Genomic DNA, 264951 nt, shown 5'->3' with positions numbered 1-264951 from the left:
GAATGTTAATTTTGACTTGTCGACGAATTTTTGTGTGGGTATGACTATAAAAACTAATAATCGGCTCTGTCCGTCGAATGTTTTTTAAATAAAATTAATTTGAATTTGAATTTGAATTTGTGATACGGCTCAATAGTAACCAAAATTCTAAAAAACGAAGTTTTGATACCAATAGCTACATCAAAAGAATCGCATTTTAAACCTGATCTTAAGTATATAAGTTTCATCAATTTTAGTCTTATCCATCAAAGTTTGTGTGCCTAAGAAGATTTGCCTTATTTTAGAAAGTAGGGGAAAACACCCCCTAGAAGTCATAGCATATTAAAGGAAATCACACCATCAGATTCAGCGTATTAGAGAACCATATTGTAGAAGTTTCAAGTTCTTATTAACAAAAATGTGGAAATTTGTATTTTTTGCCAGAAGAAAGATCATGGATGCGTATTATTTGTTTTTTTTTGTTTTTCTCCCCAGGGGTGATAGTATCGACCCATTTGTGCTAAAAACGTCGTGAGAGAGCTTATTCTGACCAAAATTGAAAGTTCTAGGGCCTCCCACGCACATTTTCCCCCAAAGTCACTAGATCAAAATTTTGAGATAGCCATTCTGTTCAGCTTAGTCAAAAGCCGAATAACTATGTCTTTGGGAATGACGTAATCCCTCAAGTCCCCAGGGGAGGGGCTGCAAGTTACAAACTTTGACCATTGTTTGCATATAGTAGTTGTTAATCATGAAGTGTACAGACGTTTTGAGGGGGACTTATTCGCGTTGGATTGGGGGTGGGGGGGGGGTCATGTGGAGGAGGATACGTTGGAGGGTCTTTCCATGGAGGGATTTTTCATGAGGGAAAATATTTCCATGAAGGGGGCGCAGGATTTTCTAGCATTATTTTAAAAAAAAATGAGAAAATAAATCATTTTTTTTCAACTGGAAGTAATGAGCAGCATTGAAACTTAAAACAAATATAAAATATTACATATATAAGGGGAATCATCTCCTCCACAATAGATTGCTCTTTATGCTAAAGTATTTTAGTAATTTCAACTATTTATTCTAAGGCCTTTGTGATTCAAAGGTCATTCTTAAGGATTTGGGAAAAAATTCAAGCTTTATTATAAAGAACGAGGTGATGACGAGGGGATGAACTCTCTCATATACGTTATAAGAATGCACAGATAGATAAGGTCGTTACGTAAGTTAGTTCGTAAGGTATGTGTGTTTATTACTAACAAAAACGTTCGTAAAAAATAAAAAAATCTAGTTGCATTTTTAAGCAACCAAAAATTGGAGAGCAGCTAGGCCTCCTCGCCCATCCCTTTTTTATATCAAAATCGTCCGATCAAAACTATGAGAAAGCCATTTAGCCAAAAAAACACGCAAATTTTGTTTTAATTTTTCATGTGCGGTGAGGCAAAATCAAAACATACATTAATTAAAAAACTTCCAGAAATTAAATGAAAAAAATAAGTTTTTTACCTGAAAGTAAGGGGCGACATTAAAAATTAAAACGAACAGAGGGAAAATTCTAGTTAATTGACTTCTTGCTATCTCAGAAAGGGTTTAGGCTAAGAAAATGAAAATTTCAGGGATGAATCTACAGACTAAAGTATGTCCCGGGAAGGTATTTTGAAGCAACAACCTCCATTCCCTCTCCCTCTAGAGGGCCGTGACCTTTGATGACCTTTAAAAACATGAGTGTTATAAAAGTGAAACCTTGCAAAATAGATTTTCTGCTTAATTTAAATACGACAAAATTGTTTTCAGCTTCAAAACTTTGCTCAATTCTATTTTATAAGGTTTTAAAGATATGCAAATACATTTCCTAAATTTTGTAAAAATAAGCATTGATATGCCTCAAAATTCTACTCAAATAACAGGAATTGCATCTTCAGAACAAAAGGCAGAGAAAAGCAACTAGTAACTAAAAATTAAGGTAAAATGTTGTTTTGTCAAAATTTCAATAGGTATAAACATGTAATGTAGGCAAATTTTGGGGCCCTCTAGAGGGAGAAGGAGTAGAGGTTGGTACTTTAAAATACCTTCCCGGGACATAATTTAGCCTGTAGACCCATCCCTGAAAGTTTCATTTTCCTGACCTAAACCCTTTCCAAGATAGCAGGAATTCAATTAACTAGAATTTTACCCAAAGGGAAATTATTCCATAAATAAAAGGGGTTGACCCCTCCTCAACGCATCACTCTTTACGCTGAAGTTTTTATTGTTTTAAAAAATAGGGTTATGGAAAAGTTTGAAACTTTAGCGTAAAGAGCGAGGCGTTGAGGAGGGATCAACCCCTTTCATATGTGGAATAATTTCTGTTCGTTTTAAGTTTTAGTGTCGCTTTTTACTTTCAAGTAAACAAACTTGTTTTTTTTTTTAATTTAATTTATGAAGAAACAAATAAGTCAATCACACTGAGCTTGAGACTTTTTGGCCAGAAGTCCTCATTTCTTAGTCATTTTATTTTCATAAACATACGTGACCAGATATTTTGAGGTTTCTGCATGAAATTCTTTGTTAACTTAGAAGGGAAGTATAGCTTTTTCCATAATGCGAAAGATGATTTGGTACTTATCTGTTAAACGCAAAAAGCTAAAGAATTACGCTCTGTAAAATCTGACAGAAACTGGTTAGGCTCTTTAAGTTCGTTTATGATTTGCTGATTTTGAGTGAGAAAAACTACGATGTATGTATATATTTTTTTAAATATTTAACATATTGAGGTGGTTAGGGATTAGATATTTATAAATAGTTGATAAATAGTTGAAATTACTAAAATACTTTAGCATAAAGAGCAATCTATTGTGGAGGAGATGATTCCCCTTATATATGTAATATTTTATATTTGTTTTAAGTTTCAATGCTGCTCATTACTTCCAGTTGAAAAAAAATGATTTATTTTCTCATTTTTTTTTAAATAATGCTAGAAAATCCTGCGCCCCCTTCATGGAAATTTTTTCCCTCATGAAAAATCCCTCCATGGAAAGACCCTCCAACGTATCCTCCTCCACATGACCCACCCCCCCCACCCCCAATCCAACGCGAAAAGGTCCCCCTCAAAACGTCTGTACACTTCATGATTAACAACTGCTATATGCAAACAATGGTCAAAGTTTGTAACTTGCAGCCCCTCCCCTGGGGACTTGAGGGATTAAGTCATCCCCAAAGACATAGTTATTCGGCTTTCGACTAAGCTGAACAAAATGGCTATCTCAAAATTTTGATCTAGTGACTTTGGGGGAAAATGTGCGTGGGAGGCCCTAGAACTTTCAATTTTGGTCAGAATAAGCTCTCTCACGACGTTTTTAGCACAAATGGGTCGATACTATCACCCCTGGGGAGAAAAACAAAAAAAAACAAATAATACGCATCCATGATCTTTCTTCTGGCAAAAAATACAAATTTCCACATTTTTGTTGATAAGAACTTGAAACTTCTACAATATGGTTCTCTAATACGCTGAATCTGATGGTGTGATTTCCTTTAATATGCTATGACTTCTAGGGGGTGTTTTCCCCTACTTTCTAAAATAAGGCAAATCTTCTTAGGCACACAAACTTTGATGGATAAGACTAAAATTGATGAAACTTATATACTTAAGATCAGGTTTAAAATGCGATTCTTTTGATGTAGCTATTGGTATCAAAACTTCGTTTTTTAGAATTTTGGTTACTATTGAGCCGTATCACAAATTCAAATTCAAATTCATTTTATTTAAAAAACATTCGACGGACAGAGCCGATTATTAGTTTTTATTGTCATACCCACACAAAAATTCGTCGACAAGTCAAAATTAACATTCACAAAATTATAATATATACAATTAACAATAATAATTGTCACAAACACACGAAAATAAGTCAACAAGTATACACAAAATTATAATATATACAATTAACAACAAGAATCCGGATTAAAAAGTCGACCCAGCATTAAACAACTTAACAAACGAGGGCACAAAACTAAGCTCATAACGAGCATGTGACACAGTCACAGGTTGAAGTTTTGGTACAGGCTCTGCAACGGCCCTGAGTGGGCTTACCCGTGCCGGTTGATGTTGGGGAGGAAGGATATTTCGGTGTATAGGGCTAGACAAAATTTTATTACCAAAGGATAGGGCTAGTTTTAAACGACGAGATTGAAGGGTTTGAAGTTGAAACTGATTAAGGAGGGATATGTACGGTATTTTTGGGGCTTTTGAGATTACTAGGAGGGAACGGTATTGCACCTTCTCAACCCGGTCCGACTGTTCCCTAGTCAGCCCGAAATGCCATACAGGGCAACAGTATTCAAGTGTGGAACGTATAAAAGAGAAATAGATGCGTAGGAGGTGTGGTGCAGGGATTCCATGGCGAGCCAACAACTTCAGAGACCTGATGGCCAAATTAGCTTTTTTTTAACATGCCATCAACATGTTTATTCCACTTCAGATCTGAAGTGATATGAATGCCGAGCAGTTTAGTTTCGGTCACATGACTGGCGCTGGGAATAGGTGGATTAAAAACTGGCGCAGATTTTAAAAAAGAAAATGTTAAAATTACAGATTTATCAAAGTTGACAGTCATTTTGTCCACCTTTGCCTCTTGACATAAATCTTTCATTAATGAACCTGCTCTGCTTGGTAGGTTTTTTTGACAACATTCAATGAGCGACAGATCGTCGACATACTTCCAGCGGTCATCCAGTGTTGTTGCCAAATCATTTATTATGACAAGAAACAAAAGTGGTCCCAAGAGGGTACCTTGGGGAACTCCACAAAAAATGGGCAGTGGGTCGGAGTAGGTGGACTTATATTTTGTCCGTTGACATCTACCAGAAAGAAAAATAGCAATCAAACGTACAAGGAATGAATCTACACCTAGTCCAAGAAGTTTTTTTACAAGAATATTGTGGCAAATTAAATCAAAAGCTATCACTCCTTACTATAGTTCGATACCACGAACTGTTTGAAAATATGGAGGAGAACAGGCACCATTTAAAAGTCTTTTTTTCCATATAGGGTTTAAAAATAAATTGAAAATATTTTATTTAACTAATAGATTTTGAAGGGTGGGAGGTTTTTGATGTTCGTTTTCACAGTTTTTTTGGGTGGGGTGAGGGATGAAACTTGTAAATAATATTTAATAGGACTATTTTGTAGTATTGTGTCCATGTGTATGTGTTGTTGTTTTTTTTATATAAGATAGACGAGGTGGATAATCATGAGTTGTTATGTTTAGATATTTATGTATAAGATATAAATCATAACATGAATTTGCAACACAAATCCTTAGGACTTTCTTTTTGCTGCAATAATTTATTAGTGGTGTCATTTTTATTTATGTTTTTATTATGGATAAAATAAAACCTACCTATCTACCTACCTACCTACTTACCATAGCCTAACAATTTTCATGCAACACCAATTGCTTAATTTGTTAATGCAAGATTTTACTATTTAAATTTATTTTTTTGTAATATTACATTTTGAATTCTCTGCCCTTTTATTCATTCGTCTACAATTCTCCGTTAACCCCCTCAGTTGAATTTTTGATTAATTAAATAAAAAAAAACTAGTTTTTTAACTGAAAGTAAGGAGCGACATTAAAACTTAAAACGAACAGAAATTACTCCGTATATGAAATGGGTTGTCTCCTCCGCAGTCCCACGCTCTTTACGCTAAAGTTTGACTCTTTGTCACAATTCTACTTTTTAAAACAATTAAAAACTTTAGCGTAAAGAGCGTGGGACTGCGGAGGGGACAACCCATTTCATATACGGAGTAATTTCTGTTCGTTTTAAGTTTTAATGCCGCTCCTTACTTTCAGTTAAAAAAAAACTAGTTTTTTTTATTTAATTTCTGAACGTTTTTGAATTAATGCATGTTTGATTTTGGCTCTCCGCACATAAATAATTCAAATGAAATTAGTATATTAATTTTTTTTTGGCTAAATGGCTTTCTCTTAGTTTTGATCAGACAATTTTGAGAAATAAGGGGTGGGGACGGAGGCCTAGCTGCCCTCCAATTTTTCGGTTACTTAAAAAGGCTACTAGAACTTTTAATATTCAACGAACGTTTTTATTAGTAAAAAATATACGTGGCTTAAGAATTAACTTACGTAACAAACTTTTATATTCTTATATTTTTATTATGTGTACGAGGGGGTTTATACCCTCGTTAGTACCTCGCTCTTTACACTAAATCGTAAGTTTTGTCCCAATTCTTTAAGAATGACCCCTGAATCAAAAAGGCCGTAGAATAAATAGTTGAAATCACTAAAAATATTTTAGCATAAAGAGCGAGGTATTTATCTCCTCCTAAATACCTCGCTCTTTATGCTAAAGTATTTTTAGAACCCCTCATATGCGTAATAATCTCTGTTCGTTTTAAATTTCAATGCTATTCCTTACTTTCATTTGAAAAAACGTTTTCATGTTTATTTTTTCAATGTTTTTTTTTATAGTAATGCTAGAAAATCCAACGCCCTTTTCATTGAATTTTTCTTCCTCCATGACATATTCCTCAAAGGAAAGATCCTCCCACAAAGCCCTCTCCCATCAAACCCCCCCAAACCAAAAAATCCCCATGAAAACGTCTGTACACTTCCCAATAACCATTATTATATGTGAACACTGGTCAAAGTTTGTAACTTTCAGCCCCTCCCTCAGGGATTGTGGGGGAGTAAATCATTCCCAAAGACATAGTTATTATGGTTTTCGACTATGCTGAACAAAATGGCTATCTTGGAATTTTAATCTGTTGACTTTTGGAAAAAAATGAGCATGGGAGGGGGCCTATTTGCACTCCAATTTTTTTGGTCACTTAAAAAGGGCACTAGAACTTTTCATTTCCGTTAGAATGAGCCCTCTTGTGACATTCTAGGACCACTTGGTTGATACGATGACCCCTGGAAAAAAAAAAATAAATAAACACGCACCCGTGATTTGTCTTCTGGCAAAAAATGAAAAATTCCACATTTTTGTAGATAGGAGCTTGAAACTTCTACAGTAGGGTTCTCTGATACAGTGAATCTGATGGTGTCATTTTCGTTAAGATCCTACGACTTTTAGGGGGTGTTTCCCCCTATTTTCCTAAATAAGGCAAATTTTCTCAGGCTCGTAACTTTTGATGACTAAAACTAAACTTGATGAAACTTATATATTTAAAATCAGCATTAAAATGCGATTATTTTGATGTAGCTATTGATATCAAAATTCAATTTTTTAGAGTTTTGGTTACTATTGAGCCGGATCGCTCCTTACTACAGTTCGTTACCACGAACTGTTTGAAAGAATTCTCTCATGAAGAAATCCCATGCTCATTTTTTTCCAAAAGTCAACAGATTAAATTTCAAGATAGCCATTTTGTTCAGCATAGTCGAAAACCATAATAACTATGTCTTTGGGAATGATTTACTCCCCCACAATCCCTGAGGGAGGGGCTGCAAGTTACAAACTTTGACCAGTGTTCATATATAGTAATGGTTATTGGGAGGTGTACAGACGTTTTCATGGGGATTTTTTGGTTTGGGGGGGGGGGTTGATGGGAGAGGGCTTTGTGGGAGGATCTTTCCTTTGAGGAATATGTCATGGGGGAAGAAAAATTCAATGAAAAGGGCGCAGGATTTTCTAGCATTACTATAAAAAAAACAATGAAAAAATAAACATGAAAACGTTTTTTCAAATGAAAGTAAAGAATAGCATTGAAATTTAAAACGAACAGAGATTATTACGCATATGAGGGGTTCTAAAAATACTTTAGCATAAAGAGCGAGGTATTTAGGAGGAGATAAATACCTCGCTCTTAATGCTAAAATATTTTTAGTGATTTCAACTATTTATTCTACGGCCTTTTTGATTCAGGGTTCATTCTTAAAGAATTGGGACAAAACTTACGATTTAGAGAATCGACTGTTTCTAATTTAATCTGGCCGAATCCCTGATACGACTGCCAACTTTCAGCGATCGCTATATTCATCAGGTATCTAGTTTTCGGATCTTCTTCATGTAAAAATTGGGGAGGTCCGGAATTTGAACCTTAGACCTCTCGCACCCTATGCGATAATCATCCCCCTAGACCACAAGCCATACTTAAGAAGAACAATCATTTATTTTATCGGCAAATAAAATTCTTCTCAATTATCTTGTTCACTCGCCCCCCCCCCAGATGGTCGAATCGGGGAAGAGACTATTTCTAATATAAACTAGTCTGGTCCCTCATAGGCCTGCCAACTTTGATCGCCCTAGCTTATCTGAAAGTGCCCAAACTATTAAATCCCCTTAACTCCCCCAAAGAGAGCAGACCCAGTCAGATTAAGTCAATAACACATCTAGGACATGTACTTATTCTTCCTACCAAGTTTCATCTCGATCTCTACACTGTAAAAATTTTCCAAGATTTCCCGTTTTCCCCTCCATCTCCCCCCAATGTTACCAGATCCATTTAGAATTTATAATCAGAGCACTGAGACACAAGGTCCTTCTAAATATCAAATGTCATTAAGATCTGATCATTCGTTCGTAAGCTAAAAATACGTCATTTTTTCTATTTTTTCAAATTAATCCCCCCCAGATCCCTGAAGGGAGCCTATCTGATCTGGTTATGTCTATCAAGTATCTAGGACTTTTGCTTACTCTTCCCACCAAGCATCATTACGATCTATCCACTCAAAGCGTTTTCCAAGATTTCCGGTTTCCTTCTCAAACTCCTCCCGAATTTCACCCGATCCGGTCAGCAGTCACAATAAGAGCTCTAAGACACGAGTTCCTTCTAAACGTTAAATTTCATTAAGATCCGATCACTCGTTCGTAAGTTAAAAATACCCCATTTTTTCTCATTTTTCCGAATTACCAAATTAGGTGCACCCCCCCCCCCAAAAAAAAAACCGAACACAGTGAATCTGATCCTTTTATGTCAATCCCGTATCTAGGACTTGTGCTTATTCGTTCCACCAATTTTCATCCCGATCCCTCCACTCTAAGCGTTTTCCAAGATTTGAATTTTCCCCCTCCAACTCGCCATGTTGTCATCAGATCCAGTCAGGATTTATAATAAGAAATCTGAGACACGATATCCTTCTAACTATCAAATTTAGATAAGATTCGATCACCAGTTCGTAAGTTGAAAATACCTCATTTTTCTAATTTTTCCGAATTAACCGTCCCCTCACAAACTCCCCCCTCCCCAGATGGTTGACTCGGAAAAACGAATATTTCCAATTTAATCTGATTTTTTCCCTGGTACACCCGCAAAATTTCATTGTCCTAGCTTATCTGGAAGTGCCCAAAGTGGCAAAACCGGGACCGACAGACCAACAGAAACTTGCGATCAATATATGTCACTAGGTAAATACCAAGTGCCATAAGAAATGAAAAAGAAAATCGCACAAATAACAAAAAAGCTATTTTCGAATGTCAAAATATATGCATAGCCAAATATCATAAACAAAAACTATAATGAAAAGAAAACCAAACAAAATGTAGAGTTCTTTGAAACAAAAGTAATAGCCAATACAAACAAAAAAGCACCCAAATGTAAACATGTGTCTTACAAGTGTGAAAAAAGTACTCAATTTGCCACTTGCCACTTTCATGCAAAGACAGGAGGTAACTCGAAAGTTTCAAATTGTGACCTCACATCATCCACATAAAAATTAAAAATATTACCAAAATCTTCCCTGAAAATGCTGCTGTCAAAAGCACTTAACAATTACCTTGAAAACACGCAAGAAAGATTTTTGTTCTTACTACATTACATTTTTGACTTAAAACAGGCTGCCTAACTTGCACAACACTTTTAAAACATCAGAAATGTAAAAAAAAAATTATTAAACATTAAAGAACTACAAGATAATTATTATAAGAATTATTATGGATATAATTATTGAATAATTGAACTACAAGATTTTGATAAGTTTTTGCTGTTGCTTAAAAGATGGCATTAGAAATAATCCGTATAAGGACTTTCAAACTGTGACGCATCTGCAAGGAAATGCTGTATGTAACCTTGTATTTCGGTGAATACTTATTTGCTAGTACATGCAAGTTCACTAGTTCACTAGTATTCATTAATAATGAAGAAAGGAAAATTAAACTTATCCTTTTATACTAATAGGAAAAGCTCATAAGAAAATTAAACAAGAAAATCGCAGCAATGGCAAGAAAAGTCTTCCTACGAATGTCAAAATGCACATATAACCAAGTATCATAACTTTATCTTTATGTAGCACACAAATGAAATCAAGAAAACCAAACAAAATAGAAAATTAAAAAATTTAGCTTTTTGAACTACAAAGTAATAGCCCATATAGCTTTAAATTATGACCCCAAATCATTCCCATAAAAAGGACATAAATTTGGCTAAAAACCTTCCCTAAAATAAAGCTATCAAAAGCATTTAGTAATTAACTTGAAAATACGCAAAAAAAATATTTATGTTCTTTAATATATAACATTTACTGTTTAAAACAGGATGCCTAACTTGTACAACAGTGGATATGTTAAGAAAACAAGATTACTCAACATTTAAAATAGTTGTTGCGCAGGGACCTTAGTAGTCAAGAAGCATCGTTAATCTGATACAATACAATGGCATTAGAAGTGCTCTTCATAAGGACTTTCAAACAGTAAAGCATCTGCGAAAAAAATACTATATGTAGCCTAGGATTTCGGTGACTAGTTATTCGCTAGTGTATACAAGTTTTTGTTTTGTTTTCTGTCCTTAAAATATCAAGTTTTTTGGACAAATGAAACGTGTTTGCAGGGATTTTATTGTATATTAAAAAAGAGAACGTTCTGGAGCACAGACACAATTTTAAAATAAAGAATTGGAGGAACTTCTTGATCGAAACCGATATTTGACTCTTCCATCGATCGGAAAAGGATTACAAGCAGAAGCATCAACAGGTTCAAAATGCTAGAAATGAACTTAAAGTAGGGATATCGGGCGACATGTGAAATGAAGCCGAGAGACGTCTAACGACGTTTGCTCTGTGAAAAAACATAGTTCCTTTGAATTGTCATTTACTCCACTTGATGATGTACAAATCTCATCATGGCGATGTATGAAGATACAACCTCTTGTGTGAAGACAGCAAATTAATTCACATGAATTTCACATCCTCTCCGGGATGAAACAAGGGTATGTGCTTCCACTTTTGTTCGCAGTCATCATCGATTTCGTATCAAGAAGCGTCCGATTCAACTGGGCTAAACCTAAATGATCGCCTGCTGGGCAACCTATATTTTGATGACGATATTGCCACCCTTAAAACCTGCAAATCACGGCTTCAAGCGCTGCTTACGAGTATTCAACAAAAAGCAGAAGGTTTTTGAGTCAATATCAAAGCCAGTAAAACCAAAGGCATGACAACTAACAATTCACCAATGAGCATCAAGTGTGATGACAACGATGTGGAAAAAGTGGTCGATTTCAAAGATCTTGGCAGCACCATCGACAACACGGGATCCACTACCGAAGAAGTCATCATCCGAATTGGACAGGCTAGCAGCACCTTCAATAGACTCTAAAAAGTTCGGAGGTCGAGTATTTTCTCTCTCTGGCTTAAGCTCCGGCTGTTCAAAAGCAATGTCTTGCCCTTCTCTTCATTGCATCTGAAACATGGCATCGAAGAACAAGAGAGGAGAATTCAGTCTTTTGAAAACATATGCTTAAGTAGAACTCTTGGCATCCACGGACCCAGAAGGTAACAAACAAGTACAATAGAAACATCACAGGTCAACCGTCCATCCTCAAGACCATACGAATGTGTAGATGGAGTTACCTCGGACACCTGCTGCGTATGGATGATTTCAGAATCCCCAAATCTACATTTTTCTGGTTACCTGAAGGAACCCACCGCAGAGGAGGACCCAAAAATACAAACCGTCGTACATACAACAACGACCTGCAGCAGCTTCACGCCTCAATACAGCCGGAGTGGGAAGATATCATCGCAGTCACAAGTTTCAGAGACGACTGGAAACGACTTGGCCGCCATGGGCACCTCTGTAGGGACAGAAGGGTCTAAGGCAAGGTAAAGATGATGTGCAACCAGGCTGAGCAGTAATTCATTTCCCACAAATCTACTTAAAAAGAATGTATTCTTAAAATACCCTAAGAAGGAGTATCATTTCTTCTTTTTTTCCTTTTTTACTCTGTTTTTAAAATAAAGTATTTATTTTACAAAAAAAAGAAAAAGAAAAAAAACGAGAACTTACACAAGAATCTTTTACGATAATGCAAAACATCGGGGAATAATCCTTTAAGACATTGATGCCCTGCGCTTTTCAGCTCTGAAAAGCTGAAATTTTCTGGTTTTCTGGCTTTTTTCCAATTTTCAAGCTCCATATGGCTATACAAGTTTCAAATTGATTATAAAACATATCAGTACTGTTTAAGCAAACTTTGATTAATTTTTCAACAGTTCTGCTGAAAAATCTATTGGATTAGAGCAATACATCCATTGCACCTCCTACCCATTACATATACACCAAGTGAATAATGAAACACTAAACAATCCAAATCACAATAGGCAATACCGAGAAATAAATCACTTGCACCCTCAGGTCTTCTGGCCGATCATTTATTTTCTCCTAAAAAAAAGTAAGCGGGGAAGAAATTTTCGACTGATCTAAGGGTAGAATCTACTGATATATCTGCATATTTTAATGGAAGGGGAATGTCTAAAAATCCTTCCCCCCAAAAATATACCAGCATACAAGGGGGTACAAAACACTTATTTTTGTTTTTAAAACTACTATTAAACAGTTTAAGAACTTCAACCTTTATAATTAATTTATATTCATTAATTCATTAATCTTATTCTGTTTATTATTTACTAATTTATGCATTAAAATTTATTTATTCATTGATTATAAGTTTATTAACTTTTCATTTGATTAAGATTTAAACTCCATAGGTCATTCTTTAACTAAGCTTCACCTTATGTCTGTCAGCAGGGGCGATTCCGTAATTCTCAGCTCGAAGGTTAGATGCAGACACAATAAAATCCATATAGAAATTGGAGTCGTCATCTTTCTTGAGGAAAAACTTTCAAATTCTTGAGGAAAAACTTGAGGGGAAGAGACTTCTTCAAGTCTTCAACAGTTTCTGTATCTGCAAAAATACGGTGAAATAAGTAACAAACCTTCGTTTGGATAAACAAAGTTAAAGTGTCTAGTGCATATAATAAACGAGAGCTAAGAGCTCATATGGCACTTGTGACGAGCTCGTAAAAGCCAAGAGCCAAAAGCTCATATGGCATGAGCTCTAGAAAACTTCTAAGAATCAATAGATTGGTTTCAAAGGAAAATCATAGGTTTAATGCCGGTCGGGATTTAAAATAAGAGCTCTGAGCCACAAGGTCCTTCTAAATATCAAAATTCATTAAGATATGATCACCCACTCGTAAGTTAAAAACACCCATTTTCTTCTAATTTTTCTGAATTAACCGTCTCCCTACTCCCACCCAAATGGTCGAATCGGGGAAACAGCTATTTCTAATTTAATTTGGTCTGGTCCCTGATACGCCAGCCAAATTTCATCGTCCGAGCTTATCTTGAAGTACCTAAACTAGCAAAACCGGGACAGACAGACAGACAGACCGATCGACCGACCGACAAAATTTGCAATCGCTTTATGTCACTTGGTTAATACCAAGTGCATTAAGAAGGAGGAGTTTTAGAAGGCAGAAATCAGTTTTTTTTTTAGATAAATGACTTTTTTTTTTTTCAGTTCTACTAGAAGGGGAGCTTCTCCAACAAAATTAAATAAAGAAATCCCACAATATGGCTATTTTCAACAATTATGACATTTTCCATCAACTTCGGGATTCTCAAAAGGAAAAATAACACGGGGAAACGAGAGCAGAGATTTTGATACTGTGTACACTACCCCCTCCTACTACAAACACAAAAAACATTGCAATTTATATGAATTTTCTTTGAATTTCTAAGATTGTTCATAAAATGCACCTATTTTTGTCCACTTTCCTTCACAAGATTTCCAGGACATTCCTACGTGCCAACTACGGCTAAAAACCATCCACTCTTAAAAAGAAGATAAAAAACGGTGGCAAAATGCGGTCTAGCGTATTCTTGGCACCACATCTCAACTTACAGTCCCACAGAACACCCTGTGACTTGTTTCGAGTGCATGCAAGCAGAGCAAAAGCAAGTAAGCACGTTACTACCAAATGACCATATATATACTAACTAGGAAACAGTTTATGAATAAAAAAGTTATTTTTATTATAACAAAAATGTACCCATTTAAACTTTAAAAACCATACTTTTGCTCTCCAGTCGAAGTGCCAATGAGTCAGATATACACACTGTGATATATAGTGCGAATATTTGTTACTTCAATTGTTGAGGAATTTTCTTGGGGGGGGGGGGGGCTTAAAGCAATGTTATTACAGGGAAACCTGTAGGTTTTAGGCCTCATAAATTGATACATATTTATTCTGACGGACAATTCAAATAGCTAAGATAGAAACTTGCTGCCGAATTATGTACAAATACAGTAGATACACCAAATTATAAGTTTCCTATGCAAAACACAAGCTCTTTTATTTTACTTTTTATACCAATAACTCTACTCGACAAGAATTGCCAGCAAAAATTAAACTAAATTTAATTTTAAAAAAAAAATACGAACTATATACTTAAATAGAATATAGCTACGATTTATTTTGCAACCAAACAAAAGCTAATTATGTGGTATAAACAAGTTGCTTGATTAGATTCCTGTGTCATGCTGGCATAATTCGCGATCAAAATTGTATAATGTTTCAAAACATCTTAGTTTAATTCACGAAAGAACCGGGGTTTTAGGCCTCATAAATTGATATATATTTATATTGACGGACAATTCAAATAGCTAAGAAAGAAACTTGCTGCCCCACTTGTCTACAAATACAGTAGACACACCAAATTATAAGTTTGTCATGAATAGTCTACCAGAATTGATTCAAGAAAAGATGGATTTAGTACATCATACAAATGACATAAAATCAAAATTGGATGAGCTGGTGGAAGATTATAAGCGTAGCAAAAAGAAATTTGGAAGTTTGTATATTGTATAACACAAGGTCAGACACACACGCTGAAGTTTGGTTCGGGAAAGGATATGTGAATTAAAATAGAAACCCGTAAATTATATAGAAAATCCTAGAAATTTCTAAACAAAATCATAGACACTTCTCGCGATTCAAAGAAAGGGCAGTGGACAGAAACCCTCTCCCCTAGCCCTTTATTGCTGCTTGCAGTAAGAGACAGAACGAACCTCTATTTCTATTCAAAAACATAAGTAAAGGATATTAAGGGATCTTTTTAACGGCTACATATTTAACGGCTACACTGAGAGTCTTAATATCGGGAAAAAAAAAAATTTATATGACATCATATTTCTGAATATGTTAATGAATTACTCATGTTTAATCAACAATATAGCTGAATTTAACTAAACTTAACCGAATTTTTTTCTTTATTTTTGGAATCTTGTCTTTGTGGGTGTGTTTCTTAGCGTTTAAGCATTAAGGCTAAAAGGCTGGAATTAGTTAGAAAAGCAATACGAAACATCACTCTGAAAAAAAGCTGAAAAGTTTTGAAATTTTTGACTGTGTGAATGACTTATTCCTGGCTAATGAATAATTTGACCGATTGCAACTGAATGTAATTGAAGTTTTTTCTTTTATTATTTTGGGAATTCTGTTATATTCGGTTGTTTGACAATAAATATTTTGACTATTTGATAATTAATTGAACTATATATTTAATATTTTTTAGTGTTATTGAATTCTTTTCAAAACACCAGCTAAAAAGAGAATTTGCAACTCTCTATTTACCTGGTTTTTTGTTCTTTGTTTTCTGATTTGCTTATTTTTATCCAATTTTTCGGTTTTTTTGATAATATAAATTGATAATATTTCTGGAAGCAATGGAATACAATAAAGTAATTTTTGAAAAAAAAAAAAAAAAAAATTCACACTGTATATTGGCAACACAGAATTAGAATACCTATCGAATAAAGGAGATGGCATATCAGAACCACTGCTAGAATGGAATCAAATTAAACCTAAATTGAAAAAATAAATATTATCGAGGCGGTATCCGGGGGAAGGGGGTTTAACCACTCTCCTCCCTCCGAAATATTTGATCGACTTGTAAAAACGTAACAAAATACATGTAAACAAATTGTTGATATGTTTTTCTTTTTGTAAACCCCATCCCCGAAAAAAATAACACCCACCAAACAAAAGTCACGGATACGGTCCAAGATAAATTGGCCTGTATTGAGGCGAAACGTTGCCAAAGTATGGGTTTCGCTATTTCTCATGCTGAGGAAGCAAAACGATTTAGCTGACTTTAATTTTAGGTTAGAACTTACTCAAAAAAAGAAAAATTGGGGGGGATAACGTTTCATAGCATATTTGAAATTTAGGAAAATGATGTTAACGATCATGAAATGTCTAGGGACCGGTTCAAAAAACACACCCCCTCAGATGAGTGCCTATCTGGACCTTGCATCTTAGTATCACTTTTTTTTACGACGTTCTTAGTAAAGTTGTGCGTGGAAAAAGAAAGTACTCGAGAGCCGCAAGAAGGACCTCCATTAAATTCTTCATTATAGTATTGTCATTAAAGTATATTAATTGAAGTACTAAAATATACTTAAAGTATAGTATAATTAAAATTATACTATACTTTGTTTATACTATACTAATTATACTGCATAATTATACTATAATTACATATAATTATACTGTACTATACTTTATAATATATTTCATATATTTTATATATTTTTATATATTTAAACTGTTTTTGAGCACTAGAAAAACAGTGTGTCCCTTTTCAAAGAAATATTTGGTTTCCCTCTACCCCTCCCCCCTTCAAAAGAAATCCTGAGAGTACAAACCCGATTAATTGCTAAACTACGTAAAAATTCCTCCCCTTTTAATGAAACATACTCACTATATACAATATTTGTAATGTGGTATAGTTGTCTGCCTCTAGGCAATAAAAGGAAAAGTTCACTCCCTTGTGAGCATCCGAAAACCAATTGATTAATCTGATCGTAAGAACAAATGGATAAACTTTCTCTGTCTCTGTTTTTGCTTATCTTTTTCCCCTTTTTCTTTGCCTTCTTCCCTCTACCTTTTTATTCGTGTCTTAGGAGCGGCATTGGAGGAACTCGGCGCAACTTCAAAACCATTTGACCACAAAGGTGTATCACAATTTGAAGGGTATATTTGAACTTCAAGTTTGACGTTGAGACAGACATTGATTTCAAATCGGCGAGTTTTTTGCTAAAGATTTCACCTAATGGAGGAGACTGCCAGGACGTTGCATAAGCTCCTTCTTATTCCTATTCCTCAGATTTTACCCTGAAAAGCTATATCTGTAATCGCCACCTGCGATTTTTAGACTTCAAATTCAAAGGAACGAAATACGAAGAACGTAAAACAATGCGGAACTAATGGTCCGTTCACACGCATATTAAAACCAATCAGTAAGAAAGGGAAAAGTTTTCAACGATAGAGGCAAAATTTTTCCAGATAACATGCACTAGTACGTCTCTGAGCCAAGTGTATTTCTTGCCAAGTATCTCCTGTACTTGGGTTAGTTTTATTGGAAGCATGACATGTGTTGGATTAAAACTGATGATTCTGGATAAGAGCTACCAAATCTCGACCTTTTAGGTACTTAAAAATTGAAAATGTTTTCCGCTTTCAAAAATACTTGCGAATTATTATATTGCTTTCACCTTCGTACCTTCGCAGATTAATCCCTACAGTTAGTTAAAGGGTATTGTTGCTTCCCAAATTGTTCATAAAACGTGCCTAGCTTTGCCCCCCCCCAACACACACAAGATTCCCAGTACGAACCAACCATGGCTAAAAATTGTCCACCCTCAAACGAAAGACCAAAAGCGACTGAATGCGGTCCAGCGTATCCTTGGTACCATGTGTCAACCTGTGGTCCCACGTAACATCCTGCGTCTTGTCTCGAGCACCAGCAGATCAAGTAAGCAAGTCGCTACCAAACGGTCCTTGCCTAAGAACCAACTAGACCTACGTTGCATGGGTAAGGTTAGGTGTTGCGGCAACCTTTGTTCGGCTTTTCCGAGTAAAGTGTTACGAGAGCAACCCTACGGTTTTGTTTCCTCTCTTCGATTACTAAGTACAACATTTCGCAAAAGTTGCAAACCCCTCATTGCAACTAGCAAACGGTGCAAACCCCTTAACGCTAAAGAGAATTGTAGCCTAACAACCAATTATTACTTACAACTCCCATACATGTTTTACCATTGGAACCAAATTGATTTTACCGTCAAATATACCGGAAACAAATAATAGGTACACCAACTAGCAAAATTTGCGAACCCCTCATTGCCGAAGATGATTATGAACTAACAGCCGACTGTTGCTTAAAACTCCCCTATATATCTCAGAATTGGTATCGGCCTATTTTTGGTTTCAGTGTGTCCCTTACTACTAAAGTTGTCAACTCCTTTAAACTTTCAAACTGGCATAACTCATGAAGGAATTTTTCTACCAAAAAATGGATGCCATATACTTTGATCAGCTCATCAAGATCTATCCACTGCGGTCAAAAAAAAAATATATCTGTCTTAGTTCAAAACTTCACTTTTGTCGTAGGCCAAGTTTCTAACGCCATCACTTAGAAAGGAGCAAAGGAGAAACTATAATTCCTTTAGCATTGAGAGAACTTTTAAAGTTTAAAAGTTACATCTGATACCATTTTTGTATCGGCCTGTTTTTGGTTTCAGTGTGTACCTTACTACTGAAGTGTTCAACCTTTTTTAACTTCCTAACTGATATATCTCATGAAGGAATTTTTCTACCAAGAAATGGATGACATATACTTTGATCAGCTCATCAGGAGCTATCGACTACCGTCGAAAAAAAATTATCTGTCTTAGTTCAAAAGTTGACATTTTTGTCGTAGGCCAAGTTTCTAAAGTCATCACTTAGAGAGGAGCAAAGGATAAACTCTAATTTCTTTAGCAATGGGAGAACTTTTAAAGTTTAAGAGGCACATCTAATATAGTTTCTCCACTGCAATCTCAAGTGCAAAAAACTGAATGATAAACTCAGCTGAAATCCCGAACAGAAATACGTAGAAACAATAGATTTTTGGCCCCGGCAAGAGTTCTACAAAGCTTTCCAAAATGCAAAGTCATATTCATCAATTTAGCCTAAGGGCCACATTTTCCGTCAGAACCGCAGATGTTACACCCTTACCACTGTCTAGGAATAAGCTGAAATCGGGATGCTAGGAAAGGAAAAAAACGACAAAACCAAAGTGTTTCTCTCGCAACACAATTAAGTCCTATTAAGGCTCAGGCCTATTGATCAGTCTCGCTACATACCCAAAGTTTCAGCGATGTTTTGATAATTAAATGTATCTAAACTAGGTCACCTACTTTGAACATTAACTTACATTAAAGGTTCAAGAAAACAAAAATTATCTTATCATAAACTTTTTCAGTATGTGTGACCAAACTATCAAGAATCGATTGGGCGGTCTTGAGATAACTTGTAGAGCTTGGATAAGAAACCAAAACAAATGATAGAAAACTATAAGCAAACCACTACTTTCCCGAAAATCCCTGTCCCTAAAAATGTTCAATCATACCTGGGGATTTAAAATAAGAGGTTCATTCTAAATATCAAATTTCATTAAGATCCAGTCACCCGTTCTTAAGTTAGAGATACTTCAATTCTTCAATTTTTTGAATAAACAATACCCCCCAACTCCCCCAAAAAGAGTGGATTCAGTCCGGGTATGTCAATCACGTATCTAGGAATTGGTAGGTCCTACAATTTGTGTAGGTCCCTGACACGCCTACCAATTTTCATTAATACAATAGATACACCAAATTATAAGTTTCCCATGCAAAACACAAGCTCTTTGCTTTCACTTTTTAGGTCAATAACTCTACTTGACAAGAGTTGCCAGCGTAAAAAAAATTTAAGTAAATTCACGGATTCCATCTTTAGAATTAAAATAGAATGGCGCCATGTTTATTCTTATTCCATAATTCTGGTAGGCTTTTTCTATGGCAAACGGATTGAAAACATGGATGAAAACTGAAAAAAACAACAACAGGCAAATACTACTACTAACTCACTGCAGCACCAACCCGCCTGAGGCCAACATAGCTACACAGGCTACTCCTCCAACCTAGTTTATTCAAGGCCTCCCCTTTTACACTTTCCCAGGAAGTTTCCGTTTCCTTTAGATCTTTATTCATGACATCCTCTCACCCCAAACGAGGACGACCTGTTTCCCATGTAGCCCCAGACGGTTGGCCAAAAAGGACAATCTTCAGCAATTTGTGATCCTTCATTCGCAGAACGTACCCTAGCCATCTCAACCTTTCTTTTATTATAGCCCTAGAAAGTGGGATTGAACCACATTTTCGTACAACCTACTGTTTGAAACACGGTCAATCAGCCAGGTACCCAGAACAATCCTTAGACAATTTCTCTGGAAAACATCTAGTAAATGTTCGTCGATTTTTTAGAGCACCCCTGCTTCAGAGCCATATTTGGCTTTTATAATTCATTAAATACATGCTGCATGTTAACAATTAGGAATTTAATTGTTTCTAATCTTTAGGTTTTTCTATATAGCCTAGGGCTATATGAAACCATAGAGGGGTTCTTGGTATGACTTGATTAAAACGCGACTAAACCAAAAAAGGTGCGAAAAATTGGCAATCTAAAATTATCCCTCTTTTCGCTAAAGCACGTCTCCTTCTGAGGAGCCACTATTCTTAACCTTTACCAAATTACTTTTTCGTATTTTGAAGTGTCTTTTTCAATTTCAATTAGTATAACTCGTCAATATATCCTAAATATAATCCTAATTCGTCAATATATTCGTCAATACATCAATATGTAAATAATGCTCAGATCTGCTTTAGGCTAGACTAAAAAGTGACTCTAGAAAAATCCTCTGGACAATTCAATCCAGGTGAAAATATACCCTGGACAATTACTCTTAATACCTCAACGCACAAAATTGAGTCGTTGAATAGGAAGTGAGAAGTGACAAACATAAAAGAAGTTTTGTATAGAAATTCTGGCAGATTTCCCCAGCGTACTATTTCCCCTGAGAAGTTCACCCCCTGGAAAATTCCCTCTCCATGAAAAATTCTCTCCGTAAAAAGTACCCCCAGTCAAACATTCGTCCTCCCCTCCCCAGCCGAAAAATACTAGCAAACTTCCCAAAATACTAATATTATGCACGACACAAAAAAAACACAGATCAACAATAGATATCGCCTTTCAAGCACTTTTTCAATATTCCGAGAAATTGTTTCTGTATGTAACTTTTACTATTGAGATACACGTATATAACACTTATTATTCAAACATTTTATTTAAAGGATTTCTTTTAGAATAGTTTTTGTTTTCGTCATATGTTTCTTATTTTTCACATACTAATCGGGCGAGGAAGGAGAAGTATACTATATGGGCAATTGTAAACTTCCGGTTAACGCTTTTGGAACGTGAATATTACAATAATACCCCTATTATGCTTTCCATCCTCCCCACTCCAAGAATGGCACCTAGAAGTGCCATTTCTGGTGCCATATAGAATATACGAAATTTATAAGAGACACATAGATACAGGTAGTATCTTTTGAATGAATCATTAAACACTTTTCTCCAATCTTGCGATAGTCTGGTAGCCTACCAAAGAAAAAGGAGCCACATCATTTAATTTGCTCTATTTTTCAGGGTAGGGGGCCCAATACATCTGGCTTATGGTTTTTCCTTGTTCCGGTTTCACCATACATTGGTATGCTTTTCATTCCGACCCACTGGTGCACCATTTTCGAGGAGTTTCAAGCTATTTTAAAAATTCTGTAAAGTTAGCTTTCGAAATAAAATTTTATCACTAAGATAAACTTATAGAATTGCTATCATTCCTGAATCACTTATACCGAAAATTAACCTTCGCTGGACAGTAACTTTCTGTTGCTACTGGCCGTGGTTCAATCCTTACAAGGTTGCAGCTACTACTGTTGTTTACTACTGGCCAGATCCAGAGTTTTTCTTCAAAGTTAAAAATTTTTGGAAGAATAAGACGATAAGTCCGTATACCAATATTAGACTATTAAAAGCTACAGTGATAACAGAGTGACAGTAAGCATGGCTCAAAAGTGTAGACACTCTGTAAAACGGAGGAGGATTTGCTAGATGTTTTCTAGAGAAACGACCTACAGATTGATTTGGGTACCCGACTGTTGCTCAACCCCACTTTTTAGGGCTATAGGAGAAAGATTGAGGTGGCTAAAACACGTTTTGCGGATGAAGGAAGACAGATTGTCAAAGATCATCCTCGTGGGCCAGCCATCTAGGAATAAACGAAAATTGGATCGTTCCCAACTGGGCTGGGACGATATCATAAGGAAATATTTAAGGGATATGGTAACCTCCCGGGAGGGTTAAAGAAGGAAATCTTTGAGTAGATTGAGATGATGGATGAGCATACGTACCTGCTCTTAGTATGTTCACCTCAGGCGGCTTGGTACTGCAGTGATTTATTAGTAGTATTAGCTAGTGCAACAACCATGACAACATTTCAATAGTAATGCACAAACAACTACCAATTTATGTAATTTTTCAATAAACCATATGTAATACATAATACCAAGCTTAAAAGCCTGAAATAAAGCAAAGATATACCTGTTTGGCCTTGATTAGCAGCCTGTGCCTCTGCATCCGTAACGGCAATTCTAACACCAGATTGAGGTACAAAAGTTGGAACTTCAACAGAGTCGACTAAATTTTTGACCAAGTCAAGATCTCGATGGGGTTGAAGGCCATAAATAACCGCTTTCAAATTGGCAGCAGAAGTAATGAAATCCAAATGTGTTTTGTTTGTTGAGTCAAAATCAAGAGGATGAGGGCACCTGTAAGAAAATTTCGGACGAGACTCTGAACAATAACGAAGAATTAATGTCGGGAATTTAAACCTTCAGAATAAATTTTAATTATGATACAGTTTAATAAATACCGTCGAATAAATGTAGAAGGATGAAAGCGGAAATGCGTAGTTTTCTGTTTTATTTTGAACAATTAAAAATAAGATTCTATTACGTCGCAAAGTCCAGATCAACAAACTATGTTAGGCTATGTTTTGAAACAATCACTCGAGGGGCTGCTAGATTTTGGAACAACATCATATCCTGAGCGGGGTTTACTGGGTTTGACCCCCCCCCCCCCCCAAATTTTTTCTGACTAGTGAAAGGTAGCAAAAATGCACATAAATAAGATTTGACGTGTTTTGGAAAAAAAAAATCCGGATACGCCCTTACTGACGACAAATTCTGCTTTCCTTACCCCTAGTTTCAACTGCTGTGTCAATACCGACACAAAATTTTTTTCTGGCAGAACAGACGTATGAAAAAATCGGATGGAGGTTTACAAAGAAACGCAGACTTTTGCGTCGCTGCAAATAACTCTAGAACGGCCAAACAGCCAAAATTAGCTTTTCAATCAGCTCCATGACTTGGTTACGATTTTTTTTTTTTTTTATTCAGAACAACGCATGCGATTTGTTGTATGTTTTGAAATTATTCAACGCATCCGACTTTGCAGGAAAACGGATGGTTCTGCGTTGTTTGTCACACGATTTGTGTCATTTACCGCATGTCGCAGGATTTTGCGCGAAATCAGAGTAGTGGGAACCAGGGGTTACCCTTCCCTGCATTTTAAAGTACGTTAAAGACAAGTATGGAGTAGTTTAGGTTAAACATAGTCACCCTAAATAGATGACATTGGTGATATTAATGTGCAGTGCTAGCCACCTTCGGCTCTTATAGGTTTTCCGTTCTGTTTAAGTAAATTAAATACTATAATTTCCGTTTCGTTTAAATACTCATAGCCCTTTGGTCCTAAACCGCGGTTTACAGCCTCTTCCGCACTTATATCTCCCTTGGCTTACTTGGCTCCTGCTACAGGGTGGGTGGCGTAGAATTTGTTGTAACTTTACTCCTCTTGGTGGACCGACCTGTTCCTATCTAGGGGATAGAGTTGAGAATGGCCATAAACACAATGCAAGGTCAACACAAAGCACAATCTGAGCAGGAACTACCGGTGAAATCTGAAGATGGTGGTTGATTCATCTCAGGATTAGTACGGCAATTTGAGTCAAAAATAAGGTTGAATAAGCATCAGCAAAGAGCTTTTGTTATCAAACAGTTCGTGGTAACGAACTGTAGTAAAGAGCGACCCGGCTCAATAGTAACCAAAAGTCTAAAAAAAATGGAATTTTGGTACCAATAGCTACATCAAAAGAATCGCATTTTGATGCTGATTTTAAATATATAAGTTTCATCAAGTTTAGTATTACCCATCAAAAGTTACGAGCCTGAGAAAATTTGCGTTATTTTAGAAAATAGGGGGAAACACCCCCTAAAAGTCACAGAATCTTAACGAAAGTCACACCATCAGATTCAGCGTATCAGAGATCTCTACTATAGAAGTTTCAAGCTCCTATCTACAAAAATGTGGAATTTTATATTTTTTGCCAGAAGGCAGATCACGGATGCGTGTTTATTTGTTTTTCTTTCCAGGGGTGATCGTATCGACCCAGTTGTCCTAGAATGTTGCGAGAGGGCCCATTCTAACGGAAATGAAAAGTTCTAGTGCCCTTTTTAAGTGACCAAAAGGTTGGAGGGCACCTAGGCCCCCTAACACGCTAATTATTTTCCCAAAGTCAGCGGATAAAAATTCTGAGATAGCCATTTTATTCAGCGTAGTCGAAAAACCTTATAACAATGTCTTTAGGGACGACTTACTCCCTCACAGTCCCCGTGGGAGGGGTTACAAGTTCAAAACTTTGACCAGTGCTTACATATAGTAATGGTTATTGGGAAGTGTTCAAGCGTTTTCAGGAGGATTTTTTGGTTGGAGGCAGGGGTTGAGAAGAGGGGGATATGCTGGGGGAACTTTCCACCGAGGAATTTGTCATGGGGGAAGAAAATGTCCATGAAGGGAGCGCAGGATTTACTAGCATTACTTAAAAAAAAACAATGAAAAAGTTTTTTTCAGCTGGAAGTAAGCAGCAGTATTAAAACTTAAAACGATCAGAAATTATTACCCATGTGAGGAGCTCACCTCCTCCTAATACCTCGCTCTTTACGCTAAAGTATTTTTAGTAATTTCAACTATTTATTCTGCGGCTTTTGTGATTCAGGGATCATTCTTAATGAATTGGGACAAAATTTAAGCTTTAGTGTAAAGAGCGAGGTACTGACAAGGGGGCGAACCCCCTCATATATGTAATAAAAACATAAGAATACAAAAGTTCTTTACGTAAGCTAATTTATAAGTTACGTATATCTTTTACTTATAAAAAGATTCGTAAAAAAGTAAAAGTTCTAGTTGCCTTTTTAATTAACCGAAAATTGGAGGGCAACTAGGCTTCCTCCCCCACTCTTTTTTTCTCAAAATCATTCGATCAAAATTATGAGAAAGCCATTTAGCAAAAAAAAAAATATTTATACAAATTTCGTTTTAATTATTCCTCTGCGGAGAGCCAAAATCAAAACATGCATTTATTCAAAAATGTTCAGAAATTAAATAAAAAAAACAAGTTTTTTAAATGAAAGTAAGGAGCAACATTAAAACTTAAAACGAACAGAAATTACTCCGTATATGAAAGGGGCTTTTCCTTCTCAACGTCCCGCTCTTTACGCTAAAGTTTTTTTTTTACTGTTTTTAAATGTAGAGTTAAGAGAAAGAGTCAAACTTTAGCGTAAAGAGCAGGGGGTTGAAAAAGAAAAGCCCCTTTCATATACTGAGTAATTTCTGTCGTTTTAAGTTTTAATGTCGCTCCTTACTTTCATTTAAATAACTTGTTTTTTTTATTTAATTGAAAAAATAGCCCAATCGAAGCTTCTCGATTCAAATCACATGCAGTGGTAGCTGTGGTAGCAGTGGTAGCTGCAACCTAATAAAGGACAAGCCACGGCCCACAGTAATCAAAATTCACTAAAAAATCTACACAAAAGTCTTAACTTCAAAACTTGTTTGCAGTCTTTTGTCGGTTATGACTCATTACATTGGTCGCCAAACTTGCGAAGAATTGCACAAACAATTTGGATTCTTACCATGTATCCTTTCGACACATTGCTAACAGCTTAAACTGTGCTTCATCGATGATATGAGCATAAACAAATAATAATAATAAAGAATGTCGGTATGAAGGAGAATTGTGAAAATTCCACACATGTTAGGTGACACGAATTTCAAAACAAGGATTAACACGACAAAAATTGTTTCTCAAGCAAAAAGTTTTTTTAATGAGGTAATATAATATTTCCCACGCAGGTTCGTTGGCTTGGAATATATTTTAATGAATAACACTGACCAATCTAAGCAAAATATTTTTGTTTCAATTAATTAAGACTCAGTTACGCATAGGCGACTGCAAAAATTCAAAGATGTTATGTGATATTTTTCGTATAATTTAAGATATTCAGTCTCAAGTGAGTTTTATCAATTAGTCTGACCTGTTTTTCATCTTGTTTGGTTAAGTTTCTACAATCGAAAATGCAAAATGAACTATTTTCTCCTTCATGTAATATATGCCACATAGCACCTCTTGAGCTACTACATTCAAAGAAGAGGCATAGTGGTTTTTTCCCAAATACCAAGATTTTTTAACTTGTATCATAGTTGCCTTTAGAAACGTCACTATCCAAAATTTATAGGGGATGGGGGATTTCGAAGACTCACTGGTCAATATAATTTTTTTATAATCACGTACTTGCGATTATAATCACGTACTTGCGAGGAGGTACTTGCGATTAATGGCAATTACATTAACAGCGCCGATTGGAAATTTGAGCGCCAATTGAATCGCCCCAATAAAGTTTCTAGCCTACCCGAAGTAAAATTCCTTCAAAGCCATAAGTTTATTTCCGACTTCTTTGAAGACAAGACAAGAATAAGATAAGGGAGATCAATATAAACGAGGTGACAAATACAAGCGAGTACTGAAGCAAAAATTAAGGCGAATAACGCAAGCATGAGATTATTCTACAAAACAATTAACGGAATTAAGTTGGAAGAGAGGGACAAGTGGGTCCCTGGGCAAGCCAGTCAGTTTCGGAAATGATCTCCTATGTTTCGGATACTATGTATTAGTTTAATTATTTTTAGGTCGATTAGCAAAAGATATACTTGTAAGCAAGGCGAACCATAATTGTTGTTTGCAGGGGATGAATAAGTGTTTTACACACAAGAGAGCTTCAAAATTCCAGAAGAAATTTATTCATATCTATTTTTGTCGGATATAAATTTTGGAATAGGAGTTTTCAAACTCAGTAACCCCACCCCTGGATATACTTTCTCAGAAATTAGAACACTAATGTTATCTGACTTAAAAAAAAAAACAATTTAGGTAGGTCATGACTTTAATAAAATTCGTTTTCCTCACCCCAACACCGTTTACCTATTTTTCGTAAATCTTTTAGCAGATTTAATCTTTAAGCAATAAAAAATGTTGAAATCTATCAGAAGAGGGCGAATAACAATGAAGCCCTGGGCGGAACAAAATTTTGATTAAGTAAATAGACTGGATATCAGAGCTCCGATTTGTCATTGTTTTTGCATAATTTTGGAATTAATTAATTAATTAGCCGCTTTAAAAGTCAATTGAACCGTGCATTTGGACAAAGCAGGACAATTGAATTGATCCTAGTAAGATATTCTTCCAACGACCAGGTACAGGAAAATAAACATAATTCTTTATTGCACATATTCTTTATTGATTGTGGGGATAATAATAACTTGACTCTCAAACATGACTGGCTATGACGAACTGACCACTTAAGAGACTATATACCAGTGCTGCAACAAGTACTCCAAATTTTTACTTAAGTATCAATTGTTAAGTACTCATTGTTTTTTTACTTAAATATCAAGTAATAAGTACTTTCCAAATTATTACTTAAGTATCAAATACCAAGTACTTGCCAAAATTGCACTTAAGTATTACTTCAAGTACTACTTCAAGTATTTATCCTAGGCATATATATATAAGCCCATGCTACCTTATTTTAAAGCCATTCTGAAGGCTTCTTAGCCGCTTCCCTCACCTATAAAATTTCCCCTGTCATTCCTCTCTTGGGAATTTTAATCAAGAACCAAAATTTCCGTTTTATCGCTTTTAACCGTTTCCCTTGTTCGGCTGGTACGCACCCAATGAAGTCTAAGAAAATAATCTTAACCAATTTTCAACACAACGGCTTGTAAGGAAAAGACTATCAAAACAATTAAGTTAAGTCAAAAAACCCTTCATTGGATCAGACATATCACATGGCAGGATTAACACGGTGCACACAGAGTTGAACTTCTGGCGATTAGTGTTCAATCAAATCTAGCACGTTTGAATAAATACAGGGTTATTCTGAAACATATGGGAATGATGGAAAAAATACTAAAAGTGTTTTTTTCCATTGTTTGGCTGGTACACACCCAATGAAGTCCAAAAAATAATCTGAACCAATTTTCAACACAACGGCTGGAAAAGAAAATACTATCAAAACAATTAAATGCAGTCAAAAACTCTTGATTTGGTCAGACAGATCACATGACAGGATTAACACAGTGCACGTAGAGTTGAACTTCTGGTGATTAGTGTTCAGTAAAATCTGGTACGTTTGAAAAAATACACGGTTATTCTGAAACATGTGGGAATGATAAATGATAAACAAATATTGAAAATATTTTTTCCCTTGTTTGGCTGGTAGACACCCAACGAAGTCCAAAAAATAATCTCAACCAATTTTCAACACCACGGCTTGAAAGAAAAAGACTATATAAACAATTAAGTGCAATCAAAAAACTTCTGATTGGATCAGACAGATCACATGAAAGGATTAATACAGTGCACATTGAGTTGAACTTCTGGCGATTAGTGTTCAGTCAAATCTGAGACCTTTGAAAAAATACAGGGTTATTCTGAAACATGTTGGAATGGTGGAAAAAATATTGAAAATAGAAAAATAAACTTTGGATTGGCTTTGAAACCGATAAAAGGTAATAAAGTAGTTCATTCTCTGATTCAATAAGTAAAAACCTCAGCAACAGAAAAAACTCAAATTTAAAAGTAAGAAGCCAAGTGAGTCAGTTGCAGACTTTCTTAATAAGAGAAATCAAAGCTCAATAAAAAGGAGCACCAAAAATCCACCTTTTTGGCAGCTAGCTGAAAGTCGCTGGCTCTCAGCGTGCTGAAAGAAAAGAAGAGCATGAAAATGAAGTCTTGATTCACACTTTGATGACATGTCTCGTCCTTGGCACCTTTACAAGGAAACTGCCTCTAGTTTTTAAGTTAAATTTCAGACACACTATGAAAATGTATGGCATCTATATCCTTTGGCTGGTTTTCACTCAAGCAAGCCGCATGCTGTGTGGTCAATTCAGATGGTCGGTAAAACTCCCTACAAACATATATTATAAAATCACGGGCCTGCAGCAAGCCCGCTGATTCAGACGCATTCCATACGGCTGGTCAAACTGCAGATTGAATGAATGAATGAACTTTATTATCCGTAAAAGTATAAAAAAAAACACGAAGTACGGAGTATTATAAATAAACAAAAAGGATAAACAGCAAGAAAAAAAAATCAAACTAACAAAAGACAACATGGACTAATTAACCATTATCAATATGGAAAAAAAGGTTGCAGAGGGTCGTAAACGTGAGTAAAGTAGATAGTCTTTTTACATAAATCATTACTAGAAGACCGAATCCCAGAAGTCATATCTATTAAATCAAATCGAGCAATTATTTTTCTGTTTTAGTGCCATCTAGGAAATCAGAGGAGGAATTTGCAATATCTAAAATAAGCCGCACGTAGATTATGGCGATTTTTATTATGAAATTGACGAGCCATGCCTAATAAAAACAAAAACAAAGGGGTGCAATAAGCGTTATAAATCATGCACAAACCGTTGCGGTTGTAACGGCTTTTGTTAGGGCATATTTTTCCGTAAACGACGCGTAGGTTTTTTACGGCTTGATTCACTAGGGATGAAAAGGTAGTGGAAAGTGTTGGACCGAAACACAGACCAAGCCAACTAACTAAAGAAGAACATGGCAGTATTGCAGTCCCAGCAACGAATGGAGCGACCGCATAAGGGTAAACTTGGTATATAGTAAACTTGGAGAGCTTAATATATATAAGCTTAATATAGTAAACTTGGAAAGCAATCCACGGCGAGTCCAGGCAACAAGAAGAACGTCGTCTGCATATGCAACAGAAGACAAACCAATATTACCGTAAGAAACCGAACTTTTAAGGGGACACAGGCACGATGCAAGCACACATTTAAATATACTAGAAGACGATACGGCAGAAGTTGCAACCTATCTATTTCTAGCAGCAGTTTTCACACCATGAAGTGGCAAAAACCATGAGACTGGTTCGAAAATCTTCTGAGAAAAAAGGAATAAAACAAGAGCTAAGAACTCATATGGCACTTGTGACGAGGTCGGAAGAGCCAAGAGCTCATATGGCATGAGCTCTAGCAAAATTATAAGAATCAATAGATTAATTTAAAAGAAAAATCAGAGGCTTAATGCCGGTCAGCATTTAAAATAAGAGCTCTGAGACACAAGGTCCTTTTAAATATCAAAATTCATTAAGATCCGATCACCCACTTGCAAGTATAATACCTCATTTATCTAAATTTTCCTCTCCCTTCAGCATCCTCCCCCAGATGGTTGAATCGGGGAAATCAACTTTGTCAAGTCAATTTGTGCAGGTCCCTGACATGCCTACCGATTTTCATTGTCCTAGCACGTCCAGAAGTAGCAAACTCGCCAAAGCACTGGACCCCCCTAACTACCCCAAAGAGAGTGGATCGCGTCCGGTTTCGTCAATCACGTATCTACGACATTTGCTTATTCTACCCACCAAGTTTCATCCTGATCTCTCCACATTAAACGTTTTCCAGGATTTCCGGTTTCCCCTCCAACTCTCCCCCAATGTCACCAGAACTGGTCGGGGCTTAAAATAAGAGATCTGAGACATGAGTTCCTTCTTAATATCAAATTCAAAAATACCTCACAAACGGTCACCCGCTCTTAAATTAAAAATACCTCAATTTTTGTAATTTTTCCGAATTGACAACCCCTCCAACTCCCCCAAAGAGAGCGAATCCATTTTAGTTATGTCAATCACGTATCTAGGACTTGTGCTTATTCATCCCACCAAGTTTCATCCTGATCACTCCACTCTTAAGCGTTTTCCAAGATTTCCGCCTCCCCCAAATTCCCCCAATGACACTAGATCCGGTCGGGATTTAAAATATGAGATTCGAGTTCCGAGATCCTTCTAAATATGACATTTCATCTGATGAAATTCAAGATCCGATCACTCATTCGTAAGTTAAAAATACCTCATTTTTTCTAATTTTTCAGAAACAAACCTCCCCCCCCCCAACTCCCCAAAAGAGAGTGAATTCATTCTGTTTATGTCAATCACGTATATAGGACTTGTGTTTATTTTTCCCACTATGTTTCATCTCGATCCCTCCACTCTAAGCATTTTCGAAGATTTTAGGTTTCCCCCTCCAATGTCACCTGATCCAGTAGGAATTTAAAAAAGAACTCTGAGACATGATATCCTTCTAAATATCAAATTTAATTAAGATCCGGTCTAATTTTTGTCCTCCCACTCCCCCTCCAGATGGTCGAATCGAGGAAACAGCTATTTCAAATTTAATCTGGTCTGGTCCCTGATACGCCTGCCAAATTTCATTGTCCCAGCTTACCTGGAAAGGCTTAAGCTAGCAAGACCGGGACTGACAGACCGACAGAATTTGTGATCACTGTATGTCACTTGGTAAATACCAAGTGCCATACAAGGTAATTTTTGGTTGAAGGTTGGCTTCAGAATAACTCATTTTGGAAAAGGGTAATAGGTGAAAGGGTAAATAGGTGATGATGCCTGGATGATGATATGCTATTGTTTTCCTTTTTTTGAATTTAATGAGCCAACAAGGCTACCTAAGACGTTGCAAAATCTGTCCGTCAGTCTGTCTGTCTGTCCGTCCGTCTGTGTAATCACATATGAGGGGAGAATCGCTGGTTGGATTTGGAGGAAAATTTTGATGGCCAGATTTGGTGCCAAGGATCATGAGACACATCAAGTTGAAGACCCTAGCTCAAATAAAACAGGGGGAGAGGGTTTTACCTGCTAATAACAGTTTTTGTTTAATTCAGAGGAACTTGCGAATGGAGTGATGGATCTGAATAAAAATTGAACCAAAGAGGCCTAAGACCATGACACATATCAAGTTTTGAGATAAAGACTCTAGCTTAAATATAACAAGTGGGAGTGGGTTTTGATTCCTGAAAAATTTAAGTTTTCTGTTTAATTTAGTATAACTGGCAAATGGAGTAACAGATCCGAATGAAAACTAGACCAAAGATGCCTAAGATCAGGGCTCATATCAAGTCCTGGTATCACAACCCCTTTATCAAATAAAGTGAGGGGGAGAGGGTTTCAAGTCTTCAGAAAGTTGAGTTTTCTTTTAATTTGGTAGGGCCTATAACTTATGAATGGAGTGACAAATCTGAAGTCAGATTCGTCTGAATACCTGAATTTGCTGGAACGAATTTGACAAAATACCACTGCATTGGATCCAGCTAGAATTCCCTAGACTTGTTTATTGCAGACAACATTTAGATGGGCAAAGATGCATAGCTTCAGTAGTTTTACCAATAATATGGTCCTGAAGATGATGAAATGGTAAAAATCTGGTTCAGTTGACGAAATGACAAAACTTAAACGCTAATGTCAGAAATATAAGCCCAAATGGACTACAGTATGCAATATTTAGCACAAAACAAGGGATTTTAGCTCACTGTCGACCAGTGAACGGTGAAATGATTTCAATTTTCTTTTTTATATAACTTTTAAACAAAAATTAAACCAAGTGTTAATCATACTAAAAATTTTTTTTGTCAAAAACAAATACCTTATTTCATATCGAGAAATAGGGCATGGAGCTATATCTGAGTTTACTCTAAATCTAAAGGGTAATGCTTTCTTGTACATTACCAAAGCACAAACACACACAAAAGCTGTATCTGAGTTTGCTCTAAATCTAAAAGTGATGTTTTCTTGTACATTACAAAAGCACACACACAAAATTTTCATGTCAAAGGTAAAGTATTTGAAAAACAACTACATTAAAAGTATCTTAAGTAATAAGTATTTCGTAATTTTACTTAAGTATCAAGTAATAAGTACATCGTAGAGCTTTTACTTAAGTATAAGTACAAGTAATGGAAAATTTTACTCAAGTAGTACTTCAAGTAAGTGCAAGCACTGCTATATACAAATTTTTACTGATGGCTCCAAGTCAGATAAGGGTGCTGGCTGGGCAGTGATGGTCCCCAGTATGTCAGTTTCGTGCAATTTTAAGTTACCAGGCAGCCTGTCTAATTTTACAATTGAGATGATCGCTACATATAAGACACTGGAATTTATTAAGTCATATGGGTATAGCCGGAGTTGAATGATATGCGCTTACTCAGCATCAGCCCTGAAGTACCTGATGAATGAGCATGAACCTAGTCGTGAATCGGTTTGTAATATCCACCAAATAGTTAGGTCGTTAGAGCTTGTAGAAAATAATATATTTCTAATCTGGGTCCCAGCACAAGTGGGAATTGCTAGAAATGAGTCTGCTGATATAATGGCAAAGAGGTTTTTTTTTTTTTTGATGGTCAGAGTTTAAGTGTAAAACCCACTCAAAAATAATATTGCATGCATTTACAAGGTGTTGTGTGATAGAGAGACCAATAATTTTATTAGAAGTTGCATAAATTCAATTTTAGAGCTTTATCGAACAGTTCGTGGTAACGAACTGTAGTAAGGAGCGACCCGGCTCAATAGTAACTAAAACTCTAAAAAATTGAATTTCGACACTAATAGCTACATCAAAAGAATTGCATTTTAATGACGATTTTAAACATATAAGGTTTATTAGGTTTAGTCTTACTGATCAAAAGTTACGAGCCTGAGAAAAAAGGCCTTATTTTAGAAAATGAGGAAACAACCCCTAAAAGTGATAGAATCTTAACGAAAATCACACCATCAGATTCAACGTATGGGAGAACCCTATTGTAGAGGTTTCAAGCTCCTATATACAAAAATGTGGAATTTTGTTTTGTTTTTTCCAGAAGGCAGATCACTGATGCGTGTTTTTTTTTTTTTTTTTTTTTTTTTTTTTTTTTTTTTTTTTTTTTTTTTTTTTTTTTCATGGGTGATCGTATCGACCCAGTGGTCCTAGAATTTTGCGAGAGGGCTCATTCTAACGAAAATGAAAAGTTCTAGTGCCCTTTTCAAGTGACCAAAAGAATTAGAGGGCACCTAGACACCCTTCCACGCTAATTATTTTTCCAAAGTCAACGGGTCAAAATTCTGAGATAGTCATTTTTTCAGCGTGGTCGAACAACCTTATAACTATGTCTTTGGGGACGACTTATTCCCCCACAATCCCCGTGGGAGGGTCTACAAGTTACAAACTTTGACCAGTGCTTACATATAGTAATGGGTATTGGGAAGTGTACAGACATTTTCAAGGGAATTTTCGGGTGGTTGAGGGGTTGAGAAGAGGGGGATATGTTGGGGGAACTTTACATCGAGGAATTTTTCGTGGGGGAAGAAAATTTTCATGAAGGGAGCGCAGAATTTTCTAGCATTATTTAAAAAAAAAACAATGAAAAAAAATATGAAAAAAACTTTCAAAGGTGCATTAAAACTTAAAACGAACAGAAATTATTATGCTTATGAGAGGCTCATCTCCTCCTAATACCTCACTCTTTACACTAGAGTATTTTTAGTGATTTCAACTATATATTCTACGGCTTTTGTGATTCAGGGTTCATTTTTAATGAATTGGGACAAAATTTAAGCCTTAGTGTAAAGACCAAGGTACTGACGAGGGGGTGAGCCCCCTCATATATGTAATAAAAACATAAGAATACTAAAGGTCGTTAAGTAAGCTAATTTTTAAGTTACGTATACCTTATACTAATAAAAACATTCGTAAAAAATTAAAAGTTCTAGTAGCCTTTTTAAGTAACCAAAGAAAAAGTAGGCGGCAACTACGCCTCCTCCCCGCCCACTCCTTTTTTCCTCAAAATCATCCGATCAAAACTATGAGAAAGCCATTTAGACAAAAAAAATCTGCAAACTTCGATTTAATTATTCATCTGCGGAGAGCCAAAATCAAAACATGCATTGATTCAAAAACGTTCAGAAATTAAATTTAAAAAAACAAGTTTTTTAACTGAAAGTAAGGAGCGACATTAAAACTTAAAACGAACTGAAATTACTTCGTAAATGAAAGGGGCTGCTTCCTCATCAACGCCCCGCTCTTTACGCTAAAGTTTTATACTGTTTTAAAAAGTAGAGTTATGAGAAAGAAATTCGAATACAGGCATTGTCTCACGCAATGGAAAGGAGCCTTAAACATTATAGTACTTACATAAAAATTCACAAAAAGTAAAAGCCAACTAAAACAATTAATTAGAAAAAAATTGTACTTGGGAATAAGCACATTTTTGTTAAAAACTAATACATCTCATAAAACTTAATACATTCAAAATTTTAAAACAGATCCTTGCTCTTAGCCTAGCATCCTTATACCAGTAATTAGATGTGCCACTCATGGACTGTTTACCTGCTCCTCAACAAAAAAGAATTGGACTAATAAGTACTTACTACTAGAGTCATAGAGAAACTCAACAAGACTACGTCTATCCAAAATCCTAACTGTGAAAACATTCAATGTCACCTACCCATTAACACGTTTCAAAACTTCAAAAGCCGATTAAATTCCCATTTTGTCACAAGAATTTAAAAATAATCAAAGTATTCGAGAAAAATGTGACTTTTATATCTTGCAACCAAATTTATGGACGGTTTACGACAGGATCTGTCAATAAGCTGGTAGGATTCTAAAAATGTTATGCTATAAAATATGAACTCTTAGGGAAATTTTAAAAAGAGTTAAGACGAAAAAACTTGAAAGAAGCCTAGTTTTACTTTATATTAGTTTGGATTTCTGTTAGCTGGCAAAGTTCAATCTCGGTGAGCATACTGACTTTTTGGATCTAAACTATTATTTTACTGATCATTAATCATTCTGAACTAAGTTAGCAACGAGAAAATGATCTATTAATAAAAAAAAAATAAACAAAAAATAAGAAGATGTACACAATACCTATCTTACCATACCCTTTTTATAAAGGTGATTTATTTTGATTCAAATAAAAAAAAAAAAACTATTAAAATGTTTTTTTTTATGGGCAAATAGAAATACTGAAACACCAAAGCAAATATTTCATTAAGAAAAATTAACAGTAAAATTTTAAATTAAATAAATGCAAATAATATTTTTATTTAGGCACTAGCTGAAGAGCCGATCGGACGACAGGTACAAACAAGATAAACCACAGTGTATAAACATCGGTGAGAATCAGAATCCTTGCCCCAAACAAATTTCAAATTTCAACTACTTACCTACGAAGAGAAAAGACTTCGTCCAAATTTAATCCAAGTATTGCCATCCACACACAAAGAATTGTCTAATATCTAACTGCAAATTTTACCCAAAAAGGAATATATTTAAAAAAAAAACAACATACGAATATTTAGACCATGACCCCAAGATCAGGAATCTTGTACACTAGGATCTGAGCTGATCGCGCTTGAGTAAAGGGATTTCCATAAGTGGATTTTCTCAACATTACTATCAATTATACGTCAGTTAAACATTTTTAATTTATATATTTGCTATGCGAGACTGCTTCGTGGTAATTTTTTTTATTAGAGATGGACGTGAATTTCCTCTCTTATTTGTTTCCTTTCCTGTTTCATGTTTTCCATTTCAAAAAATATATCCAATAGGATATAGAGGTGCTTTTGACGCGGACCAAGTGCTTTTGAGTGCTTTTGACGGTTTTATTCGGATGGGAAGCTTTAAAACTTCAAAAACTGCATAGAAAATTCTTTATATCTATTTTTGGGTACTTTTAAGAAATATCCCCTACCTAATATTCTTCTAATATGTTTTTCTGGCGTTATCAATCCGAAAGAAATATACCTAAGTATGATAAAAATATAATACTATAGAAACAATGAAGGCTATGTGTTTGCCCAATAGGGGGGGGGGGGAGTATAGCGGATCTGCATGCCTAATGTGTTAGGTATAATTATTTATAGCATTATTTATTATGTATCATTTATGCAAATTTAACGACGCCGTGATAAAAATATTTTTTTCAGAAATAATGAACTGACTATTTATTAAAAAACTGCAAAACATAATCGCAAAGTTGAAATTTGTCAAAATTATAGGGGTGCAAGGATTAGAGGTATGATGGATTTATATTTAAGTTATGACGGGTCTTCAAATATCTAAATAAATAACAAATAATTAGGTGATTTGTGTTTAATCCATTGTGGGGAATTATTTTTTGTTAATTTTTTGTATATTTAAGTTGATAGGCTTGTATTTGCTTTGGCTTGATTTATTTTTATTTTTATTGTATCAGAGCTAAAGCATGTAAAACAGCCAGTGCTAGTTTTTATTTTCGTAGTTTAAGTAACATTGTAACATTGTCAGCGCTAAAGTATGCCACCAGGCATGTGCATTGGTTTGTCATATTTATTTATATTATTGTTGCAAATAAAAAATTATCCATCTATCCATCTATCTATTACGTAGTAAGAATTATTTTTTAACTTTATATTGTCCAAATACTTTACCTCCACCCCCCTAATGTGCAAATCTAGAGCTTAAATTATTCATTTTCAATAATCCTTGTCACTTCTTTTTGTCTTGTCTCACACTAAGCTGAAAAAAACTAACAAAAAACCGGTTCTGCAATGCATAAATGAATGAACATCTTAAGCGGTAGGGAGTATTTCATACAAGTATTCATTTTTGTTACGTTTTTAGCAGACAGACAAAAATTTAAAGGAGGGGGATCGAACCCTGTAATACCCCACCCCGCCGGGTATGGTTTTGGCCTTTGCCAAAGTTTTAAATTCAAAAAAGAAAACTGATAGCTTTTCAGTTCCATATTACCAATGTTATCAAAAAGATATCTTCCTGAATAAAGTAACTGCTATGAGAAATGAACAAATTTAAATTTTGAACGTTCCGAGTTTTTTTTTTTTTTTTTTTTTATCTGGAGCTGGTATTTGGTGACATCAAAGACATGCTCGAATCGTAAAAAATATTTGCATGTAATTGCAAAAGAACATTCTACTACACTCCCTAGTACCAAAGTTACCATTGAGAGTTTAACTGGGAAAATCCTAAAATGTAATTATCAAAAATTATCTGCTGATTTGAAAAAAAAAATCACGAGAAACTGAAAATAAAAGATAATACATATTCTTAAAACTTTTGACAACACGTTGTTGTCATAAACTGAATGTTCAAATTATTGGCAAAAAGATAACATTTTAGCGATTGATTCCATGTCATTGAAAACAAAGAACAGATTTAGAACTGAAGAGATGCTAGACTCGCTGCTCAGAATTTGCCCTAAGGCTCACTTACAAAAACCCCTGGTTTAAAAATAGATCCCAAGACATTAATAAACAACAACACATATTTCTAGCTTGATTTTTGAGGGTAATGTTTAACCTGTATTCTTTTCTTAGCATTCCATGCAGAGGACTGAAAATCCGATATTTTGGGAAAAGTTCCGAGAAGTGGCAGCCAAACCAGATGCCAACTAATTTTTATTTTTTTTTATAACAATTCATTACTAATTAATATGATCCTATTTATAATACTTAATCCTATTTATAATACTTATATCTTATTAATTTTTACCTTATCTAAACTTTGTTTGGAAACTAGTGTTCAATGACAATACGGTTACTCAATTTGTAATAGGCACTTTTGGCAATAGCGCACATAGTAGTGGAACTGCTTTTTTCACTTATAATGCAGATAATGAGCACTTTAAAACGAGGAAATCATTTAATTCTTTTTACGAACTGTCCGAAATAACTTGACAAAACGAGAAAATATTCCAAAAATATTGCAAATAGTCAAATTATAAATAATATAGTTTAGTTATTATTTTTTGGGGATATAAATTTAAGTTTTATTTTTAATTTGATTTTTAGTTGGTATTAGATTTACCACTTGTTTTTATACATGCTTGTTAATGAAAGCAAGTTGTCAATCTGTTGAATTCGATTATATTTCAAATTTGGTAAAATTTTTGATGCTGTTGTTATATATATGATGAAAGCGTATTGATAGTTAATTTTCTTTTAATTTAATTTTTGGTATTTTTTTTTATGCCACTACAATGAGGGATTTCCTAAGGACGATAGGACATCCCTCTATATGTAGGAAGTGCAATGACTTTGTTGGTTGTAGTTTTTCGGTTTTGTACACTTTTTGAATTTTTGACTATTATAATTTTTTTTTTTATTTATAATTGATAAAAATAATATTTTAAGATTTTTGACAAGGTATTAGACTACCTGTTAGTCTGTGGGTAGTATATAAATCAGTATGACGAAGCATGATTGTGAAGATGGTGGGTCAATATAAAACTCATCTAGAATTGTTCTTTTTTTTGGTTTTTGTTTTTTTTTAGGTTGAAGAAAAAACAGAAAAATGATCCTGGAGCATAGAGAAGAAATTCTGAAGCTCCACTCAATTACACCACCAACAACAACCCGAAAATATAGGAAGATAGATCTTTAAGGTAAAAATTAAATAAAAGAGGTCCTTTGACAACCAACTATGAAAAGACAAATGAAAGAAACACCTGACATTAAATGGCAGATTAAATTTTAGAAATGTATATTGTACAAGGCTATTTTGAATGCTAGTCTTTTTCCAAGATCAAAATTATTAGAAATCTCATTAAGTTGCTGAATATGATGTTGTGAAAAAAAATCGTTACTAATAAGAATACAACAAAATGGAGCTGGGATTAGTTTTACAAATATTTCTGTTGACAGCAACTTTTTTGTGGATATACTTCTTGATTCCAACTCCCTTCCAGAAAACGTTCCTAAGAACTTTAAGGGGGTGATATTGGAGAGGCCATCAACCAAAACTAAGTGCTCAATGTTGTCACAGAAGTGTTGGGTCTAAACTATCGGGCTACCGTTTAGCTTTATTTTTTTTCGATTGACTTATCTTTCCATAACCTCTCACTAAGTTGTTGGTAGGTCCTCCCCATATAGAAAAAACCACAGGAACTGAGGATGTTTTCTCATATAGCCAGTGGAGTCCTAGGAGTCCTTAGAAATTGTCTAAATTTCGTCAAAGTTTCTCACGCCAATCCTTAGATTAATACTATGAGTATGTTCCAGAATTAAACTTTTATTAATAATCAACAATTATTTGTTATTATCTTAAGTATTGAATGGCGTAAAGCACAAAATAAACTCCTATGAACCATATTGTACTTACAATTACAATAAAAAAAAATTCTATCGATCATATTTGAACGTAAATAGCTGCAAATAGTTAATGATCCCGATAATTAATTATCGGGATTATCGATAATTAATCGTTCCACCAGAAATATCCCAGCAATATTTTACAATAAACCCTAAATTTACAAGAATTTGTCTAGTCTTTTAAACAATACCCGTAAACTCACATTTCTCCTTATATTACTTTCAGTTTCAAAATGCACCACCATTAGTGTTGTAATCAATAAAGCGCAACCTAATTACACCAATTACCTAATTACCCTAATTACATGCATGGAAGTACCAAGGACATTGGAAATAGAGTCTGATAATTTAGATTGGCTGAATGACAACTTCAACAACCGTGTATATCTTCAAGGGTTAGGAAATGTTAGGGATTATGTATTAAATAAGGAGACCTCATGTTTGGTTTTTGATACCAAACACTGATTACATAATTACACCGATTACACTCATTAAAATTACACTGAAAGTATACATACAGCTTCAGCAGCAGTAACAGACTTTGCCTTCTGGATGTCCCAAGGACGGAACAAAAACTGCCTATTCAAATTTGATATCTCAATCAAATCCATATGGGTGACAAAATCTTCCCATCTTGGCCACAACCAAGGTCCATGAGGGCAAACTTCTTTAGCAACTCAGAGCCAATGGCATCAGCACCAACTACAAACCATTTCTGGGCCTCCAACTTCTTCTGGATATTCAGACCGAAGACTGCAATCTGCCCGTCGCACCGTGAACCTTGCTGTAATTAAGATTATTACTACAGTTGAATTATAGCAACAAGGAAAACCAAATTATTAATACTAGCTATTTATAGTCAAAGAGCCACAAAACATAAAATGCGATTTAACTTGAAACGAAAACAGCGCAAATTGAAAATGTTTTTGGAGTTAACCTTTCCTTCCCCACTTCCTCATCATTATCAGTAATTGGAGCATTTATAAAATTTCATATTAAATTTTGTAGCAGGTAATTTGTTAATTATACATAAATGAAACAATGAAAACTAAAGCTTTACAAGTACTGATTTTAGTCGGTTATAGAAATCAAAAAGTACAAAATATGCAACACGTGGACCCTCAAAACCACTCTTTTTTTTACATTTAATAATTTTCGACCCCAAAGTTTCTATGTAAGTAACGGAATAAGTTCTCTTTGCAGGGACACTGCAGTATGATGTAAATTGTAACTGGTGATGATAACGATGAAAAAAGAAATTAACAGAAAATTATTGCACAAGAATTCCGTAACAAGAGCAAAAAAAATATGGTGTATTGATTTAGCTATGTCCATCAATATGTTTTACGTCACTTTTAGATTTTTTAGCACTCAAGCACTCAGAATAAGTAAACATAATTCCGATGTCATTCCTATGTTAGATGAAACAATATAAGACATAAACAATAAAAAACAAATGAGATAAAACATAAAATCAAAAACAATTAAAAATAGAATGAAACCAATATATTATTTTGTATTTAACTTTATGGCTTCGATTATGTTTCTTTCGAGCTGAATACACCTAGTTTTATACAAGTGAAATATTCATCGTGATTGTTATCTCTTATTTCTACTTCCCATTGATTCCTTGTTGTTTCTCCAGATTTTTTTCTCTTTGTCTTGTCGGAATAGGCCAGTTCGGCTTTAGAACTTTTATACTATAACCAAAAACCCAACACTTTAGTGATTTAACTAAAACAAAAAGTAATCTCACAAAGTGAAAATTAAAGAATAACAAAAGCTCTATACAAACAAGAGATAAAAGCTCACATGGCACTTGTGACGAGGTCGGAAGAGCCAAGAGCCAAAAGCTCATATTTCATGAGCTCTAGCAAAATTCTAAGAATCAATAGATTGATTTTAAAAGGGAAATCAGAGGTTTAATGCCGGTCGGGATTTAAAATAAGAGCTCTGAGACACGAGGTCTTTCTAAATGTCAAAATTCATTAAGATCCGATCACCCACACGCAAGTTAAAAATACCTGGTTTTTCTAATTTTTCCTCCCTTCAGCCTGGTCGAATGGGGGAAAACGACTTTGTCAATTAAATTTGTGCAGGTACCAATTTTCATCGTCCTAGCACATCCAGAAGCACCAAACTCGCCAAAGCACTGGACCCCCCTAACTCCCCCAAAAAAAGAGGATCCAGTCCGGTTACATCAATCCCGTATCTGCGACATTTGCTTATTTTACCCACCAAGTTTCGTCTTGATCTCTCCACTCAAAGTGTTTTCCAATATTTCCAGTTTCCTCCTCCAGCTCCCCCCAATGTCATCAGATCTGGTCGGGATTTAAAATAAGAGGTTCCTTCTAAATATCAAATTTCATTAAGATCCAGTCACCCGTACTTAAGTTAGAGATGCCTCAATTTTTCAATTTTTTTCGAATAAACCTCCCCCAAAAAGAGCGGATTCAGTCCGGGTATGTCAATCAAGTATCTAGGACTTGTTCTTATTCTTCCCACCAAGTTTCATCCCCATCTCTCCATTCTAAGCGTTTTCCAATATTTCACGTTTCCCCCTCCAACTTCCCCAATATTATCGGATACGGTCGGGATTTAAAATAAGAGCTCTGGACATGAGGTCCTTCTAAACATTAAATTTCAGTAAGATCCGACCACCCATTCGCAAGTTATAAATACCTCATTTTTTCAAGTTTTCCTCTCCCTCTATCCCCCCGGATGGTCAAATCAGGGAAACGACTGTTATCAAGTCAATTTGTGTAGGTCCCTGACACGCCTACCAATTTTCATCGTCTTAGCACGTCCAGAAGCACCGACTTCGCCAAAGCACAGAATATCCCCCCAACTCTCCCAAAGAGAGCGGATCCGTTCCAGTTATGTCAATCAACTTGTGTGCTTATTCTTCCCTGATCTCTGCACTCTAAGCGTTTTCAAGATTTCCGGTTTCCAAGATTTCTGTTTCCCCCCTCCAACCCTTTTGTCCCTGGATTCGATTTGAATTAAAAATAGAGCATCTGAAAAATGATATCTTTCAATATATCAAGATCCATTAAGATCCGATCACTCATTCGTAAGATAAAGATACCTCAATTTTCATGTTTGCCAAGATTTCCGGTTTACCCCTCCAACTCCCCCCAATGTCATCGAATCTAGTCGGGATTTAAAATAAGAGCTCTGAGGCACAAGATCCTTCTAATATTAAATTTTATTAAGATCTGTTCACCCGTTAGTAAGTCAAAAATACTTCATTTTTTCTAATTTTTCCGAATTACCCCCCCCCCTCTCAACTCCATCAAATAGAGCTGATCTGATCCGACTATGTCCCACCAAGTTTTATCCTAATCTCTCCACTCTCAGCATTTTCCAAGATTACTGGTCCTCTCCCCCAAATGAAAATGGATCCGGTCAAGAATTAAAATTTGAGATCTGAGTTACGAAGTCCTTCTAAATATGAACAAAATCTAAATGTAAATCTGATCACTCCTTCGTAAGTTCAAAATACTTCATTTTTTCTAATTTTTCAGAATTAACCCTTCTCCCAAATCCTCAATGAGAGCGGATCCGTTCCAGCTATTTCAATCACGATTTAGGATTTGTGCTTATTTTTCCCACCAAGTTTCAACCTGACCCCTCCACTCTAAGCCTTTTCCAAGATTTCCGGTCCTCCCCCAACTCCCCAAATGACACTGGATCCGGTCAGAATTTAAAATAAGAGGTCTGAGTTACGAGATCCTTCTAAATATGAAATTTCATTAAGATGCAGTCAGTTCTTCGTAAGTTAAAAATACCTCATTTATTCTAATTTTTTAGAATTAACCCTCTCCCCAACTCCCCCAAAGAGAGCGAATCCGTTCCGGTTATGTCAATCACGTATCTAGGACTTTTACTTAGTTTTCCAGCAAGTTTCATCCCGATCCCTCCACTCTAAGCGTTTTCCAAGATTTTAGGTTTCCTCCTCCAACTACCCCCAATGTCACCAGATTCAGTCGGGATTTAAAATAAGAGCGCTGAGACACGACATCCCTCTAAACATCAAATTTTACTAAGATCCGATTACCCTTTCATAAGTTAAAAATACCTCATTTTTCCTAATTAGACCAAATAACCGTCCCCCACTCCCCCTCGATGATCGAATCGGGGAAACGACTATTTCTAACTTAATCTGGTCTAGTCCTTGATGTGCCTGCCAAATGATCGTCCTAGCTTATCTGGAAGTGCATAAACTAGCGAAACCGGGACAGGCAGACCGACGCCTTTGCGATCGCTATATGTCACTTGCTAAATACCAAGTGCCATAAAAACAGATTGATATGTGCTGATTTTAAATATCGATCCGTTTTCGTCTTACTGTTATTGGAAGGGAAATAAAAAAGTTTTGAGGATTTTTTGATCTTCTGAAAATTTACAATTAGGCATATGGAGATACACCCTTTTGATATCAGACGAACGATTTACATTACATTCTTAACATTGAATTCAATTGTTGGACTCGGTATTTAGTAATAATCGTAGGATTCAGTATTTAGTAAACTAGTATATAAATATTATCAAATCTATCGGCACATCTTCAATCGATTGACAGCGCTTTGAATCTCGTCATGAAAAAAGAAAGTAAACCTTCAGACTTCTTTTTATTCAGATCAGATATGACTTACATCTTGAAAAAAAACAGAACTTGACTTTAATTAGAACTGATAAATAATTTCAAAAAATCAAAAAGTAATTTCTTTCACATATTTGAAGAAACAACGGTAGTCGTAGCATTCTCAGCCATTACAAATGATAAACAACAAATGGAACTTCTACGTCTTCACCGTTTTCATCATCACAACAAATTTCAAATACCAAAGACTTCACATGGGGTTCAATTGGCTTCCTCGACACTTTACGAACTATATCGGGCATCCTGAAAGAGAATAATGGTGAATAGAGGTTTCAATTCATGGACATTGGGAGGGGGGATATATTTCCAAAATCTAGGGAAATCCTCCCTCTAAATCCCTTACTTATTTAATTTTTTGGGCGCGGGGGGGGGGTAGATTCCCTAAAATAAATAAATAAATACAAGCAGTTTCCATCATCGGTAATTTAAATTATGTTTTATTTTTAGCCCTATACCAGAAATCTTAGAGGAACCAAAATGACATTCAAAGTAAGAAATTTGTGCATACAAAAATCGTATTTAGGCATTCAGGATATGGGAAAATAATTTTGACATTGTCAGCTTGAATTTTCAAAATACTGGGAGAAAACTGGATATAAGGAATTCGAAATAAGATAAACTTCTATATATATTAAGTGCCAAGTAAAATCGGGAAAAATTAATTCACCAATGAGACCTTGAAGGTGATGAGGCATTAGGTGTAAACTGGGCCCTGAAGGCATTGGGTTTAAACCTTGCAACTTTTTGAATCATAACCTCCAAGTGATGCTTCTACAGTAAATCGAACTATTTACCATCACCTTGATTTAACTATCTTTTTGGTTAAATATTTAATTGAATATATTACTTGTAAATTTCAATGTGACAAAATTTTGTAATTTTTTTTAAAATATTTATATTTTCAAATTCTTCTTGAAATAAAAATTCAACATCCAAATTTTAGCTAAAAAGTTAAAAACATGTTAATTTTTTGAATTTTTTTTTGGTAAAATAGGCAATTGTTGAAATAAATAAAAATTTTAAGGTTATTTATTTTTTAATATTAAAAAGCACTGAATATACAATATCATCATCACCTGAACTGGACAGCCATCTCTAGCTAGCTTCTCCATAAAATAGTAGTTGGTCGGTTTTACATATATGGCAACTAACCGAAATAGTCAAGAAACATATACCTTACAGTTAATTATCAAACACTTCGTGGTAACGAACTGTAGTAAGGAGCGACCCAGCTCAGTAGTAAACAAAACTCTAAAAAACGGAATTTCGATGCTAAAAGATACATCAAAAGAATCGGATTTTTGTGTTGATTTTAAATATATAGGTTTCATCAAATTTAGCCTTTGTCATCAAAAGTTGCAACCTAAGAAAATTTGCCTTATTTTGTAAAATAGGGGGAAACACCCCCTAAAAGTCATAAAATCTTAACGAAAATCACACCATCCCATTCAGCGTACCAGAGAACCCTATAAAAAAATTTCAAGGTCGAATCTACAAAAATGTGGAATTTCGTATTTTTTGCCAGAAGACAGATCACGGGTGCGTGTTTATTTGTTTATTTATTATTTTATTTTTTTCCTTTTTCCCAGCGGTCATCGTATTGACCAAGTGGTCCTAGAGTGTTACAAGAGGGCTCATTCTAACGGAAATGAAAAGTTCTAGTGCCCCTTTTTAAGTAATCAAAAAAAATTGGAGGACACCTATGCCCCCTCCCACGCTAATTTTTTCCCAAAGTCAACGGATCAAAATTTTGAGATAGCCATTTTGTTCTGCATAGTCGAAAACCACAGTAACTATGTCTTTGGGGATGACTTACTCCCCCAAAGTCCCTGGTGGAGGGGCTGCAAGTTACAAACTTTGACCAATGTTAACATACACTAATGGTTATTGGGAAGTGTACCGACGTTTTCAGGGGGATTTTTTGGTTTGGGTGTGGGGTTGAGGGGATGTGGCTATGTGGGAGGATCTTTCCTTGGATAAATATTTCATGGGGGAAGAGAAATTCAATGAATAGGGCGCAGGATTTTCTAGCATTACTATTAAAACAAAAACAAAGAAAACATAAACATGAAAGTTTTTTCAATTGAAAGTAAGGAGTAGCAGTAAAACTTAGAACAAACAGATATTATTACGCATATGAGGGGTTCTAAAATACTTTAGCATAAAGAGCGAGGTATTCAGGAGGAGATAAATACTTCGCTCTTTATGCTAAAGTATTTTTTGTAATATCAACTATTTATTCTACGACCTTTCTGATTCAGGGGTCATTCTACAAGAATTGGGATAAGATTTAGTGTGAAGAGCGAGGTATTAACGAGGGGACAAACCCCCTCATATATATAATTAAAAATATAAGAATATAAAAGTTTGTTATGCAAGTTAATTCTTAAGTTATGTATATTTTTCACTAATAAAAACGTTCGTTAAAAATTAAAAGTTCTAGTTGCCTTTTTAATTAACCAAAAAATTGGAGGACAACTAGGCCTCCTTCCCCATCCCTTATTTCAGAAAATTGTCTGATAAATTATGTACGGAGAGCCAAAATCAAACATGAATTAGTTAAAAAAACGTTCAGAAATTAAATAAAAAAAAATAGTTTTTTCAACTGAAAATAAGGAGCGACATTAAAACTTAAAACGAACAGAAAATTACTCCATATATGAAATGGATTGTCCCCTCCGCAATCCCTCGCTCTTTACGCTAAAGTTTGACTCTTTGCCACAATTCTACTTTTTATAACAATTAAAAACTTTAGCGTAAAGAGCGAGGGACTGCGGAGGGGACAATCCATTTCATGTACGGAGTAATTTCTGTTCGTTTTAAGTTTTAATGTCGCTCCTTACTTTCAGTTTAAAAAAAAAGTTTTTTTTTTTTTTAATTTAATATAGAGTTACGGTAAGGCTCCCTAACTCCAGTGAAATAACTCCAGTTTTATTTTTAAATGTAAATACTCTGAAGCTATAAAACTAATTTAACAAGCCATTAAATCTGTAGGTAGAACATAATACTCCCCATCTTGTGGTTACGGGTTCAAGTTCAATTTTTTGGAGGTAAAAACAAAATATTGATACTATATTTTCTTTAACTAAAAGTAAATTCTGGAGAGCAAAAGCGATTCTAGACTAATTCGTCTGTCCAGTTTCTATAAAAGACGAAGGGTGGTTTCGGAGAACGATCCTTCCCGAATCTCCCAAAAGAGTATATCCTACGTTTTTTTATGTCTGTCGCCCGACAAGCTAACTGCTAGTTACTAATTAAGCACTACTCTAAATACTTATTCAAATATCAATTAAATTAAACAGTAAATCATATCTGTACAGCCCATAGGATTGGCCCAGAAAACAAAAATTTTAAAAGGGGATACCGCTTACATTTAGATGATATACACTTAAAATCAATTTATTGTGCTACAATACACTACTGCATAGTACCAATGTACCGTGTAGAACTATAAATCCAGTGTACTAATCCAATAGACGATACTGCAATTCAACCAAAGATACATTGTAAAAAGGAAATTTTAATACCGCAATTATCGAACTTTTTATTTTCATAGCTTACAGTCTTTAAGTATGGTACACTGTACAACTATATTTTTTTTTTCTAAGCAACACTTTCAGGACTCTAGATTAAAGACACATAAAGTATCCTTGATGATTAAATTGACCATGCAGAGGAGCCTGTAGCAAGCTTCTCCTTAAATTATAGCAGTCAAGGTTGCCATATATGACCAATTCCATATATGACCAATCCCAATGACACCACGCAGTAATAAACAATTTCCTTATATGAAATTATATGACGTCATTCTTATTTCTTTTTTTAGTTTTATCATTTTTTTTTATGTATATAGATATATTTTTTTTTTCTAGTACAGACGCACAAACAGTATATTTATATTTATATATATATATATATATATATATATATATATATATATATATATATATATATATATATTATATATATATATATATATATATATATATATATATATATATATATATATATGTATATATATATATATATATATATATATGTATATATATATATATATGTATATATATATATATATATATATATATATATATGTATATATATATATATATATATATATATATATATATATATATATATATATATATATATATATATATATATGTATGTATATATATATATATATATATATATATATATATATATATATATATATATATATATATATATATATATATATATATATATATATATATATATATATATGTATATATATATATATATATATATATATATATATATATATATATATATATATATATATATATATATATATATATATATATATATATATATATATATATATATATATAATATATATATATATTATATATGTATATATATATATATATATATATGTATATATATATATATATATATATATATATATATATATATATATATATATATATATATATATATATATATATATATATATATATATAAATATATATATATATATATATAAATATATATATATATAAATATATATATATATATATATATATATATATATATATATATATATATATATATGGTTTCCGATTATATATATATATATATATATATATATATATATATATATATATATATATATATATATATATATATATATATAATATATATATATATATATATATATATATATATATATATATATATATATATATATATATATATATATATAGCCAAGGTTTGCTGTAGCGCTACGCGCCCCAGCAACACGTAGTTACCGACTCTTGAACATGCAACATATAATTATCCATGGGAAAAACAATCCGTATTCAGATCTATACAGCATTTTCCTAATGATTGGCCGTGAGCTTTTTTTTATTTATTCATTTAATTTTTTGCTTTTTTAACTTTTTTTCTAGTTTCTTTCTTCTTTTTTTCTTTTTTTTCCTTTTTTTTAAGTACAGACGTATAAACACATAGCACTTAAAAAAAAACTACTTACAGCATTTGCATTCTCTCTTCCCGGGCGGCCTTTTGCATAAAGAAAGAATAGAGAAGGGAAACTCCTTGAGACAACATCGAAATCTTCAACTTTAGGTTTCTTTCAAAATGCTCAATGAATTCTTTCAACGTCATAGGATGGTTGATTTGAAATCTATCCCAGAGAGTCCACTTTTCGCCGTTGTACTGAAATATAACCACGTTATTAATGTCTCTATAATGAATAAATCAAAGTAATTAGATTACTATACAGATGAACAGATAGTTTTCTTTTCAGAATATCAAAAAAAATACCTTGGTTTATTAGTACCGAGGGTAACTTATTTTTATGAACAGAAAGTATATGTAGCACTAAAACAGACACATTTAAATTTGTATATTAAACTAACAAGTACGACTTGCTCAGATGGTCAAAAGGTTTCAGGGCTCCACTTTACACTAAACTGTTACTCAAAAGTAAAGCATTTGAGCAAATGTTGTCCTTATGGATAAAAAGAACATAAGGCTGTTTTCGGCGTGAGCATGAATATGCAATTTAATTAAAGGGAATGGATGAAATCTCAGAAGTGACCATTTCAAAAGCTGTAGTTTTCTCAAGTGTCATGGCCTCATTGCTTTGCCTCATGACGGAGAGATTGGATTTCAAACTTTCAGAAACAGTTTAGTTTGGGCAGGAGGGGGGGCAAGGCAACATCAAAGTGAGTGTTGAACCGAGAGGGAGGGGAATTCTCTGAAGCACACAAAAAAAGGATGGTTTCTTTTTATATGCTTGTGGTCTGGCAAACGTTGCTACTTGTTTTCAATAACTAGAAACCTAGTGTCAATAGATCTGAGCAGCGTCGTCCTCTAAACTTATTCGATTCTTGGTGAAATTTTAAATAAATTGAAATTAACGTTATTTGAACCATGATTTTATTCAACCCATCTGTTATCTATGACTGCAGGTCTATTGGTATGTATACCTTTGAAACAGATTGAGATTGATTGATTTAATATTGGAAACTTTTTTTTTTTTTTTTTTTTTTTTTTTTTTTTTTTTTTTTTTTTTTTTGCTTCGGGATCATGATATTACGTTGTTTGATTGTGTATGAATTATTTATGTAGTTTTTTTTTCTCGGTACACGGTTTCACCTTTCTGCTCATTTTAGATTAACTCATTGTTTTTAGTTTTTTTTTTTTTTGTTTGTTTTTTTCTTCTAATTTTGTTCTTTTTTTGTTAGTAACACACCCTCGCAAGCAACGCTTTTGGTGTGCTACCGATTGATTTTGTTTGTGTTATTTCCTTTGGTTAATAAATTAATACTACTACTACTATTACTATAAAAAAAAAAAAAAAAAAAAAAAAAAAAAAAAAAAAAAAAAAAAAAAAAAAAAAAAAAAAAACTATAAAGGAGGTACAATCTAGACATATGCAGAGCCAGAACTAGTCCTGGAAGGACAATGTTTCCTGTAGGAGGAAATAAAAATTAAAAACCAGATTTGCATTTCAGGGCTATGCTTTTGTGAGCCCCCCTCTTAGAGTATTACACTTAGAGTGATCCCCCAGCCCCTGTTTAGGAGTATTACATTTTAAATCTAACTCAACACATTCTTTGATATTAAAATTCAAATGCTCCACTAATGTTAAATTTGAAGTAAACGTTATTACTAAGATTACTATATTTAAGTATAAGCACATTCAAGTCCGTTTAGGGTCTGTCAATTTAAATATGACAGTGCTATATCAGGGGCGTACGAAGGAAGGTTGTTCAGGACCCAGTACATACCCTTCCCCTAAAATCCTAAGTTTCTTCAAAGTTATGGGCTCTTCTTATTAAAAGTACAAGTACACTTTATTGACCCTTCCCTTCCCCGATAAGAAAAATACTACGTATGAGACCATTTAATACATCTTAATTAAAACATTTATTTAATGATATTTACTTATGTTAAGTTGATTTTATATTAACTAATAATTATTATAACAATTGAATTAACAGTTTGAAGACGCTAAATGGCAAAAAAGTGGTTCCCTCAATCAAAGAATTAGGTAGCTCGATAAAAGCGGACAGTCAAGCGCTTCAATATAGATTTAATAAATTATATTTAATAAGAAGTATTATTTCTTTAGTTGGTTTACAAGTTGTTTATTTGGTTTACAACATTTACCAAGCCTGGTAAGTGTTATTACGTGGTTTCTGTTAAAAATTTCTCATGCTCAGGGTAACAATAATACTGGTTTTGATTATTTAAGCATGTTTGTTCATGTGGTTTAAGATGAGACACAGAATTTCTATAATTTTTTTTTTAGAACATAGGGATCACCACCACTCTTGAATGACTTGATAGATCAATCTGGTTATTAAAGCGTGTTTCCAAAAATCACTCAAATCCTTCCACATAGCTCAAAACTTCAACATATCAAAAATGCACCAACACAACCACACACTTGCACCCACAACACTAAATTCATACACAGAGATACTGGGCATGTATAAAGATCATTCTTTTCTAAACTTTCAACATATTTGAATCTTCCTCAGCAAATGAAATAACGAGTCATTAAATCACTATTCTATGGTCCAACGAGCCATCTCCCAAGTTTCTTTATCCATCCCTTTTATACAAAATAACGTGTAAAAAATCAGTTGAAATACATAGATACTTCGTAGAAATAGTAGACACTCAGTCTTTTGATAAGAGCCCCAAGGGCACTCTAATAAATAAAGTGAAATAAAAAAAGGGAGATAAAATATATCCTTTTATACTAATAGCAAGAGCTCATAACAAGAGCCAAGAACTTCTTCCCACTAAGTTTCATTACGATCTCTCCACTCCAAGCGTTTTCTAAGATTTCCAGTTTCCCTCTCCAATTCTCCCAATGTCACCGGATCCGGTCGGGATTTAAAACACGAGCTCTGAGACACAAGGTCCTTCTAAATATCAAATTTCATTAAGACCCGATAACCTGTTCACAAGTTAAAAATGCCTCATTTTTTCAAATTTTTCGGAATTAACCGTCCTTCCAGTCTAGTTAATCTAGTCTAGTCCCTGATACGCCTGCCAACTTTCATCGCCCTAGCTTATCTGAAAGTGCCCAAACTAGTAAATCCTCCCTAACTCCCCCAAAGAGAGCAGATCCAGCCCGGTTATATCAATAACGTATGTAGGACATGTACTAATTCTTCCTACAAAGTTTCATCCCGATCTCTAGACTCTAAACGTTTTCCAAGATTTCCAGTTTCCCCCTCCCACTCCCCCCAATGTCACCAGATCCATTCGAAATTTATAATCAGAGCTCTGAGACACAAGGTCCTTCTAAATATAAAATTTCATTAAGATCTTATCTCTCGTTCGTAAGTTGAAAATACATCATTTTTTCTAAAAAAAATTCAAATTACCCCCCCCAACTCCCCAAAAGCAGCCTATCCGGTCTGGTTATGTCAATCACGTATCTAGGAATTGTGATTATTCTTCCCACCAAGTATCATTACGATCTTTCTACTCTAAGCGTTTTCCAAGATTTCTGATTTCCTCCTCCAACTCCCCCTAAATGTCACCCGATCCGGTCAGGATTTAAAAACGAACTCTGAGACAAGAGGTCCTTCTAAATGTTAAATTTCGTTAAGATCCGATCACTCGTTCGTAAGTTAAAAATACCTCATTTTTTCTCATTTTTCCGAGTTAGGCAAACCCCCTCCTCCAAAGACAGCGGATCCGATCCGTTTATGTCAATCCCATACCTAGAACCTGTGCTTATTCTTCCCACCATGTTTCATCCCGATCTCTCCACTCTAAACGTTTTCCAAGATTTCCAGTTCGCCCCCCCCCAACTCCCTCCAATGACACTGGATCCAGTCGGGATGAATAAGATTTGATTAACGAGTTCCTTCTAAATATGAAATTTCATTAAGATCCGATTACTCCTTCGTAAGTTAAAAATACCTCAATTTCTAATGTTTCAGCCTTAAACCATCCCCCCAAGCTCCTTCAAAGAGATTGAATCCATTCCAATTATTTCAATCACGTATCTAAGACTTGTACTTATTTTTCCCACCAAATGTCATCCCGATCCCTCCACTCTAAGCATTTTCCAAGATTTCAGGTTTCCCCCTCCAACTCCCCACATTGTCACTGGATCCGGTCAGAATTTGAAATAAGAGCTATGAGACACGATATCCTTCTAAATATCGAATTTCATTCAGATCCAATCACCCGTTCATAAGTTAAAAATACCTCATTTTTCTATTTTTTTCGAATTAACCGTCCCCTCACTCCCCCCCCCAGATGGTCGACTCGGGGAAATGACTATTCCTAATTTAATTTGGTCTGGTCCCTGATACACATGAAAAATTATATTGTCCTAGATTATCAGGAAGTGCCCAAACTAGCAAAACCGGAGCCGACAGACCAACAGAAATTTGCGATCGCTATATATCACTTGGTAAATACCAAGTGCGATAAAAAATGAAAAAGAAGTAGAAGTTGAAAAAAAAAAGAAGTTGGAGGCAACTTGAGTTGCCTCCTTCATGCAATGACAGGAGGTAACTCAAAAGTTTCAAATTGTGACACCACATCATCCACATAAAAATGAAAAATTTTCCCCAAAAAACTTCCCTGAGAATGCTGCTGTCAAAAGCACTTAGCAAGAACCTTGAGAATACGCAAAAAACATTTTTGTTCTAACTACATTGCATTTGCGACTGAAATAAAAGAGATTTTGATAAGTTTTTACTGTTGCTTAAAAGATGGCATTAGAAGTACTATGTATAAGGATTTTCAAACTGTGACACATCTGCAAGGAAATGCTGTATGTAACCATGTATTTTGGTGGATACTTATTCGCTAGTACATCCAAGTTCACAAGCTCACTAGCATTCATTAGTAATGAAGAAAGAGAAATTAAACATATCTTTTTATACTAATAGCAAAAGCTAAAAAAAAAATTAAACAAGAAAGTCACAGGAATAGCAAGAAAAAAGTCTTCTTACGAATGTCAAAATGCGCATATAAGCAAGTATCATAAGTCAATCTTTATATCTATATATATAAAAATAAGTTGTCTGTCTGTGGATCTGTCTGTCTGTCAGGTTACGTCATGTTTCTGTGTTGACTGACGTCATACAGTTAGTTGTCGTCATTTTTGCAGACGGTGACGTCATTCAAGATATTTAAGACATATGTTCACGTAGAAATCTATTAATGTTTAAGTTTAAAATGACTGATGAACTTACAATGACAAAAGCCGATGAAGATGCTCAAAGAGTCTATGCCAAAAAACTTGCTGCTGATAGAGAAAGTCAGAAAAGAAAGCGTGCCGAGGAATCAAAAGAACAGCAAGGAAACAGGCTTGAGGCTGATAGAGAAAGAAAGAACAGAAAGCGTGCCGAGGAATCAAAAGAACAGCAAGGAAACAGGCTCGAGGCTGATAGAGAAAGAAAGAACAGAAAGCGTGCCGAGGAACTACCAGGGCAACGCAGAAGCAGACTTGCTGCTAAAAGAGAAAGTGAAAAAAGAAGGCGTGCCGAGGAATTACAAGAACAGCAAGAAATCAGGCTTGCTGCTGATAGAGAAAGTAAGAAAAGAAAGCGTGCCGAGGAATCACAAGAACAGCAAGAAATCAGGCTTGCTGCTGATAGAGAAAGTAAGAAAAGAAAGCGTGCCGAGGAATCAGAGCAACCTGAAAGTTATCGCCTGGCATTCAGGTACAACCCAGTCGATGATTATAGCTTGAGTAAATGTGTTCAAATCGGGACAATGTCTAAAATTTGTCCCTATTGCAAGGCCTTGAAATTCAATGGTGAAACAATGGGAATGTGTTGCGCCTCAGGAAAAGTTAAACTTCCTCTATTGGCTGCACCACAAGAGCCATTGAAGACTTTCCTTACTGGAACTACGTCAGAATCTAAGCGTTTTTTGTCACAAATCAGAAAATACAAATCATGTTTCCAAATGACGTCGTTTGGAGCCCAAATCGAAAATCCAGATCAATTTATGTCTACTTTCAAAGTAAAAGGGCAAATTTATCATAGAGCAGGGTCCCTTCTACCATTCTCAGGCGAGAATCATAAATTTTTACAATTGTACTTCATCAGTGATAGAAATTCTGAATTGAATGCACGTTGCGAAATTTCTCCCAACGTTGAAAGGACAATCGTTTCCCAATTGCAACATCTTTTCCATGAAAATAATAATTTAGTGCGTCTGTTCAAAACAGCCATCGATTTGATGCCTACTGATACGCATAAAATTGTTATTTCCGCTGACAAAACGCCTCCTGGCCAACATGTGCGTAGATACAATGCTCCAACTATCGACGAAGTGGCATTCGTTATGGTCGGTGATCAGTTTTTACCTCGAGATATTATTCTTCATAAGCGAAACGCTCAGTTGTTAAGAATTGCTGAAACTCATCGATGCTACGATGCCCTACTATGTCCTATCATTTTTTGGGATGGAGCCGACGACTATCACTTTAATATTAAATTGATGAATCCAGTCACTAACAAAGAAATGAATAAGAAATGCAGTGCAATGCATTATTATTCCTATAGACTAATGATTCGGCAGGATGAAAAAAATTATATTTTAAAATGCCGTGAATTGTTTCACCAATTTGTCGTTGATATGTATGCTAAAATTGAATCAGAACGTTTGCTATATATCCGCCTGAATCAGACCAAGCTCCGCTCTGAACAATACATTCATTTGCGAGATGCAGTTATAAATGACGGTAATACCACAAACGTTGGAAGATTAACAATTTTACCTTCGTCATATGCTGGCAGTCCCCGTCATATACATGAATATGCTCAAGATGCTATTGCGTATGTTCGTCTCTATGGTCGTCCAGATTTATTTATTACATTTACATGTAATCAATCTTGGGACGAGATACTGCAGCTTTTACTTCAAGGACAATCGGCGGTTCATAGGCATGACATTACGGCCCGTGTCTTCCGGCAAAAGTTGAAATCACTGATAAACTACATAGTAAAACTTGAAGTGTTTGGGTCAGTGCGATGCTGGATGTACTCAGTGGAATGGCAAAAACGAGGTTTGCCACACGCACATATACTAATCTGGCTACATAAAAAAATTACTTCGAACGAAATTGATGATGTGATTTCCGCTGAAATACCTGATAAAAATGTCGATAAGGGGTTACATGATATTATTGTAAAAAATATGATACATGGACCTTGCGGTGCACTGAACGAAAATTCACCATGCATGGCCAAAGGAAGGTGCACAAAGCAATATCCTCGACTTTTAGTATCAAACACAATTACTGGCAATGATGGTTACCCACAATATAGAAGAAGATCTACTGAAGATGGCGGTAAAACAGCAATAATAAAGAAGCGTAACGGTACCACCATCGAAGTAGATAACCAGTGGGTTGTTCCATATTCCCCATTATTATCAAAAACATTTAATGCACAAATAAACGTTGAATACTGTAACTCCGTAAAGGCAATCAAATACATATGTAAATACGTCAACAAAGGCAGTGACATGGCAGTTTTTGGCTTGCAGCCCGAAATCAAAGATTTCGACGAAATCGTACAATATCAGGCTGGAAGATACATAAGCAGTAATGAAGCTGTTTGGCGAATTCTTTCATTTCCGATACATGAACGTAGTCCAGCTGTTGTTCACTTAGCGGTACATTTACAGAATGGTCAACGTGTTTATTTCACGGAAACCAACGTGCAACAAAGAGTCCTGTATCCACCGGATACAACATTAACAGCTTTTTTTTCGCTTTGCAAAAATGATTCTTTTGCAAAAAAAACTGCTGTATACTGAAGTGCCTTCGTATTACACGTGGAATACTAAAAATAAAGTATTTGAACGTCGAAAACAGGGTAAGTCAGTGGACGGCCAACCTACCATCTTCAAAGATACCACGATAGGAAGACTCTACACCGTTCACCCCAATCAACATGAATGCTTCTTTCTACGCCTGCTTTTGGTGAATGTACCCGGTCCGACATCCTTTGAGTATTTGAGAACTGTAAACGGTACTATACATGACACTTACCGTAGTGCATGCCAAGCTCTGAATTCATTGGAGAATGACCAACACTGGGATAACTGCATCAATGACGCGTGCGAAACGTCAACCCCAAGTCAAATTCGTGCATTGTTTGGCATCATTTTAACAACTTGCTCTCCATCAGCTCCTACAGAGTTATGGGAAAAATATAAGTCAAAAATGTCCGAAGATATACTCCATCGAAAACAGTTAGAGACGTCAGATATGACTTTTGATTTTACATCAGAAATTTATAACTACACTTTAGTTATAATAGAAGATTTGTGCGTACGTATGGCAAACAAATCTCTTCAGGATTTGGGAATGCCTTCACCTAACCGTATCGCTGCTGTTTCGACATGTGTAGAATTGGATCGTGAACAAAGTTACAGTACGAGTGATCTATTGTCGTATGTACAAAATAACATTTCCAAGTTAACGTCGGAACAAAAAGACATTTATGATACGATAATGCATTGTGTCGATAACAACGTTGGAGAAATTTTCTTTTTGAATGCGCCAGGAGGTACTGGTAAAACATTTGTGATAAAACTGATTCTGGCATCAATTCGATCAAAAAATGATATAGCGTTGGCAATTGCGTCGTCCGGAATAGCCGCAACATTGCTGCCTGGTGGAAGAACTGCTCATTCCGCTTTGAAATTGCCTCTGAATTTGCATTCTACAGAAACTCCCACGTGCAATATTTCCAAATCATCTGGGATGGGTAAAGTATTGCAGCAATGCAAACTTATTATTTGGGATGAGTGCACAATGGCACACAAAAAATCGCTCGAGGCTCCGGATCAATGCTTGAAAGATTTGAGAGGGAAGTCGAAACCCTTTGGCAGCACATTAATATTGCTTGTGAGAGATTTCAGGCAAACATTACCTATAATACCTAGATCAACTCCTGCAGACGAAATGAATGCTTGCCTGAAAAATTCTAATTTAAGGGCACACGTAAAAATATTAAAATTAACTACAAATATGCGTGTCCGATTGCAAAACGATGACTCTGGTCAAACATTTTCAGATCAATTGCTGACAATTGGAAACGGAAAGCTCCCCGTAGACTCAATTTCAGGACGTATACAACTACCTGCTGATTTCTGTAATTTAGTGACGTCCAAAAATGAATTGATTGAAAAAGTATTTCCGAATATTCTAAAAAATTATAAAAATAATAAATGGCTAAGTGAAAGAGCGATTCTCGCACCCAAAAATATAGACGTCCACGAAATCAACAATATTGTTTTGACCAAGATTCGAGACCAGGCAGTCCTTTACAAGTCAGTCGACACAGTTTTGGAACCAAATGAAGCGGTTAATTATCCATCTGAATTTTTAAATTCCATAGATCTTTCAGGGTTTCCACCACACGTGCTACAACTAAAAATAGGCGTACCAGTAATACTTTTAAGAAATATCAACCCACCAAAGCTTTGCAATGGCACTCAACTTGCCGTAAAAAAAACAATGGAAAACCTAATAGAGGCCACAATCTTGACAGGGCCTTTTGAGGGTGAGGCTGTTCTTATTCCTCGCATTCCCATGATTCCAACGGATCTGCCTTTTCAATTTAAAAGATTGCAATTCCCAATTCGATTAGCATTTGCAATCACCATTAACAAAGCTCAAGGTCAATCATTAGAAAAATGTGGTATAGATCTTAATACTGACTGTTTTTCCCATGGACAATTGTACGTTGCATGTTCGAGGGTCGGTAAACCTGACAATCTATTTATATGCAGCGACAATTGGACAGCGAAGAATGTTGTATATTCGCAAGTTTTACGCAGTTAATTTGTATTGTATCTATCTATCTATCTATCTATATAAAAATGAGTTGTGTGTATGCATGTTTGTTTGTTTGTAAAAAGAGCGTTTACATATGATGTCATTATTAGTACATACGGCTTTGTATATGCAGAGACAATGGGAAAGCCAAGAATGTTGTATATTCGCAATTTTTACGTAGTTTAACTCCTGCAGACGAAATGAATGCTTGCCTAAAAAATTCTAATTTATGGGCACACGTAAAAATATTAAAATTAACTACAAATGTGCGTGTCCGATTGCAAAACGATGACTCTGGTCAAACAGTAGACTCAATTTCAGGACGTATACAACTACCTGGTGATTACTGTAATTTAGTGACGTCCAAAAATGAATTAATTGAAAAAGTATTTCCGAATATTCTAAAAAATTATAAAAATAATAAATGGCTAAGTGAAAGAGCGATTCTCGCACCCAAAAATATAGACGTCCACGAAATCAACAATATTGTTTTGACCAAGATTCGAGACCAGGCAGTCCTTTACAAGTCAGTCGACACAGTTTTGGAACCAAATGAAGCGGTTAATTATCCATCTGAATTTTTAAATTCCATAGATCCTTCAGGGTTTCCACCACACGTGCTACAACTAAAAATAGGCGTACCAATAATACTTTTAAGAAATATCAACCCACCAAAGCTTTGCAATGGCACGCGACTTGCCGTAAAAAAAACAATGGAAAACCTAATAGAGGCCACAATCTTGACAGGGCCTTATGAGGGTGAGGCTGTTCTTATTCCTCGCATTCCCATGATTCCAACGGATCTGCTTTTTCAATTTAAAAGATTGCAATTCCCAATTCGATTAGCATTTGCAATCACCATTAACAAAGCTCAAGGTCAATCATTCGAAAAATGTGGTATAGATCTTAATACTGTTTGTTTTTCCCATGGACAATTGTACGTTGCATGTTCGAGGATCGGTAAACCTGAAAATGTATTTATATGCAGCGACAACTGGACAGCGAAGAATGTTGTATATTCGCAAGTTTTACGCAGTTAATTTGTATTGTATCTATCTATCTATCTATCTATATAAAAACGAGTTGTGTGGATGCATGTTTGTTTGTTTGTCAAAAGAGCGTTTGCATATGACGTCATTATCAGTACATACGGCTTTGTATATGCACAGACAATGGGAAAGCCAAGAATATTGTTTATTCGCAATTTTTACGTAGTTTGAAACACATATATAAATCTATCTATATTCACAGGTGGGACACAGGGACACAACTACAATGGCGCGTAACTAATATGGCGCGTAACGACTTACGCGCGCGGGGGGGCTTGGGGGGGCGCGAAGCGCCCCACCAACTAGGTGTTGGGGTGGCGCGAAGCGCCACCCCAACAGCTAGTAGCATATAAAATGACATCAAGAAAACCAAACGAAATAGCAAACTAAAAAATTTTGTTTTTCGAACTAAAAGTAATAGCCCATATAAAAAAAAAGAAGCAAATGTAAACATTTGTCATTCAATTGCGAAAAAACGCACTCAATTTGCCACTTGTCTCCTTCATCCAATGCCAGGAGTTGACTCAAAAGTTTCAAATTGTGACCCCGAGTCATCTCCATAAAATTGAAATAAATTTGCAAAAAACTTTCCCTAAAATGCTGCTTTCAAAAGCATTTAGTGAAACTTGAAAATACGCAAAAAACTTTTTTTTCTATTATACATCACATTTACGGTTTATAACAGATGGAATAGAAGTACTCCGTATAAGGATTTTCAAACAGTGACGCATCTGCAAGAAAATACTATATGTAACCTTGGATTTCGGTGACTAGTTATTCGCTAGTGTATACAAGTTTTTTTTGTTTTTTTTTCTGTTCTGAAAATCTAGTTATTGGGCCAAATGAAACGTGTTTGCTGGGAATTTTATTGGATATAAGACAAAGCTCGACAAACACAACATATAAAGACTGATTTGAATGCTTCAAAAATAATGAGTTAAAACTTCAGAACGTTCTGATGCACAGACAAAATTTGAAAATAAAGAACTGGAGGAACTTTTTGCTCGAATCCCATCTTTGAATCTTCCATCGATTGGAAAAGGATTACAAGCAGAAGCATCAACAGGTACAAGAAGCTAGAAATTACCTAAAAGTAGGGGTATTGGGCGACATATGAGTTGAAGCCGAGAGAGGTCTAACGCGGTTTACTCCCCTGTGAAAAACTGGTGCAACTACTAATGCATGGCAACCAAAAGCGGCAAATCAATGTTAACCTCCCTGAAAATGCTTAAAGGTAATCTACCCCACACCTTGCGCTCAACAGACATTGTTTCTTTGACTTATCATTTACTCCACTTGGATGATGTACAAGTCTCACCATGGCGATGTATGAAGATACAACCTGTTGTGTGAAGACAGCAGAGGGAAATTCACGTAAATTTCACATCCTCTCCGGGGGAAACAAGGATACATGCTATCTCCACTACTGTTCGCAGTCGTCATCGACTTCGTATTGAGGAGCGTCGATTCAACTGGGCTAAGCTTAAATAATCGCCTGCTGAGCGACCTAGATTTTGTTGACGATATTAACATCCTCGAAACCTGCAAATCACGGCTTCAAGCACTGCTCATGAGCATTTAACAAAAAGCAGAGGACTTTGGACTCAATATCAACGCCAGTAAAACCAAAGGCATGGCAACTAGCGATTCACCTCTGAACATCAAATGTGAAGACAACGACATGGAACAAGTGGTTCATTTCAAATATCTTGACAGCACCATCGAGATCCACACGGGATCCACAGCCAAAGAAGTCATCGCCCCAATTGGACAGGCTGGCAGCACCTTCAAAAAGTTCAAAAAAGTTTGGAGGTCGAGCACTGAAGCTCCACCTGTTCAACAGCAACGTCCTGCCCGTCTTCCTCTATGCATCTGAAACATGGCATCTCAACCAAGAACAAGGGAGGAGAATTTAGTCTTTTGAATCCACGTAGATAGAGCTACCTCGGACACGTGTTGCGCATGGATGATCATTTCAGAATCCCAAAATCTACATTTTTTTGGTTACCTGAAAACACCTGCCACAGAGGAAGACACCTGCCCAAAAATATACTCCGTAGTACCTACAACAACGACCAGCGGCACCTTCACGCCTTAATACAGCCGGAGTGGGAAGACATCATCGCAGCCGCAAGTTCCAGAGACGATTGGAGACTCTTCTTGGACGCCCTGGGCACCTCTGGAGGCACAGGAGGATCTAAGATAAGATGAGGATCTAAGGTAAGATAAGGATGATGTAAAACCAGGCTAAGCAGTAATTCATTTCTCACAAATCTACTTTAAAAGAGTAAATTCTTGAGATACCCTTAAAAGGCGTATCGTTTCTTCTTCTTTTTTCTTTTATTTCTTTTTTTACACTGTTTTTAAAATAAAGCATTTATTTTACAAAAAAAGAAAAAGAAAAAAAAAAACAACGAGAACTTACACAAGAATCTTTTACGATAATGCAAAACATCCGGGAACAACCCTTAAGACAATGATGCCCGGTGATTTTCAGCTACCAAACTGATTGTGCACTTAATATGTTATACAATATCTACTGTCTTTGAATCTAAGTTGACATTTTTTTCAGAATACGAGTAAGTGAAGAAAAGTTGACCCTTTTAACTCCCCTCTCAAAACACACGTTGAATTATACACAAACAGAAAATAAAAAGAAGCCGATAGCAATCGTTGATATGAAAAGTAGGCGGAAGTGTTTCTTTTTGTTGTACATGATAATTCCTTAATCAATGAATATTTGAGTCAATCTACGCAAACTACCTAAGCCTAAAGAATTTCAATTCTTTTATATAATTCGCAACATCTTTCTAACTTTCGCTAAAAAAAAATCTTTGGGATCATGCCGTGCCCCCCCCCCCTCTTAAAAAAGTAGCGTTTATTCTTACCTCCTTTTGCTGAGCTGCTATTGGATCTGAGAATACAAATAGAGGGAGAGCTAAATTGATAAAACTGTTCTTGAAATCTTCTAATTTGCTGTGTCCCTGGACAATTTTATAGAGCTCTAGTGAAACAAGGCCAGAAACCACTGAAGTTGTAGTAGCGATTGCAGGAATGATTTTTCCAGCTATTAACTTGCTCTGAAACATAATTAGAACATATCATCAAAAAGTGAAACAAAGTTAATTTACTCTTAATCAAATAGAGTAATTTTAATGTTATATAAATCAAGTAATACAATTTGATGATATTTGATGATATTCATAAAATACATCATAAAAACATTTTTTGCACCCTAGAGCCGCCTTAGGCGCATTCACATGTAACAACCACGACTTCCTAAGATTTTCTTTCGGGTTTTTCAAAACTAATTAGCTTTTAGAACACTATAACCGCATGTTGCCATGTTAAACCACGGAAATGAATAAACTCAACCAACTAATTAAATGGACACCGTTGGTTCCCTACAGGAATTCACCTTCTTTAGAAAGCTTAAAACATAGAAAGCTTGGAAAGCCAAATAACTTTCTTATCTTTTTGGTACCATATGTTTTTAGCTTATTTTTCCCTCAATCTTTTTTTGCTTTGTATTTGGCGTCCGCTATACTGTATATTAACGGTTTTTTTTTTTTTCATTAAAACCAAATTTCTCGTTTTTTCCAAATTTTTTCAAGTTCCATACGGTTATACAAGTTTTCAATTAACCAACTGAAACAATGAGCTTCCATTCTCAGAGTCCTAGGTATTATAAATATCTGTGATGTCCACATTACTATCTTTTAGACACATCGTTTTGGTCTGTGAGACAGTGCTAATAATACAAGTTCGGTTTATGATCCATTGATTATAAAACATAACAGTTCTGTTTAATCAGACTTTGATTAAACAGAACTGTCCGCTATACTGCATATTAACGGTTTTTTTTCTTAACTAAATTTCTGATTTTTTCCTAATTTTTCAAGCTCTATATGGTTATACAAGTTTCAAATTGATTATAAAACATAACAGTTCTGTTTAATCAAACTTTGATAAATTTTTCAACAGTTCTGCAGAAAAATCCATTGGATTAGAGCAAATAAACCCATTGCACCTCCTATCCATTACATATGTACCAAGTAAATAATGAAGCACTAAACAATCCAAATCACAATAGGCAATATCGAGAAATAAATCAGTTGCACCCTTAGGTCTTCTGGCCCATTATTTAGTTTCTTCTAAAAAAAAAAAGTAAGCAGGGAAGAAATTTTTGACTGATCTAAGGGTAGAATCCACCGATATATCTTCTTATTTTAATGGAAGGGGTATGTCTAAAAATCCTTCCCACAAAAAATATACCAGCATACAAGGGGGTACGAAACACTTATTTTTGTTTTAAAAACTATTATTAAACAGGTTAAGAACTTTAAGCTTTATACTTAATTTCAATCCATTTATTCATTAATCTTATTAAGTTTGTTATTGACTAATTTATGCATTAAAATTTATTATTTCATTGATAAGTTTCTCCATAGGTCATTTTTTAGATTTAAAAGATTTTAAGATTTAAACTCCATAGGTTATTTTTTAACTAAGCTTCACCTTATGTCTATCAGCAGGGGCGATTCCGTAATTCTCAGCTCGAAGATTAGATGCAGACACAATGAAATCCATATGGAAATTGGAGTCGTCATCTTTTTCAAACTCTTGAGGGAAAATTTTCAAACCCCCAAGCGACTCGACTGGGGGAAGAGACTTCTTCAAGTCTTCAACAGTTTCTGTATCTGCAAAAATACGGTGAAATAGGTAACAAGCCTTCGTGTGGATAAACAAATTTAAAGTGTCTAGGGCACATAATAAACAAGAGCTAAGAGCTCATATGGCATGTGTGACGAGGTCGGAAGAGCCAAGAACCAAAAGCTCATATCGTCCCCTGAGAGCGGTTTTGTCGTAACTAAGGTTTTCAAATTCCGAGAAAAACGACTTTGAAAATTTCACCTTCGCTGGAAATTACACGGTACAATCGATTTTCTTCGCAAATACATGAAAAAAAAAGAGAAAAAATAAATAAGAGGGTCTCACAAATATGAGATGGAAAAGGTGAAGTTTTCATTGTTAAAACTTGAAACGGAATGCAGATACGACAATCCGACCTTACCAAAATTTTAGTAAACTTAGATACGAGAAAATGGTGTGGGCTGTCTATTCTGTTCACCATGAAAATATGACAAACGAGTTCTGATGCAGCAATACTGTTTGAAAAAGTATAAAAATTACAAAAACGTCAGAAACGTTAATTTTTGTTGAGTTTCTTTGCTGGCCACCGTTTTGCTTCAATGGAATCCTCCTCTGGACAGGGATCTCGTGCAGACGGAGAGGCTTCCAAACGTTCAGTATCCCCCTTGGCCTTGTAGTACTGTTCAATCTTGGTTTCAAAATACTTCTGGTCTAGATTGGGGATGAAATTTAGGTTATACTTGACATCTTTTATTTTGCATCAGGTAGATGAATATTTTTGCCACAAAGTTTGGACAAAACAAGACGTTCAACAACACGGACAGCCGAAGTGTTGGGACACTTTTTAACCGAAGTACATTCTTGTGATATAATAGCCATTTGCAAGTCTCCAGAGTAAGAAGTTTTGAACCAAACTCTCTTAGCGTTTTCCTGACGGAACTCCAAGTTATTTGACCCTTGAATACGGTACCAACGAGTACTTGTACAGCTTTGCTGCCTTTTGAAAGTCAAAGAACTTTGACTGGGTCATTTGCAGGACATTAAAAGGACGTATCTTTCTTACTTTCAATAACTTCAGCATCAGATCTAGTGGAAAAAACAAATCAAGGTGCTTTAGCCCCCGCTCAATAGTGCTACGTACGGCATCAACCTCCTGTATAGCCGAATGACCCGAATGATCTGGTAGTCGAATGACCTGAATTTGTGATAGAAACGATTATTATATTCGTAAAGGACATAAAACAAGAGCTAAGAGCTCATATGGCACTTGTGACAAGGCGAGAAGAGCTAAGAGCCAAGAGATCATACGATATGAGCTCTAACAAAATTCTATGAATCAATAGATTGATTTAAAAAGGAAAATAAGAGGCTTAATGCCGGTCAGGATTCAAAATAAGAGCTCTGAGTCACGATGTCCTTCTAAATATCAAAATTCTTTAAGATCCGATTACCCACTCATAAGTTATAAATACCTAGTTTTTTCTAATTGTTCCTCTCCCTTTAGCCCCCCGATGGTCGAATCTGGGAAAACGACTTTATCAAGTCAAATTGTGCAGCTCCCTGACACGCCTACCAATTTTACTCGTCCTAACACGTCCAGAAGCACCAAACTCGCCAAATAACTGAGCCCCTCCCCCCAACTCCCCCAAAGAGAGCGAATCCAGTACGATTCTGTCAATCACGTATCAAGGACATTTGTTTATTCTATCCATCAAGCTTCATCCCGATTCCTCCACTCCAAGTGTTTTTCTAAGATTTCCCCCTCCAGCTCCCCCAATAACAAAGATCGGGTCGGGATTTGAAATAAGAGCTCGAGACACGAAATCCTTCTAAAAATCAAATTTCATTAAGATCCGATCATCTATTCGTAAGATAAAAATACCCCAATTTTCACGTTTTCCAAGAATTCCGGTTTCCCCCTCCAACTCCCCCCACTGTCCCAGGATCTGGTCGGAATTTAAAATTAGAACTTTAAGGCACAAGATCCTTCTAAATATCAAATTTCACTAAGATTTGGTCTCCCTTTCGTAAGTTACAAATACCTCAATTTTCAAAATTACCCCCCCCCCAATTCCACCAAAGAGAGCAGATCCGGTCCGGTTATGTCAATCACGTATCTTACACAGGTTTCTATTCTTCCCGTCCAGTTTCATCCTGATCTCACCGCTTAAGTATTTTCTAAGATTTTCGCCCCCCCCCCAATTATGCTTGATCCGGTTGAGTTTTAAAATAAGAGATCTGAGTTACGAGGTCCTTCTAAATATGAAGTTTCAAGAAGATCCGATCACTCCTTCGTAAGTTAAAAATACGTCATTTTTTCTTATTTTTCGGAATTAACCCCCCCCCCCCAATAGAGCGGATCCTTTCCGATTCTGTAAATCACGTATGTAAGACTTCTGCTTATTTTTTCCACCAAGTTTCATCCCGATCCCTCCAATCTTAGCGTTTTCCATGATTTTAGGTTCCCCCACCCCAAACTTCCCCCAATGTCACCAGATCCGGTCAGGATTCAAAATAAAAGCTTTGAGACATGATATTCTTCAAAATATCAAATTTCAATAAGATCCGATCACCCGTTCGTAAGTTAAAAATACCTCATTTTTTCTAATTTTTCAGAATTAACCCCTCCCCCAACTACCCCAAAGAGAGCGGATCCGTTCCGGTTATATCAATCATGTATCTAGTACTTGTGCTTATTTTTCCCACCAAGTTTCATCCGATCCCTCCACTCTAAGTGATTTCCAAGTTTAAGGTTTCCCCCTCCCAACTCCCCCCCCCAATGTCACCAGATACGGCCGGGTTTAAAATAAGAGCTCTGAGACACGATATCCTTCTAAACATCAAATTTCATTGAGTTCCGATCACCCGTTCGCAAGTTAAAAATGCCCAATTTTTTCTAATTTTTCAGAAATAACCCCCCCCCGCCCCAACTAACCCAAAGAGAGCAGATCCGATCCGTTTATGTCAATCATGTATCTAGGACTTGTGTTTATTTTTCACACCAAGTTTCATCCCAATTCCTCCACTCTAAGTGTTTTCCAAGTTTTAGGTTTACCCCTCCCGACCCCCCCCCCCCAATGTCACCAGATCTGGTCGGGATTTAAAATAAGAGCTGTAAGACGCGATATCCTTCAAAACATCAAATTTCATTGAGATCCGATCACCCGTTCGTAAGTTAAAAATACCTAATTTTTTCTATTTTTTCATAATTACCCCCCCCCCAACTACCCCAAAGAGAAAGGATCTGTTCCGATTATGTCAATCATGTATCTGGGACTTGTGCTTATTTTTCCCATCATGTTTCATCCCGATCCCTCCACTCTAAGTGTTTTCCAAGATTTTAGGTTTCCCCCCTCCAACTCCCTCCAATGTCATCAGATCCGGTCGGGATTTAAAATGAGAGCTCTGAGACACAATATCATTCCAAACATTAAATTTCATTAAGATCTCATCACCCGCTCATAAGTTAAAAATACATTTTTTTCGAAATAACCAGGCCCCCATTCCCCCCCCCCCCCCCAGATGGTCAAATCAGAAAAAAGACTATTTCTAATTTAATCTGGTCCAGTCCCTGATACGCTTACCAAATTTCATCGTCCTAGCTTACCTGGAAGTGCCTTAAGTAGCGAAACCGGGACCGACAGACAGACCGACAGAATTTGTGATTGCTATATGTCACTTGGTTAATACCAAGTGCCATAAAAAGTCATCGAGTGGTAAATTCACTTTATTTTTAAGTCAATAATATTAACTGCGAAAGATTTACCGACAGGCTGCTCCCTTACAAGGAAGCACTACCAAAAAAAAAAGTACCGGAGTCCTGTAAATATTGTGTTGCTTGTGCAGATGTAAATAATGTCCATTTGGGTCTCATTGTGAAACTTTTACCAAATCTATTTTTCTTCAAAAGTGTACGTTGACGGAGTTACGACAAAAATGCCCATGTAATTTTCCTATACGAGATACGACAAAATCGTTCTTAACAAAACGGCAAAATGTGAGATACGATAAAAGAGAAATCTAAAATTGAGGCACTTCTAGTTGAGATACAATAAAATGGTCGACGGAATCGGATAGAGCAAAAAATTTCACATTAGATGGCAGTCCTAACTCAACTTTCCGAAAAAGTTGCAGATACGACAAAACCGCTCTCAGGGGACGATATGGCATGAGCTCTAGCAAAATTCTAAGAATCAAATAGATTGATTTAAAAGGGAAATCATAGGCTTAATGCCGGTAGGGATTTAAAATGAGAGCTCTGAGCCACAAGGTCCTTCTAAATATCAAAATTCATTAAGATATGATCATCCGCTCGTAAGTTAAGAATACTTCATTTCTTCTAATTTTTCCGAATTAACCGTCCCCCCACCCCACCCAGATGGTCGAATCGGGAAAGCGACTATTTCTAATTTAATCTGGTCTGGTCCCTGATACGGCTGCCAAATTTCATCGTCCAGGCTTATCTGGAAGTACCTAAACTAGCAAAACCGGGACAGACAGACAGAACCGACCGACAGAATTTGCAATCATTATATGTTACTTGGTTAATACCAAGTGAATTAAAAAGGAGGAGTTTTAGAAGGAAGAAATCAGGATTTTTTTTTAGATAAATGACTTCTGTTTTTTCAGTTCTACTAGAGGGGGAGCTTCTCCGACACACTTAAATGTATGACTTACGTTTTTTCAGTTCTACTAGAGGGGGAGCTTCTCCGACACACTTAAATAAAGAAGTCCGAATAAGTCTTTATACACAATACAGCGATTTTCAACAATTGTGACATTTTCCATCAGCTCCAGGATTCTCAAAAGGAGGAATAACACGGGGAAACGGGAGCAGAGATTTTGATCTTGTGTACCCTACCCCCTCCTCCCACACACCAAAAAAAACATCGCAACTTATATGAATTTTCTTTGAATCTCTGAGATTGTTCATAAAATGTACCTATTTTTGCCCCCTTTCCTTCACTAGATTCCCAGGACGTTCCTACATGCCAACTATCGTTAGAAAACATACACCCTCAAAAAGAAGATAAAAAACAGTGGCAAAATGCGGTCCAGCGTATTCTTGGCACCACGTCTCAACTTACGGTCCCACGGAACACCCTGTGACTTGTCTCGAGTGCATGCAAGCAGGGAAAGAGCAAGTAAGCACGTTACTACCAAACGACCCTATTTATACTACCTAAGAAACAGTTTATGATTCAAAAAGTTATTTTTATTATAAAAAAAATGTACCCATATAAACTTTAAAAACCGTACTTTTGCTCTCCAGTCGAAGTGCCAATGAGTCAGATATACACACTTTGATACTGAGCGCGAACATTCGCTTAGTTCTATTATTGAGGAATTTTCTTTGGGGGGGGGAGGGCTTAAAGCAATGTTATTACAGGGAAACCTGTCGGTTTTAGACCTCATAAATTGGTATATATTTATTCTGACGGACAATTCAAATAGCTGAGATAAAAACTTGCTGCCCCACTTATGCACAAATACAGTAGATACACCAAATTATAAGTTTCCTATGCATAACACAAGCTCTTTTATTTTACTTTTTATGCCAATAACTCTACTCGACAAGAGTTGCCAGCGTAAAAAGTTAAACTAAATTTAAGTAAAAAACCAAAATAACAAGAGCTCATATGGCACTTGTGACGAGGCAAGAAGAGCTAAGAGCCAAGAGATCATATGGTATGAGCTCTAACAAAATTCTATGAATCAATAGATTGATTTAAAAAGGAAAATAAGAGGCTTAATGCCGGTCAAGATTTAAAATAAGAGCTCTGAGTCACAAAGTCCTTCTAAATATCAATAAGATCCGATCACCCACTCGTAAGTTATAAATACCTAATTTTTTTCTAATTTTTCCTCTCCCTTTTGCCCCCAAGATGGTCGAATCCGGGAAAACGACTTTATCAAGTCAAATTGTGCAGCTCCCTGACACGCCTACCAATTTTAATCGTCCTAACACGTCCAGAAGCACCGAACTCGCCAAATCACTGAAACCCTCCCCCCAACTCCCCCAAAGAGAGCGAATAAAGTACGATTCTGTCAATCACGTATCAAGGACATTTGTTTATTCTATCCACCAAGCTTCATCCCGATTCCTCCACTCCAAGTATTTTTCCAAGATTTCCCCCTCCAACTCCCCCCAATGTCAAAAGATCTGGTCGGGATTTGAAATAAGAGCTCTGAGACATGAATTCCTTCTAAAAATCAAATTTCATTACGATCCCATCATCTATTCGTAAGATAAAAATACCCCAATTTTCATGTTTTCCAAGAATTCCGGTTTCCCCCTCCAACTCCCCCGAATGTCACAGGATCTGGTCGGAATTTGAAATTAAAACTTTAAAGCACAAGATTCTTCTAAATATCGAATTTCATTAAGATCTGGTCACCCTTTCGTAATTTACAAATACCTCAATTTTCAAAATTACCCATTCCACCAAAGAGAGCAGATCCGGTCCAGTTATGTCAGTCACGTATCTTAGACAGGTTTCTATTCTTCCCATCCAGGTTCATCCTGATCTCACCGCTTTAAGTATTTTCTAAGATTTCCGGTCCATCCCCCAACTGCCCCCATACACGTCATTTCAGCCCAATCCCTCCAATCTAAGCGTTTTCCATCATTTTAGGTTTCCTTACCCCAAACTTCCCCCAATGTCACCAGATCCGGTCAGGATTTAAAATAAGATCTTTGAGACATGATATCCTTTTAAATATCAAATTTCATGGAGATCCAATCACCCGTTCGTAAATTAAAAATACCACATTTTTTCTAATTTTTCAGAATTAACCCCCCCCCCCCCCCAACTACCCCAAAGAGAGCGGTTATGTCAATAACCCTGGTTATGTCAATCATGTATCTAGGACTCGTGTTTTTTCCAACAAATTTCATCCCGATCCCTCCACTCTAAGTGTTTTCCAAGTTTTAGGTTTCCCCCTCCCAACTCCCCGCCCCCGTCACCAGATCCGGTCGGGATTTAAAATAAGAGCTCTAAGACACGATATCCTTCTAATCATCAAATTTCATTTAGATCCGATCACCCGTTCGTAAGTTGAAAATACCTCATTTTTCTAATTTTTAAGAATTACTCCCCCACCCCCAACTACCCCAAAGAGAGCGAATCAGTTCCGATTATGTCAATCATGTATCTGGGACTTGCGCTTATTTTTCCCATCAAGTTTCATCCCGATCCCTCCACTCTAAGTGTTTTCCAAGATTTTAGGTTCCCCCCTCCAACTCCCCCCAATGTCATCAGATCCGGTCGGGACTTAAAATAAGAGCTCTGAGACACAATATCATTCCAAACATCAAATTTCATTAAGATCTAATCACCCGCTCATAAGTTAAAAATACTTCATTTTTTCTATTTTTGCGAATTAACCGGCCCCCCACTAACTACCCCTCAGATGGTCAAATCGGGAAAACGACTATTTCTAATTTAATCTGGTCCGGCCCCTGATACACTTGCCAAATTTCATCGTCCTAGCCTACCTGGAAGTGCCTAAAGTAGCAAAACCGGGACCGACAGACCGAGAGACAGACAGACCGACAGACAGACAGACCGACAGAATTGGCGATTGCTATATGTCACTTGGTTAATACCAAGTGCCATAAAAACTATATACTTAAATAAAATATAGATACAATTTATTTTGCAACCAAACCAAAGCTAATTGTGTGGTATAAAGAAGTTGCTGGATTAGTTTCTCGTGTCATGCTGGCATAATTCGCGATCAAAATTGTAAAATATTTCAAAGCATCTTAGTTTGTTTCACAAAAGAACCTAACTTCACATATTGAGTGTGTTCTGAATTATACACAAGTACCAGTCTTGTTTATGGCAAACGATTGGAAAACAAGTATGAAAACGAAAAAACAAAAAAAAAACAAAAAACAGGTAAATATGATTCATTAAATACTTGCTGCGTATTAACAAGTAAGAACTTAATCATTTCTAATCTAATGGTTTTTCTATATAGCCTAGGGCTATATGAGACATTTAGAGGAGTTTTGGGGATAACTTGTCAAATACAGGAACAAAACCAAAAAAGAAGCAAAAATTAGCATATCTATAAATGTCCCTCTTTTTGCTCTAGCATGTCTCCTATTAAAGAGCCACTATTCTTGGCTTTTCCCATATTACTTTTTCATATTTTAAGTTGTCAATTGGCTGTAAATAAGTCCTCAGCTCTGCTTTTAAGTAAACTAAAAAGTTACTCTGCGACAGCTACTTCTGATAGAATATGGTTACCTAAAACCTAATGACGGTGTATTGGATAGGGACGCGCACTATAATTCTAGGATCTGATGTTCGACCCCGCCTATCGTAAAGAATTTATTCTCTTACTAGCTTACTAGTACACGTTGTATACAGAAACAAATGCAGAAAAAAAGGCGTCGAAAAAATTGTCCGAGTTTTTGCCTCTACACCTGACGTAGGAGTGCGAATGAAGATGTATACTTTATACTTTAAAAATAAATTTGGGCTATATATTTGCATATTAGGGAGGTGGGGATTAAAGTATAGCGGGTCTGCATGCTTGATGAAAGTTATATATTTAAAATCAGCATTAAAATGCAATTTTTTGGATGTAACTATTGGTATCAAAATTCCATTTTTTAGAGTTTCAGTTACTATTGAGCCTGGTCGCTCCTTACTACAGTTCGTTACCACGAACTGTTTGATATATTTACGCTCCTATTAAGCTGCTTAATTAACAAAAAGATGATTTTTGTATACCTGGCTCCCTCTCCAGTTTGTAAGACCTAAAACCGCTATTGCCCCCTTATGTGCGAATATAGTAGATACACCAAATTATAAGTTTCCCATACAAAACGCAAGCTCTTTTCTTTCACTTTTTATGCCAATAACTCAACTCGACAAGAGTTGCCAGCGTAAAAAATTTAAAGTAAAAAATTTATTCTCAAGATTCCATCTTAAGAATTCAAATAGAATGGCGCCATGTTTATTCTTATTCCTTAATTCTGGTAGGCTTTTTTGTGGCAAACGGATTGAAAACATGAATGAAAACTGAAAAAAAAAACAACAACAGGGAAATACTACTACTACTAACTCACCGCAGCACCAAGCCGCCTGAGGCCAACACAGCTACGCAGGCTACTCCTCCAACCTAATTTATTCAAGGTCCTCCCTCTTTACACCCTCCTAGGAAGTTCCCATTTCCTTTAGATCTTTATTCATGACATCCTTCCACCCCAGACGAGGACGACCTAATTTCCGTGTAGCCCCAGACGATTGACCAAAAAGGACAATCTTCGGCAATCTGTCATCCTTCATCTGCAGAACGTGGCCTAGCCATCTCAACCTTTCTTTCATTATAGCCCTAGAAAGCAGGATTGAACCACCGCAGGAATGAAAACTGAAAAAAATAACAACAGGGAAATACTACTACCACTACTAACTCACTGCAGCACCAAGCCGCCTGAGGCCAACACAGCTACGCAGGCTACTCCTCCAACCTAATTTATTCAAGGCCTCCCTCTTTACACCCTCCCAGGAAGTTCCCATTTCCTTTAGATCTTTATTCATGACATCCTCCCACCCCAGACGAGGACGACTTGTTTTCCGTGTAGCCCCAGACGATTTGCCAAAAAGGACAATCTTCCTTCATCCGCAGAACGTGGCCTAGCCATATCAACCTTTCTTTCATTATAGCCAAAGAAAGCCGGATTGAACCACATTTTCGTACAACCTACTGTTTGAAATACGGTCAGTCAGCCAGGTAACCAGAACAATCCGTAGGCAATTTCTCTGGAAAACATCTAGTAAATTTCGTCCGCTTTTCGGAGCACCCCTGCTTCAGAGTCATATTTAGCTTTGAAATATGATTCATTAAATACATGCTGCATGTTAACAATTAGGAATTTAATCATTTCTAATCTTTAGGTTTTTCTATATAGCCAAGGGCTATATGAAACCATAGAGGGTTCTTGGTATGACTAGATTAAAACGCGACTAAACCAAAAAAGGCGCAAAAAATTGACAACCTAAAATTATCCCTCTTTTCACTCAAGCACGTCTCCTTCTGAAGAGCCACTATTCTTAATCTTTACTAAATTACTTTTTCGTATTTTGAAGTGTCAATTAGACGTAAATTTATCCTCGGATCTGCTTTAGGCTAGACTAAAAAGTGACTCTAGAAAAATCCTCTGGACGATTCAATCAGATGAAAATTTACCCTGGACAATTACTCTTAATACCTCCAAGCGGAAAATTGAGTCATTAAAGAGGAAGTGAGAAACATAAAAGAAGTTTCGTATAGAAATTCTGGCAAATTCCCTCAGTATACAATTTTCCCTGAGAAGCTCACCCCCTGGAAAATTCCCTCTCCATGGAAAATTCTCTCTGTAAAAAGTACCCCCAGTGAAACATTCGTCCTCCCGCAAAATGCAAGCATACTTCCCAAAATACTAATATTATAAATGACACAAAAGACACTTGTCAACAATAGATATTGCCTTTCGAGCACTTTTTCAATATCCCGAGAAATCGTTTTTGTATGTAACTTTTACTATTAAGATACATGTATATAACAGTTATATTCAAAAATTCTATTTAATTGACTTCTTTTACAATAGTTTTTTTTTTTGCTTCAAATGTGTCTTATTTTTCACATACTAATCAAGCGGGGAAGGAAAAGTATACTATATGGGCAATTGTGGACTTCCGGTTAACGCTTTTTGACAGTGAAGATTACAATAATACCCCTCTTATGCTTTCGATCCTCCCCACTCCAGGATTGGCACCTAGGAGTGCCATTTCCGGTACCATATAGAATTTACGAAATTTATAAGAGACACATAGATATAGGTAGTATCTTTTGAATGAACTATTAAACACCTTTCTCCAATTTTGCGATAGTCTGGTAGCCTGCCAAAGATACCGGAGCCAGATCATTTGATTTTCTTTATCTTTCAGGGTAGGGGGCCCAAAACATCTGGTTTATGGTTTTTCCGGTTTCCGGTTTCACGGTCCACCGGTATTTCGACCGACTGGTGCACCATTTTCGAGGAGTTTCAAGCTATTTCCGAAATTCTATATAGTTAGCTTTCGAAATAAAATTTTACCACTAAGATAAACCTATAAAATTGCTATCATTCCTGAATCACTTATACCGAAAATTTACCTTCGCTGAACAGTAACGTTCTGTTGCTACTGGCCGTGGTTCAATCCTTACAAGGTTGCAGCTACTACTGTTGGTTACTACTGGCCAAGATCCAGAGTATTTTTCACAGTTAAAATGTTTTGGAAGAATAAGAAGATAAGTCCCTAAACCAATATTAGACTATTAAAAGCTACCAGTGATGACAGGGGTAAGTATGGCTCTAAAGCGTTGCTGCTCTGTAAAACAGAGGAGGATTTGCTAGATGTTTTCTAGAGATACTGCATACGGATGTTTTGGGTACCCGACTGACAGACCGTATCTCAAAGAACAATTTGTACGACAAATGTTATTCAGTCCCACTTTTTAGGGCTATAGGAGAAAGGCTGAGGTGGCTAAAATACGTTTTACGGATGAAGGAAGACAGATTGTCAAAGATCATCCTCGTGGGCCAGCCATCTAGGCGAAAATTGGGTCGTTCCCAACTGGGCTGGGAGGAAGTCGTAAGGAAATATTTAAGGGAAATGGTAACCTCCTGGGAGGGTTAAAGAAGGAAGCTTTGAATAGATTGAGATGATGGATGAGCATATGTACCTGCTCTAAGTAAGTTCACCTCAGGCGGCTTGGTACTGCAGTGATTTATCAGTAGTATTAGCTAGTGCAGCAACCATGATAAGATTTCAATATTAATATATAAAAAACTACTAATTTATGTAATTTTCCAATAAACCATATACATAATGCCAATCTTAAAAGCCTGAAATAAAGCAAAGATATACCTGTTTGGCCTTGATTAGCAGCCTGTGCCTCTGCATCCGTAACGGCAATTCTAACACCAGATTGAGGTACAAAAGTTGGAACTTCAACAGAGTCGACTAAATTTTTGACCAAGTCAAGATCTCGATGGGGTTGAAGGCCATAAATAACCGCTTTCAAATTGGCAGCAGAAATAATGAAATCCAAATGTGTTTTGTTTGTTGAGTCAAAGTCAAGAGGATGAGGGCACCTGAAACAAAATTTTGGACAAGACTCGGACAATAACGAAGAATTGATGTCGGGAATTTAAACCTTCAGAATAAATTTTAATTATGATACAGTTTAATAAATACAGTCGAATAAGTAGAAAGATGCAAGCGAAAATGCGTAGTTTTCTGTTTTATTTTGAACAACTCTTAAAAATAAGATTCTATTACGTCGCAAAGTCCAGACCAGCAAACTATGTTAGGCTATATTTAGAAACAATCACTCAAGGGGCGGCTAGATTTTGGAACAACGTCATATCCCGAGCAGGGGTTACTGGGTTTGCCCCCCCCCCCAAATTTTTTCTGACAAGTGAAAGGTAGCAAAAATGCACATAAATAAGTTTTGACGCGTTTTGAGAAAAAAATCCCGGATACGCTCTTACTGACGACATAATCTGCTTTCCTTAACCCTAGTTCCCACTGCTGCGTCAATCCCGACACGAATTTTTTTTCTGGCGGAACAGACGTATGACAGAATCGGATAGAGGTTTACAAAGAAACGCAGACTTTTGCGTCACTGCAAATAACTCTAGAACAGCCAAACAGCCAAAATTAGCTTTTCAATCAGCTCCATGACTTAGGTTACTTTTTTTTTTATCAGAACAACACATGCGATTTGTCGTAAGTGTTGAAATTATTCAACGCATCCGACATTGCAGTAAAACGGATGGTTTTGCGTCGTTTATCGCACGATTTGTGTCATTTACCGCATGTCGCAGAATTTTGCGCGAAATCGCAGAAGTGGGAATCAGGGGTTACCCTTCCCTGCATTTTAAAGTACGTTAAAGACAAGTGTGGAGCAGTTTAGATTAAACATAGTCACCCTAAATAGATGACATTGGTGATTTTAATGTTCAATGCTAGCTAACAGGTTTTCCGTTCTGTTTAAGTAAATTAAATACTATAATTTCTGTATCGTTTAAATAATTGTAGCCCTTTGGTCCTAAACCGCGGTTTACAGCCTCTTCCGCACTTATATCTCCCTTGGCTTACTTGGCTCCTGCTACAGGGTGGGTGGCGTAGAATTTGTTGTAACTTTACTCCTCTTGGTGGACCGACCTGTTCCTATCTAGGGGATAGAGTTGAGAATGGCCCTAAACACAATCCAAGGTCAACACAAAGCAGAATCTGAACAGGAACTACCGGTGAAATCTGAAGATGGTGGTTGATTCATCTCAGGATTAGTACGGCAATTTGAGTCAAAAATAGGATTGAATAAGCATCAGCAAGGAGCTTTTGTTGTTGAAAAAATAGTCCAATCGAAGCTTCTCGATTCAAATCACATGGAGTGGTAGCTGTGGTTGCAGTGGTAGCTGCAACCTAGTAAAGGACGAGCCAAGACCCATAGTAATCAAAATTCACTAAAAAAAAATCTACACAAAAGTCTTAACTTCAAAACCTGTTTGCAGTCTCTGGTCGGTTATGACTCATTACATTGGTCACCAAACTTGCGAAGAATCGCACAAACAATTTGGATTCTTACCATGTAATATTATCCTTTCGACACATTGCTAACAGCTTAAACTGTGCTTCATCAATGATATGAACAAATAAAAATAATAAAGAATGTCGGTACGAAGGAGAATTGTGAAAATTCCACAGATGTTAGGTGAAACGAATTACAAAACTTGGATTTACACAACAAAAATTGTTGCTCAAGCAAAGTTTTTTTTAAATGACGTAATATAATATTTCCCACGCAGGATCGTTGGCTTGAAATATGTTTCAATGAATAACACTGACCAATCTAAGCAAATTCTTTTTGTTTCAATTAATTAAGACTCAGTTACAAATAGGAGACTGCAAAAATTTCAAGATGTTATGTGATATTTCTCGTATAATTTAAGACTTACAGTCTCAAATGAGTTTTATCAATTAGTCTGACCTGTTTTTCATCTTGTTTGGTTAAGTTACTGCAATCGAAATGCAAAATAAACTATTTTCTGCTTCATGTAATATTTGTCACATAGCACCTTTTGAGCTTCTACATTCAAAGAAGAAGCCTAGTGCTTTCGCACCCCAAATACCAAGATTTTTTAACTTGTCTCACAGTTGCCTTTAGAAACGTCACTATCCAAAATTTATTGGGGATGGGGGATTTCGACGACTCACTGGTCAATATCACTTTTGTATAATCGCGAGGACGTACTTGCAATTAATAGCAATTACATTAACGGCACCTAATGGCAATTATATTGGCATTACGAGCCAATATAAAAGGATACAAAAGCTTATTGTCATGACGTTATGTACCAACATAAGAATTCAGTCATGTCATATTAAAACTTAAAAGAATAATAAAACCATGCTGAATATCCCTTTGTTCTACCATGATTGCGTCATTTGCCAGGACATTATGGGCCAATATAAAAGGATGTCTACAGAGCTGTTCCCGGGGGGGGGGGGAGACAACTGGAGCAGTTGACCAGGGCACCGTGACTTGGGGGTACTGTGGCTCGGGAATTGCCCAGTATGGTATTCCCTTTCATACAGATTTTTCTTTCTTATAATTGAGCCAGGAGAGGGGGGGGGGGGGTGGTGGTGATGATCAATTTTTGACACCTCAGTACTGAAAGTCGAAAACTAGTGAACAAATAGGTTTATTTAGTGCAATATTGTTAGCTGTATTATCATCCATCAGCAGATTTGACTAAAGATTCTCACACAAGTAATACATTGTATTCAGAATGTTGGCTGATCGCAATTCGAAGGGCTGCTCGTAGGGTCATTGATGTCGGAAGTGAATTGAGTAGTTTTAGCAATGAAAACAGCGTTACAGATCCATCTCTTTTTGGAGGTTCGAAGAATCCTCTTTTCAGAGGTGGTGATCTGTCCGCAATGACTGGACCTGCTGATTCCAGATCGTTTGATGGATCTGATTTTGTAAGATATAACATCAGGCGATAAATGAGCAGTTTCCATTAAATGAGGAAGCCCCTAAAAGCTAAGCAACAGGAACAAATTTAGGTTTCAAATAATGTTTTATATTCAGATTTGTCCTGGTTTTAGAGTTCCTTATAACACAGTATTTTCAAATACTGTATTATCTATAAAATGTAAAAAATGGTTGGCTTGATCCCTTCTTTTTCACGAATTAAAATATATTCTATCGTTCCTGAATGAAGAGCAGACTTCTATTTAAATGAAATATCTGCCTAGATTTGTTATTTACTTAAAGATATTTAACATTTCCATGTTCAACATCAATATATTATTTTATCAAAACAGTAATGGATTCTATTAGATTAACGGTATAACGGCGGTTACAATAATAAACATAATAGTTAAATAACAGTAATTTATTTTATTACTGTTATTGCTTCAAAAACGGTAAGCGGCAATAAATACACAGAATAAACAACGATAAAATAGATAAAAATTAATGATAAAAAACAGAAAAACAAAATACCGTTTAGGTGGAGCCCAAAAAGGAGCCCCTTCTTTTGTCAGTTGATCTTTAGGGAAATTATACAGCAGTTGAGCAATTTGATTGTGGTATAGTTCTCCAAACAGATGACGGGCCCACTTGACACAGTCCTTGTAATCTTCTGGCCTCTCCTCGACTAAAGCCTTCACAACCGATTGCAGTGCTTCCACCTTGAGGATAAAATAACAAAATTGAAACTTTAGCTAAGGATTGTTAAATACTAGGGTTTAACAACAGGCTAAATTTGATTGGACAAACCAACTTGCCTCTCTCTGCTCCTAATTGGGTTGTAGATTAATTCTCGGGTTAAATTTGGGACACAAATTTTTTATAGTACCCATCCCATCGAAATAAGTAGATTTTTCTACACAAATTATTTTGTCTTATGGATTTTTAACTGAAATTTCTATTTTTTTTTCTTTTATTCTTAATTTTACACTGCGGAGAATTAAGCTGAGACCTGGAACAAAATACTTATATTTTATCCATTTGACGAAATCTTGAACAAAAAAATTCATCAAAAGCGAAAAAAGCGAGTCTAGTAAACAGACAAGTATGTCACTTTTTCTCCGAGGATCAAGGAGGAGGGGGAAATGAAAACACAAAATTTATTGGTAATTACAATTAGAAGTTCCCAGAAATTCTGATTTTTTTTTTTTTTTTTTTGTTATTTCAGGGGGTAAAGTGTGCCCATATGCCCTCCCTGCCTATATCAATGGCATTTTTTTATTTTTTGTTGCACTACGATTTACATTTTGTTTAAGACAAACCGTTTTCTAATTTCTTTCACTGAAGACTGATTCTTTTCTAAATATATATCAATTCCAGACGTTCAAAATAAGGAAATGAACACATAAACTGAAATTGACACATAAATTATAGTCCTTACCTTACAATTATAACCTTACTGCTGATCTAGATTTACAATCTATGTAAAATAATCCCACCAAAGGGCCGTTTTCACCATTTTGTTTCTCCAGGATACTGGGTAATGGCTATAGTGCATTTAGACGTTAAGTGACTGAACCAATGCAGCGGGTTTAGCCAATCAATACAACTTGAGATTTTCCACACGCATAAATCTTCGATTTCCAAAGAATGCCAAACAACATCCTGTGAATCGCCCCAATCAAGTTTCTAGCCTACCCGAAGTAAAATTCCTTCAAAGGCACAAGTTTACTTCCGAGAAATGAAAATCTAGACTTCTTTGAAGACAAGACAAGAATGTTAGTTCGGAAATGATCTCCGCTGTTTCGGATACTATGTATTAATTTACTTATTGTTTAATCAATAAGCGACAGACATACTTGTAAGCAAGGGCGATCCATGATTGTTGTTTGCAGGGGGTAAATAAGTGTTTTTTACACACAACATAGCTTCAAAATTGCACAAGAAATTTATTCATATCTATTTTTGTTACGTTTTTACGAGTCGGACAAAATTTTGGAGTAGGAGATTTCAAACTCGGTACCCCCTCCCCCGATGGATATATTTTCTCGGAAATTAGGACACTAATATTATCTGGCTTGAAAAAAAAACATTTTAAGTAGGTCACGACTTTAATAAAATTCGTCTTCCTCACTCCAACACCATTAAACTATTTTTCTTAGATCTTTTAGCAGCACCAGAAAAAAATGTTGAAATCTATCATAAGAGGGCAAATAACAGTGAAGCAATAGGAGGAACAAAATCTTGATCAAGTAAATAGACTGGACATCAGAGTTCCAATTTGTGATTGTTTTTGTATAATTTTGAAATTACTTAATTGATTAGCCGCTCTGAAAGTCGATTGAACCGTGCATTTGGACAGAGCTGAATTGATCTTTTTAAGATATTCATTTAAAAATAATTTCACTTTGGACTTAATTCAAAGTAAGTTTGCTTTTCCTTTGTATGGTCAAGGCCGAAATAAAGTCCTATGATAAAACAAACTTAAAACGGGGGCTGATTGAAAATCAGACTCTTGACCTTCTTTATGGACAAACTAGACATAAAAGTCGCTTGTAAACCTTTCTCAGTCTCCATCCAAACAACCTTTTTCAAATATCAACGAATCAATTAACATTTTTCTCAGTCAATGTTCTAAAAGCATGAAATTAAATATGTATTCCAACAGATGAAAAAAATGTCTTTCTTTTATCTTAGCACAGCAAGGTCCCTTGCTACCGTGAATTTTTTATCAAAGTAAATTTGATTCCCATAAGGGATTTTATCAAACCTAAGTTAAGACGAGCAGAAAACAAGTGGTATAATGATCCAAACTTAAAACAGTTCCTAATTCACTATCAATAAGTCAATATTCATTTTTATGCGTTTCCATGGAGGGGGGGGGCGTGCTAGGGACCCTTTTTATTTCCAAAATACACTTTAATGAGTGAAGCTTACTTCCCTGGAACTAAATTATTAATTGAACAAAAATATTCCAAGTTTAGTATAGGTATTTGTTGCACAATTAAAATAAGATAGAAATTTACATTAAAACATAAAATATTTTATAAAAAATATAAATCAAAATATTCCTGGCAGAATACATATTGAAAATTAAATTATAATATGAGAAATAACAGTAAACTGGCAAATTAATGATTCATTTAATTAAAAGCTTGCCAGTGTGGCAGCTAATGGCAACTATATATGACAAAAGTACTTGCCAGTCTAGATTACTATTTGACCATTAAGAAATGAAACAAAAAAAAGGTAAATCGAAGTTATTGATCACTACACGTAAGCTTAATCAGTAATTAGTGGGGAGAACTGGTAATTAATTGAAATAATTGGTAGGCTAAATTTATTAGTTTTTTTTCCTGAATTTTATCCAATAACAAAATGATCACTAAATGAAAAATAAAAAATTATCATGCCATAAATAATGCTTAATCTGTTTTAGTTAACCATTTATTTAATGAAATTCAAAGCTTTCCATGGTGATCTAACAAAATTTACTTACGGCAATATACAGGGCAAATTATACTTGCTAGTAAATATTACTGTTTGTAATGAAAGAAATAGTAAATAGAGCTTACTGATCATTGCATATAGCTTCAATCAATAATCAGAGGAATGAATAGGTAATTAACTGCCCACAAATTATTAATATGCTCCGAATATTATTAAATAACCAAATAACCTTGAATTAGAAATATAAAATTATCATCAAATTGACTGTTAATTACTCCTTGAATCAAAAGACTGCCAGGATGGTAAAGCTACTGTCGCTGTGAAACCCAAAGGGCGTATTATGATATCTTTATTCTTCCCAAACAATAAAAAACACATGCTTACTAAACTGTTCTTCAAGGTCAGCAGGGCAATCAAACTTTGATCCATCTAATTTAGATTACCGGCACTTTTGAAAAAACTTCATCAAACTTATCTGGCCCATTATGTCGTAAGTGGGAAAATCTCAGTTACGACCTTTACGACTTACGACTTTACAGTTACGACTTACGACCTCAGTTAACAACAACGATTTACTCCTATAGTAATATACACGGAAAGGCGGTTTTAAGCAATTTGTCTTAAGTACGAAAATGTCATATACGACCTTTAGGAGTAAGAACAACGATTTACTTCTTTAGTAATATAACGTCAAACATTTTTGGTAACAATCACCTAAGCGTGAAAATGTCAAATATGACCTTTAGCCGTAACAGCGACGATATACTCCTATGGTAATAACAAGGTAAATTAATATTTGTGGTACAATTGCAACTTTAGAAAAAGAAAAAGAAAAGGGAAGGAAAACTTACCGGCTGCGATCCAGGGAGTTGACAAGTTCGATCTACAAAAGTGGGATCCATCAAATACAAGGCTGCATTCTCTGGAGCTTGTTTAAAAAGGCCAGCAAAGAGATCGCGAGCCCATTGCAAAGTGTGCTCAATAGCATTCGGAAAATTCTTCAGAGTACAAATTGGGATTTCCTTCTCTGGTGGGTCTTGGGATGCACCATAGGACTCAGTCAAATGAGGGATTACAACTTGAGTGTTCCCTTTCGTTCCTAGAGTCCCAGACTCTAGCAAAGGCTTCTCGTAGAAAACACAACGTCTGTCCATGTACAAACCTAAAAAAAAGCAAATATGTCAAAAGCAAATATAGATCTTAGATTTAGATTAGAACTAAGGGATGAAAAAATTGGATCAATTTTGGGTTGATGCGTGACAGACAATGTCCACTGGACTTGTATGCAAAATAAGAGACTGAATTCACTTGGAATCAAAGGCGAACAAGTGAACTCGAAGCCTAATAGGCTTGGCCGCTTGTAGTCTATAGGTGGAATACCGCGTCGTAGGATTGACACATGTTGGTACCCTCCAACCACTACTTTCCAGGTCCCTATCCAAAGGTTTCGCATTCTAATAGCATTGGTTTGGTTCAAGCCGTCTGAATGATCCCAGTTTTGGGGGCTAAATTTCAGAGGAAGGATGGGACAGTTAAAAGCAAACATTGGTCACCGAAGGTCACTTAACACAAAAAAAGTTAGGACAAAATTAGAGCCCAAACCGACAAAGAGCTGAGCTTGGTCCGTCAGGTTAATACATAAATAAATATAAGGCAATATCAAGTACGAAGAGGGAAAAGGAAGAAAGGAAAAGATCAGACGAGAAGATAAAAAATTAAAGGAAGTGAAAGGGGGCAGAGAATGCCTCAGTGTTACCATAATCCAGTCTAAAATTTAAGTTCTATGTATCTTTCAGAAGTCCTACCCAATTGTTCTTCTGTTTATTTCTATATATATTTATTTCTATGTGCTTAAAAGAAAATAAAGTTAATGTAAAGTGAGTATAACACATATATTAGCACCAAATGACAAATAATTTTCTTCTTCCTTAAATCATTGTAAACTTTACTTCTATTCGATTTCTTTATAAGGAATTTTATTTTACAAATCTATATATAGTATAAGAGATAAGATATTCGGATAAGTCGTATTCGTTCACTTCGTTACATACATAGATTTATAAAGAAATGGTAAACTGCAAATTATCAGTGCTTTTGCAAGCAAAACTTAAAAACAAAGCAAGGTGTTACAACTGGGTCATGCTTATTGACGTTAGCAAACCTTCAATAAAAAAGTCTCAAAAGTGCATTTTAGGCTATATTTTATATTTTTTTTAAATTCATAATTCAATCATTTTATTTATTATTAAAGTTGAGTTTGCTCTATTGCTCATCAATAGTCTTCATATAGGAAATCCTACTATAGCTGTTGCCAAACTTATAGAAAAACACAATTGAAATATTTCAAAGTATGCAAGGAGCCAATACCTACACTTTTTTCGACGTAACACCTTAAATTAGATATCACTTTCTCATATCACACTACTGTTCTTTGACGAACACATAAACGTTCGAATAGGGATAAATTTAGACATTTAGACAGTGAAAACAGGTACAAAAGTCTAAATATTTCGATCACGTATACAGCGACCGTCATCAGTAGAAATACTAAAGTATTAAAATCGAAACTAACATATTTATTGAAAACAAAATAAATAGCTTTCGGGTCATTCAGAAAATAATTAACTTTTTTGGCTTCGTATAAAATTTTAATACTTTAGTATTTCTATTGACGACGGTCGCTATATATGTGATCGAAATATTTAGATTTTTGTACCTGCTTTCAGTGTCTATATAAATGGGTTTATCCCTATTTGAACGTTTATGTTTTCCTTATACACTAGTTATACTGCCATAGTTGAGTGGCCTTTTCTTTTTTGGTGCTTCTTCATTTAAGGAAGAAGCTTCTTCTTCCATTACTGGTTTCTCATTAGTAAGTAATTCTTAATTGACCAATTAAAAGTCTCATTAGCCTGAGAATTCTTGCCCATTGGTTGTATTACCATCATCATGCTCATTGCTCCTCTTCTCCCGTTTGGATTTCAACAAGTCCCATTAGCTTGAGAAGTCATGCTCGTTGGTTGTATCGCCATCATCATGCCCATTGCTCCACTTCTCCCTTTTGGATTTCAACAAGTCCCATTAGCCTGAGAATTCTTGTTCGTTGGTTGTATCGCCATCATCATGCTCATTGCTCCTCTTCTTCCTTTTGGATTTCAACAAGTCCCATTAGCTTGAGAATTCTTGTCCATTTGTCCAGCAATGAGCATCATCATGCTCATTGCTCCTCTTCTCCCTTTTGGATTTCAATAAGTCCCATTAGCCTGAGAATTCTTGCTCGTTGGTTGTATCGCCATCATCATGCTCATTGCTCCTCTTCTCCCTTTTGGATTTCAATAAGTCCCATTAGCTTGAGAATTCTTGTCCATTTGTCCAGCAATGAGCATCATCATACTCATTGCTCCTCTTCTCCCTTTTGGATTTCAACAAGTCCCATTAGCTTGAGAATTCTTGTCCATTTGTCCAGCAATGAGCATCATCATGCTCATTGCTCCTCTTCTCCCTTTTGGATTTCAACAAGTCCCATTAGCCTGAGAATTCTTGCTCGTTGGTTGTATCGCCATCATCATGCTCATTGCTCCTCTTCTCCCTTTTGGATTTCAATAAGTCCCATTAGCCTGAGAATTCTTGCTCGTTGGTTGTATCGCCATCATCATGCTCATTGCTCCTCTTCTCCCTTTTGGATTTCAACAAGTCCCATTAGCTTGAGAATTCTTGTCCATTTGTCCAGCAATGAGCATCATCATGCTCATTGCTCCTCTTCTCCCTTTTGGATTTCAACAAGTCCCATTAGCTTGAGAATTCTTGTCCATTTGTCCAGCGATGAGCATCATCATGCTCATTGCTCCTCTTCTCCCTTTTGGATTTCAACAAGTCCCATTAGCCTGAGAATTCTTGCTCGTTGGTTGTATCGCCATCATCATGCTCATTGCTCCTCTTCTCCCTTTTGGATTTCAACAAGTCCCATTAGCTTGAGAATTCTTGTCCATTTGTCCAGCAATGAGCATCATCATGCTCATTGCTCCTCTTCTCCCTTTTGGATTTCAACAAGTCCCATTAGCCTGAGAATTCTTGTCCATTTGTCCAGCAATGAGCATCATTATGCTCATTGCTCCTGTTCTCCCTTTTGGATTTCAGTGGTTGAACATAGATAGTATTCACTTTCAGAAGTACGAAGAAAAGTTTTCAATAGTACTTCAGGTTGCACTACTATGAGAATTACCTTTAAAGGTATCAAAGAAACTTGTTTCAATACAATTTGCAGTTCGTCTTCTGAGAACGGTTTTGCCGAAACTGAGTTACAAACACTATGTTGTGTTAAAAAAAAACTCTTTCGAATGGTGTAACTGACATTGCTGTAAAACGTCACTGCGTTCTAGATACAGCCGATTCTGAGATACAAATGTGAAAGTTTTCAAATTCGAGTATCTCGCAATTTTGGAGGAACAGATTCGGAAACGCTATCTTGCGCGAAAAAAAAAATCTCTTTCGAATGGTTTTATTGACATTGCTGTATGACGTCAGCGTTCTAGATACAGCCGATTCTGAAATACAAATGTAAACTTCGACAACCGTGTGTATCTTCAAGGATTAAAAAAGATTAGTTTTTAATAAGGAGATCTCATGTTTGGTTTGGATACCGCATTGTATACAGTTTTTGACGGTAGCGGACACCAAATTAGAAAAAGAAAAGAAGCGCGGGTCAAAATCCAGCAAGAAAAAGCTTTCTTCTGAAAGCTTCATTAGAAGCAAAAAAATCGATTTTTTTCCCACGATATTCTTCATGTTACAATAGGACACCTTAGGAGTATACTACACCTTGTAGTAAAAGTCATCTTGATGAGACCGCTAAAAAGAAAAGCTCAAACAGTATAATTAAAAGATCCGTAACTCGTAGGAAGAGGTTGCAGGATTTATTTTTCAGGATTAAAATATTAATCACTAAAAAAATGCATTATAAGGCTATATATATATATATATATATATATATATATATATATATATATATATATATACATATATAGCCTTATATATATATACTTATATATATATATATATATATATATATATATATATATATATATATATAGCCTTATATATATATACTTATATATATATATATATATATATATATATATATATATATATATATATATGTATATATATATATATATATATATATATATATATATACATATATATATATATATATATATATATATATATATATATATATATATATATATATATATATATATATATATATGTGTATATATATATATATATATATATGTGTATATATATATATAGCCTTATCTATATATTTATATATATATAGCCTTATATATATATATACTTATATATATATATATATATATATATATATATATATATAAAAGAAAAACTTACGAGCATCTATGTTATCTAGCGCGTTAGCCACACCATTGAGTTGGCTGAAAAAGTCATCGTCATAAATACCCTCCGTTTCTAGTCCAACCTTATTTTCTTGAGGAACAATATTGATGGCAGGATTCATTACTTTGACCTGTAATTGAAATGATATTCTATTTTATAATACAAACATCTAATTCTTAATTTAATAGCCAACTTCTTAAGTCTTACCTTCTTTTTTTTCTGCCCAATAGGGCGTTGAGCAGATGAATTAGACCATTGACCAGACAAAATGAACCTTGATTTTCTTTAATTTATAAATAATCTTTTATTTTTGCAATTATTATAATTTAACAACAGCATAAGATACTTTCCACAATCAGAGTTATAATATGCGTAATTTTATAGTTATACAGATGATTGAACAACACAATGCTGAACAAAGATTTTGTTGCCACAGTCCTCTTCCCTCTGAAAATGGAACTTTCGCGCATCTCTTTAGATTTATCGCTTTTTTCTCGGACATGTTTCATTTTTTGTTCAATCTTTGAAACGTAAGTTTCGAATTCTGGGATTGAAAATAAATACCTTCATACATACTTGCAATTTCAAGGTCTTTTTAAATAATGGTCTGCTCCTGCAACTTTATTCTGAAGATAACAGGGAAACGATAAAAGAAGACACGGTTTAAGAAAGCACTTCACGATTGTCTTAAAGGGTATTAAGGCCTACCAGCACCACTGGCAACGCTGCGTTACCTAGCCATAATGGAAAAATTCGAAATAAGCCTGGCTTTACTTTATATCAGTTTGGATTTCTATTAAATGGCAAAGTTCAATTTTGGAGAGCATACTGACTTTTTGCTTCTAAACTATTATTTTATTGATCATTAACCATTCTGAACTAAGTTAGCATCCAGAACTTGATTTATTTATTTATTTTCTTTATTTCCCTCAAAAAATGAGGAGTGCGCTATAATATAATATAAAGAAAAAACAAATGAAAACCTATCAAATATTGATCCAACACTAAAAAAAAACACTTGCTAAATAGATTAGCCTATAAATCATGAAGAGCCAGAACTGTTACTAAAACACGGAAATAAATTGTGGCCTATAAGGTTAATTTTCGCCTTATCTTCAAATGTTTTACATTTTTTCTTTATACAGACTACAGGATCCTTCACATTAAGCTTTAAAATAATCTCAGTGTTACTAAAAGAAAGGGGGAAACCAAGTAAAAATTTACAAAATTTAAAATAAGAAACTTTAATGGGCGAAAGATCAGAAGGTCTGAAATTTCGGAAGAGGAGGGACGGGAACAATACGTGAGGCAGAGCAACAGCGCTATACATACGACCAAGGACGTCTATTAACAAAAAAAAAGAAACAAAAAAATAAGAAGAAGTACACCATACTTACCCTACAATACCCTTTTAATAAAGGTGATTCGTTTCGATCCAAATAAATTAGAAAATATATAGAAAAAAAACTATAAGAATGGTTTTTTTATTAAGAAATATTTCATTAAGAAAAAAGTAAGAGTAAAATTTTAAATTAAACAACTGTAATTAATATTTTTATTTAGGCACTAGCTGAAGAGCCGATCGAAGGACAAACAAGATAAACCACAGTGTATAAAAATCAGTGAGAATCAAAATCCTTCTCCCAAAACAAATTTCGAACTTCAACTACTTACCTACGAAGAGAAAAGACTTGGTCCTTCTTTAATCCAAGTATTGTACCATCCACACACGAATAATTGTCTAATATCTAACTGCAACTTTTACCCAAAAAGGAATATATTCAAACAAGAGCTAAGAGCTCACACGGCCCTTGTGACGAGGTCAAAAGAGCCAAGAGCCAAGAGCTCATATGATATGCGCTCTAGCAAAATCCTAGGAATCAATGGATTGATTTAAAAGGAAAATCAGAAGCTTAATACCGGTCGGGATTTAAAATAAGAGCTCTAAGACACCAGGTCCTTCTAAATAACAAAATTCATTAAGATCCGATCACCCAATTGTAAGTCGAAAATTTTCTAGTTTTTCCTCTCCCTTCAGCCCCCTCCCCCCAGATGGTCGAATCGGGAAAAACGACTTTATCAAGTCAATTTGTGCAGGTCCCTGACACACCTACCAATTTTCATCGTCCTTGCACGTCAAGAAGCACCGAACTCGCCAAAGCACTGCCCCCCTCCCGCCCTAACTCCAACAAAGAGAGCAGATCCAGTCCGGTTACGTCAATCACGTATCTACGACATTTGCTTATTCTACCCACCAAGTTTCATTCCGATTTCTCCACTATAATCATTTTCCAAGATTTCCGGTTTCCCCCTCCAACTTCCCCCAATGTCAACAGACCTGGTCGGGATTTAAAATAAGCTCTCTGAGACATGATTTCCTTCTAAATATCAAATTTCATTAAAATCCGGTCACCAGTTCCTCAGTTAAAATGTCTCAACTTTTCTAATTTTTCCGAATTAACCCCCCCCCCCCCAACTCCCCCAAAGAGTGCGGATTCAGTCCGGTTATGTCAATCACGTATCTAGGACTTGTGCTTATTCTTCCAACAAATTTCATCCCGATCTCTCCACTCTAAGCGTTCTCCAAGATTTCCCGTCTCCCTCTCTAACTCCCCCAATATCACCGGATACGGTCGGGATCTACAATAAGAGATCTGAGACAATAGTTCCTTCTAAATTTCAAATTTCGTTAAGATCCGATCACCCATTCGTAAGTTAAAAACCCCTCATTTTTTCATTTTTTCCTCTCCCTCCAGCCCCCCAGAGGGTCAGATCGGGGAAACGACTATTTTTCCCTGTCGAATCGGATTTGTGCTTTTTTTTTTTCCACCAAGTTTCATCCCGATCCCTCCAGTCTTAAGTATTTTCAAAGATTTTAGCTTTCCCCCTTCAACTCCCCCCAATGTCACTGGATCGGGCCGGGATTTAAAATAAGGGCTCTGAGCCACAAGGTCCTTCAAATATCAAAATTCATTAAGATGTGATCACCCACTCGTAAGTTAAAAACACCTATTTTCTTCTAATTTTTCTGAATTAACCGTCTCCCTACTCCCGCCCAGATCGTCGAATCGGGGAAACAACTATTTCTAATTTAAGTTGGTCTGGTCCCTGATACGCCTGCCAAATTTCATCGTCCTAGCTTATCTTGAAGTATCTAAACTAGCAAAACCGGGACAGACAGACAGACAGACCGATCGACCGACACAATATGTCACTTGGTATACACCAAGTTTCATAAAAAACTAACATAGGAATATATAGACCATGACCCCGAGATCGGGAGTTTTGTACAGTAGAATCTGAACTCATAGCACTTGAGTAAACGGATTTCCATATATGGATTTTCTCACCACTACTATCAATTATGCGTCAGTTAAATATTTTTAATTTACATATTTGCTACGTGAGACTACTTCGTGGTCGTTTTTTTTTATCAGAGACAGACGTGACATTCCTCTCTTATTTGTTTCCTTTCCTGTTTAATGTGTCCCATTTCAAAAATATATTCAATAGGACACATAAGTGCTTTTGACACGGACACATTCGTGATTTTTATTCGGAGGCTACAAAACTATCAGAACCACATAAGAAATTTGTAATATCCATTTTTTGGGAACTTTTATGAAATATCCCCTATCTAATATTCCTCTAATATGTTTTTCTGGTGATCAATCCGAATGAAATATACTTAAGTATGATAAAAATATAATACTATAGAAACAATTTGGGCTACCACATTTCCATATTAAGGGGGAGGGGGGAGTATAGCGGGTCTGCATGCCTAATGTGTTAGGCACAATTATTATGCATATTAAGTAGTAAGGATTGTTTTCTAACTTCACATTGTCCAAATACCTTACCTCCCCCCCCCCTAATGCGCGAATATAGAGCTTAAATTATATATTTTCCATTTATTCCGTCACTTCTTTGTGTCTTGTCTCACGCTAAGCTGAAAGAAACTAACAAAAAACCGGTTCTACAATGAATGAACCCACCGGATGAATGAACCTACAATAAAGACCCACCGGTTATAAATGAATGAACATCTTAAGCGGTGGGGATCATTTCATACGAGTATTCATTTTCGTTACGTTTTTAGCAGACGGACAAAAATTTCGAGGAGAGGGATCGAACCCTGTAATGCCCCACCCCGCTGGGTATGGTCTTGGCCTTTGCCAAAGTACCAAAATCAAAAAAAGAAAACTGATAGATCTTCAATTCCATATTGCCAATGTTATCAAAAAGGTATCTTCCTGAATAAAATAACTACTATGAGAAATGAACAAATTTAAAATTCGAACGTTCCGAGTTTCCCAAAAATGCCCCATTTCCCTGGTCTTATAAATTTTTTTTCTTTTTTTTAACTAATTTTTGGAGCTGATATTTGGCAACATCAAAGACATGCTCGAGTCGCAAAAACATTTGCAGGTAATTTCAAAAGAACATTCGACTACACTCCCTAGTTAGTTATTATACCAATTTAGTACTGAAGACAGACACTAAATACCAAGGTTACCATTGAGAGTTTAACTGGGAAAATAAAATGTAATTTATCAAAAATTCTCTGGTTTGAAAAAAAAACACGAGAAATTGAAAAAAAGATAACACATTTTTGTCGTACAATGAATGTTCGAATTATTGGCGAAAAAGACAACAGTTTGGCGACTGATCCGATATCATTGGCAATAAAGAACATAAACTTAAGACTGAAAAGATGCTAGAGTCGCTGCTCAGAATTTTACAATGCCCACTTATAAAAGCCCCTGGTTTGAAAATAAATCCCAAGACATTAAAAAACAACAACACATATTTCTAGCTTGATTTTTGAGGGTAATGTTTAACCTATATTCTTTTCTTAGCATTCCTTGCAGAGGACTAAAAACCGATATTTTGGGAAAGTTCAGAGGAGTGGTAGCCCAACCAGATACCAACTAATTTTTTTTTTATTTGGTTATAACAATTAATTAATAATTAATACGAATAACTAATAATATTTAAAATAATTACACCTTATTAATTTTTGCCTTATCTAAACTTTGTTTGGAAACTACTGTTTAATGGCAATACGCTTACTCAATTTGTAATAGGCCCTTTGGCAATAGCGCACATAGTGGTGGAACTGCTTTTTTCGTTTATAATGCGGATAATAAGCACTTTAAAACGAGGAAAGCATTTTAATTCTTTTTACTAACTATCCGAAATATCTTGACAAAACTAGAAAATATCGCAAACATTTCACATGAGGTCTCCGCTCAACCGGCCTCGGAATAGGAAGAAGAATTACAAAAAAAAAAACGAAAATATAGGAAGATAGACCTTTAACATAAAAATTAAATAAAAGATGTCCTTTGACAACCAACAATGAAAAGACAAATGAATGGAACACCTGACATTAAATGGCAGATTAAATTTTTAATTGGAAATTTATTTTGGACAAGGCTATTTTGAATGCTAATCTTTTTCCAAGATTGAAGTTATTAGAGATCTCATTAAGCTGCGGATTATGATGTTATGAAAATTGAAAAAAATATTGTTACTAAATAAGAATACAACAAAATGGAGCTGGGATTAGTTTTACAAGTATTTCTATTGACAGCAGCTTTTTTGTGGATGTACTTCTTGATTCCAACTCCCTCCCAGAAAACTTTCCTAAGAACTTTAAGGGGGTGATATTGGAGTCGCCATCAGTCAAAACTAAGTGCTCAATGTTGTCACAGAAGTGTCGGATCTAATCAATCAATCGGTGGCATCAGGCCACCGTTAAACAAGTGGCTATTTAAACATGTTAAACTGTTAACAAGTGAAACTAAGTTAAATATGTCAAGATAGTTAAACTATCTCGCCAAGTTGTTTGTGGGTCCTCCCAATACAGAAACAACCACCGGAACAGAGGATGCTTTCTCATATAGCCAGTGGGGTCTTAGAAATTATCTAAATCTCGTCAAAGTTTCTCACGCCAATGCTTAGATTAATACTATGGATATGTTCCAGAAATAAATCTTTTTAATAATCAACCATTGTTTTTTATTATCTTAAGCATAAAATGGCGTAAAGCACAAAATAAACTCCTGTAATCCATACTGTACTTACAATAATAATGAAAATTTTTCTATCGATAATATTTGAACATAAATAGCTGCAAATAGTTAATGATCCCGATAATTAATTATCGGGATTACCGATAATTAATCGTTCCACCAGAAATGTCCCAGCAATATTCTACAATAAACCCTAAATTTACAAGAATTTGTCTAGTCTTTTAAACAATGCCCGTAAACTCACATTTTTCCTTTTATTACTTTCAGTTTCAAAATGCACCACCATTAGCGTTGTAATCAATAAAGCGCAACCTAATTACACGGATTACCTAATTACATGTACTGAAGTACCAAGGACACTGGAAATAGAGTCTGATAATTTGGATTGGTTGAATGTAAACTGCGACAACCGTGTATATCTTCAAAGGTTATGAAATATTAGAGATTCTGTATTAAATAAGGAGACCTCGTGTTTGGTTTTTGATACCAAACACTGATTACCTAATTGCACCGATTACACTCATTAAAATTACACTGAAAGTATACATACAGCTTCAGCAGCAGTGACAGACTTTGCCTTCTGGACATCCCAAGGACGGAACAAAAACTGCCTATTCAAATTTGACCTCTCAATCAAATCCATATCGGTGATAAATATCTTCCCATCTCGGCCACAACCAAGGCCCATGAGGGCGAAGTTCTTCAGCAACTCACAGCCAATGGCACCAGCACCAACCACAAACCATTTCTGGCCCTCCAATTTCTTCTGGAAATCCCGTCCAAAGACTGCAATCTGCCCGTCGTACCGTGAACCTTGCTATAATTAAAGTATTATTACTATAATTGAATTATAGCAACAAGGAAAATCAAATTATTACTACTAGCCATTAATAGTCAAAGAGTCACAAAACACAAAATGCGATTTAACTTGAAATGAAACCAGCACAACTTGAAAATATATTTGGAAAAGCCCTTCCCTTCCCCCACTTCCTCATCATTATCAGTAATTGGAGCATTTATAAAATTTTATATTAAATTTCTTAGCAGGTAATTCGTTAATTATATATGGATGAAGCATTAAAAACTGAAGTTTACAAGTACTATTTTATTCGGTTATATACAAAATATACAACACTTGGGCCCTCAAACCACTGGATTTTTTTTTTTTTTTTTTTTTACTTTTTATAATTTTCGATCCCAAAGATTCTGTATAAGTACCTGACTGTAGGTTCTCTTCTCAGGGACACTGGTGTATGATGTAACTTGTAACTATTGATGATGGCGATGTAATGGGGAAATTAACAGAAAATCATTACACGAGAATTTAGTAACAAGAGAGCAACAAAAAAAATATATGGTGCATTGATTTGGCTTATGTCCATCAATATGTTCTGCGTTACTGAAAGTACTACAGTACTGAATGAACAACTGTTGCGTAAGGAAGATTTTTTATCAAGCATTCAAAATAAGATAAACATAATTCCGATATCATTCCCATGTTAGATTAGAAACAATCTAAGACATAACCAATAAAACACAAATGAGATAAAACATAAAATCAAAAACAATTCGAAATAGAATTAAACCAATATATTATTTTTTGTAATTTTATGGCTTTTTCTATTTCTTTGTCTTAGATTATGTTTCTTTAGCGCTGAAGACGCCTAGTTTTATATAAGTGAAATATTCATCGTGATTGTTATCTTGCTCTTTTCTTTCTACTTCTCGTTGACCCTTTTTTTTTCTCCGGATTTTTCTATTCTTGTCTTGTTAGGGTAGGTCAGTTCGGCTCTAGATCTTTCATACCATAACCAAGAACCAAACACTTTAAGTGACTTAACTAAAACAAAAAGTGATCTCACAAAGTAAAAAAAAAGAATTAAAGAAAAAAAATACTCTATACAAAAAAGCCAGTACCCCAACGCGCCGTTACGGTCCATACACCATAATGGCACCTGAGCAACAAAAGCAAGTTAATTTTAACAAAAAGTATGTAAAAAGTAAATTTATGGCACGAAAGGTCGGCTCTGCGAGCCCAGGATGAGAAGTTGCAAATCTATATCTTTTTTTCCCAAAGAGAATGGGTAACTTTTAGAGTAGAAACTGACGCTCGTGCAAACAAAAAAATTATCAACTCCATCGAATGCTTGTTGACACTTGGCATTTTTTTTTTTCAAGCTCTGTAATCGTTTTTTGGTACGGTACTGAAATCAGACATTAAATCCTACCCTAATTTTTAATAATTCCACTAATCAAATTAATTACTCTTATTATTAAACTGGAAAAAAATGTCGAGCGTCACCAAACGCTAGATGGCATTGATAGCTTGTTTCGACACTAGCACCAGCACCGACTCTTACAAGTTACCCACACTCTTTGGTAAAACACAAAAGAAAAAAGTCAAGTCAAGATCCCATTTTTGTTTCACAAGCTTGTGTTGGAGTTGGAGTTATCATGAATTTTGTCGTTTTCGCCGTTGGGCTTCAATTTTTTGGCGAATATAAACTAAGAATCCAACATTTTATACAACTTTAGGGTTCCCTTTTCTAGAACCAATCAAGTCATACAAATAACAAAAAACGCAGTTTACACTTAAAGAGGTCCTTAGGTTGATAATTAATGTTCAAAATAACGTGTTACATGTCTATAGTTCAAAATATATTATTACGTAATAGCTCATTTTAATTTTGATTATTTATTTTTTTGTTTTTCTTTGTAGCATAATTCATTTTCAGCGATAAATTAAAACGAAATATACAAAAATCACATCCCCCATCCCCAAAGGCTCCATGGCCAGAGAGACAGGGAAGAAAGGAGAAAAAATAAATATAAAACATCGTAAAATAATCCACAGCATGTAATTCACTAATATTTTTAGGATCCAACGATGCGATATTCCAAACTGCAATAATCACACCTCAAAAATTATATGAATATTATCAGCAGAGGCCAACCCCCGAATCAACAACTTCATCTTCATAATACCAAAATGTAACAATAATAATAAATAAAAAGTTTAAAATTCAAAATTAAATTTCGATTTCAATTCAGTAAATTAAACTCTTCTGAAAGGATTGAAAAGGCAGATCCGTTGGAATCATGGGAATGCGAGGAATAAGAACAGCCTCACCCTCAAAAGGCCCTGTCAAGATTGTGGCCTCTATTAGGTTTTCCATTGTTTTTTTTACGGCAAGTCGCGTGCCATTGCAAAGCTTTGGTGGGTTGATATTTCTTAAAAGTATTATTGGTACGCCTATTTTTAGCTGTAGCACGTGTGGTGGAAACCCTGAAAGATCTATGGAATTTAAAAATTCAGATGGATAATTAACCGCTTCATTTGGTTCCAAAACTGTGTCGACTGACTTGTAAAGGACTGCCTGGTCTCGAATCTTGGTCAAAACAATATTGTTGATTTCGTGGACGTCTATATTTTTGGGTGCGAGAATCGCTCTTTCACTTAGCCATTTATTATTTTTATAATTTTTTAGAATATTCGGAAATACTTTTTCAATCAATTCATTTTTGGACGTAACTAAATTACAGAAATCAGCAGGTAGTTGTATACGTCCTGAAATTGAGTCTACTGGGAGCTTTCCGTTTCCAATTGCCAGTGTGCCCATAAATTAGAATTTTTCAGGCAAGCATTCATTTCGTCTGCAGGAGTTGATCTAGGTATTATAGGTAATGTTTGCCTGAAATCTCCCGCAAGAAATAACCTCCTGGCGCATCCAAAAAGAAAATTTCTCCAACGTTGTTATCGACACAATGCATTATCGTATCATAAATGTCTTTTTGTTCCGACGTTAACTTGGAAATGTTATTTTGTACATACGACAATAGATCCCTCGTACTGTAACTTTGTTCACGATCCAATTCTACACATGTCGAAACAGCAGCGATACGGAAACACGTTGACCATTCTGTAAATGTACCGCTAAGTGAACAACAGCTGGACTACGTTCATGTATCGGAAATGAAAGAATTCGCCAAACAGCTTCATTACTGCTTATGTATCTTCCAGCCTGATATTGTACGATTTCGTCGAAATCTTTGATTTCGGGCTTTTTTTCTTTTTTCAGTTTTCTTTTTCTTCTTTATTTTTCAGCTTCACTATGAAATACATATCGCCGAACCTTTGTTTTTTTAACTAAAATCTGGTAGGCATTGATGACCTTATCCAAGTCAAAATCCCAAACACAATCATCATCGCTATCATTTTGTTACAAAATGTAACAATAATAATAAATAAAAAGTTTAAAATTCAAAATTAAATTTCGATTTCAATTCAGTAAATTAAACTCTTCTGAAAGGAAATCCAACACCAATTTTATGTAAGCCCCAAACGAAGGAGTAACTCGCGCCGCAGCTGTTTGCAAATTCCATGCCTTTAAACTTGTGATTGCTAGATTAAAGTCAGACCGAACGCACCACTTAACAGAAATTTTTACATCCGTTTGAACTTGGAAGTTTATATGACGAAACATTAGAAAATTAGACTCTTGAAAATAGGTGCCAGTTGCCCAAAGAATAAAGAAAAAGTAAAATATGCACAGGATGAGAGATACACATAATCCTAATTAAATGTCCCTTTCCTTTTTCACAAAGGAAATACTTTCAACTGTTACCATGGTGATAACCGCTGGCTCGGTCAGTGCCGATCTTGACAGGAATTGATCTGAACGCCATACTTCACCGCCAATACTAGCTTAGAAAACAAGACATTTAGTTAAAATCAATCGTCAATAAAAGTCTAGTGAACTTCAGTTAACATTACTTGGTGTGAAAACAACTCACAGTTATAAAGTCTATGGCCGATTTCAAAAGACTAAGGGAAGTAAAACGTCAGCAAGTTGTGTTAGCTCCATTTAGGAAAACATTTTCGGAATTTATTGATCCATATCAAGCTCGAAGGCCAAAGGTTCAACTGACCGTACGTGACACAAGGCACGCTCATCCCAATTTTCCTACTTTTGGAAAACTTACCGATTATCGCTTTGTACTCGTGTCTATGGATCTTTAAAAGGACGTTAACCACTTCACACTTGACGCATAAGCTATTCAAATTGTCTTGGCTAACGCTTTGAAATTGTATAGTTTCTGTTTTTTCATGCACAAATATAAGTAAAAAAAAATCTCCCGTCTGAAGGCAGAAATGTAAGCATTCTTTCGATGTAGAGTTGGCGTAAAGTGCGGCCCACGCAAGCATTGTAAGGATACATTGGAAACACCCTTGCCAGCTTTGTGCTAGCTAAAGCTCGAATGACACAGACAAGTTTAAGTTATGCATAAAATTAAAATGTCACAAAATATAATAAAATTCCTGAAGGTTTACACCAGAATAGAGTTCAGTCTGCAATAATTTGATTTTCTGGTTCTTGACAAAGTGAAAGACATAAGGCTACTAAAGCATTCTTTAAAAAGAAACCGCTCAGGAAACAACCCATCTATAATGAAACAAAAGTGTTTTCAAGTTTTTTCCCTGGTAGAGATATGTAGATGAGCAGAGATTTTAGATATTTTGTAATTAGAGATTAGAGATTTTGCCAAGAATAAAGGCATTTTTTTTTATATCAAATGACCTTTTCTTTGACGGGGTAAAATTTGCATGGTAACAAAGGACTTTTCCGAGATAGATGACGATTTCTGCAAGAATTTCACGATTTTTTTGCGATTTTTGGTAACAGTCACAGATGTTCCCACAATTTAGAAAATAGATGTTTGAGTGGTATAGACCGATAGGGTAGAAAATAAAGATACAGAAAACATATACTATTTTTTATTATTTTAGCCTCATAAAAATAACTGTATGTCCATGATAATTTGTCTGTATTTTATTTCAAAATCAGTTCCTTTAGAATAAGCAGGTCCAGAAATTAGGGCTGTCTGACTCATCTGCGAATATGTGAAACATTTATGAGAGCTTCTTGGTGACTCAAAAATTTCAATCATCCCTTAGTTCTATCACTATTTACCTTATTTCTGCCCTAGAATGGATGGATGATAGATTTTGTGTCAACCAGTGAAAATGACATCATTTTTATACAAAATAAGGCTTATGCCAGCTTTGCCTCCAACTCAGACTATCTATCTTGGCTTTTTCTCCGATCAGCCATGGCTTGATGGCAACTTGAATTTAATTCAACTGGATGGTGACATTGTCCGTCATGAGTCAACCCAAAAATTTCGATCATGCCTTAGTCCTATGATTATTTACCTTAGTTCTGCCCTAAGATGGATGGATGACAGACTATCTATCAACAAGTGAAAATGACATCATTTATGAATTCAGATTGACATCATTGAGCATTCAGATTATCAAAAGAAAGTATTTGCCAAATCTTAGCAACGGTTAACAATATTAAGTTGTTGCTTTCAGAGAATGTTTGAAGACCCCCTTTCATTTTCCCTGAAGTTTTACCTTAACTTTTTTTGGAACACCAAAGTTCAGACATACCCCTCCCCCCCCACTTACCGATGATAAATTTTACAGGCTATAATCGACAATTTGAATAATATACGAACCTCACTCCAGAGGATTTGGGGATCATGTTATCCCATAGTTGGTGAAGATTCCAACAGTTGTGAATATAATAGCTATTTCAAAATTTTGATCTCAGCTGAGGAGGAGTACATATAAAAAACTGTAGGGAGAGAGGGAATGTTTGCCTTCCAATCACTTCTGACTCTTAATAAAGGAACTAGAACATTTGGTTTTCAATTAAATTAGCCACTCAAAGTTTCTCCCACATCTCCTTCCATTTGAAGTAGCCTTGTAAAAAAAAAAATTATACACAGAGCCATTTTCGTTCTTTACTTAATGCCTACGATATAAATAATTATTTATTATGTTACACAAATCCTACTTTTTACTGTGTTATATCATAATGTTATGGTGTAATATGCTATGATAATGGTTCAACACTTACTTCCCAGTAGGGAATCAGGTTGAATTCCTTAATAGAGTGAGGAATGTAATATGTTATTATCGCAATATAATTTATGCTTACTTGAAATAAATTTTACTTACATATTACATCTAAATTTACTTGCTGTAAACTCTGTATAGGCCTTTCATTGGAACTCTTCAAAAGTGCATTAAAGAAAATCCAAGATGTAAAACTAAAGGAAAAAATATTTGATCATTCTGATATAAAAGATATATCACAAGGAAGCCGCTAAAAGCTCGTTTAAATTGAAATTTAGCCGAAACAAGCTTATTATAGAGGACAGAGAGGTTCGGAGTGTAGAAAAGCTCTCTACACTGTAGGAGTGTAGAGATGCTTTCTATTATTCTAGAGATGCTGGGTTAAAACAAAATTTAGAGAAAGCAAGCTTATTATAGAGGATAGAAAGGTTCGGAGTGGAGAGAGAAGGCTCTCCGCACTGTAAGAGTGTAAAGATGCTTTCTATTATTCTAGAGATACTGGGTCAAAATGAAATTTAGCAAACGTCTCCTTATTAAAGAGAGTAGCCAGCCATTGCACAAAATACACTTATATTTATAAAAAGGAACTTACCGGAGAGCAGTTTTCTTCAGTCAAAACTGATCTATCACAGGGTAGGCACTCTAACGCATCAAAATAAAACCACTGCACAATTGGGTGGAATTTCTCAGAAACGGCTTTCATGACTTCTTGAGCAACAACGCCCCCCATGAACGCATCCATAGGACACAAATCTCCAGCAGCGATATTAGCAAATTGTCGCATCAATTTCCCGTCAACTTCATCTACTTTAGCTGTGCCTATAACTGAAGAGTTGATCTCAGCAGCCAGTTCGGCGAATTTATCACCATCAGTCTAAAAAGCAACATCATGTTATTTTTATTTCAGAAGTATAAATAGGAATAATAACTATTAATAACTATTAATAATAACCATGTTGATCATGATGAGTGTGATTACGACCATCTCCCCCTATCCCTCACTGTTACCCTTAATGCTACTGCGGAGAAGAACCTTCGTCCCAATTCTAGAAAATGGATTTCTAAAAGAGAATGGAACAAAGCTGACTGGCCTCTTTATTTTTCTACGCTTGTTAGCCTTCTATCAACGATTAAAGTCCCTTTTAATCTGTTGTGTACAAGCGTTGGGTCCCCACAAGCCAGAATTCAGCTTAATATTTATTATAGCCACATTGTATCGTGCTTAAAGAGGTCTGAAGAAGTAGCTGTTCCCCTATGTCGCTTTAGAGCAAAAACAAGAAGTTCAATTTGGAAGAATGACCCAGAGCTCAAAACAATAAAAAATCGGGCTAAGTTGTGGCTAAAAATTTGGATAGCTTGCGGCCGCCCCTTAAGGGGTAATGTTTTCGATATTAAACAAAGAACAAAGCTTGATTTTAAACGCTATCTTCGAAAAATTAGGTACAATGGTGCTGAATTTCCTAAGTCTCCTAGCCAGTGGAAAAAAGTGATCAATGTCGCGAAGTTTGATAGATCGCCTACGGCTGACCGAATCCCTAATGTATCATGGATCAATCATTATAGTAACATTTTCGATACAGTGATATATGCGGTTCATTTTCGTTTTGCTAAGCTCTGTTCTAATCTGTTGCCTAACAAAATCATTCAAGGTCATGTACCTCCCGTTAGTGTTGACCGTGTCAAAAGAAGTGTAGAGAGACTTAAATCGAAATCTTATGATATAGACGGGATCAGTGCTTTTCACCTCAACACCGATTCGGAGGAATTAGTTTATCACTTGCAGTTACTTTTTCAGATGTGTTTATGCTCTTCTTTAGTCCCTGATTCTTTTTTAGTTGGTAACATTACGTCAATTTTGAAACGCGGTAAGGACCCAACTAGTTGCGCTTCGTATAGGCCTATTACGGTTGCTTGTACTTTAAGTAAAGTATTTGAATATGTTTTGCTCCCTGATCTCCTGTCTAATGTAGATTATATGTCTAATCAGTTTGGCTTTAAGTCGTATATAGGATGCCAACATGCTCATCGTGCTATAGTTTCGCTATTACTTGAAGCGCATAAAAATGGTTTTGAGGTTCATTTTTGTGCACTCGATGTTTCAAAAGCTTTTGATTCAATTTGTCATAGCCAACTTTGGTATTCTTTAATCCAACTTGGTGCAAATGTGTCTATTATATCAACTCTTCGTTTTTGGTATGCTAATTCATATGTTCGACTCAAGTCAGGTGACACCTACGTTGGTAATATCCCCATCCGTTCTGGTCTTAGGCAAGGAGGAGTCTTATCCCCTTATCTTTTTAATGCTTGTCTTTATTCTGTTTTGCCACGTATTAATCCATCATGTTTTTTAGGCCTAACTAATCTTTCGTACATTGCATATGCAGATGATTTACTTTTGATCAGCCGCACTAAATCTAGCCTAATTAAGTCGACCCAGCTTGTTTCTAAGTCTTTTGAGGAAATCGGCCTCAAACTTAATACTGAAAATTGTGAATATTTAGTTTTTAATGCTAAGCATCAAAGTAGTGATCTTGATTGTGGTTATTTTTCAGTTAAGCTCGTTTCTTCGATTCGGTGGCTTGGTATTAATATTTGTTCATCTTTATCGGCTTTTCGATCCTGTGGGCTAAATGATATTAAAAGTAAACTTAAAAAAGGGTACGCGAAAATTGTCCCGAACCGAGGCAGATTTTCACGAAAGGCTTTATCCAGACTTTATTCTACATATTGCGATCATTCTATATTGTTTCTTTCCGGTTTGCGCCCGTTGTTTAATAATCAAGATTTGCAGGGCATAAGAGTTATGTATTTTCGTTATTGTAAATATTTATTGTATCTGCCGCGTTCTTATAGAAATCAGAAGATTATCAGAAAGTTTTGTGCCACTGATATTATTTTCGTTTATAAAAAACTCTATGCTAGATTAGGTGCTGAGGCCTGTCAACGCTTGGGCCCTTACCACCCTTTGATTAGACTGTATTAATTGTATTGTTTGTGTTATTTCGTTTTTCTTTCCTTAATGTTTTTACTCCGCTTAATTTGTCAAAACAAGCGGGTAACAAATAAATTATTATTATTATTATTATTTATTATTTAAGAATTAACGACACTTCTTGACTACTAAGGTCCCTGCGTCGGCCCTGCAGTGCATTCCTGCAGCGTGATTCGATCTCTCGGTCCCGTATTACCAAGCTAAGGTCAAATCCACTGCGCCACCACAGGACGGAATAATAACTATCTTCTCTTGCAATCAAATATTTAAACCTAAACTGCCGCGTTGCCTTTTTTGGATGCGGTAATGAAGGGGGATGGGGTCAGGTTTTCAAAACATAAACTGTGATTTGAAAGGCTGGTTCTGTTTCCAATTATTCAAGAAGTAAAAGCAATTATTTAGCATTTAAGAATTTGCGAATTTATAATTCCACATAACGATTTAAAGAGAAAATTAAACTTAAGAGAATATAATAAATGAATGGAGAAAAGATGAGACGGAGAGGGGGAGAGTAGAGGGGAAGGGGTTGAGCTTTCTAAAATAATTGTTGCACATCAAGATACCACCTGTTGATACTGGATTACGGATACAGGTACTATTATCTTCCTGCGATGACATTGAAGGAAGCACCATGTACCTTATATCTTTCACTGTACCTTATATCGCAGCAGTAAACTATCCACCCTCAGTTCAATCATTATTTTAACTCCTCCTTTATTAAGTTCACTTTCACAAATAGCCCTTCACCCCATGTTTCCCTTACCACCGCATGAAGGCATAGGGTGCTGGTTTGACAGTATAAACAAATGCTTCTTTATAATGACAAACCAGTCTCTTTTGATCTCGGAAAACATTTCCTACTGTCTTTGTCAACCCATTATCTATATCTAATTAATTATTCCAGATATTGCCCACTCCCCCAATCTTGCAAAATTCTCCTTACCTGGAACGGGAATGAACTTGTAGAAAAAACATAAAATTTCCTATTATACCATTAATATAAATTACATTATCTAAGTACATATTAATATAGGGAATTCATCCCAATTTTATAAATGTATACAAAATTGTAAATGTATTACAAAATGTATGTATAATTATACTATATGGAGTATATTACAATTATTGCGTTATGTAAACATTTTGATTTTTTATGATAATTATTAAATTGTATTTATTGTAAATATAACGATTAGAAGTTCACTTTCAATTATCTTTTTCCGTGACTCCAAACTGAAATGCATCTAAGATTATCACTGATTCAGGATTAATGTCCATTAGAAACCCGCTTTAAGCTCGATTTTTTTTTTAAAGTAAAATTAAGCCATTGATGTACCTAGAGTGTATTATTTGGTTGAAGGACTTGGGGGCAAATTAAAGAAACTAGATGAAATGCAGAGAATTTCATCGGAAACATAAGAAATTATAGGAAAGATTCAGAAATTTAGAGGTGTCGATGGAATATCGAGATGCCCCCCCCCCCCTCTGCATGTATACCCGATCGGAAGTTATCTCCATTTAAAGGGAAAAACACTAAATTTTTACCCCAGACTAAGGAAGAGCACACATAAGGACAATCAGCCAGACTTTTCGATAAAAAGCTTATGCTTTCGTGGCAAACATTTCAAATTCACTAGACTGGGATAGACTAGTCTCCCCAACGAAAATCATCACAGCAAAGTGGCTTTGATACTATTTGTCAAGCCTCGGTGGCTCAGTCGGTAGAGCGTAGGTCTCATAATCCTAAGGTCGTGAGTTCGAGCCTCACCCGGGGCATTTTTTAAAGTCCTGTGGTGGCGCAGTGGACTTGACCTTAGCTTGGTAATACGGGACCCAGAGATCGAATCATGCTGCAGGAATGCACTGCTGGGCCGACGCAGGGACCTTAGTAGTCAAGAAGCGTCGTTAATACCGATACAAAAACAACAATACATAGAAAACACCTATCTATTCTGAATCCAGTACCCATTCATTGAATTCATAATGCTACACAAACAATAGAGTATATAGCTCTACAACAAATATTTGAACCACGTTACGATTATTAGTTTTGCTGGCCCAAATTGCAAAATAAAATCAGCATTGGCACAAGTATAAAAAAAGAAGGAACGACATGTTAATCTTGACAATACTTCTTGATTAAAAGATGGCACAGCCCATCATTTGCTAGAATATAGGCCTTTTGAACTTCGAAAAATCCGACCCTTAGAATTAACTCAGACTTATTCTAGACTCTAGTGTACTTTTATATTAAAAATTCTAGATTAAGTCTACATTATAAAACGGTAGAAGATACAACCACATTGTTGAAACACGGTCGCTTCAAGCTTGAAAAACGCTATGCCTGTCCAGTCTTGAAGCTACTTGGAAGACCTTCTAGATTCTAGATTATTTCTATACTACCAACTAAGATTATCTATCTAGATAACAGTCAAAGATTGCTTTTAAATGAAGAATGAGATCCAGCTCTTAGAAACCAATTCAAAAACTTGTTAAGGATTATAAAAAAAAGATTGAATAGAATAAAGAGCAGGCTTACTTTACACCATGGTTTCGGGAGACAACCCTCTTTTTTAATGTATTCATGTAGAGTCCTGTATGCCAAGTGTAGTTGCGGAGGTCGGTCAAACTTGGAGAAATCACTTTCTAAAAACAATGGCTCATTCAAAGCTTTCTCTAAGGGTTCAAAGTGAACACGCTTCGGCATTTTCGCTTCAGTTGCAATACCACCTAAAAAGATATTTCTTCTTTTTTCAAAATCGTAGTACAAGTTGTTAAGCAAAGGAAAGGATACTTACAGATATCGATCTTTATACAATTTTTTTTTATTTTATACTCCACTTGTTATTTTGTATCTTTAAAGTTGGTTATAAAACCAACTCATTCATATGAAATGACAATAATTTAAGCTTTTTAATTTACTTTGATCCTTCATTTGATCCTTTTCGATTTTTGACCATGTCTTTTTTTAACCCCTTAATAAAATAACGGTCTATTCGAAACATTGACTACGAATCAAATGAAATCTTTTCGACATTTTTGCTAAACTATACTAGCCCAAACTACTTTGTTTTTTTGTTAAACTTTCACTAAAGATAAATTAAAAAAAAAAGAAAATCGAAAAAAAATCCGAGCATCATTTATGAAACATCATTTGCAACTTCGAAGGGCTTTACTGACTAATTCTTTTGACTTCCTTTAGCACAAAGATTTTCATAAGATAAGCATAATTTGAGTAATTCAAAACTATTCCATAGAAATTAAAACCTATTGAATGAATGAATGAATGTATTTAATACCCATCAATGGAAAAACAGATGGAGCCCAAAAAAGAAAAACAAAACAAAAAAGCGTAAGACACTAATTCATCTAACACAAACAAAACAAAAACACAACAATCAGAAACAGAGGCCGAATACTGCTGTAAAACATCTGACCATGGATGGGTCTTGACAGACGAATTATATCGGTCAATTTGAGCGCAAAAAGGACACAGCAGCCACTGAACATTTTAGGTAAAAAAAAAAATTAATAATAATTTTTAAGCAAAATTCGGCTTTTAGTTGTAGATATTGTACATGTATATTTTGGCTCAATAATAAGGTTGGTATTTTCGAGCAAGTTCCTGTGGTGATGTTCTTGGTAAGAAATTTTAGTATAAGAACTTGAATAGGAAATGTAATCTTTTACATTAGATTAGATTGAAACAAGTGCGGTAGGCCTATATTTGACAAAATGTTTACAACACCCTTGAACTATTGAGCAAATTACCACGTGTCCCTACACCTAGCTAGAAGGAGAATGATCAAGTAAAACTAACAAACTTTACAAATATATAAAATAACAAATTTAGCTTCGACACCAAAAAGAGTGAAAGAAAAAGACCAAAATAAAAGAATATTACTGATGAAAATTTCTTAAATGAATCTATGAAAGCAAAAACAAAGAAAAGAAAAAGATTTCTGCAATTCTGTATAAACTTACCAATCTTATAATCTGAGAAGCCTCTTGTATCTCCAATTTTGAATGTGTAGGGGCCAGTAACTTCTATTCGGCGGGGCTCTGCGCTATTCAGTTCTTCCATCCCTTGAACCTCACTAAATGTCACATAGTCACCATCAACAAAACCATGTCGAACTTCATCTAAACAAGTGACAACCCCTTGTTCATCCTATGAAAGATGTAAAAAATATATGATAAAAATAAGAGCTTAGTTTACAACCAGAGCAGGTGTGGAGTCAATCAAAACAGTTAAAACTAAACAAACATCTTTTCACATTTCAAGTGATAATACTGGTATCCACCTATCAGAGATGTAAAAAAAAATTATTAACAAAACATAAGCACTTCCTTTTTTCCTCAGAGTAGCTACGGATAAACTGTGTGTTTCATACAAATAAATGACAAACCCTGGTCCATTCAATCCAAGATGCAAGGAATAGATCCCTGGTTAATTCTATCACAGATGTAAAAAGATAAATATTAATTAAAAATAGCGGTCTAGTCTTTCCTTGGAGTAGTTATGGAGTAAATCAAAACCACTAAATATGAAATCCTGTCAAATTGCATCCAAATAAGAGGCATCTACTTTCACGATCACCAGACAAAGCTAAAAGATGTATTTCTTATCTACATTTAAAATAAGTTCTTTCAAAAATTTGCTTTCCAAAGTTTTATTTTTTTATAAATTGGGTATTCGGCAATAAGTAGGATTGCCAAATGATGGCAGTGAATTTGCCCCAATTTTCAAAAGACCGAAGACGCCGAAAACATCACTAGTTGGTGGGTATTTTTAGTAGATAAATTGCTACAGCAATTTTAATGTGATGATGCAACTACTGAACTGAAAATAGTTGGTCAAGTTCTGTCAATAGTTGAATTTCTTATGAAAATAAGAATTTGTCCAACATCAATCAGAAATCATCTTCAATTATCTGTTATAGTATCAATAAAGTTATATGAACAAATACGAATGAGCTAGCACTCGGAGGTGTTTACTACAAAGAAGAAAGAACTACCAATTTCCAGTACAAAACCGCCTGAGCAACACAAAGCTATGTTTCCTAACTATGTATACTTTAAGGGTCGCCACCGCTTAGATAACTACCTTCTTTACCACTTTCAAACTTTCCATCATAGTTATTTAGCCTACAATTGAAAAGGTGAGTAAAAAACGACAAAGCATTTTCTTCCCGAGTTGTACAAATAGTACTGGGCGAAGAAGTATCTTTTAAGTCTCTAGATCTCAACAAAACATGTCCCGTTCGGAAATAAATGACGAGGAAACATACTGGATCGTTATTGTGTCAATACTAAACAATTACTATTTTTTTATACTCTCAAACTTTTGTATTTTACACTGTAGTTTGTTATATTTAATTTATATTTACATTTCCTGATTTATTGATAACGCGAACACTGGAATCGTAGTTGTCGTTTCTAAATTTCAAGTCATAAACTAACTTATCAAATCAAATTTAGCTTATAAATGAATTTTTATGACCAGAACCATATGATTCATTCATGATGTTCATTTCCCTGAAGATGTACTATGCATTACTATTCGCCACAAAATTTATGGAAACCTTATTTTATATAAGACATGAATCTTTCCAACTTCATCCCTTCAAGAGACCAAAAAGACTAAAATTCATGTTAATACCCTATTGAGTACGAAAAAAAAATTAACGAAAAAAATCCCGAAGAAACAATAAAAAAAGAGCCACTAAAAAAAAGAGCTACTAGAGGCATACAATCTGTAACCTTGAAAAATGCAGAGAATCTTTGAATGGATAGCACTGATGTCCCCTTTTGATCGCCAGTGTTGTCACGCTACTCGACAATATGAGAAGGATGGTTAAGAGCTTAACCATCGTGTTGTTGTCGTAAAAATATGTTTGGGGACAGACTAGCCTAATAGGGTGTACTGATTTTTTAGTTGTTTTTTTTTTCCAGTAAAACTACATATCACTTGTCACTGTGTCATTAGAAACGTATGGTGGAATATATTCTACGAATTCAAAAATACCTTTTTGGTGTCTTCTTTAAATAAAATAATTCATTAAAATTCGTTGTTCATTAAACGTGTAAATAATAAAGATGAATTGTTAAGCATGGTGACACCAGACAAAACTCAAATTAGTAAAACTTTGACTGAGCAATGTCGAAGAACAGTTGAGGGCTAATACCTTTGTAATTGATGCAATCATGGCTGTCTGGGGTGCATCACCAGTAGTGTCGATAACAGTAAACTGGTCTCCAAAATCACAGAACACTTGGCCAAAGAGACCTCGGTTGCTAGCAATAATGAGTGCAATGTTATTTTCGCGACATTGTTTCGAAATTTGAAGCTGTTCATCCAAGGTGGAGGAGGTCAATACCACCACCTTAAACTTTTTTATGAACTCAGCAGTGAGCTTGTCTTTGGAAGCGGTGGTAGGGACATAACTATTCAATTCACCTAGGCGTTTGACACAAATATCTGCGCGACTCTGGCCAACCTCTTCTTCTCGGAAGAAAAACTGAAAAAGAAGAGAAGGAAAGATGTAGTAGTAGCTATGGATAATACTCCCCTTTCCTTCCTTTCAATTATTCACTATTATTGAAGTTAATTTTATTCATTCATTGACATGCTATTTTTGTAGGCTGTATTTTACTAATTTTGTAAATTTGGACTGATGATCATTTTGTGCATTTGACATAGTGATTTCTGTTCAGAGGCGGCTTTAGGGAAGGGACAGAGGGGGTGCTTGCCCCGGGTGCAGAAACTATAGGGGCGTCAAATTTTAAACAACTGGTCTAACGGTTATTATCATTTCGTAATTTTGAAATTGTATTGATAAAGTAGAGGGCACTGTTATTAAATCAAAGTAATTAATATAATAAAAGTAAATTAAAAAATAATTAGACAATAATAATTAAAATTGATAAATTTAAATAATTAATAATAATTCTATAATTAGTTAATTCAAATAGTGGATAAACAAATGATTAAAAATAAATTATTAGTTAATTATAAAACTGAGAAAAAATGCGTTAATAAATTAAGATTTTGTTTAAATCTGGGCTGAAAATTTTGTGGGAGACAGTGTGAGGGGCAGCCGTAAGAGAGCCCAGCACCACCACTGTGTGTATTGAAACCATTCAATGGCACCTATTCACAGAGGAGGGGGAAGAGCAATTGTTTCTTCTGATTTTTTTTTTTTACTAACATACAAAGACTACATTTTTCTAAATCTATTTTTTGGAGGGGGGGCATTTTGCTTTTTCTTTAAGTTAAACCACCAAAAAGAGTACTTTTCAAAATCTGGCAGAGACAGTTCGTGGAAAAAAAAAATTCTCCCAATCATCGGCAGATCCTAAAACCAAAAATATGTCAACTATTTGAATATTTCCCTTTATTTGTTACTTAAAATCGACAGGGCTTCTGAATTGTGAATGGTTGCTAAACTGAAATATATATTGTAAAAATCAATAAAAACACATTTGCAAACAGGCCATAAAGTGATTCCTTCTAACACTAGATTTAATGCGACTAATCCCCAAGAAAATAGGTACAATAGACACTACATGTCCTTTCTTTTGGATAGTGTGAGCTTTACACCCATGCCGAATCATAATCAAAATGCAAAATTTGAGTTGGTGAGACAATGGTTGGCAAAGAACAAGCTTTGTGCCCACAAAGGTGCAATGACCTATATTTTTTTTCACATTGGCAAAAAAAAAGGAGAAAAAGATAATCAAAGTTCAGACAGATTTCAAATCCTAATTAATGATTTTTTTCGTCATACCCTTAAGAAGTCTATGCCCTTAAGTGGGGTTAACCTGTCGATTACCATGAATTTAAAAAGGTGTTTCAGAAAAACAGTCAAATGAAGACGAGTAACCATTTGAAGCTGATCCAGAAGTGGCAAATACTATTCCAATTAATCTCAATGATAAGAATTTGTAGTGAAAACAAATTTATTGGAGTTCGAAAAAACCGCTTCGATTTAAACAAAATTTTGTCAGATCGAAATGAAAATTTTATCATTAGAATTTATATAGCCAAAAACTCCCCATAGGAGATTTACAGTCCTTCCTGAGCAAAAAGAAAATTCCCTTCATCACATGGGATGTAGTGGTGTCTCTTTTTTCGTCGCCATCCGTGGAGCATTGAAACATAACTGAGAGGTGTATTAAGGCTCGTGTAAAAGCTATGTTCATATTTACGCACTTCAGGCAAGTAAGAAAACATATGTAAAAAACAAAACATAACTTTTGTCAAAAACTGCATCTTCACATACAAGATGATAGAACACACATACCTTTAGAGAAACAGAAATAAATGATCAATTTTGATTCATTCTACGAATCAAACGAATGAACTATGAGTTCATACTGTTACTTAAACGGTTCAAATTTTGACCAAAATAATTTTAAAACTTATTTTTCGTTTGGCTTCATGGAATTAAAACTGCACAGACATTTATAACAGTCCCACAATCTGGTATATATTATACAATAATGTACCTATACAATGCAACAGTGTTCTAAGCAATAGCCAATTTTTTTCTTGATTATTCGAGATAGTACATATCACATAATTTTCAAATTAAATAACTTGAAAGTAGTTCCATAAAGCAATTCATATTTACCTGAGAGGAAAGATCACTCATAACAATGTTTCCTTCATCATGAACGGTCACGGATCGGACTCCAGCAAGGATGACGTTCTTGGCTACTTCAACACCAAGTCCTCTCATGCCACTAATGAGAACGTCAGCCGTGGCCATTCTGTGCATGGCTTCATGACCAAGTACATACAGTTGACGACTGTAGAGGCTTTCATCAATATGGGCGTGGTTGTTGCTTCCATTGGTTCCGTCGGCCATATCCTGTAAATATTATGGTCGTAATGACAAAAAGGCAACTATTACAAATGAAACCATTAGTGGCATGGCAGTGAAAATAATCAGGCTATACATATAGTCAAAATAGGTTAAAAAACGAAATTTAATGTCATAAAGTGTAACTAGAATAGTAGATTCTAATTCTGCCACAAGACTAACAAATACAGAAAAATAAAGGCTCTCAGTCTTAAATTAGGTCGAAAAGAACGGGGAACTTATAAGAGTTGGGAACTCGGTGATTTAACAAGGGATTTAGTTTAAAACCTACAAGCGCCATTGACGGCGTATTGTGAGGTGGCGCCACTAAAGCAGTCAAAAATTTAGAAACAATTTCAATTATCTGATAAAAATTAAAGTTTTAGTATTTATTTTAGTTATGGTACTATTTATTTTAGTTAATGGTACTAAAAAGTAATACTTTAGTTATGGTACTATTTATTTAGTTATGGTACTAAGTTGATTTAGTTCAACATCTGACCAAATATTCCTTGAAAGCTTCACCTTAACCCCCTTAGCTTGCGTAGCAACAGCTAAGATTGGAACATTGTAGAAGCAATAGTTGAAGTAGCAGCATACAAAATGCAACTTTGATTTTCTTCAACATCCCCCTCAATACACGCAGAAACTTATCCCATGAACTATTCCCAAAGTATTACTGAAACGTCGTCATGGCAACTTGTATGCGCATACTATGTTATGATTTAGCTCTGCACCATTTCAATATTCCTAAAATTTTCGCCTTAATGCCCTTAGCTATAGTAGCAGTAGTAATAGTAGCAACAGTAATAACAGTAAAGCAGCAGTAGTAGTAGGAGCAGTAGAAGGAGTAAGATACAGCTAGTGCCTTACGGTTAGTTGAATATCCGCCACATCAAGCCTTGTAATTTTCAACTTCACGCCAAGCTGTACCCAAGATATTGCTAATACGCCCTTTCGAGCCGTTAGTAGGGATGGTGGTACCTGGGCAAAATTACTTACATCGCGCTCCTCCCCAATCAAATATACGCAAAAAGAATCAAAGTGACTTTTTTTAAGTGGGACCCCCCCCCGCTGCGGCACCCAGGGTAGCTGCCCAGGTTACCCTCTCCTTAGACGGCTCTGCGTCCTTTTGACAACCAGCATGCAGACGGTATGTTGCGATTCAGTTCAACTTCCCCTCTCAATGTTCCCTGAAAAGTTCACCTTCAAACCGTTAGGCATAGATGTAATAGTAGTCACAGTAGTAGTAGTACAAGTACTAGCAGTACTAGCTGTAGGAGTAGTAGTAGCATTAACAGTAATAGCACTAGTACTAGTAACAGCGGCAGCATTAACATATTGCCTTTTGGTCAGCTGAACTTCCCTTCATCAGGCCATGGAAGTTCCAACTTAATATAATTAACTGTTGGTATGACATAGCTGATATGTCCATTTCATAAACTGCATATTCAGTTTTGATTAAGTTCAACTTCCTCCTCAACACTTCCTGAATTTTTCATCCTAATGCTCTAATTTTTAGCAACTGCTACGACAAAAAATAGCATTAGAAGTAGCGTGCACATATTGTCTTTTGGTCGATTGATCTTCCCCTGTAAGCCTTCCCCGAAAGTTCCAACTGAATACCGTAATTCATTCCTGAGATACGTTCTTTTGACAATCTGCATGCACAGTGTGTTTTGATTTGGCTCAAATTTACCCTTAGTATTTTCTCATAATTTCAACGGTCATACCCTTAGTCCTAGTAACATTAGTATCATAGTACCAGCGGTAGAAGGAGGAGCGACACTGTTGTAATAGCAGCAAGAGTAGTAGCACCAGTATTAATAGCAGAAATAGTAGCGCACATGTTGCCTTTTGGTCGGTTGAACATCCCCTTCATGATGCCCTGGAAGTTTCAGCTTGATACGGCGAACCGTTCCTAGGATATCACTGATGCACCCTCTTGACAATCTGTATGCATATAGGATGTTTTGTTGATTTAGTTAAACTTTTGGTACTTCCGTATTATATGGTACTAAGTCGAAAAGTGAAGTTTTGTGAATACTATTGAAATAAAACAAAATATGGTGAAAATATAACACATTGGTAACAAAATTATATATTAAATACATAACCTAACTTATCCAAAATATACCAACAAAACATTTAATTGTAGTTTTCCACAGAGCCGAAGCTAATTGTCTGGTATAAAGACAATGAAAACCGGTTATTGTTTCATCTTCGCGATCCAAATTCTCTAGTGTATACCATATAATACGGAAGTACCAAACTTTTCTATCAATACTTCCTCAATTTTTTATTTCAAAGTCCTCAGTCTTGGTAGTGCTCGCTACAGAAGCAGTGGTTGTAGTGGTAGCATAGTAGCAGTAGAACCCCCCTCGTCATTTACACTCAGTTATTCTTGGAATACACCCTCTTGACAGTCCGTATGCACATAACGTGTCCCAATTTATTTCAACATTCTCGTAAAGATTCATGTGGATGCCCTTCGTTTGCTCGGACACTAAGGTCAAACACATCCCTACCTTTCTCAATAATAAACACTATATGTAAACAATGGGCCAATAACGTAACTTGAAAGCCCTTACCCCGAATGCTCTGGGCTGCGAGTGTGTGTGTAGGGGGGGGGGCATCCCCAAAGACATAGCTACTGATCCTTTCTAATGTTTCTAAACAAAATGGTTATATTGAAAATTTTGATTGGATGTTTGGGAAATTGATGGACGTGGGGAGGGGGGCTGGTTAACATCTAATCATTTTTTACTAGGATACTAGAACTTTAAATCGAATGAGCTCCTTCCAAAGTTTCTACGGTAACTCCTCCTATACGAAGTGCCTTGGTGACAAAAAAAAATAAAGTGATAAATAACACACTCTAACCACATCGCTCTTTACTTAGGCAGCGCTATTGCGGTGCCTAGGGATTATGTTGTTCCTTGAAAAAATCCCACTGACTGCTATGTAAAAAAAAACTCTAAACCAGAGTTGTATTTTAGTCAGTTTGTTTGTTCACCTTTCTTAAATGCATAAATTTATCACAAAATACAGTAAAGCATCATATAGATATCCCAATATTCAACCTATTCGCTTTGGAATAAACATCTGAAACTCTTTGTTTCATATTTACTTTCACAAAAGACCAGACCATGCCCATGACGATATCTAGGTGTAATAAAACGAGCAAACACCCTTAAAAACCAAAAAAAGCTAGTGTAAAGCTGCGTGCTGGCAGAGGAAAGTGACCCCCTCCCCCCAATGGGGGTTCTAATTTCTAAAGAATTTAAGAAAATACTATATAATTTGAGATTTATGTTTAATGATTGGCCTCTTCTGAAGGAAACACACAATACTAAAAAAGAAGTACCATTAAACTTCTTATTTTACGTTATTAATTTAAAAAAAAACTTTTTCCACAAAACAAGTTTTTCAAAGAAAATTAAAGAGCTCCATTAAGCGAAGAATGAGCAGAAATAAAGTCAAATAATCTTCGGAGCGTAAAACTACCACAAATCCCTATCAATAAATAAATGAAATTCAAAACGAACACAAATTACAATAGCCGAATCGAACTCAAAACGAGCAAAAATTAACATGAGTAGGGATGATAACCCGCATGCCTTCTCAAGACCAGAACATAATTTGCGCGTTGCTGGAAAAAAACAAAAGAACAAATGGCCGTAGATTATCAGTTTAATTGACATATACTGATATTTATTCCTTAAAGTTTGGATTATTTTTTATTTATGAAACCAAGAGAAGTAAAAACACTTAAAACGTATTTCATTTTCAGCAAAGCGCAAATAACGTTCTGGGCAATAGAAAGCTGTCTCAAAATTTTGACTGGATGCGTTTGGAAAATGAATGGGCTTGGGAGAAGGGCTGCTTGCCCTCTAATCTCTTTTTACTCTTAAAAAGGGCACCAGAACTTAGATTTTGAATCGAATAAGATCATTTAAAAGTTTCAATGATGTTTCTAGCTATTATAGAATGATGCTGCCCATGAAATTGCTTATATGCCCTTTTAAAAACCTGCATGCATACAGTTTCTTGATTAATTGAAACTTCTAAACGTTCCATAAAGGTTTCATCGTAATACCCTTAGCGCCATTAGTTACAGGAACTGTAGTGGTAGTATTAAAAGTATACATATAGTGCCTTCTGACTAGTTCAAAATCCTCCACAACTTACCCTTAAAGATCTAAATTAATAATATGACTTGTTCTTCAGATATTGCTTTATCACCTTTTTGAAAGTCCATATGCTCACAGTTTGTTTTGATCCGCCTGAATATTCGTTAAAAGCCTCAACTTAATACCCTTAGCTTGAGCAATAGCAATAGTTGTAGCAACATTACTAGCAGTATGTGTATAGCACCTTTGGTTTCTTCAACATCCCCTTCAACACATGCTGAAAGTTTCAACTTAATATCATCAACCGTTCCTGAAGCATTTTTGATGTGTCCGTTTGACAACCAATATCGACATAGTGTGTTTTGAATTAGTTCCATACAGTTCCTATATATCCCAAATTTTTCGTCCTTATATCTAGTTTTGGAGGCAGTAGTAATCGTAGTAGCAGTAGAATTTATTGTAGTAGCGTATGCTTTAGTGGCAGTAGTAGTAATCGAAGTAGTAATAATAGTAACAGTAGCAGTAGTATGAGCACAAGCAGTAGCATAACGATGCGAATATTTTCTTTTGGTTAGTTCAACATCCCTCACAAAAAGCCCGGTTAGTTTCAATTTCACACACCAAACTGTTCCTAGGATATTGCTGCCACACCATTTGAACAGCCTGCATACAGAGGGCGTGTTCTGATTCAATGCATCTTACCACCCTCTAAAAATGTCTTGAAATTTTAACCTTCATACCCTTAGGCATAGTTGTAATAGTAGTTACAGTAGTAGTACTGATATTACTAGTAATAGTATTGAATTGCGGTAGTACTGCTAGGAGCAGTAGTATTAACCTACTGCCTTTTGGTCAGTAGAACATCTCTCTCTTCAAGTCCTTGAAGTTTGAACTCAATACAATTAGCCCTTGCTATGACATTGCTGATATGTCCTTTGGATAACCTATATGTTCATATAGCTACTTCTTGAAATTTTCATATCAAGTCGTTGCAATAGAAGTAGTAATAGTATTAGTATTAAATATAGCAGTAACAGTAATATTAGCAGTAGTGTGCACAGATAGCCTTTTTGGTGAGATGATACTCCCTTCTTTAAGTATTCTCGAGAAGTTCCAACTTAATACTAAGACCAGTTCTTGAGTTACGCTATTTTCACACGTGCATGCACATAGCGTCTTTTGATTTAGTTCGAATTTCCTAGGATTGGGGGCTGATCGCCCTCCTTTTACTTTCGACTCTTAAAAAGGACATTAAAACTTCCAACCAAATGAGCTCCATCCTATCCGAAGTATATACGACCTTCAGTTACATAAAACCATATATGCGCCGGGCATAACTTAGAACCCTTGCCCATGGGCTGTGAGGGATTGTGTCAACACTAAAGACGCTGTTATATGACTTTGGGACTATTGGTAACAAAACGGGTTTCTCATAATTTCAATTGAATGTGTTTTAGGAAAGAAGATGTCCAGGAGGGTGGCTAGTTGCTCTCCATAATGTTTGACTCTTAAAGGGAATTAAAAAAAATAATAATAATTTTTAACTGAAAGTAAGGAGCGACATTAAAACTTAAAACGAATAGAAATTACTTCGTATATGAAAGGGGCTGCTTCCTCATCAACGTCCTACTCTTTACACTAAAGTTTGGCTCTTTCTCTCAACTCTACTTTTTAAGACAGTAAAAAACTTTAGCGTAAAGAGCAGGACGTTGATGAGGAAGCAGCCCCTTTCATATACGAAGTAATTTCTGTTCGTTTTAAGTTTTAAAGTCGCTCCTTACTTTCAGTTAAAAAAAACTTGTTTTTTTTTTTTATTTAATTTCTGAACGTTTTTGAATCAATGCAGGTTTTGATTTTGACTCTCCGCAGAGGAGTAATTAAAACCAAATTAGCATTTTTTTTTTTTTTTTTTTTTTTTTTTTTTTTTTTTTTTTTTTTTTTTTTTTTTTGGCTTAATGGCTTGCTTTCTCATAGTTTTGATCGAATGATTCTGAGAAAAAAAGGAGTGGGGGAGGAATCCTAGTTCTCCTCCGATTTTTTAACTTAAAAAGGAAACTAGAACTTTTAAATTTTTGCGAATGTTTTTGTTAGTAAAAGATATACGTAACTTATAAATTAGCTTACGTAACGAACTTTTGTATTCTCATGTTTTTTATTACATATATGAGGGAGTTTACCCCCTCGTCAGTACCTCGCTCTTTACACTAAAGCTTAAATTTGTCCCAATTCACTAAGAATGACCCCTGAATCACAAAAGCCATAGAATAAATAGTTGAAATTAGGCTACTAGAAATACTTTAGCGTAAAGAGCGAGGTATTAGGAGGAGGTAAGCCCCTCATATGCGTAATAATTTCTGTTCGTTTTAAGTTTTAATGCTGCTCCTTACTTCTAGTTGAAAAAAACTTTTTCATATTTATTTTTTCATTGTGATTTTTTTTTAAATAATGCTAGACAGTCCTGCGCTCCCTTCATGGAAATTTTCTTCTCCATGACAAATTCCTCGATGGAAAGTTCCCCAAACATATCCCCCTCTTCTCAACCCTTCCCTCCAAACAAAAAATCCCCCTGAAAACGTCTGTACACTTCCCAATAACCATTACTATATGTAAACACTGGTCAAAGTTTGTAACTTGTAGCCCCTCCCACGGGGACTATGGTGGAGTAAGTGGTCCTCAAAGACATAGTTATAAGGTTTGGGGGATCAACCCTTCACTAGAACTTCTGATTCACTAGGACTTCCGAAATTTATACGATCACCTTCTATATAAGCCTTATAAGCCCCAAGGACGTAACTTACAACCCTTGCCCTGAGGGTTGTTAGGGCTTATCATCCTCCAAGACATAATTTTAAGACCTTTCAACTACGTTGAACAAAATGGATATTTCAAAATTTTGATTGGATGTGTTTGGGGAAATGGTGGGCGTGGGAGGGGGGTTAGCTGCCCTCATATCACTTTCGACTATTTAAAAGGGCACTAGTCCTTTCAATTTTTAATCGAATGATCCCTTTTCGGAGTTTCTACAATAACTCCTTCGAAACGAAGTGCCCTGGTCTAAAACAAACACAAAAAAAAAATAATAATACATTGTGCACACATTGCTCTTTATTTAGGCAGCGCTATTGCGCTGTCTATGATTCTAGATATCATGATCACTTTACTTACGATTCACTCCCTCTATCCCCTGATAGTTCCAGACATACCCCTAGGAAATACAAAAAGAGAAAAATCTAAAAAAATTCAGTATATAATATGGAACATTCTCTAGATATTCCCCTAATCTGAATATAAATTGCGGTCAGAATTTATTTTGTAAAACATTTTTAAACGTACATTTTAAACAAGAATTACTTTCAAATCAAGTCTGAAATTAGGCCTATTTACCTTTATTTCAAGCATAAATGTATATCCAGAACACTGATTAAAAATTCACAGCAACCATTCTCATATTAAAAAGTTTGTTTCACCTTCCCAATGAACTAGTTACTAGTCGCGAGCTTCACGTCTTATCTTTTAGTTGTTTTTATAGAATTTCAAAAAGACTCAATCCTGCTGAGTCACTGTTAAAACTTTTTTTTATCGATTTCGTGGCGTCATTGCTTCCCCGCGTTTCAGCCAAGAGCGTTATGAGAGGAAAATTGACGCAATAAATTTCAAATCTATGGTCATGGCTCAGAGCAACAAAGAGAAAATTTGGCAAGGGTAACTCGACAACAATAAAAAAAAAAGAAATAAAAAGGGTTGGAAACGCTAAATGCTACAATAATGCAATTATCTTATTCATATTAGAAAATTATTTTACGAGCATAGCTTTTTTGGGGAAATACAGAGTGAAATATTAGAAGCTGGGGGAAAAAATAGATGAATAGCTATATCAGTGGTAATCGTAGAAAAAGGGTATTTCTTGCAAGAATATCGCGTCTATAGAAGTAAAAACTTCAGGAGAAGGAAGAGGGTGAGGTTTAGAGACCACCATCTGTAACATCATCTTTCAATGTAAAAACTTGGGTGCTTGTGCATTGTAGCAACCACACTCAAGAAGTGAAGTTAGGTTAGTCATAATGAAATATACCAAAGTATGATGAAAATATAATACTTTATAACAAGAATATGGAAACTACAACAGGGAATTATAGAAATCAGGCCGCCGAGAAGGCATGATATTAAATACCTAATCAACTGTATATATTAAATAGTTAATTAAAATCTCCAAGCGCACAGAAAAACGGGCTTACAACAGATCAAGAACAAAAGTGTGGTCGCTTTAATACACAAGTACCAAAACTTGCAACTATTTTTGGCTTGAAGAGCAGAAATCTCGAGAAATCTTTTCAAGAAAATAAATTAAATCCAGTTCTGAAACGAAATGCTTTAGATCATTTCAAATGACACGTTCTTAAAGTGTAATTTAAAGGCTGATTTCTTTTTTAAAGTCATTACGAGCATAAGCACCCTCAAAATGTCTTGAAAGAATTGCACAGAATCTAAATTTATTGGCTTTTCGCGTGCTGGGATCAAACTGAATTCCAGTATTGGACTCCAGATACCTATGAAAGTGACAAAAATTAATGATATATTTAAAAGCATTTAACCTTCACTATCTTAAGAAAAACCTTTCGACATTCCCTCCCAGGGATGTCAACTGGACACCCCTGGGGAATTTTCTCTCTACATTTTTTGCCTCCCTCTAGCCAGGGGCGGATCCAGGATTTTTCTTGGCGGGGCATAATAGGTTGCTTTGGTAAACTTGCGAACAAACAAATACAAGCAACCTCGACAATTATGCGTCGTAAGTAGGTAGTATGGTCATAAATTTAAACTAAAATCTGGTCTGGGATAAAGTTCAAATAAATCTGTTGAAATTAAAATGATGGAAAAATACTTATACGAAAATAGTAAGTTATAAAAACCACCCCGCCATAAAAAAATAAAAAGCTGTTCATCATCTGAAAAAAATATATGATATTTAATATTTTCTGCATAATTTTTCGCCTTTGCACTCCTGGCCACTATAGCGATTGAGCTAAGCTTTGTATTGTCAAAGAAATTAGTCTTGAACCATCTTTTGGGGTCAATTATTAATTTTGACTATTTGTATAGGCCAACCCATTTAGCATGTCGCCCAACCTTATCGCATCGCTTAGTAATTGTGATAGTAATGAAGAGTAGGAAATGAGGATTAAGATACAACTTGTATCAAACAGTTCGTGGTAACGAACTGTAGTAAGGAGCGACCCGGCTCAATAGTAACCGAAACTCTAAAAAAAAGAATTTTTATAACAATAGTCACATCAAAAGAATTGCATTTTGATGCTGATTTTAAATATATAAGTTTCGTCAAGTTTAGACTTGCCCATCAAAAGTTACGAGCCTGAGAAAATTTGCCTTATTTTGGAAAATAGGGGAAAACACCCCTTATAAGTCACAGAATCTTAACGAAAATCACAACATCAGATTCAGCGTATCAGAGAACCTTTAGAAGTTTCAAGCTCCTATCTACAAAAATGTAGAATTTCGTATTTTTTGCCAGAAAACAGATCATGGATGCGCGTTTATTTGTTTGTTTTTTTTTCCACGGGTGATCGTATCGACCCATTGGTCCTAGAATGTCAAGTGAGGGCTCATTCTAATGGAAATTAAAAGTTCTGGTGCCCTTTTAAGTGACCAAAAAAATACAATATTCTAAAAACCACCCCGCTTCGCAAAAACAAGCAAACCCAAATTTTATGACAGCCAAAAAAATTAAAGATATCCAATTTCTTCGCCTCTGTGCCATAGAAAGATTCGGAAAAAAAATTTAACAGCAAAAGCAGTTAAAGAATAAATCTTTTTCCGCCTCGTTGGGACAGAACAACCCTGAAATACCATTTCGATAGCCTAAAGAAGTTGGGATTTTAAATTTCCTCTCTTTGTGGTTACGAAATGAAGATTTTTGCCTCCCAGTTGGCTTTTTTGGTAGGCTAATACGGACAGATTCCGTTGAGAAATCTAAATATAATTAAATATTTCTGGGCAGTATGTGTTATCAGTAAAATCTGACAGAGACCACAAAAGGCAACTGAAAGTTTGTTTCAAACTTGTTTGCACAGAGAAACAGTCTTAACAATTAAAAACTTATAAATAACCCAACTGTTAAAAACCAATTACAAAAAAATAACTTTCATCCCATCGCCAACCCGAACAAGCATTCCCAACCCCAAATCTATCGTTAAGGGGGCGCACTCCCTCCCCCCACCTGGATCCACCACTGCCTCCAGGTTTGGAAAAAAACTTTTTGGTATTTTCGTTGAAAAAAAATTTCTGGTATCTTCACTGAAAAAGAAACAAAATCCCTGCATACAATTTGAAAAACACATTACGCATCCCGTACATGTTCAAGAGACACCAATGCTCCCAAGTTTGTTTTAGCTGCACGATATATGTGGTTCAATTCCGCTTTCTAGGATTATAATGAGAGAAAGGTTGAGATGCTTAGGACACGTTCTGTGGATAAAGTAGGTATGACAGATTACCAAAGATCTTCCTTTTCGGCCAACCGTCTAGGGTCAAATTAAAAGCAGATTGTCCCCAAATGGGATAGGAGGAGGTCGTTCGGAGAGATTTAATGGAAAATGGTACTTCCTGGAAGGGTGTAAAGAGGGAGGGTTTTAATAGATTGGGATGGAGGAGCATAGATTGAGGGTTTTTGGCTTCATGCAACTTGGTGCTGTAGTGAGTTGTTACTAGTAATAGTAGTTGGTGTTAAAACAAGTCATACAAAAAAAGTTTAAACTAGTTTTAACTTTAACAAGATTTTCTTAAAATTAATTCTTTGACTACGTTTTTGCCCGGAGAGTGTCGCTTTAGTCAAAATTGAATGTGTAGTACAACTTCAGCACAACGAGTGAAATAGAATGCAATTAAAGACAAATTAATAAGATGAAACACTTACTAAATGACACAAAAACCAATGAAACATAAATAAAAACAAAATGAAATCACCCACGAAATAGTCTTGAGCCGTATAGCCATCGGAGAGATTCATTAAGTTGACATGACTATTGGATGTCATTATCCAGTATCCGTGTACTTTTTGTTTAATTCAAATTTGAAAATATATTAACTCTTTAACTATAAACTGTATACCCAAGACGCGCTAATTTGCCCAAAAACACAAATTGTAAAAGAGGAATATTTTACCCAAGAAAACTTCGAGCTACGGGAAACTCGAGAATATATTTTTGGAGCTTGTTGTCAAGACTAAGAATAACTGCTTATTTTATTATCTACTACTACTGTATGAATATTTGACAAAAAAAATGAATTAATTTCCCCACACTGACATAAATAGCACCTTTAGAGCCGTTCTGCCCATTCAAATAACGTGTTCAATTCAACCTTCTGTTTACATATGCCTATGCGTGCTTTTTCAGGGCACCCCAAGTTACAAATGGTCAAATCTATAGCCAAAATTTGCATTTGTATTAAAAGCCACACTTTTATTCCATCTGAAAGAGACGCAGCACCAAAAACATAGAACTAACTGGTAGAGGAAAGTAGGGAAACATGTTTATATATTCAAAAAACATCATAAAGAGTTTAATTTTGAATTTGAGACTAGTGGTCTAATTTATGAAAATTCTGGTTCTGGGGGCATTCTGCCGAGAATAATGGTCCAAAATAGCGAGAATGTTGTGCTACACTGTTACAGTGAGATTGGTGGTTTTGATCGTTCCCACTCAAAGTTTGATATTCAGATAAACATTTTACTATTATACCGTCTGACTGTATCTTTTAGATCTTCAGTAGTTTTATCTATGGTCTCCAATTCATACCTCCTCAATTCATATCTTTAATCCTTTCTCCACTGTTCTTACATTTGTCATATTTTCACATGATCTACCATTCAAATACACACGAGCTTACAACTGCCACAGCTATATCCATCACAGCCATGAATGTGAGCTCATTCCAGAGCACTTCATTGGACTAACATCTTTATAAAAGCAAGATTAAGATCTGTTGGAAGATATTCAAAGTGATGGCAGCTTTCTGCCAAACGAAAAGCATCAGAACCCTTGTACTGATAGACTAAAACCACGCTAACGAGTAAATCATAGTCAATGTCAAACCATGGCACTACCTCAAGGCAGGTATAATCGGTTTGGGGTTTCTCAATACACACCAATAGTGACATGCCAACTCACAAGAAAAACGCCATTGTTCAAACTACTTGTAGCACTACTACACATGCATTTTGAAATTAAAACCTAATCAAGACCTAACGCTAATGGTACGTTAGACTAGAGTGGAAATTCTTTAAAATTAATTTTAACTTACAATGAATCGTATTATAGCCACGGTACTTAACTAATACTTTAAATTTCAGAGTATTAGAACTGGTCGTCTAGATATAAGGGAAGAAAGTCGCCGACTTGTTCCTAAGGCAACAATAGAAAACAATAACTTCTTATCCATCGCATCAAAGAATTAGTTGGTCTAAGGAGACAAATAAACAAGTCATGAATGGATCTAACTAAATTTCAATGAAAAAAATTGATAAAAACAATAATACAAAGCCCAATCCAACAGTCCTGTGAGGAGGGAAACCGTGAATGTGAGAATGAGCCTCGAAAACCTAAATACCATATTTGTCATGCAATTTCGGTTCAAAACATTGCCATAAATTAAGTGGAGGAACAGGGCCAGCCTCCCCGACTGTAGAGGAACTCAACAGGTCAATAGGCATGAGTTCTGGGGCAATAGAGAAATTTGTAGTTTGAGGATACTAGTTCAGAAGAAACACAAACCAAGTAAAAAAAAACAAAAACAAAAAAAAAACAACAATTGTTTCACTAACATTGTTCAAAGCAGGAGGATCGACGATGAAATACGACATGAAAATCTAGTAAGGTGTGGCCAAGCTTGTGCAAAAGGTTCGAGCTTGAAAGTGAATCTTAACTAGACCTACGTTGCCTGAGCAACGTGAAGTATTGCGGCAACCTTTGTCCGGCTTCGCAGAATAAAGTGTTGCAAGAGCAACGCTTTGGTTTTGTTTCTTTGCTATTGGTTAAACGCTGAAGTTGTCAGCTTATCGAAGCTTTTAAAACGTTATGTTCAGAGAAGAATGCGATCAGTAATCACATGATCAAAGGCTATTCCTCAGCGTTGAAAAAACAACAATAACAGAAGAATATCGAAAGAAGGGACTAAATTGACTTTGCAGCCAGTTGAACTTTATCCTTTCCAATCGTAGACATCGTGACGGATCAAGACTTGGAATAATATCTTATAGAATCTAGTTGGTATTGTAAAGCTATCCGTAACTTTTCAGGATCAAAATACCATAGATGACACTCTATTAGTTATTACGAAACTGCCTCGTTGTTTTACGTTATCGTTTGTACCAGTTGCGTAAACACTTAATTCTAGGTTACAGTGAGTATGGGTAGGCTACACCAACTAGCAAAAGTTACAAACCCCTCTTCACTAAAGATGATTGTAGCCTAACAGACGATTATTACTTACAAGTCCCCTACATGTCTTACCACTGGAACCAACTCGGTCTTACCATCAAATACACTGGAAACAAATAATAGGTACACCAAATAGCAAAATTTGCAAACCCCGCACTGCCGAAGATGATTATGAGCAAACAGCCGATCTTGCCTTACAAGTCCCCTACATGTCTCACAATTGGTATCGGCTTATTTTTGGTTTCAGTGTGTACCCTACTACTGAAGTTGTCAGCCCCTCGAGACTTTCAAACTAGTATATATCATGGAGGAATTTTTGTATCAAAAAATGGATGACATATACTTTGATCAGCTCATCAAGAGCTATCGATTGCCGTCGAAAAAAAAATTATATCTGTCTTAGTTTAAAAGTTGATTTTTTTTGCCTCTATCAAATTATTATAATAATAATATTAGTCATATTTCAAAAAGAATATCAACAATATTCAATCAATGAAATGCTGTGTACTTTGCATGTGTCTGTCTGGTCCCAAGAGTGCCATTAAAAAAAAAAAGGTGCACTTGAACCTTGATACATGTATGATTCATCTCCATACAGAGCCAATTTATGGACTAACTTTATGCTTACCATGTATTTTAGCATAACCAGCACCAAGAAAATTTTGTTTGTCAACACAAGAACAGAACTAACAAGTAAGAACTACAACAAGACAGAAACTAGTACACTTACGATACTAAAGCAAATAACCACTAAATTTATTTATTTAACAAGACTAAGGAGGACAATGCCAATTTTAACATATCATTTCGACATCCCGGTATTTTGTATATTAAACCCTAGTAAAGTCCCATTGATACCAGCTACAGCTTATTCTGCTCTCTTTTCGGGAGTAAACGATCTGCGTATCCAGCTAAAGACTATTTCTAATCAGTTTTATGTGTTTTCCAACCATTTCCCGCCATTACCACAGCCTGGAGCCTCGAAACCTGCCGATAACCACTCTACTATTGTTGTCTCTAAATTGCCACCATCTATTAGAGATCCGACAAGCCGCAAAGACTTTATCGATCAATTAAGTGGTCATGATTCGGTTGCTAGTATTCGGCCGGTGGAAGATAAACTGTTCGTGAACATTGAAAAATCGGTAGCTTCTGATTTCTGTGAGTCTGTAGTCTCGGGTATTGGCACGAAGAAACTGCAGAAACGTTACCTTGGAATAATAAAAGAAGTCCCGCTGTCATTTAATGCTTCCGAATTCAAAATGCACTCAGGAGTCGTTGACGCAAACCGAATTGGTTTGTCCCAAACTGTCAAGCTAGACTTCTCAGATTCGTTTGCAAAACGTGACGCTATGAAGAATGGAGTAAAAATAGGTTACGAAATTTTCAGAATTAATGATTTCGTAAGTGTACCGCGATGGTGCTTTAAGTGCAGGTCTCCTGATCACTTTATCAACGATTGTACCAGTCAGGTGGAAAAATGTGCGCGCTGCGCCGAAAATCACATTTTTTCGAAAGATGCGCCCTGTACAAATAGACCTAAATGGGCAAACTGTGGCGATTCTCATACTTCATATAGTTTATTATGTCCAGTGCTCAAGTCTCGTATTGCGACCGCTATGAAAAAATGATGTCACAAAAATTCTCGGTTATTTCGTACAATATAAATGGAACACGTCAAAAAGAGCACATCATTGACGAACTTTCGAGCAACTATGACATCGTTTATCTTCAAGAGCACCTTTTATCTTCAAATAATACCAACTTGTTGAAACGGAGTGCAAACCATATTACTTTTGTGAGTGCTGCAAGATCTACGTTTGGTAGACCTTCCGGAGGCCTCGCCTATATACTGAGACGTAGCTCCTTTTCATCCACGACGCCTGTGCTGTTCCATAGTGACGAAAACCTCTTGGCCGTGCAAATTGCCGATTTAATACTTATAAATGTGTATTTTCCTTGTGATCGTAAGTCGGTTCAATCACTGAACAAGTTTGCCAAGACCTGTAGTGTTTTGAAAAAAGTGACAGAATCCGCATCATCTCTCGGTTATCAACTTGTTGTTGCCGGGGACTTTAATGCTGATTTACTGAATTCAAATATTCGGTCTGATATGGTTTTCGAGTCTTTATCTGAGTTTAAGCTAGTGGATAAGAATCGTCTGTTTTCTTACATCCATCATTCTGGGAGCCTTACTAATATTGATCATGTTCTTTGCCCTCCTAACTTATTTGTTTCGACTGTTCTGTACATGAAATAGAAAGCGATATAGACCACCTACCAATTTCCTTCATGCTTGGTATTTCTCTGTCGCAAGAAAGTTCTAATAGACGTGGGAATCGTAGACGGTTTACCAGACGAAATTGGAATAAGGCTAATTGGGCTCTTTATATTTCTACCCTTACAGCTTTTTTGTCTAGGATAAAAGTTCCTTTTCAGCTACTTCAGGTTGGATCTAAATTTGTAAATGATAAGAATTTTCTGAATAAATATTATTTTGATATTATATCATGCATGAAGGAAGCTGAGAGGGTGGCTGTTCCCGAAGAACGTGTTGAATTTAATACGCGGAAGCCTGAATGGTCTTGGGATCCGGGTCTAAAATCAGTGAAAAATAAAGCCAAATTTTGGCTACGTATTTGGGTTTCTTGCGAACAACCACGTAGCGGTGTAGTATTTCAGCTTAAACAGAAAACTAAATTAGAGTATAAAAAGTATTTACAATCTGCAAAATCTAAAATTTGCAAATTCCCGTCAAGTAATTTCGATTGGAAAAATGTGGTAAATTCAAATAAAATCGATGACTCTTCATCAACAAGTAGCCCAATTAGTCCTGCTGCTTGTTGCAAATATTACGACCAGATTTTCAACACTATAAACCATGTTGTTCATGCTACTTTTATGAGGTTTCTTATTTCTGCGCTTCCCATATCACTCCGCCAGAACCAGATCCTCCCAGTTAATTTAGTTTCGGTGGCACAAGCTATAAAAAAGCTTAAGTCTAGCTCTATTGACTGTGATGGTATAAGTGTTAAACACCTAAATGTTGAATGTCCAGCTCTAGTCCAACATTTACAACTTCTGTTTCAAATGTGCTTATGCACCTCGGTTGTGCCTGAAAGTTTTTTGTGTGGAACAGTTACTTCGATCCTGAAAAGAGGAACGATTCCAACTGACTGTGCATCTTACAGGCCAATAACGGTTTCCTGCAATATAAGCAAAGTTTTTGAGTATCTTCTCCTCCCATCAGTTAATTCTTCGGCATATTTTGGTGAAAATCAGATTGGGTTTTCAGCTGGCGTAGGTTGCCAGCAGGCTCATCGAGTTTTGGCTACTGTTCTTACCGAGGCTACTAAAAAGGGATTCGAGTTACATTTATGTGCTTTGGATCTCTCCAAAGCCTTTGACACGGTTACGCATTCCCAAGCTATCTTTTCCCTTTTTAGTCACGGTATCAACACATCGGTAATTTTTTTTCTTAGATATTGGTATTCAAATTCCTTTTTGTGGATTAAAATGGATATGAGGGTTTCAGATAGTAAAATTCCAATACGACGTGGGGTCTGGCAAGGTGCTGTCCTCTCCCCCTCTATTTTCAAACTTTGTATATCATCTGTCCTTTCCTCTATCCCACCTACTTGCATCCTTAATTCTGTAAATATTTCTTATCTTGCCTATGCGGATGATATTCTTTTGATCAGTAGGACTAAAAAAGGGCTCTCTTTGTCTGTTTCAACAGTAGCATCTAAACTTCATGCGATTGGACTTTCTCTTAATCTTTCAAAGTGTGAATATCTTTCATTTAATAGCAATATCACTACTCCTCTAATCTGTGGATCTTTTTCTATCCTGTCGGTTTCTTCATTTCGGTGGCTGGGAATTAACGTTAGTAAAACTCTAAAATCCTTACGGACTCTTACTGTTGCTGATTGCAAGAAGAAAATCCAATTAAGTTACTCTAAAATTCTTGCTAACCGAGGTAGATACAATAGAAAGTCTCTTGCTAAATTATACTCGGTTTTTACAGATCATTCGGTTTTGTTTCTTTCTGGTATTTACCCTATTTTTCATAAAAAAGATATCAGTTCAATTCGTTCTTATTATTTCCGGTTTTCCTGTTTTCTATTGTATCTGCCTCCATGGTATAGGAATAGGAGCCTTATATCTATTTATAGTTTCCCGGATATTGGGTCGAAGCTCACAGAGCTTGCTGGCAAAATACCCCAGTCTACTTATAAGTATCTGGCCGCCCACGGAGGCCTTACTCGTTTGCTTTAGTTTCTTGTTTTTTCTGTTTTGTGTAGTGTTTGTTTTGTTTCTTTTATTGATACTCCGCTTTGATTTTTGTAGCGGGTCAAAAATAAATTATTATTATATATCTTTTAAAATGGATTTAAAACAAATGTACATATGACCCTTCCCCCTTCCTATCATATAAAGGTCTCCAAAACAAAATATATGTTTAACAGATTTGTTGGTTGTCCTTACACAACTTTGTTGCACAAATAAAATGACAGCTAGTAGAATGAATGCAGATAGATTCTTCTTTCAAATGTCTACACAAATAATGTTTATTTGTTTGTTGTTTTTTTTGGGTAGACTGTATCGACCCAGTGGTCCTAGAATGCCGCGAGAGGGCTCATTTTAACGGAAATTAGAAGTTATAGTGCCCTTTTTGAGTGACCAAAAAATTGGAGGGCACCTAGGCCCCCTCCCATTCTCATTTTCCCCCAAAGTTACCGAATCAAAATTCTGGCAAATTGGCCTCCTCCCCGGCTCCTTTTATCTCAAAATTATCCGATCAAAACTCTGAGGAAGCCATTTAGCCAAAAAAAAAAATATTTGCAAATTTCGTATTAATTATTCATGTGCGGAGAGCCAAAACTAAAACATGCATTAATTCAAAACATTCAGAAATTAAACAAAAAACAAGTTTTTTTTAACTGAAAGTAAGGAGCGACATCGAAACTTAAAACGAACTGAAATTATTCCGTACGTGAAAGGGGCTACTCCCTCCTCAGCGCCCTGCTCTTTACCCTTAAGTTTTTTACTATTTTAAAAAGAAGAGTTGAGAGAAAGAGTCAAACTTTAGCGTAAAGAGCATGGTACTGAGAAGGGAGTAACCCCTTTCACGTATGGAGTAATTTCAGTTCGTTTTAAGTTTTGATGTTGCTCAAAAATCTTGTTTTTTTTTTTTTTAATTGTAATACTAGAATTACCAAGCATAGCATCTACATTCAGCCGAAAAAAGTGTCAACAATGGTAAGAAAATAGGTTTTGAAAACCGATGATCATTTTGTCTCAGGTGTTGCTGTGGGAATAGATAAGCAAAACAAATTAATTGAATCAGACAAGCTTTTTGTCCATAAAATTCCAACATTAACATATCAAAAACTAATTCCCAAACATCTACACCTTCAGAAGTAAACTTCTTAGGCTATTTGGTGACACGTGCTTTTAATCTGTATTTTGCGACAACCATGTAAGTCACCCCTTGACAAATTAAAACAATCAAAAGTCATTTTCTCTCTTCTCGGTACCCATAACACTTATATTCATAAATGTGGCATCACATGGCATCTTACTGTGATAATGCCTGAAATACATTCAGCAAACCGTTAGAGACTTGACTATAATAATGAATGTGAATCACTTACGATTACGTTTGTGTCGCCCAGAGACACCTTCTTTCTCTTAGCTGGAGGCGACAGACTAGATGGAATTCCACCTGTGGACATCAGCTAAATCAACAACCTGAAAAATCTACAATGTGTAAGCATATGAAAAAATACAAGGTATTTAAACCATTTATAAATGAATACACATATATATAACATTAAAAAAAGAGCCAATATCTCATATGACACTAGTGCCGAGGTTGGAAGAGCCAAGAGCTTCTTCCCACCAAGTTGTATTATGATCTCTCCAATCTAAGCATCTTCCAAGATTTCCAGTTTCCCCCTCGAACTCCCCCTTAATGTCACTGGATCCAGTCAGGATTTAAAATAAGAGCTCTGAGACACGAGGTCCTTCTAAATATCAAACTTCACTAAGATCTGATTACCAGCTCGTAAGCTAAAAATACCTCATTGTTTCTAACTTTTCCAAATTAACTATCCTTTTACTGCCCCCCCCCCAGATGGTCAAATCAGGGAAGCAACTATTTCTAATTTAATCTGGTTGGGGTCCTGATACGTCAGTTAACTTTTAGTGATTGCTATATTGATCATGTATCTAGTTTTGGATCTTCTTCATGTAAAAATTGGGGTGGTCCAGGATTAGTTCTCTCCAAAGTGTTTTCCAAGATTTCTGGTTTCCCCCTCCAAACTCCCCCCAATGTCACCAGATCCGGTCGGAATTTAAAATAAGAGCTCTGAGACACAAGGTCCTTCTAAATATCAAATTTCAAAAACATCTGATCACCTGTTTGTAAGTTAAAAAAAACCTCATTTTTTTAATTTTTCCAAATTAACCCTCTCAACTCCCCCAAAGAGAGCCAATCCGGTCTGGTTATGTCAATCACATATCTAGGACTTATGCTTATACTTCTCACCAAGTATCATCACAATCTCTCCACCCTAAGCAATTCTCAAGATTTCTGGTTTCCTCCTCCAACTCCCCCCATGTCAACAGATCCAGTCAGGATTTAAAATAAGAGCTCTGAGATGCAAGGTCCTTCTAAATATCAAATTTAGTTAGGATCCAATCACCATTCGTAAGTTAAAAATCCCTTATTTTTCTAATTTTCTCAAATTACATTCCCCCTCCCCCAACTCTCCCAAAAAGAGCAGATCCATCCTCTGACCTCAATTTATGAGACATTATTAGAGAAACATCTAATATTAATCACAGTAGACTGGTTTTATCTCCCTTTCATAATAGATTACATACAGTGCTATATTACCATCTGAAAACCCTTATTTTTCTAATTTTCTCAAATTACATTCCCCCCTCCCCCAACTCTCCCAAAAAGAGCAGATCCATCCTCTGACCTCAATTTGCGAGACATTATTAGAGAAACATCTAATATTAATCACAGTAGACTGGTTTTATCTCCCTTTCATAATAGATTACATACAGTGTTATATTACCATCTGAAATCAGGTACCTTTCTTCTCAATAATCATGGCAATTGATATTAACCAAGTGACATATAGCAATCACAAATTCTGTCAGTCTGTCTGTTAGTCCTGGTTTTGCTACTTTAGGCACTTCCAGGTAAGCTAGGACAATGAAATTTGACAGGCGTATCAGGAACCAGACCAGATTAAATTAGAAATAGTAGTTCTTCCAATTTGACCATCTGGGGAGGAGTGGAGGCCCATTAATTTGGAAAAAATAGAAAAAATAAAGTATTTTAACTTATGAACAGTTGATCAGATCTTAAGGAAATTTGATGTTTGGAAGGATATCGTGTCTCAGAGCTCTTATTTTAAATCCCAACCGGATCTGGTGACATTGGGGGGGGGGTTGGGAGGGGGAAACCTAAAATCTTGGAAAACACTTAGAGTAGAGGGATTGGGATGAAACTTGGTGGGAAAAATAAGCACAAGTCCTAGATACATTATTGACATAACCGGAACGGATCTGCTCTCTTTAGGGTAGTTGGGGGGGGAGGCTTATTCTGAAAAATTAGAAAAAATGAGGAATTTTTACTTACAAATGGATTATTGGATCTCAATGAAATTTGATATTTAGAAGGATATCACGTCTCAAAGCTCTTACTTTAAATCCCAACTGGATCTGGTGAGACATTGGGGGGAGTTTGGGGTGGGGGACCTAAAATCATGGAAAACGCTAAGATTGGAGGGATTGGGATGAAACTTGATGGGAAAGATAAGCAGAAGTCTTAGATACATGAAAACATACTTGGAACAGATCCACTTATTGGGGGGGGGGTAATTCTGAAAAATTAGAAAAAATGACATATTTTTAACTTACAAAGGAGTGATCCAATCTTCATGAAACTTCATATTTAGAAAGACCTCATAACTCAGATGTCTTATTTTAGATCTCAACCAGATCCAGCATCATTGGGGGGGAGGGGCAGAAATCTTAGAAAATACTTAAAGCATTGAACAGATCTACAGACTAAAGTCTGCCCCAGGAAAGTGTTTTGAAGTTACCATCTCTACTTCTTCTCTCTCTAGAGAGCACTGACCTTTGAAGACCTGTAAAAATCATTGAAGACCTAAAATAGAAACCTTGCAAAATAGATCTTCTGCTTAAATGAAGTACAAGAAAAGGATGTTCAACTTCACAGCTTTACTTTATCCCAATTTATGAGGTTTCAATGATCTGTAAATATATTTGCTAAATTAAGAAAAATCTATTGATAAGCCTTAAAATTCTATTCAAATAGCAGGGATTGCATTTTCAAATTCAAAACCAGAGAGAATGGAACTGATTACTGAAAGTTAAGGTAAAATGATGTTTTGTCAAAAATTCAACAGGTATAATAGGTCTCCCCATTTGCCTGTAAGTCCAGGAGACTTGCTGGTCAAGTGTCAATCTTAAAACAGGGTAGTCTACTGGAGAATTGAAGCAGGCAAGCCTATGATGCTTAGGTCACTTTTTTGCCTGTAAGTCCAAGCAAATTCAACCCCCCCCCCTTATTGCATAAGTCCAGTAAACATTGTTTGTCATGAGTCAACCCAGAAATCTCTATCATCCCTAAAATTCTATGACTATTTACCTTAGTTCTGTCCCATGATGGATGGATGGATGAAAGAATATCTAAAAACATGGGAAAATGACATCATTTTCATACATTCCTGAAAAAGGTCTATGCCAGCAGTGCCTCTCATTCAAACTATTAACCATCTTGGGTTTTACTCCAATTAGCTATGGATTGATGGCAACTTGATTTTAATTTAAAAATCAATTATATGCAAAATAGGCAAATTTTAAGACTTAGAAATATGAAGAAGGTTAACACGGAAGCTTGGCAATTACTTTCCAAAGTATTTTTGGCCCTACATTCATTACTGAAAGTTCAAATTCCCTAATCTAACCTGTTTCCAAGATAGCAAAAATAGTTAAATCATAACTTTACCAAAATCAGAAGCAAATTAACATATTAGCTGGGTTATACCATACCAGGTTTTTTTATCTTGGATTCATGGCTGGAAGTTTCATTTTCCTAACCTAACCCTTCTCAAAGATAGTCAAAAGTAGCTAGTCTAGAATTTAATTACTAATATAGAAAACATATTTAATATTTGTTAAAATTTTGCTGGGTATAGACCTCTCATTAAGCCAGAGTGGATAAGGTTTATTATTGACAGACTATTTAGGTAGCCTAGCTAAGAAACAAACTTATCTCTAAAGTCAGAGTTGCATCCTGAATCCAAATTTAACATGCATTTGCATTAGAATTGAACTTTACCCTGTCTCTATATACAAGAATTGAGGGTAAAATTCTAGTTAATTGACTTCTTGCTATCTTGGAAAGGGTTTAGGTTAGGAAAATGAAACTTTCATGGATGGATCTATAGGCTAAAGTATGTCCCGGGAAGGTATTTTTAAAGTATGCACCTCTACTCCTTCTCCCTCTAGAGGGCCCTAAAATTTGCCTACATGACAGGTCTATTACCTATTGAAATTTTGAAAAAACAACATTTTACCTTAATTTTCAGTTACTAATTGCTTTTTCTCTGCCTTTAGTTCTGAAAATGCAATTCTTGTTCTTTGAGTAGGATTTTGAGCCATATCAATGGGTTTTTTTTTTCAAAATTTAGGAAATGTATTTGCATATCTTTAAAACCTTATAAAATGGAATTGATCTAAGTTATGAAGCTGAAAACAATTTTGTTGTACTTCAATTAAGCAGAAGATCTCTTTTGCAAGGTTTCACTTTTATAATACACATATTTTAAAGGTCATCAAAGGTCAGGGCTCTTGAACAAAGGTTGACTCTAGCTTGGCAATGTGTAGTGACCATGCATGAGAGGTGTAGCATAAGTGGGAGACAATAACAAGGGCAATCAAAAAGATAAAATTAACCTTGACTTGATGTCCATTTAATTGGACAATCTGTCTTGGCTTTTTCCACAATTGGCCATGACTTGACTTTTCCCACAACTATTCCCTTTTAAATTTGACTCTAGAGGGAGAAGGAGTGGAGGTAGTTGCTTCAAAATACCTTCCTGGGACATACTTCAGTCTGTAGATTCATCCCTGAAAGTTTCATTTTCCTAACCTAAACCCTTTCTGAGATAGCAAGAAGTCAATTAACTAGAATTTTACTGAATTCAGGGTATATACTTGGATATTAGGGCAGTGGGGGTAAAATTCAAACTTACCTCTATAATCAGAATGGTAAATTTTGTACTGTTCATATTATTGACTTTCAAATAAAGTGAACATACAACTTTTTTTTTAAGCTCTCTACAAAAAAAAATAATTGTTTCTACTGCAAATTCAAATTTAAGCCCCTTTTGAGCTCTTGAAAATGACCTAAATATTTCTAGTTTTAGAGTGTAATAAGGCTTAAAATAGAATAATCTAACCATTCTACACTTTCTTCTATAAGCTTTCATATTTTATAAAAAAAAATGCAGTCAATAATATGAACAATGAAAAATTTACTGTCAGAATTGTATCTGGAATACAAATTTAACATTTATTTGCATCAGACATGAACTTTACCCCCCACCCCTGTCCCCTAATGTGCAAATGTATAACCTGAATTGGAATATCCCCCAAATTGGTATAAATAGGAGTGGGGTAAAGTTCATTTTCAATACAACTTGCATTTTAAATTTAGATTCAGGGTGCAATTCTGACTACAATTTATTTATTTAAGTTTATTTCTTATCTACCTGAATAGTCTATTGCCTGCCAGAGCAATCTTATCCTTATTAATCAGGAAAGGGTAGAGATTGGCTAGCCTAGTAGCCTAGCTTGGCAATGCTTTCTTAGGGTATATTTTAGGCCCTGGAATCATTCCTGTAAATTTCTTTCACTTAACAAAACTACTTTCCAAGGTATCAAGAACCCCCCTAATCTATAATTTTGTCAGGAGTAGATAGCCTATACCAGGGTAGCTTGGAAACCCCTTCCTAGCATAGGCTATCATTTTGGCACTGAGTTCAACCACCTTATTCTACTAACTTGTGAGATTGTAAAAACCTCATCATCTAGAATATTTAAATCACTATTTTGGTTTGATTGAACTCTGATAAATACCTCTTAAGATTTGTTCTGTATGTATCAGAAATTCTTGTATTCAGTTTTGTTACTCAAACTATGTTCTTTTCTTCTCTGATTGAATAATGACAGTCGACCGGCAGTTTACTAGTTTGTGCATGGGAAAAAGATGGCAATGCTTCCTGACACTGTGATTCTTAACTTCCAATACAATTTCCCTTGAAATGATTCTGAACATCGCTGGGTGAAATCACGTTAAAAACCAGATAGTCCGCTCAATTTCAGGTCAACAGTTACAGATGTTATTTGACAACGAAGATGGCAATACCTAGGGCACGTGATCCGTGCGAAGGACGATAGGCGACACATTGTGGCTGCCCTGGGTACCTCTGGCAGCAGAGGAGAGTCTCAGTTAGAGTTTAATAGAATATTTTAAGAAGGTTATCGAAAGAAAAAAAACGAACAGAGTGCTTGTAAATTAACCAAATTATAAAGTATAATGATTACTGAATACCTTTTTAGAAGAAGAAATTGGAAATTTCCCACTGACATTTTCATACCTCACAGTTCGAATTGATATTTGTTCTTCTTTTTTTAGAGTATTAGGATAATTTTTCCGCAAGAAATTAATTCGAAATTAGGCTAAATAATTGAGTCCCGTTTTTGTGACTTTTTGTGAGATAAGAGATAAGCTTAATGTCGCTAGAGAATAATTTAAAGCCTGAAACGAGGCAATAAAACAAGAATAAGTTGCTTGGAAGCAATAAAAAAGAATAAAAAATAAATAAATCCAATAAAATAAATAAATTAGCAATAAAAAAGAATAAAAAATAAATAAATTAACGTTTTTCTTTCAAACCTAAGCATTGGATTTGAGTTAAATCCTGAAAGCACAAAAACAAATCAATTCAACTCTCTCGAAACATAGATGTCTTTAATTTTTCCAAAAGGAAATGGTTGAATGATGAAGTTGTAAAAATTTAAATTTCTAAACTTATGAATAAAAACACTGACATGACAGTTTGAACAATAACATAAATCAAACGTTATTTATGAATCATTTTCTATATCTTTTAATTTGGAATTTCTAAATTGCAATAATAGCCTAAGATTACCATTCCATACTCCAAGCAAACCAGCTTCGATGAGTATCTAACACTTCTCGTGAGATGCGTAATTCACTTCTTTTGCGTTTGGATTTTTATATTATAATGTTAGTCTGAGGTTTTAATCGACAATTGTGAAGTCATTAATGCCAGATTTAATGAAAATTAACACTTTTTAAACATTCAATTTAGCCGTCTCAATTTTGAACTTTGCTGCTGCAATAGCAACATCAGAGTTACATTAACGAGCTCATGGACTTTTAAGGACTAACTTTGGTGGAAACCACACTAAATCTGTAAAATGTACACTTAATTCACGATACTGTATGATCTTCTGCGGATTTTAGTAATTAAGGTTCAGATCGTACAGGATTTGAAACAAGTCAAAAGAGTTGCAACATATTGCTTGCAAGAATTAGTTAGGGGGAACGAAGGCAATTTGGCGATGAAACAGGGCATAGGGCCACTTTGAGTTCTCTATTTTCCCAAAATTACAGTCATTGCATGCCTATGATTACAACAAGGGGTAGAAAACGGATGTAAATGCACGGTTAATTTTAGATTATCACAAGAGAGCAGTGTATTTTCTTCTTCTTTTTAAACTATATCTCATTATAAATTTACAAGCAGTCAGTAGATCTCATTAAAAGTCAACATATTCTGTAGATAGTTTGGTTGGCGAATGTTGTTGATGTTTTTTTTTTTATTTTCTTTTTAGAAAAAACTTCTTGCTTTTATGGGTGCTTATACTTTTGGAGGAAGAGGTTAAGCTATTTTGATTTGATCCTAACAAAACAGTATACTCAAAGAGTCATGTTTTTTTTAATCGTCCAACAGGCCACCATGACATTTAGCTCAACAGGCAATCTTTGGAGGTTTTCAAAAGGCACCATCCAGCAGCACAAATCCGCTTTGGCTGTTGTCCAGCAGTTTCAATAGGCACTCATTGGCTGAACGGACATTTTTTAGATATCATCCAACAGGCTCTTTGGCTAGAATGTACTGAATCACAGATCTCTTGATAGAAATCAATTCCTGTTACTTAGATAACTCATTAACAGCAGCAGCAGTAGACATGGTAAGAATCGTCACAGCAAGATTAGTAGTGATATTACTGATTGCCGTACTGCGTCCTTAAAGCTTTAGTGGTAGTAAGACTGGATGCCTCTTGTCTCCTCATTGTATCATTCTTTACGCTAGAGTTTGACTCTTTGCCACAACTCTACTTTTTAAAACAATAAAACTAAGCGTGAAGAGTGAGACGCTGAGTCGGGGGCAGCCCCTTTCGTATACGGAATAATTTCTTTTCGTCTTAAGATTTAATGTCACTCCTCACTTTCAGTAAAAAAAAAAGCTTGTTTAAAAAAAAAAAATAAATTTCTGAACGTTTATCAACTAATGCAGGTTCTAGTTTGGCTCACCGCACATTAAAAATAAAAAAAAAAATTCACATTAATTTAGGCAGATTTATTCCGTAAATGAATGGTTACCCCCTCCTCAATACCTTGTTCTTTACGCTAAAGCTGTTAGCACTTTTGAAAAAGTTTCTTATTCTAATTAAACGGCCTCCGTGTTTCAGTAGACGCTCTTATAAAATTGGGACAAACAGTCAAGATTTAGCGTAAAGAGCAAGGTATTCAGGAGAGGACAACCCTTCATAAATAGAATAATTTCTGTTCGTTTTTCAAATAATACCGGTAAATCTGGCTCACCCTCTGTGAAATATACCCTTCCCCCTCACGGAGAACTCCTCAGTGTAAATTTCGTCAAACGTAAAGTACATCCAGCCGTCAAATTCTCTCCAGACAGCTCCATCCTCGCTGAGAATCCCCTCTCCCTGTAGAATTGCTTGCCGACGATTCAGCCTGAATAGCATTCTTTCATTTACATAAGATTTTAATCTCTAATCGGTTTCTCGATAACTCTAGAAATACCTCTTCCGTAAAAATTATTTCCTGGAATTCAAAAAACACGGAAAAAAGCGCCTGGATAACATCCCCGGAACATCTCCACATAGAAAATTTGTAAAAAGAATGCAGGACACTGTCAAATCCCCCGAGTGCAAAATTACCTCTCGAATATTCACCCCCCAGAAATCTCCCTCCCCAAGGAAGATTCTCTCTATAGAAATCTACCCCTCGCACAATTCCCCCCCCAGAAAAAAATATATGTATATTTTCCAATGACAAATACTATACGTAAATAATAGGCGAATTCCATAACCTACAGGCCTCTACCCACTGACTGTGAGGGGCAATTTTACACCTAAAAACCATAATTATTTGATCTTTCAACTATGGTGAACAAAATGGCTATCTTAAAATTTCGATCAGATATTTTTGGGGAAAAAATGGGCGTGAGACAGGGCCCAGTTGTCCTCCAATCTTTTTGGTCATTTAAAAAGGCCACTAGAACTTTTAATTTCCGTTCGAATGAACCTCTATCTTCTAGAACCCTTATTTCAATACAATCACCCCTGAGAAAAAAGAACAAAAAAAAGAAAACAAATAAACACGCATCAGTAATCTGTTTTCTGGCAAAAATAGTAAAATTCCATATTTTTCCAGATACAAGCTTGAAATTTCTTACGTAGGGTTCTCTGGTACGTTAAATCCAGTGGTGTCATTTTCATTAAGATTCCTTTAATTTTAAGGGGTGTTTCCACCTATTTCAAAGATCAGGCAAATTTTCTCAGGCTTGTAACTTTTGATGGGTAATACTAAACTTGATGAATCATACATATTTTAAATCAGCGTAATAAGTTGATTCTTTTGATGTGTATATTGACATTAAAATTCTGTATTTCAGAGGTTTGGTTACTATTGAGCTGAGTCGCTCCTTACTTACGGTTTATTGCTACGAACTGTTTGAGCAGATTTTTTGAATACCTTGGCAACCTTGTTTTTTCAAACCAGAAAAATCTAAGTAATCTTATAAATCTTGACATTTTTTTTTTTTTTTGGGGGGGGGGGTCATTTGATAATATAAAAATTTGAGGATCCTATTTCCTAATAAAAAAAGGAAAATATACTTTGGTTCAGTTTGAATCTCTTTTTCATCGTCAAGTCAAAACTGGCAAAGGTGGAACATTCATTACACGAAAAAAAAAACAAAAAAAAAACTGTAACTAAACTACAGCCAGATGTATAATAAATCTTGATATATAAATTTTGCAATTTGTTATTTTGTTTATCCTATCTATTCACTATTATATAAATTAAAAGGAGAAATATATCAAAGATAATAACAAGTAGACACAATGCTGAAATCTATTCCTAAAGCTAAGCCGTGACAGAAGACGGTAAATTCTGATTAAGATAATTAATTTATATTTATCGACTATAATATACAGCAAAAGGAGGAACATAACAAAAATAAGAACAAGTAAATAGCATAGCTGACACCGAATCGTAAAGTTAAGCTCTGACAGAAAAACGACAGATTTTGTCAAGATCTGATCAATTGAGGATGCTAAGGGTGTTTCCCACCACTTGATTTGTTTTTCAATGCTGCTCTGTTTTGAAGAAACACACTGTTCTTAACAGAAATTATTAATGATGTTCGTAACTAGCAGACTATTACAAAATAGGAACAAACCTAAATTAGTTTCGGCTAAAATTTGCAATTATTGGTAGTTTTCTAGAACTCAATTATCCTAAATTCCTAAATGATGGAAATTATTTGCCGTTACCTTTAGCCTGTAGATAACAGAGAAAAGCCCGTAAGATGATTATAAACAAAAAAGGGCTAACACAGTATTTCCTTCTGAACCAAAAGCAACACAAAATTCATATTATTTATTGTTATCTGTTATCTTGGAAAGGAAGTAATAATTATAGGCCCTATTTTCAAAGTCATATTAAGAGTCATATTTCTTTTCATAGAGTGACACAAAATTCAGTCGATAACACTGGCCTATGATGTTTCGAAGGGAAAGGCCACGCATTGTCCCATTAGGATGGATGGGAATTAAGTAGTAATAATTGAGTTCTGGAGCAAATAATCTGTTAAATCTGGCTGATATATCTAATTGAACGCCAAATTGTCAGTGGTTCTAGAAAAGTAGCAGAAAAAGAAAGACAAACTCTGTCCGTCAGAAAAATAAATTTTTAAACTTTGATTTGAAAGAGAAAATAGGAAAATCTAGCGTCGATATCACAAAAATTTTCTCTCTTCAAGCAATATAAAATCCTGTTACCGAAGTAAAATTTGACTCCTGTCAGAACCTAGCCTATTATATAAAGCTTCTTTATCGCATTGGTGAAGTTCCAAGAGACATCGGAGGCGATGCCATCGAAGACAAACTAGTTAAACTACCATAGCCTAGTGAACCAGCAGTCGATGATATTTTGTCATTCTCCATGTCCATTTGGTTTTGACGAAACTCCTGCATTGTCGTTGCAAATCGTGACCATTCATCGGGTCTGGGCAGAGCAAGATTCTAGAATTGAAAACTTTTAAGAGTTCTGGAACAAGAGATTATCAGAGCTCAGAAGGGCAAGATACTTACGAAAGATTCTACGCGTTGAAAAATGACACATCGTTAATACCAAGGCTAAGATACGATTTTCTAGAGTTTTTAAAATGAAGGGGCTAAAAACCTCAGGATTTTGTACCATGGAAATTCCAATGGAATACATTTTCATTTTACTCTGGTGTCATGATTGAGGGGTTTCAAACTGTTTTCATAACTCCCATAAATTTCTTTTCACATCAGGATGAACCGAAATAATAGTTATAATTGCTGGACTGTTTCATTTCTAACGAGATATATTTCTAACTAGACAGGTTTCATTTCTTCTTCTTTTTTAAGAACACGTTTTCAAAGTCTCGATTACTCTGTGGTTCGCTCTGTACTAAATTGCAGCTACAACAATGTTTAGTAACATACATTCAACAACAACAAAACAAATAAATAAAAATAAAATGCAACGAAAGAAATTGTTTAACTATTTTGAGAAACCAGTAATTTTTTCTTATATTTTCTTTTTCTATTGCTTAGTTAATTATACAATATCTAATAAAATTATAGATATCAAGCATACTGAATGGAAAAGAAAAATATATTCAACTGATCGCTCTTAATCTGTTTCAAAGTTAAACTTATCCAGCAGCTCCCAGTAATGTCAAGTCAGAAAAAAAATGGAAGTGAAGGCAAATTTGTTTTTTTTTTCCAATGAAAATAACAGAAATTGGTATTTTAACAAATATTGATCTATGAAAAGCTTTTTTAAATTATAGGAGGTGTACCCCCCCCCCCCCCAATGAAACCACTGGTAGCTCCATACATGAGTCAAACTTAATTTAATCAATAGTACGTTTTATGTATTAATTGGGCTATTACAACGCTACTCATAAGCTTGAATGCCTAGAAACGGTAATACAATTGAAGTTCTTGACTGTAGTATTTATTAAATATGTCTTTATCTTACGCCAATTTTAAACAGAGAAGTTTTACTGTTACAGCTTTTATCTTGGGCGACGTTTTTACGTGGACTCTTTTGAAACTGATTGAATAAAACCGCAACATTTGGCAACACTGGATTTATAGAAACACACCTACAGACTATTGAGCTCACTGGGGGGTGGGGTGGGGGTGAATGTCTAAATTTTCTATTGTTGTAGCTATGTTGTAAATAAACAAGCTTGAACTATGCTCTTTGACAGCCTGGCCAAGCAATTTTTTGTTTCTTTGAGCTTAATGTGCTGCTTGATATGCTTAATATGCTGCTATGTTTACAAACATATATGAAATATACTTATACTTGACATGCTGCATGAGGGCCTGGCCAACCGATATTTTGTTTGAGCTTAATATACTGCTTGATATGCCTGGTCTGACGGTATGTTTATGCGGAATATGTAGCCCATATATATCCCTCATTAGCAAAAAATTAAACAACATATGCTTAATATGCTGTAATGCAATATGCAAATTATTTTTAAACTTGACATCCTGCTTGAAGGCCTGGCCAAGCGAATTTTCTTGTTTAAGCCTTTGTACTTTACAAAGTAAACTACCGTTAAAATTCAGTCTTTCTTGTGGAAAAGACAATTTAGCTGTCGCACAAGTACACCCTCAAAACGATAAGAAGAAAAGTTTCGTCTTTCCACCCTTCTGTAACTACCTAGATTTAATTAGCATTGTCTTCATAGAGAGGCTGCAAAAAATGATTCAACAACCGATAAAAAAAAATTTGTTTCGTGAAGGCCTTCAAAATTTGTCAGCCAAAAAAAATAGATTTTCAACTCTAATCCGAAAAGAAACTGAGCCAGAGGTCGTAGAATAGCTTTTCTTCACTTTTCTGGCCGACCGGTGAAAGAACTATGGCGGGGGAGGTCCTACGTCTAAGCAACGCACTTGTTGCTTCGACAGTAATCTGAACATTTTGTATTGAGCGAGGAATGTTTTTGTTATTTTATTACGTTTTTTTTTGACCATCAGAGTCAAGGAATAGTTAGATGAAGAACTTCATAAAGAACTTAGCTTTTAATCGTTTAGATATTATTTTAATTTAAACTAATTTAGCCAATTAATTTAGAACTTACTTTATTTTGTTCTGAATCCAAATTCAAGCTTATAAGACAATGTTTACTAATTCTTTAGCTTTAAAAGGCTTTGAATGTTGTAATGTTTACCGAAACAAAATTTGCAAATTAGACATAAAGGAAACAAGCGAAATTCGAGATTAGATTCAGGCAATACATAGGAACGGGTAAATTGGAGAGAGGGGGCATGTGTTGGAATTCCATTTCTGCGTACATAGCTGATTGAAGTTTTTATAAAAGAGAACTTCGCTCCAGCTGCTGGTTTAGAAAGACTATAAATGCAAGTTTAGCTTTGGAGGGATTAGGAATGCCGACATATTGTAATCCTAATCCCTTCGGAGGGGTTGAATAGCGATAGTTTTTAATTACGAAACCTCTGAATATTAGAATTAATTTTATTATTAATATTAATAAGTAACATTAATTCCTTACAATAACCAACAAAATACCCATTTATTTCTCCTACTAATACGTTTCAATCATTTACAAGTTTTACCGACACAGAAAATCGGTTCTTAGATCTGTATCAAAAAGTGCTTTTACAACATGCTGCTTTGAAACCACCGGCCATAAAAGAAAACAGTTGGCCACCAAAATTGATTCATTAGCAGTATCTACGGTTTGTTTTTAACGTCTTTCAGTGATTTCTTATAACGTTTATTTATAAGTTATTTAACGTCTTGTAACTTTTTTCCGGATCTTAGACCTTGGGTATATGAGACAAAAGCAACAGAAGCTTAAAAAAAAGAATGTTGAAGGGCTATTATGCTTGTTGACATTTTGTAACATCAACTAAGGCCAAATTCATTAGAATTGTATAATAAAAACAACAGGGGCATTAGACCCATACCCTTCCCCCGGAACTTTGAATGTAGTTGAATTTTACCTTTATTTCTGTTTTGCAGTTCCAAAATAATTTGCCGTTTTTCATTTTTTTTTCAAGTCATGCCCCCCCCATCGAAAACAACATTCACGAATCTACCAGAGATGCACAATTGCTATACCGAAAATACAAATTCGAGAGAACCGAATTTTAACCCTTATATTACTAGAACGATGCTCCACCATAGAAAAATAATTTATTTTTACTATACTAATAAAGAACACCGATGCAAGACCCAAAAAAGGCAGAAAAAAAAAGAAGAAAAAGCAGACAATAAAAATGAACCCGCGTATCTTGTGAGGACATTTTCTATGGCTGAAAAGCATAACTAGGTGTTTTCTTTTTTTTTCAAATTAAATAAAGGCCAATTCTAAGACTCAATTTCTGAGCCTGATATCTTACCTCACCCACATCGTACACCCAGATTTTTCCGGTATCGTCACCAACGGTAACATGGAGACCAGATTGGGTCCAAGATACCTTATTGAGAGCGTTAGAACCTTCAATGACGACACTGGCACTTGGAACCTGAAATAAATGATGATATAGTTTGATTATGATCAAATATAGTTTGATCATTTGATCATATAGTTAGATCATAATAAATCATGATAAAGTTTGACTCTTTGTCACAACTCTACTTTTTAAAACAATAAAAAAAACTGTAGCGTAAAGAGCGAGGTGCTAAGGAGGGCCTTTCATATACGGAATAATTTCTGTTCCTTTTAAGTGTCGCTCCTTACTTGCAGTTAAAAAACTTAGCTTTTTTTTATATTTAATTTCTGAACGCTTTTCAATTAATGAATGTTTTGATTTTGGCTCACCGCACATGAATACTTAAAACGAAATTTGCAAATTTTTTTTTGCCAAATGGCTTTCTCATCGTTTTGATCGGACGATTTTGATAAAAAAAGGGTGGGGGAGGAGGCAGCATTTTTGGACATTCACAGTACATTATATATTTCAACCGAAATTTGATTGTTAGATATATATTATGAAAATATATATTTTAACAGCAAATTTTGACAAAAATTTATTTTACCTTAGCTGCGTTCTTACTTTTATAGCTGCCATATCGTACATCGGACGTTTGGTACACATATAGTGCTGAGATCTTCTTTAAGGCGCTACAAATTCTTGCAAGTAAAGTAAAATTTGTCAAAAGTAAAATCGAAAGTATAAAATAAGTTGAAGAAGTCAAATAAAATGTAAAATAAATACTAAGTAAAATCTAAAGTGAACAAAAGGAAAATAAAATTCGAAAGACAACGACTAAGTAAGTTTTTAACAGTAGCTGTGTATTTTAACTGAGGTTTGCTTTTATCATTCTAGCTGTCTCTAGCTGCCATGGGTCTGTACCTGACGATTCGACATGGCAGTGTCGTATCTGATTTTGGTTGCGTCCCTGATTTCTGGCAGAGCAACAGTCCATCGAAGTTTTTGTTGCAACTAGGTTTAACTACAATTTAATTTTGTTATAATAAAAATTATATGGTTAGGCCTATATTGACATGTTACATGGTTTTACTTACTGTGCTCAATTAAAATTGACATTTAGTAGCGTCAAGACAAGAGAAAAAGTTTGCTTTTAAAAAAATAACTTGACTCAAAAGCTTATCGTTCTTTGTACTTGCTTAAAATTTGATGCCAAAAAACAAAAATCAGGTTGGCATTTTTTTAATGGTTAAAAATTTATATAGCAGCAATGGGTTAGAAAAGGAGCAGTTATTTGACTTCCCTTTCAGATATATGCTTAGGGAATAAGAAGATTAGTCTAAGAAAATACTTCACGAAAATAAACCAATGGAATTAAGGCACACATATAACAAGTATGTATGGCAGTTTTTGGTTCTGGATTGAAAAGAAGCCACTCCATTATATGCTTTGACTGTATATGTTTTTAAAAAATTTTAATTTTGACTTTCTTTCATAATTTATTGCATTTATTCGGTTTTTATTTTTTATTTTTTCTCATAAAATCCTATGTATTTTTTCATGTAATTCCTCTGTTTTCACAGTTACTGATCAAAATGTTTTCAGAAGAGCATAGATAAGATAAAATTTAATGCCAAAAACCTGCAGGCCATGGCAACACAAAATACAAAACTCCAATCTTAGTAAAATTTGTCTAATATGTTTAATATATACAAAAGAATCCTGAAAATCCCCTGAAAATCAGTCTCTAGGCTTAAATAAACTTAAGATGAGTCCCGAGAAGGGCGTGGGGGTGGGTAGGACTGGAGTGAAATGTTCTATTTTGGTGTCCTTCCACTTCAAATTCAGTAAGATCTTAATGTTTCAACAGAAATAGAAATTATAATATATTACAAAACTGTCTTCAAAGTAGCTACACTGCCTACTTAAGCTGCTACTTATAACCTAAATAAGCGTATGCTGGATACAACCTGAATATGACTGAATATGCTTATAATTTTTTGCTGGAGCACTAATGACTAATCCTTAATTATATCATCTTACACAATAATCCTGCACCCCTCCACCCCCACACATTTTTTTTTTCACAAGCTCTTTGACGTGGAGCCTAAATTGGTTTTCAACAAGTATATATGTTATCTTCACTTTAAAGAAATTTCCGGATTTTATCCTCCTTATAATTCAGCCGACTCGTTGTTACCCTGCTAAAACTCATTGTATTCACCGAGAGACTTGGATGCGGTAACTATTTAGCTTCAGTTGACGCAATTAGTTGAAAGGATAGCAGATAAAGCTGCTCATTATTATGAAATTGGTAACGAAAACCATTATTGGAAAGGTATACATTTAGTAGGGTGGATGTTTAGATATAAAGTGGTTTTACGAAAAGTGTGGTTCAATCCCGCTTTCTGGGGCCATAATGAAAGAAAGGTTGAGATGGCTAGGCCACGTTCTACGGATGAAGGATGACAGATTACCGAAGATTGTCCTTTTTGGCCAACCGTCTGGGGCTACACGGAAAGCAGGTCGTCCTTGTCTGGGTTGGGAGGATGTCATAAATAAAGATTTAAAGGAAATGGGAACTTCCTGGGAGGGTGTAAAGAGGGAGGCTTTAAAAAGATTAGATTGGAGGAGGAGCGTGCGTAGCTGTGTTGGCCTCAGGCGGCTTGGTGCTGCAGTGAGTTATTAGTAGTAGTAGTAGTAGTAGTTTGTATGCTTAGTCAAATTGATGCTTGCATAATAACATTTTGGATTTAGACCGAGGCAAACTGAATATATCAGATTCTATAGCTGTATATCATGATTACATTTTGAAAATTTCAACTGATCATTTTGGTTTAAACTGTTATTCGGATTTGTTTGAGTTTCAATTCTTGCTAGCTTTTTCTTTTAAAGCCCAAGTGGTTCAGCAGAGTTTTATTTTCATTAGCGCTGAAGAGCCGAAATATTTTCAGCATTTTCAGCACACAAAATAACAATTTTATATTATAGAAAATAAGAATAAGCTCGACTAAACAATTTTGGATAGTTAGGATAATTATGACTTCTGACCTGAATTAAGACTACAATGGTTAAGTTAAATTGCATTAACAGTTTTTCACACATAAACCAGTCCCTTTCCAATAGGCAAACGAAAAAATTCGTAAAACTATCGTAATCATCATCTTAGAACATCATAATTATCACAAATAAATTATTCAACAATTGCAAATGTAGGATAGAGACTAAAAGCTCTATTCGAATGTGAAAAGTCTTTTAGAAAATTTTTTTTCTTTTTTTCAAAATTAATTAATTGCTCATCCACAAATTCTATCTTTTTCCGCTGCTATGTTGAAACTTTACGTAACCTAAACAAACTTACGCAATGTAAAAAACTAGCTCGAGTTTGATTTAAAAGATAAATCAGAGATTTAAAATAAGATCGGGATTTATAATAAGAGCTCTGAGTCCTTCACGATATCCTTCTAAATATGAAGTTAAAAATACCTCAATTTTTCAAATTCTTCCAAATTAACACACACCCCCCCCCCAGCTCCTCCAAAGAGCTAGTACAATTATTTCAATCACGTATCTAGAATCTGTGCTTATTCTTCCCATCAAGTTTCATCCCGATCTCTCCACTATAAGCATTTTCCAATATTTCTGTTTCCTTCCTCCAACCCCCTATGTCCCCGGATCCAATTCGAGTCGAAAATGGAGCATCTAAGACATAAGATCCTTCTATATATCAAGTTTCATTAAGATCCGATCACCTATTCGTAAGATAAAAATACCCCAGTTTTCACGTTTTCTAAGAATTCCGGTTTCCCCCTCCAACTCCCCCCAATGTCAAAGGATCTGGTCAGAATTTGAAATAAGAGCTTTAAAGCACAAGATCCTTCTAAATATCAAATTTCATTAAGATCTGGTCACCTGTTCGTAAGCTACAAATACCTCATTTTTCCGAATTTTCCCAACTCCACGAAAGAGAGCGGATCCGGTCCGGTTATGTCAGTCACGTATCTTAGACTTGTTTTTATTCTTCCCGTCCAGTTTCATCCTGATCTCTCCGCTTTAAGTATTTTCTAAGATTTCCGCCCCCCCCCCAATGACGCTAGATCCGGTTGAGATTCGAAATAAGAGATCTGAGTTACGAGGTCCTTCTAAAGATGAAATTTCATGAAGATCCGATCACTCCTTTGTAAGTTAAAAATACGTCATTTTTTCTAAATTTTCAGAATTAACACCCCCCCCCCCCCCAATAGATCGGATCCGTTCCAATTATGTCAATCACGTATCTAAGACTTCTGCTTATTTTTCCAACCAAGTTTCATCCCGATCCCTCAACTCTAAGCGTTTTCCATGATTTTAGCCCCCCCCAAACTCCCCCAATATCACCAAACCCGGTCAGGATTTGAAATAAGAGCTTTGAGACACGATATTTTTCAAAATATCAAATTTTATTGAGATCCGATCACCCGTTCGTAAGTTAAAAATACCTCATTTTTTTTTCAGAATTAACAAACCCCCTTCCCCCCAATACCCCGAAGAGAGCGGAACCGTTCCGGTTATGTCAATCGTGTATCTAGGACTTGTGCTTATTTTTCCCACCAAGTTTCATCCCGATTCCTCCACTCTAAGTGCTTTCCAAGATTTTAGGTTTTCCCATCCCAACTCCCCTCAATGTCACCAGATCCGGTCGGGATTTAAAATAAGAGCTCTGAGACACAATATCCATCCAAACATCAAATTTCATTAAGAGGTTAAAAATACTTCATTTTTTCTATTTTTGCCGAATTAACCGCCCCCCCACTCCCCCCCAGATGGTCAAATCGGGAAAATGACTATTTCTAATTTAATCTGGTCTGGTCCCTGATATGCCAGCCAAATTTCATCGTCCTAGCTTACCTGGAAGTGCCTAAAGTAGCAAAACCGGGACCGACAGACCAACATAATTTGCGATTGCTATATGTCACTTGGTTAATACGAAATGCCATAAAAAATATGGGCGTAGTTTTAGAAGAAGAAACAAAGTAGTATCTTTGTGTCCTAGTTAACATTCCACAAGTCTAACCGCTCTGTTCTAAAGATAAGATAAAAATAATAAAATATAAAATATACATAAAAGATATGGATGACTAGGGGAGCACGCTACACCTAGACAAGAGTAAAATTGGAAAAGTCGGACCTTGGTAGCTAAGTAGCAAATATAAAAAAGCTAAAAGATGCATTGAATTCAAAAGAAGAAGAAAAAATATAAAGAAAAAAGGAATACCTCAGTGTCCTGGTTAAGATTCCATAAATCTAAGCGCCCTGTTCCATCTACCGTAGCAAAAAGAGCTGGGTGAACGGGGGACCATGCGACGTCATAAATATAATCCCCATTGTCTTCAAATGAATAAATTGGTCGATTTTCCTGAAAAGAGATTAAAAGTTGAGACAACGAAAGCCTAGGAATAATGGCCTTCAAATTAACGTCAATAAAACAAAAGTGATGCGTTTTAATGCGCTTAAAATGGACGCAACTTGTCCTGAACCCTGCTTCCCTGCCACTTCAAGTGCAATTATTCTTGGTGTGACTTTCTATTTCAATTGACTGTTCTTTCACCTACTATGTTTCTAACCTTGTGAAAATAGGCAACTATGCTTTGCGATCACTAAATATACTGTATATATAAATATAAATGTAATATAAATAATGTACTATAATATAAATATACTAAATATACCAGTGAATCAGTTACGACTAGGCTATAGCTAAATATAATATAAATAATATAATATAATATAAATATACTAAATATACCAGTGAATCAGTTACGACTAGGGTATAGCTACTATATACGTCCCTTGCTAGAATACACGTGCCCTGTTAGGGGACCACATGCACACAACATTTGACTACTTAAGTGATGATCTCGCTCAAAAACGTGCGACATACAATCATATGTAGCCCCAAATATAATACGTATGTAACTGCAATTGTGACGTTGAAAATACCAACGATGAGAGAATGGAGATTCCATACCATGTGTAAATTTGGACAGTCGCTACTTGCTAGTGAAAAACACAGTACGTTGTTGTCTCCTCTTACCAAAGCCAATACTCGACACACGAATAAGTTCGAGTCAATAAGATGTAGAACGAATCGCTTCAGCAATTCTTTTATTCCTTTTGATACAAGTGTCATTAATAATGTTTTTTCTTCTTCTTTTTGTTGTGTTGTAAGAGATAGCGTAATTTAGTTGAGGCTTTTGCCAATACTATGAAAGCTGTTTTAAATAAATGAATCTTGAGTCTTTAATGAAACATCTACGTGATTTGACCAGAAAGTCATTTATATATATATATATATATATAATTAGTAAATGGGCGGGGGGGAAGGGAGGCGGGATTCTAATTTGGCAAGTAATTTCGCTTATATATTTTTAGGATTTTTAAAACAACTCTCATAGCACACCGTTGCCTTTTTTGTTAGACATTGAATCTGTATTAAGGATTTTATCCTTCTTTTTTTAAATAAAATTATACTAAACAACTAAACGTGTGGTCATAAATAATAAATAATATGCATAATACTGGAAAGCAGTATACCCGAGAATAAAAAAAAATCACATGCAGACTGGAAAAAACACACAAAATAGATCTTAACTTCAACCGTGTTTAGGTGTTTATAATGAATCTATACCTCATTTCTATATATCCCTAGAAATACCTGATAATGAGAGGAGGTGGCTCCCTTTGATATTGGTAAATAACTATGAAAAATTACTGCCACATCAGACGCCAATGTAATAGTCCTTGACAACTATAAGTTTACAAATAAGTTCTTAAAAACAAGGCCTATTTTGAATACTCGACGAAAGAGTAATGCATATATTTAGATATCAAGGTATATATTTAGATATCAAAACTGAGTATAGATATCAAGGAAATAGGTAGCCTTGGCCAGTTTAAGTCTGATTTACGTGTGGAGTTGCTCGGTAGGTATGCTTTTGAAACAGATTAACTAAAATAAATTTTACATAGGTTATTCATTTGTAATATTTATGTATTTTTTTGTTGTTTTTTTTTGTTGTCTTGGGGTCACGCAAGGTAGTGTATTGTTTATGTTTTTTTTTTTTTTTTGTTGATTTCGGTATATGGTCTCATTCTCCATATTTTCTTATTCTCCATGTTGTCTCTTTATTTTCTTTGAATTTAGCACAGCCTCGCAAGCTTCGCTTATGTTGTGCTATTGATTAAGAAATGTTTATTTCTAATAAAATTGTTCTACTACTACTACTACTACTACTACTACTACCATTTGAATATGGAAATGTTGGATATTCTCAAAAGAGTATCCAACATTTTAAGAAATAGGCGAATTACAAAATTAGCTGTCAATGATATTGTCAATGTCAATGATATTCTTAACCAAGATTTTGACATAAAAATATCAACCCTCAGTCGAGTTCCAATCCATTCCTTCTAAACGTTAATCAGGAACTCTAAAACGTGAGCTATCAGATACACTCTCAGAAGGACACAGTTTTTTTGTCAATTGTGCTGTTAGTCATGTCCTGTTCACTATCCCAACATAGCAAAACTTAAACTCTTTACAGATTTCAAGCTAAGCTTCATGGACTTTGTATCAAGCCTTATCTTTAAATATAATTAAATAAAAAACAAGCTTTTTTAAAATGGAAGTAAGGAGCAACATTAAAACTTAAAACGAACAGGAATTACTCCGTATATGAAAGGGGCTTTTCCTCCTCAACGCTCCGCTCTTTACGCTACAGTTTGACTCTTTCTCTTAACTCTACTTTTTAAAACAGTAAGAAACTTCGTTATCACGAACTGTTTGATTTTTTTGTCTCATAATAACTCAATATACTGATATTTTTTTAAGATATTTTTTAAGTGACAAATAGACAAAAAATAGAAAAAAGATACAAAATATATAGACACAAAAATAGAAAAAGACACAAAAATATAGTTCACAAACAGAAAAAGAGACCCCTTAGTTGAGGCCCATTAATAAAAATTGGTTAGCCTCATCTAATATTTAAGATAAGAGATCCAAGATTCTTCATCAGCTTATTCAATAAACATCAAAAACAAGAAGAACAATAGGGAATTATTTTCGCAAGACAGTGGAATTCTAATTCGACTGGTTAAACTTCGCTAAAGTAAGGATGCTGGGACTGTTTAAAAATTTTCATTTTAGTTTTAATGGTCATATGCTATTGTTAGTCTCTTTTCTTCTACTTATTTATGTTTTGCTGGAGACGGCCCTTGGACATAGGGCCGAAATATTCATTCAAATTAGAATAAATTAGAATAAAGACAGTCTGATCTTCGTCACTATTTAAGGCTTATTCCATACTTTAGTAAGATATAGCCCTAATAAGCACACTCTAAAATTACTAGCCTAAGGTCTTAAAACGTTAACAAAAACCAGAAGAATCATAATCAGGTGCAAGGGTGCGTCGTTTACAAGTATAAAAATTTCCTTGAGGAGCTTCAATCCTCAAGGTTGCCCTGCAAGATAATTTGCGGTAGCGGTTTCGTAGGTAAACTCGTGAAAGGTACCCCCAAATTATTATGAAGCCCCGCAAACAGGTTATCCTTTCCTCGGATGGGACGAAGAAAAGAGCTTGTGACGAAGATGTGATCATAAACCATTTCCTAATACCGGAACTCCAGCCTTTTACACCTATCTTATTCTCGCCAAGACATTCGCACATGGGTGGAAGTAAAGAGTGAAGCTTTAAATAGATTAGGATGGACGAGTATTTGCATTTGTGTTCGCCTCAGGCAGATTGGTCCTATAGTGAGCCGTTAGTAGCAGTATTGGTTAAGAAGCCCTGGACATGTACATTTTTGTAGGGATATGTTTATCTATTTTGTAGGTATATTCAATTCGATTCAATTTATTTCTGACCCGTCAACAAAACAAAAGAGGGTTTGTAGCCCTAGTGCCAGAGTAAGAAAAAAAAAAAAAAAAAAAAAGAGAAAATAAACAATCAACGAAAAGCGACCCCGCTCTTTACGCTAAAGTTTTTTACTGCTTTAAAATTTAGAGTTAAGAAAAAGAGTCAAACTTTAGCGTAAAGAGCAGGCGTTGAGGAGGAAAAGCCCCTTTCAAATACGGAGTAATTTCTGTTCGTTTTAAGTTTTAATGTCGCTCCTTACTTTCATTTTAAAAAACTTTTTTTTTGTTTAATTCTCTCGAATATATCCAAGTAGTTGCGTGGTAAATATTAAATTAAAGTTTACGTTAAAAATTTAATGAGATGGATGTGCCTATTTTTTATTGGATAAGAAATCAAATCTTGGTGTAATGTTTGAAACTGCTGGACACAAGACCTCTTCAACATTTTTTATCGCTGAACGATATTGGGATTTAATGTGTGTTAAAGCTGAGAAAGTAACTTCACATAAATATGTGGTGTTGAATGGCAGAAGTACATTTAACGCCATATCAGCGATTGTGGGAAATTCAGTTCTAGTTCAGATCCAGAATTCAGTCAAGAGCTTTTTTTGGAATTGTAGTTTTAAGTTTGAGTCACACGAAAACTCAGCAAATTCCTCTTGAGCTTTAAGTGGCAGATGATCAATCTCACTTGAGCCAATCCAAAACGGCTTTTGAATTCAAACTATTTTTTGTAAATCAATATTTAATATAAAATATGTCTGGAACTGTATTTCTAACACTTTTAAGTGATCTACAATAGTTTTTGCAATAAAAGTTTTACGATGAATTTTCTCAATTACAAAATTGTCGACACCGGAAAACATTTCGAACGAATTTTTTTCGACCCTACTGTTCCAAATGCTGATCTTTTAAGTAAAACTTCCAATTTCGTCGTTTGAAGTAAATATATCGCAATTTTTTCCTTGAAGAGACAAGTTAAGATCGTTTAACTTCGCAAAAATATCGGAAAAATAACACAGCTTGAATAGCCACAAGTCATTTTAAAAAAAAACAGCAAATTCACATTTTCGTTCAGTTAAAAATATTTCGATCTCGTCCTTCAATAACAATAATCTTTTTAAACTTTGACTTCTTGACAACCATCTTACTTCTGCATGTAATAACAAAGTTGTGTAGCTGGAATTCGTATCCTTACAGAGATTTGAAAATAAGTGACTGTTAAGGGCATGATTCTTAATCAAATTTATGACCTTAACAGCATCCTGAAGCACATCGTTCAATTCTGGTGCTATTGATCAATTAAGAAGCGCCCATAGCATCTTTATATGCCGGGACTGTAAGTTTCCACCGGTCGCGAAAGAATTAAACTGACTAATTCGAAATAACATGCACTTCGTTCGCAATCATACAATGTCTAAATGAAAATAACACCAAATGTTTATACAGTTTCTTCAAAATAACACTTAGAAATTTTGTTGATAATATTTATCAGGATTATTTCGGTTTTATGAGACTGACAAAAATAAATCGACATTTTTTATAAATTTCTATAACATCTTCCGATTCATAGTAAATTTATACAAGATATTATAATGATCGGAATAGAAATGCTGGTATAAACAGTCTTTCCGAACCAGAAGATTTTATGATACATTTATCTACGATGATTGTTATTTTTCTTTATAACAATAATTTTACAAGTTAAAAAAAAAATTTTTGTTAAATTATATTTTTATCACTCGCGAACCCATAATTTTGCTACGCGACCCCAAATGGGGTCGCGACCCATAGTTTAAGAAGCCCTGCTTTAGAATATGGGATTAAATTACCTTTTGACTCCATAGTTTTACAGTCCAATCAAAGGATGAAGTGAGGAATAGGTGAGAGAAGTCAAGAGGCCCTGAGGCGCCATGACTGCTAATCCCTGTAACAGGGCCATAATGTCCATCATATAGCTCCATAACGCCAGATTTGCTACCGTGCCTGCAAATGTATAGGGTATCACTTGTTAGGCTTAATTCCTATATCTCATCATAATTTTTTAAATTTTATGTATTATAACTGTTGTGAGTTACATTCAAACAACTTATGATTATTTTGACTTTAGTTCTTAATTTCATAATCGGGCGAATTCCAGTATGGATTGATCCATAAGTTACTTCCTTTTATAAAAGTTACCTCCTTCCCCTGATGATTCAGGTAGCTACATATGAATTACAATTTATTCGACATTTTGATTGACATTACTTAGCAGAAAAAGCCCTTTCTAATTTTCACCACTGGAAAATTTATTTATTCTCCCCCTGAAAAATTTCCTTAGTGAAGCTAGAGTCCTAAAAGGCCGTGCTACTAAGGGACAAAAATTATCTTACTATTATTCCTGCAAATTCAAGGATTATCTAATTAATTTGATTTTGTTTACTTCCGGTATACTTTTCCCAAAAAGTCAGGAAAAAAAGTCATAAGAAGAAATTTATGAAAAAAAAGGAAAAAAGTCAGATTTATGAAAAAAATTTATGGGAGGGATTTCAGCTCGATCTGCAGGCCACTTGCGAGATCACAGATGCGTGTTTATTTTTTTCCCCAGAACTTATCGCATCAAGTCGATGGTCCTACAATATCGAGAGAGGACTTATTGCAACTAAATTCAAAGTTATAGAGCTCTTTTAAAAGTACCAAAGGGATTAAGCCACGGAAAATTTCGTGGCACATAACTACAATTTTGCTCGCGAGTTATATGCGGTCGGCCTACAGCTGGGGAGGAAAAAGAAGTCATAAGAAGAGATTTATGAAAAAAACTTTATGGGAGGGATTTAAGCTCTCTATTGAATGGAGGCACAGCCGGTAAAGCAATGAATTTCAGTTGGAGTAGTCTCTATCCAGGGGTTCCCAAACTACGATCCGCAGGCCATTTGCGGTCAACTGGAGCATGGTATAAGACCTGGAGACAAAAATCTGTTGCAAAAATCTTAAGCCGATCTGATGTTCCTAGTCGGACTATATTTCTCGCCGTGCTTCTATACTTCCTCCGTAATCACATTTCCACTCAATCAGAATTAAAAAATTTGATTAGCTAGGGTTCAATTTTATACAGAAAATTTTGTGACTGTTATAATATAGAATTTAATCAATGTAGACATGAAACTAATAAAACATTAAATTAATTAAACAATTAAATAAATTGAATCATAATGAATTAATACTGAAAATTCAAGATGAAAGTCATGTGTTCAATGAAGAATTGAGTATTTAAAAAGTGATTTAATAACGTTGAAGACAATTTACATTTATTGTTAAGTGTAAGCAAAGTAGGCTATAGTGAGTATATGATGTTCCATTAGCAATCAAGCCTACAATATTGCCCTCCGAGTAAAAAGTTCGCCCATGCCCAATCTAGACTCGTCAAACCTTCCTTGAGTAAACTACTGATAATAATATTAGTAACTTGCCTGCAAGCACTATAGACAGAGCCATCTTCAGATCCTACAATGAACGTATTGACGTCAACTTGTGGCTGCGGGAATGTCATGCAAGTGGCAGCGACAGACTTGCCCTGCCTGTGATGCAGCTCTAACGTTTCTTGTGGAGATGCTAGCATATCAAGACTCCAGGAACAGAGCTTACCGTCTGTTGAAATAGATACTAAGCTGTGTGCATTTGAAGTACCGACAACACTCACACAATACACAGGATGCTAAAAAAGTGGAAATTAAAATAAAACGATAAAGTAAAGAAATTGCTAAAAAAAATAATAAAATCGACGTTTGACACTGAAATTTAAAAATCCATGCACCAATTTAAGAACAGTTCAGTTTTGATGACCGTTATGATAAATTGATATATTTCCAGATTTTCATCACCGGTTAAAAACTAGTGCTGAAAATTTAGATAAGTAAGCATGAATGATGTTGTTTATTCAATTTTGCATGTCCGTTTATCAATAAAAACCGATTCATAAAAAACATTGCAGACTATTTTGGGCTACAAGTATGAATTTAAATCAACCTTTTATCAATATTTTAAAAAGAAGTGAATATGTTTAGAAAAGTTATACACCCCCCCTAGGAAAAAATACATGAAAGCGGTTACTTTCATATATACTATTTAGAATATATTAACTAAAGTAATTCGAAAGTGTCTCTTGTTTGGTGTCTTTGAAAAATTTTATTACAAATTTTTTTGCTTTTATTTAATTTTCGTTTTATTCCCTTGGAGAAGGTTATCCAAGAAAAGTTTTATATACAAACAACGTGTGTAAGACATCCATAGAGTCCCTCCTATTAGATAGAAAACTAACAGGATAGAAAAATAGCACGAGAATAAAGACTAATAACAAAGAATAGAAAATAGTGAAAAACTAAGAGTTTAATAGCAACTTAAGAGTAGAAACATTAAGAGAAAAATTAAGAGTTAAAAAAACTAACGAAGGAAATAAATCGACACGACACAACCAATATGTTCTGGTTTTTGGCACTGGACAATTCGGTGCTGGAAAAGCACGTAAAGGCACACCATCTTTTCGGTACTTGCATGTTGTAGCATCAATTTTTCAGGCACGTTTTCCAGGTTTTGGACTAATTATTTTAACTATGAATTTTACCTCCTCCTTCACTGACATTGTTTTGTTTCCTTGAAACAGTCACTTTCTAGTTTTATTAATAAAAAAGCAGGTACCGTAAAGACAAAGAATGCGTGTTGTAGCAGCCATACTCGTTGCAGTATCAATAAAACGAGCAGTTTTTCTCTTTTTTTTTTTTTTTTTTTTTTTTTTTTTTTTTTTTTTTTTACTATTAATGTTTACTATAATCAATGTTTTCCTTGTAAATATCTCTACTCTTATTAGTGAATAAAAAATGTACTGTAGGGACAGGAAATATATGCACTATACATAATAGCTATATCAACTAGTTACAATCTCACGAAAGCAAGCAATTATTTCAATTTTGGAACCTTTTTTGGTTATTAGTTATTCTAATATAATTTTTTTGGTTATTAGTTTTTCAAGAAAGAAAAAGAATTATTCTTTCGTGTCTTTTTCACTATCTATGTTTTTTTTTCTGGTCAAATCTTGACAACCACTTTTCTATTCTTAAGAATCAAGAAGAAATAACAGTGGAAAAAAAGAGAAGAAAAACTTACAGTATGAGTCGTGGCCGTTAAGGGGCTACGTTGAACCGGTGTTTTCTTTTGCGATCTGTTATCCCAGAGAACTAGCTGACCTGAATAAGTACCACCAAGCACCAAGTTAGGGTGAAATTTGGCAAAAGTGGCGGCGGTGACAGGCGACTGGCAGTGAAAAGTGTATTCGGGTGAAGTTTTCTTGAAGCGAGTGTTCCAAATGAGACAAGCACCGTCGGGATCATGAGGCGCATCCTCACGACTGTGGTAGGCAGCCAAAAGTAGTTCAGGATGTTGTGGTGACCAGTCTAAGAAAGAAAAGATGAAAAGATAAATAGACATAGCTATCAGAAGTTCATATTAATGCTTTACATGCTCAGGACTACCTCCTAAAACAGCAGGAAATCCAAACATAAACGACACAGCAACATAGCAAAATCTTTACATCACTCACATACCCAATAACTTTTGAAACCGTCATCGAAGACTGAACTTATTAGCAAAACATCATCAAAAAATTGTCACGGATAAAAACAGGAGCAACAGTAAGGAAAAAAACTGAGAATTTATCTAAAACAGTGAAATTTGTTCTGAAAACATATTTCGGCTCTATACACAAGAGTCGTCCACAGCAAACTAGATATATAAATTAGATAAACTTTATTACATATAATGTCGACAATATTTATATGGTTTAATATAAATTAAACAGTAAAATGAGATCTTTAAAATGAAATTGGAAAGTTAAAACAGTCTCGAATGGTTTGTTTTGTATTATGGAAAGGCAGTGTGGTCTTCGTCATTTTTTAAAGATCATGGACGAGCTTTTTTTTTCCCATGGATGATCGCATCGAACCAAGAGAGCCTAAAAGGTTGGAAGAGGGCTCATTCGAAGAAGCATTAAAAATTTAAGCGACCGAACAGCATGTAGGGCAACTAGCCCCCTTCCCCTGCCCTTATTTCCCCCAAAAACATCCAAATCGAATGGACACAGCCATTTGATTTATCATAACTGAGAGGTACTGCAAATACGCCTCTGGGGATAACAAGACCCCCAAAGTCCTTAGAAAAAAGCTATAAGTTTTGCAATTTGTCCATTATTTACAGATAGTATTTGTTATCAGAAAACACATAGCCATTTGTCAAGGAGGTGTTTCTTTCGAGGGGGGATTTCCTGAGGGAGAATTTTCATTGGGCAATAGATTTTTGCGAAGAATTTCCCCAAATTCATCTACATAATTATTTTTACTTTTCTTTCTTCCTTTTTGGATACACAATTTTACATATGGAGAGAATGTGGCGATACAATTGTCCGGGGGACATGTTCAGTAACTACCAAATAGTCTGGCAAGATTTTTCTGTGGTAAAATGTGCGTAATGTCAACAAGGGTACTGAAAAGTAGCACCTTCCTATTCTTATTGCACAAAATAGTGTCAAATGTTTATTTTAATGCTTAATTTAACTGATGTGATTTGCGTCATAATACAGTTATGTATTATTAACGAGGGGTGGTTTGTCTTTTTGTAGGGGAGGAGAGAATCCGAAAAGGAGTACGTTTCAATTGCCTAATTTTCTAAGACTCATTGAGCCTTTAGATGAAAATTAAATGAGTTTCTGGGACTTGTTGTCTAACCCTTATTGGTTCCAAAGTACGATTTTGGTCTACACGCTGAGGCGGGGAGAGGGGAGAAGTAGTCTCCTAGTCTCCTAGTGTTCTAGCAGTGATCAAGTTGATTCAGGTTATTTTTGATTGAATTGTATACATTGAGGTATAATTTCACATTAGCCATTACGAAGGAGTGTCAGTGGGTCGTTGCAGAGTAGGGTGGGGGAGGAGTACAATATCATACCGGGGGAGATGGATTCCTGGCATGATGTTGTTAACGGTCGGAAATTAAGACATAAAAAAAAAAGTTTTTCAACTGAAAGTGCTGAAAAACATTGAAAAAAAATATTCCATATATAAAGAGAGCTACCACTTCCCCAATCTCTTGATCATTAAACTAAAGTCTCTATTGTTTTGAAAAAGCTTCTTATTCCAATTGAAATTTTGGATGTAAACTCTGTGTAGCAGCTTTTTGGCTGTGTAGCAGCATTTGGATGTAAACTCTCTGTTAATTTTGGGACCTAAAAGCATCTAAATTCAGGATATCAGCTTGGGACTCGTGTCATTAGTAACCAAAACCCGAAAAAAAGGAATTTTAATATCAATTAATATGTAAAAAGTTTTATTAACGGTGATTCTAAATATACAAATTTTATGAAGTTTAATGTTATTCATTAAAAGTTACGAGCCTGAAAAAAGTGTCCTGATTTTCAAAAAATCCTGAAAAATCACGATTTTTCTCCAAAGAGAACCAAGTTATCAGTCGAAAATTCAAAGAGTACCAATCATTTTAAAAGTATAAAAAATCTATATATCAAGCTCCCAGCTGCAGAGGAAGCAATGTCGCATGGCGGTGTGTTCGTAAGTAAAAATTCATGTAGTCCAAACATGACAAATTGTTAATATGAAAATTTATCTTAATGTTAGATTTAACTCAGTTGATTCAAATGATTTTTCATGAAATTCTGTTTGGTTATGCATAATTGCGAATCAGGTACTATAAAGAAAGAGCGATGGGTCCCTATGTACGCTGGAGAGGGGAATGTACCAGATGTTTAAAAGAGCACATTTCAATGCCAAAATTGTATGATTCTCTTTGAGCCTTCAGATAGATATGGGAAGGGTCTAGCAGGGATAGGAGTTAATCTATTATCTCCCTTCGTTTATACTAAGCCTTGATAAGGGTGCTGCAGCAAGATGCCTCCCTTTTTATTGCACAAAACATTTTTTATATTTATTTTAAAGTTTCTTTTAACTAAACTGATTTTTCTCATATTTCTTAAAAATTATATGAAGTGATGTGTAAGTACACATCAGCTATATGAAGGAGTGGCGAGGGATAGGTGCCTCAAAGAGTGCAGTTTAATGCCGAAATATTTTAGCTCTCCTTGAACTTTCACGTAAATATAGAATGAGTTTTGGGGAAGGAAGAGAGGTAGGAATCGATATCTCGATCCCTCCTGATTCACAAAAAAGATAGAAGCTTCATGTTGTTTCTGATGCATTAGAGAAAAGTGGGTTTGGTTCTTGTGATGATTTTCTAGAAGAATACATGACAGCGATAGATCCATTAGCAGTTGCTCTGGGTATCCTTCAGGAGGAAGAAAAGTTCTACTTTGGTGCAATTTACCTTGCAATTTGACCTTTCGAAAAAGAAGCTTTAAAAGCTGAAAGATTTAGTGGAATTTTGCTAGCCACTAGTATGTACCCTACTTGTAAGTTTGGAGGAAAGATTTTCTACAATCCGGGACGAGATGTTTTCATACCAAAGATTATGTAGTTGCCCCTTCAAGTCATCACTATTTATAACTTAAGTGGTTCCCTAGCGAGAATAGTGATGTAACTGTTGAATTCTTAGTAGAAGAAGCAAGAAAATCCCAAAAGCTGTTGAAGATCCCAAAGCTGTTAACAGGGCTGACAGAACTGAAAAAGCTAGCTACTTTTCTGATTTCCGAAAAGTTTCAGAAATCAGAAGCTTTTCTGAGCTACTTATTCTGATGGACACTTTCACAATGGTGACAAAGAAACTACTGTAAACAATTCAGAAAATCGTGAATTCGATGAAAATGATGTGAAGCTGGAGCTTCTTTCATATGTGGCTGATAGGCGAAAAGAACTAACCATGCTAAAAGACTACCTAAGAGTACTGAAAGTCTTCAGAGAATTTAGCCGCACAATTCCTTCGTCTGCACCCGCGGAGCGACTGTTTTCGGCTGGTGGAACAACTTTTATCCCAAAACGGAAAATGCTTGGAGAAACTATGTTTGAAAAAAACTGCTCCTGAAGGGAGAAAGCAAGAGCTCCAATTGAATTTCAGCATTAAGTGATACACATTTGATATTGTTTTGACTATCTAGCATTCTGACATTTTATATGGATCGTGTTTCTATTATCTAAGAATTCCTGCATTAGGTAATTGAAGTAGAAAGTGATGGCTTCAGCCACGTAGAAGACCAGGTCAAGCAGAATTTCCATCCACTTGAACAATAATGCCCCTCTCCTTCCACCCAAATTCCTCCAGCAGAGTTATTATTAAGAAATTATTCAACAAAACTACAGCTGATCGAAAATGTTTACCAAATAATCAAATCTTGTCCAAAATTTTATTTACAATCCAATATTTGAATCCTCAAGCAGAAAACTGACAAAGCAGGAAACTACCGACCACTTTACAATTACTGATACGTACACTTTAACAGCAATAAAAAGCGTGTTTATTAGGCTGGTAGCCAACATCGTAATTTGGTTAAGCCTGGGCGTGATTTCAAAAAGAATCAATTAACTAAAAAAAGTTTTTTTTCAAATGGAAGTAAGGAGTAACATTAGAACTTAAAACAGATGATATTCCGTACATGAGTGGCTACCCCCTCCTCAGAACTTCACTCTTTATGCTAAAGTTGGACTTTTTGTCACAATTCTTTACAAACTGACAGCTGAAACACAAGGACCGTTGAACTGGAACAAGAGCATTTTTGAAACACTTAATCGGTAACAACTCATTAGACAGCAAATGATTTAAAAGCAGGATAAATCTTCAAAAAAGCACAGAAGCTTACGATTTCCATTTGAATGAGCCCTCTACAAAGTTTATTCGATTATTCTTCCTATAAAAGCTTTATATCTCAACAATAGGCAACTTGTTTAGCTTACAATCTTCGCACCAGGGGACTAGGGAGTTTTTAAACCCGGAGGCAAGGTATATGACCTTTGGACTATTTTGAACAAAATAGTTATCTTAAAATTCTGATTGGATACGTTTAAGAAAAAAGCGACGTGGAAATTTGGCTTGTTACCCTCCAATCACTTTGAACTCTCGAAAGAGGCACTAGAACTTTTAATTTGCAATCGAACGAGCCCCTCCAAAGTTTTATGCCACCACTCCTTCCATACCAAGTGCCTCTGCGAAAAAATGAATAAAAAATATTAATACTCTGAACCTCTATGGCTCTTTTGTGGCAACACTATAGCATTGCTTCTGACTTAAACATGTGAGTATAACTTTCAATTTCCCTCCTAATGAACATCCGGAATTATCCAGGGATAATATGGGGGAGGGAGTCTCCTAAACCCCGAAGAATTTTATCAGAATATGAGGATGTATTCAATCAACATCATCAGCGAAAGAACAAAAAGAAGAAAAACTAAAAAAAAAAGATCCCTTACTTTATAGAAGCTTAACTCACAGACAAAGATAAGCTTTTAGGATTATAAAAGAAAGCATATTCTCCATCTAAAACTAACAAATGTTGTCTAGTTGCTCATTTCAGCTGTGGCAGCTCCTACCTGCTTGAGAAGGGGGAGGTTGGAATCTAGCCCCAGAGTTTGCACATTCCATAAAGATTGTAGGCTAAAAACTGAACATATTCAAGTGTTGGCCTAACTACTTAAGTATCCTCAAATTCCTTTTCTTAATAAAAACATGTGGATAAAATTCCGTTTTTTTTCATGCAAAAGCGACTAAAGGTGGCATTTGAATTGCGTACATATATCCAGCCCTTAGAGGAGGAGAGGGGCTTAGTCATGATACCTATATTACAGAATAATTTAAGATTTCATAAACATATTCATAGCAAATTGTCCTATCTTATCAAATTGACATAGTCTTATCTCTGGGTAAACTTGAAAAAATTACTCTTCTCTTTCCCTGGGATAGGTCTTGAATTACGTTATCAAGACCTATGATAATAATTTAAGCAACTCATTTATTATAAACACAATGAGTAGATCCGAACCACAGCATTTTTGTAAAGAATAACTCTGCCCCACCACTAAGTCTTACTCCTAAGCTTAACCTCAAACAACTTTCTTTGCAGTTTTCCGTACATTTGGCTTACATTTTTCTGTAGATTTGAAAACTGAATCATTCCACGTCTTAGGAAAAGAGTGTTTTCAGTCTTGCGAAAAAAAAAGAAACCAGTGAATATGCCAAAAAAAATAAGCAACCAACACAAACTGTCAATAAAGTTAAACGTTGATTAAAAGAGATTGCAATACTGGTTTAACTGAACTAAAATTACGTACCAAGGCAAGTAACACAGCGATTCTTCGACCATTTTTCGTCACAAAAATATCTATTCAAAGATAGCTTATAGCCAGATTTATCGTCTCTGAAAAGAAAAGAGTTTAAAAGAAAAGATTCCCATTCCTTTCCCACTCTGAAGTCTGGTTAGAAACATATGTGAACACTACTAAATTAGATCTATTTATTATTTGTTGAGCAGTGTACTTATGACTAGCAGTGTTATCATATATATCTAATTGGACCTCAAATTTAAAATCCAGGCTTGTATATCCCCAACACATATGCAAGGGAGCAATGAATAATAATCTTTGAAAAGTTATGTTCCCAAGGGTTTTCCCAGTCTGTTTGGTTCAAAACTATAGCAAAGACAGTTTGAGGGCGCCATATCTATTGCATAGTTTATTTTAAAGTTTAGGAGTTAAACACATTTGTATATATTCTTAACAATGGTACTCATTCTTCTTTTAATGATGATTCATCAACATAAGCGATATCTTATTAAGTGCTTTGAATGACTTTTCTCAAAACCAATTTCCACAGAAATTCTCACACACAAAGTCTTTCTAAACAACAAAACTATAATTCTTGATTGATAGAAATGACCCATTTCCGAAATTGAACGGCAGAGATCTTCACCTTCACCGCAATTTGCAAAGCTTAGACTTATATTTCTAATAAATTTAAACAATAGAACCTAAAGACACTTTTAAAAAAAGTTCAAAAATTAAAGCTATTCCTCTTGGTGCTTAACACACTTGTTCTGGCTCTATGACAATTGACTATAAATTTTTAAGTCAATATTATTATTATTATTATTATATATATATATATATATATATATATATATATATATATATATATATATATATATATATATATATATATGCAACAATTTGTAACAAGCTTGGAAATACTCATTTCAACCTAAAATCGAAGAGAAGACCCCCTTGCCCTTATTTTGCTTTTTATACAGCTTCAAATCTAATTTCTGCAAAAAAGAAAAGGAAAAGCAAAAGCTACCGCTTCAGGGGATTCTCTTCAAGATCTTGTGGCTTGAGTTTGTTTTTCAAAAGCAAATATTATTTTTTGTGCTGTATATATTCCACCAGAGTCCAGTTCACTTTCGGAAGAGGATACTTGGACAATTCTTGAGAGGAAAAAATGTGTCTTTTCAAAACTGTATCCTGCCGGTTGTTATTGTTTTCTAGGAGATTTCAACGCTAATATTGGATCGACACGGGAGATGCTCTGGTCTGTTCATGACTGCACGGATGTACCAGTGGGAAGAAACTGGGATGATTTTGATATGGTTCTTCAGCAGAGGGCGAATAGGGATCACCTCCGCAGAAATAATAATTGGGGAAGGAAGTTTTTAGAATTTTGTAATAATGATGAGTTGGTAATTTTGAAGGGAGAATAGGAATGGATTAGGGTAAGGGAGAATTTACTTGTTATATTGGGAGGTCTCAAGTGTGGTTGATTTTATTATGGTGGATTTATCTCTTTGGCCTTCATGTGTTGATTTTGAGATTCGGGCGCTGGCGGGGTCTGATCATATGCCGATTAGAGCCAAGATAGAATTGAATTTAGGGAAAAAAGGTGGAGACAAAAAGAAAAAGGAAGTAGGTTAATGGGTAAGAGTAGGGCAGGAGAAAATAGGGAAGAAGATGAGTCAAAACCCATTTCAGGAGAAAATAATGGAAGAAAATGAGCAAAAAAGTTTGGAGAGAAGCATCATATTAGCGGAAGATGGAGAAGTTGAAGGTTCTTTAGGTCTGTTGAGTCAAGTAGCATATTCAGTAGGGAAGAAGGTTGCAAGTGGGAGAGAGAGGTCTGAGGAGTTTTTTTTTACAACGAGAGTCGAGCAAGGAGAAATATACTGAGCAGTTTGATTATATTAGTAAAAGAGTTTAAAAGGAAGGAAGAGTTTGATAAATATTATGAGAAATAGGAGGAGAGAGTATAAAAGGTTTATAAAGGAGAAAAAGAGGTTTATGATTATGAGATTATGAGAGGAGTAAAAAACAAGAGCCTAAAGCTCATATGGCACTTGTGACGAGGTCGGAAGAGCAAAGAACTCGTATGGCATGAGCTCTAGGAAAGTTCTAAGACTCAATAGATTCGTTTAGAAGGAAAATCAGAGGCTTAATGCCGGCCGGGATTTAAAATAGAGCTCTGAAACACGAGGTCCTTCTAAATATCAAAATTCATTAAGATCCGATCACCCATTCGTAAGTTAAAAATACCTAATTTTTTCTCTCCCTTCAGCCCCCCAGATGGTCGTATCGGGTAAAACGACTGTTATGAAGTCAATTTGTGCAGATCCCTGACACGCCTACCAATTTTCATCGTCCTAGCACGTCCAGAAGCACCAAACTCGTCAAACCACTAGAACCCCCCCGCCTCAACTCCCCCAAAGAGGGGCGGATCCAGTCCGGTTACATCAATCACGTATCTACAACATGTGCTTATTCTTCCGACCAAGTTTCATCCCGACCTCTCCACTCTAAGCGTTTTCCAAAATTTCTGGTTTTCCCCTCCAACTCCCTCCAATGTCACCAGATCTGGTCAGAATTTAAAATAAGAGTTCTGAGACATGAGTTTCTTCTAAACATCAAATTTCATAAAGATCCAGTCACCCGTTCGTAAGTAAAAAAAAAAATCAATTGTTCTAATTTTTCTGAATTAACACCCCCCCCCCAAATCCCCCAAAGAGAGCGGATCCAGTCCAGTTATGTCAATCACGTATCTAGGACTTGTGCTTATTCTTCCCACCAAGTTTCATCCTGATTTCTCCACTCTAAGCGTTTTCCTAAATTTCCCATTTCCCCCTCCAACTCCCCCCAGTATCACCAGACACGGTCGGGATTGATATAAGAGCTCTGAGACACGATTTTCTTCTCAATATCAAATTTCATTAGGATCCGATCACCCATAAGTTAAAAATACTTCATTTGTTTTATTTTTTCCGAATTAATCCCCACCCCCCAACTCCCTCAAAGAGAGCGAATCCGGTCTGGTTATGTCAATCACGTACCTAGGATTTGTTATTATTCTTCCCACCAAGCAAGCCTACCACCCCGATCTCTCCACCCTAAGCGTTTTCGCTTTCGCAACGTAAGCGTTTTCGCAAGATTTTAGGTTTCCTCCTCCAACCCTCTCCAACGTCACCGGATCTGGTCAGGATATGAAATGAGAGCTCTGAGACACAAGGTCTTTGTAAATATCAAATTTCATCAAATTTAATCAAGATCCAATTACCCGTTCGTAAGTTGAAAATACCTCATTTTTCCGAATTATGCCCCCCCCCCAGCTCCCTCAAAGAGAGCGGATCCGCTCCAGTTATGTCAATCACGTATCTAGGACTTGTGCTTATTCTTCCCACCAAGTTTCATCCCGATCGCTCCACTCTAAGCGTTTTCCAATATTTCCGGTTCCCCCTCCTACTCCTCCAAATGCCATCGGACCCGGTCGGGATTTAAAAAAAAGCTCTGAGACATGATTTGCTCAGATTAAGATCTGAACACCTTGTCGTAAGTTAAAAAAACCTCATTTTTTCTAATTTTCCGAATTAACCAAAATAAGCCCCCTCCCAATTCCCCCAAAGAGAGCGGATCCGTTCCGTATATGTCAATAACATATCTAGGACTTGTGCTTGTTCTTCCCACCAGGTTTCATCCCGATATCTCCACTCTTAACGTTTTCCAAGATTTCCGGCTTCCCCCTTCAACTCCCCCCAATGTCACCGGATCGGGTCGGGATTTAAAATAAAAGCTATGAAGCACGAGATCCTTCTAAATACCAAATTTCATTAAGACACGATCATCCGTTCGGACCCTTTTTCAATATTGGAGAAAATAAAAGCACAAGGAAAAAAGAAATAACGCTTACGTTCAAAATAATTCTTGACACACGATTTACATAACCTCACTAGATTGGCATAGTTCATCACACCTGAAAATTGCTAAAATATATGCATCACAGCATAACAGTGCAGATTACTCGCAGAAGAATATTATATTTACAGTACTATTATGTACTGTAATATTAATATTACAGTACTGCAATATTACAGTACTATTTTTACAGTACTATTATATATATTATATCATATATAATATCAAACATGTGTTACATCATTAAAACTGAGAAGTGTTCATTTCGTCTGCAAGCACAAACTTTAATGCTAAAGATAAGCAATATTCACACTTACAGTCCATCTTCAGATTCAGATCCACCTGCATAGTCGGTAAATATATCAACATTCTCTGATAAAGCCCGCTCAACCACACGAGTGCTGTTGTCAAAGAACCTCTGAAATTCCTCAGATAAAACCAGCATTTGTTTCTCTTCTTCGCTCAATTCTTTAACTATAAAAAACGTACATCCATGTAATTTAAAATATAAACGTAACTGCAAACACATAATCAAAACCTTTCATTTAGTTACCCGACAGAACTTGTGTGGGAATAAAGTACCAAGGACAGTTTATAATTAAATATGATTTTTGAACTGATCCAGTGGAAACTTACACAGCTATAATATACCGTAAAAAACCAGAAGTTCTATATCATAGGCACCGCAATGTCACTGCCTAAGTAAAGATCGAATTGGGCACAATGTATTTTTTTTTTCTTACCAGGGCACTTCGTATAGAAGGAGTTGTCGTAGAAAGAGCCAAAGGCGTATCACTAATATTTTAGGAACGGCCAACCGTATCAAGATGAAACTTCCCGGGCATCATGAGGGGAACCTTCAACTCACCAAAAGGTAACATGTAAATGCTACTACTGCTACTACTCCTATAACTACCACTACTACTATGATACTAGTACTATTAAAGCTATACACGTAAAGGTGAATATTCGAGAGTATATTGAGGGTAAATTGAGCTAAATCAAAACAAGGTATATGCATGCAGACTGTCAAAAGAACGTATCTTAAGATTGATTTGTGTATTAAGTTGAAACTTTCTTAGAGTGCTTAAAGGGGAGGAAGATCAATTGACCAAAAGGCAATATGTACACGCTACTACTAATACTAGAATCACTGTTACTTTTACTACAAATACTACTTCTATTGCAGCTAGTTGTAAGGGTAAGACTATTAAAATGAAAATTTTCAGGGTGTGTTGAGGGGAAACTTGAACTAAATTATAATTACGAATAAACAGGTTATCAAAAGGACATATTGATAATGTCATAGCACCGGCTATAAGTATTAAGTTGAAACTTCCGGGCCTTCATGAGGGGGTGTTCAACTGACCAAAAGACAGTATGATAGAACCACTGCTACTAGTACTAGCGCTACAATGGTAATACTACAACTAGTACTACTATTACAATTACTACTACCGTGACTACTATAACAGCTATGCCTAGGATATTGAGGTGAAAATTGAGGAATACTGCGGGGGGAAGTTGAACTGAATCACAACAAACCATCTTTATACAGGTTATCAAAAGGGAGTGTTTACGTATGAAGTTGAAACTTAATGGGCTTGTAGTAAGAGAGGTTGAACTAACAAAGGCAAATATTTGCATACTACTACCATGTACAAATTATATGTTGAGTAAAACTATGGTACCATATCAACTTCTATGTCCTTCACGTCGCAGCCACCATTCTTTAAAGATTGATGTAAATATTGCGGTCCCAACTGTGCCCCATAAAAACTAATACGGGTTAATGGGGATGGTCTGATTTCCCTGAGTCAAAAGAAGCTAAACTTCGTCGTTTTTGGTACAAAATATGAACAGATTGATATAGACTTCGTTCAGGTATAGTTTTCGGTTTGGTTAGCCTAAATAGACAAAGCATAATTTTCAGAAAGTTGTGGAAAAATTAAAAAAATCAAGATTCGAAAATTTATCATAGTCAATATAGAACAATCAGCAGCTTTTGCGGAGAGATGTTGATAAACTTACATGTTCTACTTCATCTCTGACAAATAGTATTACCAGTACTGAATAGCATACTCACTTTTCCCCAATATTCGCTTCGTGACCCATTCCTAATTAAAACAGATTTTCACACAGCAGAAACAGTTATATTTTACATTATTATTATACCTTCTATGTTATCTACTCATATTCGTCTTCAGAGGAAAACCCAAGTACACACAGTACGGTAAAAGTGGGCTGTTCCAACACCTAGTTTTGGTATTCCAGAAAGTTTTGTCCCAAGAGTAAGTCCTAAGTCACTATGATACATAGATAGATTTATTCACACGAAAGCCCTATTGGGGCATGATTACAAGCAAAAAAGCAAAGAAAAAAAAATACTACAAAACATATCTTAACAAAACACTGAAACTGATTATTCATTATGAAAATAATTACAATGCCCCATACCTACCCGGAAGAACATTCCGATATTATTTTTATCTAAATATCAACTACTTTTAAAATTTCCAAAATCCAAAATCTTCTATACGTAAACTTAAGTGAACACATGTGTTACTAAGTAAATTTTTTTACTGTTTTAAAAAGTAGAGCAGAGAGAAAGAGTCAAACTTTAGCGTAAAGAGTGAGGCGCTGAAGAGGGAACAGCCCCTTTTCTATACGGAGTAATTTCTGTTCGTTTTAAGTTTTAATGTCGCTCCTTACTTTCAATTACAATTTTTTTTTTTATTTAATTCATACAAAAACGGTCTGCATAATTTGATACTAATAATTTTTCAATAATAATAATTCTATAAAGAAAAAAGAAAAGGAAGGATGGAGGAGGGAGCGAAGGAAAGAAAATATATAGCACGATAAAGAAAGAGAAAGATAGGGGAAAAGGTAGTTTGAATAGGTAATAGTCTTTACCAAAATTAGAACACGACAAGGTCGTGTTCTTCAAGGTCATTAGAACACGACAAAGAGAGCTTGCAAATTTTGCTCCTGATGAAGACATTAGTCGGCGAACAAAAAATAAAAAAAGGAAAAAAGAGAAGGAGAGAGAAAGAGAGACAAATAAATAAGATAGAGATAAACGAGGACTGGTGGTTTGAGTTTGAAAGACCCTTACTAAAACATGAAGTGCGCTAAGGTCTCATTTGACTACAAAGAGAACTTGAAAATTTTGTTTCTTATGAAAATATTAATTGGTGAGCAAAAGAAAAACACAAAGAAGCATAATTAGCTGGACTCACTCTGTCTTAGAGGCTCCTGCTTGGCTTTCTCCACATCTGTTACAGCAGGCTTAACTTCTTTAACTTGGGGCATACCCGATGGAAGAATTCCAGGTGGCAGCATGTTCGCTCGGCTTCCAAGGCCGCCATCTATGGGAGGGAGAGAGCTATCTTCGTCGTGATCGTCGAAAGTAAGAACTATTTTATTAATATAAGCAGCTCATATTCATAATAACACTTTAAAAAAACAATAAAAACATCCACGTTAGACACATCAACACAGAAACACTAAAGAATCTATTTACTTGCAAAAGGAATTCATAACAGATTATATTAGCGCTTTACAATATATAATTGTTTAATGTGACCCCTTATTTTGACTAAATTATTTTATATCGCAAATAAAATAAAAATGTCCCAACTATATAGGAATAATTGGCAAAACTTCTATACTTCGTTCTTTACATTGTAGGAGTTACTTCCAAGAAAATTGGTATGTTGGCTTAATCTTTGCTAAACAGAAAAGCTTGAATTTTAAAGCTATTCTCCTTTATTAAGTAAAAATAGGTTACCTGCATTGAGAAGAATAAATCCTAAGTTAGTTGACTTCTCAAAAGGCGTGTGAAGGTCTATTTCCTCAATGCATGTCTTTAAACAGAAATTTTACAAACCCCTCCCCTCCACCTCTCTCCACCACAAATACAAGAAATTCCACGGTTCTCCCCATGATTTGCTGAAATTTTTAGATCAGTTGCTCTTGCTGTTCTGACGATTCCTAACCCCGGTACGAAGAGCCTATACATCTGGCTTTCGCAATAAGTTTTATGTTTTAGTAATTTTTTTTTCACCCAGGCGTTTTGGCTTTGTTTTTGCCGCTCAATATCTTTAAAAAAATTATATCAGAAATATTACCACTGTCACAAACCCAGGCTAAAACCTAAGGGGGTCTTTGTCACCCCATAATTTCATAAATTATCGCCAAAAAAAATTGTCCAATTCATCACACCTAGAGTTAACCCTAAGTGAGCCAGCGTTGTTAATTGAAGTAAAATTTGACATTCAAAAGTCAACAATTAGGCAAACCTTGATAGGGAATAAGGTTAAATGTAATAAAGTATAGGAAAAACAATGTTTCAGGTGCAATAGTAGCATGCGTAGTGAGAAAGCGATATAAAAAAGAAATCAGAGAAAGCACAAACGTATAGAAGGTTCAACCGTGAGGGGATTGCATCTTTCTGAATTCAAATATTAAAACTCAATTCTACATCAGCAAATTATCTCATGCAAAGCTATTTTGAAGTCTATTAAATGAAATGGATTATTATCGTTGGCTCAAGCTTGCGACAATTCAAATAGTATGGTGACAGAGGCGGCTCTAGCAAATATACCTGGGTCTATTGGAAACTGGGAGACCGAAATGAGGCGTGAGCAGTTTCTAGTGGAAGGAAAACATAGATGACACTATGTATTTCCTACATTCAGGCTGAGTTTCTCAACATCATTCATATATAAAGGTGTATAAGGATCATCGGATGGGGAAAATAATATAGATGGAAGTAATATATCCATCCGAACAAGTTTTTATATAATTTTAAATGCCATCTATGGCGCAACCCAGACAATACCTAAAGATTTGTTCAAGACGTAGAATTTTGGAGGAGCAACAACACCACAAATTTCTTGAATTATGTGTATATTAAACGAAATCATAAAGAAAATAGTAAAATTATTGATATTCTCGAAGGAACAGGGTTCGCAATTCCCCTCCCCGGCGTCTTGTAAAAGATAGCAACCCAAGAAACTGCTTCTCCTACCTCCTGAGCTTATGTCGAATTTTTTTTTAACAAGTTCGCATTTTGACCAATTTTCGGAAAAAGTATTTTCGATTTCTAGCTTATCAAGTCGTCATTACTTAACTTATTAAGCAGGTCTACTCAAAATAAAAGTCTCAGAGCCGCTTCTGAATGTGAAAACGTCCTAAGGACGGATGGAGCAAAGGACAGGAAGAGAAAAAAGGCGACGTGCCAGAAAGCAAACCTACCTGGGAACTCGTCATCCCATTCTAAGCCCGGATTCAGATTGTATGCATCTTAAGAAAGGAGAAAAAAAATTTAGTTTGTAATCGGAATAATAAAATATCTATAAAAAAAGAGGAATATTACACATAAAGCCCTAAAGTTAGGTCTGCAAAAATAAGACAAAATCGAAATCTGGTTTAAATACTCAATATTAGATAAATTGATCCAGAGGCGTAGCTAGAGTTTTCAGCGTCCGGGGCCAGTGTGAATTTTGCCCCCCTCAACCATCGCTACCACAATATAAGTAGACCATTGTATTGACAAAAAAAAAAGTTTGGTGCCCCTTAGAGGCTACGCCCAGGGACAGCCACCCACCTTGCTCACCCTAGCTATAATATATGATATATTTTGTCAAACTGCCTTTTACTATATATGATATATATGAAAAAAATGCCTTTTAATAACACCATTTTTCACCATCATCTGTGTGGCGGTATTTTATAATGAAGAACACAATATTTTATAATATTATTGCATTATTATATTTTTAACAATATAATATTTTACACCATAATATTCTATAATAGTTTCATATACATATATATATATATATATATATATATATATATATATATATATATATAATATCATTGTTTGTTGTTCATTTAATTGAGTAATTGAATTGCAGTTATAATTAAGATAGTATAATAAATATAATTAATATTATAATTAATTGATATGAATTTTTTTTTCTTCCTTATTTTTTTTCTAGTGCTTATTTTATGACGGGTTTCTCAATCAATAATAATAAAAAGTGATTTGTTCAATGCCGAGAAAGGTTTTAATAGTTATTTTGAGGTGAATCCAAAAGGCGTTATGTTACACAACATAGAATATACACATCGGCCATAGGAAATAGTAGAGTTTTAGCAAAGATCTTATCCTTGTATGGTATACCAGACATATACATCAAATTCATTAGTGCTATGTTCGAGAATAAATCTGCTACGGATAAGGCAGGAAATGAGGTTAGTAGTTAATTCGTATGAGATCAGAAGTTAGGCAGTGTTGTGTTCTATCCCTCTTATATGGATCATTTTAATGAACTTTGTCTTAAGGAGCATAGGAATGGCAATGGGAGAACACGGAATTAAATGGGGAAGAAAAACTTTTCTGGACTTTGATTATGCTGATTTTTTAAGCCTAGTAGATGAAATAGACGGTGGGAGCAGCGAATATGTTAAAAGTAGAATAGTCAAGGTTCAGGGTTTTTTAGTTTTTTTTTCAGAGTTGAAAAAAGTTTGCAAGAATAGGAAGATAAGTCTGCGAATCAAGATTAAAATATTGGAAAATACAGTGATGACAGTGCTCAAATATGGTTCTGAAGCACAGGGACTCCGAAAAACGGGAGGAAGATTTGATTGATATTTCTTTAGGTTGGTATTTAGATGATGATTGTGTTATGTTCATTTGTTATGGTGATGCAAATTAAGCAGAGATTATGGCGGAAGATGTGTTCGCAACCTCACAATAATCATTGCTACATCCGAGATTGGAGTCTTTGTTTGTACGATTTTGTTGCTTCGTTTGTGTTTAATTTGTTTTGTGTTTATGGAAAATACCTAAGAAGGAAGTTTATTCAAATGACATTTATGCGTTATGGAAAACCTAATTTATATACCTTGCTGCCAATTATTACGACAAGTATGTATAGTTAGTGCTTCTGATACTCAGCACCTTCCTTTTCTGGAAGAAATGGAAGAAAAAAAAAATCTTTTTCATTACAAGGAAAGCCTGTTTTTTTGGTTTACACCTAAATATTGTCTTCAATAATATAAATTTACTATATTAGTTATTATAATTAAATAACAATTTTATTAGAATTATTTTAAAATTGACTTAAGTTTACATGAATTTTTTTTTTGATTTATTATAGCGGTGAAGGTGAGGAAAATAAGGTGAGGATTAACACTGTAAAATCATGAAGGTTTACTGAACTTCAGTTCAGAAATAAAGGGAAATAGAATAAGGACTAAACGAGTGCTTTGACAGCCCCGAAATTTTTCAGGATTTAACCAAATCCCCCCATTTAAAAGTTGTACTTTCCGACAACTCCGTGAAAATTAACGATTTGTATTTTGCATTAGCGTTACCCTATTTAAGAACGTTTATTTTCAGGGATGTTTCGGAAAAGTCACTTTTAAGAAACCACTTTTCGGAGAAACCCTTTTTTCGGGCAAATTCCGAGAACTTCGGGGATAGTAGAGGCATGGCTAATAGAAGTTAATCTATATGGCAATGCTGAACTAGAGCATGAAAATCCCTTTTTAATTTATTGAAATAATGAAGATTTACCATATGACAATCAAGAAAGATGCTATTAAATACTTTAACTAACCAAAGGTTGCTATAACAGACGATTATGAAAATAACTGGTCCAGGCCTATTTTTAAAACAGTAACTATTATTGAAACAAAAAGTTGTAAATGGTTAAAATGGAAAATTTTTACGCCAATTCAGAAAGATGCTTTCAATTACCCTAAGAAGCAAAAGTTGCTGTGTCCACCAATTTTTAACTAAATAATAGACAATCATAAAAAAACTTGGCTAGGGTTATTTTTTCGAGCAATAAATAAAAATTAGAATAAGAGTAATACATTTATCTTCTTCCTCATTTGACAAGTTTTCTTAATTTTGTTTTTGACCAGGGGCGGCAATGTAAGGGAGGGGGCAAGGATGTTTTCGTTTTTTTTATGAAGACTCCAAAAAATCCATTTTAAAAACCTTGGGGAGAAATCTTGATATTTTTTTTAGCTTTTGTTTCCAACAAAACATGAACAAAGCAATTTGTCAAGTTTTAGGTGGGTTAAATTGCCCCCTCTCCCAAATCAGCGACCCTGCTTTCGACATTTTAACACGTCTGAGGAACTGTGCTACTTAATTATTAAAATATAAAAGGGTTAATGTATTACTCATTCACACCATAGATATAGTAAATTGTAATACAGAGCCAAACCTTGCTTATTTTCATTAGAAAGCTTTGGGAGCCAATTTCTTATTTTCTAACAACAACAAAGGCTTCTGAAATTAGTCAATTTCTTATTTACTGACAACAAAGGCTTCTGAAATTAGTCAATTTCTTATTTTCTGACAACAAGGCCTTCTGAAATTAGTCAATTTCTTATTTTCTGACAACAAAGGCTTCCGAAATTAGTAATTTACATTTTATAGAGTAACTTTTATATCATAATTATGCTTATAGTATTCATATTAAATACAAATATAAATATGTTTACAAAACTGATTTGCATCCATTGCCGACGTTTTAGGTTTATGGACCCTCTGGGGCCTGTGATTTTGCAACAACAGCTGCAGGTAGGACCGGCACTTGAATCAACGAATTCATTACTTTTAAGACTATCCATTTTACTGAGGCAGATTTATAGTATCCCTCAGACTTTTCTTACAGAATAAACTAAACTTGCTTAAAAAGATAAAACCAAACAAAGATAAAGCTTAATCTCCGCTACCCAATGATTGCAAGAGTGTTGTCTTAGATTGAAAAATTATTAACACGAAATAGACAAAAAAATGCAGTTTTCTTCTGAAATTATAGAGGAATTTATTAAAATATGAGCATTAGTTTTCAAACGGGCCCTTAAACAACTTACTAAAATGTTCCAGTGCCCCACTAGCAGCGGAGAAAAAAAGAAAAAGGATAGAGAAATATCTATACTATGCAAGCTGAAGTATGATTTTGTCTGGTTTTTAAGACAGGGGGGGGGGGTTAAGACCTCCGGGTTAGAGTTTTCGACCATGGCGATTCTGATCACATACTCATCATTTTAATCCGACACCATTCTCGAGGGGTTTCTACCTTCTTTTCGAAACTCCCATAAATTTGTTTTCGCAATAGCATTTTACTATTAAGATAAACCAATGTCGTTACTATTCCTGAACTACAATTAAACGACAAATTTTTCTCAATCGATCGTTTTTTTTAAAACTCATTTTAAACTTTCGATTACCATGGACAGTGGTTCAGTCTGTACTAGGTTGCGCTAACAAAGCAGGAAACGGTAGAACTAGAAGATGATAACATATCAAAATTTTGACAGGGAACATAAACTAGTCAGATAAGGTCAAACCAAGTCCCATAAATCACCGTTTTATTTGGCTCTATATATTTACTATCCCAATGGTCCATACACACATTTTAAGAGAACACAGCAGACAATAATTCTTAGATTAGCATATATACATAAAAAGAGAGCTTTAACAATTTTTATACCTTTAAAGCTTTTAACTTTAATGATGAACTGACACTACGTGAATATTAATGGGTATCCATAGTCTTAGTACCCACAAATCTTTATAAATTTTTTTAAAGAAAAGAAGCTTTGCGGGGGGGGGGGGGCTAAAACACTCAGAAATGATTTCTTATTACAACGATATGCACGGATTGAAGCCCATTCAAACGCCTCTTCCAATCAGTATTATCATCATATCTAGGGACTTTTTAGCTTTCCCGAAACCCTGAAATGTATTTTTGAAACTAGGATAAGCCGTTCATTTTTTTTTATACTACCCATCATAGTCTTGAAAATACTTTGGGAAATTATATATCTCTCTTTTTATGTATGATTGACCCTTGTAGTTAATCAAGCTAGCATTCAAACCCCACTGTTAAAAAAAGCGCCCGGAATAAAGCAAGCAAGAGAATATGTAGTGCTCACCGTAATAATCAAATCCATGAGCTAGAATAAGAACGACAAATTAATACAGCTTTGAGTTTGAAAAGAAACACAGTACACAACATATGGTTTCAGATCATAGAATTGGATTTACATAAAACAAATTCATGGAATAAACATTTAATCGATGCATAATTTGCTCCTGTTCAAGGGCATAAATATTTATTATGCCCTTTAAGCAAAGGCCATAAATACTTGAAGAAAATAGAAAGTCATAGAGATACGTAAAAAGGAAGAAATAGCGTAGAAATAGAAGAATGTCAAAAAATAGAAGGTCGTCATAGAAATACGCGAGAAAAAAAAAACAAGTCAATATGAATGTAAAAATTAAGAGGAGACGAGGCAAAAAGAATGGGACTTAAGACCATTAATTTTTTTTTTTATAGAAACAAAATTCATGGATGAACAACTAATCAAAACCCTTCCTAATTTGGTTTATACACTGAAGCTTAAATGCTTCAAGGGCCTAATACCCAAATACTAAGGATATACTAACCTAAAGCAGATACCAATCGTAAAGATATCCAGAGGTTTTGTTTTTACTTCAAGATACATTGTTTTTTGAACCTTTAAATTTGACTCCGTTGGAAGATTAACTTCAAAGATCAATTCTTTGAAACATCGAATATTCCAAAGATATCATATCTCATTTACACGTAAGACATTCATCATATACATCTAAAACTATTGGTACTGATCCAGCTACGCAGGGAAATTTAAATTTGCTTAGAAGAAATTTGATAACTCGGGTATGGGAGAGGGGTTGGTGGTGCAAATACAAAACATTTTATAACTATTCACGGACGACTTTCTACGTCATGGTCATAATAATCCATTTTTATTAGTGGATTTTGAGCTACCTGATACACTAAAACGATTCTTATTGTTACTTTGATGATGCCCTTGCTTCTTCGATGGTTTTCCTTGCTGTCAGCAGAAACGCTGCCTTAAAGCCCAGTATAGAGCAAACACCTTGAAATCCTCCTGCGCATTCTCCGGATGCTTGTAGGACAAAAACTGTCATTTTGACAGGAATTTGCTGTAAATAACAGACTAACTGTAAGCGTAAAAAATGAATAGATTTAATGAATCGTGACAGCTTCTCTTACCTCAATTTTATCTGCAGTATTTTCCGTATTTATTAAGAATTGATATGGCTGAAATTGTGTTAAATTGATGGTTGGAATTGTGTTAAATTCTCGGCGAGAAACTACATTGAGAACACGAAGCTTTTCATAGAGTAGAAAATGCTGTAGGAAAAGTTGAAAACATGCTAATCCTTTTTATTACACTTCATCAACGGAAACCACCAGGATTAGCAGAGTCAGGACCCAATGTACCATTTGTATCAATTAGCTATAATATCTTCCGCAACATAGTATAATTGAAACAAAGAAGCTTGGATGAATGAATAGTTTTTCATCGCAAATAGTAAAACACTCCAAATTGCAAAGCAGCCATTTGTAGATTCAACCCTGAAATTACTGGTTTAGCTGAACATAGGCATTATCTAGAATGGCTCAGTTGATAGTTATATTACTACTACTAACAACTCGCTGCAGCACCAAGGCGCCTGAGACCAAAACAGCAACGAATGCTAATCCTCTGTCCCAACCTATTTAAAGCCTCCTTCTTTACACCATCCCAAGACGTTTCCATTTCCTTTAAATCTTTCCTTATGGTTCTTCTACCCCATTCAGGGACGACCTGCTTTTCGTTTGGCCCTAAACAGGTGGCCGCCAAGGACAGTCTTTGCCAATCTGTCATACTTCATCCGCAGATCATGTCCTAGTTATCTCACCCTTTCTCTCATGATAGCCCTAGAAAGCGAGACTGAACCAAATTTTCTGTACAGCTTACTTTTTGAGATGCAGTCAGTCAATTGCGTACCCAAAGCGTTCCGTAACCAATGTTTCTGGAAAACATCTAACAAATCCTTTTCCGTTTTGCGATAGTTATTGTGGCAGGATTAAATGCTTTAATGCTTGGAAAAAGTGAGGTTCAATTGCAAAAACCCACGAAGAGCGAGCACCAAATAGCAGACTAACGAAATATACTTTTTTGACAAAAGAAAAAGCTCTCCCAGAATATAAAAGTAGGTCGCCTTACGACTTTCGAAATGTTTGTTTCTATTTTCAAAGATACCCCTCCCTTTCCTTAGCAGCCTCAGTTTTTTCTGCGGTTAAACTTCACCTCTGTGGATTACCAAACTCTGGTTCAAGTCTAGATACTTTACCCAAATCAGCCAGCATAAAAACTCAAACCAGGAACCATCTAAGTACTTGGACTTTTAGTGCTTTTACGCACATGAATGCAATTTGCACGCCAGTTTTCAAACTCCGCACATTCACGGGCTATCCCACCAAAAACTGATTATCGATTTTTTTTTATGACAAATAGATGCCGTTGCTAATATCTGCTATTTCGTTGAGTCCCATCTTTTTCTTGTCTGGATGGCCATGATTTTTTGCCTTTACTGGATTTTTTTTTATTTTTTTTTTTTAATTGTAAAGTTTGATTTGTAAATACTGGTTTGGATGATTTTTTGTTACTGAAAGTGATTCAAGTTTACTAATGATTGATATTTGACCTTTTTTAATCTCAAACCAACATTTTATCCCTAGGTGCCCCATCATAAGCATTATTGCCTCATGATCGCAGATTTCAACCGTCTTTCCAATATGACAACTGTGCCCATCGTGACAACTGTGTGCGTACATACGTGCCCATCGGTAAATAACTAACAGAGCATTGAGCTTAGAGATTTAAAAATCCGAATGAGGTAGTATCAAATTCCAGGGGAAGCAGTAGATGCATCTAGCTATAAATGACTCTGGGTAAAATACTGTGAGCATACTGTCACTTAATTATAGCTTGCTCCAGTTAACAGACCCGAATCCACTCTATGACTAGTCATAAGCCCAGAAGACACTATTTCGGCTGTAAGTATGACAGGTAAGACTAGGCAAAACTTTTTTTTGGCTTGGTTTAAGCAATTAAGATCAAGTTTAATGGAATTTGAGTTCCATGGTTTTGTTCCAACACCCTACAATACATGCACAGTCACACCTAATAATCCTTGGTTGGTTTCAGATTTCAAGTATTTGAGTATTAATCGTTAATTTGGATTTGTACCAATTCGGGCCAATGTAACCCTTTGCTTCGGGCCATTGGCTTGTTTTGTTTTGTTATTTATATTAATAAACCCACCTTTCCCTCTCTCTCTCTCAGCGTATATTGAAACATGACTCCCACGGTTCTATATATCAGTCTCGGGCAACAAAAAGCTATCAATCCTGAATCGCTAAGATGGACCAGCGTTGCCAGATCATTAAGCTGTATTTGAAGGCAAAAACTATTATCAGATCCATTGGAAATTTGTCTAGAGGATATGGTAAGCAACAGCTTGACAATGTACCTTTTAAACTTCAAGAACAAAAAAAAAAAATCTTTTAGGATAGTTATGTTTTTAATTCCAAAATAGGTTAATGTTTGGATAGCCCTCGAATTAAAATGAATAAAAAATCATTTACATTCACACAAAATAAATAATAAAATTATAATCTAAACAAAGAAAAACAAATTATGGATGGTGTATTTTGTAATACACTCCAAAAGCATAAACTTCAGGCTCCAAAATTTCTAAATAAATTAGGCTCAAAAACATTCGTGAAGCCGAATTGATACCAATAACGAATTTCCGTCCCATACAATCATATATGCCGTAGGATAGTAAAAGGGTTTTTGAGCTGATGGCATTCATTTTTCTTTGGAGTAAGAAAACAAAAGCAATGAGCATAAGACTGAATTTTAATCCCTCACAAAGTTATGGAAAAAAAAGATGTTAAAGATTCCATCATGCGAAAATCTAGAAGGTATCTAGAGCTTTCCCCGAAGATAGTTATTGAAATAAAACTTGAACAAATGTTTCCACCGTATGACCAACAGCCGTTCACTATGAAATAGAAGAACAAATTCAAATTAAGAAAACATCAAAAAATTCGAATCACGCTAAAGAGGCTCCTGTATAGAAAAAGATGTTTTTAGTTTTTTTTTACAAATTTAAAAACACTATTTTTTATCAAAGAGGTTCTTGATCGTGATTTAGATTTTTCAATGAATTTTTCGTTTTAATTTTGCTTCTATTTCGAGGAGGACGGTCATTGGTCAGCCAAAGCATTTGCTTTGCTTTCGTTTTGATCAATGTTTTCAGGAAAGTCCTAAAGCCACAAAACTTCTTGTTTTTTGGAAGATTATAAGCCTCAGGCTCGATGATCTTCCTTAATGACGCATAGAAGCCTGCTCTCTTCAGCAGAAAACGTCACAGTAATGTTGGTCAATTTCAAGCAATAATACATTCAATGAGATTTTCATCAAAAAATAATATTAAGCAAAACAAATAAAAAATAAAACAAATATTCTACCATTTCCAACCATTTAAGCAAGAACACAAAAAAACAGAAAAACTGGGTACTTTTTAGTCGGTATTCTCTCCAGAAGGATGCCTGTTAACAAATAATTATTACTTTTATAATATGCGGGAAAATTATAGTCAACATGTTTTCCAGGCACTTCTATTCACATTTACTTATTTTCCGCCTTTTTTCTGAATTATATATATACATACATATATATAGTATATATATATATATATATATATATATATATATATATATATATATATATATATATATATATATATATATATATATATATATATATATATATATTATTTTAAAGGCACTTCTATCTTCATTTACTTTTTCTCCGCATTTTTTCTGATCTTTTTTATATTTTTTTTTGTTTCTTGTTTTCTAGGCACTTCTATTTTCATTTACTTTTTCTCCACCGTTTTATTGAATTTTTAATTTTTTTTTTTGTTTCTTGTTTTCCAGGCACTTCTATCTTCATTTACTTTTTCTCCGCCTTTTTTCTGATTTTTTTTTTATTAGCCGTTTTTGTTTCTTGAATGTATGTTGGATTAACGACACTTCTTAACTACTATGGTCCCTGCATCGATCCTGTGGCGTGTTGCTACAGCTAACTCGAAATCTGGATTGCTGAAGCTGAGATCAAACAAGCTGAGATCAAAAGTGCCAAACTAGCTTGCTTTGTGATGTTAGTAACGTTATCTTCCGTGATTTCCATGGCTGAGCTCTTCAAATTTTTCCGGTATTTTTCCAGTAAGCACATGTTGACGACAAACTTTCAGCGGTCAGGGTGTTCAGTAGCAAGTCCATTTATCATAATCAGGAACAGGAGCGGCCCAAGGACGGTACCCTGGGGTACACCACAGTAAACTGGAAGGAGATCTGAATAGACATTTTTAGAATAGAGTTCTGCAGGAAAGGAAAGACGCTATTATTCTAACAAGGTTTGGGTATTGACTCAGTTTTTTAGTTGATGACCGTTTTTTAATCTGACATGTATCTGTCTGACACTGTGTGTCTGTGTTTTTCCCCTTTTTTATTTGACAAGTTTTATCTGATTGTAATACCTGACGTAAAGCACTAATTCGGCGGCACGCGCTGTGAAAGTCGTTTTTAGAATAAAACTCTCTCTCTCTCAACTACCTGTCTTAAAAATTCTGGTAATAATCGCCGTCTATTTTTTAGTTGTGTAGGTAACGTGTTAGGAATTCCAATAATTTCCTTTGAAACAAACCGCGTTGCCAGGAAAACATATATATCTAAATGCAGATTATCATGCTAGTTAACACAGCATGAAAACATAGATGACAATTACTATTGCCAAGATTGAAAATTGCCAAAGATTGGAAAAAAGAGAATGAAAGTGAAAGAACCAAGAAAATCTATTGAGTACAACTTTCTAGCATATTACGAAGTAATTTTTTTCATTAACATATTTCCATTTGGAGAGAGTATCCGCTATAAAAGTACCAAAATATTAAATGAATGATATTACGAACTTTCACACGAAAAATAATTAATAAATACAATTGAAACATGCTCCCCGTGCATTCCTCCCCCAGTGATGTGGAGATAAGCCACGCATTCTTAATAATAAGGTCATGTACCTTTCCGAGGACGCCACCAGTCGTCAAAGACTTGCCATGAAAAGGTAATCATTTGAGTTAGAAAGGGTCACTCAACATGCGTCAAAAAAAATTACACAAGTAAGACACTGTAAATACTATTCCCATCTACCTATAATTCGATATCCTGTTTACAGACAATTATTTGCAATTAATTGTGGGGGAGGGGATAATATGAACACGACTAGATAATTTAAAGCCGTAGTTGTTCAAATTTTACGACCTAGTCACTATCTCCATAAGGCAAGCTCTATAATTACGCTGCTGTCAATTTTTTTCTAATTATTTTGTGTTAGCTGTATTTTTCCAATGGAATTTAGGCCCATTTTAGTCACTTATTTTCTAAAGGTTCCTTGTAAAGATCATGGTTTAGTTGTGTTTTTTTTCTTTGTTCGGTTTAATTAAATAATAAAGAAAAAATTGCACAGAAATTGTTTGACCTTCTACTATTGGTGACGTTTATTCGATTTATTTATTTTAGGGTGAATTGTTGAAAAAAAAAAATCTATCTATTCCGACAGCAATTTAATTACTTGATTTTTTTTTACTTACGCACTTTAATGGATAAGTAAGTAAATATTTCTGTGGAACCAGTAGAACCAGGCCCAACTTATTGCTATTGTTCCACTATTCTAAAAGCAGGAAATCAGAGAAGCTCTGGAAATTGCTTAATACAAACCAGTCATCAATAAATACAATGGTGAGTTCCGCATTAGCGAAATTTGGGAACCCATTACCCATAGACTGAAAACTCGCAAGAAACTCAACCCCCTCCTACAGGCCCAACCTTTTTAAGATCTACTAGGATAGCGGCCATCAATGCCTCTACCAAAATTCAAGCGATATCACAATATTAGTTCCAGCTTCGGCTCATTATTAGTGTTTTTCCATGATCTTAGTTTTATTTATTTAGTGATTATATTTTCTGGCAAGAGACTTGAAATTGAACCTGAAGATGACAGCAATATTATCAAGCCAATCAAGCTGAATTAATAAAAATATTGACCTGTATTCTGGTATTTTTGGATTTTTTCTTCTAAATTGAAAACCCATTATACAGTGAAGGAAAAAGACGGAGCGAAAATACAAATAAATTTATTGAAAACAAACGAAACGCAATTGCATTAAAACACAAAAATAATTGTCTGCACACAGTAAATAATTGTTGCAAAAACATACTTGTCTATCCAAAAAAGTGAGTGGTATACTTAAGCTTCAGTTTTGAATTTCTTATCCATTGCCATAACAAATATCGAACAAAAATAACACCTTCAGTTATTATTATTTTTTTTTAGCAACTATACAGTTTGTATCAATTAAATTAGTGTTTTTGAAATGGGGGGGGGGGGACACAGCCACTTACACACCCGTGACACCTACATTTGAACAAAATAGCGACATCAATGACAAACCCGTCTTGTACGCATGAGGACATGGTAAATCGTGTGATCAATATAGACATGATAAGCAAAATTCATTAATGTACTTTATCTTTTCACTGTTCTAAAAGAAGGTTTAGTTTCTAGCAAGAATAAAAAAAATGAGATGGGAATAACTACATGAGTGCCAAAATTGAACGGTTCAGATTGACAATTAAGTTTCCCTTTCCTCAATTATGCATTTTAACTTAATCGTCACTATGACGGCGACGTTTTATAGCTGCTATGAAAGCAATGTTTCATCGTCACTATGACAGCAACGGTTTGTCGTCTCTCTCATACAATTTTTCAAGAGAAGCAGCTGAGCCTGAGGAAGCAGAGCCTGCAGAACGGAGCAGGAAAGCACTGCTATATATATATATATATATATATATATATATATATATATATATATATATATATATATATATATATATATATATATATATATAGGATAATTTCTTTCAGAAGGGAGATAGCTAATTTTGCAATTAAAATAAGACTTGATTTCACAATCAAATTGCCATGCAGAACCAAGTTTTAGCAATATCATTGGATTGTCAAGCGAAGATTCCTTTAGTATGCGGACATTTACTATCATATATTTTTTGACTGTCTTTAGTGTGTACCCTTGTCTATAAATTTACATTATATTGTGTGTGCATAAAGGAGACACGGTGGTATCCTATTCCTGTGTTTGAATACTAAAAAACTGTGACCAAGAAATTAAGGTTGGATTTAACTAATCACTTCCAAATTGTTGCAATTATGAGTAATACGTTCATTTATTTGAATTTAGTTCTTATTATTTATTCTATATTTTTTGACGATATGTTTATTTACGTTTTGTTAAAATAGGTAGGTTGTTCTAAAAAAGTCTATTTTACAATTTAAAGCAGCGGGCTTCAACCGGAAACTGTCTCTGTATAGTTGTTTACATATTCTTTAGGAAAAGTTTGTTTAAGTCTACGACATTTAAGTTAACTCGATTTGAATGTCCTATTTTCAACATTCAATATCAACATTTATACACAACCTATTTAATTATTTCAACGGGAGGATAAAGAACTCGCTTGATAACGTACTAAAACATAAACCTTGAATAAAAAGTTTTAAAAATGGCCTTACAGAAGTTTAAAAACAATTTTATAGTGCTAAGAAAATGTTTTAGAAACATCAAATCTTAGAAGACTTAGAAAACTTTTCAGAAGCCTTGTTTTGCATGGAATTTACGTCAGGTTTTGCTTCAAAAAAGAAAAGAAAAAATGAGCCTAATTTATATTATAAGCAACGTACCATCACGTGCAGGTCCAGCTTGCGTCGTTTGGGTTTGCTTAGCATAAGTAACGACCTCTTTTGGAGGCACGTCTGTTGTCTGAACAACGGATGTGACCAAATTTGCCTTCTTTCTACAAAAATAAGAAACTGCAATTAACAAGCTGCCATCACAAGGGATACTTTACTATACCTGTATCAAATAATCATTATTTTTCTAATTACATATACAAAATTTACGGCTCTAGGGTGACCAACCACTTTTCGAGGTTAATATATACACTCCACAGGTTTCTCAACTTCAGCCAATCCCCCCCCCCCAACTTATTTCTACAGATATCCACTTAATAAAATTCAGAACTTCTCCAATATATTCACAAAAAAAACCCAAGCAGGCTTACATACTCCCAAAAACTTTAAAAACTATTTATCTTCTAATTGTTTTGGATTCTTATGGAGGCACTTTCGCATAGTTTTATCACCAGACTCAAATTGCGTACCCCACGGTGAGTTGCTGCAGCAAAGATCGGACTCCAGGTCCCGTATTACAAAGCTGTGATGAATTCCACTACGCCACTACAGGACGCAGTAACCTAAATCAGTTTGTGTTATAGTCTACCAGTATTTGATTTCTTTACAGTCAAATTCTTTAAAAATACTAGTCTTATTTATAACGTAAATGCCTTACAGCGACACACCGCTTTGTGGACCTTACATTTGGAGATGGGTTGGATGTATGAGTTTGAAAACGCATGCCAATTCCGTATTTTGCCTGAAGATACAGTTAAGGTTTTAATACTATAGGTCAATTTCTGTTAATTTTCATGCAAGTTAAACCCCAGGAGAGAGTGATGCGTTGGAGGCGGGCATTCCAAAACTTTCACTACTTTAGGCAGAAGATCCATTCCTGAGAATTTAATTAACCTAGCTCAGCAGCTTTTTTAAGAATGCAAAAGCCCCTAAACTGGTTTTACTTTTTAATTCTACTTAGTTATTACCATGCATTACGTTATTTTACTAAGTTACTTTACGTATGTTTACGTTATTTTACCAAATTCTATAATGCTATATTTTAAATTTAAGCTATATTCTATTTGTTTATACTATATTATTTATTATGTTCCATATTCTACTATAATTCTTCTTTTGATTATTTGATTCCACGTACTCAATGCTTAAGCTTTTTAAATACGGAATCCTAAGTAACTGAACATCGAACTCTGCTGAATACATTCTAAGACCGAACAATTAACAAGAATCTACAAACCTCAAAGCCTCAATAAAAAAAAACTGAATTCTAAGTAACTGAGTATTTAACTCCACTAAATACTTTTTAGTGGAAAAACCTCAAAACCTCGAGCGCTGAAAAACCTCAAAACCTCGATCTAAATTACTGCATTCTTAGTAGCACACTATTGATCCCCGCTAAATAAGTTCTAAGGCCACAGTGGCTATACACAAAAAAGAAAAGAAAAAAGAAACCAGCGTTATTTTGAGCCAAAATAGCCAAATTTTGAGTTGAAAAGAGCCAAGCAGAAAGACAAAGCAGAGACTTTGGATATTTAATCCATGTTATTAACTGAATAACTAAACTCTTTTTGCATTGCCGGTTTCCCATTATTAGTTTATTAATGACGCTCTTCGTAAAATAAAAGCCTCGGTCATTGTAAATAGTTAAAAGAAAAATCAACTCTAATATATTCTTTATTTTATTTAATAGGGCCCAATGAGGCCACTATCAAGAAGAGCTAACAGACTTGGAACATATAGGAAAGATTTTAAAATTCATAATCTAAAAAAATACATTAACTCCATCTGCGTTGTCTGTTTAGATGGGACTTTTCAAGGTAAAATCAAAGTTACGTATGGCTTCGCCACCAATTATGTGTCCCTTTCCTAATATGCCGGGTTGAACACCTTTGAACTCCAGAATTAGGATGTGATGCATATTTATTTTTTTTTTAAATTAAAAAACATGGAAGTCAAAAAAGTAGTTTCTTGTATCTGAAGACAGATACATATTGCTACTGGCGATATTTGGAAAAGATGCTAAAATCTTAAATTTGGGCAAGTATGAAGTTGAAATCGAGGAAAAAACATATAACTCATTAAAACTTGGCTTTCTATGGGTAGGTATGACTATGGTTTGGATCGGGATTACAGAAAAACGGGCACCTACATTCTTACACCAAGAGTATACTAGCAGAGGCTGTTCCGCGATCCAAAACATGTTTTGGGTACAAAACATTTCGTCAACCGACAAACTTGAGCTAGTTCTTTGACTAATATTTCTTTTTTTGCAAATGTCACAAATATTTTTTGCTAATAAACTTCAGTTAATTTATTCACTAACAAAAACAGGGTAACGGTGTTCGGCACGGGCCAAATTACAAGTTGTAACGATTGCAGTATATGTTTTTAGAGGAAGTGTTTCTAAATACCACATTGAAGTTTTCCAATGCAACTTCGCACGAACTGAAGTTTTATGTTAGTTTTGTTGCATAAAAGCTATTTGAAATTTTGTGCGACGATTTGATTTCAGCGCCAAATTCGGCAAATTTTGAATCAGAAAAATAAGATTCCTTACAAATAAGAAGAATAAAAAATAGTTTTCTATTTTCATAACACAAAGAATATTTGATTATTGAGTATCAGCCTTGGACGACAAAAGATGAAACTTGAAGGGGGAAAAAAGAATACCTGGCGAATTTTAATGGTAGAACGTTTATAGCTCATGTATAACGACTATTGAATAACCCATCTGAAATATTTAGGTTAAAAGTGAAAGAAACTGCTACAACAGAAAAAAATAACAGGAAAATTGTATGATATCTATGGACGACCTAATAGGCATCGAAGCCATGCCTATTATTGATTTTATCTTAAAGATTATCTACAAGGGTCCCATCTAAACAGACAACACAGATAGCAGTTTATATTTTTTTTTCTGGCCTTAGTATCTTGTCACTTTTGACATATCTGTGATGACAGAGAGTCATCACCTAATATAAATGAGCTAGAAATATTCTACCATTAAAATTTGCCAAACATTCTTTTTTTCTCATTCTAAGTTTCATCTTTCTCGTCCATAGTTAACATTAAATAACGCCAAATATTTTTGCAAATAATGACAAAAAGTATTTTTCAAAAATCCTATTTGCAGCAAAAAATTGGACGGCAAGAAAAACTTCAATAACTGTATTTGTTCCGTCCCCTGGAAAAACACAAATGACAAGAAGAAGCAGTAGAAAAGAGTCCTTACCTTCTTGAAACAACTGTAGTAACAGACTGTGGGGAAGATGCATGAGCATGGAGGCTTGAGTCAGGAGTCCCTTGAACACTTGCTTCTGGAGTCAAACTATTTAAAACATCTGAAAGATATAGAGCAAAAATGAGAAAAACTACTAAAGTAGAAAAAAATTACAGCAAAATTGCACGAAAGCTAGACTATTTAAAAATAATGACAAGATTTTTTTTTTGGGGGGGGGGAGGGGGTCTGAGCCAGATATGAATTAACACAAAACTTCCTCCATGAAGTAACACGAAAACCAATCCATTTTTAGCCTAAATCACTGGATACAAAGACAAAGAATTCCCTTCGTTTGTACTAAAATGCCTGCACATAATATACCTGATTGATGTGGACATCCTGTCGATAGAAAAAATAAATTATGCATTTAATTCAAGGCATATTGACAGAACAAGCGTCGAAATAGTATATGTAACACGTAATTAATCACACACAAAAAAAAGTTTATTTTCTTTTTCAACAGGGAAACCTTACATTTGTGCAAAAACTTCCGAATTGGAACACTTTAGTTCTCTTTTAGCATTCGTCCTCTCAACACCTATCAAACATCCAGTAGAACTTTTGAATTTGCAGTGCCAACCGCATATAGCTATCATTTCCATTTACTTTTTGGGGGCGTTTGATTTTATTCAAAGAGATCCGTTGTGGATATTTCTGCAAAACTTCGGTTTCCACAGCAAGATTGTCATTAAATTATATGAAAGTCCTTCAGTATGAACTGTGCTGTCTCTCACGGTTGCATTTTATCTCTAATGCTCTTTGCTAATCTCATTGACTATATCCCTTGAACGAGTAGCTTCCAAAGGTGGAGTCCAATTGAACTAGAATCAAAAGCTCTATAGTGGGAACTTTCTTGATTTCCTTTTCGCAACAACGCTAAAAACAATCGGCTTCTGAAAGCTGGTGCTGAGGTCTTTCGAGAGGGTGAGGAATTAAATCTGATGGGAACCATGAGTGCCAAATTATTACACATATTGCTTGCACGGGAAATACCTTTGACAATTTAAGGGAAGTGTCAGAACTTAAACTCTGTCTCTGTAACAGCAACTTAAGTACCTATTTTCCTTTACCTGGTTCCTAACAACAACCACCCCTATCTACTGAGTAGACTTGATAAAGAGTTCCCTCATAAGGCTGGGCCAACCCCTATTGGCATTGCTATTTCCCTGCTCCTTCCCAGCACCGTTATCTTATCTACTATTCTGAGGGAATATTAAACACCTCATGCCAAACCAGTGACTAGGAACTGTTTTTCTTGACCCTCCTTCAAAAGAATCCATTTCTTCTCTGCATCACTTTCAAGTTCATTTATAGCGACATCTTACAACGACTATGTCACACAGCACCGCAAAGCAAGCCTTGCCACCCTAGCCATTTTTCAACGGTAGTTCTTATGGTCCGAGTTGCAATATTTTACTGAAATTATAGGGGGAGGTGATTTTTTTTCGAAATTTGAAAACAAAAACAATTTTTCTTCTTCAAAGTTTTCTATGGAAATACAGGAAAAAGATTTCATAAAAAGTTATATTACTTTAAATCAGAGGAAGAGGGGGGGGGGAGAGAGAAAGTCTTTGAAGAAATGCTACTGTCCCAGCCCATAGTTGACGCCATTGCTTGGTCCAAATTGACGCTATGTTAATTTTTCCAAAAAAGTTTGTAGGCCAAAAATAATAATGCTTCACTTTCTAATTCAAATGAAAACTCAAACCAGATAAACGACCCCATAACCTCGTGGCATCATAAAATTGAATACGAAAGAGTTCAATGAGTATTAGTGAAGTATTATAGAACTGCCATAATAAGCGACAGGATTACAGATGAGTCTCGTTTTCAGGGACCGGGTTTAAAGCGGGTTAGATAAAGGTCGTTTTCAGGTTCTCCATGTTCAGGTCAGCGAAACTCTAAAGTATCTTACGGGTTCCAAATACACTGGACACGGGTTCTTCAAAATCAAAACACGCCAGAATGGCATGGCAAAACAAAGGTTCTGAAAGACCCAAACAGGGATATTCAAAGCAATAATCTGCAAATCCTGTACCTAGCTCCTTGTTAGATATGGAATGCCTTGAAAATGGGGCTAAGTCCAAAAACATTTTAAAATAGTCTGCTTAATAAAAGGACACTTCCAGTGTTTTTTAGCATGAGACTAGACGGGCTACCGACATGTGGCCCCCCAGATTTTTTTTTCGTAACTAGATTAAGAAAATTATGGGAGGTTCAGGACCAGCAGGGTCGTATGTCTCCTTTAATTTTTTTTTGCTCCCACTGTAGGATTAAGAAAAATACCTTTTCTGGGGCGTTTTCATTAAAATTGGTATTGCCATTGAAAAAATCGAAGAAATGACATATGCCAGAAAAATGGCAAATATAACTAGCTGAAAGATTAGGTGAAAATAAAATACAGTAAATTCGACATTTGTTCTAATTTTGAAGCACAAATTTATCGGGATTCCATATTTCCTAAACCGAGAAATAAAGCAAAAATATGGTGCACAAAAGGGGAGCAGAACAAAAATGGAAACCTTTTCTTTACTTAGAGCGAGCTATTATCATAACAATCTCAGATTGCACCTAAACACAGAAGGAGGAGGAGCGCTTTTGCATAAGAATAATACCTGGATTACTCAGGTTAATTTGTGCCTTTTCTCTCTCCTCTGGACTCAGACTCTCCCTGGCCTGACTTCAATTCATTTCAACTTAGCAAGATCTTTGAGCCATATACTTACCGGCTACAACTTCCCCACCCTATAATTAGATGAAAAAATGACTTGTAGCTTTATTATTCACTCTATTGGGTATCGCATTCCTACTTCACCAGATGTAGATACTTACTCTTGGTTTAACTTTTTTTTTAATATCTACATTTGATAAGATCCATGACGATCTCTAAGACGTCTCTCTACTATAGGGGACAAAAAAGTTTTTAAGACCGAGTCTGGATCACACAAAGTAAAACTGATGATTAAAATACAACGTTGTAGTTAGACAATTTTTTTTTAATTCTTCTTGAGTCTATTTCTTAAAAAAAGATAAGAAGAACTTAGCTTGACCTGTCATTGAAAAGGTCAAAAGACCACCGATAGGCAGCATCCCTTCATCGAGACCCAAATTGATCTACACGATTTTTTAACTGATTGATGGACTTTCACATTTATTGACAAAGATATGTGAAATGGAAAACATATCACCAATTTGCGGAAGCTTAAAAAATCATTTTAAGCAAGTGGCTGCCCCCCACCCCCCCCCCATTCTTTCTACCTGAACTGAATACAGGAATACCATTCCTATGAAAATGTTATTCAAAAGATACAACGACGGAAAAATGAATCATCAAGCCTTTAATTCAAAAGCACCCCCCCCCCTAAACATCATTGAATGTGTAGTGAAGACAGACACAGTTTTGGCAGTTTCATACCTGTAACTGGAGCGACACCTAAAGAAGACAATAAAGCATCCAATTCCTTGTTCTGATCCAGTGATGTTGTCGTCCTTGAAGAGAAGTCTTCAGCCTGAAGAGAAAAAATATAACTATTAACAAAAATGGAATCAGACGTATCTAGATCAAAATCACTGGGAAATTGAGATGAATTTTAAAGTTGATTTCTGGGAAAGGAAGAAGTTAACATCATTTAAGGCATTTCCTGGTGACGTTCCTAATTAACCTTATCGATCAACCATCTGTTTTTGCACACATAATTGCTGATCAATTATTCTGTTCAGCGACCATCAGAGGTTTTGCTTATCGACATTGTGGATGAAAACAATCCACATTTGGAATCTTTGTTTGTCGAACTTGATGGTTAAATTAATCAGGAAATTTCACGGTAGAATAACCATGATGATAATTTACCTGGTAGAGGAGGAAAAATAATTACTTTGCAATGAAGGTTTTAGGTTTATTAATATCGCAATCTTCTACCTAAAATAAGACACGGAATGGTACTTCCTTTTGAACTATTTCCCATTCAAAAGGAACTCAACTGTGATGAACTTGGGCAATTTTTGTTGCATAATATTGAAAATTTCAGAATTTAATCTAGGAGAGAAAAGCGGTACAAACACTGGAATATTACGACAGGGAATATGACCCTAATTGAAAACAATAGAACAATGCTTCACTGACTTCGAAAATATTGCCGTTTATTTCAAAAAAAGGGGGGTTTGCGGAAATCACTGTTGATCTTTAGATGTATATCACAATCTGTTCTCACGGTTACTAATCGATAAATAACAATGTATTCACCAAAAAAATTCTCTACTGCTTTTTAGCAAAATCGCAAGTCTGCTTAAATTTATTTTAATTTTTCTTGGTTCATTAATTTGTAATCTCTATCCACAACCTTTATCTCTCAGGGGCGGGGTGTGTCTTTTATTGCATATGCTGATGATATTATTTTGCTGAGTCGTTCTAAAGCTAATATAATCGATAATTTTAATACCCTTTCCAGTAAGCTTAAAGATAAAGACCTTTCTATCAGTGTTAGAAACTGTCAATAATTACCAATTCATGACAATAACCAACTGAACTAAATTGCAATAAGAGTACTTCATTTTCGGTTTCTGATACTGTTCTTTATCTGGGGCTACCTTATTGTGCTTCAGCTCGAAGCTTGAAGTCAATGTCAATTTTAAATATAAAAATAAAAAATAAAAATAGAAAGGCGTTTGGTTCAATAACACGGCTTCGAGGCATCTATCGTCGTGATATTTTAGTTTCTCTCTTTAGCGCAATTGCCTTTCCTCATATTCTCTATCCTACCATTCTTTTTCGAGATTTTGCTATTTTAAATACTGTAAATTTTTACATGGTTTTGCAATTTGTGTTAGGAATGCCGAATTAGTTTTGAAATTTAAAATTTAAGAGCTGATGGAAATGGCAGGGATTAAGGGGGGTATTTTTTTTTTTTACAATAAGTCTGAAAACTTTCTTTGTATGCATAACCTATTCCTTTTTCCGGAATTTAAATAATATTTGATTTTATGTAGTTTAGCGTTTTTTTTTCAGTTGTTTTGTTTAGTTTGTTGATGTTTGAAGTCTGTTTTTTTGTGTTTTTTTTTTCTAGGTATTTATTCAGTTATATTATTATGCTAATTTAAAATCAATTGTTTTGTTTCGTTTATTAATGTTTGTTTCGCTGTTTGATGTCTGATTCCGTTTGTTTAAAATCACTCATTTTGTTTCGTTTGGTGATGTATTTCATTTTTGTATTTTATATACTCATCAATTTTGAGGGAAATAAATAAATATTGTATACACCGGGAAATATTAGTTTAGAAACTTGATGGTGCTACTTTATTGCTTGTGTCACTAGCATTATATGAACTTTTACTCTCTCCATTCAACCATAACTCTAAGCCGTTCATGCATATATACACTGACTACTTGAGCAGAAGAGGGGTATCCCACTCCTACAGACTGTCATTGACAAAAGTAGCTTTTAATTTATAAAAGAACCACATTAGAGCGTCAAGATCTTACTTAGTTTATATAAACTAAATTACCAGAAAAATGAGCATTATTCAAAACTAAATTTAGAATGTTTAAGATATATAGCATTGCCCATTTCAGGCAAAAATGCCTTCTTTGCAAACCTTAGCATTCCTCCCTTACAGAGAATTTTCCAGGCTAACTCCGAAGGAAAGCATCCATAGAAGCACCAACAGGCAGGAGGGGGATTCAAAATGAATCAGCCCTTTTAAAGAATCAAATTTTCATTTCTTTTTCTGCTGGAGATTCCTTTGGGTCATGCGTGAGCTTTGTCTCAGTAAAAAAAAAGAAAAAAAAAAGAAAAAAAAAAGAAAAAGACAGCAGAAATAGGTCATTTGTTTTTGCCAGATTTGTTTCCGTTTCAGTTCTGCTTTTTTTTAACCTGCTTTTTTGCGTTTTTGTTTTTTATTTTACCTGTATTCTGTTTTTTTTTTTTATTTTACTGAATGCTGTCGGTTGCGCTATTGTTTAAAGGATAAAGGTCGGCGAGCTTTTGCGCTGCCATCTGGCGGTGAAAGGTCGGGGCGTCTGGGTAACAGAAGAAGAGAATGAAAAGAAAGGAAACAAGCCAAGTGTGATCTTGAATAAAAAGGAATAAACGATCCAGAGAGGAAAACGGTTGGGCGTAAGCTTGAATTTGCATATTTGTGGATAAACTTGGGTGATCAGAAAAGGTTAGCCACCCCAGCTCTGAAGTGAGCTAAGCCTAAAACTTTAGAACTTCCTTAAACAGTTCTATCTTTAATCACAAAAAAAAACATTCATCTTAAAGCTGCCAGACCACCCTTCTCCAAAAATGTCTGTTCTTCTGAGTGACTGGTCCATGAGTAGGTATTTAAAGGATACCTTTTTTTTAATATCTTCTACTAAAAGAACAGAACAAAAACCTTGAAAACACAAAAGCCATTCCGAAAAATGATCTTCTATTTTCCATTTGTACCTGCTCAAGCATCAATGATTCAGAAAAGCAACAACTTTGATCAATCATCTTAAGGATGTTGACAAAATAAAGGTGAAAGTATCTGTTTCTCTATTGCCAACACCCGAAGAAACAAATAACTCAGTGAGGAATCCCGAAGTTGTTGTTTGTCATACAGAAAAGGATTCACTTTCTGATATGAGAAGCTGGAAGAACAGTGCAATATCCAAAGAAGTTCTGGCAATATCTCAAGGAGATGAAATAGAGATCTTTGCTCTATGATACTGCGCAGCCGTTCTAATCAGGTGAAGTTCATAAAGCAGTGTATCAAAACAGTACTTGTAGACAAGATACCCCTGTCTGTATTCGACAACGGTGGTATCCGTGGACTTGTTAAAACTTTGACCGGTGATCTGCTCTTTCTATCTGCTCGTACAATCAAGAGACACATCTTTCAAGCAAAGAAAAAGAAAATTATGAAGTTGAAAGCAGATATGAGAGAGGCCAAAAAAGTCTTGTTGACCTTTGACTGTTGGTCAAATACAAGAGGGGGCTACCCGGCATTAACTGATCACTACCCCAACCAAATAAGTGGACAATGAGCCGTCAAGAGATGTTTACACGTCAAGCACTTGAAAGTTAGAAACATAGCTGAAAATGTAATCGCAGCTATCAGAGATGCCCTGAAAAACTATGTAACTGAAGACAAAGTATTTTGTGTGGTAGCCGACTCTTGTTCAAATGTTGTTAAAGCTTGTTACCTTGGGGGGACTGAAAGATCTTCATGATTTGGTCATTGCCTTCGTCTTTGTGTAGCCAATACTCTCAAGTTCTGGAGAGAAAATGACGTAGAGTAAGTAGTTGAATGTGAATCTGATGACCATTCCAATGTCATACATGAAGATATTACTAACACTGTACCTGAAATGGATGACCCTGACGAAACGGATGAAGAAAGTGGATGTGACAAGGGGACCAAAACTACATGTGACTCTGGAGGCAGCACTAGTGCCATATAGTGCCAGTTTCAATAAATCCTACGCTGCAGAAATTGCGTAAAACTTAGCTACTGTAAAGGTAACGAAGTTACTGAAAAAAGTCAAATGTTAGACATGACATGTTTGAAGACCTTTGCAAAGACATAAGGCTGAGTGGTCATATGCCTCACAACATGAAAGTTTGCTGGAACAGCACACAAACCATGATTAGTTCCTCCCTCAGAGAAATTCTTCCCTTCAGAAATTTTATAACCTTAGTGTTACAGATATTAAGATCAGAAAACTGGAACTGCCATAGCAGAAATGGTTGATTCTCTGGAGCACATCTAGTTTTTTGTGCTCTTTTGAAGAGGCAACTAAAATTGTCAGTAGATCTCCCTACACAACATTGAGCAAAGCGCACAGGCTAGTGAAGGGGCTGGTAAGCTTCTCCAAAGCAAGATCAGCGAGCCAGCTAAAAAAAATTTTTAAGATTCAGCTCTTATTTTAGTTGAAGATGTACTTCGTTCACAACTCTAAATCCAAATTGGAGCTTCGGCAACGTGCAGCTTACTTGGTAGACCAGAGGTAGACTCTCTCCCTAGGTGGAGAGAGAAGTGACCAGACAGTCACTCACTAGCTCACTCCCTTAGATGAGAACAAAAATATGAAACAACCAGAGTCTTAGTGAAGTTGATCACTAATTGTCTCAGCTTGAAACAAAACAGGACTAACAACCTCTGCCAAAAGATCAGATACTACAACACGTCAGAATACGGGATACATAGTCAAAGCCCATGAAGAGAGAATTGTCGTCTATCTTGTGGAGCGCTGATGAAATGGCCAGTCGGTAATTATCTTTTTTTTTATTCAGCTAGCTCTTGTAACTAATACTTTGTTAGCTAAGAACGAGGTGTAGTCTAACTCCAAGACATTCTTTGGAGATTGAGAACCTGGAGCTCAATATTTACTTTAAAGTTGGCCCAGAACAAAACAAGAAGCTTGTAGTACAGTTAGCTTAGACCTTGTAACAAAATAAATAAGGTTGGGGAGTTTGCAAAGAAAAGGAAAAGGGTATATAGTACAAGTCAGTAGAAAAGGTGACTAGTAATTTATCAGTGTCCATATTCAACGAATTTTAGACATCATGGATGCTGCAGTAGCTGCAACCTAGTAAAGAGCGAATCTCGGACCATAGCAACTGAAAATAAAAAATGTGTTTTTATTAAAACTATTCTATGCAAAAAAATTATTTGGTGCTGATTCAGGAATGCTAACTATTACCCAATTTATACTTCAATGTAAATCTTGAGCACAAAATAAATTTCCCTTATTTTCAAATAAAAGCTAGAAACCTTTCGAAAATGATGTTAGATCGAAAAAAAACTACACCATTGTATTCTCCAGGGTCAAAAAACCCTAGCCAGAAGAATACAGTCCCCCACCCTAAAAACCAAAGAAGATTTTATTTTACTATGGATAGCACTACTCCGTCTCCTTTATCTTTATTTTCTGCCTCTTCTTTCTCCCCCAAACGCCCAAGAGTCACTGGGAGGTCACAGAGAGACGATTGAAGGTTCTTTCAATAAATTTCGTTAACAGTTAAGGCCCTCTTTGTAGATTGAGATCAATAGCGCGAGTTTGAATTATTTTTTCAACCTTCCGCTGTGCCACTTACCAGACTTGTCATTCTTTTAGTTAACTGATCTGTTCAACTTTTAGAGTCAGAATCACATCCCGGAACTCACAGCCCATGCTATCAATCATCTTGTGGTCCCTGTCACAATTGTACCCAGTGAGCAGGCATTTAGTGTACCTGGCCACTTTGTTTACAAGCAGTGTGCTGGTACAATTAATATAACCCTAGAAATAATAATGTTTCTATGTGACAAGTTCAAAGTTTGAACTTGTCACTAAGGAAGAAGTTTGAACCTCAAAACTCGTTGGATAAAAAATCTATTGGTCATAGTGCAAATTGGATGTTAGTAATGAATTATAGTGTAGTTTGTTTTCCATTTTATTCGAGCCTGTTGTGCTTTTTCATTTGAAAGACAAGTTTCTTCCTTTCATTTTTATGCTCCATTGTTCAACATATTGGGGTGGCAAGAATGAAATTGTGCTGTGCCCAGATCCTCTAATACTTTTTGGAATCATCCTTACAGTCGATTCATCAACGCTCATTAACCAATACGCAGGAGTCAAAATAGAGCCCCCTGACGAAGAGGAAATCCTGGCAGCAATAAAGAAGCTGAAGAATCATAAAGCGCCGGGAATTGACGCCATACCAGCAGAAATCTACAAGGCAAGCCCCAGGCTTCTTGCACAGAACCTAGAAAAACTGCTCAAGAAAATTTGGGTACAGGAGGTTCTCCCAGACGATTGGAAAGTTTCAATTATCATCCCCCTGTATAAAAAAGGGGATAAAGCTGAATGCAAGAATTACCGGGGGATATCGCTCATAAGCATCGCTGCCAAAATATTTGCCATGATTTTACTCAACCGCTTCAGCTCAATCAGAAACACGACCACACGCCCAAACCAGGCGGGTTTTCGGCCAGGAATGGGCTGCATTGATCAGCTCTTTACACTCCGGCAAATTCTCGAACACCGCATGAAACACAATCAGATTACTATAGCCGTCTTCATAGATTTTATAACGGCCTTTGACTCTATCGTTAGAGATGGCATATGGGCTGCGATGCAAGAGGACGGCGTCCCTGATAAGCTGATACGCCTTATTCAGGCATACTACCAACACGTTCGTGCCTGTATACAAGCTGATGGAGAGCTGTCCTCCCTCTTCGACATCGATTTCGGGGTGAGACAGGGCTGCATCCTGTCCCCCATCCTCTTCAACTTTGTTATCGATTGGATCATGAAGCGCGCCATGCAATCTGCCAGAGGCGTTGAAGTAAGCCCTGACTTCTCCATCAAAGACCTTGACTACGCGGATGACATTGCCTTGCTAGAAAACGATATAGATCATGCGCAAGCCATGCTGTGTAATGTTGCTGCTACTGCAGATTTGGTTGGGCTGAAGATCAGTAAGGATAAAACCAAAATTCTGACAAATTCTGAGGATGTACTCACAAGGGGCATCTCTATCGACAACTCTCATTTAGAGGGTCGTTGACCAGTTCAAATACCTCGGATTCCTCATTGACATTTCTGGCGGCTGCAGTACGGAAGTCCTCAGCAGAAAATCATCAGCATCAATAGTCTTTACTCAACTTAGGAAGAACCTGTGGAGACAGAGAGACGTCCTACTAAAAACAAAAATCCAGATCTTTGAAGCAACCCTCCGCTCCGTACTCCTTTACGGATGCGAGACATGGCCCCTGAAAGCAGCGGATGTTCATGCTCTCAAAGTATTCGACCACTCCTGCCTGAGACAAATCCTCGGTGTCTCCCTCCGAGACAGAATTAGCAACGTCGAAATTCGTAGACGATGCCACCAGAAGCATGACATTGAAGCCCTAATAAAAAAACGCCGCCTAACTTGGTTTGGCCATGTTTGTCGGAGGTCAGATGACACCCTCACTAAAAAGGCGCTATACTGCAAACCCCTCGCACACTGGAAGAAGAAGCGAGGTGGACAAGTCAAGACCTGGCTTAACACACTCAAGGCGGACCTAGAGCCGATTGGTGGTTTCCGACGACACGGCCGAAGATGGGACAAGCAGTGGCTTGAAATATGTGCACCACACACACACGACCGAGCGGCTTGGCACTCAACCGTCTGCCAGATCATAGCGCCAGGGAGAGCTGAAGAGCTTGTGTCCTGAAACAAGCAAGCAAGTAAAGTAAAGTGTATGTGCATAGCGTCAATTAAAATAAAATGGATAAGCGTATTTGGGATGGTTTCAAGGCGGTTTCTTTATACTAGCTTGGTAATTGCAGCACATAATCTTGCCCACTATAAATGACAGGTTGCAACATCCTGAAAAAGGGGAAGATAAGCAAAAACAAAAACAGTTGTTCTCTTTATAAAACGGCTGTTTTCGGTTTGTCCAACAGATCACCAGGAAAAAGGTCACCTGTCTTTGACAGACTGGTTTCTGTGTCTGTTTTTTCTTTCGTCTACTTTTTTTCTGTTTCTATATTTCTAAAAAACAGAAACAGTACCAAGGTTTAGTTACAGCCATTAAGGGGATTGCTTTAGAGGCTGACCTGGGGTGGGGAGTGAAATTATGACAAAAGTGAACTCTGCATTGTTAGAGTTTTCAGGTTTTCTAGGTTGGCAAGGGTTCTAGCAACAAAACTCAGGAGGAAATGAGGCTCTATTCTTCGTGTAGGTATATGTATTATAATCAAAATATATGAGACAAGATAACATTAAGATTGACAAATAAATTTGCTATTTACAAGAAATACCCCATTTATTTGTAAAGAGCCGTTCCATTAACAAATTATCCATTTCAAACGCAAGATAAAAATAGTGAAAGCTAAGTAAATCAGGAATACTCATACCATTAACTGCCATAGTTGAGTGGACCTCAAGTAGAGTCAAGATGTTGGTTTTGTTTTAGGTGATACTGGTCAAGTGGTTTTAGTTTCTTTTTCTTTTGTCTTTTTTGAAGTGTAATCCTGTATCAATCAAAATGTAGGGTAATTGAATATTTTTTTCTTTTCTTTTCTTTTTTTTATTTTCCTTTCCTTTTCCTTTTTCATATTGTTTTTATTTGTATGTGCACTGGGGTTGTAAGCCCAAACAAGCTTCACTTCGGGCCATTTGCTTGTTTTGTTTCGTTTATTTATATTAATAAACCCATCTTTCTCTCTCTCATAAAAAAAAGGACTTACCTCTTTCCTTTCTCGTTCAAGCCTTTTTCTTTCTTTTTCTTCTCTCAGTGCTTGAAGCCTGGCCTTCTTTTTCTCTAGCTCTGCCTTTCTATCTGCCATGGTACGTGGTCAATCTGAGGAAATGAAGTATGTAGGCCTACTGTAACAAGCATCTATGTACGATTTTCTACTGCATATTAGCAGCTGTACATCACAAGTAAACTGGATAAATGGTGCAAGACAAAAAAACAGCATTTTGTCAATTCTACACTACCTTCCATAATAAAAAGAACAGGTCAAAATTTTTTTTATTAAATTATGTCAAATACAATAAGTGTCTTCATTATTATGCTATCTTCCTTTGTAAATACATTGTTTCCAAAAAGCGATACACATGTTAATTGAATTACAAGCAAAGCTTCTTGGGCTTAGCAACCGCTTTACCTTTGTAATAGTTTTTCTTTTAGTATTAATGAATTGATTGATTGAATCATTGACTGTACTCAAAGAATTTATATTTTTTAAGGCACAAATATAATTGAAACTAAATTAAAAAACCTAAGATGATTTTGGAGTTCGAGCAGGGAGAATTTCCATGATTAGCTAAATGGATTTTTTCCTAGCAAGATTACATAAATGTGGTGAGTATATACTTTACTTGACTTGGCTTCAGTGTATAGAGAACAGGGACGCTGATTGGGGGGGACAGGAAGGGGGCAAATGCCATCTCTTTAGATTTTGGAAATACCTTTTTTTATCTTCATAAAAAAATCACCATCACCCCCCACAAATTTTCTGGTTTGTAAGTACCAGGTATAATTAACTTTAGTTATCTCAAGTGTGCTCTTTTCTGGCCAAAGGTTGTAGCTTAATTGGGGTTGATGCTTTAGAAGAGTCAACCATGGATGATATATGCACATCCTTTTGCACGGTCTTCCACTGGGACGCTTCCAGGTGTTTGCAGTTGGGTCAAAATCCAAGATGAGCTGGGAGGGTATTTGAGCCGACAGACAAGGCAGATGACCATATCAAAAGAGTAAGCAAGACTCGAGGTACTCTGAGAGGGTATGTAATTTAAAGGGCAAGAGACTCTCCAAGTTCCACACCTGTCAAACATTGTGACAAATTCAGTTTCATAAAGGTGTCTTGTCTGGACAGTATCTACCTTCATTGTCTGGGTCATTGGCCATATCTCTGACAAGTGTAGCATAAGCAGAGTATAGCAGCATAAGCTAATAAAGCAGATTATATCTGTGTGCTGGTGAGGCAGCTGATTTGCAGTTTGTGAAAATACATGTAGTGCAAAAACCGATTATATAGCTGACCAATGGTTCTTTTATCAAACTGGCCCTTTAGCTTGGCAAGAAGACCATAAGATCTTCTTAGTTCCTCTTTCAAAGAAAAAATTATATGCTGCCTAGTGGATATAATTAAAGTTTCAAATGGGAGGCCTAAATACTCAAGTGAACTGGAAGATGAGACTGTGGTGGGACCAACTTGGTTTGTATCATTGGAGGCAATCTCCAGTTCAAAGACAAGAAACTCTGTTTTGGAAACACTAACTGAAAGACTGATTTCTTTCAGTCCAGAGCAAACAACATCAACAGCGTTCTGGAGTGCCATAAAATTATCAGCCAAGAGGAGAATGTCATCAGCATAAGAAAAGTGACTTGCATCAATATATGGCTCTATTAAGTACAGTGGAATCTGTCAAGTGACTACTCTAATAGAGTTACTAAATAATGCAGGACTAAGAACAGAACCTTGCTTAACACCATGGCACGCATGAATACAATTACTAACAGTACCTTGCAAACATATCCAGATTGAGGAGGTCTGATACCTATATATATATATATATATATATATATATATATATATATATATATATATATATATATATATATATATATATATATATATACTATAGCTGTATACTGGCAAATAAGCAGAAGTTTGATTGTCCTCTGTTGGCCCAGGTGTACAATGCTATGATTTTGCCTCATTATCTGTACCTTAGCCCATTTTGGTGCATTTTTAGGATTACAGATAAATTGAGATTACACTCACTGTACTACAAGTATGCAAAGTTTTTGCTTTGTTTACCACCGTGAACAAGCAATAGGTATGTTATGCACAAGTATATGTCACCAAAACTGAAGATGCAACTCTGTTGCAAATTGACCAATATAATTCATCTGTCAAGACCCACCCATGGGCCAATGATGCCGACTACAACAGTAGTTGGCACCTGTTTCTGATTTTTTTTTTTTTTTTTTTTTTTTGTGTCAGATGAATTAGTGTCTATTGCTTTTTTTTGTTGTCTGTTCTGTGTCCCATCTTCTTTTTATTGAAGGATATTAAATACATTCATTCATTCATATATATTAAATAAAAAAAAACAACAAATTTTTTAAACCAAAAGTAAGGAGCAACATTAAAACTAAAAAAAAAAACAGAAATTATTCTGTATATGAAAGGGGCTGTCCCATTTTCAATGTCCTGCTCTTTACACTAAAGTGTTTTATTGTTTTAAAAAGTAGAGTTTTGGGAAAGAGTACAACCTTAGCATAAAGAACAGGGAATTGAGGAGGGGACAGCCCATTTCATATAAGGAATAATTTCTATTTGTATAAGTTTTAATGTTGCTCCTTACTTTCAGTTAAAAAACTCATTGTTTCTATTTAATTTCTGAACGTTTTTGAATTAATACAGGCTTTGATTTTGGCTCTACATACATGAATAATTAAAACGAAATTTGCATATTAGTTTTACTTTTTTGGCTAAATGGCTTTCTCAGAGTTTTGATTGGACAGTTTTGACAAAAGAGGGGCGGGGGAGGGGGCCTAGTTGCCCTCCAATTTTTGATCGAAACGGTTTTATTGGTAATAAATATACACAACTTACAAAATAAACTTACATAACAAACTTCTATATTTGTATATTTTTATTATGTATATGAGGGGGTTCATCCCATCATCACTACCCCACTCTCTACACTTAAGTTTTATTTTGTTCCAATTCTTTAAGAATGACCCTTGAATCACAAAGGTTGTTTAATTAGAATAAATAGCTCTTTTGAAATTGCTAAAAATACTTTAGCATAAAGAGCAAGGCATTGAGGACAGCTGAAAACCCCTCTTATATGTAAAAATTTCTGTTTGTTTTAAGTTTTAATGTTGATCCTTGCTTTCAGTTAAAAAAACATGTTTTTACTATTTAGTTTCTGAATGTTTTCAAATTAATGCAGGTTTGATTTTAACTCACCATAAATTAAAAACTAAAACGAAATTTACATATTTTAGTTTTTTTTTTGGCTAAATGGCTTTCTTAAAGTTTTGATCAGATGATTTTGAAAAAAAGGGACAGCAGGGGGGGGGCTAGTTGATCTCTAATTTTTTAGGTTACTTAAACAGTCCACTAAAACTTTTAGTTTTATTTTAAGAACATTTTTATTAGAAATAAATATGCATAACTTGCAAATTAACATAAGCAATAAACTTCTATATTTGTATATTTTTGTTATGTATATGAGGGGATTCGCCCCCTCGTCAATACATTGCTCTTTACACTAAAGTTTGAATTTTGTTCCAATTCTTTAAGAATCACCCCTGAATCACAAAGGCCATTCAGTTAGAATAAATAGCTCTTTTGAAATTACTAAAAACACTTCAGTATAAAGAGCAAGGTATTGAGGAGGAGGCAAACCCCTTACACACATAATAATTTCTCTTTATTCAAGGTTTTAAGGTTACTCCTTATTTTCAATTTAAAAAAAAAACTTGTTTTTTTATTTAATTTCAGATTCTTTTTTTAAATAATTCTGGAGAATCCAGCACCACCATCATGGGAATTCTCTTCCTTTTATAAATTCCTCCATGAAAAGACCCTCTAACATAACCCCCTCCCCACCACAAGAAAAAATTCCCCCTGAAAATGTCTGTATACTTCCCAATAACCAATACTATATGTAAACAATGGGCAAAGTTCATAACTTGCCCATCCCCTGGGGACAGTGGGGGATTAAGTTGTCCTAAAAGACATAGCTATTAGATTTTTTGACTATGCTAAACAAAATGGCCATCTTGAAATTTTGATCTAATGACTTTGAGGGGGGGGGGGGGGGTGAATGAGCATGGGAGGGGGCCTAGAACTTTTAATTTCCATTAAAATGAGCCCTCTCACAACATTCTAGGACAACTGGATCAATACAATCACAACTGGAAAAAAAACAACAAAAAAAAAAACAGATAAACAAATAAACACATATCCATGATCTTTCTTCTGGCAAAAAATACAACATTCCACATTTTTGCAGATAGGAAATTGAAACTTCAACAGCAGGATTTTCTAATATGTTGAATCTAATGACGTGAAAATGATTTTCATTAACATTATATGACTTTTAGGGGGTGTTTCCCCCTTTTCTTGAAAAATAATGCAAATTTTCTCAGACTTGTAACTTCTGATGGGTAAGGCTAAATTTGATGAAACTTATATATTTAAAATCAGCATAAAAATCTGATTCATTTGATGTATATATTGATATTATGGGCAAGTATGAGCATTTGTTGTCCTACATTGTACACTGTACTTTTTACAATGTTTACATGTATAGAAGTGCCAGTTCCCCTAGCCTTGAATCTTCCCTACATGGTGTTAGCAATTCAACTGATATGAAAATGAAAGAACAGGGATATTTGATCATTATGTTAAGCACATCATCACTTGTGCTTTATGGTGATTTTAATATGCCAGAAGTTCGTTGGTCTGAAGGTATTGGGTACTCACCCCCTAATAACCCCTCCTACACAACCATCCAAACCCTTGCTGACAACTTCCTAACTCAGATAATAATGCAACCCACTAGATTTAGACATTCACAACAACCATCATTACTTGACCTCCTTATTACAAATGACCCTGAGAGGATTACTTCCACTTGTTACCTCCCAGCTATTGGTGCAAGTGACCACATATGTATAATGAATGACATTAATATTAACCATAGTCGTGATGGTAAACTTAAAGAGAACTTTTACCAATTATGCTTTAATCTGTGAAGAACTAGCTAATATAAATTGGGATGAGGGATTATCAGATGAGACAGACATTGAATCTAGTTGGAATCGTTTTAAGTCTACTTTACTAGGTGCATGTAGGAAGCATACAAAGGTTTATTGGTCAGATAAACGAAAGACTCTTCCATACCTTCCCAGGAATATTAAGAAAATTATCAGAAAGAAAAATAGAGCATGGAATAAATACCTAAAATGCAAGTGTGACAACCATCACAACAAATTCGCCATGCTCCAAAACAAGCTGAGAAACATGACAAGAAAAGTTATCCAAGACCATGAAGAATCTATTGCAAATGAGTCAAAGAAAAACCCAAAAAAGTTCTGGCGCTATGTTACAGCTAACAACCCTTCCCGTCAATGCACCAACAGGCTAAAAAAATCAGATGGCTCCAGTACTACTGACCCGAAAGAAATCGCTGATTGCATGAATGCCAGCTTTTGCACAAACTTCACCTCTAAGCCACCTGACATTACACTCCCAACCATACCTCCTGTAACAGTACACAACCCAATGTCCCCTGTAATCATTACTCAAGAAGATGTATTTAAAATACTAAGAAGTTTAAACTCCAACAAAGCTGTTGGACCTGATAATCTCCACCCTTGGCTTTTGATAGAATCTGCTGCTCACATTTCCCTCCCCCTTTCCAGAATATTCAACATGTCCCTGGCCAAAAAGTCAGTACCAAATGATTGGAGAACAGCAAATATTATACCAATTTTTAAGAAAGGTGACAAGGATAACCCAGGAAATTATCGACCAATAAGCCTAACCTCAGCCATTTGCAAGATCATGGAAGGTATCATTAACCATGCTCTTATAAATTATTTAGAAGAAAATACACTTATTAGCGATAGACAACATGGATTTCGCAGGGGCAGGTCAATCAACACCAACTTTATTCAGTCATATGATCATGCAACTAAAATTTTGGATATGGGTAAACTGGTAGACATTATCTTACTCGACCAAGCCAAAGCCTTTGACAAAGTTGAACACTCATACCTGTTGCTGAAGCTTAAAGCTTATCAGGTGCATGAGGATGTGATTGATTGGATTGGAGCATTCCTAACTGGCAGATCTCAACGTGTCATGATCTACACTGATAATGGCGATCCAGTTTTCTCCTCCACTTCCCTGGTTATAAGCAGTGTCCCACAGGGAATCATCCTTGGGCCAACGTTGTTCAGCATATATATTAATGACTGTACAACTTATCTATGCAACCTTTTAACATTATATGCTGATGACTGTAAGCTCATTGGGCCTGCTGAAACTGAAGAAGAAAGAGCCTGCATTCAGCTGGACCTTGACAGGCTATCCTCTTGGTCATCAACTTGGGCCCTAAAATTCAATGCAACAAAATGCAAGGTACTGCACTTAGGGCACAATAACCCCCACCATCCCTACCATATAGGGTGTGATCAGTTGGAAGCAGTTGCCAAGGAAAGAGACTTAGGTGTCATTGTGGACAAAGATTTAAAATTCCACAGCCACACTCAGGCTCAGGTTGCAAAAGCTAATCAAGCTCTCGGACTCATTAAGCGCTCTTTTGTAACCAGAAAGTCATGTGTGGTTATAAAACTTTATAAATCCCTTGTCAGTCCCCACCTTGAGTTTGGCTTGACTTTGGCCTTTCCCCAAAATAAAATGGACACAAGAGCCCTTGAAAGTGTCCAAAGGAGAGCAACCAAATTGGTCCGTGGCTTAAATAATGTCCCTTAGGATCTCTGAGACTTCCAACCCTCACCTATCAAAGATATAGAGGAGATGTGATCATGGCACGCAAAATTTTCAAATCCGGTCACCTGAACCAGATCTTCACCCCCTCTTTGGCTAACAATTCAAGAGGTCACAGTCTTAAGCTTCACCTGCCTGGATGTCGGAGAAGGGAACGACGTGGTTTCTTTTCCATTTGGGTGGTCCCCCTCTGGAATAGCCTATCTAAGTCTACCATCCAAGCTGAGACACCCCACTCCTTCAAGGCTGGAGTCAACAGGGACTGGGAGAGGGCCAAGTGGAGGCTGGACTGGGAAGCTAAGCCAACATAATTACATCACTCACCACCAGCGAGAACTACAGGAGGATCTACCACCTTATCTCGCTGGCAAATGCGATTTAAGGTAATTTAAGGTAATTATAGGGTATTCAATTCCCAAATATTTAAGAGGTTAACAGATTCAAATTTGTAGATAATAATCCAACAAAAGTCTTTCCAGATTGTGTATATAATCATTCTGTGTTCCAGGCAGTTAACTTCTTGACTAGAAACTGCACTCTTTGGTTATCTGAGAGCAGACATAAAGGTTAAACCAAAGAAATTTAACCAAAATAAATCAACTGGCCCAGATGGACTACCCTCTCCCAATAGCTTTTGTATTGTTTGCATTCAATATTCTCTTACTATACCATTCCAAAAGTCCCTAAACACAGAGTTTACCCACTATATCACAAGGATGCTTTCATTACATCTGTTCATTAAAGAAGAAGCAGACAAGAAGCCAGCAATTGCTTAATAATTAGCAATTGCTTAACTCAGGAGTGAGGAAACATTTTGAAGGCATAGAAAACTCATCTATTATAAAACACATAAGTACAAAGAAGCAATTATTGCCTACCAAAGTGAATGACATGACACTTAGCAACATTGTTCTCAGAGTCATCAAATACTTTCAAAGTAGGCTTGGGGCTAAAGTACTTTAGAGTTGTATTCAAATGTGTTATCTATAACTACTCTGTATATTACAAAGTAATATTTGTTTTTGGTAAAGCTGTCTAAAGCAGAAACTATGCAGCAAAGCAGCATAGTTTCCATACTATAGCACTTACAAATGGTAATTCTAGAAGTGCATTCATTTCTGGTTGACCCTCCTCCTCCATGGGGCAAAGTAAAAATGCATAAAGTGGGCAGGGTTTTGAAGCAGAGGGAAAAGTTAGGGTTGTACAATATGAATAAAATTGATTATATTTTAAATACTAATTCTAGTCATCACTGATAAATTCTGTCTTGTGGGAAATCAAAAGATAATTAAGAACCTCATACATCCATTAATGCTAATATCCAAGATTGTTCACTTTCAAGTTTAAACTAGTCAGCTGTTACTGAACAAAACAAAAATCCAATTTTGCTTACAGTACATTATGTATAGAGCAATACATATTAGTCCTTGAGCCCTGTGGGTAGTGGGGTGAAGTCTGTATTCTGATTGATTGAGTTATTAGTTGATGTTTAAGGTGTACTTTTTGCTGATTAGTTAAGCTGTGCTTCTTATCTTCAAGATGTTTCATGATTACAAACATATTTTTGCCAGAAATTGTGGTTACTCAAGGGCAAGAATCTGTAGTGTTAAAAGTTTGAAGAGGACATTTTATTTTTTTTTGTGAGTTTTTTTGTTTGTTTTTGAATTGCTGTATATAGCTAGATTCTTATGATTGCATATTGTTTTTATGTTATTATTCATTCATATTGCCCAACATTTCCCTTGGCTTCAAAACCTTGCCTACTTTATGCATTTTTAGTTTCATTGAAGGGGGATTTTACAATGTAAAAAATGGACATACTTCTGTAGTAATGACAAAGAAACAATATGCAATCATTATAACATTGCTATATGCAGTAATATGCATTTTTGACAACTTGTGATGAAACTAAAGCTTTACCTTGTTTTCTTAAGATGTTTCACTTCTCAATAGCCTTAATTCTAAAACTCTACAAAATTCTGGTTCTAAGGTTATAACCATATCTCAGCAGTAAAACTCTAGGGAGCTACTTTTCAATATCTTGAAAAGCATTCAAGTTAGGAAAATAAAACTCAGCATTGAATCCAGGGCCTAAAACAAACTAAAAGAAGGTATTGCCTAGCTACTATGTAAACCCCTTTTGGATTTTAAACAACATTACACTTTAATTTTTAGTTTTCAGTTTCTTTTTCTAGTTTTTGTAGCCTAGCCTATTGAAAATGATATTCCTATTATTTGAGTAGAATTTCTAAGCCATATCAATGGGTTTTTGCCTTTAGTTCTGAAAATGCAATTCCTGTTATTTCAGTAGAATTTTGAGCCATATCAATTTTTTTTTTCAAATTTAGGAAATTTATTTGCATATCTTTAAAACCTTATAAAATGGAATTGAGCAAAGTTATGAAGCTGAAAACAATTTTGTTGTACTTCAATTAAGCAGAAGATCTATTTTGAAAGATTCCACTTTCATAACACACACATTTTTAAAGGTCATCAAAGGTCAGGGTCCTCTAGAGGGAGGAGGAGTGGAGTAGTTGCTTCAAAATAGCTTCCTGGGACATACTTTAGTCCATAGATTCATCCCTGAAAATTTCATTTTCCTAACCTAAACCCTTGCTGAGATAGCAAGAAGTCAATTAACTGGAATTTTACTCAAAGTTTTTAAGCTGAAAATACTTTTTTGTGCTCTATTTAAGCAGAAACTTTCAGGGATGGGTCTACAGGCTAAAGTATGTCCCAGGAAGGCATTTTGAAGTACCACCCTCCACTCCTTCTCTCTCTAGAGGGCCCTGAAATTTGCCTACATGACAGGTCTATACCTATTGAAATTCTGTCAAAACAACATTTTACCTTAATTTTCAGTTACTACTTGCTTTTTCTCTGTCTTTAATTCTGAAAATGCAATTCCTGTTATTTGAGCAGAATTTTGAGCCATATCAATGTTTTTTTCAAAATTAGGAAATGTATTTGCATATCTTTAAAACCTTGTAAAATGGAATTGAGCAAAGTTATGAAGCTGAAAACAATTTTGTTGTAATTTAATTAAGCAGAAGATCTATTTTGCAAGGTTTCACTTTTATAACACACATATTTTTAAAGGTCATCAAAGGTCAGGGCCCTCTAGAGGGAGAAGGAATGGAGGTAATTGCTTCAAAATACCTTCCCATGGCATAGTCTACTTTAGTCTGTAAATTCATTCCTGAAAGTTTCATTTTCCTAAGCTAAACCCTTTCTGAGATAGCAAGAAGTCAATTAACTAGAATTTTACCAAAATCGGTATCCCAGGATATGCTTAAGTCTGTAAATCCATCCCTGGAAGTTTCATTTTCCTAACCTAGGCCTAATCACTTTCCAAAACAGCAAAAAGTTGCTTGTATAGAATTTCAAGTAGATAACAACGAAACGAGTCAGAATAATCTGAGCAATAGGAACAGTTCATAGATTTTTAGTTTTGTAGCCTATATGTCCCAGGTTATCTAGGACCACCAGAGGGGTATTATCAGAAGTGATAATGACAAATAATTAATTCCTTTGATCAACATACTTCTTCAAGAATTGTAAGACACTAGAACCTTATCATAAGTTTTATTGTGATAGAAATAATACAGCAGCGAGTTATTTTTGCCGTACCACCCATTAATTTATTCTATTTCTTCAGCCATATATTAGCAGTGTTGTTATATGAATAGAATATAATAAGAACCGGCAAAAATTACTTTTTGCTAAAAGTTCTGACATTTTTTTGAGATATTGATCCTTGGGGAAAATAACACTGGTGGTGCAAGAGAACTTACATATGGGTATTATAAAAGTGCTGCTTATCTACCTTGTGATCGAGGTATTACTGCTTAAATACTTTCTTTGGAAGTAGTACTTCTTTAATAATAATTTTGGGAAGTAGTGCGTTTTCCGTCCTAAAATGATCCTTTAAAATAATTTTTCGAATCAATCCAAAAAATAATTTTTTTCTTTGTTGTCGTTGATAATTTGCTTCAGTTTGAATCTTCTGCTTGCAACTTTCAGACTCTACTTCAAACCGAATTGATAGAAATGTCAAACAGTTATCGAAATGGGATGTTCTTAGGTGGGTAAACATTTCCAAACAAACCAGTTTATTTTGTACGTTTCGTTGTACAAGTGGCAACTGCTCCACAACCTCTGGCTGAACAAAGCTGTACACAGTACCTTATTCATGATTTTTGGCTCATACCCCATAATTTTTAACTGTATAGGAAGTCACTCCAATACACAAGCACTAAGAGCTTATATGGCACCTGTGACGAGGCCGGAAGAGTCAAGAGCCAAGAACTCATATAACTTGAGCTCTAACAAAATTCTAAGAATCAATAGATTGATTTAAAAGTAAAATCAGAGGCTTAATACCGGTCAGGATTTAAAATAAAAGCTCTGAGACACGAGGTCCTTCTAAATATCAAAATTCAATATAATCTGATCACCCACTCGTAAGCTAAAAGTACCCATCTTTTCTAATTTTTCCTCTCCCTTCAGCCCCGCAGATGGTCAATCCAGGGAAAATGACTTTACCAAGTCAATTTGCGCAGGTCCCTAACACGCCTACCAATTTTCATTGTCCTAGCACGTCCAGAAGTACCAAACTCGTCAAAGCACTGGACCCCCTCCTAACTCCCCCAAAGAGAGCAGAATCTAGTCCAGTTACGTAAATCACGTATCTGTGACATTTGCTTATTCTACCCATCAAGTTTCATCCCAATCTCTAAATTCTAAGCGTTTTCCAAAATTTCCGGTTCCCTCCTCCAACTACCCCCAATATCAGCAGGTCTGGTTGGGATTTAAATTGAGAGCTCTGAAACATGAGTTCCTTCTAAATATGAAATTTCATCAAGATCTGGTCACCCGTTTGTAAGTTACAAATACCTCGTATTTTCTAATTTTTCGAAATTACCCGCCCCCTCCCTCTCTAACTCCCCCAAAGAGAGCGGATACAGTCCGGTTACGTCAGCCACGAATCTTGGACTTGTGCTTATTCTTCCCACCAAGTTTCATCCTGATCTCTTCAGTCTAAGCCTTTTCCAAGATTTCTGGTTCCCCCCTCCTCAAATATCTCCAATGACACTGGATCTGATAGGGATTTAAAAAGGAGATCTGAGTTAAAAGGTCCTTCTAAATATGAAATTTCATTAAGATCCTATCACTCCTTCGTAAGTTAAAAATACCTCATTTTTTATAATTTTTCAGAATTAACCCTCTCCCCAACTTCCCCAAAGAGAGCGGATCCGTTCCGGTTATGTCAATGACGCATCTAGGACTTGTGCTTATTTTTTCCACCAAGATTCATTCTGATCCCTCCATTCTAAGCGTTTTCCATGATTTTAGGTTTCCCCCTCAAGCTCCCCCCAATGTCACCAGATCCAGTCGAGATTTAAAATAAGAGCTTTGAGACACAATATCCTTCTAAATATCAGATTTCATTAGGATCCAATAATCTGTTCGTTAGTTAAAAATACCTCATTCTTTCTAATTTTTTCAAATTAACCGTCCCCCACTTCCCCTCCCCAATGATTGAATCGAGGAAAAGACTGTTTTTAATTTAATCTGGTCTGGTCCATTATAAGCCTGCCAAATTTCATCGTCCTTGCTTATTTGGAAGTGCCTAAACTAGCAAAACCGGGACAGACAGACAGACTGACCGACAGACCGACCGAATTTGCGATCGCTATATGTCAATTTGTAAATACCAAGTGCCATAGAATCAGATTTTTCAAAAGTCATAGGCCCATGAACATGATTTTCAAGTTTTTTTCCAAAGTCAGAAAAGGGTGAACGCTGTTTTTCCAAAGTCAGAAACGTGGGAACCAAACTTCTTCAGAGAATTTAAATGAAAAATACCAACAGAATTTTTTTTATATAAGGTCAGATACATATGGATGGGGATTTCTTTAGATTCAGAAATCTTCTTTTGAAACTATATAAATTTTGTACTCGTCATTTCTGTGGCAAGTTCTGTGATTAAAAAGCCCCCTTTGGGCTTGTATTGGCTTTTTTTTCAAAATCCCGAGACATGAGAACGGGATTTTAAAAAGCTAGTGGCACATCAAAAGATTCTTCTATAGTCAGTGACACCTGAACAGAAATTTAAAGTGTGTTTACAAATGTGTGGGACAGATGAAAAGAATTTTTCTAAAGGCAGAAACGTATGAACAAAAAATTTTTAATGTTAGAGACATGCAAACAGAACTTTTTCAAAAATATAAGGCTCGCAAATGGGAGTTTTTCAGACTCACAGATACATGAACGGGGATTTTTCAATATTGAGAAACAAATGAAAGGGATTTTTGAAAAGTCAAAGACACATGATGAGGACTTTTAAGTTTTTCTAACCTTAGGTTTGTCAAAAACAAGTGAACGGGATCTCTTCGACGTCAGAAATGTGCTAACCAGAGTTATCTTCAAACAGCTAAAAAACACGCAAAAAGAACTTTTTACAGAATCTAGAGAAATGTAAATGGGATTACAGAGATCTTCTTAATAAAGTATGAAAATTTAATAATCGTCATTATAAATTATGGGTAATTTCTATGGTAAAAATGGGCTTGGATTGCCCATTTTTTGGCTTCTTCACAAGCCAGAGATATTTGAACAGGACTTTCAAAAGATAAAGTACGAGATTTTTGTAAGATAAGAAGTGTGGGAACCAGATTTTTTCAGAAAGGTAGAAAAATATGTAAAGATAATTTTTCAAAAGTCAGAGACACGGGAACCAGGTTTTCCCAAGTCAGAGATATAAGAACAGCTCTGTTTTCAAAACTGTAACAAAAACATACAATTTTTTTTCAAAATTTAAAGGCAAATGAATGGAAATTTAAGAGTAAATGAGAAGCGAATGGTGTTTTTTAATAACCAGTAAAGGGGTGAATGGGGGTTTCAAAATTCAGACACACATGAATGAGAATTTTCACGGATATTTACCAAAGTCTGAGTTAACAAGGTTTTTTCGAAAGTCAGAAACATGTGAATAGAACTTTTTGAAAGTAAGAGACACATAAACGAGGTTTTTCAAAAATCAGAGACACTAAATTGGCATTTTTCTAAAAGTTAAAAAACCTATAAAACGGAATTTTTTCAAAAGTCAGAGGCAGATGAATGCAAATTTTTGAAGAGTCAGTAATACATGAATTAGGTCAGTAATTATCATACATGAATCAGTAAAATATGAATATATGAATTAGGTTTTTTCAAGAGTCAGAGATATTTAAATGGAGTTTTTCAAAAATCGCAGACAAAAGAACGAAAATTTTCTGTGTTTTTACAAAAATCTAACAGGTTGACAGAATTTTTTTCAAAATCAGAAAGACGCATGCAAAATTTTTTTTGAAGTCAGAGACATTCTGACGCATATATTTTTTCAAAATTCTGAGAAATATAAATGGGATTTTCCAAGAGTCAGAGACACATGAACGGGGAATTTTGAGAAGTCTGAGACAGGTGACTGCGATTTTTCAAAAGTCCGAGATACATCAAACAAATTTCCAGGTATTTTTCAAGTTATAGACAATTGAAAGGGATTTTTTCAAAGTCACAACCTTGAGAATTGGATTTTTTCCAAAAGTTAAAAATCAGGCAAACAGAAATTTTTTCGAAGGTTAGAGACATGTGAATAGGATTTGTCAAGTCAGAAATAAATTATTATTTTTTGCAACAACAATCATGTGAAATTTTCAATCTCTGTTTAGGTTAAGTTAATTTAAATTAAGCTGCGCGCGCAATTTAACTTAGGTTGAATTACCCTAAAAAGAGGTTGAAAAACTTTCATGAATTATCATTACTAAAAAACAATCATTTGCCTCTGACTCTTGAAAAATCACATTCACATGCCGTGTTTAATTGCGAAGTTCTGTTTGCGTAATTTTTCAACGTTTGGAAAAAATCCGGTTCTCCCTTTTATGACTTTGGAAGAAAACTGGAAATCCTGTTCATCTGTCTTCGACTCTTAAGAATCTCAATTGTGTGTCTCCAACTTTCGAAAAAATTCTGTTTGCATGTATCGGACTTTTGAAAAGATTTATTTACACGTTTCCGATTTTTGAATAAAATCATATTCACCCGTCTCACCTTTTGTTAAAAACCTGAAAGTTCCCGTTCTTGTGTCTACAACTTTCGAAAAACTCTAGTCACCTATCTCTGACTCTTCAAAAACATTTTTTAAATCTTACTGGCTCTTGTAAAAATATCATTCATGTGTCTCTTACTTTTGAAAAAAGAATTCTGTTTTGCACAGTTTTTAGCTTTTTGGAAAAATGCCATTCTTGTGCCTCTGAATTTGTCCAAAAAATATCCATGGTGTGTCTTTGACTTTTGGAAAAAATTTATATAGGTACGTTCCTGATTTTTGGAAAAAAAACCTTTAACCTGTCTTAGATTTTGATAAATACCCCCAAAAAATTCTCGTTCACGTGTCTCTGACTTATGAAAAAAACTCCTTTAACGTATTTCTGACTCTAGAAACTCCCCTTCGTGTCTCACAATGAATGGATTCAAAATTCCATTCATATGTCTCATGACTTTTAATGATAGATGGTAATAACCTTACCTAAGCTGTGGATCAGTGTTGGGAGATACTTAAGTAAAAGTACTTAAGTAATTACTTAAGTAAAAAATCTGAGTACTTATACTCTACTTAAGTAAAAATTTCTAAAGTACTTAATACTTATACTTAAATAAAAAATTTAAGTACTTAAGAGTACTTAAGTACTCAAGTACTTTCTTGATGAGAAAAATTATACCAGCATGACGCAGGGCGATGCGACGAATTTAAATGCCTATATATTAGTGGATGAATGGATTTTAGTCTTTGAGAACAGCGGCTCCTGGCCTGGCATAAAATTTCAAAAAAGGACGCTATCATGGCGGAACTACCATATATATTGAACGGTCAGTTTTTTGTGATAAATTTGATAAACAGTAAGAACAAAAGGAAATCAACTAGCAAAAAGGCTAGTGAACTTGTAGGCTCACTTTCGGGGTCGTCTGAATCTGAAGATAATGAAGATAATAATGGCCCTGATTATAGCTCACATTCTAAAAAAGTTAAGGGAGGTTTCTTTGCTGCAAGACCGTTGAAACTGACACAGTCAAAAGTGAATTCTTTGGCACTGGACCACACTGTGGACGAGATGCGACCCCTGTACACTGTTGAGAAGCCATCTTTCAAAAATCTGATAACAGGTCTTAAACTTTATGCAAATGTTCCATGAAGAAAAGCTTTAGCTGTGTAAATTGAAGCTAAGTTTTTGAAGCATAGAAAGATATGGTTCGTGATTTTTAACTCACCGACTACATGTCGCTGACAACACACATTTGGTCTGCCAACAACAAAAGCTACTTGGGAATGACTGCATACTTGCTCAACGAGGATTGAAATGGAAATTTTATTTCCTTGCTTGTTGCTGGTTTAAGGGCTCATTCACTTATGACAGAATTGCTGAACAACTGAATGGCGTACTTGCCAGGTACATAATTGCAGTTGATAAAAAGGAACGAGGGTGTTTGATTGATAACGCCTCTAGTCTTAGTAAGGCATTTAGGGAATATCCGATGGTTTCCGATGAATATGTTCAAGACAGTAATGAAGAAAATGAAGATGAAGCAGGCCATAATGGCTCATTCTCTTTTCAAACGTTGGAGAGATGCTCGAGTCTCTTTACGACCCCGAGTATTTCCAACTACCTCCACACTTCAGGTGTGTCAGCCACACACTTAACATGCTTGCATCAACCGATGCTGATAAAGCCCTCTGTGATATTCGATATAAGAGGCAGTACCACGCCGCTGTTATGAAGTGTATTGCTCTCTGGGATGCCGTAAAAAAGAGTTCAAAAGCTGCTGATGCTGTGAAAGAGGTATATGACTAACGGCTTATAAGAGCTCTGGTAACCAGGTGGCACTCGAAGCATGAAAGTGTCAAACGTTTGATGGTTTGTCACAAAATTGGAAAGCTTGCTAATGTATGGGATGCTTTGTAAAAACCAAGGCTAACTTCTCGTGATGGCTAACTTAGGCTAACTTCGCAGTGGCATTGGATATTCTTCAGGGGGAGGAAAAAGCTACTTCGGTGCTATCTACCCTACAATCAAATAATTTGAAAGGAAGCTCAAAAAGCTGAAAGATTTGGCGAAAGTAAGCCAGCGTTTGGTAAATGTTCTACTTGTGGGTCTGTAATGCAAGGGACTATGTTATTCACACGGTAAGCCATTCTTTCTTCAAATTGAAGTGGCTCCCTGATAACCAGAAGGATGTAGCAGTTGAACTCTTGGTAGACGAAGTGAAAAAGGTTGAAGATTTCAGAAGTACTTACGAGGCTGATAAAGGTAGCTTTTTATCTGGCGTTGAATACTTTGGTCTTATTGATGAAGAAACTACTCATTGTAATTCTGGTAACCGTGGCCGTGAAACCAATTCTGTGAAGGTTTTGTCATATTTGAATGAATGGCGAAAGGAACTCTTTGTGCTCAAAGTGTACCCAAGGGTAATGAAAGTTTTCAGAAAGTACAGCTGTATCATTCCTTCGTCTGCACCTGCACAACGACTTTTTTCGGTATGTGATGGAATTTTTACTCCAAAAAGAAACATGCTCGAAATTGGTATGTATGAAAAGCTTCTGCTGTTGAAAGAAGCAAGAAAGAATTTAAAAGTTATGATGAAGCTGGAATGAATGTTCTTTGTAAATTTTTTTCTATTTTCAAAATTCAACTAAAATCGAAATACTTGGGTAATTAAGTACTGAAGTGCTTTTTCAAAAGTAATTATTACTTGATATATTTTTAGAGAAGTACTTAATACTTGTACTTAAGTAAAAAAAAAGAAGTACTTGGCACAACACTGCTGTGGATATCAGGTGATCGATTTTCCTCAAACGGTTTCGACAGAACCTGTGCCTGTCATCAGGTTCAATCAGGCTCATCCTCAGGTTCAAATTCAAATCTCTTGCCAGAAAATAAAATCACAAAATAAATAAAACTAAAATCACTGAACAACCTTAATAATGAGCCGAACCTGGAATGATTGTTGTGACGTGGCCCAAATTTTGGTTAAGGCACAAATGGCCGCTATCGTAGTAGATGGTGACCAGGTTGGGCCTATAGGAGAGGGTTGGAGTTTTTTGTAAGTTTTCAGTCTATGGGTAATGGGCTCCCAAGTTTTGCTAATGTGGAACTCGCCATTGTCTTTAGTGATGGCTGGTTTGTTTTTAGCAATTTTCAGAGCTTCTCTGATTTTCTGCTTTAAGACTTGGGGAACAATAAAAATTCACTTGAATTTTGTTAAGAAAAATCTCTATGTTATAAAAATGGTTGGCTCGCTATCTCTCCCATTAAAGTAAGCTTAAGATCAGCTGGACAGCTTTTAATTTTATGTATCTAAGTCTCAAAACAGCATAACAAAACAGAAATAAAACCATGAAAAAGAACAAACACCTAACATTCCACATTACTAGTCAATTCCCTTTCATCATATTGTTATCAAAATATTTTCATATTTAAATCCAGTCCTAAGTACCCTGCCAAAATTATACTTTAATTTCCTACATCTTTTCTTATGGGCTTACTAACATTATTTCATACCGCTTAATATACTAATTTGATAGATCTATTATACATTTAAATAGCTTCTAATCCCAAATCTTACCAAAATCTATTCTAAACAATATAGAAAATTCTCATACGTGTTAAGTCATTAATATCTACATAAAAATAACCACAGGCCACTCTGACATACTACAACAAACTGAAGCTTTTTAATGGCCAATATTGACTGGCAAAAGTTCAACACTCAACCAACCTTATAAATTTATATATAAATGCACCACTTCAGACGGCAATGGAATAATGCGGATAGATAAAATAAATAAATATTAAAACGGGCACATTTATAGCATACATCCTCCTTCTTCAAGTGAAATGTACGAGAAAAATCAAGGAACCAACTCAATTTGAGATATGGCGTCTGTATTAAGAATGAATTTCCTAAAACGATCTTGGATTTCGAATGGTCTAAAACGATCTTGGAATGGTCTAAAACGATCTTGGAAATCGAATGGTTCCAGGTCAGCTGACAATCTTGCTAGTCATTGGTCCGTTGAATTGACGCTGCTGAGCCACTAGAGAGGACAATAGAACGTTTGTACCAAGAGTCCCTTCCATAGAGGCAGTATTCAAGTTTTTCGCAGCCCAATTGATGACGATACATTCTTTCTCCACCTTGATGTAGTTGTATTCCCTTGGTTGTAACTTCCGTAAAACTTATAAGATGGGATGTTTGATGTCGGCAAGATCTTGCAAAAGAACGGCTCCTAAGTCAGTGCGACTTGCATCTGTTTGGAGTTTGAATAGTCTTGAATAGTCTGGACTGCGGAGAATCGGTTGTGAGGTAAATGCCATCTTCAGTTCGTCGAATCCTGTCGGGGATATACTTCTTAGTATGATCTGACAATGATTGGGCTAAAGAAGGATAATTGCTAATGAACTTCTGGTAATAGCTAGTAAAACCAAAATAAAATTTTAGTCGTGACTTCGAATTCGGTTTCAGGAAAGCTTTCAGGACTTCGACCTTAATAAATTAAGGTTCAAGAGGTGCAGAACCAACAGTGTCGTCCAAATACTGTACCACTTCAACAGCAATCATGGCCTTGTCCAGTCCAATGGTAGCACCATACCTCCTTAGTCTCTCAAGAACTGCACGAAGATGTTCCAGCTGTTTCTCAAGTGACATTGTGAAGATGGAAATGTCCTTGAACAGATGACACGATGACATATCCTTGAACATTTCACCCATGTTTTTTACACAAAAACGGAGAATTGTTTTAGCCCAAATGGCAAGACTGTCCATTCAAACAATTCAAAGGGTGTAATTAGCACTCGCTTCACTCTTGCTTGTTTCGTTTATTTGATTTGCGAATATCCGCTCCAACAGTCTTAGCGTAGCATAATGTAGAAATAATCTGTAACCTTCTGTGTCAGCTCATCGGCTCTAGGCATGGGATAAATCTCATCTTTGGCTATTGAATTGAGTTCTCCCCTGTCCACACAGAATCGGGTTTCTCCAGCTGAAAGAGGATTAGTCTCTGATCTGTGTGGATCTCATGAGGCAAACCATATCTGATGACATACTTGACCATTTCATGAGCAATGTTCCTGGTAGTAACGGTACGAGGGGATATGGCCCAAGGATAACGGTTACTATGGTCAAAGATCACCAAGATGAAACGATATCCCGCCTCGGACTTCTTGAGCGGCTCTAATAGGTCCATGGTGATGTGCTCAAATGGTTACTTGATGACTGGCATATTTATCATAGGGGCTTTTTCAGAAGGGCGGCGTTTGGAGGTAAGTTGAGAAGTTTCACATGATCTGCAGATCTGACCAATGTCTGAATCGCTCTGTGGCAAGAAGAAGCGTCAGGATATGCGGTCACAAGTAAGATCACTCTCAGATTGACACTCAACGGAAAGGAGCATACTAACTCAAAGATCAATAAGTGGAACTGCTTTGGCACCAAGAGCTAGAAGACAGGTTCTTTCTAGTTAAGTTCCTTGTAGTATAAGCCATCTTGTCGAAAGAACTGCCGCAGTTTGCTGACTTTATGGGCTTCTTTATCTTCAATGAACCGACGAAGCATCATGTCGGCTTGCTGTAGCTTAGCAAACTCCTCATGCTTGACACCAAAAATACTGGAGGCATCATAACTTACAGGTGACTCTTCTGGACTCCTGCTGGAGACGCCATTTGGAACGGCTTTTGAAGTAACCAAATTTGCCATATCGTCACCGGTAGCTGAATTACTAAAACGCTACACAAAAGATTTCAGTTTACGTTTTGATTGGCGGGAAGGAACATCAGCTACTGAGAAGAGGCTGTCTTCGATGTTTCTGAAGTGATGTTCAGAATAATCAGTTTGGACTTAAGATTTATCTCTCGCTGAAATTGGAGCTGCAGTCCCAACTAAATTAGTTTCCTCATCAGACTCCTTGGCTTTAGACCAAGTAACTGCTTGGATGCTGGATCATATGTTTTCTGGTTTGGTTTAAACTGGACGAGATTTCTGAACTACCTGAAATCATACCCAAGAAGGACATCCACTGGTAGATTTTCCACGATACCAACATTCATTGCTGAGTGACAGTAGAACCATTCTCAGAAGTAAGCCTGATATCCGAAAATGCAGTCGGACTCGATGCTTCTCTCCAAACGTACAGTCGAAGCGACATCTACCCTTGAGGGCACAGGCTTTTGAGGAAAGGAGATTGACTCGAACCAATATTACATCGCTGCCGGAAACAATGATGATTTCGACAGGACAACCGTTCAGTCGACCTCTGACTTCACGGTGTTATTTACTGTGAAGACGTGGCTTCTCTGGACTTCGGGCTAGGCCGGTGAATCCTTTTGCCGGCTCGGACTTTCGGTTGTGTGTCTGCTTCTGGTGTGCAATCTTGCTTTTTGAATGTGATGCAGCTCCTTTCCCACTATAATTCTTCAGACCAGCTTGATATTAACTCCAGTATTACAATATGGCATTATTGGTTGTTTATACCAACCTTGTTTGTATTTCACTGTTACATACCAACGGTTAGTTGAATACTTGTGCAAGTTATACTTCATATCCAAAGGCAAATGTATACGTGTTTAAAGTTTTCATTCATCATTAAAAAAAACATTCAAATATTAAGTCACGATTACTGTCAAGAATTCCGAACATTATCAACTTATAATTTTCTACAAAATAAAAAACTATCTCAGTTTTTGTTCTTAGCAGGAGACTCAGTTGCCATGGCAACTATATATATATATATATATATATATATATATATATATATATATATATATATATATATATATATATATATATATATATATATATATATATATATATATATATATATATATATATATATATATATATATATATATATATATATATATATATATATATATATATATATATATATATATATATATATATATATATATATATATATATATATATATATATATATAATATATATATATCTATATATATAAAAATAAGTTGTCTGTCTGTGGATGTGTGGATGGATGTGTCAGGTGACGTCACCTGAAAAAACTGGATCAGGTGACGTCAAAACTGAAAAAACTAAAAAAGGCAAAAACTACAAAAAAAACTAAAAACTAATAAAAAAAATAAAAAAGCTAAAAAACTAAAAAAACTAAAAAAAGGCAAAAACTACAAAAAAAAACTAAAAACTAATAAAAAAGCTAAAAAACTAAAAAAACTAAAAAAAGGCAAAAACTACAAAAAAAACTAAAAACTAATAAAAAAAAATAAAAAAGCTAAAAAACTAAAAAAACTAAAAAAACTAAAAAAAAGGTAAAAAACGAAAAAAACTAAAAACTAAAAAAAACTAAAAAAAAGGGAAAAAACTGAAAAATAAGCTAAAATAAAGGTAAAAACCAATAAAAAACTAAAAAAAAAACTGAAAAAACTAAAAAAAGGCAAAAACTACAAAAAAAAACTAAAAACTAATAAAAAAAGTAAAAAAGCTAAAAAACTAAAAAAACTAAAAAAACTAAAAAAAGGTAAAAAACTAAAAAAAATAAAAAATAAAAAAAAACTAAAAAAAAGGAAAAAACTGAAAAATAAGCTAAAATAAAGGTAAAAACCAATAAAAAACTAAAAAGAAAAAAAGGAAAAAACTAAAAAAAATTTTCATCTAAAAAACTAAAAAAAACTAAAAAAGGTAAAAACTAAAAGAACTAAAAAAGAAAAAAATAAATGACGAAACTCAAAGAGAAAGCGACCAGGACAAAAGGAATGTTCGATTAGCAATCAACAAAGCACCGGGAAGCACCGGGACACAGGGAGTATGAATGACGACCAGGACATAAGTAAAAAAAAAAATTAACAAAACTAAAAAGAAGTTAAAAACTACAAAAAAACTAAAAAGAAAAAAAAACTAAAAACTAATAAAAAAACTAAAAAATCTAAAAATCTAAATAAACTAAAAAAGAAAAAAAAAGGAAAAAAATAAAGGAGAAAAACCAACGGGGACACCGGGGGAAACAGGGGGATATAAATGACGACCGGGACAAAAAAACTAAAAAGAAAAAAAAACTAAAAACTAATAAAAAAACTAAAAAATCTAAAAATCTAAATAAGCTAAAAAAGAAAAAAAAGGAAAAAAATAAAGGAGAAAAACAAAACTAAAAAACGAATGTATATACAGACCGGGACACCGGGATACAAATGACGACCGGGACACAGGGAATATAAATGACGACCGGGACACAGGGACACAACTACAACGGGGACACCGGGGGAAACAGGGGGATGTAAATGACGACCGGGACACCGGGACAGGGAATGGTCGATTAGCAATCACCATCAACAAAGCTCAAGGGCAATCATTAGAATCATGAGGTATAGATCTGAATACAGATTGTTTTCCCATGGACCATTATATGTTGCATGTTCAAGAGTCGGTAAACCTGACAATCTATTTATATGCAAAGACAATGGGACAGCAAAGAATGTTGTATATTCGCAAGTTTTACGTAGTTAAAACCATATATATATATATATATATATATATATATATATATATATATATATATATATATATATATATATATATATATATATATCTATCTATATTCACAGGTGGGACATAGGGACACAACTACAATGGCGCGTAACTATTATGGCGCGTAACGACTTACGCGCGCGGGGGGGCTTGGGGGGGGCGCGAAGCGCCCCCACCAACTAGGTGTTGGGGTGGCGCGAAGCGCCACCCCAACAGCTAGTATATATATATATATATATATATATATATATATATATATATATATATATATATATATATATATATATATATATATATATATTAGGGCCCGACCGATATTATCGGGCCAATATGCGGATCAGTGTCATTATCGAATATCAGAAAAAAAGTCAGTTATCGCCCGATATATATATATATATATATATATATATATATATATATATATATATATATATATATATATATATATATACATATATATATATATATATATATATATATATATATATATATATATATATATATATATATATATATATATATATATATATATATATATATATATATATATATATATATATATATATATATATATATATATATATATTTGCACTACTTGTCCACAGTAGGGCACCAGATTTCCGCAGGTAGTTTTTGCTTGTCCAGTCCTTTGGGGTAGAGCCACCAGCTAAGTTTGACAATGCTGGAGAGAGTGGCAGAGGTGAATCAAATAAAGTCATAGTATATCTGTTGTCAATACTTGCTAATATACACCTTGACCTGGTACAGCAATGTTCTAAATGTATGGTGACTTCAAGAATGTATATCTTCCACCAAAACAACCAAAAAGAATAAAATGAACAATATATTTCTGTTTAATGTATGTTCACTTGCGTGGGTAAAAGATAAAAGATTCAATTAGTTAAAACCATGATATCCAGTCAGGGGTGCAGCTAAGGGGGAGAGGGTGTGTGATAAGGTGGAAAGGGGGAGGAAGATATCCAAGTTGTCACCGCTGCACGTCAACAGCTTGGAAAATTTACCTACTTACCTTGGAAATTTAGCTTGTGTGTTCACATATGTCGGCATGCTGAACGTTTTTGTCGATACATTTTTTAAACCCCTCCTCCAAACTTAAAATTCTTGCCGCATTTCTGTTTCCAGGGTGTCTAGCATGGATTCGTTTGTAAGAGACCATACCATATGAATGTAAAATCAAGTTTTCACATTAATGTGTGAATGATTAAAATTCAGAGTCCCTCTATGGAAATTTGATTTTGAATAATCAATTTTAATAAATATCGTATGCCTCATTCAATCAGATTTTCATGTATTTGAGTTTACGTAACAAATCCGGCTTCTTTAAGGTTTCTTTTTCTTATTTGTCTCTTCCAGAAATAACCTGTATATTAAGAAAAAGTTAAAGATTTTTCTTTAACATTTCTGGCTCAGAAGCTACTGATCAGAAAAGTTAAAGAAAATATCAAATAATTCTTGTAAATGTCCCAACATTTTTTCCACAGTGAATTATTGAGGCGGTTCTTTGGTGTGTAATAGACCAGGGAGAAACACGTGGGTATGAAGAAGGGCAAAGAAAGGGGGTTTGAGCTTTAAGTAAGGTTTGTTTCTAGATGGAAATTTATCGGTAAATGATATCGACACTGTATCGGTACGAAACCGATCCATCGGTATAGGAATTGGAACCCAAAAGCCCATATCGGTCTGGCTCGACTATATATCTATATATATAAAAATAAGTTGTCTGTCTGTTATGTCTGTTACACTATGTCTGTTACGCCAGATTATATCTTATCTATACATAAAAATAAGTTGTATGTATTTTTGTGTTGAGGGTTTGCATATGACGTCTGAAAAATAAAGAAGAAAAAGCAAACTGAAAAAAGAAAAATAATAAAAAACTAAAAAACTAAAAAGAAAAACTAAAAAAAAACTAAAAAATTAAAAAGATTAAAAAAAGAAAAAAACCTAAAAAGAAAAAATGTAAAAAAAAAATAAAAAGGTAAAAAACTAAAAAGAAAAAAAAAACTAAAAAAGCTAAACAACTAAAAACAGAAAAAACTAAAAAAAACTGGGAATTGCACAAATATTTCAATATATTTTGACAAAAGATTAAGGTAATTCGAAAACCTTAAAACAGATACCCAAAATTTTGAGGTTTATTATAAATTGTTGGAGCTTTAGCTTGCTTGGCACGTAAAGATTTTTCCAAGTTTCAATGTTAGAATGAACATTGACAAATTGAAGAAAACAAATCAATAAAAAAAAGAAACTTAAAAAAGAAAAACTAAAAAAGAAAAAAACTAAGAAAAGAAAATACTAAAAAAGAAAAAAACTGAAAAAGAAACTGTATCTATATATACATATATATATATATATATATATATATATATATATATATATATATATATATATATATATATATATATATATATATATATATATATATATAAATAAGTTGTATATATGTAGGTTTGTTTGTTTGTGGGTTTGCATTTGACGTCATTAGAAGTATATAAAGTTTTGTATATGAAGTCATTATAAGATGACACTACAGACCGGGACACCGGGACACAAATGACGACCGGGACACAGGGAATATAAATGACGACCGGGACAATCAAAGAGAAATTACAGACCGGGACACCGGGACACAAATGACGACCAGGACACCGGGACAGAGGGAATATAAATGACGACCGGGACACTCAAAGAGAAATTACAGACTGGGATACCGGGACACAAATGACGACCGGGACACAGGGAATATAAATGACGACCAGGACACTCGAAGAGAAATTACAGACCGGGACACCGGAGCACAAATGACGACCGGGACACAGGGAAACAACAACATATATATATATATATATATATATATATATATATATATATATATATATATATATATAATATATATATACGTATATATATATATATATATATATATATATATATATATATATACATACATATATATAAATATATATATATATATATATACATATATATATATATATATATATATATATATATATATATATATATATATATATATATATATATATACGGCATGGCCACCGGGTTCCTAGATATTACATATATACACGCACATACACACACATTCACACACACACACACACACACACACACACACACACACACACACACACACACACACATATATATATATATATATATATATATATATACATATATATATATATATATATATATATATATATATATATATATATATATATATATATATATATATATATATATATATATATATATATATATATATATTATTAAAGTTCCATTTTTTTGAGTTCTTGTCTCTATTAGCACCAGTCCTCTTTGCATTTATAGTTCATTAGATAGACTCTATCTCTGGTCACTCTATGTTTTAATTTCAGTGTTCGATGTTCAAAAGCTTTGTCCTGAAAAATATATACACCTTTTTAGTGGATGAAAATGAATCATTCATCGAAGAATTCGTCGACTTAATCTAATCTTTGAGACCATAAGGTTTAGGTATCGTAAAACTGATCATTAGGAAGCTTTAATAAATATGCAAATCCTTTTATATTATAAAGGGTTACATCTGAACAATGTCACAAATGATGACATTTCAAAGAATGTAATATTAATGGTTTACGAGAATCCAGGTGCAAATTGCTTAGCACACGATACCCTAGAGCGTTGCTGCTTCTTAGGGTTCTGTCAAATGAGTTGAGAACCCTATTTTGGGATTAACCCAGAGTAACCTATCTAAGGCAATGGTCAGTTGGGCGATTAGTGTTACATTGTGCTTGTACATTTTTCCATTTTTCTAGCTGATTATGTAGAGTATTCTTAAATAAGATGGAAAGCCTGGTTTATGGTTCAAAGAGTTTGAAAGATGAAGAAGACGTTTTACCTCTTAATTTGTGCAAAAGTAATGGATCTAGGGAGTCAACCCCCCTTTCCGAAGCATCTAGTAAGTAGGCTACAGTAGTTTGATCTTTGTGATATAACAAAAATTTTAAGTCAGTTCTGTGGGGTTAGTTTTCCGGAAACTCATGGATGTAAATATTTAGAGGTTGATCACTTTTGAAGGAAACATGCAAATAAATAAAGATAATCAATGGCAAATACCATAGAATTTCTTATCTTGTTCTTTCCAAATATCATGGTCGCTTTTCTGACAATGCCCCCTCCCTCGATGGTTCCATATATAGCCCTAATAATCTAGGCTAGTTATCCGATAATTCAATCTCGTGATGCGTCATAGGTTCTTTGTTAAAACGGGTTTCTGGCGTCAAGCCTCAGTTGAGTGATTGAGTCTAGTTTTAGCTGTGATTGATAGTAATTTTGGTATAATAGAATTTGAAATAATTTTAAAGATAGATAACTAAACAGGGACATTTAAAGGGGGGTGACCAAGGGAAGCTGCCTCGGGTGCCCTGGCTGGGTGGCCGTGGCTTGGATTTTTTATTATTTATGTTCAGTCGGGAGGGAGCCCCGTAGTTAATGTAGTCCAGGATGCCACCAACCTAGGCTACGCGGCAGGCTTCTGTATATGGATTCTCATTGTCGCTTGTCATCTAACTGCAGACAATTTAAGCCTCTTTTTGGTGTCATGGCGCCACCATAGGTTCAATACAACCACACTAGGACAATACAACCACACTTTAAATTCTTCCCTAGAGTTGTGACCTCTTTAGACCATTTTTGTGGCCAGAAATGTCAATCTGCCAGTTTTAAGAAAAGAAAAAACTATGCGGCCGATTTCGAAGCCGAACTCTAGTACTTGGTAGGTAACAGGCTTGTATAGTATATTGATTCTTCTTGTAAGTAGCAAACTCCAAATGAATCACTTGTTTGCTTCTCTTTCCTCACAAAAACGGCGATCTCCCTAGGGAATAAATATAACGCTGAAGGGCCCCAATGACTTTTAATGAACAGTTGTGTAATTTATGGCAGCTTTGGTGGTTTTTAATGGGTTTGCGCCTCACTTTGTTGGCGTCAAACATTGTGACAGCGTTGATCTTCTAACGTAATATTTCTTTCTTCTTCACTTTCATTTTTGACTCGTTCTGATTTTCCCCGTCGGTTGTCTTCTAATGGTAAAGTTCTTTGTTCTTCACTTCATTTGTGACACGTTATGGTACTCGCTTTATCGCTATCACTTGCAATTATCTCTGTCGCTTATCTTCTAGCCGCATATTTCTTTGTTCTCGCTGTCGTATATCTTTTAACCACGTATGTCTTTGTTCGTCACTTCATTTTTAATTCGTTCTACTCCTCGTCGTCACATGTCTTGTAATCGCATATTTCTTTGTTCTTAGCTCTTGTTTTTCACTTGTTTTAATTCTTGCTTGCTTCGCACCAAATGTTTCTTTGTTCTTCATTTTTGTTTTAGCTCGTTCTAGTTGTCACTATAGCAAGTATTCTACCTGTATATATCTTTGTTCTTCACTTTCATTTATCGTTACCTTAAATATTTTTTCTTTACCTTAGCTGCTCGGATTGGTCTTGTCACATTTGATGGTCTAGGCCAGTGGTTCTCAACCGGGGTCCACATGGTCCCTAGGGGTCCATGTAATATTTCCGGGGGTCCACAGGCAAAACACAACAAATTGGGGTCCACAATGATATTTCGGGGGTCCATGAAGAAAACCAACTTTTAAGAATTCAATTTCTACTATAATTTACATTATTGTGAATCGGTTTAGTGACCTACTCGGAATGGATGTACCGATTTGGGTTTCAATTCCTTTCGAAGTCAATGTTGCCGAAATAGAATTATCTTTGCAAGAGCCCCTCATCGAATTACAAAGTGATGAAATAATGCATGCAAAATTCAAAGATGGAAGGTACAATATATGGAAAACAAATGATGTTTCTACAAAGTACCCTTTAAAATGGGTACTATTTTCTATGTTATTGCTTTTCCTACATCTTATCTTGTTGAAGCGGGATTTAGTCGTGTTTCTCAAATCTTATCAAAAGCTCGCAATAGACTTGACATTGTGAAAAGGTGTGATCTTCGACTATCATTAACATCGATAGAACCAAATATAAAGAAACTTGTCGAGAAGCATCAACCACAGGGATCTCATTGAATAAACATGCCTTTTCTTTTTTTTTCATCACACACTTATTTTCAACTATTTTTTTATCCAGTTTACATAAATAATGTTGGAGTGAATTAAATAGCCTGAGGAGCTCTACTCTCCATGAGCTTTAGTTGCTTGCCAATCGAAGAAACTTGTAGAAACTTGTAGTATTGTAGTTATTATCACAATGATAGTAATAATAATAATAATTATTATTATTATATTAGAATATTTTATTTGTATTAAATTAGTTTTCATTTAAAAATAAAGCTTAATCGTATGCTATTTGTTTGATAATTAAAACCTTAAAATTTGTATTAGAAGAATAAAAAAATGTTCTTATGTCCAATAGCTATGAAGGGGTCCACCAAGATAAAGAGAAGGGAAAAGGGGTCCATGGGGAAAAAAAGGTTGAGAACCACTGGTCTAGGCTGTTTAGTTGTCCTCTAGGCATTAGTAAACTGTTTAAAATGGCTTTTTTAAATGGGCTAATGACCCTTGGTATTTTATACTTAGCTATATTTAACTGAGTGACATTTTTCTTATAATGAGAAGGAATTTGGGATCTTGTTCGTTTCGTCTATTGCCTACCTATACCACTATTCAAGATAATTTTTGGTCGGTGATCCCTCGCTAGAACAAAAAGACAGACATTTTTTTTTATTTATTTTTAATTTATTGCTCTTTTTATGAATACATTTATAGCTTTTACGGCTTTTGTAGCGGCTCACCCCCACTCCCCTGGTGTTCCCATGAATAGCCCTAGGCTGTACACAAAACTAACATAATATGAATGAATGAATGAATGAACTTTATTACCCGTAAAGTATAAAAAACACAAAGTACGGAGTATTATAAATAAATATAAATAAATAAACAAAAACAAATACGATAAACAGCGAAGAAAAACAAAATTCAAACTAACAAAAGACAATATGGACTAATCAACCAGTATCTATATGGAAAAAAGGCTGCAGAGGGTCATAAACGTGAATAAAGTTGACAGTCTTTTTACATAAATCATCACTTGAAGACCGAATCCGAGAAGGCACATCTACTAAACCAAATCGAGCAATTATTTTTTTGTTTCGGTGCCATCTAGGAAGCCGGAGGAGGAATTTGCAATATCTGAAATAAGCCGTACGTAGAGAATGTCGATCTTTCTTACGAAACAGATGAGCCATGCCTGATAAAAACAAAAGCACAGGGGCGCAATAAGCGTTGTAAATCATACACAAACCGTTACGGTTGTAACGGCTTTTGTTTGGGGATATTTTTCCGTAAGCGACGCGTAGGTTTTTCACGGCTTGATTCACTAGGGATGAACAGGTAGCGGAAAGTGTTGGGCCGAAACACAGACCAAGCCAACTAACTGAAGAAGAACATGGTAGAACTGCAGTCCCAGTAACGAATGGAGCGACCGCATAAGGGCTATTAAAACAAATAAACTCGCATTTAGACGCATTAACTGACAGTCCAATCTTAGATAGTTCATTGGTTAATATAGTAAAATTAGAAAGCAATCCACGGCGAGTCCGGGCAACAAGAAGAACGTCATCTGCATATGCAATAGAAGACAAACCAGTATTACCGTAAAAAACAGAACTTCTAAGGGGACGCAGGCACGATGCAAGCACGCATTTAAATATACTAGGAGACAATACGGCACCTTGCCGAACTCCCTTATTAATTTTTACCGGTTCAGATATTTGGCCATTCCAGGTAACTTGAATTTTAGACTTTGAATACCAAGAAGACAATAAACTTAGTACGGAAGGATTAACACCTGAAGACGCAAGGGAAAATAGACCCTGAGAGTGCACAATATTGTCGAAAGCTCCAGAAATATCAACAGTAAGACAGTATAAAGACATTTTAGCTTTTACGGCATCTTTCATGAGTCGGCTTAAAACATGATGTGCATGGGATCAACCGAAACTTTTCCGAAAACCAAATTGAAAAGGCGTAAAATCACAATTCGACTCAATTTCTGGTAGTAACAAATGTTCAAGCAACTTACTTAAGAAACACGATACTGTAATGGGACGATAATTCACACATGACGTGGGGTCCTTACCTCGCTTTTGAATAGACATTACACGGCCACAAAGGAAACTATCAGGAACAAGCGACTGTGCTAAGCAAGACTGGAAAAATATTTGTAGATGGTTAAGTAGAGCAGGACAATCATAAGCAAAAAATTGGTAAGAAAGGCCGTCACTATCAAGGCTATTTGAACGCTTAATTTTTCTTAAAGCCCAGCGAATTTCAGATATTGCTACAGGCTGGACATGAGCCTGCAGGAGACGGTATGGTAAAAGCAGTTTAAGCAACTTATAATAAAAAGACTGAAGAATACTGTTAAATACACTGAACACACGCTTATAATGATCAACAAAATTAACTAGCTGGAGACAAGATAGGGTAGATGGGGAACATTTTTCACTATTAATAACCTTATTCCAGGAGGCCTTATCGGTGGGGCCTGGCCATGCATTCAAGCGTGCCCTCTTCAAACTGGCCTTATATTCAAGTTTACACTTTTGTTTCACAGAGAAAACAGCTCCGGAAGATGGTCGGTCACATGATATCCACATACGTAGCCAAAATTTGGCTTTTTGCTTAGCACGTTTTACTTCAGGATCAACGTTCCAATTAGGCTTTCTTGTACCAATCCTAACTTTATCCACAGGCACTGCAGCTTTGGAAGCTGATTTAAGGCAATGGACGATTTGACAATAATAGAAATTTAGGTCAACTGTACTTGAAGGCGAGCAAACTGACGTTTGCAGCAGGTGATATGGCACTTTTATGGTCGAGAGTAAAGCAGTTAGCGTAGCAAGGTATAGTGGGACATTAGCACGATCCCAATTCAACTTCGTATGCCACTTCGGCTGAGCCGAAAGTATATTGCCAGATAGCTCACAGGACAAATTACAGCTAAGAATAAGGTGATCGTCGTCAATCTTCTCTTCGTCCACCCTGACAATCGATGATATTAAGCTGGAACTGGAAGAGATCACGTGATCAAGGTTCGATTTTGAACAGCCTCTGTTATGAATATACGTGAATGGGAGGCTCTTAACTGCGACGTGATATATGCTAGGAAGGGATTCTAGCAAGAGGATTGATCTATCGGAGGTACCAAGAATGTCACAGTTAAGGTCACCAGCTAAAACCCAATTTAGGTCTTTCAAACGTAGACTTTCGAGTAGAGACTTTAAACTGGAGCAACATTTAGCGAAAGATGTGAACGATGCTATAGAACGTCGATCGCAAGGTAAGTAAACGTTTATAAAGGCGGTACTGTCACATTGAATCGCTAAGATGTTATCATCACAATGAATCACAGAGGGTTTTGATGGGGAACGGAACAAAAATTGCTAGGCCACCGGAAGGGCGGCCTCTAGTGGTTTTGGCCTCTTGCGAAAAAAATGGGGGACAGAAGATCGCTTCAGGCTAGAAATGTTTGATTTGGCCAAAAGATGTTCTTGCAAGAACACTATGTCATGGACTATAATTCATTAATTAAAAATCCTTTGTCTTTTGTGCCGTTAATATTGAGAGAAGCAAAACTTAAAATAGTGGCTTGGTTCATTTTGGAGCAGAGTTCAGAACGCGTTTTATCACTGGGCAATTCATACTATAGGAAACATGAGCTTCGCCGCAGTTGGCACATTTCGGAGCCTCTAAGCAAGGATTGTCTTTAGTATTGGAATGGCATCCAGAACATTTAGAGCACTTCATCTCATTCGGGGCACATGGGCAGTGAGCTAACGAATGATGGATACTTTGGCATCTAAGACACCGTCTGGGCAATTCCTTGTATTCCGATATTTTAAAAGACTCGTAACCCAAGCGCAGACCTGTAGCGATGGCAGATTTTAGTGCAGCGGAATCAAGGAACTCTAAACGGAATGTATGAGAAGAGCCGATCTGGCTGGCCTCAACAAGACCAGGAATAACGGAGATGAGTATACTGCTAGAAACACTATCGGGAATGAAATTATCGGGAATATGAAATTGGTATTATTAGGTTCCTTTGATTACGGTATGCTTCTTTTCAATGTAATGTTCTTTACCAGGACAATGCACCCCACCCCTGATGAACACTTGTATTTAGTCCATAATAAATTTGTTACTCCTTCTTTCTATTGTTTGATCCGTTGTAAAATGGGTTACCCAGTGAAGACTCAGCATGTATTTTAAATAGTGTTATAGATATAACAGAAAAGATGCGAAATTTATGTTGAGCATCTTTTTTAGATTATCATAAAAGAGCTTATTTAAAATATCCCTAGTGTCCCTACTTGAAGCAAGAGCTCCATATAGTGTATTTGTTTTTATTTGTATTTTATACCCATTGTGGTCTCATAACCTATTTCCTTATTCTTTACGCTTCATGGGGTATCAGTTATACCCATTGTGGTGAGCTGCTGTATAGTAATTGATTTCAGATGACCGTATATCACAGCTTAGATACCAACATATAGATATGAAAACTGGATTTATTTTTGGGACACACTGCGCGGTAGCGATGCTAGCGGCTGGAGACAGTAAACTGGTATTGGTATCTAATTGGTAACAGGAATTTGATATTGGTATCTAAGCTGTGTATGCAACAAAACAAAATTGCGTTCCCGCCTATGGTGTTGTAGTACGATCTACGTGTCGGAGCGCGGGCTTGGAGGAGGCGCAAAGTCAGAGCTCTGTACCAAAATTTCTCATGGGCAAGATAGGAGTTTTCATAACTGTATTGGTATCTAATCTGTGCCGTACGTGAATCAAATAAAATTGGAATACTATGTTCATACAAAATTTCACATGCTGACTCTGATTACCCGATTATTCCAAAGCTATTGGTTCCTGTGGCTCCTATTCATGGAAAATAAAATTTGGAGGGAGGCGATTTCCTTCGTTTTATCTATGTTTTTTCAACAAAAATGTCAAAACGGTATCAAAACCTAGAGGGAAGAAAGCCCCCTTGACCATCCCCTATCGACACCTCTGATTAGTTAAAAAGGAGTAGGCGGTATTTCGTCACAAAGCCCAAGAAGCCCGCCTAGGTTTTGAAAAAAGCAATCTTAGTGAAATACACGTTCTTTTCGTATTTTAACTAAAAAAATGCCCCCCCCTCACCTACGTTTTCATGAATAACCTCCCCCCCCTGCTAGTACACTGGGAGAAAAAGCTTTACTTTAAAGTTAGTTTTTTCTGTTAAATGAAACTTGGAACTAGATAAAAACAAAGAAAATAAATCAAATCAAGTAAAACATAGCTGATAGTTACAGTATATAAAAAAAAAAACTTTCGGACATACTGCCATTGGCCCTGAAGTTAGGCCTGAGAGACCTCAAGGGCAAAAGTCACTATCAGTTTTTTTATCGAAACCTTAGAAAAAGAATAGGAGTTCCCTCCTTCCTCATGATTTGAGTGATTTGTTCATACCATTTTTATAACTTGCCTGTTAGTTTTGCAATCCTGACAAATAGCTCCACCACATTTGTTCTTCCTTTATATCGATTCATTATCATATCACGTGACTTGGGATTTAAACAAATTTCCAACATTTTTGGGTAGCAAAATCGTAAATTTCGAGTTTACAAAAATCCAAAGTACTGAAATCTCCATATCTGAAATGAACACAAATTTATCTCTTTGTAGATTAAGGAAGACACCCTAACCCTCAAATAAGAAATTCTGTATACATTTTAAAGAAACATCCTAAAATCCGAATTAACCGCAACGATTTATTTGGAATATAGTCAAGGACGTATTCTGTGTGTAAAGGAGGAGTAGCGAGTAGCCTCCAAAATCGAAGCATAAACCTTAAAAAATTAACTCAATTCCAGAAAGCCTAGACAACTTGGTATATCCACTCTAGTGGATATGTTTAGTGAATATCCTGGCTAGCCCATTGATTGGAAATATATTTTCAGGTAGCAGCACTTCTTTTTCTCACGAAAAGATTTCATTTGAGTCAAAAGAGGTGTCACTAAAAGCAATAGAGCCTAGATTATCTCTAAAGCCATCGATACTGCTGACACCTATAGAGACAGACAGAACAACTCAAGGCTATGGTAACTTGACAACCTCATCTGCCGAAGCTCTTCAACTTGCCAGTCATAAAGCACTTTTAGAGTTGCTGGCGCTACATAGTGGTGGAGGTAGGTTTTGTAGCTGTTTTATACTTATCACGTTTTCTTAACATTTTGTCGACCTAGAATCACGAGCCCCTCATGACTGCGTTACTTTTGTATGGGGAGCATGTTTTGATTTTAATGTAGCTGCTTATCTGCTTATTAGGTAACAAATTAAGTGTTTGACTTATTCCCCCAAGAAAACCCGCAGCGAAAAGTTATTCCTTCTCTACGGATTATTCTCCCCTGGAAAATTCACTTCAAAAGTACAACTGAGCAGCCACAAATAAAGTGTGATAAATGAAAATAATGCAAAAAAATCAATTTTGGAATATTTTACATATATTCAATATATAGGCGGAATATGGGGTGTAGGATAGGGGTCAGGAACCTACGGGGAAATTCTTTAGTTTGTATAATAACAATTCAAGCTTAAAAATGGATTGCATTTAGTTTCTTAATACAATTTTTCGTATTATTCACTAAAAACTGGTTTTAAATGAAAATATCACTGAATAAACGTCCCTTTAATGTTCATATTGTGGTTGATTTTGACCCAGAGCAAAATAAAGTTTGCTGGCCCCAGGTGTCCTTTAGTATTTATTTCCACAGCTTTAATTTATTTAATTCTTTTTTTCGTGTTTTGTTGGGTCGATTTATCATAGCAAAGTGTGATAAAGGTTAACACTGGGACTGTGGGGATGATTTCAACCCCAAGGACAAACTTATTAGACATTTCAAAGTTTTTGATCAGAATTTAAATCTCAAAATTTTGAGTTGAGATCAAAAGGATCAAAGAAGGAACTATAAAAATCAAATTAAAGGATCAAAGAATAACAGAAAAGGAACAGAAGTGAGACTAATTGCTCCAGTAGCTTTTGGTATTTAAAAAAGGTGCTAAAATTTTCAATTTCTAATTGACTTAGCCCCCTCCCAAGTTTCGAAGATAACCCTTTCTATGTGAATTGGGCGGGGAAAGTTTTTTGGGACATTTCTCGCCCTTTTTTGATTGCATTTTGAGGGGGAGCAATGTTTTGTTTCTTTTTCCACTGCTATGGTGTCCCCTTTGCCTAAGATTTCATATAAGTTTAAGGCTAATTGAAAAAAAATCAGCCCTTTTTTGTAGCATCCTTTTCTAGAGGAGTACCAAAATCAAAAAAATGAATCATTTGAGCAAATTTTTGTACATTAGTTCCCTTGGCCCAAGCGCTTGCGGCTTTAAGTTTCAAATTGATCAGGAAAAAAGTTTTGCAGAAACACGATAACAACCCCTCCTCCCACAGCCTTCAGAGAAAGGGTTGTAACTTATGCCCTGGGGGCAAATAAGGTTTTCGTTGAAAGGGTGGTCGTATAAATTTTGGAGGAGGCTTATCGGACTGGTAATCAGAAGTTCTAGTGCCCTTTATATGAGTGAAAGTGATCGGAGTGGAGCTATCGCCCCAAACACATCGTATTTTCCCAAAATGTATCCAATAAAAATTTTGAGACTGCCATTTTATTCCAAATAGTCCAAAGATCATATAACAAGGCTTTTTAATTGAAAAAAAAAACTCCAGAGTCTCGGAGGAAGGGTTGTAAGTTGTATACCGGGAGCATTTAAGGTTTTATGTAAGGGTTGGCTGTATTAACCACAGAGAAGGCTCATTTGGTTGAAAATAGGAAGTTCTAGTTTCCTTTTAAAAATGGAAAGTGATGGAGGGCAACTACCCTCTCTTGCTGATTTTCCCATTTTCACCAAGCGCATCTGACTAAAATTGTGAGATAGCCATTTAGTTCAAAATAGTCGAAAGAACATAAAACAATGCCTCCGGGGTAGACACAACCCCCCAGAGCCCTGGGACATGGTTTTTAATTTGTACCCTGGGCCATATGAGTTTTTTCTGGAATAGCTCGTCCTATAAATTTCAGATGGGTGTCTTTGATTCGAAATTGGAAGTTATAGCACCCTTTTTAGGAGTCAAAAGTGATTTGAGTGCAACCACCCCCAATACCCATCATTTCCCACCAAACACATCCAATCAAAATGATGAGATATCAGTTTTGTTCAGATTACTTGAAGGTTCAAGAAATTATGTCTTTCAGGATGACCCCCCCCCCAAAGCCCTAAGGGCAAGGGTTGTAAGTTATGCCCTGGGAGTATATTAGGTTTTTATAGAATGCGTGAGCGTATATACGTCGGATTACCTATTTTATTCAAAATAGTAGAAAGATCACATGATAAGGCTTTTGGGGAATATGCAAACCACCAGAGCCTGGAGTCAAGGGTTGCAAGTTATACCACAGTGGCATTTATGGTTTTTATGGAATGGATGGGTGTATAAAATTTAGAAGTGGCTCATTTGGTTAAAAACCGGAATTCCAAGTTCGCTTTTAAGAGTTAAAAGGCTATAGAGGTAAAATACACTCCCACCCCTCAACTACCCCTCTGTTAACCAAACACATCTGACTGAAATTGTGAGACAGTCATTTTAAACGGAATAGTCCAAAGAACATATAAAAATACTTCGACAGCTGACATACTCCCCCCTAGAGCCCTGGGCAGGGCTGTAAGGTATGTCCCGGGGGCATATAAGGGTTTTATAGAATGGGTGGTCGTATAAGTTAAGATGGGGCTCATTGATTTGAAATCGAAAGTTATAGTACCCTTTTTAAGAGTCAAAGGTGATTTGAGAGCAACCAGTCCCCCCCCCACACCGATAATTTCTCAAAACAAACATCCAAACAAAGTTTCGAGGCGTCTGTTTTTAAAGCATCGTTGAAAGGTTCAGTAATTATGTGTTTGAGGAAGTAACCCCCCCCCCCCTTAGGACTCAGGAAAAGGGCTGTAAGCTAGGCAATGTGTTCATTGTTTACATATAGCAAATGCTATTGAGAAAAGGTACGAGTTTCTGACTTCTACTCTCCCGAAATATGAAGGTCATTGAGGTGAGTCTTTCAAGGAATGTTGAGGAGTGTTGAACTAAATAAAAGCATGTTATGTGCATATGGGTTGTCAAATGAGGGTAACTCAGGAACAACTGAGTATATTAATTTGGAACTTTCAGGAAATGATAAGGGAGATGACCAAAAAGGTAATATTTTCACGCAACTACCGCTATAACTTTACCGCTATCACGCAACAATCGCTGCTTCTACTGCTACAACAACTACCACTAATACTACCAGTAATATCACTAAAACTACTACTCAACTTTACCCAACTTCAGCGAAAGTGTCCTTGATCATCTCCCATAAATTTTTTCAAACGCACCGTTTACAAGCATATTAAAATCATCCACGAATTCCCATGATACTTTAGATAGTTTTGACCTAAGGTTCGAGAGCTGCTCTTCCTTTGTGAGAAAATGCTGCCTTTTAACAAATGATTTAGAAGGACGGGTATTCAACGCATCAAACGTAGAGCATAGGCCTAAAGGAAAATGGTCTGAAACAATTATAGTACTATTTTGAGAAGAAAAAGAGCAAAATATGTTATCAATTAAAGTGGTGGGTGACTCAGCGATACGGGTTGGGATCAAAATAGAAGGTGATAAACTAAAAGAAGTTAAAGCAGATAAGAAATCAATCGCCATTGATGAGTTTTAATTCTTAGGTTAATTTTAAAATCACCCATAAATATAATATCAAAATTCAGACTATGAACTTTTTCACATACACCCGTAAGAATATCAAGGAAAGAACTAAAGAATCCATTAGGGGGTGATAAACCTCTGCAAATGGAATGGCTATCTGATTAAATAATAATTCAATACAAAGCAACTCAAATACTCCTTCAAAATTTACAGAAAGATCTTCCTAACCTTTTTCAACTCGGGAAAAAGACCTTAGGCCTTTGCTATTCTGCTTTTAGCGTCTTCACTACATCCACCATTTTCAATAATAATACTACCCATGTAAGTAAAGCTATACGCTTGATCGATCTTTTCATTAACGAACATCACATATTCATCCTCATCTATTCCTAGTCTAGGTGACTTAGTCTTTTTAACATTAATTTTAAAATCTATTTCTAGACCCTGAACTCTCAACCTCCAAAAACGTATTCATATGGCTAGCATTTTCGTCTAGGACACACAAATCATAACCTAACTCTAAGGGTGTTTTACTTTCGCATTTGATTTCAGTCTCTCCTATAGCCTGTCTATTTAAAATAATCCATATAAATCGAGACAGAACGCAACCAACCTTAAATCCTGTTTCAAAAACTATCAACCTCATTTTATACCTTAACTGCAGCAATTTTGTTCTCTTACATATCACTGGTGACTTCAATGTATTTATTTGGTATTACAGGTAGAATAATAGCGCTGTCTAAGTTAAGAGCAAAGCGGGCTTTAGTATTGTATATTATTCATTCACTTGTTTATTCGTTTTATGGTTCAATTTGGCTCTTTTCCTTACATAAGAAAAACTTTGCTTTTACATTAATTTGATTAAAACTACATTATTCTTTTACCTACAGTTCCGTTGAGAGAGTCAACTGCCAGTTTAGCAAGCCGTCATAATTTATCACTGCCATACCTGCCATTTGTGATTCGGCCAGAGTCACCAGCACCAAGAGATGTTGATCTCCGAAATGAAATGCGAAGAGATTCTTCACCTTTCCTGGAAGATGCATCACACATGCCGTCAAGTTCCAGTCATCATAGTAAGCATGAATCCATCACTTAGCCGGGCACTCTGCAACTGCTGGATTTATAAATTTATTCTACTTTTTAATTGTTTGCTTTTGGATATAGTATTTGGATACTAAAAAAAAGTGATCGGATGTTAGCTGAGAGGGAATAGCACAATCAGATATTTAAAAATGTAAGCGTTTTGAGGAGACTATAATTTGAGACTATATATTTGAGGAGACTGAGGCTTATAAAAACTAAACATAATGACAGGAATATTTTTATCGTGATCTGTGTAATCATAGACAATCCAGCAAGTGTGTTTACGTAAAAATTCATATAGTTAGATTTAGTCTATTTAATTCTTAACACTGTCATGTGTGCCACCTGAGATTCAGTCACAATCATTTCATTAATTTCTTGGAAATATAAGTATTTTGAATAGGGACTTAATTTCTTAGAAACTTTTTAGAAATCGAGGATTAAATGTTTTGGTGTGGAGTGTCATTTAGTTTCAGGAGATTTGATTTCTTATTCTGAAGACTTCCTGGCAGACTGTCCGCTACTCTACTATCCTAATCATGTGCACAAAACAAGGGACGGGTGAAGACAATTACCCTCCCTCCCTCCCGTATTTTTTTGTCCTCCTCTCGAATTTTCGAAATTACCTTCTTTTGGTATCTCCATTGAGGAAAACCGTTTTTTATATTTCTATTGAAGAAAGTAATAAAATGACAAAATTTTCAAGATCTCTATATTTTGAAATACATTTTGTCCCCCCTCCCTACATTTCCCTGAATCGGCACTCTTAAACTTAATAGCAAAAGGATGACGGCGTCCTCATAAAAAGTACTATGTATCCCAAAATTTCTTTCAAACCTACAAATGTAAAATATGCATTTAAGGTAACGTCTGCAAAATATATGCGTGTTATTAGCATCAATCCGATATATTATTTTGATTCCTACTTAGCAATAAAGGACCCAGTGTTTAATCCCAGCTGCCACAAGGCTAAGGGACAGGCTTGCTACCTGTCCCTATAAAAAAAGAAAAAAAAGAACAACTGAAACATTGTCAATGATCAACGCTCTTTGCACCGTCAGTGGCCTTGGAGGATTTTTATCCTCGGGGTGTCGTTTCGGGGGGAAGGGGGGATGTGGCTCCCCCAATAATTTGGAGAAAAAATTATGAAATAGCTCATGCGCCTTGACTATCCAGATATGCACCCGTCTCGCTCTCCCCCCTCCCCCGAATAAAACTGCTGGAGGTACTCCGCTATTTATCCCTGTTCAAATATATTAAAGATGGTTATAAGATTTGTTGATAGATCTGATGCCAACTTATTTTAAAACGAACCAAATAAATTTTTTATCTTGAACTGAGGCTTATGTTACGATGTGGAAAACAAAACGGCTGCGTGCTTTTTGAGTCACAACTCGATTACTTCAGCCACAACTGTTGCTACTGTGGTTTCAAGCATCAATTAAGATCGGTCAGTACCTTAAAGATGACACTATCTCGCCCATTACAAGCTTTTGAGCTTTTGTGGTACTGAGAAAATTTGCTAATGAATCCCTGGTCTTTGAAACTGTCAGCCGATGCTGCAACTCGCAAACTGACATCTTTGATGTTGAGCGTCCTTAAAACCAACACTATGCTGATTAGAAAATGAATAGGAAATAAAAACTATTGCTTTCCGTTAAAAGCAAGGAGGGAATTATTAAAGTAAAACGAGTAAAAACTTAGGCTATGAAGATGTCAAACATAAAACAAGAGGAAATTATTATGTGTGAAGACATAAAACTCAAAAGAACCAGAATTATAATGTCAAAGTTTGAAATGAACATAAATTACCACAAAACAGGGTTTTGTTGCATTCTACAAACACCCAAGGTTTAGAATGTAGTTTTCTTTTTACTGAAAACCGAATACATTGGTTAAAATTTATTTTTTACCCTATACACAAAATTGCGTAAAATAGCAGAGTAGCAAAGTAAAAAAGAAGCAAAATACAAAAAACAAAGAAAAACCCAAACTGTAAAAAAAAAGTGACCAAGGGCATAACCAGGGGAGAGCTACGGCGTTTTAACCCCCTTCCCCCGAAATTTTGGCCCGACACGTAAATACGTAACAAGAACACATATAAATGAATATTTGGTCTGTTTTTTTTATCTCCCTCCCAAAAAAAGAAGATAAACCACCCCAGCTAAAATCGTGGTTACACCCTTTATGGTAGTAGAAGTTATTTATTTAAAAAAAAAGTAGAGATGTGGGAAAGAGTCAAACTTTAGAGTAAAGAGTGGGGTGTTGTGGAGAGGACAGTTTTAATGTCACTCCTTACTTTCAGCTAAAAAACTCGTTTTTTTTGTTTAATTTCTGAACGTTTTTGAATTAATGCAGGTTTTGATTTTGGCTCACCGTACATGAATAATAAAACGAAAATTCTATATTAATTTTTAATTGTTTGGCTAAATGGCTTTCTCAAAATTTTGATCGGACGATTTTGAGATAAAGAGCGGGGGAAGGGGCCTAGTTGCTCTCCAATTTTTCGATTACTTAAAAAGGCCACTAGAACTTTTAATTTTATGTGCGAACGTTTTCATTAGTAAAAAATAAAGGTAACTTACGAATTAACTTACGTAACGAACTTGTATATCCGTATATTTTTATTAAGTATGTGAGGAGGTTCGCCCCCTCGTCAATACCTAAAGTTTGAATTTTGTTCCAATTCCTTAAGAATGACCCCTGAATCAGAAAGGCCGTTTAATTTGGATAAATAGCTCTTTTGAAATTACTAAAAATACTTTAGCAGTCGTAATATCTCTCGTTGATCGTGCCCTAAACATTTGTTCTGATTCCTACATCACAGCTGAACTAGACTTTATCAGGGACATCCTTTTTGGAAATGGGTATCCTCTTTTATTTCTTAATAATACAATTAACCATAGACTGAAAAGACACTCCCGTAAAATCAACGATAATTTATCATGGGAGAATCCCGATAAGCCCAAAAACATAATTTACCTCCCATATATCCCAAAAATCACTAGAAATCTTAAAAAAGTATCTAAACAAAATAATCTGTATGTTGTATTTACCAATAATTTGAAAACCATAAATCTCCTAAATTCTGTTAAAGATAAAACTCCAGTTACTTGCTAAAGAGGTGTCTATCAAATACCATGCGACTGCGGCAAATTCTATGTAGGGAGAACCCACCAGAATTTCGAGAAACGCCTAAAATAGTATAAGGATGATATCACCAAAGCTCTGAATTCTAATATTACTTCTGTTTCTTTTGATTCTGCTTTAAGCAGCCATGTTTTTGAAAATCCTAGCCACAAAATACTTTTTGAAGAATCCGCCATTATTAGCAATGATCTAGGCATAAAGCAAGTAGTTCGAGAAGCAATTGAAATCAGACTTAAGATTAATAATAATATTTCCTTAAATAGGGATTTAGGAGAATATTCACTAAATGCTCTATACACAAATTTAATTAAAAATGACCTTACGAAATATTATAAAAAACCAATAGATATTAACACAGAACCTGTCACAGATAGACCTATGAGATCAGCAGCGAAAAAAGCTAGGCTGGCATTAAAAATGTGTATAATCATTCTCATTCACTTCAATGAATTGCCTCGTCCCATCGCAATTTATTTATCAGTCCTGGTTGAACTTCGCTGAGGTAAGGATGCTGGGACTGTTTTGAAAAACATTTCATTTTAGTTTTATTGATTTTATCCTCTTGTAAGTTGTTTCTTCTTATATATTTTTGTATTGCTGAGGACGGCCCTTGGACATAGGGCCGAAATATTCATTCTAATTTGTTTCCCACTGTCTTGAGAAATTCCCTATTGTTTCTTCTTGTTTTTGGTGTTCGGTATGTATTTGGTATTCTAAGCATTCTTGAAAAAGGAAAAATGAAAATGAAAAAAAAAATATCTTGACCCTACTTAAAGCATTAGAAACAGTAACGGGGCGGAAACAACTACAAAATTTAGCATTTTTACCTTATTTTTTTTATTGAACTAGAATAAAATAAATTAGATACTCTACTTTCATCATTGAAATAAAAAAGCCAGAGACTTAAGACAGAGGCGCACTTGCCTTTTAAAGGTGTTGCTATGTGATTACCATCATACAATGTGATCAAATGAATTCTTCACTTTTTCTCTCCTTTGTTTCTCTTTCATCTGGCAAAATATACTGCAATTCTTCTTTTATAACCAGTGAAAACAAAAGCTAAACCTATCATAAATAACTTTTCTTAGTTAAAGATAGCACAAAAGTACTCAAGTGCTCATATTACAAATGTGTGAGAATAAATGGTAAATATATCAGCGACAACATTCTTCATGATCTTCATAAAATTTTCTTGTTGTATTTTTTTTGTGGTTCAGTTTGAGAATAAGCTCCCTCTAGAACATGTCTAGAAAATCTTTTATATGAAAGCTAAATAATGTGAGCCAGTTTATCCTATGGCATTCACTATTAAAAACAAGCAGAGAAGTCCCCCCTCCAATAAAAAAAAATCATATATTACCTTCCATGTTTTTCCATGTCCTTTGCCTAATAATTCGTTCTTTTTCAAATTGATGCCCAACGTCACAAATTTTCCTCCTCGAAGAAAATTTGTCGAACTTGGGTATTTAGCAATAAGGACATTTGGGACATCAATGGAATAATAATTGATACGTGGACCTTATATATTCCCAGGATCGGGTAAAAATTTGAAAAGCTAACATGTTGCTGTAAAGAAATTAAGACATACGTGAAAAAAGAAAACACGTCAATATAAAAATATCTATGTCGGATATAGGAGGGATGTTAGTGGGGCCGTCAGAACCTTGTTTGCCTTTGATCCTAGGATATTGTTGATTCCAAAAATATGTAATTTGGCAATGCAAGTTAGTTTTGCCCAAATTTGTTGGGTCTGAGACATACAGGCATTTATAGTTTTTGTCTTCAATATTTATTGGTGAAATTAATATCTTTTAGATATTTCAAAGCCACATGCTGCCTTCACAGACAATGCTGCCTCCTCCAAATCTTTTGAATCATCAGTATCAAGGATGAAGTCCCCATCTAGCCGAGATGGACTTGAAGTATCTAGTGCTTCTGGTGATTCTAAGGTGAAAGATGCTCGATACTATGAGAGAAGACAAAGAAATAATGAATCAGCACGAAAATCAAGGGAGAGGAGAAGAGAAAAAGAAAAAGAAGTAAGTATAGATATACATGAATGAAAGAGAATCAGAAATTGGTAAGGCTAGACAAACTCTAGGTCGTCTCAAAGCAAATAGTTAAAACCATCCTGTATTGATGAGTAGAGTTGAAAGTAATTATTAGAACCTAAGCAAGAATATTAATTTCATCGTTTCGGTTTTGATTCGTATATGAGTTAAAATAGTAGGAAAAGCTTTACCCTAATGACAAAACAGATATTTTTTTTTAGCTCACCCACTTTTATGTTCTAACCTTGTCCTCGCTATGTCTTAATCCATTAAAAGAGTTTAAAACCATACGAGCTATTTTGAACTCATATTTAGATTATATCGAAGTGAGCATCGACTCTGACACTTCAATTCTAATATAATAAAGCAAGCTTGTTTTGAATTTTCTAGTTCTGTTGCATAACGGCAACGCTGTCAGTAGCACTAGTTGAATTATTATTAAAGTAGATTTTCATGTTGAAGTGCCAGTCTTTTTTTGTGATTACAGGGGGTCACAATTTCTTTGTCAAGGGCTCATAGCCAGTCATGACTACTTCAGTTGTACAAAAGAAGCTTTTCGTCAGTCGGGTATCAAAAAGTCGTATCTTCATAATTGTAAATTTTCAGAAGAGCAGAAAAAACCTCACAATCTTTTTATTTCCCATCCGATAACCATAAAACAAAAATGGATTGATATGTAAAATCAATATATACCAACCTGTTTTTGTTTTGCGATTATCGGATGGGAAATTAAAAAGTTAAGGTGTTTTCTGCTCTTCAGAAAATTCATAATTATGGAGATACGACCTTTTAATACCCGACTGACGTTTTATTAATTCACTGCTAGAGTTTGATGGAATGCATACACAAATACATGTGATTACAAGAATAAACTTTAAGGGAAATATATAAGCATTTATCAATATGTAATTAATAAGACAATTAGAACCAACTGGTAAAACAGATAAAATGACTCATACTCTTAATTTCATAAAAGGCTGCAAGGTAACTGACTGTATTTTTGACTATGTTTAGCAGGAACATCGTGACACTAAAAAGGCTGAAAAAACAACTTGATGTGATTTCTCTTTCTTTCAAAATTGATAGTGTCTCATAATTTGTAGTTTGTTCGTTTTTTGAATCAATTTTGTTGTTTTCTGGTCTATATTGGCCGAAAAGCTACCCTTGAATGTTATACGATCCAGCATGACGCCACTATGAGGCTACGCAAGCAGGATATTCCCTTTTCGGGATAGGGACAAAGGAAAGATCTTATGACTGAACGAAGATCCCAAACTATCTCGAAATACCAGAAAGCTCAAACCTTTTGTACCCAGCCTATCCCTGGCAGTGATTTAGATAGCAGGGGACATATCTTTTTCTAAAGATTTACTCTATAATAGCAAATCTCGAATGTAAAATTTTGTACCGAAACTACGCCCTCCCATCCCTTAAGCAACTTTTAGCCATGTCGTTATGAGCCGGTCTTTACCCCCCCCCCCCCCCTCCCTCGGAGGAAATCACCAGCACGGAATATACCCACCTCGTCTCGGAAAATACCCCCTGGAAAATACCCTTTGCGTAAAATGCTTTCTTTGGGAAATACTCCTGGAAAATATATCCCCGTGGAGAATACTCCCCCCCCCCTTGGAAAATTACCCCGGAAGACGGGGTGTTTTCTGCGGAGATTGGTGTTTTCAGCGGGAAGGTGTATTTTCGAGGAGGGGGGAGGATAAACACCTAGACCCGATAACTACTGTAGAAAATTGATTATGTAAATAAACGAAATAAAATAAATGTTTTTAGTATATTTTATGATCTGTTCTGTCATATCATAATTTTCATTTGTAACTATCATTTTACTAATGAGGGAGTTTCAGCGATACTTTAATGAGGGAGCTTGATTAGGCTAATTTAAAACTTGGTCCTCTTCGGAAAAAGTACTTTTTTTAACAACAACATTTTCTTACTTATATTTATTTTTAAAGAAAGAGGCAAAAGCGATATACCTGGAAAGCCAATACAACGTTCTGATCAAGAATTTGGTGCACTATTCAACACTGCTGAAGAAATTTGAGTCAAATTTCGTTTTGTCAAGACAATCCTTACAAGACTCCTCGTATTCCAACTAAATTCAACAGCAAGACTTGGTGTCTATTTTATTGTTTTTTTTTTAATTGTAGCATGCTTATTCATTTTACTCTAGGCTAGACAAGAATGGCTAACTAAAATCATTATGTATTCTCTACAACGAAATTGTTTTGAGCAATTCCCACTTGAAGTTACAGAGTTTCATGATAAACCATGGCACAGATAGTGTTTTGAACACAGATAAATTAAAAAGTAAAAGTTTAGCGATTTTTCTTATTTTGGCAATCGCCACAGAAGGCTGCATAACTAGAGATGATAAATTTGACACCAAACCAATTTCTTGGAAGGGATGCTTTTTGATTTTTTTTTTTCGGGGGGGGGGGGGGGTAAGTAGTGATCGTCTCTTCAACTTAGTGTCAGGCATAAGGGAGGAAAATACGGGCACTAGAAATAGAATATTCACAGACATTACCATTTCAGTAATTTCTATCTGAATAATTTTTGATTTTAAGAATGATAAACAGGCTTAAAAAAGGAATTAGTATTATTTATTATTAATACGAGGCAAGTTATGTAAACTATTAAAAAAAAAGCTAGAACAATTAAAAGAAACAATATTAGGTTAAAAAAAGGAATATTTGAAACATAACAGAGAAGCAGAGAGGTGGAGGTATTTTGCTCACAAGAGAGACTTAGAACACAGACTGAGAAGCTCCAGCATATAACAACGGTGCCAAATGCTTTTTATAAATATTATTTTTTACTTTACTTGAAATCCTAAAAATATTTTAGGAACTAAATAAAATAGGTTTAAAAATTGTATATTCAAGGTAGTCAACTGCTAAACTTGTTAACCTATCATTCCTACAGTCAGGAGTGAGAAAAGAAGGGGGTCAACCTAACCCATTGGTTGGGTAGCAAAATATAGGTTGACTCGGGCAAGAGTGTCAAGACTGGGGAATTGCTTGACACGGGCAGTGAACGGGAATAAAAGCAAGACATTATTCCCTTTTATGTCTATGTGTTTGCCAAGCTCAGGCACAACTTACTATTTTGTGTTTTGTCAGAATTCACGAATCATTCGAATTCGTTCTTATTTTTACGATTAATTTACTTTGATTCCCCTTTTTTTATAATTTAGTATCTCACAGCCTTTGCTGTTTTTTAGCAGGTGCGCTAGTTATTTTAATCATTTCATTAATTTTACTTATTGGAACACATTTTAACTTTTTTTTTAGTAATTAATTTTACTTACTTATATGGAACAGATCCAACAGAGAAATTGAACCTTTTTATAAGATCTGTACATTTTTTTTAAGAGAAAGAGGGCGCATGTTTAAACAGTGAAGTAATAATATGAACAGCCAATAATATCCAATATCTTCACAATATTTTCAATTTTGACTTTTATCTGAAATTGACTTAATTGATCCTCATATAAAAAGATACATAAAATCCGTATACAAAGCACTTATATTTTTTTAAATACCTGTGGTCATCATAAAAACCACCCAAATTATACTGATATAATTTTTGGAAAAAATAATGATCTAATAGTTTCTCAAAATATTATTTTTTACTTCTGGCTGTCTTTTTCATTTTTCTGTAGACTTTTAACGAAGACAGTGACGAGACTAAAAACCTAAACGAGCATTTTGGTGATATATTCAATGGGTGTCTTCAGCCAAGAATAAAAAACTGAACGAAAAAAAATAATAAAATAGAACTTAAAAAAACTAAAAGCAAACCAATAGGAAGAGTTGGCGTAATCACGCTACACCAGCTCGTCAAAGATTTAGCAGTATTGAAAGGGATATTCATCGTTTTTGTTTATGTTATTCTATTTTGCATAATTTTAAAATGCATATCTCTGCAATAAAATCTTCATTGTGTGCACCTATATATTCTAAAAATGAGGGCCAAAACTTGTTACTCCTGATTTTTTTATCTTTATCGATTTTATTTTACATTTCTGTCTAATAAGTTTGTTTCAGGTTTTGATAAGTTTTAGATTCGGATGTCTTACAGCTTAAATACCCATATTCTACGTAGTTTGTGGCCAACGCATTTTTTTCTATACAGTTTGGGGTATTATTTCATCGAAACAAAGTTTTTTTCTTGAAATTTTAGCATCTGCTGCCCTTGTAAAGAACACTGCCGTGTCGCATGTACCGCCCAGAATCGCAGGCACACAATATTCACTTTCATTATTTTTAGATCATTGTGTAAAAAAAACTACAGTCTTGTTTTTAGTATGCGTTCATGAAATGGAGCAAGTATGGTTTCTCATTATAATCTTATCTTTTTAAATTTCTTTTTAGTACTGTGGAATTATGTGAAATAAACTAAGTTTTATGTGCCATGTAATGCAATAATAAATTGAAGGTAAGTCTTGTATTAAAGAGGTTTCGGAACTAATCGTCGGTGAAATGGTCTGTGATTGAAGAGGAGAATTGTGATAAAGGTATGTGATGTGGTACACAAGGGGCACTGTTCTTGTACTAATGGTTCTGATTTTTATGTGTGATGTAGTGCAGCTAATTTTGATTTGTAGATGGCTATTTAATCAATAAATATTTGAACCATATGTTTATCTCACTTAGATATGTATTAAGGCTAGTGAAAAAAGAGAAAATATAGGCTAAATTATTATTTGCTCAGGTTTTAAGGGGGGGGGGGGTAAAAACATCCAGTTTAAGACTTTGACTATGGTGATACCAATTGTGCACTTTTAATTCTAATCCGCTACGATTTTCGTGGGGTTTTAAGTTTTCTTTTTCAAAATTCTCCGAAATTTATTTTCGGAATAAACTTAAAAACTAAATAACAGTTATCATTCTTTAATAAGCTTTGAATAAAAAATTTTATCATTGGACAATATTTTTTCAAAATATTATTTTAGCCATTTGGTTTCTATGAGCTGTTGCTAACTCTTAACTAGGCTGCAGCTATTTCTGCAACTAGGGTGAAGAATTCGAGATAATTATAGAATACCAGATGACTCAGCACTGCGCTGATCTTTAACAATGATTAAGTAAAAAAAAAAACAATTTTTTTTAGCTGAAAGTAAGGAGCGACATTAAAACTTAAAACGAACAGAAATTACTCCGTATATGAAATGAGTTCTCCCCTCCGCAATCCCTCGCTCTTCACGCTAAAGCTTTTAATTGTTTTAAAAAGTAGAATTGTGGCAAAGAGTCAAACTTTAGCGTAAAGAGCGAGGGATTGCGGAGGGGACAACTCATTTCATATACGGAGTAATTTCTGTTCGTTTTAAGTTTTAATGTCGCTCCTTACTTTCAGCTAAAAAAATTAGTTTTTTTTTATTTAATTTCTGAACGTTTTTGAATTAATGCATGTTTGGTTTTGGCTCTCCGCATATAAATTATAAAAATGAAATTTGTATATTAATTCTTTTTTTGGCTAAATGGCTTTCTCTTAGTTTTGATCAGACGATTTTGAGAAATAAGGGGTGGAGAAGGAGGCCTAGTTGCCCTCCAATTTATCGGTTACTTAAAAAGGCAACTAGGACTTTTAATTTTTAACGAACGTTTTTATTAGTAAAAAATATACGTAACTTAAGAATTAACTTACGTAACAAACTTTCATAACCTTATATTTTTATCATGTATACGAGGGGGTTTGTACCCTCGTTAATACCTCGCTCTTTACACTAAATCGTAAGTTTTGTCCCAATTCTTTAAGAATGACCCCTGAATCAGAAGGGCCGTAGAATAAATAGTTGAAATTACTAAAAATACTTTAGCATAAAGAGCAAGGTATTTATCTCCTCCTAAATACCTCGCTCTTTATGCTAAAGTATTTTTAGAACCCCTCATATGCGTAATAATCTCTGTTCGTTTTAAGCTTCAATGCTACTTCTTCCTTTCATTTGAAAAAACGTTTTCATGTTTATTTTTCATTGTTTTCTTATAGTAATGCTAGAGAATCCTGCGCCCTTATCATTGAATTTTTCTTCCCCCATGACAGATTCCTCGAAGGAAAGATCCTCCAACATAGCCCCCTCTCCTCAGCCCCACCCCCAAACAAAATAAAATCCCCCTGAAAACGTCTGTACACTTCCCAATAACCATTACTATATGTAAACACTGGTCAAAGTTTGTAAATTGCAGCCCTTCCCCCAGGGATTGTGGGGGAGTAGGTCACCCCCAAAGACATAGTTATTATGGTTTTCGACTATGCTGAACAAAATGGCTATCTCAAAATTCTGATCCGTTGACTTTGGGAAAAAAATTAGCGTGGGAGGGGGCCTAGATGCCCTCCAATGTTTTTGGTCACTTAAAAAGGGCACTAGAACTTTTCATTTCCGTTAGAATGAGCCCTCTTGCGACATTCTAGGACCACTTGGTCGATACGATGACCCCTGGGGAAAAGAAAAAAAAAAAAAAAAAAAAAACAAACAAATAAACACGCACCCGTGATTGGTCTTCTGGCCAAAAATACAAAATTCCACATTTTTATAGATAGGAGCTTGAAACTTCTACAGTAGGGTTCTCTGATACGCTGAATCTGATGGTGTCATTTTCGTTAAGATCCTACGACTTTTAGGGGGTACCTATTTTCCTAAATAAGGCAAATTTTCTCAGGCTCGTAATTTTTGATGGGTAAGACTAAACTTGATGAAATTTATATATTTAAAATCAGCATTAAAATGCGATTCTTTTGATGTAGCTATTGCTATCAAAATTCAATTTTTTAGAGTTTTGGTTACTATTGAGCCGGGTCGCTCCTTACTACAGTTCGTTACCACGAACTGTTTGATTATGACAGATAAGACTGTGAGCGGAATTAGTGTTTGCAGAACATTACCATTAAACACAGAAAATTCCATGCTGTCGAATCTTGTCTTGAATGTATTACTGCAAGAGAACTCGAATAAGATATTGGTCTTTTGAAGAAGTAAATTCAGACAGGGTCTTGAATATCAACAGGCCTTGAATCCTTGTATGCTTCTCAATATTATATGCCTGAAAGTGTTTTTCGAACTATTTGATAAGCTGTGATAGGTGGTCTTCAAAAGAAGACTTCAGATTAAAAGACAAAATATTTTCATTGGAGATTACTAAGTAGTGCTTTCTGAAAGCTGAATTCGTTTTTCGAAGACTTATGAGAACTAGAATGCTGACAAATTTGGTGAATTGTTTAAGTAAATATGTCGGGTTATCCTTATGACGGTAGCCTCAGCTCCCACGTGGAGCTTGTAGCTTTCTTTTGCTCCTCAGAGAGCCACACCTCACAGTTGAGAACCACTCGTATAGTAAGAAAATTTTTATGTTAAATTTTTATTTGGGAATGACAAATATTATTAAGACATATCTTAATATTAAAAAGTTGATTGTGAAAGAAAATTTAAGATAATTTCTTCGGCAGAAAATCCCTTCTTGCTGATAAAAGCACATCAAATTTTGAAAGTGAACGAAATGGGCTGAAAATAACATGATTTGCAGTTCAATTGGAGATCACAGGAATTCTTTCGTCTTGTTTGATTCAGTTCAAGGATTTTAGGGAGATTTCAGAAGGATCTACTGGGCCATGATCTGCACTGATAGAACCTTTTCCTTTGGCTAAGCCCCTGAAAATTTCAATGAATTACATGACATGAAAATGTGATTTTGAACATTAAGAAGTCTAAAGTCAGCAATCCTAATGGCATTCCAATTGACGTATTTAGACGTTTTTGACAAGAATTACATAGAGTTTCGGACCTCATCGACCACGTTTTTTTCCTGTTACTATTAATACAACATTCAACAGTCCAAACCACCTGAATAATACACAACGGTGCAAGCTCCTCCTCGGCTCCAATTAGGTCAAGATATTTTCTTTATTCCCTCCCTATGTGTTTCTTTAAATGCCTCCTTACGACCTCTTTCTGCTATATTTGAAGAAGACTTGATTTTTGTTAGGCTCCAAATGGATGATCAAAAAGCACAATCTTTGGTGATCTATTACTCTTTATCAGTAAAACACGGCCTATTCATAATAATATTCATTTCATTATAACCATAGAAAATAGAATGAACCACATTTCATGCTTAGCTTATTGGTTAATATTTGATCATTCAAACGAATATACAAGATCATCCTTAGACTGTCTTTTTTTTTTAAACAAAAATAGAAACAAATCTTTCTCAACCCTTCGAAGCACTTACATTTCAGAGCCAAGCATAACAACTGTCATTACTGGTGTTTCAGATAATCTAATCTTAGTTTGAAGGCATCTCTTTCTCTTCTTCCAAACTTTTTTCAGCTGTGAAAAAAACCTATACCTCGTCTATTCCGTATTTTAAATCTTCACTGCATCCACCATTTTATTAATTGTACTACTCAGGTAAGTGAAGCTGTCCTTAGCTATCGACCTAGTCTTCTTAATCTCAAACCTATTCTTGCATTGTTGTAACAAAACCTCAGAAATTCACTAGTTTCTTATGCATTTTTTCTAAGAAACTCAATTCATCTGCATAATCTATGACGGGAAGAGTTTTATTTTCCCGTTTAATTCCACATTCTCCTATCATTTTTTTTGTGCTCCTTAGCAGAGAGTTTGTTAAAATAAACTACACAAATAGAGACAGGACGTAACCCCGCTTGACTCCTGATTTAATGCTAAACTCACTACTCTCTTTATTTCCTATCTTAACCAAAGACATATTGTCAAACAGTTCGTGGTAATCAAAACAGATCATGGAAATTCACTGTTAATCAGTTTGCGGTAAAGAGTTATAAGTAAGGAGTGACCTGATATTATGCTGTCATCTTTTTACCTTTCTTTTCACTTTTCTTTTTTTTTTGCTGTTTTCACTTTGTGATATTTTCTTGGCTCGTAGTTTGTTATCATTTGGTCTGAATAAGGCTAATTACCTGTTTGGCTGGAGATTCGAGACACGACCTACCTTTGTTTTTTATGAGTTTTTTGGTGTGATTTTTTTTCCAAATGAATCGGACATTTCCTGAACGTTGAGTAATAAGCATCTCTGTTTGAAAATATCTGAACTTTGTAAATTTTGATAACGAAAAGGGCTCACGGTTTCAGACTGATTTTAGGACTTGTTTTCTTATTTCTGGTTGCTGTAGTAAAAGCTGCCACATTTAGTGTCTGGCGGCGGGATAAGATCCCTGAATTTGGAGACGCCCTGTACGATGGAACTAAAATAGGATAAAAAAGATCCCTGAATTTGGAGACGCCCTGTACGATGGAACTAAAATAGGATAAAAGCATCTGTTCTTCCTGCAAGTGATCCACTTTGAAGAGCTTATGAGCTTCTAATCACGCTACCGAAAATTGCTATTTCTTAGAATTAAAGTTTTCCGTTTTATTCGTTTAAGAGAAGTCTAAACCTAATGCATTCATTCACGTTACCGAAATCTCGCTTTTTTGAAGTGCTGTTTTCTGTTTAGACTTTGAGAAAAGTCTGAGTTTAATTATTTAGTTCACTTCACCATAATTCTGTGTTCTTTTAAATTTCGATCCTCCGTTTGGCCTTTTGAGAAAAGTCTAAACTTTCCAGTTTATTATATTGTGAAGTCTGGGTGTTGAATTTTCACTTTTTTCTTTCTGGAGACAAAATTGGTATACAATTCTGCCAGTAATTGGAGTAGTCAAGGAAGGCGGTATTTAGGTGTATCTTAGTGAGACTATACAAAAATTTTTGAGCATAAAGAAAATCCTTTTTATGACCTGAAGTCGTGTGCCCGAGGATTCTACGGATTCTTTGAGACAGAGTAGGTCTAGTTCACTTGGTCGATTGACATAAGATTACCCAATGATCTAAGTGACAGAGTACTGGCGATTCCAACGAGGAGGACTAAACTAGACCCTGTTAAAGAACTTAACCAAAAATCAGAACAGCAAGTTCAGTCAGGTATACCAGAGGCTATAGAGGAGCTGATAGCCCAGTGAAGAGGTATAGGACCGTTAAGGGAGGATCAGCCGAAAGTAATTGGAGCACAAAAACAACAACAACCCCCCCCCTGACCCCGACTCACCCATCGTTTCCTAAAACACTTCCAATCAAGATTTTTAGATAGCCATTTTGTTCAACATAATTGACAGTTCTGGAAATTATGTCTTTGAAGATGACAAATTCCGCCAGCGCTCAGGACAAAGGTTTTAAGCTATGCAATGCGGGCAAATATGGTTTTTATAGAAAGCCTGGTCATATATACTTTGGATGGGGTTTATTGGAATGGTAATCAGGAGCTTTACTGCTCTTTTTAAGAGTTGAAGTGATTGGATGGCAGCTACCCCCCCCCTCCACAATCACACACACAAACACGTCATATTGTCCGGAAATGCGTCTAATAGAAATTTACAGATAGCTATTGTACTCAAAATAGTCTAAACATCATATAACAATGCTTCTAGAGTTGAACCAACACCCAGAGCCTGGGAGAAAGGGTTGTAAGTTATGCCCCGGGGGCATTTAAGGTTTTTATGGAAGGGACCATTATATAAACTTTAGAGGAGGCTCATTTGGGTGAAAATTGGAAGTTGTAGTTCCCCTCTAGGAGTTAAAAGTAGTGGACGTCAGACCCCCCCCACAAACTAATCCTCTTCGCCTAATGAATCTGATTAAAATTGTGAGTTAGCGATTTTGCTCAAAATAGTCAAAGGGCATATAACAATGCCTCTAGGGTTGACACGGCCCCGCATGTCCTGGGGATAAGGTCGTAAGTCATGTCCTGGGGGGGAATATAAGGTTTTTATGGAATGGATGCTCGTATAAACTTAAGTTGAGGCTTATTTAATTTGAAATTTGAATTTGTAGCGCCCTTTTAAGAGCCAAAAGTGATTTGAGGGCAACCAGCCCCCTCCCCCCTCCACAATCATCATTTCCCCAAAGATATCCAATTAACATTTGGAGATAGTAAATTTTTTATTGCAGTCAAAGGGTCCGGGAATTATTTCTGCAGAAGACAATCCCTCCCCCACAGCTCTCAGGGCAAGGGTTGTAAGTTATGCCCCGGAGTATTTAAGGTTCATATTGTAAGGGTGATCGTATATACTTCGGAAGGGACTAATTGGATTTGTAATCTGAATTTCTAATACCCTTTTTAAGCGTCAAAGTGTTCTAAGAACAACTATCCCCGTCTCAACACGTCGTGTTTTTCTGAAATACATCGAATGCAAAATTTTTCGACAGTCATTTCAAAATAGTAAAAAGGTCATATAAAAAGGCTTTTAGGGTTAATGCAAACCACCAGAGCCTGGGGCTGTTGGTTGTAAGGGTATTACAACCACCAGAGGTTGGTTGTAATGGGGCATTTAAAGTTTTTATGGAAGGGATGGCTGTTTACATTTAGAAGAGCAGAAACTTCAAAAATAGAAACAGAAAACTTAAAACGAACAGAAATTACCCCGTATATGAAAGGTGCTGTTCCCTCTTCAACGCCTCGCTCTTTGCGCTAAAGTTTGACTCTTTCTCTCAACTCTACTTTTTATAACAGTAAAAACTTTAGCGTAAAGAGCAAGGCGTGGAAGAGGGAACATCCCCTTTCATGTACGGGGTAATTTCTGTTCGTTTTAAGTTTTAATGTCGCTTCTTACTTTCAGTTAAAAAAAAACTTGTTTTTTTTATATTTAATTTCTGAACGTTTTTTTTAGTTAATCCATGTTTTGATTTCGGCTCTCTGCAGATGAATAATTAAAGCGAAATTTGCATATTTATTTATTTGGCTAAATGGCTTTCCCATAGCTTTGATCGAATGATTCTGAGAAAAAAAGGGGGGGGGTACTTAGAAAGACAACTAGAACTTTCAGTTTTTTACGAAGATTTTCGTTAGTGAAAGATATACGTAATTTACTTAAATTAGCTTGCGTAACAAACTTCTATATTCGTATGTTTTTATTACGTATTTGAGAGTGTTCGCCCACTCGTCAATACCTCGGTCTTTACACTAAAGCTTAAATTTTGTCCTATGAATCACAAAGGCCGTAGGATAAATAGTTGAGATTACTAAAAATACCTTAGCATAAAGAATGAGGTATTAGGAGGAGGTGGACCCCTTATATGCGTAATATTTTCTGTTCGTTTTAAGTTTTAATGCTACTCCTTACTTTCAGTTGAAAAAACTTATTCATATTTATTTTGTCATTGTTTTTATTTAAATAATGCTAGAAAATGCTGCGCCCCCTTCATGGAAATCTTCTTCCTCTATGACAAATTCCTCCAGGGAAACTTTCCCCCACATAACCCCCTCTTTTCAGCCCCTCCTCCCAACCTAAAAATCCCCCTAAAAAAGTCTGTACACTTCCCAATAACCATTACTACATGCAAACACCGGTCAAAGTTTGTAACTTGCAGCCCCTCCCACGGGGACTATGGGGGATTAAATCGTCCCCAAAGACATAGTTATAAGGTTTTGCGAGTATGCTGAATAAAAGGGCTATCTCAGACTTTTGATCCGACGACTTTGAAAAAAAATGAGCGTGGGAGGGGGCCTAGATGCCCTCCAATATTTTTGGTCATTTAAAAAGGGCACTAGAGCTTTTCATTTCCGTTTGAATGGGCCCTCTCGCAAAATTTTAGGACCACTGGGTCGATACGATCACCCCTGGGAAAAAAAACAAACAAACAAACAAATAAACACGCATCCGTGATTTGTCTTCTGGCGAAAAACTACAAAATTCTACATTTTTGTAGATAGGAGCTTGTAACTTCTACAGTAGAGTTCTCTGATACGCTGAAGCTGATGGTGTGATTTTCGTTAAGATCCCATGACTTTTAGGGCATGTTTCCCCCTATTTTCTAAAATAGGTCAAATTTTCTCAGGCTCGTAACTTTTGATGGGTAAGACTAAACTTGATAAAACTTATATACTTTAAAATCAACATTAAAATGCGATTGATTAACTATTATGATGTTACTATTGGTATCAAAATTCCGTTTTTTAGACTTTTGGTTATTATTGAGCCGGTCGCTCCTTACTACAGATCGTTACCACGAACTGTTTG

At 35.3% G+C, this 264951-nt stretch overlaps 3 protein-coding genes and 1 non-coding gene across 13 annotated transcripts; 2 read left to right on the top strand and 2 right to left on the bottom strand.

The window, feature by feature from the left end:
- Positions 1–45122: 45122 nt before the first annotated feature.
- Positions 45123–139310, bottom strand: LOC136035486 (ubiquitin-like modifier-activating enzyme 1). 3 transcript variants are annotated; one of them, XM_065717312.1, is made up of 16 exons: positions 139201–139310; positions 133668–133764; positions 114192–114431; positions 111744–112076; positions 109540–109726; positions 108095–108285; positions 103156–103437; positions 96189–96455; positions 89595–89730; positions 85037–85347; positions 81270–81457; positions 77618–77844; positions 65574–65755; positions 63944–64135; positions 50188–50372; positions 45123–45416 (listed from the first exon to the last, which is right to left on the bottom strand). In XM_065717312.1, the coding sequence occupies exons 2-16, from the start codon at positions 133746–133748 to the stop codon at positions 45284–45286; spliced, it is 3135 nt and encodes a 1044-aa protein (XP_065573384.1). In that variant the 5' UTR covers positions 133749–133764; positions 139201–139310; the 3' UTR covers positions 45123–45283. The 3 variants fall into 3 exon arrangements, with proteins under 3 accessions (XP_065573384.1, XP_065573385.1, XP_065573386.1); XM_065717313.1 differs by having other exon boundaries at positions 133668–133773; positions 139201–139290; XM_065717314.1 differs by lacking the exons at positions 133668–133764; positions 139201–139310 and adding an exon at positions 121940–122162.
- Positions 107259–107331, top strand: Trnam-cau (transfer RNA methionine (anticodon CAU)). The gene has a single exon. It is a non-coding gene; the product is annotated as a tRNA-Met (tRNA).
- A 4269-nt stretch (positions 139311–143579) lies between the features above and the next one.
- Positions 143580–216882, bottom strand: LOC136035485 (cytoplasmic dynein 1 intermediate chain-like). Of its 8 annotated transcripts, none has more exons than XM_065717304.1 (17): positions 216760–216882; positions 206415–206527; positions 197643–197736; positions 194180–194288; positions 190939–191051; positions 188207–188236; positions 182152–182172; positions 177439–177486; positions 175419–175595; positions 172494–172650; positions 168280–168365; positions 162173–162459; positions 160483–160727; positions 158863–159016; positions 153389–153529; positions 148102–148227; positions 143580–144708 (listed from the first exon to the last, which is right to left on the bottom strand). In XM_065717304.1, the coding sequence occupies exons 2-17, from the start codon at positions 206511–206513 to the stop codon at positions 144517–144519; spliced, it is 2079 nt and encodes a 692-aa protein (XP_065573376.1). In that variant the 5' UTR covers positions 206514–206527; positions 216760–216882; the 3' UTR covers positions 143580–144516. The 8 variants fall into 8 exon arrangements, with proteins under 8 accessions (XP_065573376.1, XP_065573379.1, XP_065573378.1 ...); XM_065717307.1 differs by having other exon boundaries at positions 175419–175581; positions 177440–177486; XM_065717306.1 differs by having other exon boundaries at positions 216846–216864.
- Positions 216883–233543: 16661 nt separating this feature from the next.
- Positions 233544–254346, top strand: LOC136035484 (uncharacterized). Its single transcript, XM_065717303.1, has 5 exons — positions 233544–233785; positions 241847–242074; positions 246510–246695; positions 251671–251894; positions 253874–254346. Exons 1-5 carry the CDS (start codon positions 233671–233673, stop codon positions 254015–254017), a joined length of 897 nt encoding a protein of 298 aa, XP_065573375.1. The 5' UTR covers positions 233544–233670; the 3' UTR covers positions 254018–254346.
- The last annotated feature ends 10605 nt before the right edge of the window (positions 254347–264951 follow it).

Source organism: Artemia franciscana, chromosome 14 (genome assembly GCF_032884065.1).
Source record: "Artemia franciscana chromosome 14, ASM3288406v1, whole genome shotgun sequence".
Lineage (NCBI taxonomy): Eukaryota > Metazoa > Arthropoda > Branchiopoda > Anostraca > Artemiidae > Artemia > Artemia franciscana.
This window is presented reverse-complemented; position numbering and strand designations above follow the sequence as displayed.

Coding starts and splice junctions, on each gene's coding strand:
- LOC136035486 (XM_065717312.1), bottom strand. CDS start 133,748: ATGTCCACAGGTGGAATTCCATCTAGTCTGTCGCCTCCAGCTAAGAGA. Junction 108,286..109,539: donor CTTCTCAGATTATAAGATTG/GTAAGTTTATAC, acceptor ATATCTTTTTAG/GTGGTATTGCAACTGAAGCG. Junction 45,417..50,187: donor GAAGAGAGAATGCAAATGCT/GTAAGTAGTTTT, acceptor ATTCTCTTTCAG/GATGCCCGATATAGTTCGTA.
- LOC136035485 (XM_065717304.1), bottom strand. CDS start 206,513: ATGGCAGATAGAAAGGCAGAGCTAGAGAAAAAGAAGGCCAGGCTTCAA. Junction 162,460..168,279: donor TCGCTGTGTTACTTGCCTTG/GTACGTAATTTT, acceptor TTTCTTTCTTAG/ACTGGTCACCACAACATCCT. Junction 159,017..160,482: donor TCTGTCTATAGTGCTTGCAG/GCAAGTTACTAA, acceptor ATACATTTGCAG/GCACGGTAGCAAATCTGGCG.
- LOC136035484 (XM_065717303.1), top strand. CDS start 233,671: ATGGAAAGCCTGGTTTATGGTTCAAAGAGTTTGAAAGATGAAGAAGAC. Junction 233,786..241,846: donor CCCCCTTTCCGAAGCATCTA/GTAAGTAGGCTA, acceptor ATATATTTTCAG/GTAGCAGCACTTCTTTTTCT. Junction 242,075..246,509: donor GGCGCTACATAGTGGTGGAG/GTAGGTTTTGTA, acceptor TTTTACCTACAG/TTCCGTTGAGAGAGTCAACT.